Raw genomic sequence first — 279,447 nt, 5'->3', positions numbered from 1 at the left:
GATTGCGAAATTGCGCACAATTCCCCTGGCACTTAAGGAGGGTGTAGAAAATGAATTAAAAAGAATGGAGAATGAAGGGGTTATTGAAAGAATTGACTCTTCAGAATGGGTGAGTCCCATAGTAGTAGTCCGGAAGGCCTCTGGGTCCTTGAGGATATGCATTGACTTAAGACATCTTAACAGTATGGTGGTGGCAGACAGGTTTCCACTACCTAGGATAGATGACCTACTTGTGGGTGTCTCTGGATCAAAAATATTTTCAATTTTAGATCTCAAGTCTGCTTATCATCAGATTGAGTTGCATCCAGATTCCAGAGATTTAACAGCGTTTATTACTCCCAATGGTTTATTTAGATGTGTACGCATGCCGTTTGGTTTGGTGTCGGCGGCGAGTGTATTTCAGAGTATTATGTACAAATTACTAGGTGGAGAGAAAGGGGTAATGTACTATCAAGATGATGTTTTAGTTTGTGGTAGTGATGATGTGGAACATGACAGACGGTTAAAAAGGGTATTGGACATATTAGGAGAAGCTGGTTTAACAATAGCGTCAGAGAAGTGTACTTTCAAAGCAAATAAAGTGGTTTATTTAGGTCACGAAATCACTGCTGAGGGAGTCAAACCTAAAGAGGAGGCTATTGAAGCAATAAGGAAAATGGAAGATCCCAAATCAAAAAACAGAAGTGTTATCGTTTTTGGGGTTAGTTGAATTCTATGGCAAATTTATCAAGAATTTGTCAGACATGTCAAGACACATGAGAAGGCTCACTCGTAAAGGTGTGATGTTTAAATGGAGTGAAGACTGTAAGTTAGAGTTTGAAATGATAAAAAAAGCTATAGTTAATGCTCCCATTCTAAAGACATTTGAAGAAGGGAGACGCACACTACTTTTCGTAGATGCCAGTGACTATGGCATAGGTGCAGTTCTTATGCAAGAGGATTCAGAGGGGCTGCATACGATAGCATTTGCTTCAAGGTCACTGAAAGATCCTGAAGTCAGATACTCAGTGGTTGAGAAAGAAGCTCTTGCTTGCATTTGGGGCGTTGAGAAGTTCAAAAGGTTTCTTTGGGGAAGGAAATTTGAGATTTGTACTGATCATAAACCATTGGTCGGCATTTTTACCAAGGGTGGGCTGGAAGGTGTATCAAGACGCATAATGAAGTGGGTTACAGCTCTTCAAGGTTTGCAATTTACTATGATTCACATTAGCGGTGAAGTCAATGTAGTGGCAGATGCGTTGTCAAGATCCGTTCATAGAGATGTCCACATCAATTTAGAGCAATCAGATCAGGAAGAAACATTTGAGATTTTCCAAGTGCATGAATCTTTGAAAAAAGATGAGTGGGATAAAGAGTGTAAGGATGATTCAGTATACCAAAAAGTATTAACATTAGTGAAAGAAAATGGAGTAATGAATTACAAAGGTGATATGGGTGGATTTGCCAGAGTTAAAGGAGATTTATGGATCAATGACAAGTATCTATATAGAGGGCATCAGATGATAGTTCCTTGGGGCATGAGGAGACAAGTAATGGAATTAGCCCATGAGGGACATTTAGGTATAGCTAGGACTAAGGGTACAATAAGATCCGAGTTCTGGTGGCCTGGAATGGATAAAGAGATTGAAGAACAAGTTAAAGAGTGCACAGAGTGTCTGGAGGGTAACAAAGGTTTGAGCGTACGAAAAGTACCCATGGTTATTAGGGAAACACCGAGAGTACCATGGGATGAGATTGCAATAGATCTATTAGGACCATTTAATATAGGAGGGACCCGAGACAGCTATTTGCTGGTGGTCATAGATCTATTGTCCAAATGGCCTGAGATTTGTTTACTTAGAGACATTTCTAGCAGCAGCATTACGAAATTCCTAGAACAATTATTTTGGAGAGAAGGTTTTCCTAGGAAATGTTTGTCGGATAATGGATCTCAATTAATATCCAGAGAATTTAGAGAATTTTTGGAAAAGAATGGTATTGAACAGGCAAACACCTCCTTTTATCACCCCCAAAGTAATGGATGTGTTGAACGCTTCAATAGGACGCTTATGGAAGCCATAAGAATTGCAGTAGCAACCGGTGGGGATTGGTTCAGGACGGCAATGGAAAGGACATTCCAGTATAGAATAACGCCTCATAGTGTGACAGGATTAACGCCATTTGAGATGTTGAGGTAGGAAACCCAATTCTCATCTATGTCCAGGTTGGATGGGGAAATCCAGGATGGTTGATGTAGATTTGGGAAGAGTGAAGAGTAGAATAGTTGAAGCAGGAGTTAAATCTAAGGTAAGATATGATCTAAGAAACTGTTGTAAGGAATTTAAGATTAATGAAGGTGATTGGATCAAAGTTAAGTTGCCCACCAAAGTACGCAAGGGAGCTTCTTTGTATTCCGAGCCCAAACAAGTAGTAAAAGATCTAGGTTCATCGGTATTAGTCAGAGGTGGAGGTATCTGGAACAAGGAGAGAGTAGTAATTGTCAAATATGTCAAAGGAAGAGAGTGATTATCTGCATATAGGGTTACTGGCATTAACATCACTGTCCACATAATATTAATAGCACAAATGTTAAGACATTTATTCTTTAAAAAAGTTTGTTTCACTTTAGTTTAAGTTACTGGCTCCAGCCCAGCATAAGTTTAGATACATTAGGCTTCAAGATTTTATTTTACTTTAAATTAATAGCATGAGACTAGACATTTTTAAGTGTTAGAAAGGAGGGAGGTGTTAGGATATCAACGTTACATGTAAAATGTACATCTCTTCAGTGTTTTAGTTACAATGTATATTTCATCAGTGTTTTGGTTTGCATGTGGTTTGGAATGTGGATCTGCAAACCAGAGGTTCGAGATTCCAAAAGACGGTGACAAGGGAAGGCAGAGCCGTGGACGGTGGTTGACTCTCTCCCGGGGGTCGTTGTCTCATAGACTTATCAATAAAGAGTCTACCGTTTCATACAAGTTGTGTCCCTGGTGATTTTTGGAACGTAACAGGCGTGTCATGGCCACAGGCCCCAGAAGACAAAAACCACACCAACTAGTGATGGGGGCAATGGGTCACTTGACTCACTTATATCCCTTTGGGACCCATAAACTCAGGGGGCCCTGGCTGGACTCAGTCCTGGCACCTTTGGTGCCAGGCTCATATAGAAATGTGAGCAGGAACACTTTATTTCAGTGCAGGAGTGCTTTTACTTTATTTCAGTGCAGGAGTGCTTTTATTTTACAAGAACTTTCCAGGAGCTGAAAGCCTTTATTCCAGAGAACATCCTCATGTGCTGACTCATCGGGTGTGGCTCCCTAGGCCTGGTCTTCATGTGCTGACTCATCAGGTGTGGCAGGGTGTGTCAAGCAGGCTGAACCTGGTGGGCGTGGCTTCAGAAGCTCAGCTATATAAGCTGCTCCATCCTCAAGGCCGGTGCCTCGCGTTACTGTGCACTCGCGTGCAACGTGACGCTAACCGCCGCTTGGACCACTTTACTTACCTTTGAAACCAGGCGTTCTCCTGCATACTCACCTCCAGGAAACAGTGCTTCATCGCTTCATCTGCAGACTCATCTCCTGACATCCAGTGATCTTGATCCCAACGCCGCAGCACCGCACTCGGACCCTATGAAGAAGAAGAAAGACAAGATTAGAACATCCGTCCTAGGGATACACAGCATTTGAACCCTGCGTGCCCCCAGTTAACAACTTACCAGCTACTGTACTGCTGCAGCTTCGTTCCTCGTTCCCTCCGGCTGCCGCCTCGAGCTCCGCAGCTTTTGCCGGGCGCCGGCAATATCACCTGCAAGGGAAGAAAGCAAAAGAGCAAACATCAAAAGCGGAACGGACAGCAATACAAGACAATGAACTTTACAATACAACAAAAACAGACAAGGAAAGACAAAGGCAAACAGCAACACTTACCTGAAGTATAGTGGCTTAGTCGCAGCAGGACTGGACTATCACGTGCAAGGGACCAGTGAAGGAACTCGGTGCAGATCATACAAAGTGCTCACCAAAACTAATCAACAGGAGCAGTTCCGAGCAGCATCACCGATTACCACCAGTAACCACATAAGCGCAGAGGGCGAAGTCGGACCTGAGCAACCTCAAACCCGGGAGGGCTGCAACCGTGCCCCAATGCCTCTGCAGAGACCAGGTTAGCATAACAGAACGCGAAGCCTCTTGGAATCTCTGCCTGGGCGTTATGGAAACTTCTGATACGGACCAGTTGGCTCGATTACTGGGAGAGTTACAGGCTGAAGTTCATACCTCAAGACAGGAAACCAATGCCCTAAGCAGAGATCTAATTGTGATCCGGGAGCAGACAGATGAACTAGCAAGGCAAATTGTCACGGCTCGCTCCCTTCGCTCCCGTTCCCGCCACTTGGGGGCATGTTTTGGGGTTTATTCCCTACTGGACATTTCCTTCGAACCCTATGCTACAGTGTTCTGATGAATTGGGAGCGTTAAAACCTTATATTCCAAGTTACTTCCCTTCCGGATCCATTCCGGGTTTTTGGCAGCCAGCATGCTACTTAAATCAAATGACTATGCTTCCCAGAATGCCTTGGCTCACTGCTTCACCTCCTGCTTCCCAGAATGCCTGGCTCACTGCTTCATCTCCTCCCTAGCAGCCAGCATGCTACTTAAATCAAATGACTATGCTTCCCAGAATGCCTGGCTCACTGCTTCATCTCCTCCCTTGCAGCACAAGGCTGGGTGGAGGATAGGCAACACCTGTGGCTGCAGGTGCAGTAGGCGGCACGCCTGAGGGGTGTGCTCGTTTAGCAGCTTTAAAAGCCTCAGTTTGCTTCAGTCCGGCGCTGGTCATTGTAGCAGTGTTCCTGTTGTGACTAGTCTCTGTTCCTTGTTCCTAGTTTCTGTGCCTTATACCTAGTTCCAGTTCCTTGTTCCTAGTTTCTGTGCCTTATACCTAGCTCCAGTTCCTTGCTCCTAGTTTCTGTGCCTAGTACCTAGTTCCAGTTCCTTGTTCATAGTTATTGTGCTAAGTACCTAGTTCCAGTTCCTAGTTTTTGTGCCCAGTTCCTAGTTCCTGTATCTTGTTCCTCTGTCCTGGATTTCGGATTAATGTGCTTAATTGATTTATGCTTTCTGAATTTCTCTTTCTGTCTTCCTCTGTCTGCAGACAGCCTTTCTCTGTGCTTTACTCTTTGATGCAGCCCAGTTTGCCGGTGCTTTCTGTCCCTTTATGCTGTCCTGGTTACTGAAAAGCTTGATGAATTAACCTTTACTTTTGTAGAATTAGTTTACTGCCTTTTCTCCTTTGATGGTGGGAAAGGTTTCCTTTCGTGATATCATTTTCCCTGCTCCCGATCCTACTTTATTGAGATTCCATTCCATGTTTTCCATTGCACTTCTGCATTTATTTTCCATTGATTATTAGGTGTGGGTGTTGTTGTAACTAGTTCCAGTGTGTATCCCCTTTTGTTTTCCTCACAATTATTATCACAATTCATACTTGCCCTAGACTAGGGTTTTATGTATTTTGTTATCTTTAACCCTTTGCTTTTACAGCCTTCTGGGTCCCTGTTTGATCTACAGGGTTCGTGAAATTACTGACATTCAAGTGGTCTTTCCGGTCCTCGTGAGTACTGTTTCTAAGTTCCTTATTCAGTATTTTACAGAGTGTCAGTCCACAGAATCTGTCCTTGCTTGCCCGCTACGTGGGTTTAGCGCTGTCAGTTTCTGTAATAGCATAGTGGGTAAAGAGTTTGCCGACTTTCCTTTCAGTCATAAGGAGGTCCTAAGTGCTTACCCCACATCCCTTTTTTCATATATTGGTAATATTGTTTTACTTTATTTGCGCTACTGGGTTTTATATATACACACAAGTCTTGGGTATTATATGCACGTTGTTAGATTCAAAGTGGTTCATTGTGCAATTCTGTGCACTTTTCCCCTTGCCATAGTCAATGCCTTCTTCCTTTCTTAACAGAATGACCAGCCCTTATTCCCGTTTGAATATGGCCAGTTTAAGAAAGAAAGGCAGCAAGGCCACTAACAAGTTTGTACAGAAAGCTTCCCTTAAGTTTACCTGTGACAATCAAACCATTGATCCTGACTTAAATGAACTCCTTGTTACAAATGGGTATTTACGTGCACAGTATTTTACCCACAGGATGGCCCATCGTACATTGCCTGATCCTAGTTCTGTCTTTAATTTTGATCCAGATTCTATGTCCGCACAAGCCTTAGCAGCGGAAAACAACACACTGTTAGATTTACTACACACGAGTACGTCTGTTGTTGAACTCCATGATTCCGGTTGTGCTTTACCTCAGATTGAACAGTTTCATGATTCAAACATAAAGAATGGAGGGGTTCATTGCATATCTTCTGTTTTCAGCCCTCAGTCTACTGCTTACTCCTCTGCACAAGTACTTGCTGTAGCCCCTAATGTCAAGAGGTCTGATATCAGTAGTCTGCTTAAGGGTAACACAGACCAAGTCGGTAAGAGAGAGTATAGATCACAAAATCTGCAAACAGTAAATGACAATGTACAATCAGTGCACATCCGGATGGCTAGGGCAGGATCCAGCCCTGATGCCACCATGCCTTCCCCTGTGCCTACTGATAGGGATGTACAGTTAAGGCGGGGCATGCTAAAAGCTGAACTTGAGGAGCTAAAACAAGAATACATTACTTTACTAGAGGAGAATAAAACCTTACGGTCTTTTCTGAATACACCTCAAACTTTATCCGTTGATGAAGTGAATACTGTTCAATCCCTGAGTGCAGAGGTTTTTGTAGGTCAGGATACTTGTCAATATGAAAAATCTATTGGGAGTGAAAGTCCTCTTTCTAGCACAGCACTTATTCAGGGCACAGGTTCTGACAATTGTTCTACCGTTTGTCAGGAATTGCTGTTAGCTGAAGATTTACAAGCCACTCCTTTACCTAAGATTTCCTGTGTAGCAGTCTGTCATAATTCTGAGCTTGAACACATACATGCTTCTGAATCCCAAACACAATCCACAATGGTGGCATACACAGAATCAGTCACTACTGTAGGCTTAGGTTCTGCCCTTGATCTAGCTGCTGAGACTGAAGTAGACATTCAAGCTGATGTGGATAACGATGCTACCTCTGTGTTCGCTCCTTCTTCTGCCAAATTTTGTCACAATGAACAGTCAAAGACAGTACAAAATTCCTGTTTTGATGGACTCATTCCACAGTATACTGAACCAAAGACCCGGCAGGCAATTCCTGAACTGTTGATTGTTAATATGCCACTTTCAGAAGCTAAGTCAGAGGAATGGACATTTGATGAAATCCTGATTAACAGAGACTTTACTATGGTGATTCCTCTGGTTGATTTTGACTTCTACAAAGGAAGAGACTCTGTGTCATCCACTAAGGAGAGGGACGGCATGGCTACAGCTCAGTCTTTGGTTACTGGTGCCAAGGAGTCAACCGCCCTAAAGGTGCTTTCCATTCCTGAGCCACAAATGTGCCTGTCGACTTCTGGGACTTCAGTCTGCCCTCCTACAGCTATTGACTCTTCGATTATCCAGTCCACGGCTCTGCAGTCATCGTTGTCAAACGTGTCTACAATCAATGAACAATTGCTATGTCTGCCAGTCACTCAAGAGCCTTCACCATGTACGTGGTCAGAGTCAAAGACCTTGACAAGTTTGTCTTCAGCTAACGAGACGGCTCCAGCTTGCATGCCCTCAGCCTCTGAATTTCCTCTGGCATGCCTGTTTTTGGCTACAGTGACTCATCCAGCAGATTATCCTTCAGCCATGGAACCTCCGGTAGCACATCCTAAGTGCCTGTCTCCGGTCCCAGTGCCAACTGCTAGTTTGGCTTCGGTTCATGAAAGACCTGTATCCTGCTCAGCCTCGCTGCCAATATCGGAGGTGCACCTGTCTGCTCTGTTTGATCATGTTGCAGATTCATCTACTTCAGAGCTATCTCCTAAATCCCAACCATTTATTACGGATGAACGTCCAATCTGCCCATCCTATGCTTCAGGAGGATCACCTGAAGGCCTGCCTTTTACACAAGCTAATTCTCCCAACTGTTTGTCTGTAGAATTAGCACCTCCCGCATATGCTACATCTGAGTCTGAGACTTCTGCCAAAAACATCAAGCTAGTTCACGACTCTGGAGGGCCTTACATGCAAGGCCGTTGGACTTGCCTGGAGTGTTACAAGAGGGAGACGGATACCATCCGCCATGGCCTAGACATCAAACAAGTAGCCAACCAGGATAACGGGCTGGATGGTTCACCTTTCGGGGGCCCGTTTGGATCAGCCGCTTGACAGCCCTTTTGTTGCCGGATCCCACATGAGCCTGAAGGAAGGGACGGGCACGGCCCCCCAACTGCTGCACCATTCGGGTGCTAGTAGTCAAAGGGAGGATATGACTGCTGCAGTTCAAGATGTGCCTGTTATTGCTCCAGCTGCGAGTGTGCCTGATGTACCAAGTACTGCGTCTATCACTCCTATCGGTATGCCAAACGTCCCTGCGGTTGTATCCCACGTGCAACAAGGTGGCCATACGACTGACACCTGGAATGCCAGCCTTGTACAACCCATTGGACTTCCAGGCCCCCAAGGAGTTGAACAGATGCAATCGAATCTTGGTCACCCTCAACCACAGGCCTTGAACCAGATGGATGATGGGAGAAGATCCGAACCTCTTTCTCGGCCGCCACCTTCTTTGTCTGAACATGAACATTTCTTGAAACCTGCAATTTTCTCACATCCTGTGTGTACGCTCTCAGCAGGGGGGCCACCAGAGCATCTATCATTATCCAAAGCATGTTGCACCAGCCAGCCTTCCTCCTCAATGATGTATGAGTGTTCGCTCCCAGAGACTGAGCTTCCTTCGACCTTCCAACTCTGCTTCAGGTCCTGCAAGTCCTTCATGCCTTTCCTCAGCCCATGAGTCTCTTCCTCACCGAAAACCTGCCTATCGCTCTTATAGACTGCAGCCTGATTCTATTCATTCCAGTCCTTCTGCTTCTGCCCGTGGATCATCGTTTTCGTCAGTGCCACCTCCAAAGACAAAGCGCTCCTGTTATGGAAAGAAGATGTTTTGTGCGAGTAACGGGCGCCTGGAGTCGGCCGTGGGAGGGGGTATAGTGTCACGGCTCGCACCCTTCTCTCCCATTCCCGCCACTTGGGGGCATGTTTTGGGGTTTATTCCCTACTGCACATTTCCTTCGAACCCTATGCTACAGTGTTCTGATGAATTGGGAGCATTAAAACCTTATATTCCAAGTTACTTCCCTTCCGGATCCATTCCGGGTTTTTTTTTGCAGCCAGCATGCTACTTAAATCAAATGACTATGCTTCCCAGAATGCCTTGGCTCACTGCTTCACCTCCTGCTTCCCAGAATGCCTGGCTCACTGCTTCATCTCCTCCCTGGCAGCCAGCATGCTACTTAAATCAAATGACTATGCTTCCCAGAATGCCTGGCTCACTGCTTCATCTCCTCCCTTGCAGCACAAGGCTGGGGGGAGGATAGCCAACACCTGTGGCTGCAGGTGCAGTAGGCGGCACGCCTGAGGGGTGTGCTCGTTTAGCAGCTTTAAAAGCCTCAGTTTGCTTCAGTCCGGCGCTGGTCATTGTAGCAGTGTTCCTGTTGTGACTAGTCTCTGTTCCTTGTTCCTAGTTTCTGTGCCTTATACCTAGTTCCAGTTCCTTGTTCCTAGTTTCTGTGCCTTATACCTAGTTCCAGTTCCTTGCTCCTAGTTTCTGTGCCTAGTACCTAGTTCCAGTTCCTTGTTCATAGTTATTGTGCCAAGTACCTAGTTCCAGTTCCTAGCTTTTGTGCCCAGTTCCTAGTTCCTGTATCTTGTTCCTCTGTCCTGGATTTCGGATTAATGTGCTTAATTGATTTATGCTTTCTGAATTTCCCTTTCTGTCTTCCTCGGTCTGCAGACAGCCTTTCTCTGTGCTTTACTCTTTGATGCAGCCCAGTTTGCCGGTGCCTTCTGTCCCTTTATGCTGTCCTGGTTACTGAAAAGCTTGATGAATTAACCTTTACTTTTGTAGAATTAGTTTACTGCCTTTTCTCCTTTGATGGTGGGAAAGGTTTCCTTTCGTGATATCATTTTCCCTGCTCCCGATCCTACTTTATTGAGATTCCATTCCATGTTTTCCATTGCACTTCTGCATTTATTTTCCATTGATTATTAGGTGTGGGTGTTGTTGTAACTAGTTCCAGTGTGTATCCCCTTTTGTTTTCCTCACAATTATTATCACAATTCATACTTGCCCTAGACTAGGGTTTTATGCATTTTGTTATCTTTAACCCTTTGCTTTTACAGCCTTCTGGGTCCCTGTTTGATCTACAGGGTTTGTGAAATTACTGACATTCAAGTGGTCTTTCCGGTCCTCGTGAGTACTGTTTCTAAGTTCCTTATTCAGTATTTTACAGAGTGTCAGTCCACAGAATCTGTCCTTGCTTGCCCGCTACGTGGGTTTAGCGCTGTCAGTTTCTGTAATAGCATAGTGGGTAAAGAGTTTGCCGACTTTCCTTTCAGTCATAAGGAGGTCCTAAGTGCTTACCCCACATCCCTTTTTTCATATATTGGTAATATTGTTTTACTTTATTTGCGCTACTGGGTTTTATATATACACAAGTCTTGGGTATTATATGCACGTTGTTAGATTCAAAGTGGTTCATTGTGCAATTCTGTGCTCCAGGCACAGGCAGACCAGGTCCCACTGCGGGGGTATGCCCTTCCTGCCGTACCTCCACAGCCCACGCTAGTACAGGTGGTTCTTCAAGGGGGGGGGGGGTTCCCCTGGCCCCGCCAGAACACTTGACAGGCAATCCGAATAAGTACGCCATCTTTATGAATCAATGTCGCCTACATTTCTTGTGCAGACCTGGGGCATTCCCCAATGATCAAGCCAGAGTGGCATTTGTATTCTCATATTTGGGAGGTAGTGCAGTGGACTGGTCAATACCCTTGGTAAACCAGGATGATCCTTTGCTTCGAGACTTCGGAGGTTTCCAGCGTGAAACGGAGAAACTATTTGCACGGCATACTCAAGGACGGGCTCTGGACAATGAACAGTTATCACTACGGCAGGGTAACCAAGACCTACTAATATATATCACTTCCTTCAATCATCTAATAGCACAAACTAACTGGCCAGAGGAGAAAAGAAGTACGCTCTTTTACCGAGGCTTGCGAGGGGAACTTAAGGACGTATAAGCCCAAGTAGTAAATCTCCCGGAAGGATGTGTGGAATACATCGACATGACAGTGCAGCTCGATCACAGATTGCAGGATCGGAAGATCGATCGGACCAAGGCCGAGGGGCGGTCGGTCTATGTGCGACCCTGTGAGAATCAAACCAAATCTCATGATCAGTCAGAGCCAATGCAAATTGGAGGCCTGCAGAGCCCACTCACCAAGGCAGAAAGGGAGAAAAGGAGACACTAGCAACTTTGTTTGTACTGTGTTAAGGCAGGTCACTATCTCCGAGAATGCCTGGTGAAATTACATGGACCAAGATCTGGCTACCCGGATAGGCCCTCCTCTCCAACAGAAGCAGGTTTCGGAAAACGTCACAGCAGTTGATGGATCTCAGCTATCATCCGGCCCAGTGACGCATTACACCGAGAAGGTCACGCTTCTGTGTCAGGACGGTCACCAAGAGGACATCACCTTCGATCTCATTGGCGCTCCTCAGTTCCAGATGATATTGGGAATGCCCTAGCTGGAGACCCACAATCCCTGGACTGACTGGCATAAACGAGTTCTGACCTTTCCACAAGACTGTGCCGACACCTGTTATAGCAAGGAACTCTCATTAAAAGGTCTTACCAACCCAGGTTTGTCGAAGAAAGAACCCATACTGGGCCTCACCAGTTCACTACACCTGAATACCTGGATTACCAAGATGTCTTTCAAAAAGAGCAAGCGAACACCCTACCTCGCACAGACCGTATGACTGCCAAATTGATCTGGTACCTGGAGCTCAAGTTCCCTGCAGCCGGATTTACGCTCTAACAGAACAGGAAAACCAGCATCTAAAAATCTACCTTAATCAGTATCTGGCAAATGGCTCCATTCGTCCGTCCAAGTCCCCTGCATCCTTGCCCCTCTTTTTTGTGCCTAAAAAGGAGGGAGACGTGAGAACTTGCATTGACTACAGAGCACTTAACCAGATCACGGTAAAAAAAAACAGTACCCGTTACCGCTTAACCCCGAGCTCTTGGACCAAGTCAAAAACGCTCAGATATATACAAAACTAGACTTACAAGGGGCCTACCATCTAGAAAGAGTCAAAAAAGAAGGAGTGGAAGACAGCCTTTTGCACAAAATATGGCCTTTATGAATATCAGGTTATTCCCTTTGGATTATGTAATGCCCCGGCGGCATTCCAATTTTACATGAATGACGTGCCTCGCAAACTGTTGGACATCTGCGCTCTTGTCTATATTGATGACATTCTTATCTATTCGACCACCAAGGAGGACCATGGCAACCATGTCCGGGCAGATTTGGAGAAACTGCAGCAACACCGGCTATATGCCAAATAGGAGAAATGCTTCTTTCATGTGACGGAGGTAGAATTCCTCAGCTTTATTCTCACACCACAGGGTGTACGCATGGAAACGCGTAAGGTTTACGCCATCCTTAACTGGCCCTCACCAACATCCATAAAGGGAATACAGAGTGTACTCGGGTTCGACAACTTTTATCATCAGTTAATTCTCGGGTTCTCCCAGATCATCCACCTGTTAAGGTGTGTATCCCTAGGGCGGACAGCACCTGTCGAGGCGGGACTCTTGGATGACGTCTGTACTGGAGAGGCCAGGCTGAGGGACTAATCACTGACTAATGTACCAGGTAAGTGCACCGATTCTTCTGGAGCGGTGACCACCAATAGGTGGGATAACTTCAAGGGGCAAGGTACCACAGAGAGCCAGCGGAATCCCAGTAGGCAGGAGACCAGGGTATAGGGATTGGCTTGCCAATGGTAACAGGAAAGTCTTAGTAAACAAGGAGTGAATGAATGCAGGGTTAGAATGCAGGGTGAGTCCAAAAGGCAAGAGAGACCGATTCCTGGTAGGCAGCAAGAAAAGGCTCCCAGATAACCCCAGGAGGGCAGGGTTCGGGAGAGCCAACGTGGACCGGACCCAGGAAGGAGAGCAGGCAAAAGGACCAAGAACAGGAACTCAGGCTGGAGGCAAAACAGAAGGTAGGCGCTGCTACGGCTGGTCAGGAACAAACCGCGTTAAGACACGATTCGTTACCTGACACAGCCGCTATTTACATCCCTCGGCATAAAGCCGAGGCGTGGAACGCAGGCCGCCTTGCGCATGCGCAGCCCGTAAACCCCGGAGTGACAACGAGGCTTGAAGCGCAAGCCGTTGGACTCCGAGGGCCGTGGCGCATGCGCACAACGGATACTACCCGAGGAATCGGGCGCCGGGAGACTCCTCTCCCTGCTAACCGAAACCTCGGATAGATCCTCCAGGACCGGGAGCGTCTCCCCCCCAGGTAGGTGGCCTAACACCATAACCCCCCACAGAAAGGGCAGGAGAACCGGGTTTCCAAGGATGAGAGAGATAGAATTCCCGAACAAGACGAGGGGCATGAACATTGAGGACCGGCTCCCAGGTGCGGTCACAGGGGGGATAGCCCTTCCAGTCCACCAGAAACTGCAATTTACCCCTATAGAAACGGGAGTCACAAATCTCCTGGACCTCAAACTCTGGCGTACCCTGAACATCGACGGCTGCTGGCCGAGAGTGGGAACGACCAAAGGAATCGGGACGATAGGGTTTGAACAGGGACACATGAAAGACCGGGTGAACACGCCATGAAGCTGGTAAAGCCAGTCTAAAGGCTACCGGTGACACTTGCTTAGTGATACGAAAAGGACCATGGAACCTAGGGGCCAATTTCAACGGAAGGTTTCGGGCCGGGAGATTTCTGGATGATAGCCACACTAGGTCTCCTACATGAAAAACCGGACCAAGTTTGCGATGCTTGTCAGCGGCCTTTTTCATACTCGCCTTAGCCTCATGCAAGGCACTCAAAACCTGGCTATGACAACCTTGTATATTGGCTATCAGCTGATCAGCTGAGGGAACTGAACTGGGTTGTACGGGTGAGAGTGGTAGGAGTTTGGGGTGTAGGCCGGAAGAACAATAGAAAGGGCTAAACCCAGTAGCTGAGTGCATGGAGTTGTTATAGGCGACCTCTGCCAAAGCTAGATTAGACACCCAATTGGATTGGGAAGCATTGGTGAAACAACGTAGGTATTGTTCCAGAGTCTGATTGGTTCTTTCCGTCTGCCCGTTGGTCTGTGGGTGGTGGCCAGAGCTGAGAGCCCTGTGTATACTCAAATGGCGACAGAGTTGACCCCAGAAGGCGGATACAAATTGAGAGCCCCGGTCAGATATAATCTTCTCTGGCAAGCCATGTAGACGATAGATGTTCTGTAAGAAAGACTGGGCCATCTGAGTAGCTGTGGGTATTTTCGGAAAGGGAACGAAATGTGCCATCTTGGTGAAGCAATCCACCACTACCATGATGCAAGTCTGACCCTCGGAGCTTGGCAGGTCCACGATGAAGTCTGTGGCAAGTGTGTGCCAGGGGTGAGGAGGAATTTCAGTGGGTTGCAATAGGCCTACAGGTTTCTGTCTAGGCGTCTTGACCTGGGCACACACTGGACAGGTCTCCACATATTGCTTGATTTGTTTAGCCCAGCCAGGCCACCAGAATTGACGAGCTATCTTCTCCTGTGTAGCGCGTACCCCACGATGTCCTGCAACTTTTGAATCATGTAGTCCTTGCAATATGGCCCTACGGAGTTCTTCAGAGGGTACGTACAATCTATTCCGGAAGAGCAGGAAGCCGTCCTTTTCGCACACTTGCGGGTTCTTCAATAAAGTTGTACGTCTTGGGTCCGCAGCAGTCTCCTGAGCGACTTTCTGTAGATAGGGTGTAAGAGCCAGAAGAAAGTGTTTCGGGGCTAGCACAAGCTCTCCCTTGTTTTCTTGTGCTACGTCATCCTCCAGTGAGCGGGATAATGCGTCAGCCCTGACGTTCTTGTTGTGGGGTATGTATGTGATGTGGAAATCAAATTGCGAAAAGAAGAAGGCCCATCGAGCCTGACGTGATGTTCTACATTGTAATGAACGTAGGAACTGTAGGTTGCGGTGGTCGGTACGCACTTCTACAGGGAAACGTCCTCCCAATAGATGGTGGCGCCACTCTTCGAAAGCAGTCTTAATGGCAAGGAGCTCCTTCTCGATGATGGGATAATTACGCTCACTGGCGGTAAGTTTTCTGGAATAGTAAGCTAAGGGAAGCTCCATCTCTTCATCTGGATCCAATTGCAATAAAACTGCTCCCACAGCATAATCCGATGCATCTGCTTCAACAATGTAGGGTCTATCCTCCCGTGGATGTTGAAGAATGGGGGAGGTGCTAAAGGCTTCTTTTAACCGCAGAAAGGAAGCAGCGGCCTCCGGTTCCCACAAAAAGGATCTCTTACTGCTGGTCAAGTTAGAGAGCGGGACTGCCCATTTGGAAAATGAAGGGATGAATCGCCGATAAAAGTTTATAAACCCAAGGAAGCGTTGCAAGGATCGTCGGTCTCTGGGAGGTTTCCATTCTAGGATGGCACGGACTTTCGCAGGGTCCATATGTATTCCCTTAGCACTGATAACATAGCCCAGGAACTCCACTTGAGCTTGATGAAAAAGACACTTTTCAGGCTTGACGTACAGATGGTTCAGCTGTAGCCTCTTGAGAACCTCTTGCACTTGGACTAAGTGTTCCTTGTGGTCTTTGGAATACACAAGGATATCATCCAGATATACCCAGACTGATACTCCGATCAAATCAGCAAAGACGTTATCCATAAAGCGTTGAAATATGGAGGGGGCATTGCACAACCCAAACGGCATCACGCGATACTCGTAATGACACATCGGGGTCTTAAAGGCGGTTTTCCACTCATCACCGGTTCGAATCCGCACAAGATGATAGGCCCCTCTGAGGTCCAGCTTCGTGAACACCCGGGCTTCATGTAACGACTCCATCATGGTACGTATCAAGGGGAGCGGGTACCGGTCTTTCTTAGTGATGTCGTTTAATTGACGATAGTCAATGCATGGCCGAAGAGTGCCCTCCTTTTTCTTAACAAAGAACAAAGGAAATCCCGCAGGAGATGTGGAGGGTATAATGTATCCCTTTTGAAGGCATTCTTGTAGATATTCCTGGAGAGCCTCCTTTTCTTGCACAGTTAAGGAGTAGACCTTGCCATGTGGTTTTGTTGTGTTAGGAAGGAGCTCTATCGAACAATCGAAACTCCTATGCGGAGGCAATGGAATCTCTTTGGGTTCAGAGAATACCTCGTGGAATTCCCTGTATTCAGTTGGTATCGTAGTGACCGAGTAGAGACCAGTCCTGTTACCTACTTCGGTCTGAGTAGAAGACGAGGCCTTCAGAGCCGGATGATAGTGGTCAAAGCATTCCTGCTTGCAACGGACTGAACAGAATTCCAGTGTCCTGGTCTCCCAGTTAATACTGGGGTTGTGATCTAACAACCAAGGCAAACCCAGGATGATTGGATACAAAGGAGTTTTGATGACGTCAAGAGAAATCGATTCCCGGTGCTCCTCGATTTGAAGTTGTAGTGTCCCAGTATGCTGATGGACCGGTCCAGAAGACAGAGGAGTGCCATCAATGACCTCCACCATGGAGGCGCAACGTTTCTGTAACAAGGCAATCCCGGTCTTGGCAGCGAAGTCAGAATCGATATAATTCCCGGAAGCCCCACAATCCAGCAGCCCGAGGACTTCTACGGGGTCATTTCTCGCCCAGGTAACATTGATCCTCAAGGCCATGAGGACTACTGGCTGCATGGGTTGTTTCTCCCGGTCGTTCTCTGGAAGGACTGATAACAAAGAAGAGGGGCCTGTCGTCGCCTTCCTTACATACGACAGGCCATTTAGTTTTCCGACCTACGGAGAGGACGTTGTGGGCACGTGGAAAGGTAATGCCCTGAGGCCCCACAGTACAGGCACAACCGGAGATCTCTTCTTTTCTTTTCGGCTTCTGACAGGGGTCCTCTCAGAGCTCCCAATTGCATGGGTTCGGATGCTGGTTCTTGTGAGCCTTGGACTTTGGGAATGTCTGGCAGGATTCTAGGACGTGGTTTGTCAGATCTGCGTCGCTCATTTCGCCTCTCCGGCAATCTATGATCAATACGCAGGACTTGTTCTTGTAGTGCCTGTAAGGTCTCAGGTTCTGGGATATGTAATAATTCGTCTTTGAACTCCTCCCTTAATCCTCTACGAAAGAGGGTTTTCTGGGTGACTTCTGGCCACTGGGAATCTGTGGCTAACTGACGGAAACGACTGATGTAGGCAATGATATCACTGGTGCCTTGTTTTAAGTCCATTAACTGGTTCTGTGCTGTTGCTGCTAGGTTTGGCGACTGGAAGACGTCCAAAAAGGCCTTCTCGAAGGCTAAAAAATCCTCCAGAATCGGGCTCTTGGCTACAACCAGGGGCGTAGCCCAAGCCAACGCATTCCCAACCAGGTTACCCAATATATATCCAATCTTGGCTTTGTCCAGACTGAAATGGGTTGGGCGACACAAAAAATGAATCTGGCAATGGTTGCAGAACTCTGCTACTCGTCTGGGATCTCCATCAAATTTCACCGGGCTGGTCTGTGCCATCACAGACTCTGGCGTTATATTTGCTCCGGATCCTTGAGCAACCATCTGCCGTAAGGCCACGTTCTCTTGGTGGAGTACCGTCATCTCGGCTCGTAAGGCTCGGATCTCAGTTCTTAATTCCTCAATGTCATCCATCCCTGGAACAGTACAGATTGGTAGGCATCTTAATATGTTAAGGTGTGTATCCCTAGGGCGGACAGCACCTGTCGAGGCGGGACTCTTGGATGACGTCTGTACTGGAGAGGCCAGGCTGAGGGACTAATCACTGACTAAGGTACCAGGTAAGTGCACCGATTCTTCTGGAGCGGTGACCACCAATAGGTGAGATAACTTCAAGGGGCAAGGTACCACAGAGAGCCAGCGGAACCCCAGTAGGCAGGAGACCAGGGTATAGGGATTGGCTTGCCAATGGTAACAGGAAAGTCTTAGTAACCAAGGAGTGAATGAATGCAGGGTTAGAATGCAGGGTGAGTCCAAAAGGCAAGAGAGACTGATTCCTGGTAGGCAGCAAGAAAAGGCTCCCAGATAACCCCAGGAGGGCAGGGTTCGGGAGAGCCAACGTGGACCGGACCCAGGAAGGAGAGCAGGCAAAAGGACCAAGAACAGGAACTCAGGCTGGAGGCAAAACAGAAGGTAGGCGCTGCTACGGCTGGTCAGGAACAAACCGCGTTAAGACGCGATTCGTTACCTGACACAGCCGCTATTTACATCCCTCGGCATAAAGCCGAGGCGTGGAACGCAGGCCGCCTTGCGCATGCGCAGCCCGTAAACCCCGGAGTGACAACGAGGCTTGAAGCGCAAGCCGTTGGACTCCGCGGGCCGTGGCGCATGCGCACAACGGATACTATCCGAGGAATCGGGCGCCGGGGAGACTCCTCTCCCTGCTAACCGAAACCTCGGATAGATCCTCCAGGACCGGGAGCGTCTCCCCCCCAGGTAGGTGGCCTAACACCACCCAATCACCTCTTTACTACGGAAAAATAAACAATTTAATTGGTCCGCAGAGGCAGAGAAAGCCTTCCAGGAGCTAAACCTGTCATGGGTATCAGGCAGGTAGTTGGGGCAAGCTGGGTGGAGGCCTGGCAGGCCTGGCATAGGCACACAAAGAACCCATAACAAATCCCTCCTTTCATCCTTTCCTAGTGTTTGTAGTAACTTCCTGACTACCCCTTCCTGTTGCCAAACAGGAAGTGCATGATAACTCATGAGCTCTATAGTTTTTGGGTGTGGCTGGCTATATAATCCACACTCAAGATTCTTCCAGTGCTTCGTGTTGCTTACTGTGAGCTGTATCAGCAACACACTTGTCGTGCTCTGGATCAGCCACCATCTGCTTACCTGCTCCGGATCATCCTGCTTCTGCTTACCTGCTCTGGATCATCCTACTTCTGCTTACCCGCTCTGGAGGATTCAGCTTCAGCTAACCTGGTTCTTACTCCACGCCACAGCTATCTCCAGTCAAGAGGGGACTTCTACACCGGCACCTGTAAGAACAAAGAAGAACAGTGTTAACACACACACACATCAGTAACGCTGTGCATACTCACCGAATCTTCCCTCAACGCTGGAATCCAGGTTAGTTGCACGAGCGCACAAACCTCTGTTAGAAAGAAGAGACATTCATTGCGCTCGCTCCAATAACGCGGACACTTATTTCACTGCGCTCTCTCTCTCTACGCGGTGCATACTTACCAAAAGCCTCCGTGCAAACTTGCCTAACCACCAAGTCTCCAATAGCGCTGAACCCGGACTCCTCGAGGCGCTAATACCACATAATTTCTCCTGCAAGGTAAAGGGACAGACATTACCAGGCATGCTCGAATTGAAGGCGCTGCGCAAACCTACCAGCAGCTAGCTTCTACACGCATCACTACTCACCCACAAAAATACCGGCAAACAAAGACAATACAGACAATTTTGGACACTCAACATTCTCTGCGCAACGTTCACTTGTGGAAAGGACTTTCTAGCCAGTGAAGAAACTGGCGCCTTGAACTTTCGGCCTCGCTGTTAAGGCATAAAAAAGCATTTGGCATCTGAACTCAGCCTACAGACATTGGCACCAATCATATGAGTGAATCATGCCCCTGCAAATGCAGGATGGAGTGCACACCCTACTAAAGATCAAGGTATTCCTCCAGGTGAAGTGGAAGACTCGGGGTCAAGGGAGGCTCGTCCATCGCTCCTGCAGACACAGGTGAGTGTGACAAAAACAAGCATTTACCACAGCACCAATTCTACGGCATCCTCAACCAGAACTGCCATACGTGATCAAAACTGATGCTTCCAACATAGCAATGGGAGCAGTCCTGTCACAACGAGCCCCAAAACTGGTCAGTTGCATCCTGTGGCATTCTGGTCTCGCAAGTTTTCAGCCCCTGAATTGAATTATGCAATCACTGAAAAAGAACTGCTAGCAATTAAGGAAGCGTTGAAAGTCTGGAGACATTATCTTATTGGAGCTAGACATACAGTCACCGTCGTCACGGATCATTGCAATCTACAATATCTGAAGACCGCAAAAGCACAATCATCACGCCAACTCCGCTGGGCTCTCTTCTTTGCAGAATACGACTGTCATCACCTATAGCCCCGAAGTACGCAATGGAAAAGCGGATGCCCTATCTCGCATGAGTGAGGGAGAAGAGGCATTCACTACACCAGACCCAGTGGCCATCATCCCAGAAGGACAAATCCAAGGCATGATTGCCACAACCACCACTCTAGACAACTTAAAATCTGACCTGAAACACTTGATGAGTCCACCAGCGTAACAGGAATGGCTAGGGAAGGGAGACCGGTATACGATTGTGGACAACCTACCATACTACCGAGGACGATTGTACATCCCGGATAAGAAATTACAGAATCAAATCATTGCAAACTATCACGATTCATTTGTAGAAAAGCATCCGGGAATAGCCAAAACCCTAGCTAAAATAAAGAAAAATTACTGGTGGCCAACTTGGCGAAAGGGCATTGTCCAGTTCATCGTAATCAGTGGCACCTGTGCGCAAGTCCCAAAAACGAAGTCCCGCACGTCTGCTACGTCCTTTAGAAGTACCCCCGGCACCTTGGCATACGCTATCAATGGATTTTATTACAGACCTTCCCTCCTGTAACGGTTACAATACCATCTTAGTCGTCATAGATCTGTCTTCCAAAATAGCCCACTTTATTCCCCTGAAAGGTCACCCAACTGCTTCTACTCTGGCTAGCGTGTTTTTGGAACAGATTGTCCGGCTACAGTGGTTCCCATCAATATTGATATCAGACAGAGGAACTTTTGTCTCTGCATTCTGGAAAAGGGGTTGTAAAATTGCCAAAAATCAACCTGCAGTTATCTACAAGCCATCACCACCAAACCGTCGGCCAGACCAAACGGACTAACCAGACCCTCAAGCAATACATAAGGTGTATGCTGCAACAAACCGAGGATACCTGGAAGGACATACTTTGGTTAGCATACTATGCATATAACAACTCCATTCACACCAGTACGGGACAAAGCCAATTCTACATAGTGTATGGTCGACATCCACGGACATCCGTTTTTGACCCACTCGAATCATTAGCTATGCTCGCTGTAACGACCTTACACCAAACCGTCACCCAGGTTCTTAAGGAAGCAGCAGAGCATCCTGCCAGAGCCAAAGAGAAACAGAAGCAGTTTGCGGATCGACACCAAAGGGAAGCTCCCAACTACCAAGTGGGAGATAAGGTTTGGTTAGCATCCAAAAACATCCCCCTGAAAGGACCACAAGCGTTCCATCCTAGATATCTGGGACCCTACACTATCAAGGCTGTGATCAACCCTGCAGCCATGAAATTAGAATTACCAGCCCACATGTGGATCCACCCAGTGTTTCATGGCTCCCTCCTAAAACCATTGAGACCAGGTACGCGGATTGATACTCCACCGGATCCCGAAATAGTTGAAGGAGAACCAGAATACAAAGTTAAAAGGATCTAGATGGTCCGGTCCAATTATACTACCTTATAGACTGGAAAGGTTATGGACCCCAAGATCGAACCTGGGAACCCAGTGAGCATGTCCACACTCCACAATTAATCAGGCAGTTCCACCACAATAACCCCACTAAACCAGGGCCAGGGGGGAAACCACCCATGAGAGGGGCCTTGAGAGGTGGGGGAGGGGGGGAGAGGGGGAGTGCTGTCATGGCCACAGGCCCCAGAACACAAAAACCACACCATCTAGTGATGGGGGCAATGGGTCTCTTGACTCACTTGTGTCCCTTTGTGTCATGATGCCTACCTCCAAGGAGCCAGGCCAGGCCCAGCAACCCCAGAGGCAGACATCATTTTCCCCAGGGAAGTCTCAGCGGGCCCAAGTCTCAGCGGGCCCGCTATGAGCCTTAGGCGCCAGGCTCATAGAAGAGGCTATGTGTTTAAGTGCTTGGGTGCACACTTACCTGATGCAGACCTTGCTGCTTCATCCAGGCCCTCTTGAGGCCTGAATGGGACTACTTTACCTGTAGGACTACTTCACCACCCGGGTGTGGTCGGGGAAGGATACATACCTGATTGGTGGAAGGATACATAACAGGAACTTCTTCCAAGGCTATTTAAACCCACCCGAACAGCCACACGTGCTTCGCGTTGTTCTGCACCTAGCAGCTGGACGCTCACCATGTCAGCTCCTGCATCCTGACTTCAGCCACGCCTGCCAGCACCCTGGAACACCTGCAAGGGGCGAAAGGAAGAGAATAGGAGAAGAAAAGCCCTTACCTGCTAAATCTGCATCCCGGAGTCATTTCTCCAACGGCCCTGAAAAGGAAGACATCATTTTAAAGGCATTTTGTTTCGATCGCTGCAGCGCTGCATTTTACTCACCTTTGCAAGGCGCTTCCATCTTCAGCAGCGATCTTCCGGATTCAGCTACGCCCTGGCGCCTAGAGGAAAAAAGACAAGAACAAAGGTGAGAGGGAGAAAAGGAATAAGGAAAGCTCAGTTTCCTTTTAAGTCTTACCTGTTGGATTATTCCCACTGCATTTCGGGTACTGCCGCTTCCTGGCATCTCCGGACCCCGGCCCCTAAGGGGAAAAAGACATAAGCATTGGCGCTTGCTGCAATTAGACAACAAACATTATTATTAAGCTTGAACTTTTGAACAGAACTTCTACAGCGCCTTACCTGAACAGTCAAGCTTACCTGAACTCCCATCAATCCTCAATCCAGTGAAGTAACTGGGTTTCAACGCGCCCCTGCATCAGAAGCAGGATGGAGAGCTCATCCTTCCAAACCCTAAGGTGAGGCTTCACGGGGAATCGTGGAGGAGGTATCGTGGAGGGTTGGAAGGGAGTGGGAGGCTTGAGCATTGTTCCACAGTTGGTAATACTCCCTTTTCACGCACAGGAGGGTATCCAACGAGCCAGGGAAGCCAGAATAGAGGGGCCCTTCCTGTCCATCTTCAGAGTTCTGCGCCTTCGACGCCGCGCCTCCGTGGGAACCAGGTGAGCGTTACAGAACATGAAGCCTTACCACAATTTCCCACCTGGGCGCTATGGAGACTTCCGAGACAGATCAGCTGGCCCATCTTTTAGGGGAATTACGGGCAGAAGTGCACTCAGCCCGCCAGGAGACTAATGCTCTCAGAAGGGAACTAATCCTATCCAAGGAAAGAACTGATGATCTGGCCAAAAGGTTATTGCAGGGCCAGGCAGAGCACACTCCTTTACCTGTTTCCGGAGATATTTCTACAACAATGGGTTCGAATAACCCAGTACAAATCAATCTACTTGGACACATGCCTTTGTCCCCGCCGGAACGTTTTGCGGGGGATCCCAAGAAATATGCCGTTTTTATGAACCAATGCCGTTTACACTTTTTATGCAGGCCCGGGGCCTTCCCCAACGACCAGACCAAAGTAGCCTTTGTACTAGCTTACCTCAGTGGCTGTGCTGCCGATTGGTCTATTCCATTGGTAAATCAGGATGATCCCATTCTCCGGGATTTCCAGGCCAGCATGGAAAGATTGTTCGCTCGACACTCGCAGGGACAGGCCCTTGACAACGAACTGCTATCCTTACGACAAGGTAATCAGGATCTTTTGTCCTATATCGCCACCTTTAATAGACTAGTTGTGGCAACCGGATGGCCTGAAAATAAAAGGATCACATTGTTTCATCGAGGCCTGCGCGGAGAGCTTAAAGATGTTATAGCTCAGATAGTAGATCCACCCCAGGCCTGCGCAGACTACATAGACTTAGTGGTTCAACTTGATCACAGACTTCAAAATAGAAAAGCAGATCGGCTCAAGTATGAAACCAGAGTACCTATCAAGACCCACGTTAACTCCAAGAGTACTGACGTTTCTGAACCTATGCAAATTGGCAGTGTTAAAGGACCATTAACGCAGAAGGAACGAGAGAGAAGGCGACAAATGCAACTTTGTCTGTATTGCGGAACTTCCGGTCACTTTCTTCAAAGTTGTCCAGTTAAACCACCCAAGAAGGTGGTTGGAGCCACTGATAACGAGTTATTGACACCTGGTTCGGGAAACGACCTAGCCGGACAAGCGTAGGGGTCCGCTTGCCGAGCTTGAAAACAAACTCTTTGACCTCGCATTTTGTCATGCCAATGGTGCTTGTGAACCCAAAACAGCCTCAGCAGTTGCATGCTATAAAAGCATACATAGACAGTGGAGCTATTGGAAATTACATAGACCGTGAATTGGCTTCCAGGATTAAGCTTCCTCTCCGCCCGAAAGTAACCCAAGATGTAATTACTACAGTTGATGGAACCGAAATAGCCTCAGGGCCTGTAACGCATTCCACAGTTGAAATCACTCTGGTGGGTCAGGACGGACATCGGGAAGCAATCGTGTTTGATGTGATCAAGGCCCCACAATTTCAAGTACTTCTTGGTATCCCTTGGTTAGAAACACATAATCTGAGAATAGACTGGCGAGCAAAGAAGATAACTTTTCCTGATTGTGAACTAACCTGTTACCCAAGGAATCCAGCTATGGGTCTAGCCTCTGTAACTTCCACCCCTGTACAGCTACCATCTGAATACCAAGAATTCCAAGACGTTTTTCAGAAAGAGCAGGCTAACACCTTACCTCCCCATCGATCTTACGATTGCCAAATCGACTTGGTACCCAATGCACAACTACCTTGTAGTAGGATTTATGCTCTTACTGAACCTGAGAACCTGCATTTGCGCCAGTATTTGGATCAATACCTGGCCAATGGTTTCATTCGCCCATCAAAGTCACCAGTCTCTTCCGCTTTGTTCTTCGTACCTAAAAAGGAAGGAGACCTTAGGGCCTGTATTGACTACCGCGCCCTAAATCAGATAACGATTAAGAATCGTTACCCTTTGCCCCCGATACCTGAGCTTATCGACCAAGTAAAAGATGCTCGTGTGTACACCAAGCTAGATCTCCGAGGAGCTTACCACCTGGTACGTATAAAAGAGGGCGACGAGTGGAAGACTGCATTCCGCACCAAATTTGGGCTCTTCGAATATCAAGTAATGCCCTTCGGTTTGTGCAACGCACCTGCCGCCTTTCAGTACTTCATGAATGATGTTCTTCGGGAACTTATCGATGTTTGTGTCATCGTTTATATTGACGACATCCTGGTGTATTCCTCCTCAGAATCTGATCACAGAAACCATGTTAGGGCAGTTCTTGAGAAATTGCGCCAGCACAAATTATTTGCCAAGCTCGAAAAATGCGTTTTTCATACCACAGAAGTGGAGTTTCTCGGATTCATCCTGACACCTCAAGGAATCCGAATGGACTCGCGGAAAGTGGACGCCATTCTCAAATGGCCATCTCCTAGCTCTGTGAAGGGAGTGCAAAGCATGCTTGGCTTTGCCAATTTCTATCGAAGGTTCATCCCGGAATTTTCTCGAACTGTTCAACCCATCACAGCTCTCCTAAAGAAAAATAAACGCTTTGAATGGACTCTTGAGGCTGAACAAGCCTTTCAGGACCTGAAAACCAAATTCAACTCTGCACCTGTATTGAAGCACCCGCGCCCAGATCTCCCTTACATCGTGGAAACCGATGCATCCAGTTCGGCCATGGGAGCTGTCCTGTCGCAAAGAGACCCAGAAACTAACCAACTACACCCTGTAGCCTTTTGGTCCAGAAAATTCTCTCCACCTGAACTCAATTACGCAATTACCGACAAAGAACTACTGGCTATTAAATCAGCTTTCAAGGCTTGGCGTCACTATCTTCTCGGTGCAAGACACACCATCACCGTAATTACGGACCACAGAAATTTGCAGTATTTAAAGACGGCCAAAGCTCAATCTTCGCGACAACTCCGATGGGCTTTATTCTTTGCGGAATTTGATTTTGTAATTACCTATCTCCCTGGCTGCTAGAATGGTAAGGCAGATGCCTTATCCCGGATAGGCATGGAAGAACCCAATTCGAGTTTAGAACCTGTGCCAATCATACCGGAACAAAGAATTCTGGGCTTGACTTCATTGCAAACCATTGAGGACCTCCAAGCTCAAGTAAAACAGCTTTTTGACTCTTCTGCCTTACTGGAATGGAGTCAAAAGGGTCCTCACTACACCGGTAAGGATGATTTACCCTACTTCCAAGAGCGGTTATTTCTGCCAAGTAAAGAATTGCAGGAACTTGTCATTACCCGTCATCATGAATCATTAATGGAAGGACACCCCGGTATCGCGAAAACAGAAGAAAAGATCAAACGCCACTTCTGGTGGCCTTCTTGGAGAAAAGACAAAGTCATTTGTGTTGTCTTGCGGAATCTGTGCCCAAAATAAGAGTCAAAAGAAAAGGCCAGCCGGCCTACTTCAACCTTTGGACATTCCACCAGCACCTTGGCACACCTTGTCAATGGACTTTATAACTGACCTGCCTCCTTGTGGTGGTTACAACACGATTCTCGTAATAGTGGATCTATTCTCCAAAATGGCCCATTTTATCCCTTTAAAAGGATAGCCGTCAGCTTCCACCTTGGCCAAGGTATTTATGGAAAATATAGTGCAGTTACATGGTTTCCCTTCCATATTAGTCTCAGACCGTGGAAGTCAGTTTATCTCCCACTTTTGGAAGAAATGTTGCCAACTAGCACAAATAGACGTGCGGTTATCCACCAGCCACCACCCCCAGACCGACGGACAAACCGAGAGAACCAATCAGACTCTCGAGCAATATCTGCGGTGCATGTTACACCAATCCGAGTTAAAGTGGAAAGACATCCTTTGGATTGCAGAATATGCATACAACAATTCAGTGCATTCTGGAACCGGACAGACTCCTTTTTATACCCTGTATGGTCACCATCCTCGGACCTCTGACCTAGATCAACCTCTGACCCTGGAGATGCCTGCAGTAAATCACCTACATTCCACAATAACCCAAGCCTTCAAAGAAGCTACAACCCACTTACAGCAAGCCAAGAAAAAGTATAAAGAAAACGCTGATTTGCACCGAAGTAAAACTCCCCCTTACCAAGTAGGAGATCAGGTATGGCTAGCAACTAAACATCTACCCCTCAAGGGTCAGCAAACTTTTAATCCCAGATTCATTGGGCCTTACCCCATCAAAGCTATTATCAACCCAGTGGCCTTTAAACTCGATTTACCATCCAACATGCGGATTCATCCCGTTTTTCAAGCATCTCTTTTAAAACCAGTACAACCTGGAACCAGACTGTCTGAGCCCCCAGGCCCTGTCCAAATTGATGGAGAATTAGAATTCGAAGTGAAAGACATTTTAGATTCCAAGATAGTTAAGTCGAAACTCTTCTATCTTGTTGATTGGAAAGGATATGGACCTCAGGAAAGATCTTGGGAACCCAGTAACTATGTTCACGCACCACGATTAATTCAACGATTCCATCGAAGATTCCCGCACAAACCAAAACCCCCGGAGGAAAAGACCTTGGGAGGGGCCTTGAGGGGGGGTACTGTCATGATGCCTACCTCCAAGGAGCCAGGCCGGGCCCAGCAACCCCAGAGGCAGACATCATTTTCCCCAGGGAAGTCTCAGCGGGCCCAAGTCGGGGCCCTTTGGACTCAGTCCTGGCGCCTTAGGCGCCAGGCTCATAGCGGGCGCCAGGCTCATAGAAGAGGATATGTGTTTAAGTGCTTGGGTGCACACTTACCTGATGCAGACCTTGCTGCTTCATCCAGGCCCTCTTGAGGCCTGAATGGGACTACTTTACCTGTAGGACTACTTCACCACCCGGGTGTGGTCGGGGAAGGATACATACCTGATTGGTGGAAGGATACATACCAGGAACTTCTTCCAAGGCTATTTAAACCCTACCCGAACAGCCACACGTGCTTCGCGTTGTTCTGCACCTAGCAGCTGGACGCTCACCATGTCAGCTCCTGCATCCTGACTTCAGCCACGCCTGCCAGCACCCTGGAACACCTGCAAGGGGAGAAAGGAAGAGAATAGGAGAAGAAAAGCCCTTACCTGCTAAATCTGAATCCCGGAGTCATTTCTCCAACGGCCCTGAAAAGGAAGACATCATTTTAAAGGCATTTTGTTTCGATCGCTGCAGCGCTGCATTTTACTCACCTTTGCAAGGCGCTTCCATCTTCAGCAGCGATCTTCCGGATTCAGCTACGCCCCGGCGCCTAGAGGAAAAAAGACAAGAACAAAGGTGAGAGGGAGAAAAGGAATAAGGAAAGCTCAGTTTCCTTTTAAGTCTTACCTGTTGGATTATTCCCACTGCATTTCGGGTCCTGCTGCTTCCTGGCATCTCCGGACCCCGGCCCCCAAGGGGAAAAAGACAAAAGCATTAGCGCTTGCTGCAATTAGACAACGAACATTATTATTAAGCTTGAACTTTTGAACAGAACTTTTACAGCGCCTTACCTGAACAGTCAAGCTTACCTGAACTCCCATCAATCCTCAATCCAGTGAAGTAACTGGGTTTCAACGCGCCCCTGCATCAGAAGCAGGATGGAGAGCTCATCCTTCCAAACCCTAAGGTGAGGCTTCACGGGGAATCGTGGAGGAGGTATCGTGGAGGGTTGGAAGAGAGTGGGAGGCTTGAGCATTGTTCCACAGTTGGTAATACTCCCTTTTCACGCACAGGAGGGTATCCAACGAGCCAGGGAAGCCAGAATAGAGGGGCCCTTCCTGTCCATCTTCAGAGTTCTGCGCCTTCGACGCCGCGCCTCCATGGGAACCAGGTGAGCGTTACACTTTGGGACTATTAAACACAGGGGCCCTGGCGCCAGGCCCATATAGAGATGTGAGCAGGAACCCTTTATTTCAGTGCAGGAGTGCTTTTACTTTATTTCAGTGCAGGACTGCTTTTATTTTACAAGAACTTTCCAGGAGCTGAAAGCCTTTATTCCAGAGAACATCCTGATGTGCTGACTCATCGGGTGTGGCTCCTTAGGCCTGGTCTTCATGTGCTGACTCATTGGGTGTGGCAGGCAGGCTGAACCTGGTAGGCGTGGCTTCAGAAGCTCAGCTACATAAGCTGCTCCATCCTCAAGGCCGGTGCTTCGCGTTACTGTGCACTCGCGTGCAATGTGACACTCACCGCCACTTGGACCAGTTTACTTACCTTTGAAACCAGGTGTTCTCCTGCATACTCACCACCAGGAAACCGGTGCTTCATTCCTTCATCTGCAGACTCATCTCCTGACATCCTTTGATCTTGATCCCGACGCTGGAGCACTGCGTGCTGCATTCACGAACTCGGACCCTGTGAAGAAGAAAGACAAGGGTAGAACATCCGTCCTAGGGCCGCTTTGCATTTGAACCCTGTGCGCCCCCTAGTTAACAACTCACCAGATACTGTACTGCTGCAAGTTCGTTCCTCGTTCCATTCGGCTGCCGCCTCGAGCTCCGCAGCTTCTGCCGGGCCGCCAACATCACCTGCAAGGGAAGAAAGCAAAAGAGCAAACATCAAAAGCGGAACGGACAGCAATACAAGGCAACAAACTTTACAATACAACAAAAACAGACGAGGAAAGACAAAGACAAACAGGAACACTTACCTGAAGTATAGTGGCTTAGTCGCAGCAGGACTGGACTACCACGTGCAAGGGACCAGTGAAGGAACTCGGTCCAGATCATACAAGCGCCCCTGCCAGATGCAGCAGGACGGAGTGCTCACCAAAACCAATCAACAGGAGCAGTTCTGAGCAGCATCACCTATTACCTCCAGTCACCACATAAGCGCAGATGGCGAAATCGGACCCGAGCGACCTCACCCTTAGGAGGGCTGCACCGTGTCCCAACGCCTCTGCAGAGACCAGGTGAGCGTAACAGGGGCTGGGACAATGATGGTGTGGTATAAGTGGCCTACTTTATCTCCCTAGTAAATGGGGAGCATTTGGGGAATGGCATGGTCAGTTTGTATTTCAGTTACTTTGGTATTGCGAGGTACTTCTGAAACACCAATTGATACCATCATCAGTGCGCTATTAGGCAGTGCTTTGGCACAACAGCGGAGTACCATTTGGCAGGTGCAGAAGATGACCAAGATGAACACTAAGAGAGGTACCTTAAGTAATATGGGTAGATCTGACCTAAATTCTGTCGTGTATATTCAGGTCGCCTGGCATCCCATTAGGGACATGTACTGATATATAGCAGTTTACTGAGCACATCAAGATACTTGTATGAATTTATATCAAGATTTGAACTCTATATATATACTAATCTTTACCAAGAGAATATTACCTTCCAGGCTAGCGCAACTTCTAAGACAGGTACCACCATCTTCACGATGGCTCCCAACCAGGACGGGGCCCAATCGAAGGCCAGATCAAACCACCCCCCCCCTTGTATTCCTCCTTCTTTCTTCATGCAAACACCTATCTGTGCGCTGTTGCGATTATATGAGATGGTGACCCGTTCTCTGTGTCTTCGGGGGGCACTAATTTGCAGCAAGAATCGCCGATCCTGCGGCAAACACCTCCTTCCATGGCCGTCAGCATGTCGAGCACATACCTGTACTGCATAGTCATCAGCCTTAGTGCTTTTAGTTTGACCTTTATGTCGTTGAATCAGTGTTCAGTGTCATTTGCCAGTTGGACCAGTTCCCAGCGCACAATTTGCAACCACTTGGCGTTTGCTGCTGCTTGTACACCGGGTAGCAGAAGTGAGGCAAAGAACATCTCCGAAGTAAAAAGTTGGTATTCATCTGAAATTTTGGCTAGCAATGCAGAGGTGTCTCTGAATAAGTAGTTTGACCTCTTTCTTCTTTTCAGTTTTTCGTACTGCCCGGTAAAATGCGGAACTCAGATGATGGTAGTGGATTGTGTTCTTCGAATTTTGGAAGAACTGTTGGGGTGGTATTTGGGATTGCCCCACCCCCTTTGAGGTGTTCTCCTGGGACTACTAATAGCGCAGAGTGGCCAGTGAACAAAAGCCCCTCCATGAAAGTGGGAGGTGAAAGTACGCTTGTTGGCCACAGATCCAGTAATAGACCATCACTGCCGCTGTGCACCTTTTTAAGTCTGGAATCAACAATGTTCTGTTACATAATTCATTAGAGCCGATAAAGACATTTACTTCACTGTGGAAACAGAGTTGATAACTCTTCTCTCTGTGCAGTGGTTTTGCATTGCTGCAATCCATGTGAATTTTGTGATGTGCTCTGTCCATATTTGTCCACAGTTTCTTTCCACCAAAGCCACTACTTTTTCCTCGTACCACAGAAGGCCTTCCGCTCGGCAGCTGAGCATTGCTTCTTGCCACTTGCTGTTTACATACTTGAGTCCGTCAATAATTAAGTATGGTTGTTGTAGGCACTTGATGTTTCTTGTGTTATCGTTGCATTGCAGCGGGGTCTTGATCGATGAGCTCTAGTCGCACGCTGTGTGCTTGGAAGCTGCCTTTTATTCTAGATAGCGTAAAATGAACCAGACATTTTGCCTCTATAATTGGAACTTCCTGTGGTATTAAAACCTTGGGTGCCCCTGATGCGTACAGTATTAATGAACATACATAGCACCTGCCGTTGGTTGTCTGCCTACCGCACTCATGTTGGTGTACCCGCTGTTGGAGTGTTCGGGATCTCAAATATCTTCAATAGCATCCAGACCTAGGCCGTGGTATGCATTATATTTGGGCCTAAGTGCTTGCCTTCTCATTCTATCATGCCATGATATATATCTCTTTGTTAATGTACTGTCATGATTCCTGCCCCTCATGTCCCCAGCCCTCCAAGATGTCAGGCTGGAGCCAGGCCATGATCACCTACATGGCCCTCAAGGGCCTCTCCATCCCTCCAAAGACCCACTTGGAGTCAGACTTGGCGCTTGTGGCACCAGACCCACTCACTCACTCCCATAGGAGTGACATTGGGGATTGGACTTGTAGTGCATTGATGGGGACAAGATGGATGCCCCCACATATTTCGGTTCCCAGAACTGCATGTGCAGTCTAGTCTTTTGGGTGTGGTTCAGCCCAGAGACACCTGGGATATCCAGAGACTATTTAAGCCACGCCCAAGCTGAGAAACATGCTTTGTGTTTTCTGCACCTGCAGCGTGACACCGTGTTCGGATCCGTCTCCAGTAGGCCTGCATCTTTCTTCTGCGCTCAGCTCCTGCAAGAACACTGTTAGGAACAGCCTTACCATGCTGCGCTTCTGCCCATCATTCATCGCTTCTTCTATTCTGCAGATATCTTCGGCGCTGTCATTCCCATCCCGGAACACCGCTTCCTAAGGAAAAGGGAAAAGGGAAAAGAACAGAAAAAAGGCATTAGTAAGCATTCAGCAAATCTTTGCTTATTTTTAAAGACTGCACGAGCTTCAAACGCTTACCTGAATCCCAGCCGCTCTGGGAGAACTCTGTCTCCGGAACTTCTCATCCATCTGCAAGAGGGAAAAAGACTCTCCAGATTAGCGTGGAAACATCTAGAGGCACCACATACCGCACTTACTCACTGCATTTCTTCTTCATAACCGGCATCCACGCTGAAGACGTCACAGCACAGAAAAAGAACTCAGCTCAATACAAATACAAAAGGGTTGCATCACGCTCTCACTCACCTTCAGCGCTACTCATCTCAGTAGCACGTCGCCATCCCCGGACGCTGGCCATCATCTATGGAAGGAAAGGAACGAAGTTAGAGAACTGTTCAAAAGACTCATTTTACTTACCTGTCGGACTCTTGCCAGTGAAGTAACTAGGCAGCAACGAGCCCGCATCAATCAACGTGCCCCTGCGCTGAAAGCAGGACGGAGAGCACACTTTCCAAGAAAACAAGGTGAGCTGTGGATCTAAGGGAAGAGTTGGACCCCGGGGAAGAAGGGGTACAAGCACACAGAGACAATAGCGAGTTAAACTCTACCAATCATGTGTTTCAGGCCCAATCTCCAGTCGAGCAGACTCCAGGGAAGGGTTTGAGGTCGTAAGAGGTCAGAACAGGCTGAGTGACGTCCCCGTGGATACCAGGTGAGCGTTACATGTACTACTGCTAAAATTGCTACTGGTATTTGTTTTGTAAAAAAATGTTTCTAAAAATGGTAGGAAATAAGTTTTCGAATACTTTACTCACGGTCACACTCATTCGCCCAGGTACATTTGCTTGTGTGTTGACAAAGTTATTGCTCGTATGGGAAATATTATTCATATCTATAGTGGCAGTACTGGTTCCGTTTAGCAGTACAATTCCCCTTATGACCCTGCTTCCCCCCTCTTTTAGATGACTTGCCCAGATAAAAGATGTACCCAATAAATGCCTAAGACAAAAATCATAGTAAATAGAAGGGCGCTAAAGTACAGTCCATAGGTGTAGGAATATAACCATCTAGAATCAACATTATACTTAGTTAATTTTTTATTATACAATAAATCATTTGACAGTGAGAGTTCAATTTTCTTCGCTCCTGTACAGGAAAGAAAAACGGGGGTGGGGAGAGAGGTGGGGAGAGAGGGGGAGAGAGAGAAAGAGAGAAGAAAGAGAGAGCGAACAAGAGAGAGAATTTTCTTTTTATAAAGTGCTTATGCTTCTTTTTTTAAAGTGCAATGCACTCAGTGTTTCTTTAATGTGGTGCAGAGCTTGGAGAGTTAGCGTTGTTGAGAGGATCAATAGCCTCCTTAGAAGCAGTTTGCTTTGGGGAGGTAAATTGAGCTCATCCGATCTTTAATGTCAAGTAGTGCTGTGATCTCCTTGAAGAGTTCATTAAAGAAGTGGGTGCCGTTGTTGGATTTCAGTACATCACACAGGCCTCATCGAGAGAAAACATTGCGCACTAAATATTTAGCAGTGCATTTGGCATCCGGATGTGCACAAGGTCCAGCTTCAACCCAGCGTGAAAAAGGGCAGATTTCAACTATTAAATATCGGGAACCATTGCATCTTTCCCCCATGTCTGGTTAGTCCATGTGTAGCTCACGGAACAGTCCAATGGGGTGAGGTAGAGTCCCTCGCATTGTTCGGAGCGCCATGCCAGTGCTGAAAGTTTGGCAGGTGGTGCAGTGTATGATCAGGTTTGTGAAATGCTCTTGAAGGTTCGGTATATACCAATCTTCTTGTTGTATGTCTGCTGCAATGTGCTGTTTGGAGCTATGAGACCCGTGCTGTAGCAGATCGAATGCTATTGCCAAGAGCTCTACAGGCATAACTGCCTTGCCAGTGCATTTTTGTCTCCATAAGAAGTCTGTAGGGGACTGTTTTTACCTTCTCTTTGACCATAATAATTTTTCTTCATTTGGTGCCTTGCTCTGTAGCTCGATGAGCTGTGTAATGGGCAGTACCGTGTATGGTGTGTTTTGTTGATCATGTGATGATGTAGTTATGACGAACTCTGAAATTACTGGGACAGGAAGATAGGCCGCCATTTTGGCTGCAGCGTTCCCTAATGAAATGTTGTCAGTGTTGCCATTGTGGGTGGCACATTTAAAGGCTGCAACCACAGAGGGTTGTGACAGTGTGGAAATCAGTGTTTCTAGTAGTGCGGCGCGTTGCACTGGGGGACCGTCTGCTCTACGGAACCCTCTTCTCTTCCACCGTGACAACCCGGCATTGCACTGTTGTAGTGATGTATGCTGAGTCAGAATAAATGGTCACTAGGCATCCTTGTGATGCATGTAGAACCTCGATAAGCGTCACAAGCTCTGCCGCTTGTGCTGAATAGTGCATGGGTAATCTCTTCATCACTAGTGTCTCATTCTCCTCCAGCTAGTAACACCATTATAAACTGTCCAAACCTTCTGGTAATTAGGTGCTCTATTAATTTCAACACATCATCCTATGAAGAGAGACATACATACTAGAAAGGCCTTAATGCCTGCGCTTGTGGATTCGTATTTAAAAAGCTTAGTTGCAGATAAAAGAAACATGGTGATTGTTAATGTGAACACATTGGAACGACCTGAGCCAAGAGAAGCCCTCCGGAATAAACTTATGGCGTGTAACAGTCCAAAGCGAGAGGGAGTTGTATCAGAACTCAGGATTTTAGACTTTTACAGAGTGGTCCACCATTGAGGGCTCTAACTGTATCGTTATTGGTTGCGGACACAGTATTCTTCCATCTTTTTTGATTCGTTGTAATTCACTGGGAGGGCTCTAACTCACCACGGGACTAAGAATTGTTATTGACTGATTTTATTCGGTCTTATTTTATTATGCTGATTATTTTTCATTCAGGTTGATGTTATTTGTGCTGTCTGTATTGTAGCGCTCTGAGGCCTAGGGGCAAGTTGGTTCTTTATTAATAATAATGTTACATTTAAATTGCCATGTGTTACAGTCATAAGTTGATGTATGTAGAAGTTTGAGGGACAGATTCCTTTTGGTAGAGTGTTTTCTTTGGTAGGCAAGGAAAATCGTCTTTAGGTGAGGCGTTTATCAAACCCTTATTGTTTAATAAAATGGCTTCTTGTAGAAAACCCTTTAGCAAGTTGTCCGCTTCATATTACTGACCCCTCACACAGCTCATTATCGACATCAGCATTTTTATCACAGAAATAGAATACTCTATTTTCTGGGGTTTACGGCTGCCTAGTAGCAGTACATACATTAGCAGAACCTTTATTATTACAATTTCTGCACCAACAGTAAACCACAATAACCATTATATTGTATCATGACTGCTCTTAATGAATGGAATGGTTTATTCTTCATAACATCCAAGTTCGCTTCACCCAACGTATTAGAAGCAGTGCACAAGGTGGCAGACCAGTATGCAGTTTCAATTATTTCCCTTTCTTTAAAACAAAAACAAAAAACTTATTTCACATTTTCAATGAAATGATCAAATCACCATGTACAGTGAATGTGTTATAGCTCATATATCTAGCAACAATAACATGTTTTACAAGCTAATGTCAGAGCAATAACCAGTTACTCACAGTTACATACAGTCCCACTATATCTTTACTCGTGGGCATATTTGATCCCAGCTGGTTACATATTCCTATGTACAATCCTTCATCATATTTCCACAATTCATCAGTTCTGTCTGGGCACCATGTTCTCGCCCAGAGTCGCACCTGCCTGCCTAATTTGTTGATGGGGGACCCCTTCACAGTCATTGGTTGATCTGCACCCAAAAACCTGTTTACTCACGGCATTCACAGTGAACATACTCTGTGACTTTACCCACTGCAGCCTAATTTCCTAAATTTCTCTGGATTCAAGTTGCTTATGGTGATGTCTGCTGTTCCCCCCCTCACCTCCCATGAGCATCTTGTTGTCCATTTAGGTTTGATCTAAGAGCTGATCAGTAATCCCCGGGTTTATTTGCAGGGCTTAATAGCTCTCTGTATGTCTCTTCTCGGGTGTTGCACCATATTAGGCCTCTCATCCATTCTTTCAGTTCAGGTGCATGTTTCGCCATCCAAATGACCAAATGATTGCCATTTGCCCCTTGGCTAGCAGCAATGCAATTCCTACAAATCACCTCCTTTGAGGAGGGAGGGAGGCTATGTGCCCCAAGAGGAGGAATATTCTTCTCAACAATATCTCCAACTCTGTGGAAGTACTATTTTGTGTGACAAATGGAAGTCTGAGACTACTTTTGGCAAAAATGAAGGTTTAACCTTAAGGACTACCTTATCTTTATAAAAAATAGTATATGGTGGTTTGCATGAGAGAGCCTGAAGTTCGCTAACCCTGCGGGCTGATGATAGAGCCACAAGGAGGACAGTTTTTAAGAGTTAAAAGCCTCAATGGACATGAGTGCAGAGGCTCAAAAGGTATGCAAGTCAAGAATTTTAATACTAAATTTAAGTCCCAGGTTGGTACATGAAAAGGTACTGGAGGGTATACATTAGTGAGCCCCTTTAAGAATTGAATTATTAATGGTATTTTGAAGTATGAAACCTCTTCCGAGGAGCGCTTGAAAATGGACAGCACAGCAAGGTATCCTTTTATTGTTCCTATTTGGAGCCCCAGATTAGCTAGATGTAGCAGAAAAGAAAGCACCATTGGGGTGCCACACTGAAAAGGGTCCACATCCTTGTTTTTGCACCAGTTACTAAACCTATTCCAGCGACATCGGTACAAAGACTTTGTTGCTGGTCTTCTGGCCGAAAGCAAGATTTCCATTACGTCATCCGGAAGATCCCAATCCTTGTATCTCAACTTCTCAGAAACCATGCGTGAAGGTTGAGTGACTTGACCTCTGGATGGAGAACCCGACCATCCTCTTGCGAGAGAAGATCCTCTCTTTGCGGAAGACATATTGGAGGGCAGATGGACATGTCTAGAAGGTCCGGGTACCACGTCCTCCTGGCCCAATCCGGGGCAATTAGGATCATGGTTTTCCTGAACTTTCTCAACCTCCTGATTACTTGAGGAATCACGGGGACCGGAGGAAACGCGTACAGCAGTGGAAACTTCCACTCCACTACAAATGCGTCTCCCAGAGCTCCTCTTTGAGGAAATTCCCTTGAGCAGTACTGATCGCACTTCCGGTTGATCGCGGTGGCGAACAGATCCACTTGAGGGGTTCCCCAAAGGGCGAAGATCTCCAGAAGGACTTCCTGAGCCAGCTCCCACTCGTGAGAGACCGTGCTCTGCCTGCTCAGAGCATCTGCCGCCGTGTTCTTCTCTCCGGCTAGGTGAATTGCCGACAGAGATATTCCTTCTCGTATTGCCCAGAACCAGAGCTGCATTGCCTCTCTGCACAGTGGCAGTGACCCTACACCTCCTCTCTTGTTGAGATAGTACATGGCCACTGTGTTGTCCGTCATTATAAGAACATTCTTTCCCTGTACAGAGGGCAGAAAGGCCTTCAGAGCTAGTCTGATTGCCCTCAGCTCTAATAGGTTGATGTGTAGTTTGGACTCTGATGGAGACCAACGACCGCTGATTGTCAGATCGTTGGTGTGTGCTCCCCACCCCGTGAGTGAGGCGTCCGTCACTACCGTTATCTCCGGCCATGGTTGCCAAAAAGACTCTCCCTTGAGAATGTTGTCGTTGCAAGCCCACCATAGAAGATCCTGAGCAACTGCGCTCGGGACTTGCAGAAGATCCAACATATTCTGTGAGAACTGGGACCACTGAGTTCTGAGTGCCCATTGAAGGGATCTCATTCTCAACCTGGCCTCTGGTACTAGAAAAATGCAGGATGCCATGAGGCCAAGCAACCTGAGAAAATCGAAGGCCGGTAGACGTTGGGCATTCAGGAATTTTGTTACCATCTGCTGGATGTGGAGAGCTCTCACTTTGGGAGGCGGGGCTTTTCCCGATGAAGTGTCCAAGACTGCTCCGATAAACTGGAGTTTCTGGGCTGGTATCATGTGGGACTTCTTGAAATTGAGGGAGAAGCCCAGTTTGTGGAGGAAGTGGCAGGTGATCGAAAGATGTTCCTGAGCTTGTTCTGGAGAACTTGCTCTGATCAACCAGTCGTCCAGGTAGGGATATATGTGAATACCTCCTTTCCTGAGTCTTGCTGCCACAACCGCCAACAGTTTGGTGAAAACCCTCGGGCGGAGGTCAACCCGAATGGCAGAACTCGAAACTGATAATGAGAATTGCCAATTGCGAACCTCAGGTACTTTCTGTGCTTTGGATAGATTGGCACATGAAAGTAAGCATCCTGAAGGTCCTATGATACCAACCAATCTTGGAGTTGGAGAGCCTGAAGGATCTGAGAAAGAGTCACCATCTTGAACTTGTCCTTCCTGAGGAACTTGTTCAAGTTTCTCAAGTCCAAGATGGGTCTCAGTCCTCCGTCCTTTTTTGGGATGAGAAAATATGGGGAGTACCAACCCCTGTTCCTCTCCGCTACATGTACCAGTTCTATGTCACCTTTCTCTAGCAGGGTTAAAATTTCCTGCAACAGGAGAGGATCTGGAATTTTGACGGAGCTGGCTCCCGGTGGATGATTCTGAGGCCTTTTTAGAAAGGGGAGACAGTAACCTTGGGCTACTGTTTCCAGTGCCACTTTTGCAAAACAATATAGACCGGCTGGATCGGATTCTGAATATTTGAATAAACATCCGACTCCAGAGAGATCCTGCCTCCCACTGGTGTTTTTTGTAACAAGGTCTCAGAGGGATTTGGAGGCGGCTGCAGGAGTGGCTGAGGGTACAGATGCCGCTTCTGAGGCTGATTTTGCACCTCTTCCCCGTGTTCCACGAGGGGAGTTCCTTTTGCCCCTTTGAGAGGCCTGTCCTCTTCCTCTACCAAAAGAGGAGTAGTATCGAAAAGAACGACCCCTCCAGGAAGATGAGCCGGAATAGGGTTTTAGAGGATGGCGCAAAGAGGCGCTAAGTGATTTAGCTGCCGCTTTCGAGGTCTGAAGTTTTTCAAGGCTTTTATCATCCTTTCTGTCAAAGAGCCTCGAGCCATCAAAGGGCATGTTGAGGAGTCTAGCTTGCACGTCCGGTGCAAATCCCGACTTCCTCAACCACGCAAATCTGCGTAGCACAACGCTTGCAGCCATGGATCTGCTGATACTATCAGCAGTATCCAGTCCAGACTGGAGGTATTCCCCCATTGCCTCCTTCCCGTCTTTGACTATATTCAGGAAGCCTTCCCTTTCCTCGCCTTCCAGAATATGGTCAGCCGCCGCCGTACAGTCCCAAGGGATATGGGTAAACCTGGCTAGGGTACAGGGGACATTTGCTGACTTAAGTGCCATACTGCCCGACGTGAAAACTTTACGTGCCCAGGCGTCAATCTTTTTATCCTCTCTATCTGGAGGGATAGTTGGATAAGCAGTTTGTTTTGAAGTGGATGCTGCTTGAATGACTAAACTCTCTGGAGTCGGATGTTTATTCAAATATTCAGGATCCGATCCAGCCGGTCTATATTGTTTTGCAAAAGTGCTGTCTGCAGCAGCAATGGTTTCTGGTTTCTCCCAGTTTTTCTCCACAGTCCTTAAAAGGGCCTGTGAAAAGGGAGAACAGGATCCTTCTGAGGTCCTGTGACGATAATATCCGTCATGTCATCTTGTTCAAAAATGGGTGAAGTATTACCCCAACCCATGTATTCAACTACCCTGGTCGTAAGACCCCTGTACGCAGCATCTGCATGCTCTGCAGGATCAGGTTTGGCGAACTCTAATTCTGGGGATGTGTCAACTCCACTGGCAGAATGTAGAGTATCACTCAGGTCTCTCATTTTGGATTCCTGGTCAATAAGTTCTTCAGGAACTTGTCTTGTACCATAAGAAACTCCCAAAAGGAGTAACTTCGTCTTCTTCTTCTGAAGCAGACTCTTCATAGATTGCAGACATAGATTTGAAAAAGTCTGATCTGGGCAAAGGAGTGAATCTCCTTTCTTCCTCTTCCATCTGCTTCGAAGGAAATGGCAAATCCCTCGAAGTTTTCTAAGATGACTTCGATAATGGCGTTGATGACGCATTTGGCTTTGGTGTCGAAATTATCGACGTCGAGGGCGTCGACGAAGTTGTCGAAGTCTTCGACGATTTGTGTTTCTTGGCCAGCACTGAAGAGGTGCTCCACTCTCGAAGTTTCTTCGACGGTTTTACGTCGACTCGAGGTTTTTTGTATTCCTCGACGCTACTGGTCTTAGCCATAGTAGCCTTGGACTTCTCTTTGTCGTCCAATGGAGCGACCTTAGGGGTATGGATTTTTCGAGGTTCTTTCGAGGGGGTCGAGGCCGCATTCTCGAAAACCTCCATCCTTTTGCGGAATTCTTCCCACTTACTGGGAGAATCCGATTTAGTCGGACAACAAATTTATTCGGTCGACTCTGAAGAAGATGAGGGAGATCTATGTCTCCTCTTCATTTTTTTCGATGACGACGAAGAATGTCTCGATCTACTTCTAGATCGAGATCTCTTCGAGTGCCTATGGCGATCCAATCCCTTAGAATCAGTCGCTTTCTTATGTTTTTTTGACAAAACCTTTTTTGAGGCCTCCCTCCCCACCGACAGTTTACCTCTCCTCTAACGAAGAGCTTTTTCGGTCATCGATTGGCAGGAGCCGCAGTGGTCGGTTCGGTGACTGGAACCGTGACACCAGAGACAAATCCGGTGGGCATCGGTAATCCACATCTTAGACCCACAATCTGCACACTTTTTAAACCCAGTTCTGGGTGTCGAAGGTGTCAAAGATGATGACATTTTCTTCACAGAAAATAGAAGCGCGCCGTTCTCGATAGTGAAGCGATCGGAAAAACGGAACTAAAGCAACGGGCGGTGCTTGAGCTACTTATACCATCGGTGACGTCGACAGAGTATGGAGTACGTCGAGGGACAATCGACGCCACGACCTCGAGCACAGCACCCTCTGTCGAGAAATTTTTTTTCCGAAGCAGCGAAGCTGGAGATAACGATTTATCACAAGATGAGGAATACGTGGGAGGACACAATCCATTCGAATGTGACTCTTTCTTTTTGCTTTTCGACAAAGTTTGTAAAAAAACTGTAATAATATAATTAAAAAAAAAAAAAAAAAACACATCTTCCTCGCAGTCGCTGAAACCACCGAGTCTGGGGAGGGCTGTGACAGTAAGCACTTGGGTGCAGACTCCGGCACCTCTTCTCCAGACTCTCTTCACCAGGGCTGTTGCTGAGTTTCTCATCAGCGCCAGGCCCTCATCCCAAATGTTGTCCAGGAGAGGCACCGTCAGAATGGTCTTCCTCTTGGCCCGCCGTTGATAAAGGAAACCTTCTTGGTCTCTTCATGCATCAGACGTGTGGGTGACCATGGGGTGGAATGACCAAACTTCGTCCGGGGGAGAAGCCCTTGGCGACGGAGCGACATCATCGTCCATATCGTCGTCCTCTGTGTTTCCGCCGTCATCATTCCCCACGTCCTCCGGGACCGTGTGAACAGACATCAGCTCCTCCTCGTCCGAGGAAGAAATATCCATGCCCTAAGCACGGTTGAAGCATCCATCATCCACCCTTTTTTGCATTCTGAAGGGTAGGTCTCGGGCATAAGGGTGGTATCCGTTTCTCTGGTGTTTTCTACACCGGCTTGGCTGAGGCCTCACCCCTCAGGGAGGGCAACTCCGGGTTGTCGTGACTTGCCACGAAGTGAAGAGTATTGAGCCTCTGTCCACAAATCACCCACAGGGAGAAAAAGATAAACACTCCCTTTGCGAGCTTTGAGGCCACAGCTGGTTGATGGTTCGCTGAATCAGATGGCGCCGAGGACCCCAGAGGCTGTTGGAAGGAAATCGGGTTAGTACAGGCAAAGACAGTGCTTTAGTGAAATGCAAATAAATGATACTCTCTTACCTATGTTCCGTGGAAGGGAGCCTGAGGATTTGGTGCAAGGGAGCGCTGATGATTCAAACAGTCAAGTACCTGGAGGCAGGTACGGGCTGACCACCCGTAATCCTTAAGGTAAACGTAATGATTTCCAAAAAAGCGGAAGGAAGGTCGTAAACAATCCAAAGGTCAAAATCCAGGTTGTAGAAAGTGAGCAGATAGGGAAATCCAAAGCAGTCCGTTATGCGTAAGCCAAAGGTCCAAAGTACCAGTATCTATGCAAAGTTCCAGCAAACGTATCCAAGGTGCAAGAGTTAACCAATCCGTTATGTGTAAGCCTGAAGTCGAAATCCGATGTGACCAAAAAACAAGAGTCGAGAACGCCGAACAGTGTTGTGAAACAGCTGTGAAGCGGCGAGTGAATCGAAGCTCCCGGCTTTTATGCGAGCCGCCTACCGATCACGTGAGCGGGGCTCCGTGCACGTGATCGGGAAGTTGATGTGAAACCAGGAAGCAATCGCGATCGGCTGTTCCAGCCCGATCGCAATCTCCATGGCAATTGCCATTGGAGACGAGGAAACAAACAAAGCCGTCCTCTGCGTGTGACCTGAAACCATCGGTGATGGCGACTCCCCTGCACCCTAGATGATGGGACAACTGGAGGGGAGCCTGACAGTCCTTTGTGTCGGAGTGTTATGCAAGGTGTTGTATGGGCGTGTAACTGACCTATTGTGCATGACACGGGTGCTGTTGGGGACTCTTGGACTGGGTCAGTCCCTTTCGCCTTCAAGAGGGACCCACCATCAGCTTTACAGACAATGACTTTGCCTGGACCACCTAGGCCTTCAGGGGCAGGTCGGACGCCTTTCTGTGCGCCTTGGTCTTCTCCGGCTTCTACCACAGCTTCCCTGGGTTAGCCAATTTCCTCTTCGAGGAGGAGGTGGAGCAATGACTTGAGATGGAGGCAGACGGTGAAGATGAGCGCGCCTGCCCATTGTGGGACCCACTTGCATGGTGACCCAGACGGAAACAGACTTGTGGTGCTTGGCCTTGTCTTGGGCTCCCACGGATGGTGCGCCCTCAAAGAACTTAGAAGCCCTCTTCTCGGACCGGCTGGTCATGGGTGAGGCATGCCCCTGCTTGCCACACAGAGTAGAGGCCTTGGCGTTCAGCCACGCCGCCAACCTACTGACACGATCCTGGACGTTGCGCTTGGAGAACCAAAGTCAGATTTCACAATCCGCTTCCCTGTGGTCCAGTTGGAGATAGTAGAGGCACTGGGAGTGTTTGTCCTCCACATCCACGTTCCTTTATCTACAGCTGGAGCAGAAGAGGGATCCTCCCCATTCCGGCGTGCGGTGTAGGCCCGATGGCCTTCTGGAATCTTCGATGAACTCGACTTCTGGCCCTTGAGGGGCACTGAAAGACGCCGACAAACGGATCGCCGCTTGCCAGGCAAAGGAAGAAAGAGCACACAGGGTCTATTCGACAAAAATAGGACCCTTTATTGAAAAAAGCGCACAGACGTAGAAAGCTCACAGAGCAAAACATGCAGACTCCCAACACTTGAACGTACGGTCAACATCTGAAGATGGCTGCCAGAAGAGGGACTTAGGGAGAGGACAGTCATTGGCTGGGGGCAGTATGACCCAGAGCTCAGGGATTTGTTTATAGGCGAAAGACAGTTTGGAAGTGAAAGTGAAACAGAAACTGTTTTTTTCTTTCCCAAGTCTGACAATGGGGAATATTCCTGAGCATGTGAATCCATGCCAGACCCCATGCTGGAGAACTGAAGAGTAGTAGTGTGGAGGGAGGAGCAGTAGTGGTGGTGAAAAGGTGGGAATTAGTGTAGAGGAGGGCAAAGTAGTAGAGGTATGGTGGAAGGCATAGGTGTAGGAAGTATGATGAAAAGGTGGAGGTAGATCAGAGAGGAACATTGGAGGGACAGAGAAGGAAGCAACAGGTTGAGAGATGGTACGATGAGAAAGGGAGAGAGACATAGGGGATGGGGGGGGGGGGACATTCAAGCGCAGAACCAGAAAGGGTGAAGAATGGGGTGTCTGGAAGACACAACCTTAAACCACATCTTGTGGAAATTGTTGGATTGGAACCAGAGCTTGTTCCCTGAGGAAGACTAGATTAGGCATTTACCTTTAGGCCAATCACCTTAAACTTGTGAGATTGTAGAAGTAGGGATCACCGATCACTAGAACCAATCCAGAGTCGTGGGAAGCCTGCGTTAAAGCTCATCCCTAGATTAGGAAAAGAGACTGCCAGTTAAACATAAAGACCCTTCAAACTCATTTGGGTGTTGATGTGTTTTTGTTGCCATCTATGACAGTAGGCCCAATGCTAGACAAATATTTTAATGAAACAAATTCTACAATGTGCGTTTGGTCGAAGGGCCTCATGCAAAGTAAATACAGGAAACAATTTGGCAAAAGATTGGACCAGTTGAATGGTATTTTCATAGGCAGCATTTCCCAATTTTTTCTTTTCAGTTGGGCGATCAGCTTTGTCGGTCTTAGTGCATGTATTTAGTGTGAAGTGAATGTCTCGAGCAGGTATACCGCTAACCCAAACCAAATAACTGCATTCCCTCTGAAGAAAACCTGTAGCGTACACCTGTTACAACTATCTGGCCTGGTTTCATTTTTCCGACACATCTGTGAAGGTTCCTAGGGTCCTAACTGCCAACCAATTCCAATACCTAACCAGACATCCAGACTTCTCTCTGGGGCACTGAGCACAAATCTACTGGGCTCTTCCACAGTGTACATCTGCCATACCTCTCTGCCGATGGTGCAGTCTCACAGATATCTTGCCTAGGTGCAGGGCAGTATTGAACTGGCAAGAGCCCAAACCTCCTTGACGATTGCTTAAGGTTGAAAGAAACAGATTGCCAACAGTTCCAGCCGGAATACTTCCAAAACAGTCACCACAGCTTTAGTTATCAGGGCATTGCAGGCGAGACCCTCTCAGAGTGACCGGTCCCATAAACATGTACAAGGGGATGGCAGCTTCTGTGATGCCTTACGGACATCAGGAACCGTCGGAACTAACTACCCAGTGTCCAAACAGTGCACCGATGTGATCAATCATGCATTGCGCACAAATGACCAGTGGTGCTGAGTTTTGGGGCTTGGAGGCTCCATTACAGAAGTTAAAGCCTTGCGCCCTATACTGAACACTGCTTCACAACTGGCTTCTGCGCTGCAAACTCCCAGATTCTGCAGACGTTAGTAGGCATTGGATCTTATGGTTTACGGACTCAGTTTGTCCTTTTGGACTTCCTCTTCTGTGTTTGGTTGTGGGACTCTGCCTGTTTAGTGAATTTCCTTCAGATTGGGATTTGGGCTCTCTTTGGCCTTTGTGGATTGGGTTTAGCCAAGTGGGAACTTTTCTTGGACTAGTTTCCTTTGGATTACCAGCTCCTCATCCGTTGCCCTTCATCTCCTCTGAGATCATCTCTCCTCTACACAATTCAGCTGTGGAGCAAATTTGCAGGCGGCAGATAAGGTATTCCACCAGAATCAGGAAGAGTCACAGGTACTGCAAACCAATCTGGGTGGTGAGGAGGGAAGATTGGAAGTAGAAGTTGTGAAATTGCCTGGTCGCCTCTCTTTTCCCTCATAGCTTGGAGAGAGACAGGTGGCACACCTCCCGCCTTTTCATTCAGCCTGGTCTACTGATATTCAGCAACTCCTACCAGGAGCGGGTTGGGAGGAACATATATACCCTCCCGAAGGACCCATGGGAAGTCGGGTTGACAATAGTTCAGAAGGAATCCTAGACTCTTCCATGAGCTCTCTGGGCCAGGCACGGTGTTGCACATGTTCACAAATTCTTAGAAACTATTAGTTGAGAAAATCCTGCACTTCCTATCAGGCAATGTCCCATTCCATTTCTTCATCTGCTTTTCTGACATTCCGGGTCAAGCTCATCAGCAGGTCCTTGGCAATATCCACTGCCACCAGCCACTCGGGTGACCTTTTTAGTGTAACTAGAAAGTTACAGGAGAAGTGGAAAAAGGGATACAATGTATCCCCTCAACACTCCACTTAAGGTGGGGTGTGCCGATTCCACTAAATAAAAGTAAGGTAGGATAGAAAGTATCCCCGTTGTCGTTGGAAAGAGTAGTTATCACAAGGAAAAACAAAAGGCCCGATAGAAGAGCTCCCAGCAGCAGTGCACAGAAAATGCTGAGTGCTGCAATAACAAATTGTGATGCCTTAAAAGATGAAGGAAAGCATTACTCCAAAAAGATACAACCAAAAGGGTTGAAAAGGGTTCCCAGAGGTAGAGTAAAAGACTGAGTGAGTGGGGAAAAATGGCACCCACTCAGAAGAACTGATCAAAAATCCAAGAGTCCAGTCACAAGTGCTGGGGGACTCGCAAGTGGGGAGAATATTGCACAAAAATGAAATTTTACCCAACAAACACATGCTAAATATTTCTGCATACAATTTAAATGAGGCTTATTAGACCATACCGTTATGGTAGTGATATCATTTCCTATTGACAAATAGGTCACCGGGAAACAGTAGGGTACTCTTTCATTATTTATGTCTCGGTCAATGTTGCAAAAACCGGGGGTAACCACAAAGTCCACTGTGTGGGAGAGGCACCCCAAGGCATGTGCCCTGACTGGTAAAATTAGGTGTCATTTCTCCATCAGTTACATATACTTTACAATCAGTCTGTCAACTTATAATGCTTTCATAGTACATGCAATGCCCAGAAAGATACCAAGTATTAGCAGAATACGAAGCATGATTGCTCATATCTGATGGTCTTTTGATCTGGAGTGTACAGGAAGGGGGGTGGAGGGGTCAGACTATTGGCAACGGGCTGATGGGCAGTTGCAGAGCAGGTTGGGGTGGAGTTTGGGCGGCTTTCTGAGTAACTGCGCACTGTGGGGTAGATCAGACATTGCTAAAGACAACTATTTCTTTTTTGTATTGTGTAATTAGTTTCTTAAAAACCATAACACAATCTTATAATTAATCATACTCAAAATGGAGTAGGATTAATTATAAGATTGTGTTAATGTTTTTAAGAAACTAATAACACAATAAAAATTAAACGAATGTGTCCTCCATTGTCTCCTTAGCCTGCATCTCTTTTACCAAATGAGGATTGAATGGTAGCCAGCCCTAAATCTACAACTTCTGCTAATTTACCCTTTGATATAAAATTCTTAATTTGGCTTTTTATTTTTTCTTGAAACCTTTTATTCCCCCCAACATAGAGGCACTACATGCATCAGACCAATCAGAACAAGTGTCCCATTGTTGTGGACAATAGGGTATTCATTGAGCGCAGATCTACTTTTGTGAACCAACGGAGCCAACAGAACGCTTTGCAAATCATAGGGGGAAGCGCGCGATAAGGGACGTCTCTTGTCTACGACAAAGCTTAATTGGCCAACAGCACTACGTGAGCACCGAGGGAGGTGCAGAGGCACTGTGGTGACCAAAGTACCGCCCATTAGGCTTTGTGTGACCTACGGGCCCTATAGGGTGGGAGGATCCCCTACAGCCCCTTCCTCACGCCCCCAGCCATCATGCTTCTAAACACCAGAATAGGGGACATGCCAAACCAAATGGCCCTAGGTCAAATATACCCACCATACATATACAGTGCCAAGGTTGTCCCAACTCCGGGCCTCGAGGGCCGGAAACCTGGAAGGATATTCCTCATCATTATTCATGAAGAAAAATGTGCATACATTTAGAGTCATTGTATGCAAATGTATCTCATGAATTTGAATGAGGGTTATCCTGAAAACCCAGCATGGATCCGGCCCGCGAGGAGCCAGTCTCCTGCTATATTGCGCTAACATCATGTGCCCGCTAGATCTATCAAACAACACAGAAACACTGCAGGAAATCACAGTTAGGAACCTAGTAGGCTGATGCAAGCCATCACTGTCTCACTCATGAAGACAACACGCGAGAAAACAGGAACCGGTGGCTTACCATCTCCATGGCAGATGCCTCAGCAGTTGATAAAGAGTGGATGCCTAGCTGCACAAAGCATCACAGCAGCCACAGCACTTCCACCTTATTTCACAATGGCAGATGAGGTTTTAACCCTTGGGCAACATCAGGCAGGCAGGCAGCAATCAGCTACACTTGCAAAGGAGTATACAATAATGCTGATCAACTGAACCCTCTCAGTGGGAGAAACGATACAGCAGAGAAATCACTGATACAGGGCGCAACATAACCAGAAACAATGAAGGAGGTTAAGGGAAGGGACAATGGTAACATTATTTACTTAAACCAACTAATCAGCAGGAGTATTACAAAAAAAGCTGTTTGTTGCAGGTAGGGACACAGACCCTGATCCAGGTGGAAGAGAGGGGTCAGAGCCGTAGAGAGTCTGCTATAAGAGGGCCATCTCAGGCCTATGCTAACACTAGACCCAGACAGTAGGAAGAGCCACTGAAAGACACTCCAGGCATCTAATTGGCCTGTGTATGAAAATGTCAACACGACAAGAACCATTAGCAAGGGAGAAGAAAGACTTCCTGTTAGGAGTGTGACAAAAACAACGGTCGCTAGAGAGACTCAATATCTAAGCAAAAGCCATACCCCAAGCAAGGAGCGGAAAAGATATTGATGGTAGGCAAAGTCAAGAAACAAGCCGGGCACTTTACCCCAGAGAATGTTAGAATAAGCCAGAGGTCTTCAAACTATGGGCCCCACGGGGGCACTGCCTGATGCCCAGGGGAACCCGGGACCCAAAAAAATAAATAAATACAGAGTCCAGAAAAAGCTGCCGTGGGATGGGACATGCACGTTTGTGCTTATCCCATCCAAACAAAAGTTCACGTAGGTCTCCCTCTGTCGGGCTCCGACCTTTCAAACAAAAAGTACCTGATTCAAAGTATATCTCCCTCAGCCGGGGTCGCTCCTCACAATCACAGCATTTGCAAGGGTCCCCTTCCCCCTAACTTATTTCACATTCCAGGTCTCCCTCAGTCAGGCTCGGACCTTTCACATACTAAGACTTTCGAATCTGCGTGGCTTTATAGACCTCTGCAGGGCCACTTCGAATTTCACTCCAGCGCTCCCTTTTGGTCATTTGCACCAGTGTCTATTGGTCTTCGTAGTTCCATACCACAAGCAGAAAAGCAGAAAAGTTTAGAGAATTCTTTCTCTTAAAGCATTCCCCTTTTCACGTTCCCTTTTCGCCGGGATTAACCTTGACGATTGCGCATTTCAGAGTTCGTTCACTTTGCCACTTTATAACAAGACATGTTAAAAAGGTATTTTGTACTGCGCACTTTCTCAAACAGAGTTGACATCAAAACATTTTGCAGAGACTTTCGAGTGGGCTACTTACTTTCGCCAGACCACTCCGCTACTCTGTATCACTGGTTTCACAGTTATCAGCAACTTAAAGGTTCATCACTGATTTACTTTTTTTTGCATCAGCATGTGGGCAACCTTCAATTGTGAGATACACGGTTGCGGCTTTAATCTTATTACCGGCCTTTCATGTATTTCACTGACTCACCGGGTGTGTGCATTCCCTTCTTGTTTCAGCGGCTTTGATTCATGAGTCAAGGTTAATACCACAGGCTTTCCCCCACTCTGTCGTTCACCCGGGAGGGTCGCTGGCGTGTTTGAAATACAATGCAGTCTTCTTATCTGCGATTTGGCTTTCTCTGTTGTCTCCTTCAAGCTTCCCAGAGGCAACAACCTCCTACAAGGAACTTCAGGATTTCCCTCTGCTTTGCTCTAGTCCCTTGATCGGTTGTCCTGCTCCAGTGGGTTCAGCTTTGCACGGGACAATCTGCTCCTTCTCATGTTCCACCTTGCTCAGAGTGCATCTCTATGTTCTGCCTTTTATCCGTGTGGGGAACGGTAATGGGTACCAGATGTAGGTGATTAAAGTCTAGTGCCTGACCGGATTAGCGGAAGATGTCCAATGAGATATTTAAGTGTTAGCCTTTTTACCCTCAGTCACCCTCTTCCTTGGCCCAGTGTTTGTGTAGAAAAGGGGGGTGGGGGTTGAGAGGCTAGTTGGAACATTGGACAATCCTATCAAATAGGATGGGTTATGGGTACGGGAAAGAGGAATACTGCATACCACCATCGGTTGTCTCACTCCCTCTCCCTGGGGATAAACCCCCACCCGGGTGATTCTCACACAGTGGTCCACCCCAGGGTCTGGACCCAAAGGCAATGGTCATGCCCTTGCCACCTGAGCGAGAGATCCCTGAGGACTAGCAAGTGAGCAACCCTTTAGTTTCTCACAGTTGGGAGCAGGGTGGGGAGAGCAATGGGATTGTGCTGAGGGGAGCACAGGATCCGTGGTGGGAGCAGGGTGGGAAGAGCCCAGGGACGGTGGTGGGGTGGGGGAGAGCCCCGGTACTGGGCTAGGAGTGGGATGAGTGAGCCCAGAGACGGACGAGAGCAGGTGGGTGAGCCCAGGGACTATACTGGGGGCAGGGCACGCAATAGTTCATAGCCATTTGGACCTACTGACCATTTAGCATTTTGGGGGGGGGAGCAGCCTGCCCACATTTTGCTCAAGGGGAAAGGTGGGCACAAGCCCAAAAAGTGTGTAGACGACTGGAATAGGCAATAGTAGCTCTTCAGATAGGCTCTAGCACCACTTGACTGAACCCAGTCCAGTCGCCTCAACCTCCTAAATATTAGGAAAATCAGGAAACTCCTTCCTTTCAATACCACCAAGCATCTCTTAACCACTCTTGTCTTCTCTAAACTGGACTACTGTGCCAGCATCCTCTTTGGTCTCCCCAACTATGCTCCTGTCAAATCTGATTTTTTATCTACTGTACGTTATTTTGTGATCAAAGGAGCAGTTTTCTTCCTGTATATGCATAAAATAAAAATGTTAAATAAAATAAACACCACAGTATAGTGATCTTGTGTTTTGGTTGGAAACCCTGGGCCCTGAAGGCGTTCATCCAAACTAATCCTGTTATTTGTAAATAAAGTTGTGGAATGATACATTCCTGATTGCGAGTTGTTAATCGTATCTCAGGTCACTTAGTCCCCCACAGGATTGGAGTCAAGGTCCTTTAAGAAGGCCATATTAGGGAGTAGAGGAGTTTGAGGAACACTGTGGGGAAGTCAGGAACATGATGAGAAAGACTGGAGAGGTCAGCTTTTGATGCATGATGAGAGATGCCATTGGGGAAGGAGAGGGCCTCTATCAGATGCCCGGGATAAGACAGAACAGTTGCACAAATCCTTGCAAGTACCAGGGCAACTTACAATGTGGTATCTGTGAGGAGGCAGAAATGAAAGCCAGACACAAAGTTGCCATGTTTTTGGTTAAAGACTTAACATAAAACGGGTTGGGAAAAGGCCTCTCTGAAACTGCTCCAGGAGCAATTTCCCTACCCAAATACAAAAATCAAGGATGTTTGTACCAGGATATCAAAATCAAAAACTGCCCTTGTGTCCAAACATGCTTTCCTGACCCTCACAGCACAAACCAAATTATAAGGTGAAAAGAGAAAGGTCTTTAGCCTGGTAATTGCAGAAAGAGTTCATAAATGAAAAATAAAACAGCTCCAACATACAAGTTCTCCAAGGTCATGGAACCTTGATTCCAGAGTGGGATTCCCTTCCTTTGGGTTTTTTCTCAATTCAAATGTTCCACAAAAGTATTCCAATGTAAACAAAAACAAGGATCTTCGTTCCAGGGGGATTCCCTTCTGCTGGATTCTGTCCCAGTGTAATTAATACATCACAGATAGAAATGGTCTGACGATTAATCCAGCAAATACAGAGATACTAGTGCTACAGAACACAGTAGAAGTAAAGAAACACACTGGGAAAAGATTAAGTGGTGAATTGGGAAGGATCTAATAAAATTGACAACTGGGGTACCTTATCTGGGAGTATTAATAAACTCACATAAATGATGACCCAAGGATCCTGAAAATCCAACAAAAGCGTAAATGTTTGGCTGATCAGGGAGCTTCGATTAACAAAAAGTATGGGAACTTCACCTTGAAACCTGCTATGGTGTTTTACAAAGCGAAGGTTATTCCATCGCTGATATTTGGAGGGGAAGCAATGTTGGGATGTCCATATTCAATATGGGCCTGGTGTGAAAACACATACTGGACTAAAATCCTACAGAGACCAAAAAGTACCCCCATGGCCTTTATCAGATTCGAGCTTGGCTTAACCTCAATAAATGCAAAAGTCACATGGCACATGCTTTCTTTGTATAGGAAAGCAAGTGGAGCCAACGATCTACAACAATACAAAATCCTGAGCACAACAGCACAAAAAATAACTGGTGAATCAATTCTGAACAAGTGGAAACAGCTCTGCAAATCTATTCTTACTCAACTACAGGTTGAGATGGAAACTTTGATTCAAAACCCAAATGCAGACACAAAGGAATTGGGGATGCAAGATTGGTGTGAAAATTCAGAGCATAGAGCCCAACATAGATGCATGGCCCAAGTTGCTCCAGAATCAAGAGCTTTGAATACGCTACCTGAGTATTTAAACACTTTCCCATGCAGGAAGAAGAGGAAGACCTTTTTGAAATTTAGTTTAAATTTCTTTCAAACAAAAGTGGTAATGAACTTGAGAAACAAGGAAACCTCCGTTGTTGACCTTTGTAGGTTCTGTGAGGCAGATACTGAATCTCTGAAACACCTTGTTTTATACTGCAATAAGTTAAGAGAACTTAGAACATCACACATGGGTAGGATAATCACAAAATGCCCTAATGTGAGTGGAGAGGATTGGTGGAATCAGATGGCAGAAGGATCAGATAAAGAGAAAACGTTTGCACTGATATTATATTTAGAACAACTAGAAACTTACTTGGCTGGAAAGAAGGTTGAAGGCTGTGGAGAAAGTCGATTAAGTGGAGTGTTACTGTGGTGTGGATGCCCCATTGTAATTTTAGTGAACTGTTAATGAATTAAGATTGTGAAAGAATGATCAATTCCCGAGATTTCTTAGCGATAGGCATGCGAGTCATATTGAGGAAATGTATTGTATATTTTAAAAGTTTGTAATGAAATGTATAAAATAAAAAAAAAAATAATCCTTCAACACAAAATTCACCAAGAGTAGCACACCTTGGTTTTAGAGGTGTATTGCCTTCCCCTGGATTCTTCTTTAAGATAATGATTCTTGGGCTGAAATTTCTTTGGGTCTCTCTTGACCCACAATTATACTATTAATCACAAAGCTAAATTAGTTGTGTGGTTCCTTCTTGTTCAGGTTCAGCAAACAGTCCTTTCATGAGAGTTCCTGTAGATTTGCAGCTGCCTGGTATACTCCCCTGCCAGGACTTCTTATATTCACAAGTTAACAGTTCCTCTTTTACTTCCACAATTTTAGTTCTACTTTGGTATTGCACTTGTAGCTGCCTGGTTTACACGCTTGGCAGGACTTCTTATATCCTTGGTAACAGCTCATCTTTTACTTCTACAATTGCATATATCTTCTTTGGTTATGTAGATTAATTGATTAAACATTTGCTTTTGGTTCCGCCATATCTGCACTCCATACACTCATACATGGCTCGGGTTGGCATTTGCAATATGCCTTCTTGCAAACAATCTCCTTAATGTCTCTGTTTCTATGGCTTTAAAGTTGACATTGTGTTTGGCGCGGTTGCCGAAACGCCCCGAGGTCCCCACTTTGCTTGGGCTGACTCACTGGCTCTCTATAGCGTCTTTGGTCCAGTTTGCGCTTACGCAGCAAAGCTTTGCTGCCTGCTTTCCACTCTGGACTGCTTCTATGTCGTTCTGGTTTCTCTTGTGGCTCCGATTCTGCATGCCCGCTTCCCTTCAGGTCCCAATAGGTGAAGCATTGCTGGGCACTCGGAAAACCCAGAGAAAGCAATCTACCCTCGCACCACGTTCTTCCACCTCTTTGCTGGCCAGCCCCTTGGCTCCACTATACTCCGCTTTTAGCTTCCACATGCCTTCCGAAGAGATCCAGCGTATTCTCCCAAACAGCAGTCCCCTGGAGTTTCTTTTCCATCTTTAAATGTCCCGCGTACAGGTGCATTCTGAAAACAACTAGCATGCACATTGAACTTAGATTGCTTCTGCTCTGCATCGTTCCCTTTTTCCTCCTCGTCCCAGCACTTGGGTGGTTGTGGAAATTGGAGTTCTTTTATGCCAATAACTTTTAATGGTTCCATATGATATGTCAGTTCTATATGGAGGGGAATTAGAACTGGCAAAGGTATTCTTGGAGCTTTTACATTTTAGACCAGGGATGGAGGTTTGGCCTAAAGGGTTTTGAGAAAAGGTTTCTCTATTTTCCCTAAGGTGGTGGGCGGGTATCAATGCATGGCAGTAGGCCATTAGGGTTTTGGGTATCAATGGGTTTTCTTCATGAGAAAATGCAGTATACCATTTTTCATCCAATGAAGCTGTGACATCTCCCCAGAGGTTGTCAGGATCAGGTAGCTGCTGCCATCCCCGGCCACATGGGAGGAGGTTACCACCAGGGAATCCATGATGACTCCATTGGCTTCATCACATATCCCTGCCACCATTCTATGGGCCTCACACAAGTAACTGGGAAAGGTAACCTAGAGAGGAAAACACAGGGCACCTTTTCAGCACCCTGCCCTAGGAGGCTTTAGGAATATCAGGGGATACAACACACAGCATTGCCTCTGCAATAGACCCTGGAGTGAGGAGGGAAAAATGTCAGTGAGCCAGGACAAGGTTTATCAAAAAGGGCACTTGGTTGATGCCTTGCTCTACCCAGGTGGGGACTCAAGTATTAAAGAGCAAAATTGAGCAAGGTCATAGAATACCTGGCTGATTAACGAAGGGTGAACACACACCTATGGGGGTTACACCTTGGTAAGTGTGTACAAGTAACTGTGAATGACTTCTGACAAAAATATATCAGGACAGTTCTGGGTACTGCAGTTAAGATTTTTAATAAAACTGCAGTTTACGTGTTTTTAGATACACTTGGTAGAGAGTAACACAAGATACAACAGTATTTACACATTTTGAAGGTATAGTAACCAGTTTGTGATTGACAAATTTCAAATATTTGTAACGTCTTTTCAATGCTTACACATCCACTGAGTGGTCCTTGGGAAGGAAACCAGTGGATTTAGTGAGGAGATAGCATGTTATAGTCAGCACATATACATCAAAACAATGAGGGGTTGAACAAGGACAACGCAAACAATAGAAATTTGTCACTCACAAACTGGTTACTATACCTTCAAAATGTGTAAATACTGTTGTATCTTGTGTTACTATCTAGCAAGTGTATCTAAAAACACGTAAACTGCAGTTTTATAAAAAATCTAACTGCAGTACCCAGAACTGTCCGGATATATTTTTGTCAGAAGTCATTCACAGTTACTTGTACACACTTACCAAGGTGTAACCCCCATAGGTGTGTGTTCACCCTTCGTTAATCAGCCAGGTATTCTATGACCTTGCTCAATTTTGCTCTTTAATAAGTGAGCCAGGACAAGCAATAGGATCAGTGGCTCGGATCATTGTCACAGCTCAGGACTGTCAACCTAACTGAAGCACTGATCCGGTTATGTTACGCTATGTTTGTTTATAGAGCACCAAAGCCCATAGGCATCAGGGCGCTTACACAAAGACGCATGAGAGCCGACAACACAGAATGAAAACTAACTTATTCTACACGAACAAGGTGGTTTTTAAAACATTTTCTGAAGGAAAGATTACATTTTTCCTTTCGTAATTCAATGGGGAGTTCATTCCACGCCTGTGCAACCAATACAGGGAAAGATCTACCATTCCCATCTTGCCCTTTTAAACCTTGAGATGGTAAGCTGTTGTGCATCAAAAGACCGCAGCTGGTAGCAGGGCTTTTTTTCTTTCAAATAGGCTGGGGCATTTTCAAACCAGCATTTATGTACCAGGGTAAGAATTTTAAATCTGACCCTTGACGCCCCAGGGAGCCAGTGGAGCTCTTTCCGGCCCTGGATACTGGTTCTCTCTCGGGGATATTGCGGACTATGCAAATAGCATAATTCTGGATTTTCTACAACCTCCCCAAGCACTTATTACTCACCCCTTCTAAATGAGATTTACAGTAGTGAAGTCTCAGTAATATGATAGCCCGGACCAGCTTTTCACAATTATTTTGAGTGACTAATGGACTGATCTGCAGTAGGACTTTCAGGTAGTAGTAAGAATTCTTTACCACATAATTCACATGGGCATCAGCATTTTTAGCGCTTTTACCATGTCAACAACTAGGAATCGGCATCCTTTCTTTTCAAACCCTGTGTAGGCGTGATGCCAGTTTGCTGTAGCTTGCTTGGACACAGACCATCAGCAAAATGTTAGCACTATTTAAACAGAGCCATTTTGTTGTCATACGGTCTTTAATGACCCTGTTTACTGGACTCCATTTTTCCTGGTATAGAGCATGATCACCACTAAACTCCATAGTCAGCTGAAAGTCATCAGCGTAATTGGTAAACCGTAGGCCGAGTTTTTCCATTTTAGCACGCAACGGTTTGATATAGATCTGAAGCAACGACGGGGACAGGCAAGCGCCTTGTGGCACCCCATAGAACATTTGAGGTGATTCCGATGACGCATCCCCCAGGCAAATTCTGGATTTCCTACCACTGAGGAAAGAGTCCATCCACTGATCACATTCTGTGAACAGTTGCTGGTCTCTGCTTGCGTGTCAAGTAGCCGTTTGTGATCAATCAAGTCGAAGGATAGGTCAAGAAGAATCAGCAGCCCCATACTACTCTTTTCCAAAACGGTCAAACTATAGGTACTAAAATCTAAAAGTGCACTCTCAGTTCCATAGTTAGTACGAAACACAGCTTGTTTCACATGCAGAAGTTCAGAAGCTCTAACATATTGTTACGATTGGGTTGTGGTCGTTGTATCCATTATTTTAAGCAAGGAAAGGGTGTTGGCGATTGGCCTGAGGTTGGATGGTTCCTTAGAATTCAATCCTGTTCTTTCACAAGGGGGCTTACCACTACTTCCTTGATCATAGATGGAATGGATCCATAAAGAAAACAACGCGTTGACGAATATCCTGAGAAAAGGTGCAAACATTTTCCCATTTTCCAAGATCATTTTGGAAAGTAAAATGTCTCCAGGGCAACTAGTAGGGGGCATGTCTGCAGAGGTTTTTCTATCTCAATAACTGAAAGAGGACTAGCACCTGGGGGATCATGATGGCCCTCTTTCCCTTCTCTATGTTAGCTGTACTGAGATTCTTTATATTAAGGTCCTGGCTGATTTTATTACATATTAGAATAATTTTATCAGCAAAGGCCTTCTGGATTTTAGAGCAGTCATCTTTTGGCACAAATGGTCTTTCCAGGGCAATAGGTTTCTCCCATTTCTTAAAGATTTCAAAGAGTTTCTTAGTTTCATTTTCTGTCCTACTTCTTTGCTCGTTATAATAGTTTTTCTTAGTTTCTGTGATTTTCAGTTTCCAGACCTCTTTATTTTTCTATGTTTTAGCTTTAGACCAAGTGCACTCGGCATACTATTGTCATCTAGGAGGTGGAGATTTTCGTGGAAGCTGGGCAATGTGGAATGTGATGGTGCAGGTGGGAGAGGTGGAGAGCTTAAGGGGCAGGATATCCCCTTTCCTTTCAAGGAAGTGTTAATCTGCCTGGAGGGAAGGGGCTCTGGTCTGGACAGCAGGTCGATGTCCATGGCATGCGCTGGAAGGGAGCAGGCATTGATGAGGGTTCAAATCAGGAGTGGGGGGGCAAAACAAGCTCCTGATCCTTGTGGGTAGTTTGGGTGGAGGGGGGGGGGATCATGCGCCTGAGGTTGTGAGGGACAGTATGGCCAGTCATTTAGGCGGTGCATGTGGTGGCTGGGGCTGTTTTTGGGGCGCTAGTCTTGTTGGCCTCTGCGTTTTCCTCTGCAGTGGCTGGGGCGTTGCTGTGTGCTGGTTTGGGAGAGCGGTCTAGCGTGGGAGTCAGCATGGAAGACTGGGGTCTTCTGTCCGGTCGAAGATAGGAGATGTGGGTGGGTTTGGCCTTGTTTGGGGCAATCTCATCATTGGGAATTGCTTGGATGCTGACAATATTCACACGAGTGAAGCATTAACAGCATTGGGAGCAGGCATCCCGACATTATTAGCATAGAAGGGTCCAATAACAGCCCTTGGGAGCGTAAGTGTTTTAGCAGTAATGGCAATTTTGGTAACAAGGGGTGCAGAACCCACATTATTGGTCATGGACCTGCTTGCATAACCAACATTTGGATCATGTATATCAGCCAGCATTTGGATCATGTATAACATGTGAATCCGGTATATCAGCATTTGGACCAGGTATATAAGCCAGCATTTGGATCGGGTATATCAGCATTTGGATCAAGTATGACAACATTTGAATCAGGTAGATCAGCCAGCATTTGGATCGGGTATATCAGCATTTGGATCAAGTATGACAACATTTGAATCAGGTAGATCAGCCAGCATTTGGATCAGGTATATCAGCATTTGGATCGGGTGTATCGCCAGAATTGGAATGGGTGGATCCGCCAGTAGCACTTGGGAGCAGAATTGTTTTAGCAGTAATGGCAGTTTTGGTAACAGGGTAAAGCACATACATTGACAGTCACAGGTCTGCTAGCAGGCGTAACGAGGGGTGCATTATCGACATTAGAGGCAGGTGTAACAACAGTATTCAAATGGGTGGGTGTGGTAGCAGCATTTAGCAAACTTGCAGGATTTCCGAAAAAGTAATACAGGGGTATGTATACTCAAGCCTTTGGTGAGTCAAAGGAAAGTCCTAACATTAGTAAGCATTTTAGTACCGAACATGGAACACACAATATCTGCAAGAACAAGCATGATGAAGGTTAAAGTAGCACCCCCTTTATTACATTAAAAAAAACACTATCCAGACGCAGAAAGGGTTCAAAGTTGAGCCCAGCAACAGGTCAAAATGAGGAGTAGCATCAACACACTGTTTTTTTCCTTCAGGATTTTGGTTAGTACTGCTACTTTTAACAAATAAATAAAAGTGAACATTCAGACTCAAAGGTAATTATATTCATACCATAATAATAGGAAGCACAAACCTGTATAGCTATACTCGACTACAGACAACATTAGGGGACGATGACTTGGGAGGGCAGCATCATTTTCAGAACACTGCACAGTTTTCTGTAGAGACAGTACTAGGCTCTTAGGTTCAACAGTTCCAAGATTAAGTATTTTTTTTTAAGTTAGCATTTTCCTCTATTGGCTAGAGGATCGGTTAGGTTTTTTTCTATAAAAAATAAATAACATTTCTTGCATTAAACACGCATTGTATGATGTGAGTATCCGATGTACAAAGTCAAGATCTGCAGACCAGAAGTAAATGGTTTTCTGTTGGACTCCTTTTTGCCCACCTAATAGGCTGTACTTGGCATGAGAAGCAGAGTGTGTCTTCTTGTGTCCATGGTTGTCAACAAGCAGTATGTCTCGGTCTGGTTTCCAGGCCTCGATTCAGTCTCAGGAAGAAAGCTCCACAAAATGCATATAGGCGGGCAAGGTGGGACTGTGATGGGAAGTGGAGTCAGTGCGAAAGGTCCATATTATCCGCCGTTAATCGGCTGAATCCCCCCTGCATCCAGGTTTTCCCCAATCCATCCCAGGCTACCACAGAATTCTTGGTCACGCCAATAGTGATCGGCTCTTGGAGTGCAGGAGTCGAGATGGAGCCCGCAGGCAGCCAAGCTTGTTTCGAAGTGAGTTCTTTATCACTGCACTACTACTGGGCTGGTACTGCTCCTGGCTAATTGCGTAGGCTAAGGGGAGAGAAAGAAAAAAAAAAAGGAAAGGTACATCTGAGAGATTCACACACAAAAACAAGACTAATGACTGCCAAACCTCTGGAGCTTCTAGTTGATCATGCCTCGTCAATCTCATCTTACAGAAAGTAGCAGCCAACCCACACCAAGGAGTCAACAAGGCAAAACTCTACCTCTGAAACTCCGGTCAAAGCCCTGCTTGATACCAGTTAATTCCAAACTTCTCTTGCCTCCCCTAAGGTAGTGGCAAGAGTCTATCTGCTGGCCAATGTTACAACATCTCCTGGCTTTGTCATTGCAAGGCCACCCCATACCCCGTACAGTGCATGTGCAAAGCACTCTGCGTGCCAAGGCTTGCACGATACTGTAAAGCCAATTGATTGCAGTCCTATTAATGTGTGATACAGGTGCACGTCAGCAATACCTGTACAATTCTTCTAGCATTCACCTTTTTGGGCCTCGCTTAATGTCGACAAGTTGCCCTGCTTTACTCGCCTTTTCCTCCTTTGACATTCTTCCCTGCACCCACTCTTCCCCTACCACACAGCCCCGGTCTCAATACATAATGCTTCCTAATCAAGCGCCCGGCCATGCAGAGTCACCATGTACCCAAGCGCCTCAATCCTGTCTCAACAACCCACCTTGCGCATGAAAGCATGTATGGAGAACAGTGTGTTTTTTGACCCTCCTCGGGTGGCTCCCCGAGGGTCGCCAACGCTACGCTGTCACCAGGTGAGCTTGGGGGCGTCACTCTCCCAGGTGTCTATTTTAGCACTTTGCCACCATTCCGTATCAGGCTGTGGGTGTTAAGAGACTGTGTGGTTGTCGAGGTTTGGGATTCATGTGGGTCAGTTCAGGTGTACAAAGCACAGCAGAATAAGGAAGTAAGCATACGGTGAGCCAATACTCAACGCAGGGACTCTCATAATTCTAGTTATACAGCCAGTCTTCCATCTTAGGAGTCCCTATACTTGGCGAGAACCTTCCCCCAATAGGATGGTGTCTCCCCTAACATGTAGGGACCAAAACTGCACATTAACAACTCACTTTTGCTTCCACTATAGTGCCGAATATTAAGTTGGAAACTCAGGAGTTAGTATTTTCTATGGGTAGGGTGAACAGGTAGGCTAAGAGTAGCTTTAGAAACAAATCAAAAGGGAATCAAGCTTCAATGTTCTCCCCATCGAGAGATGGCAGAGCACTCACTAATAGGTGCAGTGTGGGAAACAGTGACAGAAGGGCAAAAACAAAAAAAAGCAGGTACATATTTGCAGAAGCTACAAGCTTGATACCAGGGGGGAGAGAGAGCAAAAGAGAGATATATATATTACATATATACACACATATACATACATACATACATACATACATACATACATACTGGTGGCAAGGAGGTGAAGAGAATGGTCACAATACTCTGAATACGAAAAAGAGAATGGGGTAAAAAACACTGAAGATGGTAAAAACACACATCGAAGCCTGCCCCCTACTTCCACCCACAGCTCCATGGTTCAGTTCAGCTCAGTGGTTCCGGCAGAGGAGTGCCACGGGAAGGAGCTCCAATATAAGTAAAGCCTGATCTGAAAATGAGCGCTATGGTAAAATGCATCTTTAATTTACACACAAGTTATTCGGTGTAGGGAAGTATGGTGAGGAACCCGAGGGCATCCTCACTTCTTTTCCCCCAGAATCCTCCTCTCAGGAGGCCTGGGAAAGGCCATTGTGTTTGGATCCCCGACCCTGGAGGTGGATATGTGAGGGAGGATCACCTGGGAGGAGGGAACTTAGGGAAGAGTACGTCCTTAGGTGAGACATGGTATCCCCATTCCGTTTCTAAAACAAACCTTCTATCCCTCAAGCCTTCATAGGCTGTCAGCCCTTTCCCTATTTTTCCATCCCCAATGTCCCCCAGAATTATCACCTCAACACTGGGACGAGGAAGAGACCAACTAGGAGGACACATCCTCATTTAGGTGAGAGAAACCCATATTCACCTTGTGTTGTTAATGCAGACCCACATCAATCAAGACGAGTAGGAGACAGCACAGACTAATGCACACTTCATTTTCAAACCTCCCCAAATACCAGTTTGGTACTGAGACGAAGAAGAGGGCTAAGGAAGTATACCGTTGGAATAGCCAGGCATGTCCAGCTAATCGGTTTCATGAAGATCAGGCAATTGAACCGAATGACCCACACCTGTGGGCCTTTGACAACCCCCATAGGTATAAGAAGCCTGGCTGCACAGCAAGAGGGGCAGCACGGAAAGGAACCCAGTGGTGGGTTGCCAACACGAGCAGGAGAGAAACTGGCTTGAGAGTGTGAGAGGCGAAAGCTGGGAGCATAGTCGAGGGACGCCGTGGCATGCCACGAGAGGGTCTGGAAGGCCTATCAACCCTTCGAGACACTCCAGCGGCTGCAGAAGGCCAAAAGCGCAAACAGTGCTCTCTCCGGTCTCGGAGACACAGGAAGCCAGACCGCAGTGCCAGAAACAGCAAAGGAAGCTGCCATACGGAGCCGGTGAGTGATACAAGGGAAACACTCATACCAGGGCGCTCTGGGAGCTGGAAATACTCATTCTTAACTACAGATTGAATATTATAAGCACTTTTGGAATGCAGAAACAAGTGCTTTCGGAAAAGCGAACAAACTGAAAGTGATGAGCAATTTTGAATGCTGCATAAAGCAGAAGCAAGTTCTGAGTACTTATGAATGGAAACAAGGTGGTACAGGGGAAAGACACTACGGAGTGAATTGTGTTGACTGTCAGGTACAGGTGTGTCAGAGGTTGACTATCCCTGAGGGTTGAAGGGGCTTTCCTGGGCCCTTTTAATTCTGGACTTAAACAGAATGAGAAATATCTATTTGCATATCAGTTATTTCAAATATCTCTGGTTTCGGCCTTAACTATTGTTTTCTGGGTAGGGCAACTATCCTGCGCAGTGATTGGTCCTAGTCAGAATAAAGGCTGTGTACCAAACATTCTAAACTGACTTTCACACCCTGCCTACCATCAAATCCATCCCATACCACACAATTACTAACAAACTCCCAACTAAATCACTGGCTATAACATGCCCCGTTGAGCATACACCCCACCTGCTACCAGCCACTAAGTCTGTCCTACCTTATCCTGAGCCCAACAGAACCTGCACGGATAACGCTGCCATCAACCATACAAGAACTACCTCCCACCCAGCCATAGATAGGCTCTGCTCTTTTGTCGCCAATGACGTAAAGCACTTATACACTACCAACCTATCCCCAAACCCCACCAACTGTACTAAGTTCGCCAAATATTAGCCCTGCCAATATGGGTATTTGGACTCCTGGAATAAACGTTGCCTGCATAGATTCTAATGCTGAAAGCCGTTTGGCTTACAATATCCACCTAGCTAACCCTACCCTCCACCCCCCCAAATGCATGATGATGGACAGAATCATGTGTGCAAAAAATACTACTAGTACTGCATGATGCCTTAGGCCCTGCAGGAAAGGAAACGTTGCTCTCATTGCCTGTGATACCATGACCAGCATTGCATATAACGATCCTGCAAAAAAGATCACTACCATTACCTGTGATGTCCTAGACCCTGCCATGAATGCTGCTACCACAGGACTCAAACCCTTAACAAATGTATCCCCATAGTCAGAAATTCTCACCCATCGGAAATAAAAGTCTGGAAAGCATTTCTGCAGTACAGGACGAAACCATCCCAGATACCCTCACCATGCACGCGCCCCTCCCTCGGCACCACACTGAGTGCTACTAAACTCCACACACCACCAGATTCCCACATCGCAATAGCCCCACAAGACAGCGACACCCTCTGCACCCAAAATCGGCTGCGCACCCCCTCAAAACTCACCCTTACGCTGTGCCCTCCTCAACACAAGATCGATCACGGCCCACCACATGAAATCTTCGACCTTATCACGGCCGAGGACCTAGACATCCAGGCTGTGACAGAGACTTGGCTATCCCCTACAGTGGGCCCAACTCTCTTCATCGCTGTGCCCACGGGCCTGGTGCGATAGGGCAGAAAAAAAAAAAAAAAAAAAAAAAAAGGAGGAGTTGCAGTCTTAAAGACTCCCTCTCATTTTACTCAACCAACCTAACAACGATCCCCAACTGCGAATCCCTTTCAGCCAAGCTCAAATGCTCACAAAACAGAGTCACCCTAGATCTGATATATCAGCCATCTGGTCCCATTGCATCTTTTGAAGACCACCTTACCCATCTAATTACCACCAACCTTAAATCCTCTATGCAACTCTTGGTACGAAGCGACCTGGGCTTTAATGACCCTAACGACACAGACGCTACAGCCATAGCCACTTCCTTGTCTGCTCTTAGCTGTAACCAAACCATCACATCTGCTACACACTCGCATGGCCGTATCCTCGACTGGGTACTAGATCACAATTTTAACATCTCCATCCTAATTAATAGACCATGCCCTTGGTCAGACCACAACACTATCAGATTCACCATACCTATCTTTAGCAAACTTACCAAACCAGCCTTTTTCCCGAGCACCATCACGGCCCGCATCTCATGCAACCTGACTAGCGCAAACATTATTCCACTCATCAACTCACATCTCCCCGCCACACAAGACCCCACAGCCCTTGTGGACCACTATAACTCTCTGCTCCTCAAGACCATCAACCACCTCACAAAGCAAAGAAGCCCAAGAATCCAACCCATCGTAACTCATGGTTCACGCCGGAACTCCAAACCACACGTGCCGCAAAGAGAATGGCTGAAGCCATCTGGCATAAAAATCCCACTCCTACCAATAAATTGTTGCACCAATACAAACAGCTGATCCTTACATTCATATCCTCCACTTACAACAAAAGAATCGCTAAAGCAGCATCCATTTCACGAGAGCTTTTCTCTATCCTCCGCGAGTTAGAAACCGCCCCTCTCATCGCTGGATGCCATCCTGAAAGATAATGCATGGTGTAACAAAATCCAAAACACCTTCATAGGCAAAATCACGCAGCTACAATCTAAAACGCAAGTCACCATACCAACGGCCTGCCCACATACAAACAAACACATACCCTGCCCTACTCGGGATGACATCCAGTTGTTCACATTGCAACCCATCAACACTGACCTTGCAAACATCATCGCTGGTCTTAAGCCATCCAGCTGTAAGCGGAACCCATTCCCTGCATGTCTGGTCAAAGAATGTACAGAACCTCTACTCCCTCTCATCGTCGCGATCATCAACTCCTCCTTCACATCCTGCCCCGTCCCACTGTCACTCAAGTAATCCTGGATCTCACTGCTTCTGAAAAAAACCTACCCTCGGCCCAGCCCGCCCTTCCTCCTCAAAATTATGGACAGAGTGGCCCATTTACAAATACAAGCGTTCCTTGAACAACATCACATTTTAGGCTCCCGCCAGTCAGGCTTCCGTCCCAAGCATGGGACTTAAACAGACCTCCTTGACCTAAAAAACAGCTTGACAACGCCAACGCCTCTGGTACCCTCTCCCTACTCCTTGACCTCTAGGCAGCATTTGACCTCGTAGATCACAAGATCCTCCGTCAAGCCCTCACCTCTGCTGCCCATTTCTCCCCTGAAGCCACCAAATGGATTGCCTCATTCCTGTCTAACAGATCTTACAGATTTTTTGCAGGTGAAGCCACTGCGCTCTCCCACATCAAACTCCTGCAGAGTACCACAAGGCTCATGTGTGTCCCCTACCCTGTACAACGTGTACACCAAGCCACTGTTCGATCATCTTGACGCCCAGCGTAGCTCATATACAAATTACGCAGACAACACCCAAATTCTTATCCCCCCCATACTGGTGACCATCAGACAGACACTTCCAGAATCAATCTAATCTACAGGACCATCTGATCATGGATGGCCGAACAAAGCCTCTGCCTCAAAGACGATAAAAGCTTGCACTAGCTTTTCCAAGCCAGAGCAGGAGGGGTTAGTTTCAGCACCGCAGCCCCCCACCCTGTGAAAGTCTTTACCTCCACACTTAAGAAATTAGCCCTCCAAACCAGCATTCAAGCAACTGTTGAAAACTTGGCTGTTGAATAAGTATGACTAACACTTTAAGCATGAACTATTTCCTACTTTGCCTGTACTACTTCTTACTAACTCAAAGATCTCAAAAAAGGTAGCGGGCGCTCCTCTCCAGAAATAACATGGCATGATAACCTGTTCTTAGATGAGAGTTTGCAGCACACGCTTTTTGCACACTGTACCTTTCACAGATGAGAAATATCCATTTGCATATCAGTCTTTGTCCTGCTCAAAGATCTGTAATGTTTTTACTCTAGTAGCCTGTACAAACCGCTGCGATATCTGTGGGTCTGATCGTTACACAAAGGTCAAAACAATTAAAACTGTTAAGAACTACTACAGATGCCAGCTAGTTACATTATACGTCAAGTCCTTCGCTTCTCTGCCTCTCGGGCATACTGTTGCTGCCTCTCACTACCTGCTTCACAGCGTTTTTGCTCCATCTGTCCTTTCCTTTGCTACTCCGTTTCCCATCTCTCACTTTCAGAAGTTCTGCCTCTCACCCTTAAGTGTTGCTAATGCCACGTTTTGAGGTCTGTTGCTCCGTCACTCTGCCTCTCCCATTTCTGCATTCTATTATTGCTGTTTCCCTCCTACATTGTGCTGGATCAGTTGATATAGAATTATATCTGTTTTTTTAAAATGTTCTCTGTTGTGGTTGCTACTCCTTTTGATTAGATTTCTTGCACTGCCTCAAGTTATTGGCCTGCCTTTCTCTAGTCTAGATATTCTATTTCCAGCTTCCCCCGTCTGCGGTTATCTGAGTCTTCTTATTTTACTGTCTCTATATGTCTCTTTTGCTCTGCTTCTATGATATACCAATTATAACGCGCCTGTACACAAGTGATTCTAGACGCGACAAGACAAGAAGGGGGAAACAACGGAGGGAAGAACAACGATCTTACTAGGCCTTGTGTCATTCAGATTGTGCAGGGAAGAGGGAGGGGAATAGTGCCGGGAAAGGGGGGGGGGAAATCATGGGAGTGCAGGTAACTCAATAAGTGCAGCCAGCGGGTGGCTCGTAAGTGCAAAGAGAAGGGACTTGGGGTTGCAGGTACAGACCCTTAAGTGCTGGGGGAGCCCGGAAACAGTGCAAGGGCGACTGGATGTGCAGGATCCTGGGCCAGAGTTCAGAGGGTTTCCAGGTGACCAGTGCGCAGAGCAGTCAGCGACATCAGCAGGGGAGAGGAAGAGAAAGCAGAAGCAAAAAGGAGGGTCTTGAGTTGCTTCCGTAACCAGAGGTGATTCTGCTCAAGTTTGAGAGATGCAGGGAGACTGTTCCACAGGGGGCCCCCAGCCCAGCCGAGAAGAGAGAGATCTGCCCCCAACTAGTAGTTTCAATTCAATCAGGTGGTGATCAGACCATGGGACTGGGCTGATGAGAGATATGTCAATGGTCAAGTTGGCTGTAAGTATCCAGTCGAGGGGCGTCCTTTCATGTGGGTAGGGGCATAGACAAATTGTTAGAAGTTCATGTCATGCAGGGCTTGGACAACAGTGGTAGCTTTATGATCAGTGGGATCATGGAAACCCAGATTGAAGTCACCTAAAGGTATGCATTTGGTGGCTGGTTTGAGGAAGGGAGTTGAGGAGGAGTTGTTCAGAGTCAGGTGAGCTGGAGGTATTAGGCTGACGGTAGAGCAGGAGGATGGTGAAAGAAGTCTGGGGATCAGTCTTAAGTAATAGTGGTTCATTTACCTCAGTAGGAGGCAGAGGAATGGAGCGGATATGAAGGTCAGATTTCTACATGATGGAGACTCTGCCACCAATGGCATTAGCACAGTCGGTTCTGTGGATCGAGTAGTTGGGCGAGGGGGTTAGCATCGCTGAGCATAGGGCCCAAGCCCACTATGTAGCCAAGATTCCTTGATGGCTAGTAGGTCAATTTGGTCGTCGATGAGGTCATGAGCTTCTTAGCGTGAGCGCCCAGGGATCTGATGCTGATAAGGGCGCAATTAAGGAGGAGGCACTGGGATGGCATGTGGACATATGGTAGGGGGGGTGGGGTGGCGGGTTGTCCAGATGGTGGTGTTTGCGAGGTCTGGCTGGTCTGGCTGGATAGCCGAAGCAATCAGAGGTGGGCTGCGATAGGGTAGGATTGCTGTTGGAGACCAATATGGTGCTGGGGCGTTCTAGAGCTCATGTGGTGTAATCTTAGTGCTTCTGAGGATGGGGTTAGGGGGGAGTGTACATGTGTTTAGGTCTGGGGTGCAAGTCTTTCGAGGGACAGAGCAGGTGGCTGGGCACTCACAGACTTGGGTAGCATGGGTGGCATGACACTCATGGGCTTAGTTAGCGCAGGAGGCAGGGCATTCATGGGCTTGGGTAGTGCAGGAGACAGGGCACTGGGCTTGGGTATTTAGGCACTTATACAGGAAGTAAATACTGTTTCAAAGTGGCCACAGGGGAAACAGGGAGGGGGACAAGGGATGAGAAACAAATTACAATACATAAAAATAAATAATTACAGTGGGGAGGGGAAAACGAACCTACTGTGTCTTGTGAGTGTTCAGAATGTGCAAGTGCAGAAGGGGGAGGGAATGGGATAGGTGCTGGGGTGCTCATGGGTGAGCAACAGGTGAAGTGCAATGGAAGGTAAGTGCGATCCTCAGAGGATGGAGGGTGAACTGAGGCAAGTGCTGAGGATAGACAAAAGCTGGGGTGATTTGGTGTGGGAGGTCAGGGCCCTGAGGATGCATAAGGGCCATGAACACCAATCAAGCAACTGTGAGCTTAGCAAATGAGAGAGGGGGGGGGGTAAGGAAGAGGTGAAGAGGAAGGTATGGAGGATCTTCTGGAATTTAAGAAAGTCCTGCTCAAGATGAAGCGGGAGGGGGGGCTGTTCCAGAGAAGGGAGCCAGCTGAAGAAAGATTGACCACCCGCCCTCTGCTTAGCGAAACACTTTACACACAAGAAGTTGGTGCCTGAAGAGCACAGAGGTCTGGAGGGGGAATATTTAGTGAGAAAGAGTTGAAGATAGAGTGCCCCCGGCCCCAGATGGCATTGTGGATGATACAGCGGGATTTGAATTTAATCTTTGAAGCAACTGAAGACTTTGGAGAGCAGGAGAGATGCGGTCCCTAGGTTTGAGGCCAAGGATAAGTCTTGCTGCCCTATTCTGGATTAGTTGGAGAGGGTCGCAGAGTGGAAGAAGGTAGATTCAGGAGGAGGCTATTGCAATAGTCAACCCTAGAGATAACGACGGCCTGGGTAACATTGAGCCTCTGGGGGAAGGTGAGAAAAGGTAGAAATCCTTTGAGAAAGAAGAGCTGAAAGTGGGACTTATTGGCAAATTCCTGAGTCTGAGGGAGGAAGGAGAGCGAGGAGTCGAAGAGGACTCTTGAGGTTTCTGGCTTCCGAAGAGGGAGACTGGGGAGAGCCCATGGAACGATGTCAGAGTGAAGGGAAGGAGTAGGGTGCAGGGGTACCAATAGGAAGGATCTCGGTTTTGCTGGCATTGAGGCAGAGATCATTGGAAGTGCACCAGGCCTGGATGGCAGAAAGGCAGTCAGGGATGAAGGAAGGTACAAAGGAATCAGCAGGCAGTTTGAAGAAGAGGTGTGTGTTGTCAGCGTAACACTGTAAGTTTGGGCAGAATGAGGCGATGAGGTGTGCCAGCAGAGTAAGGTAGTTGTTAAAAAGCCAAGGCGAGAGAATAGCGCTCTGGGGGATGCCAAAGGTGGAGAGGGAGGAAGGAGAGGAGAGGGAGCCCATGATGAATTAGGAGGAGCGGCCAGTAAGAAAGGAGTTCAGCCAGTCCAGTGCCGCTCTGAGCTACCAAGGGTGTCATTGAGCCTTTGAAGGAGGATGGAGTGGTTAACTGTGTCAAATGCAGAGGATAGATCAAGAAGGATGAGGACAGCATAGAGTTAGAATCCAGGGATGCAAGCAGTTCTTCACGGGTGTTCAAAAGAGCAGTTTCCATGCGTCTGGATCCTCAGAATCCAGACTGATGGTCATGGAGACCGCCAACAAGTTTGCTGTGGGAGTTGAACTGGGACAGGGCCAACTTCTACAGCAGTTTCCCCAGGAAGGGAGTGATGAGATGGGGCAGTAGTTGGCTGGACAGGAGGGGTCTGTTTCTTTAGGAGGGGGCACACAAGGGAGTGCTTGAGGGGGGAGGGGAAAGAGCCAGTAGCAAAGGAGTGGTTACAGAGATCAGCGAGTGAAGAGGTGAGATAGGAAATGTTGTCCTTGATGGTTCTGGATGAGCAAAGGGAAACCTGTTTGGAAGAGACCTTCTTGGAGCGGACAACTCTGGTGACTTCTTTCGGAGAAACAGGGGCGGAAGAGGAGAAGGATGGTGAGTGGCAAAGGGAGGCCGGGGGGTAAGGGATGGGTTGGGAGAGTGTGACAAGGCTGTTCAGGATGTCCTGAGTTTTAGTGGCAAGTGCATTATAGAGGGTCTGAGAAGGAGCAGGGGAGGAGGATACTGCGGAAGGCTTGGCAAGTTCTCTGAAGATTTTGAAAAGTTCAGCTATGTTGTTGGCCCTTTTCTTAGCACGGATAGAGAGTCTGTATTGCCTTTGGAGCAGGTGACAGGCCAGTTTGTCAGAGGGTGAGCCTGAGGATTGCCACTTCCGTTCTGCAGCTCTACACTTTTGTTTCAAGTTTGCGAGTTCGGAGTCGTACCAAGAGTTGCGCTTAGAGGCAGGCTTCAGGTGGATCCTCATGACTGGGGCAAGCCTGTCAAGGGTGTTGGTGTTGGATAGGTAGAGGTTGCTGAGGGCAGAGTCATTGGTAGCATCTGAGTTGGATGGGCAAGGGGGGATGAAGGTGGAGAAGGCAGCAGCTGACACTCGTTTTACCAGGCTCTCAAAGGACGAGTAGAGCCGAGTGGGTAAAATGGAAGAAGGAACCCACTCAGGGAAGATTAAGTTAACCACGGTGAGGGGGACGGGTAGCACAGGAGGCAGGGCACTCATGGACTTGGGTAGCATGGGTGGCAGGGACCCAGTGCAGCTTAGTGGGCGAGTTGCTTGCAGGCCTGGCAGGGCGAGTTTGCCTAAGAGTGGGGTAGGAAGTGTGGGATGTTAGACTGGGGGAAGAGTATAGCTCAGGGCAGGACGGGGGAGGGCCGGATATGTGGGTCTGTGGGCAGATCTCCTACATCGCTAAAGGTGGTCAGGGCTGTAGGGGGTACCTAAAGGAGATGAGCAGAGCAGTTGGGCCACAAGTAGCGGCTAACAGGTTGCTGGGGCGCATATTGTTATTGGGTAAAACACCCATTGCATAATCCTGGGGTCAGGTACACAGAACATTGTAATCAGAAGGTGCATACAAGGCAGTGCCTTCAGTCAAAACACATTACTTTGTAGTCAGGTAGGGCATATTTCAGGCAAGCATATGGAGCGGCACACATGGCAGTGTTGTGAGGTGGGGCACACATGGCAGTGACATCTAGCGAGGCATACATCGCTTTGTAGTGAAGTGGAGCATGTAACAAGCCAACAATTGGTGTGGCACGCACGGCGATATCATGGGGTGAGGCGCCCAAAACAGAAACCTCAGGCGAGTCATGCAACAATATAGAGGTAGAATCAGGTGCATTTGGAGCCCCAAATGATATGCAAGGTTTAAAGGCATATATTTATGGTTACATCGCACGATCAGCTGATAAGGATTTCGGGAGGGGTCGGGGGGGGGTTTAGGGGATGCTGGGGTGAAGGAATGCAAGCAGTAGCGAGAGGGCATATGACGGGTATGTTTAAGGGTAGATAAGGTTGCTTCTGAGCAAGATAAGGTTGCTTCTGGTCAGTGTGGTGACTTGATATGCACCACTGGGAGTACGCAATGCTGAAGAGTGCAGCGGTGTAAGGGCAGGTCAGGCAATGGACCGGACTGATTAATGCTGTGTGTGCAGCCGAGAGAAGAGGGGGTTAGAACAGTGTGTGTTAACGGGCAGACACATCGTGAGTGGCGGAGGGGGCAGGTTCTGTGGTAGGGGTGAAACAAGGAGGCTGGATGCAGGGGGTGAGGCTGAGATAAAGCGGACAGACAGAGGCTTGTATAAATCAGCATGGGACTTCCCTATGTCAGGGACCACGCATAATGAATGAGTGTCCAAGTATAATGAAGATGAAGCTTGGTAGTACGCATCGACAAGCCACAAATTGGATAGTTGTCAGACACTTTTTTTAGTCTCTTGTGAAGGAGGAGACAAATGTTTACTCTTGAAATTGTATTTACTCGCCAATTCTAAAAATAGGGAGTAACAAATACTCTGACTCCAAAATCCTACCTGGAGCACTGGGCAATGCACATTGTTTCATGACACATCTTAAACAGATACTTACCAGTTTAATCATTTCCAATACATTTGTTTGACCAGATCAGAGGTACCCATCACCATAAATATTCATATTTACAAAACATTGTCTAATCATGCTTTGTGAACATCATGGAGCAACATTAAGTGCTTTAAGGCTATTTGGTATGTAGAGTGCAACATTCTTTCGCTGCATATTGGAGAACTGGAGAGCATGTGTTGCCAAACCACTTCTGTTCATCTCTGAGCCCTGTTCTCTACATTTTGTTTTGTGGCCTTTATCTATGTGAACCACAAGTCGCAGCCAGAATGGCAGTTTTGCAGAGGTGGCCGCTACCTGAGCTCTACAAGGCACTCTGTTTTAGGTATGCTTAATGATGGACAACACAGCCATGTTTCCAGTCCCAGCCCACTTACCTACAATGGTGCCCACCACCCTTGGGTTCAGGCACTGAAGGCCATTCTCTCCAGAGAGGTTGCTCTTTGCTTGCTCGTCGCGTGTGAAGAAGACATCCAGAAGGAGCCGGGCCAAAGCGGTTTGGCTGCGGGCACTGGAGCGGGCTAGTGTGAGCTGGCTCTCATACAGGTACAGGCCAGTGCCTAGCACAAGCTCGATCATCTAGCCAAAGGAGAAAAAAAAAAAGGTTCCTCAGCGAACAAAGAAGGAAAGACATAAGTTCAGCAAAATCAACAAAATCTGACACATCAAGACCATGAGGTGGGTGTTGCTTGCACCAACCAACGGCCACTTAACCAAGGCCATACATTAAAGTAAATCATGGCATAGGGAAAGAAGTGCACTGGAAATGCTGTACTCCCCGCTGTCCCTCCTATCCTCGATAGCAGCCTCCCTTCCTCACACAAAACACTGGTTTGTGCGAAACTTCACACAGAGATTGATAAGAGACCACCTTCATCCAGCTGTTAGACATTCCTTAATCTAAATGACAGAGCAGAGCACCTTCGACAGATTACTCGTCGGACTGGTTATATCAATGGACTTGAATAGTTACACACAGAAAAATGGGGTGGAAATTGCAACATCAAAATGATGTCCATGGACACCATTTAACAAACAGACGAGCCCTTAATTGGGAATGCTGTAGATCAGAGCTCACCAAAAGTAACATAACAAACAGCCACTATCCCTTCACATGAAAAAGGGTGCAACTTCCAAGTGAACAGCAGATGCAAAATCCTTCATATTCTAGTGGAAGGTTTGCGTCTTCATGCAACAAGCTTCCAGGACCGGTCGTCTCCTTGCCTTCTCGGAGAATGCGTAGTAGTTACGTTTCGTCTGCAGTAGTCAATACATCCACACCTAGGGTAAGCCCCCTAAAAGGGCTCCCTGTAACTAGTCTGCGACGTCTAATATAAGGATGCAGTCACCAGATCTTCTGATGTATCCTTGACGAGGACACACATGCAGGACCCCATGAGGCTTGACATCAACTGGCCGGATTCACAGAACATTGCTGGCCAGCTGAGAAAAGCCTAGAACCTGAAATTTGACCAGAAAAGGGCAAATGGTTCCTTCCACAATGTGGAAAAAACACTGCAAGCACCGGAGTAATTTGAGCCTCTTGCCGGCAGCATGTTTGGGGCCGTGATTTAACAGATTCAACCTTTACAATCTGTTCAGTCACAAACCCGCAAAATTCACAAGCTTTACCTGCAAAAGCAGATTAAGAGTTCTGCTCCACAGCGCAGCTTTAATGGCAGTATTTTCATACATGTGCAATTAGATACCTGCTTTCACATTGACAATTCTGAAAAAGTACTACACCCAATACCTTTTTGTATGAAAGACACAATCTGGTTTGTGGGTAAATCAACGATTTCCTTCTTGCCAGATGAAATCCGTTTATACAGAGCAATTTGTTGCAGTGACCCCCTAAAGGAGCAAGCTTCCATGTGTCCCCATGCAGGACCCAGATGGTTAGAGGATAAAACGCCTCACTCACCCCATGGCTCAATGGCAGTGCCGGGTCTTCATACAGCCCTGCTTTCGGCCGAGGAACCCCATCATTTAGCTCCTGATGATGCCTCCGGTTCTGGTCTGCATAGGCTAAGAAAGAAACGGAGGAGTCAGATTTGGTCATGGTGCGTGCTTCTGTATTTGGGGCTGAAAGCAGAGACCCTGCCGATGACTCTGCATGCGGAGGAGAACCCTTAGATGCTGACAGATTTAGACTAAAAGAGGGCTAATTCACTTTGCCCATAGACTGCCATTGCTGCTTATTTTAAGAGGAAATAAGTAGCAATCCAAGCAAAGTAGTAATATGTTTACCCCAATAATATACATATCGCGCGTCTCCCTTCTAATTAGGGAAGTTTGCCATGACTGGGGTAGGTCCCGTTCGTTGAATGGCTCAGGATCTCTGCAGCCACACAGATGGCTGGGGTCTACACCCCAGCCCACCAATCACCCAAGGTGTGAGACACAGACACACAGACAGACACACACACACACACACACACACACCCCCCCCCCCCCGTCTCCCTCCACCGTCCCCTCCGCCGGCCTGTATGAAATTCAAAATGGTGTCTGGCCTCTATATGGCTTTGGGCCAGCCCCCCGTGCTCCCTCCTAACCAGTATCATATGGCCCAATCAGGTAAAAAGCACCAGCTCGATTGGTGAAATCTGTTCACTTGAAGTCCTTATTCAATCCATATTCAAGAGGTATCTTGCCAGCTAGCCATACCTCTCCCAACTCCCAAAGAACCCAAGTGGTGACCCAAACAAGCCATAATTTGACAGACCATTCCCTCTCCATCTCTACCGTTCTACAATCCTTGAGGGTGTGGTCTACAACTACATAGAGGTACACTCACTTGTTGAGCATCCCTCCCTCCAATCTGGTTTCTGCTCCAAATACTCAGATCACGCTCATCCGAGTCGCCCACTCTCTTACCACTGCCCACAACACTCAATGTTCCTCCATGCTCATTCTTATAGAACCCTCTACTGCCTCAACACTGCAGATCATTCCTCCCACCTCTTGCTCCCCTGGGCTTTGAGGACAGTGCCTTGACTGGGCTTCTGCTCATCTCTGAATGCTAATTCTCCATCTCATGGGATTCCAGCACCTCATCTCTGACACCCCTGACTGGAGTGTTCAAAGATCAGTCTGAGGTCTACACCTATTCACCCTTTTCACCACTTCCCTCTGCGGTATCCCTACATATCCCCACCAAAAATATTTCCATACATATGGTTGTTTGTCTCACCATAGGCGATATTTTTGTGGGGGATAATTTATAGGAGCGGGGGGTATCCCCCGCAGGGTCCATGGCTCAATATTGCCGCAAACATGGCGATATTTTTGTATCGCAATATTTTTGCGGGGATATTAACACATGGAACCGCCTCAACAAACTCATTCATATCACTGGTTTGCTGGTGATACTCAGCTATTCTTCACCCCTGCAATTTCTGAACACATAACAATTGCCTAGCCGCCATCTGCAACTTTATGCTAAACTGAAGTAATCTTTCCCCTACTTCAAAAACCAACCCTTCTCCGATCTCTTTCCCTCAAGACCTCCTTGCCCAGTCACTCATAGTTCGTAACCTTGGGGCCTGAAACTCGAGGAGTCCATCATGGGCACTGACACCACAGCCGGACTAAACCTCCTAAACATTAGAAAAACCTGCACACGCCACTGTTGTGAGATACAAAGTGCCATATTTGCATATTAGAGCCTTAGATGGCTGCATTAACAGCTACAACCAATAGATTATTCAAAGTATGTGCTAAATGCTGAAAGAAATGTGGTGGTAGTTCCCACATTAAGCATTAGTGAGCTACAAGGAATATGCAGGCCTAGGAGGGGTGGAAGGTTACATTATGCATTGTGCATAGAGAGGCCCCAGTTTAGTAGCTAATAGAGACTTGTATTTGAGTGTTTGGAGCATTATATCACCTATATAGCGCTTAGATAGCCAATCTTTGAAGCACTACAGACACTAGCTAGCATAGTGCAGGCCTGGTAACGCTTGCTCACTAGGGGTTAATTGATTTCAGCTTCTCCTAGAATATTTGTCTTTGCAACCGTGGCTCTGCCAGGCTTTGTAAACATACCTTCTTTCTCTGAGAAAGCCTGGTACTGCCTTCCCCACGCTGATAAGACATTCCAGTGCTTTCGCGGACAGGGCTCCAAGGGAGGGGTACGAGCACGGAGCATCTCAGAGAGAGCTAGGTTTTTCCAGGGGCAAACATTTTGCACGACAAAGGTTCTGGAACTGTGCATCATGCTGATTGACGGCACGAGAGCACAAAAGGTGCCAGCATCCAGAACTAGGTGGGAGATTCATCCGCGGACCGAGCGTGCCCGGAACATGATGAGGCTCTTTGCGGCACCTTGCAGCGCTGTTATCTGAAGGAGTGGGGCTGGCAGCAGTTAGCTTAAGATGACCAGGGTCTCCTAGCACCGATTAATGATGCCATCTCAAGGGGCGTAAGACTGTGTTTCTCTAAGTTTTTGTGGTTTCTCTAATGAGCTTTGTAATCTTCTCTAACTTGAATTCCAAATTGCTGCTAAATTTACTTTTCTGTTATATTATGCTTTGTGTCTAATAAATGCTAAATTTATACTGAAGGTGTCATTTCTCACGCATGAGTTCATTGCTCAGCACGTGTGGACCTGCAAGTGGGTAATTTATCCTAATAAGGGCTGGTCTCAGGGAGCATTTACCACTTTTCAAGACAACCACAACAAAACAAAACAAAAATAATATATCCACTCTTGTGGAAAGTTTACTACGCAACCCTATCCCTATAGTCTTTTGATACTCTCAAAAAGGCACACAACTTTGTGCCATGCCACCATTTCAGCCTACCCAGATTCACCCCCATCTCTGTCTACAGTTACCATGTTGGAGGGAGCTCCATGCAAAAATCATGTTATTAGTTTAGGGAGAGTTAAAAGTGAAACGTTAAATGTTAAGGTTTCGCAAACCCCACGCCACTGGACTAAGGAACCCCCAAAGGAATCCGGCACAGCTAGAAGGGATAAAGAAAGGGGCAAGATCCTGGGTCTGAAAAGAAGCAATGGCAACGGAAAAAGGATACAATCTCGCATAAAAGCGCCTGACCTGGGACATAAATGGGCACAGCAATAAAACGAAGAGGGGCCTGGTTGCCAGGTTCCTCAGCAGATAAAAGGCGGACATAGTGATGCTGCAGGAAACTCACGATAGGAACAGTGTGCGCCTTTCTGGGGAGGACATTGTAGAACGTGGTACAGCATGCAGGGTATTACAGTGGATCAAGTGGGGTAGCCAAAATGATTCAACGCACACAGCCCCTAAAGATTTCTACAGTTAAAAAAGGGACACAGGGGAGGTATGTCCTGGTCACTGGCGAATTGTAGGATGAATCAGTAGCCATATTAAACACATATCTTCTGCCTCCACTGCAGGGCGCTATGCTGCACACGATACAATCACTACTGACAAACCACAGGGCGGACATAATAGTGGTGGGAGGAGAATTCAATGACACCATGCAACCCGAAAAAGATAGATCCACACGTCGAGAGGCCAGACTCCACAAGGAGAGCTCAAAACATCTGTACAGGAGACGGGGACGAGAGGCATTTGGCGGGAGCTCCATCCCACTAAGGTGGGACACTCCGTTCATTCAAACGCTGACAAGTCGTTATCCCGTTTAGACTATTTTTGTTTCTGCGCAATTATTGGGAGAGTGATGGCGACGGAGTATCTACTGACCGGTAGTTCAGACCATGCACCTAAATATATACATATGAGAGACTTGCAGGAAAGGCCCTGAAGGGGGAAACGATTTGGAGACTAAAAGCCTACTACATCAATGATCCCAAAATTATTGATAGGCTAGAGGAAGGGATGGAAGAATACTTCAGGTTGACGGTCGAAGCCACAACACCATTTGGGAGGCATATAAGACGGTAATAAGCGTGCAAGCAATAGAACAACACGGAAGGGAGAGACAGGATCAACTACCTGAAATGGAAAGAGAAATTGGGAGAAAGGAGGAAAACCATATAAAAGGGACAATACGTAAGTGTAGAAGGAAACTGATAAAAGCAACGGCCTGATACAAGACAGTGGCTACAGACTAGGCTAAGTGAGCCTTTTGGAACAAGAAAGCAACACTATATGAGCCGGGAGAGAAGTCAGGAAACATGCTGGAAAAGGGAGAGGAAGGGTCCAGATGGGTAAGAGAGATAATCAATATGGATAATGAGAGCTGTAGGAGGGGAGATAAGATTGAAAGAGCATTCTCTGCCTACGCCCCAAGACTATGGAACCTCCTCGCAGTCAGCATCAGACTCGCCCTCATGCTCCTACAATTCAGAAAAGAACTCGAGATCCACCTCTTCTAGGAGTCTCTCCTCCTCAACACCTAGGCCATCACATCGCCCCCGCGACACTTTACTCACTAGATGCGGTTTGCCTCTCCTCCCCGTCACAATGTACAGCTGTACCCTTCTCCGTTCCACTCTGTATCCTACCCCCCCACCCTCTGCTGCTGTACATCGGTTCCGTTACCTCTGAAAAGCTCTCAGTTATGCATCAGTTCTGTTGTATACCTCCGTAAAGCGCCCTGTCGCTTCACGAAGCTAGGTGCATTCTCAATAAATAACATAATAACTTTCCCAGTACTACCAAGAACTATACAGGGACAGGGGAGGCCCCAGCATGGAGTGCAGACCGCTTCCTAACTGAGGCCAGTGATCACCCCGGCAGTGGCTGCCATTGGAGGCAGAGCGGCCAAGAGGGTGGCGAGACCTGCAGAGCCTTGGCCCAAACTGTACGACATCGCATTGGGACCCCCGGCAAGACTACTCCTGGGAGGGATCTGTGAAGGCTAACAAGGGACAGACTCCTGCCCAACGACTTGATCCACCAGCGCCTTGTCAAGCGTTCGGTTCATCGCACCATCACCTCTCCAGCATTGCCTATCCTACCAGCGACGTTTTCTACTGAAAGGCAAGTACGTCGCGTGTGGACTGTAGCCTCACTGTTTTGTGCACGGACATCTCTGGGCCCCCTGTAGACTCCCTCACATACGCTAGCCAACCACTGAGGACCTGAGCGTGCTTGCCTCATCTCCTGCTGGAAGGTGCACTTTATTTACTCTGCTAGCTTAACAGCTCTATGTTCAGGCCTCCTCGGTGTGATTATAGACGGAAGACTGGGAGGCCATTGGCTGCGTGTGACCTAACTGGTACCCCTACAGACTATTTGGGGTTTCAGGCCCTGCTGTGCGAGTAGCTCTTGCAGCCCTTCCTTTTGATGCAGTGGATGGGCACTGTGCGCTATACAGTACTTACAGCAAGTCGATGGTGGCGAGCTGCGTTTCTTTGCTTACATTTATTTTTGTGTGGACTGGCTACAGTCGTGACGAATGGGCAGCTGGTCTCCCGCACCGAAGACAATACTGAGTCGTCTCCCCTGGCTAAGGAGCGCAGTCTCCTCGATCATTCAGAGTAGTGCCTGTTCTTACTGAACATATAAATCTTTACTTTGAGTTGAATGTGGGATCTGTCTCCAGTGCTGGAACACTATGGGAGGCCTTCAAGGGGTAGATCTGTGGCATTGCTATGGCTATTAAGTTTGGGGTTCTTAAAGCCATTAGGAGGGATATCGTCGATAGTGAAGTCACTCTTCGCAATCTAGAGCCACGACATTCTGCTCACCCCCCCCCCCCCCTCAGCTCCGCTATCATAGGTAAAAGAAGCACTGGACAACTTTAGAGGCAAAGCAGAAAGGGAACGCAAGCCACAGTGACGAATTATGGGGCGGATGAAAGGCTCGCCAAGCAGATGGTGGCCACTCTATACCGCAAATCACAATCCTTGTATATACACTGATAGAGGTCAATAAAGGTATTTGAACTCTTCTATATGGATCTATAATTGAATAAAGATACCTGTTCCGAAACAGATTGATGGATTCCTGGAAGACTTACCCCTCATGCAGTTATAGTCAGAGGCCCGTGCCTAATTCGAACCCCGTTTCCCAAAAGGAAATCTGTCGAGCGACTGACTCTTTGCCTACTGGAAAGGCACCTGGCACAGACGGCTTGTCAGCTGAATTTTACAAGCATTTTAAAGCTCCCCTTGCACCCTACCTACACATGGTATGGGAGGAAACTTGAGAGACCCGTAGACTACCCAACACATGCGTGAGGTTATTACAGTACTACTAAAACCTGATAAACCCCCAGAGCAATGCGGCTCATACCGTCCGCTTTCCTTAATAAATACGGACATTACGATTTCTGCCACGGTCCTCGCTCTCATCCGATGCCTTATATGCCCTACATCATTCATCCTGATCAATCTGGATTTACCTCTAGGCGCTCTACTGCACTTAACCTGCATCGCCTATTTAACTATTCGCCATATTTATCGAGCCACTGGCTGATCTCATTAGGCACAGACATAGGGGCATCCGGCTGCTTGACGGGCCGGGAAAGGATTTCCCTTTATGCGGATTACGCTATACTATCTGTGGGAGATCCACATATACATCTGGGGGTCATTATGCAAGATTGGACTTGGGGTAAAATGCAGTACATCTGAGCGGTTCACCCTTACTGATACCGTATGTAAACCTCTAGATAGGCGTGGGTTTTCATGGGCCCCGACTGAAATGCAGCATTTGTGGATCATGACAGTTCTGGCCAAAATGGGCAAAGATTTTAAGGACTTGGCGGCTGCTATTAATACTTTTCTATGGCACTCTGGCCAGTATACCTCAAATGGAGAACTCTGACTCTACCGTATATGCCTGGGGGGTTTGGGACCCCAGACTTTAAGATATACTGTATAGCGGCACGGATGGAATAAGCATCCTATTGGTAATTGTTTATTTGCACAGGGCTTATACACAAGTGAAGTGCTTCAAAGCGGGAAGGGAGCAAGGGAATACAGTAGTCATTCTTAGGCCTTGAGGTTTCTGAATGATCTAACAAAAAAGTAACTAGCCCACGAGGCCTGGCGACATTTCTCCTAGTGCAAGAAGTTACGTTAAAAAATAAAATGCGTCTGGCGTGCTCTGGCGTGCGCGACTTACGTCAGATCCCTAGAGTTACACCCCACCCCCCGCCAGTTTATGGATTAGTGTGCATTTGATCCTGCAAGCATCACAGCCCGCGCCTGATGTATGATATGGAAGCTTGTAGGTTTTTCCCACCCCTATCAGGAGGACTTTACATTGTGGAATGGTTTCCTGCCCCCCCCCCCCAGAGTAGATGCAGTGCCCGAGGGCTGGTGGATTTGCTGTGCTTGGGAACATGTTCCTCCGGAAAGGGAATTTTATATTCACACGCGACATTCCCACACAGAGCATAAATCCTCACAATGGCTTCAGTATATGGGCGCTCGAAGAGTATTCAAACTACTGTGGGCAGAAATCCTAGTGGATCCTGAGAAGCTCTCATTATTGGGGTATATAATGGATGCACATGGCTCACAGGGCATAGATTCTTGGTCTTGGGAGAAGAAATAGATTCAGACCGAAACAGAAAAGAGATTTACAAAACCCCTATCCATCAATTAACTTAAAAAAGAAAACCCCCATCACCGACCTCAAAACTCCATCTCCACCCACCCACACTTACCTTGCTCCACCGACGCGGTCCGCCTCTCGGTTCGCAGCCGTTTCGGGAATGACAGCTGCTCCATGAGACGCACCCGAGTGCGCGCAGGGGCTGATGGGCACGGTCCAGCGAGGGACGTTGTGGAGGCAATCGAGAGGTGTGTGAATGCATGTAGTGGGAATGGGAGGAGGCCCGACTTCATAAACGTATATATTTCTTTTAAATGTAATAAATGGTGTGTGTGACAGGAAAGTGTGGTGCAGGACGGGAGCGGCGTGAAAGGGGGGTGGGGTTGAAAGCCCTCGGAATACCATAAAAACCGAAGGAACAGCGAGGATCGGGCCCAATGTAATATCACAGCATTCTGAAAGCGATACCAAAACGACTAAAAGAAATCTGACTTTTTGGTGTCCGACCTTCAAAATGCAGTAACATCATATAGGATCAGTTTCTTCCCTATATGACCTTATTCAGAGCCAGGCATTGTCACCCTTAGCCAAGCTCTGCTCCAAATGGGAACCACGATTTAGGCCTAGACATCACAGATGAGATCTGGGGCAACATGTGCACGCAGTCCCATGAGATCTCCTACAATTCCCGGCTTCGCCTCATCCAAGTTCAGGTCTTTTACGGAGATGACTGGACATAGGTTGAATGAAACCCTCCTGCGGTGTCCGTTTCATAGATCTGATGGTCGGGTTGGGCAAGTGCACAAGCTGGTGAGCTTGGGTCTGCTTTCAACTATGAGAGGTCGGCTGCTACACTGGTTGCGACCCTCTATCCAGTCCATGGGGCAATGGCTAAGTGCTGGGACGTGGGCCAGTGATGCGGAAGGGCAGTGGTCCTCCATGCAGCCCGCAGGGATTCGCCCGATTGACAGACATATGGTAACCCTCAAGAGCGTATTTAACTCGCCTTCAGGATACATCCCCGTGAGTCTGAGTATGGCAATAAGCTTAACTGATGTACCATGTCCCCTTATCTATATGTACCACATCTGTGTCTAAACAGGTCATTAGTTACGCTTGCTGTGTAGTACTGAGACTTGCCATATATGTACTGTTCTGTTCCATTTGATACTGATGGTCTACACATGTATGTCATGGTTTTGTATTGCTTTGAACAAGAAAGGGCATTTAAAAAAAAACAAATTAAAAAAATAATTAAAAAAAAACAACACACACACACACACACACACACACACACATGTCCCAAGTAAGTTACCAAAAAGGGGAACTGCCCCAAGACCTGAGATTAGCCATTATAGTGGTCATTCATAAAGAAGGGGAAACCCCGACATTCATTTGCGGCATATAGCCCTATATCCCTCCTGAATAGTGTTAGGCAGAAACCTGTGCAGTTCCCTTTGGGAACACTGCAAAAGATTTAGGACTACAGGTGTTAGCAGTAAACCCACTTGGTAGCAGTCCATACCACCCAGATTTACCTGGTAGCTGTGGCTGAGCAGTCAGACCTCCCTCAAGAAGAGTTAGGCAGTACGCAGAGTATACACAATAGGCACTCAGGTACAATAATACAAGCAAACACTGACCAGAGCTTTGGTATCAAAGTATATAATTATTTATTTAAAAACACACTGTTTGAAACACTCCAGCACTCTTATTGTAAAATACTCTAAACACAGTTACTATTATAATATATACAACCCTTATTCCTTATCAGATAAGTCTTAGTTAACACCACTTATTTCCAGACAGAGGTGAGCGCTTAACTATAGATGGCACTCCAATAAGTTCATGAAGAAAGGAGGGAAAAAGACAGAATATGAAAAGATACACCACTCTAAGATTTAGGAACACTATTAGCAAGGCAGAAGAGCAAAAGTCACTTGTGAGCCAAAGTCCATAGGCTGGGCCCACTCTTAGAGAGACAGAGCACAAATGCGCCCAAGATCACAGTTACACTAGGCTTAGAAAGTCTTGGAGAGTTCAAAAAGTGTTGAGAGGCTCAGAAAAGTTTAGCTAGGGTGTCTCAGGCTAACCCAGGTTCGAAAGCCGGGGGCTAAATCTACCCCGTACAGTCGGTGGCAAGGGAAGCCAGGCGGAACACGGTCCCTTAAGTGGGAAGGATCCTCCAACGGTGGCAGTTGTTCCTGGCAGCGGGTGCAAGTCTCGGCATCGTCCAGGGGAAGAGAAGATCTCGACTTGGAGGAAAGTTGAAGGTCGTTGCACTGCCAGGGAAGAAACCAGCCGCAGAGTTTTCCGGTTAAAGGTATTACCCTTTATTTCGCGGTCGTGGTAAAACGTGGTACCCCGGTTGCCGGGGTGCTTGGCACAGGCAAGGCGGCCACGAGATACGTCGGGAAGGTGAAAAGACGGTGAAACTGTTTATCCCCACCAGTCAAAGGAAGAAGACTCTCCGGCGGGAGATCCCCTCTGTCGTTGGGAAAAGTGGTGAGACGATCCAGCAGGGCTCCACCGATGGTGTCGTCGTGGCAGGACGGCTCAGCTTCTCCCTCGTCGGATTCTTAGGTCCTGTAGCGACTTCTGAAGTTCCAGTCCCCAAAGCCCTGCTTTTATGCAGAAAACCCCCATTCCCTCAGCCTAGCTGTCACTCAAACATGCTAAGTGGTGAGCCGGCCGGCTCACCACTTGGGCCAATCAGGACGGAGTGCGACTTGAGTTGCCTAGGCAACTCAGTCCAGGGTGCCTAAATCCCCCTCAACCCCTCCTAAGTACCCCAGACAGAGTGGCACCACTTTGGAGGGCTTCTGTGGAGAAGCCCGCCAAAAAGTGGAACAAAGGGCTCGACTTGGGTTGGAGTCACAGAAGAGAACACAAACGCCATTTTAGAACAGAGTTTTGGCAAAAAATACCAACCGGAGAATTAATAATAATTAAATAAACCGGCGGTATGTTCGAGGCTACCGTAATTAAATAAATAAAGATAGTAGCCTCGAACAATGGGAAAATCCCATAGAGAAATATTCGCGGTTGAATATAAAAAGTAGTATCCAATGCCACCAGCCAAAACTCGATCAGGGGGGACAGAGACGTGCCCCCTCGACTAACAGACCCCGGGGCAATTGAATTGCCCCAGCCAGTATGTCCACAATATGGTGGTTTGTACTGGTTCTGTTCAGAATTTAAGACTAGTAAAGTCAATGGTGACTTTACATGCCCTGGGAGACAGTAGTCAGTCCCAGGGTATGGAGTCTATACTGGGGAGTCACTATGACAACCCTGTGTTACTGCACCGAGGGTGCTGTGTAACACATCACAAAAACACATGAAGCTCTATGGAGTAAAAGACCCCATAGCCTATTAAACACATCTAGAGTTAAAGGAACACACTCAAATCATGTCCAAGAGTGAGGGTAAAAGAGTCTCACTCTTGGCAGGAGAAAAAAATAAACCCCAAAAAATCCAGCAAAGCTGCTAGGGGACTCACTAGGTTAGGAAATTCAGCCTAAACAGAGAATTCTCCCTAACAAATAGGGAGATAAAAATACTTGCAAAAATCGTAGTTAAGTACTGATCAAGGGATTAGCCTGTTGATATACTATGACCAATGTGGGGTTGTCCCGGGAAGGGCGACTAGGATGAACCTACGGAGAGTACACAACACACTGGGGAACGCTCACTCATACATGCCCCCCCCCATAGCCCGAGATTCAGAAAAGGCATTGGATTCTGTTATATGGGACTTCCACTGAGCGGTATTGGGTAAAGTGGGGTTTGAGCCACACTACATACACCACATGGGTCATACTCCTATATGTTAAACCAAAAGTCTGGGTAAATGGGTACATTGCCCCATATAGTGGCACACGCAAATAAAATGCACAATATCACCACCAAATTAGCGGAGAGAATCAGAGGGGACCAGATACTAACGGGCTGCCACTTGCTTCCACTTCCACTTGCGTAGGGCTGTCCAAGACCACTTCTTAAGGCAGGACTCGAAAGTTAGGGAACGACTCTGAAGAACTGTCTAATACTCCTAGTGTGTTAACTCACCCTTCCCTTCCCTTTACAGGTTGTGGCTGTGTTTGGCTCGTTTGGCGCATTAGGAAATGTATTGTATATATGTTATATAGCAGAGTATTTGTGTGTTAACGGTTTTTATATAACTGAAATTTACTTGTGTCTATTGGTCCAGCCGACGATAAATGTATAGCTATTTTTCATATACACTCTAAAAGTAATTTGTGGTTCATTATTGTGGGCTTCCGATCTCACTCACCCCTCCTGAGACGTAGTCTTGACCGCCTGCCAAGCTACCTAGATTGGTCTGGCTTGTCCAGAAGGTTCCTCTGTTTCACTAGACCAAGGGTGGTCTCCTAAACTTCTATCCACCAGAGTTTAGAACTCCATCTTAACAGGCATTGCAGCTGCCGACAATAAATGAATGGGTATTCGAGGGAAACAAACAGCACATATACAATTGGAAATGGAACTGATGAAAGACCATCCTCCACTGCAAATCCTGTATGGAAACCCCCAAGGGTAAGGGTTGCCATCTGCGGGACAGAGAATAATTCATATAAGAAGGGAAGTGTCTAAGGAAATGGGGTGGGAGGGGAAACCATCACCATTATGGGAAAACCACAATTCAACTGAAATCAAGAAGATAGCAATTCCAGTGTGGCTGGTTACCTAAGGGAATAAGAAAGGTAGTGGACATCGTTCAACGGAAGGAGCCAATACCCTTATGGATCCTAGCAGACAAATACAGCTTGACCAGTAAAGCTACATGATATGATAGGTTATTTATAACACGCTTAATATCCAGAGGTTTCTAAGCACGGACCCGGGGATCGAACCTGTGGTGCTCTGTGTCGTCTTGCTTCCAAGGCGAGCACGTTGCCCAGGAGCTAGCCTCCCGAGACATACACTTATACGATTTAAGACATGCAGTGAATTCTGAACTTCAGGATAGCTGGGATCTCCCTGAACGCGCACCGCTGGAGGCAAATTTCCTGTCAGAGGAGCCGAAAGAAAAGGCCATCACCAATCTGATTTCAGGCCATAAATAAGCTCACCTTGTAGCTATTGGTGAAGTTGAAAAATAAGTGTGAGGTGGACCTGGCCACTCTGGAAGAGGACATCTGTATGTGTGCCCAAATAGCATCTAGACAGGTAACTATCTCCAGCAGGTTACGTCTAGTTCTAAGAAATTGCACAGGATCTAATATACCCAGGAGAGACTATTCCGCATTGGGAGAGCCACAGACTCAAGCTGCCTCAAATGCAAGGCAGCAGTAGGAGCATTCCTACACATGATCTGGAGCTGCCCCAAGATTACAATCCTGTTGGAAGAGTGTTTGCTATAATGTCTATTAACAGCAGTAATGGTAGCTAAAAGGGATATCGCTGCAAAATGGGGGGCCAGCTCCCCCTATCATCACAATATGGAGTGAGGGAATGGAACAATTCTGTTAACTGGAAGAAAGGGTACACCGTTCAAGCGAGTGCCCGACCAAACAACTGAAAATATGGGGGAACTGGGAAGGCATGGATTGAGACAGGGTGGGCATAAAAAAGGGTCTGTGTGATTGTAACACACCCCCCTTTTGAGTTTGTGAATCGGATACGAATACAACATGATGGGTGGACAAGAGGGAATCAAGATGGAGATTGGGAAAAGGGGGTTTGTGGAGGCCGGATGTGGATGCTTAGAGAGAAGACTCACAAGCATATTTTGTAAACTGAACATGTCTTACAAGAAAACTAATACAAATGTTATGGCAGAATAAAATGAAGGTATCTCAGTTATTAAACTTACAAGTAAAATGCAAGATTTGGTTTGAAATCAGGGTTTATTACGGAATCATGGCTCATCGATATATGCCAAGGCATAAAATAAGTAGTGTCGCATAGCAATTTGCTATGCAATTCTGTAGTAGTTTTGCTAATCAAATGAACAATTGTGTAGCAAAGTTATCTATTTAAGTTGCCCTGTATTCCTCTCTTGCCATCAGTGCTCTCTTCACCCTCTTTTCTCTGTTCACTTCAAGAGCTAATGGAGGGAAAGTGCAGCAGTAACCTTCTCCTCCACTCCTAAGTGCCAAATGCATGTGTAGGAGTGCAAGAATTTATTTTTTCAAATAATTGCAAACTAGAAGTAATCGGGATGATACTTTTATTTATTATGCTTTTTAAATCCTGTTTGGCAAAGACAAGTATGTGTCAACTTTATATCCTGTAAAAAGACAGTCATGCAATTTTATTCCTAAAATGTAAGTTGTTAAATAATACGGAATTACAGTATTGAGACTGCAAAACCTTGCATCATCTCCATGCTTTACAGTAAAGTGTAGGTTAGGGTATCTGAATTTCATCTATATTTCATTAAGTTGGAAGATGCATCATGTTGACTAGTGAACCTTTGAAAATGTACATCATCACATGAACAAATGCTTTTGATGGCAAACCTAGTTCTGTAACCTGCAGGTTGAATATATCTTGCAACTGGTGCTCAACCCATGAATGAACCCATACTCCAACCCATACTCCTTGACATTCTATAGTATCACCATGTGGCTTTATACCAGTTCCCCGAAAGTGAGATGACCACAAACTACAATATTCCAACTAGTTTGGCCAGTTCTCTGCCCGCTACACAATCCACTCTGCTTAGTCTCTGTCTTTCCTCTTACATAATAAATACAGAAAGCAAACTAAATGTGTATGCAAAGTAGTGATCAATAATTCCAACCAGTCTGTACATCTACAGATCTACTGCAATACCAAACACTGTAGTTAGCCTCTAGAGCTCGCTTTGCTTTATGATTATTTTATATATTACCACCTGCAGGAGACAACTGGCCAAACTGTTTTCAGATCCTTTTTTATCATATCTATTTATTTGTGTCCATTCATGCAGCTAACCTTTTACATTTTACAGACACTCATCTATGGCTCGCAAAGTCGTTTTGCCCACTCAGTCGAGTAGATTTTATGAAAGGCGAGTAGCATTTACATGAGATGTTTGAAAGTTTTATTTAACATCTACTTCGTTTGCAGTAAATGACAAATATAGGTTTCACTGTGCATGGCTGGACTCTGGGTGGCAGCAGTTTGGCAAACCTAAAGTGGGTTTGTAGTGACATGCACCATTTTACAGAAATCGCATTATAAATTTGATGTCCTCCGTTGCTATGGGTCGAGTGTATTTCTCTTAAGTTGAATAGGTAAACTAAGTTACCCGACCTGAAGGTCTAGCTGAAGTTTAAAGAATTTGCAAGGTCTTATTTCAGCGGTAAGCAAAACTGCTGTATTACTGCTCATTTCATGTCTTGGGTACAAATAACTTCTGGTGACATTAACAATATCAGTACAAAATTGCAAATCAAATTGGCCTGTTTGCTAATCAAAAACATTTTAATTAGCAAACTCTGCTAATCAATTTTTGAAAACTAATTTATGCCTTGCTTACTTTACTGCAAGATTTGCTGCCACTTGGATGCACAATCCTTCTGGAAAACCGCCCTAAAGGCCAGGGTGGTGACGTGGCCATTATCTTTTCAGCTAGCATGAATATAAACATTTCAGGCCCTTCATTACTAATTGGAAATGGTTAAGTCCTGAACACCAGCTCTCTCTCTTGGTGGATTGCTTTTCTTTTTGGAGCTGCACACATCACCCTCAAGTGAAGTGTGATTGGGATACTTTCTATCCTTACAACTTTCTGGTTACAAATGCAATATGTCCAGGATTGGCTGATGGCAGCAGCTATTGGTCTTTATGACATTTTACTGCACAATGTCATAAAGGGTACCATATGCTCTAAAATGGCTGGGTCACAAGATTTTTTCCTCTCCTTTTCCATTCGTCCTGCCCTCTCGGGCCCGGAATTGCCATATATGGAGAGCTATTTTCCCAGTCTGCATGTGTGGCCGGATTGGGGGCTGGGACTGTCTGGTCCCAGCCCACATACGCGCCACAGTGTCTGTTGCTAAGCAGAATGTTTAGGCAGTGGCTATCCATGATTGGATAGCCACTGCCAGTTTGAATGGTGCAGATCCTTACCATTGTTGGACCCGGTAGCAACTCCAGTCCAAATTCTAGATAAAAGCAGGACTCCTGCAGCCATTCGACAGATCGCTGGAGCTTCTGCGCTAGAGCCAAGACCCTTATGAAGAAGTGCAGCCAGCTGAAGACCTGTGGACGACCGTTGCAGCTGACCAGGTACAATTTCTGGTGAAGCCCTCCTCCCCTGTCACGATCTCAAGGCTGCCCTCAGTGCTTTGACCCCCCCACGCCCATGTCCAGTGGGAACCATTGACCCCTGCTGAAGAATCTCTGCCTGCTGAGCCTTTTGAAAGTGTCACTGGATCACCCAATGGACTGGCCAACTCTCTCCTGGGCTACCTCACTGCACCAGTCGCCGTTCTGAGTGCATCCTTGGAACTTGGAGGATCTTCACTGTGTGCTACAAGATGTCCGCTCCTGCATGTTTAGCCTTCTGGAAGCCGTGAAGTGTTTGCTCCTTTGTTCCACAGCCCTAGCTCGCCGGTCGCTGTTTGATCGTCAGGAGTCTCGTCGATCCTGCGTTCTTTGTGTTCTGAGGGTCTCCCAAGGTTGCCTGTCGTGTGGAAGTCTGCATCTTTTGGGTGTCTAGCTGTCCAGTCTGTAAAACCTTACGTATCACAGGACCCTGAACCATGTACTAGCCAGACCCAATCCAAAAGCCAAAACTGACCTCTGCACCCACAGACCCTCGACCAGACATCACAGAAGTAAGTGGGCCCAGTGAATCTAGGAACCCCTGAAGTGGTGCCTGGAAGAATCCGAGTAATGGGAAAGTTATACTACTTATTCCTGTCCCACTACCTCCATATGGTTAAATGGGCGTAAAGCCCTGACCCCAGCTCGCCCATGCTGGACTGAGACTGGTGGGTGGTCTGGTCAAGGATCCATCCTCTCCCACCCCTGGGAGTTCCTTAGCGTGGGGGGACTGGGCAAGACATGTTCCTGTTTGCAGGAGTTCTTAACTGCAACCACTGGCAGTGCTCAAACCCAACAGTAAACCTACCCGAACAGTATAACTTGGGGCCCAATGCCCAAAAGTCACCAGTTCCACATTCCCTATAAGGGTTGCGTTTCAAAGGCTACAGATCCAATGCTAGGATTGCTTATACGTGGTTTACTGTGTTCTTGTACTTTATTACGTGCAGGGCTGGACTGCCCCACCGGGACACCGGGACATCCCCCGGTAGGCCTCTGTCTGCAGGGCCTCTTTGGTGCGGAAGCGCCGCGACTATGGTAATTAAAATTGTAGTTAACACATTCAGAATGTTGGAGCTGGAGGTTTGGCTCGAACCCCCAAACTTTCAGGTACAAGTCACAGCACTTATTGACTGTGGCACAGAGACTGCCTTGGAAATGGCTGTACAGAAAACCATATAATATCAATGAGAGCAAACGCTTGTTTTGAATGAACATGCCAAGATTCACAGACAAAACGGCACAAATTAGATCATATACAGTTTATGAAAAGGAGAAGTGCTGGAAATATGATGCGCGGCGACTATGGTAATTAAAATTGTAGTTAACACGTTCAAAATGTTGGAGCTGGAGATTTCACTCAAACCCCCAACTTTTACAGGTATAAGTCACAGCACTTATTGACTGTGCCACCGAGACTGCATTGAAAATGGCTGTACAGAAAGCCATATAATATGAATGAGAGCAAACGCTTGTTTTGAATTAACATGCTAAGATTCACAGACAAAACGGCACAAATTAGATCATATACAGTTTATAAAAACGAGAAGTGCTGGAAATATGATTGGGTGGTGGTTGTGGGGGCGTGTTGGGCACACTGGTGTAACAGGGGTCCCGCACCCCCCGCGGTGCGGGGGGCCCCACGACCACATGTTCTGGAAGGGGGTCCCATTTATGTAAAAAAAAAAGTCTACCTTTTTTTTAACTATTTTTTTTACATTTTCTTTTTAATTCACTCTGCATGAAGGGCAGAGTGAATACAAAACGTCTGGTGGCTACCCCCACCCCATGACATGAAGACCCTAGGCTGGAGGACTCCATGTCATGGGGTGGGGGAAGCCTATGACTTCAAAAATAAATAGTTTATTTTTGAAGTCACTCTGCCTTCATAAAGAAATGATTTCCATTATGGTTTAGTCCTTAACAGAAATAATTTCTTTATGAAGTCAGAGTGACTTCAAAAAGAAACAATCGGCCTCATTACAAGCATGGCACTGCCTCCTGCGAATAGGCAATAACCAGCCCATTACAAGCTGAATGGGCCGGTAATTTCCCATTCGCGGGTGGCGGTATTGCCGGGCTCACGATCCCCCTATAGGGCAGAATGGGGGTGGGGAGCATGGTTGTGCCAGCACCGTTGTTAACGGTGACGGCGCAATTACGAGTTATGCTCGCTGGTGCCCCACAGGTCGGGCACCTGCGAGCAGAACTCATAATGCGGCGGGACAGTATGAACGGTGCCGGCGCCCTACCGCCATCGTTCATACCGTCACCGCCAGGGTCCTAATGAGGCCAAATGAATTTTTGAAGCATTATGGCTCCCCTCAACCCATGACGTGTGCATGTGTGAGTGTATGGTGAAAGAGTGCACACAAATGTATGTGTGGCTGGTTATGCGTGTGTGTGTGTGTTTGTGTGTACACAGTGAAAGTATGTACACTTAAATGTATGGGTGGCTGCCTGGGTGTGCCTGTATGGTGAAAGTGTCCACACTTAAATGTATAGTTGACTGTGTGAGGGTATGCTGAAAGGGTGCACACTTAAATGTATAGGTAGCTGCCTGTGTGAGTGTATGGTGAAAGGGTGCACACAAATGTATGGGTGGCTGGGTGTGCATGTATGGTGAAAGAGTGCACACAAATGTATGTGTGGCTGGTTATGCGTGTGTGTGTGTTTGTGTGTACACAGTGAAAGTATGTACACTTAAATGTATGGGTGGCTGCCTGGGTGTGCCTGTATGGTGAAAGTGTCCACACTTAAATGTATAGTTGACTGTGTGAGGGTATGCTGAAAGGGTGCACACAAATGTATGGGTGGCTGGGTGTGCATGTATGGTGAAAGGGTGCACACTTAAATGTATGGGCAGGTGGCTGGGTGTGTGTGGCTGTGTGGTGAAAGGGAGAACACTTAAATGTATGGGCAGGTGGCTGGGTGTGTGTGGCTGTGTGGTGAAAGGGAGAACACTTAAATGTACGGGTGGCTGCCTGGGTGTGCTTGTATGGTTAAAGAGTGCACTCTTAAATATATGGATGGCTGTGTGTGTGTGTGTGTGTATATGGTAAATGGTGTGTGTGCTTGTGTTCAGGAGCACAACAAAACCTACATTTCAGGGAGGCTAACCCTTCAAATGTTGGGAGAGGCGCTAACTTCACGTGTGGTGGGGAGGAGAAAACGTATTTATGTGGCGGCATCTAACTTCTTTACGCATTTTAATGAGACTATTCTAGTGCAGCTTCAATGTTACAAGCAGTTAAATCTCTCCTTTAGGTCTGAAAGCACCCACTTATGGGCTGCTGTGAGAATGACTGGTCTCCGGTTTCCTCTCTACCCTTCCAATCACTCCCCTGGCAAGCAAGTACTAAACCCACATCGCAATTTCAATTGCTTAAAAAATTTGGTATTTGAATGCAGGTACTAACAGTGAAATGCTGTACATTAGTAATTGCTGGGCTGGGCCCTTGTTAACGGCAAAACCCAGGTGCCGTTTAACATCTGTGTCCTTTTCTGTCCGGCAACTGCTCTGTAGGTCAGCCAGGTCAAGTCAACATAGCCCACAATTTCAGTGAGGGGAGGGAGTGCTGAAACCCAGTCAGCTCAATGGTGTTGCACCACTACTTGTGTTTAATACCTTGATTAATTAATTATTGGTAATCATCTTTCACCTATGCCTATTCTTCCTCATTCCAGTACTTGTGTATGAGGCACTATGCCTCATGCACAAGTACTGGGATAAGGTAAAGGTACATGAAGGTAATGCCTGATTTAGCTACCTGTAATCTTCATTACTCCTAGTCCCACTCTGCCCCATCCCAGTACTTACCAGTGAGGCAAGGAGCCTCATACGTAAGCACTGGGACAAGGAAGAGGGACATGCAGGTAATTCTGGGCCAATGAGCTGATTTTGAAGGTTGGGGTAGGGGATGGGAGGGAGAAGGGATGTGTGGGGTGTGGGGTTGTGCAATAAATCATAATGGTCGCCCATGTCCATGCTATGCAGGCATGATATGTGGCATTAGTGGCTAGAGAGGCATTTTGGGTGCAGCCAGTCTAGTCATTCCTCAGTTTGGTATGACTTTTTTTAACTGGGCATTTCTGATAGAGCAGTCATGCTAAGTGTAATTCCTGGCTAGACTGACATTTGGGTTCTGCCAGTCTAGCCGTTTCTTACCGCGGCACTGTATATTTTTCTGGGCATCTGTGATAAAATGATATGTTATGATAAGTCATATATAACACACCTGTACACAAGTGTTTTTAGGCACGACAAGACAAGGGAAGGAAAACTGAGGGAGGACAAGACAAATGATCTTACTAAGCCTTGTGTCATTCAGATCGTGCAAGTGTGAGAACGAGAAGTGCAAGGGGAAAGGGAGGGGGGAAGTGCAAGGGAGAGGGGAGGGGAAAACACGGCAGCAATGCTCTGAGTAAGTGCCGCCAGGGCAGCGTGGCTCTGGGTAGTGCAAGGAGAACAAGGGACTGTAGGGTTACAGTTACAGCCCCAAAATGCGTGGTAGGCCTGGAGGCAGTGCAAGGGTGACTGATCAAGAAAGAGCCTGTACTCAGTGAGATAGAGGGTAGCCAAGCAACCAGTTGGTACAGCAGACAGGTAGGTCAGCAGGGGAGGCAGAGAGAGAAAGCAGAGGAGAAGAGGAACGTTTTGAGCTGCTTCCAGAGCGTCAGGTGGTCCGGCTCAAGTTTTGGAGGGTCAGGGAGGCCATTTCAGAGGAGGCACCTGCAGGGGAGAAGGATCTACCCCCCCCCCACTCTCTGCCTGGAGAAGCATCTAACCCTTAGGGCTCGAGAAGGAAGGTATTTTGGCAGATAGCGTTGATGTAGTGCGTATCCCAGCCCCAGACAGCCTTGTGGACAATGAAAAGGGTCTTGAACTTGATCCTTGCAGCCACTGAGAGCCAGTGGAGAAATTTCATGGCTGGAGAGATACAGTCCCTGGGCTTGAGGCCAAGGATAAGTCTCGCAGTCCTGTTCTTGATTAGTTTCAGAGGGCTGAGAGTAGAGGAAGGCAGATTGAGAAAGTGGCTGTTGCAGTAGTCCACCCTAGAGAGAACCAGAGCTCTGGAGACAGTGAGCTTCTGGGGGAAAGTGAAAAATGTAAGAGTCCCATTGAGGAGGTGCAGCTGGTAGTGGGATTTCATGGCTACGTCTGAGATGTGTTGAGAGAAAGAGAGTGGAGTTGAAGATGACACCAGGAATGAGCGAGAGAGGAGAGGCTGAGGGGAGCCTGAAAGAAAGCTGAGTGTCATCCGCATAACACTGTAAATTAGAGGACAAGGTAGCGATTAGGTGGGTCAAAGAGGCCAAGTAGAGGTTGAAAAACCAGGGTGAGAGGATAAAGCCCTGGAGAACGCTACATGTAGAGAGAGGTGACGGAGTGAAAGGGACCAAGTTGGACCTGGGAGCGGCGGTCCAAGAGGAAGGAGGTCAGCCACTCCAGGGCCTGATCCATGATGCCCAGGTTCTCACAGAGTCAATTGATCAGGATGGCATGGTTGACCGTGTCGAAAGCAGAGGAAAGTTCCAGGATAATGAGGACAGAAGGAATGCCTGAATCAAGGTTAGAGATCAGATCTTCATAGGTGTTCAGGAGAGCAATTACAGTGCCTCTGGCAGCTCTTAAGCCAGACTGATGGTCATGGAGACAACCAACAGATTCAGTTTGGAGTGTAAGCTGGCAGTTGGCCAGCTTTTCCAAGAGTTTGGGAGAGGGGAAAGTTCCGGGGGCAAAAGTATGATTACAGAAATGGATGAAGGGTGTCAATGTGGTCCTTAATGGTTCTGGAGGAGCAGACAAGCACCTGTTTCGCCGACACTTCCATAGGTAGGACTTGTCTAGAAACCTAGTCAGGTGTTAGAGACAAAGAGGAGAACGGAGGAGGAGAGGGAGAGATGGCCAAAGGGGGCCGAGAGAGGAAGAGGGAGAGGAAGAGGAGATAGTGGACAGGATGTTCTGAGTTTTAGCAGAGAAGCGAGAGGCCAAAGCTGTACAGAGGACCTGTTGAGGGAACAGGAGGGATAGAAACCGCAACAGGATTGGCCAGTTCCTTTCAGATTTTAAAGAGTTTGGCTGTGTTGTTAGAGGCCGCAGAGACGCAGGCTTGAATGTGTGCTCTCTTATTTATGAGTCTTATTGCTTCGAATGGCATTTTGGTGCAACCAGTCTAGGCATGTCTTAATGTGGCCTGGCATGCTTTACTGTAATGCTATTATATGTCTACACTGGTCTACATTGTGCAGCCAGTTGGACATGTTTTCATTGTGGCATGGCATTTTTAATAGCAAAGCATTAATGTTCATGTACACTGTTGGTGGTGACTTGCATGTATTGGATTGCTGTTACCCTACACAACAATACCAAACACTGTGGCTTTTTAGCCAATTTTTCTCAGAATGTGTACTGTATATAGCATTAAAACACATATTTATGTCTTTCTTTTAGTGCAGTGTGTGGTATACCCCTTCATCAACACGTTTGTGCATATTGCGCAAGCGTGGTAATCTAGGCCGGCCCAGCGTGTGGCCCGACCCGTGATTTGTTGCCGAGTTGGGGGGGGGGCCCTCAGCATGGCTTGCAGGGGGGCCCCCAGACCATGTGTTATGCCACTGGTTGGGGAGGGGCGATAATTGGTGGGCTGCAACGTGTTACTCCCTCTTTTATGTTGTTGGTCGTCCCAGTTTTTCGTTTTGGAAATCTGGTCACCATAATCCATCAGCAGACAGCAGAAGCAGGAGGCGACTCGAGGGAGGCTGTGGCTGAGGCTGAGGGCAGCAGCCAGACTGCCGACTGAAAGGTAAGAATTATTTTTGCGTGCCGAGTGCCCCACTCTCCCATTGTATCTTCTGCTGAGTGTAGTTGCGCACAAGGGGCAATGTAATGCCACTGCCCGCAGGCTTAACGCGGGTCTATCCTCATATTAAGATATGGATGTAGTGTAACTTACTGAATGGCACGTTTCACTGAAGCACTGGCTAAAAAAGGGAAGAAAAAAAAAACTGAAATCTAAAAAACACTAATCCGAGTCAATACTTCACATAAGTGACTGGACGTTACATTTTCGAACTCTGGACGAGTGTAATTAAGGTTGAGAGTTCAATGAAGCCCCCCGACGATGCCACTGATTGATACAAGGCTGGTGTCACATTAAGAACACTTTAAACAAGACCTACTTTCCACATGGAGAAAAGTAATCAACCACACCCTTCACAAAAGAACCTACAACACAAGTACATGGAATACCCAGACCATTTACACTTAACACAAACCTAAGCACATGGGAAACATAAGTGTACAGCTGCTGTTATTCGTGGGGACATGTTAACGAGCTTGAAATATGCATAATATCTGCTTATCTTGCTTCAGCATCATTGTGGACACACCACCTGTATCCACAATGGCCAATTCACTGACACTGATTCGAATCAGGCGACCATTTGCTTGACTGAGGTATCAAACCAGGTTAGATTGATCCTCGCATACATTTTTTGTTAAATGCATGGGTGCATTGCCTTGTTATCCAATGTAAAATAATAGTTAAAACGTACTTGTAGGTTCATTTTTACTTGTTTGTGGTTTTCACTGATGTGCACATTTTGGCTGTGTTTTCCTGACTTTCGTTTTTTGACAAAATGTTATATTGTTAGTCGGGGTTTGGTAGACAATTTTCGTGGCTCTAACTTGCAATCCACACAGCCACGTGTTGTAGTGGTGTCCTTGAGTTGTTAGAGTTATTGAAAGAGGTTCCGCAGAGCACATTTTGAAATGGGGCAGAGGAGAGCGACAGCTGTCAGAAGGGAGTGTCAAAGTCAGCTCCTTGAAGGAGCACACGCCTGTTCATGCCAAGGTCTCAGTGGGGACAACAGATAGACTCGGATGAGTATTTTGGGTAACACTGCTGAGTGACCATCACTTGCTACTTCTTCTCTGGTACTTTTACCCCCTTCTTTCCTCTCCTCTCCAGGATTACCTGCCCTCCTCTCTTCTGGATCCTTCCCATGCCCCCACAGTCTATTTTCTAGAGCCAACAGTAAAATGTACCAACTTGGTCCAGTGAAACTAGGGCACATGGGTGCAACTGGCCATGAGGGTGTGGTGTCCGTGTATTCCTGAAGTCCGTGCATATCACCAGTCATATCATATGCACTTACTAAGTGTGTTTCCGAAATGCACATTTTGCAAATTATATGGGAGGAGTGTATTTCCACTGTGTGCATGGTGCAAATCACGGGAGGTGCACCCCCTGCGTGTATATTTTGCAATTCATGCGTTGGCGTCACATAACTAAGTAATGGGTGGGCATTAGCATTACACAGTGTCCCAAAGTCTGTTTATTACGCAATGGGAATGATTCATCACAAAACGTTTTTTAATGGGTACAGGCCCAAATTCTTCTTGGCCCTTGAACATAGTATGTATGCAGTGGATGCACTTTACACATTTGGTTACGTTTCCTGTACCAATGGCCTACTCAGTGTCCCTACATCTTTCTTTCCACAGTGTGATCTCTTTGACCAATCCTTGCAGTGAGGATTGCATAATTGCACTTTAGTTTCCCTCCCATGCACTTTGCATTGCGTGCCCTGAGGCAGGCCTTTGTGCACATTGTCTGCCTGTTCTTTGCACACTGCCCTGTCACACAAACTTTGCCTGCTGTGTTTCAAATCCAGGGACCTGTCTAATGCACGTGCCCAGTGCCCTGGCTCTGCAGCACATCCACAAAGCCTGGTGGGAATTAATAGCACAGAAGCTCCCCCTAAACACCCTCAGGAGCTGGCTGGGGCACCAAGCCTAAATCACGTCATGTGTGTTTCATACCAGTTTCCTGCACTTTGTGCACTGTGGATTGTGGGCAAACAGGCATGGCACTGGCCCTTGGCCTGCCTGCCTCTAGGGTACAATGTGTTCAAGCAGCTGTCCTGCTGTGCACATAGCACCTACTGCCATGCATACCCCACAACACAGAGTTATTAGTGGCCTGTGCACATGGCTCCTACAAGCGTGCACACACAGGGTCACTAGGAAACCACCCCAGGACTCTGTTTACATCCCTTCATACCCAGACCCCATGCAAGCAGTCCCACACCTCTATGCATGTCTACTACCTCCCTTCACCCACAAGAGCACTTACATGTGTGCATAGCTCCTACATTCATACAGATCACTTGAGAGCTCTCTCTCAAGCCTGTGAACATAGCACCTACCTCTATAAAGACACACGGCCATTGAGAACGTTCTCAGGGGAGCACACATAGCGCTTACCTCCCTACTAACCCAGGGCTATTGAGAGTGCTCTCAGACGCCTACACATAGCCCCCATCACCCTGTACACATGTTACTGTTGTAGGAGTGCTCTCAGGGGCCTGTACACACAGCCTCTACCTCTGTGCACACCCTGTGCTATTGATAGCACTCTCAGAAGCCTTTATGCATAGCTCCTATCCCCTGCACACATTAACCCATTGAGAGGACCCTCAGAATCATGTTCACATAGTTCCTATCTGTTTGCACACATTGGGGCACAGAAAGCATGTGCAGGGACAAGTGTACAGAGTTTTCATCTTCCCTCACAAAGCCAGTTAGAGTGAGAGCAAATAGCAGATCCAATGAAAATCTTCACAGAACGTGACTAGCGACTACCACACACCCTGGGGGCCTACATCTGCCAGAGCCCAGGGCTAGGCTTGGAGAGGGGATGGGGGACAACCGTGCCATGGTCAGGGGCCCCAGAAGCACTAAGCAGTTGGCATTGATTTCACGGTGCCCATTTTCCCTAACAGCCTCAGCTCGTATTTACCTACCTGTGCTTTGCCCCAACAAAGGACCCAAGCTACGAGTCAGTTAACACAGAACCAGAGGAAGGTCCGGGGGAAGACAACACCGGACTCATTCATGGACTGGGGATTGACCCTAGCCCCTTTAAAGTGCCTAGAAATACCCTTCAGTTGGCACCATCTTGGAAGCAGGGGAGGGCAGGTGTTCCTTCTTCCTGTTAATTTCAATCTCCTACTCTTAATAATAGCAGGTTTCCTAACACCCTTTTGGTGCGGGACCGGGTGTCTCGTGGCCTGTCTAATGCACAGTGTGTTGGGCTCACGCGCTATGCTCGCTCGTTCAGCAAAATATTGGGCCACTTTGACAACATTTTCCAGGGCCTCTTTTGGTTCCCAGTCCGGCCCGGATTACGTGGCTGTGTTTACTGGTTCTGAATCTGTTTTTCTAACCCTTCCTTGGCTTGCCACTCAGTTCCTGAAAGTGTTTCATATGATTATGGTAAGCGTTGATTAACAGTCTCAAAAGGTAACCCCCCTCCCGCCCCCAATATTGAAATGTATTAATGTATTTTGATATTAATCAATAACAATACTTACCAGAAGTTTTCATATGTTGAGAGTGTATGCAAAGGCCTAATAAATAATTGTATACTCCTGTGTCCATCTGGAATTATTGGAGTAGCCCTAGACCACTCACACCCTCCTGCTGAGTCTAAGCCTTACTGCTCTGCTACGATACCTTGACTGGGTTTGAATAGACTTCAGCCCCTTTCCAGTTTACCATTAAGTTAGCCTCTCAAAATCCACCCGCAGGGGGACTCGCAAAGTCCATCAACGCAAATCCAAGTGGATTTCACTTTCCCCCTCTACGTGGGGTACTCTAGCAACCCCACCCACCCCCTCGCCTTCACTCCCCAGGCATCAGTAAACATAGCGGACACTGCAGTGAACTCTCTGATAAAATATTAAAAAGGCAGTATTTCAGGCGACCTTAGTAGTATTCATGCTGACGTCACATTTGTGCGGGCAAGCAACCTCCTTTTCAAGCTTAGAGATCTTCATAGCATTGCTACCCCTGGACTGGTCTGGTCTGGTCGTTATGCTGCGTCCTTTTAATATCCCGAATCCCCCGACAAATCTGACCAACCAGGTAGTAAATATTACAGCTGAAAGAACTTCACAGTTCTACTAAAAAAAGCATTTGTAAAAAAAAATACATTTTTAATGTTTTACTTCAACATATAGTGCTACAAACAACTGCTCAAGTGAAGACGGCGTCAGTGATGAGTTCTGAATTCCCGATGATCATAAATAAATCTCGAAAAATCAATATTGTGTATACACAGACCAGGATGTGTCGTCCTCCAATAGGCCCATGAAGCCACTAGCTGTGAAACGCACAGTCGTCTTCCTGGCAAGATAACTTCAGTCATCCATTACTTTGAGCCTTCCCCCCTCTTGACACATTGCTTCAAAAAAACCTGGCTAAGAGGTTCCATGATCTGGCCAAAGGGCCATCAAGTAGTATCTGGGAACAATAAATAGCACATTGGACAGGAGGTCCGTGCACCCTGACCCCAAAAGGAGCCTTGGGGAGGCCCAAGAGTCCCCATGCCCCCGTGGTGTGCTCCTCTGGTCAGAACATCACGGCTGCAGCAGATGGGGAGAGAGGGCACCGTGTTCCAGGCGTGATATATGAATTGTGATCATGAGCTTTCCCGCATTCCCTCGGTTTGGGTTTGGATGAGAGACGGAGGGCCACCCCACTGGCCCCTCCTGCTCTCATAAGGATCCTTGACTCCATCCTGCGCCTTACTTCCCCTGTGGCCACCACATTGCTGCTGCAGATTGGCCAAGCAGACCCATGTGACCAACCCTCGCGACCTGGAAAGTGTAGGGTATGCGCGACCAGGCGTCGGGCAGTCAGACGAAAAAAGGCCACCTATTTCAGCTTCTTCCCCTGGACCTTCCTCTCCAAAGATGGCGGCAGGGAGCAACACGCACGTGGGAAAGCAAGTCCCATCCGGAATTCAGATCCAGCACACACTAATCCCACCCTATGTGACCTGCCCTACCCACTCCTCCTGCCTACCAGTGTTAGCATAATTCTGAGTCCAACTATTGTTTTCCTCCTCTTGGGGGTGGCATGGGGGGGGGGGTTGCCCCCCCCCCCAACCCCACCCTTAGCTAACTTCTTACTTCTGTGCATGGTCTCTTCTCCCTGGCGAACTCAGAACACACCTCCTCTCCCCAGTGGAGCACTCTATGGAGTTCCATTAAGTTAGTACAGACCTTCTGTCCTGGTGTCCCAAGGATTATTTCCTTTAAGCCCCATTCCAATTTTAAAAAGGGATGGCCCTCAAACCCCAATGGAGTGGCAGCTCCCAGCAGAGTGACATGTCGCAGCCATTTCACTCACATCGAAATCCTGAGTGTATCTGAATGAGTATATAGGCACTGTCATAGCAAACACTTTACTGTTAATGAGCAGAAAGCCCAGTGTGCATGAAGTACTTAGTGACTTAAGCTTACAACCCTTTGATTAAAATGTGTCAAACATATCTCTAGGGTCATTCTTATGGTCCAAACCACTGGTTGCATGCAATGCAGCAAGCAACCCTCGTTGGTGCCATTTGTCCATTTGCCCTTTCTCACCTAGGCATTTCAAAAGAGAATACACCAGACTGTCCCTCTTGGAAAGAGAACTACCAGTTTGTCGCGCTTCTGGTTATTCTACTTTTGGATAATGTGCTTTGCTCAGTAAGTAACTTTCTTCGAATCAAGAATGCACATTAGAAGACCCCTACTATAAGGTTAGTACAATTAATCATGGTCTTCCGCCACCCCCTTGAACTAGCTTATTTGTGCATACTGGCCAGCGATTGGTTGCTAGTGCTGCTGAACCTGCAAAGACAAAACCACAATATAACAAATGCAGTTTTAAATCCTTCAGCATGGTCTTGTGCTGAAGGCCAGCATCCCCTGCAGAGCTCGCGCCCCTTCACCTTCCCCCATACATGCAACACACCCTGGCTGCCTGCAGGGATTCTACTATCAGGTCATACATGGCAACCTACCTGCCCTTTTCATTTTTTCACTGTCAGAAGAAGGGAATAGGTTTTTTTTTCAGAAAGAAAGAAAGTATATTGTGCTTTCTTAAGGTTGATTATTTAATGTAATCCTACTGGAACGGGCGTCAAACAAGGTTGTATTGTCGCTGCCACCTTATTCAATTTATACTGGGCAGATTTGGCGGTGTCCTTTAATCAACAGCTGCTAAATCCCATTAAGGTAGGCAGACGGCGCATTAGGTGGACAGGCTATGCTCATGATGCCCGCTACTGGACTACACACCGAAAGGACTGCAAGCCCTGCTTGATGGGCTAGTAGGGGGTGGCTTTGCTAAAACAATTGGGCTACAGATAATAAATATTGAAAAAAGTAAAAGAATGACATTTGCAGGAGATTGGAAAAAAAGGTGTCCTTGTATTGGACTTTGGACTCAAAGAAATATAAATGCGTTACCACTTATACCTACCTGGGCCTGGTTATAGATGATAACCTGAACTGGAAGGCTCACTGGCAAAGAACTAAAATGAAATGCGGGAAAACTGGTTGATCTCGTGAGCGCCTTCATTGGTAGAAACAGTGATCACTCAGTCAAACCTGTTTTGTTATTATACACAATGAAAATTGTACCTGTGTTATCATACGGAATCGAGATCTGGGGACAATCTCTAAACAAAGAGTTAAGAATATTCGAGGCTAGGATGCTAAGGAAACTGTTTTGCATGCCTCAAAGTCTCTCAGTCGAATATGTTACCTTGAGTTTGAGCTCATATGTATTGAGTCTATAATGATCGATAGATCTTTTATGTGTGCAGTTAATCTGATGGCCCCATATGTAATTACACTATCACTTGTGACTACACAAAGGCATTTCTTGGCCTTGATCATTTCTCCTTGATCGGATAGGAAAAATATTCACTATTTTCAATAAATGGAAAAATGGATGTGAACTACATCTTCTCCCTAATATCCAGAAAATTTAATACTGGATAAAAAAAGAAGATCAAATTGTACGATCATGAAAATAATATAGTCACTCTTTCTTGTAAGTCACATAGTTGTGTATTATTGAGTATATAATTGGAAAAAACTGTTTATCGAAATACATTGTGGCGTTTCCTGAAGCATGGGTCACTCGACAATATTTGCTACTGAAATTCAATAAAGGGAATGTGTTAGGTTGTATTGGAACATTGAAGGGTATATCCTGGAATATGCATAATTGCAGGTTATGTGGCGAGAATACCCCCGAATCACTTGAACACATTAACAGTTTGTATAAGTTTAAATGAAATTAGAAACCAATATATGAAATCCTATAGTAACTGCTTTGATTACGTTGTCCAAAAGCTATTGTGGCAAATGTTCATGGATGGGAATGACGTACATTTTATTCTCCATATGGTCAGATTTTATAGGAAATGCGCTGAAATATTTGCCATATAAGTAAGCTGAGTCCCCAGGGTTTTGATGTTGATCAAATTTGGAGTATGCAGAATTCTTTTATTTATTTATTTATTCACATTTGATTAAGCGCACATGCAGCCCAACAGGCATCGTGGCGCTTGTTACAGACTTTGAAAATGACTTATTAAAACATACAGTGAAGCCATTACTTAGTTACGATAGTAAGATTTGCACATATAGAGAAGAGAGAAAGAGAAGGAGAAGAGTTAGTTAAATCTCCCGAGTGGCGTTTTACTTATCTCATTGAATGTATTGTGTTTATGTATGTATTTATGCTGTCCTATTTTTATTGTGTATTGCTTTATGTTGTATATACAAAGCAAATTGCTGTACGTATTTCAAAGCCATGACCATCACACATAGATGCCTATCCCTGGATGCCCCACCCTATCTCGCAGAAAGAATCACACCGAAAGCCTCCATCAGACCCACCAGAGCTCACCGCACCAACATGATTGATGTCCCCACGTTTCAAAGATCCAGGGCGGGAGGAACCAGCTTCCAACACCTCGCACCTAAAAACTGGAACTCCTTACCTACCTCACTAAGGAACGAAAAATCATACCATACCTTCCGTAAAAACCTCAAAACCCTCCTATTCCGCTAAAGTCTACCACATGCACTCTCATGCTTGCATTGTAACCACAGCATAGCATAACCTTTAAGCTCAATGTTTATTACCAATGTGAAATGTACTCTGTAACTCGGTTTACATCTGTAAACACATTCCTATGCTTGTGTTCATGACTAAGTCTGCTGTAACAGCGCCACGATGCCCCAGGGCAGTTCTGTGCGCTTTATAAATGCAAATAAATAAATAAAATAAATAAAATATATGAATAAAATAAATTATGACTAGAAAAGAAACATTCAAAATAAGCCAGATCAGCTTTCACAAATTGTACCTTTGGCCAAATGGACCGAGGTTTTCCCCTTTGAAGTGGTTGGAGACCCTGCACAGGCAGAGGCATTAGCGGTTGTGAATGTTGATGAACCGCCGGAATAGCTGCCCAGGCCAGGGGCAACAGTCAGAAGCAGGAAAGCCCAAGCTGGCTGGCACACAGCGACCCAGGTGGCGAATGAGCCTGCTGGTTTCCTGCTACTGCCAGACGCATAAATAGAGGGTTAGGGCAGATGAGAACCGCAACACCTGTCATGGATGCCTCTTCATGCCCACTGAACACCTAGAATGGTTGGTCAGGAATTAATCTTGTACCGACACTAACCCTACTTACCTAACTTATCAAAAAGGGGTGCGCTTGTGGAAGCGGCCGGAACGGAAATGGAGTAGGGCTCCTTTGATGAGTGGGGAAAGTAAAGGAGGTCACGAAAGCAGGCAGGGGCAATGCAAAGAGGATTCTGGGGGGCTAAGGACAATGAGCGAGCACGCACCACCATCCAACTTCCACACCTGGTTGACATCACAATCCACACACACAGCACCCAGCTATGAACTTGACTCCGTTATGAAATGCTGCGAGAACTGCTGCACCAAAGCCATAAAAAAGGTCACCAAAGCAGCTGAAACTGGCGAGCACACACATGGCCCCAATGGAGAGCGTGAGCAGAGGAAAGGACTTCCGAGGAAGACTGGGCGCAGTTAGGCAGCGCCATGGGAGAGTAACTTGCATCTATGAAGGGCAAGGACCCGGTGCAAGTAAAGGATTGCCCCAGACGAATGCAACAGTGGCGCGACGGGCTTCATATTACAACCACAGTACAATTAAGAACATGAACTCCAGCACCAACTAGCCCCCACTGGCTGCCAAAGGGAGTGGGGGCGCTGATGCGTTTCCGGACCTCCTCACAGCACCAACTAGCCCCCACTGGCTGCCAAAGGGAGTGGGGGCGCTGATGCGTTTCCGGACCTCCTCAAGTCTATTTTAAAGTGTCTTCCCAATCTCATTTAGACCTCGTTTTTATTCCAGCTCAGACCACCACCTATCCCCCCCCCAGCCGTCCATAGACATCTGGAGATCAGAGGCAAAGGCCAATCCTTCCTAGCCTGTAGGAAGCTGAACCCTTTGAAGCAGAGAGATGGCGTGGAGGGAGGGGCCTGGAGATCAGAGGCAAAGGCCAATCCTTCCTAGCCTGTAGGAAGCTGAACCCTTTGAAGCAGAGAGATGGCGTGGAGGGAGGGGCCTGGAGATCAGAGGCAAAGGCCAATCCTTCCTAGCCTGTAGGAAGCTGAACCCTTTGAAGCAGAGAGATGGCGTGGAGCGAGGGGCCTGGAGATCAGAGGCAAAGGCCAATCCTTCCTAGCCTGTAGGAAGCTGAACCCTTTGAAGCAGAGAGATGGCGTGGAGGGAGGGGCCTGGAGATCAGAGGCAAAGGCCAATCCTTCCTGGCCAGTAGGGAGCGGAACCCTTTGAAGCAGAGAGATGGCGTGGAGGGAGGGGCCTGGAGATCAGAGGCAAAGGCCAATCCTTCCTAGCCTGTAGGAAGCTGAACCCTTTGAAGCAGAGAGATGGCGTGGAGGGAGGGGCCTTTGGCTTGAGGCTTCTAGAGTTAGCAACACTCACGAGTGATAAGAGCTGGCAAATGTTCTGGGCAGCCTCATGGCCCATTGTTCAGCCATCTGTAAGCTGCAAAATGCGCAGGGCAGGGCAAGCTTCATTACTCCCCTAACATGACAGGCCGGGCTGATCGCTAGGTTGTTGCTTGTGTAGAAGAGACCACAGGAAACCTACAAGTCTGCCTTATTTGGTGTAAACAGTCAGGTCTAATGTGGGACTCTAGGCACAACAAACACGAGTCCCACGTCCGAGCATACCCGTGGCACTTGGCAACCCTGAACAATGATGGATGGTAAAGTGTCTGGCGGGTAACTCTGCAACACTGATGAGTGATGGATGGAACAGCACCTGAATTCATCAGAACCGCTGTAGCACTTCACCCATCTGTGATGGCAGAACACAGCCAAGAACGGTGAAATGGAAGCGGTCAAGAGCAAGTGCCAGCGGTTCATGCAACGCTTGTGCATCCAGGACTGTTCAGTGTTGCAGTATCTAGAGCCCAACATTAGCTGGAGCGCCCGGCCCTGCTGCCAGAGAGGGAGGTCACAAGGATATGAACACATGTGCAGCAAGAGGACCAATGAGGAGGGGGCAGGGGCCTGGGGGGCGGGCGTGACAAGCAGAAAGAGATAGTAAGACATGAGTAAAGCAGACCCCTGAAGGGCCCCTGGTACCTGCGTGGAGCTGCTGCTGCAGCATGACATTATGAGCCTGCAGCTTGGCACACTGGTCCCTCAGGGCCTCCAGCTCGCGCAGCAGCATCTCGCACTCTGGACTGCGACACTGGCTGACCGACACCAAAACTTTGCTCTCCCTTGAGGCCGGGGCCCTGCGGGCATGTTCTGCTAGGGCCGGTCGGGTGGTCTCGTCAGAGGCATCTGAAAGACAGCCTGGACTGTCTATGAGCGCCGGGGTCGGTGGGCCCTTGCTGTCCTCTGAGGCGCTGCAGTTTCTTGGTGAACAGGGTGGTGACAAACTCAGCGGGGAGCCGTGGCCTGCATCCTCTTCCAACAAGGGCGGTGATGATTGTGTAGCAGCAGACTTGGTTCCAGCACTGGGAGGACGCTCGCGGTTCAGGGGGTAAACAGAATGAATGACATTGTTGAGGTCTTCCTCAGCTTCCTCAAGCCCTGTGCGACCGACCTTGCTCTTGGTGGCGGCCTTTCTGGTGCGCCACGAGTCACCTAAAAGAGAGATCAGCAGGAGTCAGTCACTCAGCTGTCCAGAGAAGGAGGGGAGAGAAAGAGATGAGAGAGAGAGAGAGAGAGAGAGAGAGAGGGGGGTGGGAGAGAGAGAGAGATATCAGCAGGAGTCAGTCACTCAGCTGTCCAGACAAGAACGGTAGATATGGAAAAGGTTGCAAACACCTCCTTCAGTAAAACATGTAGTCTAGCTTCTTTCACATATGGTGTTGGTTATTCAGGCCTTCTAACTGGACCAAGGTCAAAGAAAAGACAGAGCTGTTCGTGGATGCCCTCGTGAGAGCAGGTTGGAACAGTTTTTGCTGGAAGGGTATACTTTAAAATGCTGTGGCTACCATCATTACTGTGCCTACTTAATGGGAGCGCATGGGGGCTATAACAGATGTCTGGATGTACCAACGAACAGCTTTAAAAACAGCATTGGCAAAGAGAACAGGTTTGGCTTGTTTCTAGGTATAAAGCCAGGCACTGCCATGATGTGCTCAGGCACTCGCTAAATGTTGCTTCTACCACCATTAATGTCCAGGTAGAACCATTGGGACAGCGCGTGGCAAATGCCTTTCACATGCCTATAAAAAGGCAAGACATGCGGGCATTGCTAATGCCTGGTAAGCCTTGGAAGCAGTCTATGGGATACGGAGTGTTGGCCAGGGTGCAGGATTCCTGCGGTGCCACGTGTACCCCTTTAGTCCTTTAGCCCCCTCGCCTTACCATGCATTAGTTTCATGCTCGGTGCGCTGCTTTCTTAGGTTTGTGTGTCTTGGGCAGTGTACACTTCATTCCCCTTGAAGCTCCCACCTATTCTGCATGACCGGAAATATTGATGTCGTTTGGGGGATTTAAAAAAACTTGCCACTAGTAAGTGGACAGTACTGAGATAATATCTGCTAAAGTAGAACTTTACACACACATTGTCAGCAGTCGTTTCAAGCTTAAAAGCACTGCTGACGCGCGCATGGGTGCTTGGATTGGACCAGATCAGTTGTATGCAAATTGTGAACTTTCGTGGCCAGAAAGCAAATTATAGAATATGTTGCATAGTCAGTGAAAAAACGTGAGCTGAATTGATGTTACGTTAAGGTGGCAGCTGAACGCGGCAAACCCCCTACAATGAGCTGGAAGGGATGCCACCTTAACCCTGCGCCCCGTTTCACATGCCATGAGAGCGTTCCAACATCACATGAAATCCTCAATAACAGCAAAGCAAAATAGAGCACTATAGAGCAGATTACACCTAAAACGTGAGAGATGGGATATTTTTTAAAAAAGTACTACACATAAATAATAGGTACGCACACCATTTTGCCCCTGCTACCATTAATGGGCAGATAATACCACCATGGCTGTGCCTGGCAAATGTCCTTGCCATGCCTACACCAAAGCCCAAACTGTTGGCATTGCCAATGCTTGTTTTGGTTAGGTGCTGGGCTAGAGGGAAAGGAGGGGCTTTGGGGAGATGCCCGAGCTGTAGAAAGATGCTGGGGCAGCAGCTAGACATTGTAGCCTGGGAAAGATGCTTGGGCTTGGAGCGATGCCGATGCTGTGTACAGGTCCTGGAGGGGTGAGGGCTAGGGACTGTGGAGAGATGCTGGGATAGCAGCTAGACATTGTTGCTTGGGAAAGCTGCTTGGGCTTCGAGCGATGCTGTGTACAGGTCCTGGAGGGGTGGGGGCTAGGGACTGTGGAGAGATGCTGGGGCAGCAGCTAGACATTGTAGCCTGGGAAAGATGCTTGGGCTTGAAGCGATGCTGTGTACAGGTCCTGGAAGGGTGGGGGCTAGGGATTGTGGAGAGATGCTGGGGCAGCAGCTAGACATTGTACCCTGGGAAAGATGCTTGGGTTTGGAGCGATGCTGTGTACAGGTCTTGGAAGGGTGGGGGCTAGGCACTGTGGAGAGATGCTGGGACAGCAGCTAGACATGTAGCCTGGGAAAGATGCTTGGGCTTGGAGAGATGCTGTGTACAGGTCCTGGAAGGGTGGGGGCTAGGGACTGTGGAGAGATGCTGGGGCAGCAGCTAGACATGTAGCCTGGAAAAGATGCTTGGGTTTGGAGCGATGCTGTGTACAGGTCCTAGCAAAAACAAAGAGGTGATGGCTGGAAGGTTTAGAATGAATCTTAACCACTGGCAATGCTCTGGGCAACCCTCCAGACCACCGTTCTTCGCCTGCCAAGCCATTACAGAAGGGAAAGACCATATGCAAATCAGGCTTGGCCCCACCCCAAAAGGGGCAGTCCAGCCCGAACTGCTAGGCCACATCCCTTCTGCACGAGACCACAAGCATCCCCAAACATGTTTCGCCCTTGTTGGGGCTCATCAGTGAGGAGTAGCTTGGGTCTGGAAGGGTGTGGGCTAGGGATTGTGGAGAGATGCTGGGGCAGCAGCTAGACATTGTAGCCTGGGAAAGATGCTTGGGCTTGGAGTGATGCTGTGTACAGGTCCTGGAGGGGTGGGGGCTAGGGACTGTGGAGAGATGCTGGGACAGCAGCTAGACATTGTAGCCTGGGAAAGATGCTTGGGCTTGGAGCGATGCTGTGTACAGGTCCTGGAAGGGTGGGGGCTAGGGACTGTGGAGAGATGCTAGGTCTGGGAGAATGAGCCGGGCTGTGGACAGATACTGGATCTTTGGGAGATACCATAGAGCAGGTGATAGGTGTTGGAAGAGCTGTGGGGTGATGAGAGTGCTATGGAGGGAGGCTAGGGATGATGCAATTGTGGAAACATGGTAAGCCTTTGTAGTTGTGATCCCGAGGACAGAGCAGGAACTACCAGCAGTGGCTCTAGCCTGCTTCCTACTCATGGGCACTGCTTAATTCCAGAGGCCAGCAGCTGGCAATGAGTCAAGCGATCCGAGTGCCCCCCGGCACCCATAATGTGAGGTAGTGCTCGATTCACCCTCTCCCATTTTCAAGGGTGTGTTAAAAAATATTATGCAGTGCCCTGTGCAGCAGATACCCCTATACTGCCTTTTCTACCTAACCCAGTGTTATCAACTCCCTTCCACTCCTCCATAATGAGAGCATACGCATCCAACATAACAAACTCTTTGTTCATAATGTAGAGACTTTCGCTATTAATCCCTTGAAATTATGAGGTTTCTCAGAAAGGGTGAGCTGCCATGCCGCCTAGGTGACTTCATGGTGTTCTAGGTCTGATAAAACAGCTAGTCTAGATAGTGAGGTGTTCCTGCTAGCAGAGGGACTTTGCCACCTTGTTTTCAGAAAGTTGATGAATCTCCAAGGTAGTGCTTGATAAACTGTCAGCCAATCGGATGACAGCAATTAGACTACAGACACACAGCTGTATAATTTAATGTGCTTGCTCACCTTATGTCCACCTTCTCCCCTTACTCCCAGTGTTATGCAGATGACAGCCAACTCTTCTGCAAACTTCCCTCCAATCTTCTCCCTACTCCCTCTACCATTCCCGACTGCCTATCTGATATTCAGTCCTGGTGTGCCTATGATCTCTGCCTCAATGCGAGCAAGACTGAGATCTTTCCTACTGGGAAACCTGCTCCCTCTTTTCTCCCTTCACTCTGGCCCCCCTCAATGGGTTCTCCTCCTTCATCTGAAGCCAGAAACCTTGGAGTCATCTTCAACTCCCCCCCTCTCTATTTTCTCCCTCACATCCTGGACCTTGCCAGAAAGGCTCATTTTCATCTCCATCTCCTCCTCCTCCTCCTCCTCCTCCTCATAGGTACCCTTCCTTTCCTCACTTTTCCCCAGAAGCTCAATGTCTCTAGAGCTCTGGTGCTCTCTAGGCTGGACTCCTGCAACAAACTCTTCCTTAATATACCCTCCTCCTCTCTCTGCCCCCTCCAGCTAATCTAGAATAGGGCTGCAAGACTTATCCTTGGCCTCAAGCCCAGGACCAGATCTCTCGGTGCTGCAAGGATAAAATTCAAATCCCTGTGCATCATCCACAAGGCTGTCTGGGGCAGCTGACCACGCCATCTACAACTTGCGTTCACCAAATACTCTCCCTCCAGATCCTTACACTCCTCCGGCTCCAACTGTCTGCATGTCAAGCGCTTCTCTAAGCAGCGAGCTGGTGGCCGATCTTTCCTTGGCTGGCTCCCTCCTCTGGAACAGCCTCCCCCTTCCTCTCAGTCTTGAGCCGGATCTCAAGTTCTGGAAACTCCTCAAGACTTTCCTCTTCACTTCCCCCTTCCCCCACTCCCTCCCGTGCTAAACTCCAGTCACTGAGATTGGTGGCCTGGACCCTTGCGTGTCCTTCTGGGTCCTGGCCTTCCGCCCAATTGCTCTCATCCTTCCGCCCTCTCCTAGAACATGCCTTTGGGCACCCACTGGCCTTTGTTCTCTCACAAGCCGGCTTGTCAGGTGATCAATCTGTACCAAGTGACCTCTGCCAAGCACTTAACTGCTGCTCGCAACTGACTCCTTGGCACTTGCCTCTGTGGAACTCCTAGCACTTACCACTTCCCTTGTCCCTTCTCTCTCTCTGCACTTCCACGTTCTGAATGCTCACAAGGCCAAGTAGGACCGCCTCTTTCTTGTTCATCAGTTTTATTACATTTGCCTTTTGTTCCCATGTTCCCTCCCAGTTTGCCCTGTGGGCGGCTTTGAAACACAATTTCTTGATGTGCCTTACAATTGCACAATAAATAAAATAAACCCATCCACCTGCATATCGAAATTAACTCTGTCTTTCCGGAGGGCCATTACCTTATCTATGCGTGCTGAAAGTGATCAACGCTACCTGGGGTTCAGATGCCCAGCCGCTGGATAATGCGGGCTGGGGAACAAAACACAGAGGTAAGAGAACATCCAACAAGTGCAGCACAAATCCGCAAACTTATGCTGGACGCGGGCGGTGGGGGGAAAAAAAAAGAATCACACCCAGGCTGGGCCCTCCGAGAGACCCACTGCTTCTTCTCATCTCCGGCGTGCTCTCTGCTTGGCTCTCAGCGGTTGCTGCGAGGCTTCCCAGTCAGCAGAGCTAGGTCCAGGAGCTGAACTTTCACCGCAATGGTGAAGCACCACACATTCTGCTACACAGTACCTCCACCCCCGGGTTGCCATAGAACACGGCCACTGGAGGGGACTGTGCGCCTGGCTCTTCACCTACAGCAGCGGCTCGTATGAGCTGCCAGTCGAATAATTATTATGTGGCACATTCTTAATGATTAGAAAGGATAGATATCCTTTCTATGGCTAGAGTCCTCATGCTTTCATGATGAATATATTAATAGAGGATGCTAAAAAACTGTGCAATTTTATAGGTTACTTTGATCAAAACCTAACATTTGAATGTAATATACGAACATGACACTGTAAACAACGACATCTCAAGATGGCGCCTCTGTAGAGAAAGAAAAAATGGCTGACAAATTCCTCACGGTAAAGAGTGAAAGAAATGGGTGGGTCTTGGTGGAGATTGGTGGGAATGGGAGGAAAATCTGACAATCAGCGTTAAATGGGTGGAACAGAGCCACACTATGTGAATCCATCCTCATATCATCTGCATTGAAAAGCATTACAAGCCTACATCCAAAGCCCATATTTCAAACTCTTTATGTTAATGACAATAGTTTCGGCTTTAAAGGTAGCGATTTCAGCACCACCTAATAGCCAAAACTAAAAATGGGGGCATCTTAAGTTGTGGGTTTATAAAATGTTAAGAATTTAGCGAGTCTGGGCTTTATCGAAGTTAACCTAGTCAATTAAAGAACATGTATGTAGTAGATTGTGTAAGAAAGGGATTACATTTTCTACCCAGAGCAGGAATTTTAACAGGAGTCTAAAAAGGCTCACATTAAAATGGTGTAGGTTTGTGTCTGATTTTAAGTCTTGGAGAAATGCATTTTCTACAACTGGTTCTTCAACAGTAGTTTCAAGGCCAATTTACAAACAATTGGAGCTGTAATTTCCAAGAACGCATCCCATTTCCCTATGAGACTCGTACTCTTAGAATCTGGATTTCCAGTAGTAAAGGCACAACAAATACTGAGAGCTGGTAGAACTTGTCTGTTCCTAAATCGACAAACCTTGGTGTCTTTTCCACCCCACCCTCCTATGACAAAATAAATTCACAATTTCACTTTACCCCATGGGTAGGTGGGTCGGGGTCGCCACTGAAAGGTCCTTTCCCTTCTCTTCCACTTGGCCACGCGTTGCTGCAGGGCACTGGAGCACGCCCCCAGCTTCACCTGGATACTCTTCAGCTTCCGTCTGTCAGCTGTGAGAGATGGAAGGGCAGTCGGGTTGGAGGGAGAGTGAAAAGGAAGTCAGGCAGAAGCAGACAATAGCAGGTGTGGGGAGTGGAGAGCAGGTAAAGTAGCCACTCCAAAGTCATGGTTTACTGAAGTCAAGCAAAGCAAGGGCTATTTACGTCCAAGGATTTCACCACAACAAAGATTTGTCACATACTGTATTATTATAACTTGTGCTATATTGGAAACACTTTACTGGCAGCAATGTGTAGCTATGTCCTCTTAAACTAAAACACATTCCCCTCACCACATAAGAATACATTAACACTTGATTAAGTCACATGCAAGTTTTACTGAACTAAGAAGAGGTTTGAAAGGTAAAGCGGGTACCACAGGAACAAAAAGGGAAAAGCTAAGGAAATGGAAGGGGGTACATCTAGATTAGGAAACACAGTAACAGGGGACTGAAACAAGAGTTCAAAATGTAAGAAAGAGTCAAAGAGCAAATTGAGAGAGTATAGGTTAGGTGGAAAAGGAAACCAGTCATGGAGAGTTTTGAGGGCTCTTTTCCCTTTCTAGCAGCTGAGTAATTGTAGAAATGTAGGGGTCTTATCAACTCACCGCTTATGGCAATAATCCGGGCGCGGTATAGACCCTTGAAGAGTGGGCAGCGCGCCTCCACCTCCTCCCCCTCTGCATATTCAAAGTGTTTTTTGCGGGGCTCGATAACCCCAGACAAGTCGATGATGCTGGAAAAGCCCTCATCCAGCCAGTCTACAAGGGTTAGGAGGCACTGTGACCTCCGCTCCATGGCGTCTCACCTGCGAGGAATCGCATCAATGAAGGTGACTAGGAAAGGTCTCACTTGCCTGAGAGCGATGGAGAGCTGAAAACAAATTTAAAAAAGAGCAGACTTATTTATCTTGTCCACCAGAAGGGTCTCACTCATTCAAACAATTCTGATGCTCTTCGGTTTTTATATCATCTCTTTAAATATTATTATATGCAAGTATAAACTTTTTACACGCTATAAAATAGCAAAATAAAGAAGGAATTACAATAAGAAAATGACAAACACTTTCTATAGAAAATTACATGATTAAAGAGAAAACCAATTTTCAAAGTCCTAAAACAGTGCAACAATTCCTTCACACATATATAAAAAAAAAACATTGTACACATTTCATAATTGATAAATCCACGTTACAATCATAATTGTTTAAAATCCTAGACCAGAACAATTCAGTATACAAAACAACTCATGCAACACAAATTCAATGTTTCTACAGTCAACCCAAAATAGCTACAGATCCTTTGAGCCCTTGGCTGGTTTTCTCTTGCACCCAGAACTTCTCTAGTTGGCAATAGATCTAGTTTGAAGTGTAACAGGATACCGCTAAACATTTTTTTAAGGAATGTTTTTGCAGATAGGATTGCAGCACATTATAAAGTTTGACTACATGTCCAATGTGGTAGGAAAGATGATAATTCACAGCTAAACTACGATTTTCTACCCAATACTCCTGAAACACTTTTTTCTTCACATTCGGATTGGCAATTAGCTCCTCCATTGAGCAGTTTTACATAGATAATGTCCACATTCCAAAAAAATACACCTATTCCTAGACATTTCCTTGTTCAAAACACAGAATCGGGTATTTTTTGGAGGGTCTAACGGTTTCCTAAATAGTTAAAAAGAGCTCCACCTAACATACACACATAAGGGAATTAAGCCCAATTCATGCCTTAATACGGAAATAGGAGTTCCCTGGGCTAGAGACAGAACCTTTCTCTGTGTAAGTGCTTCAACCCTGTCCCAATTTGATGGCAAATAACCTGCCTCCACACCATAAAATAGGCGTGGCACAATTTTTTTATGGTAATATTTAAGAATTGGAACTGCCGAAAAACACCCATATTTTCTATTGAACTGGCGCAGGTCCGCGCACTATCCACAGCGCGCTTGTCATGTTTTGCAATGGATTCATTTTAATTGGTTTTGTGAAGATTACCGGACCCAAATATTTAAATTAAGGCACCATCAGATGGGGTGTACCACGCTTGGTAAAGTTGATCATTAAAACCTGAGATTTCTTAATATTGAACTTCAGGTTCAAATTAGAAAAAGAAACTTTAAGCCCTATCAGAGTCAAATCAAGAAGAACAATGTTGTCTGCATAGGCCAAATAATGTATTAGAAAAATAACCTACCCTAGGAGGAGGACTTTGAATCTTCTGGAAGATGTCACCAATATAGAAATTAAAAAGGAAGGATGCAAGTACACAACCTTGGCAAAGGCCCCGGTAAGTATCAATTGTGAAGGCATCATGAAGGACACAGACAACAGATTCCAAATTCAAAACAAGTTTTATTAACTTAAAAGTCAGGATGGAAAAGGGCCTAACTTGCCCCATGCTAAGGTGGGCTTCCCCAACCTAAATAAAACTAAGGAAAGTCTGAGTCAAAGAGTTCAACTTCGGAATCTGTCTGTGTCCAACCCAATACTTGCCCTCACAACTATACAAAGTGCAGGGATGTCCACAACTGAAAAGTAAACAGTGTTAACCCAAGGTCCTGAGCCTCTTCCAGCTCGTAGCTTCCCTTCATCTCCCTTCCCCAAGTATAAAACAGTTGCACACAAAGAAAGTCTCAGAATTTCCATTCCTAGATTTAGGATGCAATAGTCTTTTTCAGGGCTTGGGGCTTCCTTCCCCCAATCAGGACTCAGGATTCCGTTCCGTAACAGAGTTCAAACAACCTTGAAATGAAAGACTTCTGGTTAGGACTCGGCGTGCTCTTCCCCAAGTTCCAAATCACAAAGTTCAAACAAAAGAAACACAAAATATCCTTGTCTCCACAGTTCAGTTATTGTTCTTTGTAGCTTTCACCGAAGTTGAAAAGTGCACTGTAAAATCAGGCATCAGTATCCTCTGTTTTCTTTTAAAGTCATATTAGACTTCAGCATACTGTGGTCTGTTTAGAATTATATTAATTTCAGCACTTCAATATATGATGGTTTGCCTGGATTTAAACGTCCCTTTCCCTTTTGAATTCCAACTTTAAAAAATTCTGTTCAGTAGTAAGGTTGAACTTCAATTCGGTATTCAATAATTAGATCTTCTGATTCCTATGACAACAACGCGATGATTTTGTTGACATAACGAAACCGGGCTTTATTGACAGTGCAAGCTGCGATGTGTTAAGAAACGGGGACAAGAGACTGCGCATGCGCGCTCGACGCATGCAGAGCTAAATACATCGGCTCCCGGCAGCCGCTACAATCATCCTGAACTATATTCCCTTTACGAGAATTAATCCCGCCTCAGCTGCCCCCCAGTAGAAACGGACCCACTGCAGCTGCTGTCGCTGCACTTCGGAGAAGAACCGGAGAGGGGGACACCAGAACCACCCTGCAGACCCCTGGCGGATGACCCACGGCCATCGTGGCGCGAGCAGAAGAGGTTGATCGCCCCTCCCCCTCCGAGACGCTGAGAACGCTGTGGCTCCCAGGCAAACGAGACCTTGCAGCGCTCCCCTGGTACCGATGAGCAGCCGCTGAGGTCCCCCCCACCTGCCCGACCCTCAGGACAACGCAGAGGCACGGTCCGGGGGCCGAAACACCCAGAGTTATTAGCACAGCGCCCCCCCTCCCGATCCATGAGAGAAACGCTTCGCCACATCCCACGGACAGACCTGGGAGCTGCTCTGTGGGCCTGCCCGCAGCCTGGGCTTGCACGGCCAGCCTTTCCCCTGGTAGTCTCCTCCTTCCTCCCCCCCCTCATCAGCGGGACTGGAACACCCAGGGTCGAGCGGTAGCGCAGCAGGGAGAGCCACGAGCTGCGCTCCCCCGCTGAGGGAGGACACGCTGCAAACGGATACACCCGCAATAAGGTACACGGGTGTGGGGGGTGGGTGATTTGCCTTACTTCCCCCACCCACGTCCCCCTTTTGCATCCAGCCAGCTGCAGAGACCACGGGGCCCGCGAGGGCCACTGCTGCGCCAAAGACCAGCACCATACCAGCGCACAGCAACATACCAGCGCACAGAAGACTGTCATGGCCCCCCCCCCCCCACGAGACACATACGCAGCAAAACGGCACTGGGAGTGTGGGGATGAGAGACTCCTCTCCTCACAACCAAGTGAGCCCTCCCTTGTCCACGGTGGACCCCCGGACTTGGTGCGAACTGTGGAACTGCCCTGTCCCCCCCTCGGGACCGCCCCCTGTGCAACCTAAACCACCGGTGGAATCGCAGAAATCACGGGGGCCACCCTATGCGGTGAAGATACATTGGTCAGCCCCACACCAGCGGATGAAAAGGGGCACAGTTAAGATCACAGGGACTACGGGGGCCACTCCATTTGTCAGGGATAGGCACGAGCCAGTACCACACCACCAAGCGAGATGGACACCTGCAGCGACGGCGCTGCTGCCACCCTAAACGTGACTTTTGCAGAGGCTCGCAGTGTGCACCCTACGCAGCCTATACACAATCATCTGTCCCATACAGGACCTCTCCCGATCCCGCATTTAACCCCGGTGCGCGGACGTGAAGCACCCGGATCCCTGCTACACAGAGCAACTCGACCAAAACATGGAAAAGGAGAAAATCAAGAAGCAAACGCTACAGAGCAAAATGGACCACTACACCGTGGGGGCCCCTCCCCAGCGCGAGCCTCAGCCCCCAGAAGAAGTGGGCAACCCTGAAGAACCCTGCAACCCTCCTATCTCTTTGTCAGACCTTATGAAAGCGATTGGGGACTCGAGGACATCCTTGGAACTTAAAATGGGCGGCCTATCCTCTGAGGTGTCCCTTATACGCCAAGACCTCTGCAACCTATCGACCAGGGTGGGAGAAGCGGAACAGAGGGTGTCTGACACGGAAGACGCGGTCCATCGCATGGGACAGCAACTCACCGCAATTGCCCAAAAAGTGACCCAACTGGAAAACCGCGCTGAGGACAGTGAGGGGAGGGCGCGGCGCAACAATCTCAGGATCCTCGGCATACCAGAGAAAGAGGAAGACCCCAGCGCAGAACTCTTCTTAGAAGACTGGCTCACCTATGTCTTTGCCCCTAAGAAGCTATCTTAATTCTTTTCCGTGGAAAGGGCACACAGAGTCCCCACTGGCCGACCTACACCGGGAGCCCCGCCCAGAACAATGATCGCACGTCTACTGAACTACCGCGACCGGGACGCGATCCTACAAATGGCAAGGGCCGCTGGCCAGATCACATACAATGGCTACAAGGTCGGTTTCTATCCCGATTACACTAAAGAAGTTCAAAAAGCCTACCTGTCATTTGACTCCGTCAGGAAAAAGCTCCTAATGCGGCGCGCGCGTTATCACAGCCGGGTTATCCCGTAGAAGTTTATAAAGTTATAAGTTCAATGTTTGGGCGACAGGTGCTTCCAGTTTGGGGGGTTGGGGGGGAGGAGGGGAGTACAGGGTGGGGGGAGTTTAAGGACTGTAAAGTAACAGAATCAAGAGACAAGAAGGCACGATACAAGAAAACGCTGGCAAAGGAATCAAGCACTGTCTATGGGCAAGACCGCGGACACAATCATCATCCAGGCAGCAGATACACCAACATGAGACGACCCCCAGACGTCTCCCACGAAAGTACAGCGCTGCACTCCTCCCGAAAATACACGACCGCCACTGATCCTCCCAGATGCCCTGATAAGAGACCCACGCAGATAGAATGAACTCCAACAAGGTAACCGTGCTCTCCTGGAACGTGAACGGCCTCGGCTCCAGCATAAAGAGAAGACTGGTGCTCCAGTACCTTAACCGTTACTCGCCGGACATTGCCCTTCTAAACGAAACACATTTGCTGGGCACGAGCACTAACTTCTTCAAAAGATCCAACTACTCACACACCTACCAGGCCGGATTCACGACAGGAGCTAGGGGCATGATGATACTTGTCCACCGAGTCCCGCTGCAGGTTAGGAAGGTCAAAACCGACCCTCGGGCCGCTACGTTATGATACTGGCTGACATCTGGGGCGAGAAATGGGGCCTTGCTGCAATTTATGCTCCCCCCTCACAGACGAAAGAACTGCTCTCCGAACTACGGAGCCTGCTACTGGAAGACGAGGCCGATGTATGGGTGATTGGCGGGGACTTTAATGAAGTGATGAACACTGCAGTCGATAGATCTCACAGGAGATCAGGTACCTGCCCTGCCCCCACATCACTCGCCATGTTCGCCGAAGCTCTGGGAATGATGGACACATGGCGCTCACTCCATAACTATGAGGCTGGTTTTTCCTTTTTTTCTGGCGTTCACAAGTCATTCTCCAAGATCGATTACGCCTTCATCCCCCGCAGAATAAATCACAGGCTCCTCGATGCTGAATTCCTCGCAAGGGGTATTTCGGACCACTCTCCGCTCCTACTGACCATGAAGAACTCCTGCCATGGTCCGGATCGTAACCGACGCCTGAACACATATCACCTACGTCTCCCTGAAATTGCGGAGGAACTGGAAAAGAAGACGACAGAATATTTCGAAAACAATGAAGGATCAGTAGATTGCCCGATCTCGCTCTGGGAGGCGTATAAGACTGTCCTCCGCGGGGAAGTTATTTCGGACGTTTCAGCCTACCAACGATGACAAGTCCAAAAGATCAAAGAGGCAGAGGCACGTGTCCTGGAGTGCGATGGGCAAACCCTAGAACACTGCACCCAAGAGGCGAAAGAGGCTCTGTTTACAGCACAAGAGTCCCTTACCAACCTAGCTCTAGACAATGCACGGACAGCCCATCAGTTGGTCCGGAGCCAAATCTATGAACGAGGCGACAAGGAGAATAAGACCCTGGCCTGGTTGGAGAGGCGTGAACAGACCAGGGGACACGTACGGGCAATTGAGTCTCCAGATGATACGCTCCTCACAGACGACTCCGACATTGTTGCAGCATTTGCCGCCTACTAGAAGAAACTCTATACCCCACCTGCCGAGAGACCGCCTTCCGAACCCTCACGCTACCTTGACCAGATGGAGATCCCGAAACTCTCACAGCACCAAACAGACCTCCTGAATGCCGAAATCACTGCAACCGAGGTGCAAGAGGCGCTCGCAAAGCTCCAACCCGGGAAAACCCCAGGCCCCAATGGGTTCCCTACAGAAACACTACCCACCCACATGCACCGTATGTTTCTACGCAGCAAAGAGCTGGGGGCACCCCCCCCCGGACCTCAGGAAGGCATGCATAATATTCATACATAAGCCCGGGAAGCACCCAGAGGAATGTGCCTCCTATCGCCCCATATCCTTGATCTACTGCAAGTTATAGAGACCCTTGTCCACCCCGACCAATGTGGATTCATGCCCAACAAATCCACCCGCATGAACCTGCGTAGAGTTCAACTAGCGCCGAGTAGAGTCAAGGAAAAACCAGCCCCACTGGCCCTCCTGGCAGTGGACTTTGAAAAAGCATTTGACTCTGTGGAATGGGAGGCTTTGTGGGCAATCATGGCTCGGATGAACCTGGGGCAAACATTTATATTGTGGGTTAAACTCCTGTATGCATACCCGGAGGCCATGGTAAGGGTGAACGGCAGGTCTTCTGAATCATTTCCTTTGGGTCGAGGTATGAGACAGGGGTGCCCGCTCTCCCTGCTTCTTTTTCTCTTGGCCATCGAACCTCTCGCAATTGAGCTTAGAGCTAACACTAACTGGACAGGGTTCGCCTGGCCGGGGGTGGGGGGGGGGGGAGGTAGAGGGGTGAGCACTGACTATCGCTCTACGCGGATGACTTCCTCATATACCTCAGTAACCCACGTACTTCCTGCCCGATTGTCTCCCTCATCCTTAGGGAATATCAGAACTTTGCGGGCCTTAAGGTAAATGAGACCAAAACTATTTACTTCCCAATCCAGGGCGGCGAGTCTGCGATCCCTGAAACCTGCCCATATCATGTCTCTATTAGAGAACTTAAATATCTGGGTATACGACTCGACCCGACACTTGGTGGGTTCCTTCAACTTAACTTACAACCAGTAATCGACCGGTTCAATAGAGACACCTCCCATTGGCAATCACTCCCCCTATCACTAATGGGCAGAGCGGCACTATTCAAAATGATGGTCCTCCCCAGACTGCTGTACGTACTCCAAAACGCCCCACTTGTCATTCCCCGAGACGCCTTTGCACACTGCTATGGGGAGGGAAACAACCCAGGATCGCCCTTCATACGCTTCAGCGATCAGTGTGGGAGGGAGGCATCGGTCTACCCTGCATACGCACCCATTACCTTGCAGCTCAGATCAGGGTGGTAAACGACTGGATACACGCAGACCCCACACTCCCCCACATCTGCATTGAAATAGAGATCATGACCCCGCTAACCCCGCTGCAGATCCTGTACGCCAGCCACGACCAAATCCCGATGTTACCCAAAATGACACCATATGTGCCGGGCCTGGCGGGATGCGCACAAACTAATTGGCTTGAAAGGTAAACCAACACTATCTCAACCCCTATGGCTCAACGTGCTCCTCCCGGAAATAGTAAAGATGGGCTCCTTCGGTCACTGGTGCGCAAAAGAGATACACACATTAGCGCACGTGAAACAAGAGGGCCACCTCCTTGACTTCGAGGCCACGCAAGAGCAATTCAACCTCGCACCCATGGACCGGTTTTGACATGCGCAGCTGGCCCACGCCATCCGCACCCAATTCCCTGATACGACAACCATACGCCCCTGTACTCCCATTGAGACCAATATCCTCCAAGGTCACTTCCACGCTCTATCAAGCCCTTAACACCTTTGGGGCTGCGCAGCTCGACGGGCTCAAAGAAAAGTGGGAAAGGGATATAGGTCAAATGGAACCAGAAGACTGGCTAGAAGCATTAATGTCCCCTAGTGAAATTGGTATAGACTCAAAACTCAGACTTATACAACTGAGAATCCTTCACCGCACATCCTATTCACGCACTGCCATGGCCAGGTGGGGGGGGGGGGACTGGAAGACGGGACATGCCTCAGATGCAAAACAGAACTTGCCACCTTCCACCATATGATATGGGACTGCCGGGTGTTACAGGTCTTCTGGGAGGGCTGTATTAACACAATCTCTGCCACCCTGTCGACACCAATCTCCAGGGATCCCAAAATGATACTCTTGGGCATCGGGGTTGAAGTTGATCTCTCGAAATATGAAAAAATGTTTTTGGCATTGGCATTGGCATTTGGGGCAGGCAAAAGATTAATCGCGACTAACTGGGGCTCTGTCGACCCTTTGTCTTTGAACCGCTGAAGCAATGAGCTGGACAGATGCGCGGCCTCGGACGCCAGATTTACAATGCACGGGGTTGCCCCCGCAAATTCGAAAAAATATGGGGTAAATGGCTTGATGCTAACTGAGATTCGGTGATGAAAGTAGATCTGTACTGCTGTTAACATTGGTTACCTGCCTCATCCCACAAATGTCTGACGACTCTCAGCCCTACAGAGCTCCTTTTGTATTTTGAAATTGCCTTACTACCTTGGTCAGATGTATGCCTATGATTCATGTTTGTCTTGTTGTTGTGTTGTTAAAACTTAATAAACAGAGTTATAAAAAAAAAAATTAGATCTTCTACTTATAGTTCACTTTCCCTTTAGCTGTAGTTCAATAGTTGTTAGTTTCACTTTAATTGAAGAGTTGAATGCTCAGAGACCTTCTAAAACATGTCTTTTGCCACACACGTCCACTCAGATACAAAGTATTTCTCCTTTATTTGATAATTGACAAATGAAATGGTCAGAGACTTTTGAAAACATGCTAATCTAATGCACGCAACCACTCCGATACAAAGTATTCAGGATATGCTCAGTTCACACACACACGCGGACCAGGTTTCTCAATCAGAAAATCACTAGTCGCTTTAGGAGTTGTGTTGCAGCGCAGATCACAAGGCCTTCTTCCTTTAATGTCGATGCTCCAGTTCCTGTCCCTCAAACACTCCTGGGATGGTCCTCCACCACAGGGAAACAAGTGGGAAGGAAAGGGACAGTCTTCCTGCATGGCTCCCTTCACATTTTCCAGTCTGCTCCAGGGAGTCCCAGCTCACACGCCATAGTGTTCTCTGCTGCACACACCAGCCTCCAGGTCCTGCTCCTGTCGTCCCCGCTCCCTCCCCATTGGGCATGGCTCCCTTTATACACCTGCAGCCACTGGACAGGCTGCAGGTGTGGATGATTATTCAGCCGTGCCTGACCTTCCCTGCTCTTAGCAGGCATCTTCCTCATCAAAGTACTATAGAGTGGTAAAAGGGCAATCTTCATTGCTCTTAGTTGCCTCTTCTTCATCCCAGTATGCCAAGAGTCAATTGTGGGAAAATGAGGGGGCTGGCTTTTAACAGCCCATAAAGGTTGGGGAAGGGGTGTCATTAGGGAAAAGGGGGAATACTATGTCTTACCCAAGGGCATCCCACTCCCAGTCCCCAAGGACCATCAACCGAAGTGATCCTCCCTCGCTTCTCCCCCAGTGCCATAGATCCAATAGCCTTTCCCTGGCCACCTGCGCAGAGGATCCAAAGGGTCTAGGAGTGAGAATATCCTCCATGTTCATCACCCAGTCCACTTTGTTGTCTGTCCCCTTTGGTCAAAGCATATTTACCTTGGTCTCCCAGTGAACAGCTATTAGGATACGGAGGATGCCCGTTGACACCCAAACTTTTCCAGTTTTGCCCATTAGACTGTCTTATTTACACAATGTGATGTCTAAAAAGGCACAAAAACAAGGATCTTTTTCCAATTTGGACTGCAATTGAACAAGATTAATTGAGAAACAATTTGATGAGGTGCCTGTACCAACCCTAAACCCAGATTGATTTGCATCAAGAAACTACTGAAGAAGCCTAGGCCTGCAATTCTTGAAGAATATGACTACAAAAGATTTTGCTTGAAGAGTCAAAAAGAGATATTGGGCGATAGGCCATCACCACTCTTATATAGCAAAGCAGTTTGTGTGCAGCATCCTATCACCACTCATATCAAAGCTAGAAGGGCTCACTCCCAAGAACATGGGATTTTAGTCAACAATAAAATATTTGTTAACAAGGCCCCATAAAAAACTGCTGCCCATAGAGGAACATTTGATTTCAGTGTAGCATTAGCGAGCCCATCAATGCCCGATGCATTAGATTTTTTCTCAAAATTAAGGATTTCATTCCTTCCCGATTAATTACTACAGAGTCCAGACAATTATGGTTTGAAGTCAGCTGTAAGATCTCTTTTCCCACTGCCTCGAGTCCCTGGGATGTCGCCGTATGCCCCACAGCACACGTGTCTCTTTTACACCCTGCCTTCTTGCCCCCCCCCCTGTCCTGTTGCTGTAAAGCCATCCTTCCAGTCACTATGTATCCCTCTGGCCCCATGTCCTGTCACTGTAAACCCAGCCTCTAGTCGAGCCTCTAGACCCACTTCTTGGCCCCCCCCCGTCTGTTGCTGTAAAGCCATCCTTCCAGTTGCTATGTATCCCTATGGCCCCATGTCCCGTCACTGTAAGCCCAACCCTCTAGTCCCTGTGATGTCCCGAGTGCCCCTACCACTCCGGGTCCTGTGTTGTTGCTGTGTACGCCTGCCCCTCAGGCCCCGCCATCACCATCTGGTCCCTATAACTGTACGCCCGGCCCGCTAACCCTGCGATGACCCTATTTTGCTCTACCACTGCAGCCCACGTGCTGTTGATGCATACCCCCATGGTCCTGTGATGTTGTCTACCCAGCCCCTCAATGTCACTGTATACCTACTAACCCTAGGTCCCCACATTCCACTGCTGCCCAGACCATCCCATTGCTGCACCAAACCCACCGGTACAATACGATGCAATAATGTGCACAGCCCTTGCCTCCCCCACAGTGACGCGATACATCCATCCTCCTAGTCTCCTGTGATGGCTCTGTTCACCCACACCGCTCTTGTTTCCCACATAGTGACTGCCTGCCCAGCCCTCTAAAATCCCCTTTTGTCGCTGGATATCCAGCCCCTATGGTCCCTTAATGCCTTGGTACCCATATCCCTACATGCTGGCTATTTGTCCCTACCAGGGCTCCCTGCGATATGTACCGAGCCCTCCCGGCCCTCATGTACCGTTCCGGTCATGTCCCGACTGTTCGTACCGCACCCCTTGCTTCGAAGTGTACTATGCTTAGGCACTTTATGCATGAACCATCATATCGCAACGCTAACTCTACACCATCACTCAATTACAGTACAGCTATATCCCTCAATAAATTGAGCCTAGCTGCTCAGATACGAAGACTGCACCACGAACACCTCATCACTCTAATAAAACACAGTTATATCCTATGACAAACCAGCCTAGCTGCTCACATAAGCGTCCTACAGGCCTGAGGAAGCCAGAACCCGGTCTGGGTGTCCACCCACCAGACTACACACATGTAACTGATATCCCCACCACCACACCTAATGCTAGGACGCAGCTTCCATCAGGCAATTACACTGGCTGCACACAACTGGTGCACCCACGCACCCTACGACATTAACTCGCTCTACTGAGGTCCCCGAGGCGTTCAACCTACCAGCGCTTGAGGTCATACCAATGATATATAAAGCGCTATATAAATGCCAAATAGCATAACGTAACTTCTGCATAGATTAGTAAAGGGAGCTTCCCAAACTACTGCAGCAATTACTTTGGACTGAAGGGACTCGTGTGCTGGGAGCCTTCAAAAGTCGCCAAAAGGGTACGGCATCTTTCTTGACTACCAGAGCTTCAGCATCAGCTCTATAAAGAATAGCCCAGTGATCCTTGATCCAGTTTCTATAGCCCATTTTCAAATTAACGGCTTCTATTTTATAATTTGGATTGCTTTTATTTATATTCTTTAATGACCTATACAGAAGGCACTTTTTGGATTACTTCAGAATCAAAGATATGTTTGTGCGTATTTGTTTTAAAGCGGAGTAACCGAGATTTTTTCTGAACAAATAAATTCTGAAGTCATTGCTGGACAGAAAAGTCATAAAATAAGGGGTCAAACAACAAATCACTAGAAATAGAATCATCTAATAAAATTGCATTATTAAAAATGTCAGCCAGACCTGGTTTCCATATCAGCTTATGATTCCTAAGACGAACTTCCACAATAAAATTTGGACATACATTTGACACCTGTACAAAGTCAAGATCCAACAAAAGGGCTAAAAGACAGTGATCGCTTGTTTCCATATCAATCACTGAAAAGGCTGAACAGTTAAAAATAAGAACCTGGGAGAGGAACAGATCTACGGTAGATTTAGAGTGCTTACCAGCCCAGGTCAATTTAGCAGGCATGTCACCCATCACGTTTACCATTGATCGGTCCCAAAGATTTATGTGCACTGCGTTTATAAAAAGTCTACTTGTATTCCCCATGTTTTACATTAAAACCAGTTGAAGTATGTAAACATTACAGTGCGGGTGTGTTAAGGAAGGCGGAAAGGACAGCAGGGCAATGTCCCAGCAGGCTTTCGGCAAATGTACTAATCCCCTGTTGATAATTGTACACTTTGTTTTAGCAATAATCCAATTCATCATGCCCTCTTCAGATGTAAATGTGCAAGACTGGCCTAGGAGAGGGAACCTTGATGGATGGGGAGAAAATCCCAGCCTAAAAAAAAAATATATATATATATATATATATTTTGCTGATAGGAGATCCTAGAAGCGAGCAGGGTGCTCTATCATATTGACTGGATATGCCAAGCGCAACAGGGTCTGAGATTGGACCCCAGCAAAGAGAGACAGGGACCCACTTAACCTGGGGCAGGAGAACTACCATGGTTTTTGCGAGAGCCAGTCCTGCCCCAGAGGCAGTGTGAAGGACTTTCCTGACTGGAAGTAAATTCTGAGGCTAAATCTACTGTATACATTTTTCTTCCAAAAGGTTAGCTAGAACCGTTCCTTGGAGCACACTTAAGCAGATACAGTGAACTGTACAGATCACTCTTCTTAATATGCAAGTACTGAACGATCACCCAAGATATCGTTGACTTACAAACCATGGCAGGATTTTCTATCTCTCTCCGGGACGGCTGCAAACTCCAATTACAGGATTTGTTATGCTTTGTAATTCATGTTGAGAATGTACGCACTACTTGCAGGACTGAAACGAAGGACGGAGGCAGGGTCGCTGCATTTTAGCGCACCCGTCTGAAGAGGTTTGTGTCACGAGCATCTTTAGTTCACGTGTGACTCGCAACCCTAATGAACCGTGACCAGATTACAAACTCGCGAGTTACGGATTTAACGTGCCTTGAAAAGAACCTTTACGGTTGAAACACGTGTCACCACCATCAGCGTCTCAAGCAAGACATAATTCCCAACAAAAATCATGTTTATATCAGTACTGTATCTCAGGCCTGAATCTCTTATAGTTCAATGCCAGTGCATGGATATGGAACCACACTGATCTCCCTTTTGCTTTGTACTTGGTAGGGCAGCCTATGGTGCCATTATCTGCAGCCGACACATTCTTAAAACCTTCACTGCATTATCCAACACGACGCCCAGATACCGCGTTATCCCAATAACTGTCTCTATTACTTGCAGGACAGTACGTTCGTATGTGATGTAAACTGTTTTTGTGTGTGTGTTTTTTTTTTTAAAGGCGGAACTGTGGATCAATGATAATGCTACTTTGGTCAGTTTTTTTTGATATTTTGTCAACTTCTCGTTCTCTGAAAACAGGGACTGTGGATGGATACCAGAGCTACCACACAAATTAGGTCTGCAACAGGCGCTTACTGCTTAGGAGGGAGCTGCTAACTGGAATTGCTATGGATAGTCGCAATAATATGAAGGAAAAAAAATAAATAATCAAGGTCTGCAACAAAATCGACCAAAGGGAGAACCATTACTGCTTGTATCTGCACCTCAGCAGCCGGACAGGTTTCCATTAAAACGCGCTCGTGTAAACAACCAGTTTAAGGCGAACTGCAACTGTGAAACCTATACTGCGAAGTGGCTGTTGGGCTGGGAGCTCTGAATCTACTGATTGACTACTACCGTTTGATGTCTGCTACCTGACACGGCATCGGCAAGGAGAAGTTTGCACTGCCATTCTATGCGCGTTAAGGCACTGCCACAGGACTGTTCTTTGGATTTTGTTGGGACTTTAAAAAAAAAGCCCCGCCTCATTTGCTCCTCCTCCCGACCACATCCTCTTCCTCATTAGCACTGGTGCACGTGCATCTCGTGCGCGCATCCAAAGTGCTCTGGTAGTGTGGCTGTTGGGCTGGGAGCTCTGAATCTACTGATGGACTACTCCCGTTTGATGTCTGCTACCTAACACGGCGTCGGCAAGGAGAAGTTTGCACTGCCTTTCTATGCGCGTAACACGCGGCCACAGGACGGTTCTTTGGATTTCATTGGGACTAAAAACAAAACAAAGGTGATTGCTTGTCACTTGCCTTCAAGACTGCGGGTTTTTGCCGCGAATCTTGTTGTGTTGCTTTGAGTGCAATTTACTCTCTACTCCTCGCTTTTCAGCCGCCTCATTTGCTCCGCCTCCCACCCTCCGCCCGCTCTCCGCCCACAGCCTCTTCCTCATTAGCACTGGTGCACGCGCATCTCATGCGCGCATCCGCAGTGCTCTGGAAGTGTGGCTGTTCGGCTGGCGGTGGTGGGGGTGGGCTCCTCTTGATAATTTGGTGAGTTTAGTGTACCGTTCTAAGCGTCTGTGTATTGGATTACCTCTCCAACAATATAAACATGAGAAAGAATAAACTCCCGATAATGAGCAAGGAAGCGGGGGCTGACTTCTTTGCGGCAGTCAGCACTAGAAGGGCTAGTCTTGCAAGCACTGTGGCGATGCCGCTGCCTGAGATGGGAGACGAGGAGGTGGCACTCCTACAGTGTGCGCAAGACTGCTCTAACATGGAGAAACAGGGGGAGGAAGCTATGGGATCCTTCCCAATTGTTGTTTGGGGAAGAAGACATGAATAATGGACACGTTACTTAAATCTCTCAACTTGGGCGTTGGTAAGGAAGTTCTGTCCCATAATGAAAAAAAAGAAAATAATGTTCCAAGTGTCTTCAACTATGATGACATGATGGACTGTCCTAATACCTTACCGGTGCAGGATAAGATTGATGCTGTGATTCCTGTAAGTAATCAGGCTGATGTGATACCTACTGACTTCTCGGTAATGAGGAGTCTATTTAATAGGCTTTTGTTGGCCGAGTCACGCAAGCAAACAGATGCTATTAAGGGTTTGACTTCTGAAATATTGCTATTACCTAATAGACTTGCGGAATCTATAAGTAACTTAATGATTGAAAAGTTTAGCTGGCTTAAGCAGAAGAATGTGGATGCATATAATGGCCCTTGTTCTGGCTCGGTTACGACTCCTGTCAGGAAGACATAATCGAACCGGATCAGGGTAAAACTGACAATGATCTGACTGAGATGGTAAAATCAGACTCGGCGGTGAGTGCACCACGGAAAGTTACAGAAAAGGAAACTCCAGATACAAAAATGTCTAAAAGACAGGGGAAAGAGTTAGCTAAACTAAGCAAAAAAAAATAATAACAAAAATACATGGGCGAATAAGAACACGTCGAGTAAGTTTTTGAATTACTGTGATATGGACTGTGATGAAGTGATGGTCGTCCCTGAACTTTAAAAAAAATCATGATAAAGGATTGGCTAAAGGGTTGCCTTTGAATGTTAACAAATGTAAAGAACAATCCACACAGAGTATATACACCATGGGAGACTTGCCTTTAGGTGATATCATGAAGAAAAAAAAAAACAGACTCAGAGTGATGATATGTTTGAAATATTTAATGTAAGAACATATAACCCTAACACTGACAACCCTTTTATTCAAATGAGGGGGGATGTTGGTACGAAAACAGTTAGTCATGGCCCAGCCATGACAGAGAGTCAGACGATCTCGGGGGGAGGACTTCGGGGGGGATCCCTGTACGATCTCGGGTCGGTATTACAGTCTGGGCAGTACTGACTGGAAGGTTTGTGCTGAAAAGGCAGGTATTGCCCGTGGTTATACACCAGACAAACCTGGTGGCTATAAAAAAATGTTGAGCCTAAGATGAATTGATGGGGAGGTCCCCTTAGGATTTATGGGTAATGCAAACTATTCCACAAACCTAAACAGTAATCCACACTTAGGGAGAGCGGCTCATATTGACCAATCTGTACAAGCCGAATTTAGGGGAAGCACTGCTAACCTAAAATCAGCAGGTACCACTATTAATCCATCCGAGATACAGGGCGGGTGCATGGCCACGAAGGTTGATGGCATTTCTGAATGTAATGACCCAACTGGTCTGACGGGTAGTCTCCCCAACATAACACATACCGCCAATAGTACATCTGGGCATCGGGGAGGGTACACAGTAAATTAGGTTAAAGGATCTTCTGAACCAGAGAACCCGACGGGTCAAAATGGACTGGTTACCAAACACATAAGTGACAATGAAAATTTAGGTCCTTATCTGGCTGATAGAGCACAGGGTTCATTAATGAGACAGGCTCTCAAGGATGACAAGATTTACCACACCATATTGAGGGTCCTCAACGAAAGGAATTTACATGAAGCAAGGCTACCACTGGTGGGACAGGCAATTGATAACAAGACAGAGGGAACATATGAGGAGTATTGTGCGGCTAGAAGTAGAGGTAACCCTGCAACTACTGGCAGAAGTAATGGGGAAGCTAACGAGCTGAAGAAAGGAAATGAGTGTGGGTTGTTGGAACCAATTCAGGATGTGCATGTACTGGAACTGAGGGAGCCGGTTAGGCCTGAATTACCTGGGCTGGTTCCTACGACCTTATTTAGGGATTTGGACAATATATCCCTGAATAGGCCCTACATTCTATCTCCATTTATCCAAATTAAGGAATTTAGTCTGATCTCATATGCAGATATTGAGTTGGTGGACTATATTGATAGGCATTGACTGGATTATGTAAGGTTGGTGATTCCATCACCATTAGTAAGAAACTTACTACTAAAAGAGGCGCAGCAGCTACAATGTAGGGGCTTCGACATCTTTGAGTTTGTTCACACTATGCCCACTACAAACAGGAAATCCAACTATAATACTTCTGCTATGGAACAACCTTCACTGCAGGGGGATAACCTAAGACCGAAGTGTGATGATAATATAGCAAACAGGATTGGAGATGGTTAGCTCTCTCTGCGAGTCTATTGACTCACTAAAACAACTGAAGTCCCTCTAGCTGGTCCAAAACTCTTACACTCTTGAGTTGGAACTCGAGAGGTTCAACTAATCTGTTACACAATGTGTTTTTAATGAAGGAACTGTCAAAATATGATTTTGTCCTCATCCAAGAATCATGGGCAAGGGTGCATTTACGGTCTCATCTTTGTGTGCACGAGGTAGAGCGGGGCGCTCAAAGGGGGGACTTATTATCGCCATTAAGAATGTCAATAAGCCTAGAGTTACAGGGGAGTGGTACTTTTCTCATCATTTTTTAGTGATGGGATATAATTTGATGTTCAACACCATTGATCCAGCCTTTTTGTTCATCAATGTTTATTGGAATCCGGCAGAAAAATCTGACTTCCAACTTGGTGAAGAACCCCGAAAACCTGGGTCCTTAATAGACACCTGGTTGGAAGTAAATCCTTGCAGGAACATTGTAATTGCAGGCGATCTAAATGCAGATTGCCTGGATGAATCTGGTTTGGCTGATTTCTATATCTCCAATTCTACGTCCATGGATCGCTTGGGAGGGAATCCCAAACTGCGGGGTAGGATCTGGTCACATTTTGTGGAGGTGTGGGGGTTGGAAATGCTTATAAACAATCTCCCGACCTGGAAAGCGAGAGGCTGTACGTCGATCATTGATTACATCTTCTGCTTGGGCGAGCTCTTTAAATGCCTAGGGAAGTTTGAGTGTAAAGGAAATGAACTTAGCGATCACTGTATGCTTACCATCAAAATTTACTCTGTTGCTCACATAATGGAGAACAGGACCTATAAATATGGTCTTGAGACAAACTGCTCAGGCAATAGAATAAGGTGGTCTGAAAATAAAATGCTAAATTCTATGATTTACTGATAAAAGATCACAAACGTTACACACACTACCAACGTGTTGAGTGTTATTCCCCCACTCAATTTACTGACTACATTGGTAGGACTTTGCAGATACTGGAGAAGTCATTCAGCAAGCAAAAGATGGATAAGAGTAATAAAATCCATAGTTTTGATAAAGAAGTCTGGGAACAAATGTAATATGAGAAGGAAATACGGAACATTAATAAAGCGGGGTACTCTATTGCCTGCATATTAGCTATGAGGAAAAAAATAAGACAGATGCAAAAACTGGTTCATACAGCATCGCAGTTTAAGATCACAAAGGGATGGCGAAGACATGTTAAAAGCTTTGAGAGGATTTAATACGGCCAACTTTTGGAGTATAATTAACAACATGGATAGGAGCCAAGAGAATGTACTATTGAACCCCAAAAACGAAAGTCTGTGGCTGGGTCATTTTGCTAATCTATATGGAAATAAATGCAGTGAGCCTGTGGGAAGCTGGAAAAGTAACTCTCCCTGGCTTTTGGAATATAGTGAGAGGGACATTTCAGACGCAATAAAGAGATCAAAAAACTCAGGGGCAACTGGTCCTAATAATCTATCGAACAAAATATTTAAGAGGGACCCTGAGATTTGGGCAAAAATACTGCTTGTTTTATTCGACAACATACAAATTTCAAGATCCATACCTCAATCTTGGAGGGTGTCCATAATTGTACCCATATTTAAGAAGGGTTCACGTCAATGTCCCTCAAGCTATAGGCCCATTGCCATTTCAGACCCCGATTCCAAATTATTCATGCCATTGGTGTTAAGAGATATCCAGATATGGATTGCAAAAAACAACATCTTGGATTTGAGACAGACTGGTTTCAGGAAATATACTGGGATTGACTCTGGGGGCCTGGTGATACATAGCCTCATAGCTCAATCCTTGAGTAAGGGAGCCAGGTCGACTTTTGTCTCTTCAATGGATCTAAGCTACGCCTTTGACCTTGTCGACAGAGCTACATTATGGGAGAAACTGATAACACTAAAAATGCTGTGGTTTCTCTTAGACATAATAATGGCTCTTTATACCGATACAGGTGTAATGGTAAGACTGGACTCAGAGGGTAATCTCTCAAAAGAACTCAATCTATAATGGACTCCGCCAAGGGTGTAGGTTGGCACCTACTATTTTTAATCTATATGTAAGTGATGCGGGTGTGGCCTTGCCAAACAAAGGCCTTCTTCCTCCTAGAATTGCGAATATTCATTTGGCATGGATGGCCTATGCAGATTACTTTTTACTTATTGATACTACCAAGGTAGGATTGCAAAGATTATTAATAGCCTTTGAGGACTTTATTAAGGGAATCTCGTAAAAAATTAACCCCTCCAAAACTGTGATAGTCCGCCTTGGTAGAGTTAATAAAAAGGAGAATTCCTACACATGGACATGTGGTAACAACAAGTTAAAAGCAATGCCTTTATTTAAATACTTGGGCTTCGTAATTTCTGGTACGAATTCGAGATCCTTATTTAAGTCTCAACTAAAACTAAAAGCGGACATTGCCATTCGGCAAATGAGAGCACTAGAGATGAAGTATGGTAAATTTACTATGGCCCCACTCAGGGAATTCCACTTGAAAAAAGTTATCCCTCGCTTGACCTCTGGCTCTGAATTTCAATCGATCAGTTGGGAGGCTGGTTTGTCCTATATTGAGAATTACATATGGAAAACAGATTTTATTCCAAAAATGCATAACAGGTGAACTGGTTAGATATGAATTCGGATTAAATTCACTGGTTGCACACGTGAAATGGAAAAGATTAGCCTTGTGGAGGAAGGGCAACACAGGGACTGAAGGGTCACTGTACTCGTGTGTGGGGCAGGATACTGGAAATCCATTTATTCATACTCTGACTGTGGAGACTTTAAATTGTTTAAAAATGTTGGGTTTGTCTGTAAGCTCCTTGAAGAACAAACCACTGCGGGTAAAAGAGGGTGTCTTGGGCTTTGATTGGTTAAATACAAAGAAAACAATTGTAGAATCTTCACTATACCAACAAGCCTGATCTATCTATAAATGGTACTATGGAAAGATACCTGCATAAATATCCTAGCAAACAGATCAGAAATGATTATATGCGTTTCAGGTTCAATGTTGTTGTTACACTTCGGGCTTCCTTGCAGAATTCGACTCCTTTACAAGCTCCTCTGTGGAGCAGATACAGGTTGCCATGGCGCCTGTACAAACTACGACGGAGTCCGTGTCAGCTGAAATGTCCTGTTTGTGGAAGACGTACGGCAAGACAAGCCCCCATACGACTTTAAAACCCCCGCCGTCTTTCAAGGGGCTCGTTGCTGCTAATTAGCGTTACAAGCTACAGCGGTTACGTCCGTTTACTCCTTCGTGTTTTCTCCGCACAAATTCCTAATCTGCTTACCTGGTTTTGACCCTTGTTGGGCTTCTGGATTGGCTTGCCTCCTCCTTTATTCCTGTCGTGCTCGCCTGGCTTTTGACCCGGAATGTTATTTGATCCTACTTTCTGCTGTCTCTTGCGGTACTTTATTCCAGCTAGCTGCTACTAGACGCGGAACGACTTTGCCTTCCTCGCAGGTGACTTGCTATCAACCATCCGGAACTTTTCTACGCCTTATCTGGATGCGTGTGTGCTCAGGTACATACTTGTAATTGGCAATTCCACCCCTGCTATTAATTTTCTCCACGGCCTTGCTTGGATCTTTGCCTTTTGTTGGATTCTGGAACATTGAGTGACTATCTTGTGAACCTGTCTTCAAGTGCATACAAACGCTTTGCTGATACTGCACCAACCCGGCACTAGTGCGACCCTCGGTTCGGGGCTATTTCCCTATACTAACATTCCTGTTTGTTATTTTCTTCTTCCGTTGCCTTCTGTTTCATGGACTACTTTCCATCCTCAAAATATCCATATTCAGGTTAGTTGTTATTGGTTTGATACTTTAGGAAGTCTCTTTAGAATTATTCCCACTCATTGTGCTTATTCATATTTTTGTAGATTCACCCCGGGGAAGCTCCACTCCAATACTTACCTAGGTATTTTCCTGTAATATACTGCTGTTCTGATTACTTGGTTTATTGTCAACACTGTATAATATCTTTGTATTCCTTTGCAGCATTGGTATTGGCAGTGTGTGTGTTCTCCGCGCTCTTTTATTCAATTGACACCTCTGTCCCAATCGAAACAGCAGGAGCTGGGATGGAAGGCTGAATATCGATTCTTGTACAACCATCATCTCCAAAGTCACTCATCCACATCTTGGGCCTACTTTGGAGTGGTGAGTAACAGTTGTATTAACAAAACAAATTAATGTCATTACAAATAACTATTCAGACGAGTGGAGATGGTGCAGATTTTGTAGAGTCGAAGGCATGGTCGAATCATTACAACATGTTTTACTTGTATGTCCGTCACTAAAACCCGCTAGGGTAAAGTACTTTGCAAAATATGTACATGATACTGCCAATGTGAAAAGGGATTTCATTTGGACAAGAATGTTACACAACTGTGAAGATAATCTAAACATTAGAGTGGTTACCTTTTTGAGGAATGTTTGTGCTATTTTGTTTAAGAGGATGATAATCCATACTGTTTTAGATGTTTTAGTTGTTTTGGTTGTAGACTGATATATGTATAACTAGTAAGAATTGAAAAAACAGAGGTTCTTTGTTGATTTCATGCTAGCATGTACCGTTTGTAGACTGAAATATTCTTGAACTGTCTTTTACCGCGAAATGGAACATACTTAGTATAAATTTAGAAACAGAAGTTCTTTTTTTTTATGCTCGTATGTGTTCTTTCTTTTAACCATAAAGTAATGTTTGCTTCTGTCTTTTTTTGTAAAGGTTTAAATAAACCAAAACAATAAAACTAAAAAAAATACTGTGTGTGTATTAAGAGAAATCAATTAATAAGACCACAACATTGCAGCACATTACTGAAAAGGTACTCACTGTAGGGACACTGGTTCACTTACTCCATCCATAGTTCCCTTTCCTCTACCATTTGGATGTTTTTCTACGCATGTATGCCCAGACATGCCCCAGGGAGGCAACTTATATGCACACTCACCCCACCCAACCGTCAGTCCCTTTCTCTTTGTCGGACGGGATTGAGTGTCAACCTCTAGTGCATGTATATTAAGAGAAATATATATTTTTTAAAACAACCACCTTCTATTTTCTTCTCTATTTGTGCATACCCAGCAAGGACAGCCCAAGTTATGGATAAACACCCAGTCTTAAAAAAAAAGAAAAAAAAAAAGTGCAATTTCAGGGAAGAGGGTAATGAATGCAAATCTGCAACAGGGCGGCCACCCCTCTTTTTTTAACCTTAGGTTTCCCCACCCCCACAACTGTATTCATCATTCATTACGGAATGTAAAGTCATACAATTATAGGAGTCATCTGGGCAGAACAATAAATGGTTCATTTGCGATACAGATATAATGTTAACATTGTATGATCATAAAGCAGAACATGTAATCTGTTCTCCTCTCCACCAAAGCCCCCATCCCCTGCATCCAATAGGCGAAATGTTCTCTATCGTCACTCAGATGGAAGTTGCTTCCAAACAGCTGCAGTCTACAAACTCCCAGACTATGTCCACAATGGGCAATCAAGTGGTAACATACTTTGGGCTCCAAACGTTCAGAGACAAAGTAATTTGTTCCATTACAATTGTCAGAGGCGTAGACAGGGTAGGGCCTAAGCGGGCAAGGCCCACCCAAAATCTGTAAATGCCCACTCAGCAGCACTGTGTGGGCATTTCCAGATGTTAATATCACTGCGGTGGGCCCAACTGCAATAGCTTCAGGCCCCACTTGTTAGCCAATCCCAGCTACGCCTCTGACAATTGTATCCCCATCTCTTCGTCGACAATAACCAGATCATCTGCCTTGCAATGGACTTTCAACATTGTGCTAGCTTTAACCTGGCTGTGTTCAAAAGGTGTATAATGAGCATAACGCTTGAGCCGGTCATTAGGTAACGACTGATCCCTCCTAATCCCCACAATACAATCAATGGGTCAGAAGGAACTCGAATATCTGTTCTGTCCTTATTTTTAGACAACTTTGTTGGTTTCTGTCTGGAAGACAGTTGCCCATCATGAAATCTATCTAGTATTTCTACAGCGCAGCTTTCATCGAAGGCATCTTAAATAATACCAGTGGACAGGCTAAAAGATCACAAACTGATGGGATTGGAGCCTTGCTTGGAATTGATTAAAATTAGAAATACCTTGAAGGGCCACAGGAAGCTAGTTCCAGTTTGGGGCCCACCACTGAGAAAGCACACCACCACAATGTTCCCGATTAAACAGCTGGACAAGAAGAAGAAAAGAAGCAGAACGCAATGCCCACCCATGACGGTAAGACTGAAATTTCTTCTGCAAAGAAAGACAGCCTTTGCCATGGTAGGCACGATGAATGATACAGAGAGATTTGAATTTAATGCGAGCTATGACGGAATCCCAATGAAGGACATGTCTAGTAGCTGTAACTGAACAGACATAGGGAATACCCTTGGCAAGGTGATCAGCAGCAGGTTGAGTAGGTAGGAAGAAAGGCTGTGCCAACAACACTGAGTTACAGTAGTGAAGGCTGCCGTTAATGGAGACTGCTATGACAGGGGCATGAAAACGAATTAGAATGTATGGCATTACTTTCTTCAATACGTTTAAAGAAGCCTGCCCTACAAATAGAACAAACCTGAGCCTCCATTAATAAAGAGGACGAGATTTTCATACCGAGATTTTTTACTGTTTGAGATGGGATTGGTAAAGGACCCTAGGTCGATGGCCAAACATCCTTTGTCCAAAGAGCTGAGGAACCTGGTGGGCCTAGCACCGGGACTTCAGTCTTATTTAAGTTTCAGACAATTTTGGCTCATCCAATCCCCCACAGCTTCAAGGGAGTATCTTAAATGTCTAGCCTTTCCAAATCGAGACGAATAAAAGCTGGTTGTCATCAGCAAAGTAAAAAAAAGGAAGGCCATAGGAAGGAATTAGGCGCGCCAAAGGTGGAATATAGATGTTATAAAGTAATCGAGACAGAGCAGAGCCCTGGGGCATGCCACAAGGAACTGCAACTGGAGACTACTTGAAAGGTGGAAACGAAACAGATTGGAAGCCCAGTGCCAAAAAGGCCTGGAACCATTTGAGTACTGAACCAGAGATACCTGCCTCCAAGAGTCTGGTTAAAAATGTAGCATGATCCATGGTCTGAAAGGAGGCGGATAGGTCGGACAAAATAAGACTCTGCCTTGATCCCTAATAAGGGTTAGATCATCCACTACTGATACCAGCACTGATTCAGTGCCCATAAAAGGATGAAAACTAGTTGAGAAGGATTGAGAATACGATGGTCTTGTAAAGAGGACCTATGTTGAGGTGTAGCCACTGCCTCTAATAATTTCATTAAAAAAAAAGAAGCAGAGGGTTGGCCACCAGGGGGCGCACAGATGTGGTCCTCTTCCGTGTGAGCACTGCACCTCGGGTCCAGATAAGCGGTTAGAGCCCCCGTTGATGCCAACCCCAGGCTGAAAAGTGATCAACTTTTCAGCCTGCCACAGGCCACAGCGTGGGAGAAAACCGGGTGAAAGAAAAAATAAATAAATACATTTTAAAAAAAACAAAAAATCGGACCAGCCTTCCATGAGAAAACCGCTATTCGAAAAAGGACGGACAGGTCGCCATGTGAACCTCTGCCCTTCATGATCAGACGGAACAATGTCCCATCCTGTGAAACGTGAGCCCCGGAGCCGACCTCAGGACTTCGCCAGAGCCTCCGGAGACAGAGCAGAGGCAGCGAAAGACCACCATGACAGGGTGAGTGATATGGCCCCATTGAGCAGAAACGGAGCAGGGGTCTAAGCACGACCGTGCCGCGTAACGCACATTCCCCCCCCCCAGCCTCTGACGCCAACACCCCTCCAGTGACCCCCACACCAACGCACCCCAGTGGGCACCTCCCCCCCGCAACACGCACACTCCATTAGACCCACGGGGAGGCATGAGGCGCCAAGAACGGGGACTGGAGCCCGAGCGACAGCAAAACCGGATTGCGCACACGGAGGGCCCAACAACACGTGAAGAGACACCCATTCCCATATTAAAGTACAAAAAGCGCAGGGCCTCAGCGAGACACGTGGTCCAGCACAACTCAAGAGCCTAATCGAGACGCTCGCAAACGTGCTCTCCACCCGAGTACAGGGTGCACGCACAGTGTTGAGGCCCTGGAATGACATTATTAGAAGGGCTTGGAGACATTGTGGTCTCTGTAAATGACCCTCCCCCACAGCTGGCCGCCAAGGAGGGGAGACATAAGCCTCAGCGGCAGCATAATACGTGATCTGAGTTAGGTGCCCCTACTCTTCCCCCATCTGAGTGACCTGATAAGGCTCTTGCTCCCCCGCATGAGGCGCACATAGAGGAGCACGCAGGGGGCAGATTGGAGAGATAGAGAAACAGTGACAAGGCTCACAGACCCTGGAGAGGCCAAAGTAACATGTTCAATGCCAAACATCAAAGCACTTGCCCCTACTTCCTGGAATCATACGGAAGCCGCCCGAGACTGAGGTCACCCTCCTGAGGGAACAGTGCAAGATCATGAAGTCGCGCAGATGAACGAGTAATAAAGAACATTTTTACTGGAATACGAGAAAAGTGCGCAGAAACTCAGCTCCACACTTAACAGAGGGGCCATTCACAACGTCCCAAACTCAGCGACAATACAAATACCAAGCACGGAAGCGCCGCCAACAATAGGGACAGCCACCTCGAGCCGACTAGACGAAACGTCTGAGCCCAGTGACCAAAGAGAGGTTAAGCTACCTTCTCAGAACGACCCCGTCAGCTCTCCCGCTCGGCCCGACAAATCCAGAGCCCCTGGAGACCATCACAAAGCATAATCAGGCCTATATGAGTGCACAAAAAAAAAGCTTGCACCAGCAGCCTTAGCATGGCAACAACAGAGACCACGAACATCGAATCAGCTGCCACAAAAGGAGACATTGCCGCCCTACTAGGTGAATTAATATAGGAGGAAAAATAGAATTACACAACGCCTAGACAATATAAAAGATAGGCTAGATGGAGTCGAGAACAACCAAGCATCGATAGACACTCTTGAGACACAGAATAGCCGATCTGGAGCAACGGGAGGAAGACTTCAAGCTCAAAATGGAGGATTTGGAAAAACGTGAGAGGCGGAATAACCTGCGACTCTTCGGAATTCCAGAACGGGAAGGCAAAACGGAGGATGCCCTCAAGAAAACGCTCCATGACATCATTAAGCTCCTGGTTGCCGGCGATGCGATTGACAAACCCAAAACTGAACTAATCTATAGAGCGGGGGGGGGGGGGCCCTGGGGGCCTAAAATCGGTCCACGCTCGATTCAGAGTACTCAAAAAGGCAAGGAGCAGTGGAGCGATTACCCTGGGCGGTGCACAGATAACAATATATCAGGAACTATCCTCCTTGTCGCTGGCACTCAGGCGGATGTGTGGACCCCTCGCGATATGGCTGAAGGAACTAAACATTTGCTACAGATGGGGATATCCTTTTGCGCTCTCCTTTGAACACAAAGGAGCAAAGATCAGATTGAGATCAGAGAAAGAGATAAAAGTGTGCATATTGGAGTTGGTTGAATCACAGCATGAAAGGGAGGGTCAAGAAGAACCAAAACAAAATAGAAGGGAATGGCATTCAAGGTCCCAGAAGAAAAGCGGGTGAAAGGCTCGAGGAAATATCGAAGAGGCAACATCTGGCCAGACTCTGTATACCTAAGTTTATTTTACTGCAAAATGCGAGGTTTAGTTACTCGTTAATAGACTAAGTGATCGTGATTTGGTTCCGAGACATACGTTTGGAGTGGGGGGGGGGGGGGACACAATGGAGGCTAATTTCCATTATTGATTTTATCTAAGCAAGGGACCGTGAGGCAACTGTCTCCGCTGGTGGTTCGATGCCGGGCCAGCATCAACTGGGCCCGATTGGACGCCACCAATTAGGGGGAGGGAAAGGGTGTGGGGGCAGGGTTTAGGGGCAAAGTAGGGGAAAGGGCTAAAGCAACATTCTTGGTGACCCAAGAAAGAAATGGCGTGAGATATGTTGAACAGATGACATGTGGGTGGTTGCGCTTAAAAACCTTTTTTACCCTGATATTGCACAATGGCGTTAATTGTTGATCCAAGGGGAAGGGACTCTCTCAGAGTGGGAACGCTTAATGTCAAGGGTCTCATCTCACCGACTAAGATCTTTAGTATCCAGGGAATTTCGTAGAGCAAAGATTGATGTACTCCTTCTACAGGAGACCAAATATATGAAGGGGGAAGAAAGACGTATTCTTGAAAAACATATGGGAACAGGATTCTGGGGCTCCGGACCGTTGAGAAAAGGGGGAGTGGGAATTCTCGTTAGGAAAGAGATTGAGTTTAAGGTCGCTAAACATGGTCAGATTCAGAAGGCCGAGCTTTACCGGTAACAGGATCTATCGGGAATGTAAATGTAACAATTGCCACGATTTATTCTCCCAACGTAAGCCAAGTTAGGTTCCTGTCTGAAACGATCCCCAAAATAATGCTTGAGGCCACAGGACACATTATTTTGGGCGGTGACTTCAATCTATGGGCAGATCCCACTATGGATCGAAAGTCTGGAAACCCAGTCACAAGGGACCGAACCAAGGGGGAACGTAATGAGTATGCAGACATGATGGAAGTGTATGGGAGGAGTGATGTGTGGAGAGGATTGCATCCAGATGAACGAGGTTACACCTTCTACTCAACCCCGCATAACACCTTTACTCGGATCGATTATATTTACTTTTCAAAAGATCTATATAACATCACAACACTATCAGAGATTACCCCAATCATGTGGTTAGACCATGATATGGTCATTGCTGACGCCCAGTGGGAAAACCTGCAAGTCAGAGGAGGGAAATGGAGATGTAATGAGGCCCGATAAAAAACCCTGTCTTTAGGACCGAAATGGAAACAGAAATTACTGAATGCTTTAAAGTGAACAACACCGGGGAGGATTCCAAACAAGGGGTGTGGGAGGCAAGAAAGGCAACTTGGAGAGGCGTACTAATAAGAGAAGGGGCCCGTAAGAAAAAGAGAAAGAACACTGATGATTGAAAACAGACTCTGAAAGGAGATTAGCCAGTTGGACAAGAAGGTTAGGAAAGATAAGGCGGATCCCAACAAAATCAACGAAGCAAAAATGAAAATGGAGGAACTTAGCCTCCTAGAACATGACCAGACAGTGCGCAAACTGCACTTGCTGAAACAGATGTATGAAAAAGGGGACAAAGCCGATGCTCTGCTAGCCGCCAGACTTAGAGAGCAACGGGCGGAGCGAAGAGTGCTGGAGATAATTGAGGAAGGGCCCACCCCAGTGACAACCACACCCACCATCCCAGAGGCCTTTGCCACCTTCTACGAGACACTGTACACCCCAGAGGTGGACCCAGACCAGCCTGGCATAGAACATTATCTAACCAATATCAACATGCCAAAAGTAACAGGTCTAGACTTGGATCATTTAGAATCCCCAATAACAGGAGAGGAAATTCAAAATGCAATAAAAAGGTTGGCTTTAGGCAAATCCCCAGGAGATGATGGCCACACAGCCGGATTCTATAAATCCTTTAGTGCCTTCCTTCCTTATACCATTCATGGTTGAAGTGTTCAACGAAATCCTAGACTCAAGGTGGGCCCCAGACTCCTTTGTTAGCGCTCTTCTCACAGTGATCCCCAAGGACAGAAGAGACCCCAAAAAGGTGCGGATCGTATCGCCCTATATCTCTGCTGAATATAGATGCGAACATTTACACCAGAGTATTGGCTTCCAGATTGGAGTCGCTAATGCCCCAACTGATCCATTCTGACCAGGTGGGTTTCAGGGAGCCGATACGATGCGAAAGACCCTGCATCTGCCTCCCAGAACATGACCAATGAGCCTGCCCTGCTCTCCATCGATGCAGAGAAGGCCTTTGACAGAGTGGAATGGGACTTCTTGATGGCAGTCCTAAGTAAGGTAGGGATAAGGCCAAAATTTAGAAGAGGAATATGGGCCGTTTATGCCTCACCCAAAGCATCCGTATTTGTAAACGGAGAATACTTTAGATGGTTTAAATTAACACTTAATTTGTCTCCATGATGGGATTATAGGACTTTGTGCCCTTTTTTTTGTATGTCTACAGGGATTTACGGGACTGCCACACTGAGAACCAATGCAGCCCCATAGGATTGTTTACTGGCACTAAGAGACGGTAAGCCCCTTAGTACATCTAACTACTCCAATGATGATTGATGTACTCTAATAGCGACCCTTACTAATGAGAATTCGGTCCGTTTATGTATTTAGGTTTGGCCTAGACTTTATCCCTTGTATTAAAGACAAGTGTTTGAGGACATTTACCTTTCTGTACTGTTCACTGGGACATAACATTCAAGATCTCACACCGTTACGACATCTCCGCTCTTTTTAGATTCCCCCACGAATTGGGAACTGGGTGCTTCTGTGCCCCGGCCCATTTGCTTTCCTGAAGAAGTTCCTAATACCAACTCCAAAGACTAGAAGAATGAAACATGTAGGGCAATTACAGATACTAATGCTAAGTATTGAGTAGAGTATAAGAACCTTGTATAAGGTGCACTGTAGGTACATCAGCCACGGCATCAAGAGCAGAGTTACTACACAACAAAGGTCTCTTTCTGTACATAGGAATCAAGGTCTAAATAACCTGAAGTTGTTTATATGTATATTTGATGTGACTACAGGATCTACAAGAGATACAGATGTATTGCATACTTTGCACATTGTCCGTTTTTTATTGATTAGCACTAAGCACTTTTTGAAGCACTGGTCACTTTGTGAGTTTTTATGTGTTTGGTTTTAATACTACCTCCGATTAAATTAAATTGTACCCATTTTAAAATAATAATTATTGTAGTCTGGTTGTATTCTCCATGAACTTCCTCTGGTCATTGCTCGAATTGTCTTGTAAGTCTGATAACCCTAGAATTATCCAGTGAATTGCGAGTCCAAACCTATTAGAGGAGAGGGAGCCTTTTTGTTTAAGATGTGGCAGGTTTGCTCCCTAGAAACCTCCACTTACACCCGATTTCCCTCTAGTTGTTTACAGTTGAATTAAAATGAGGCACCAGGCAGTGATGCCCTCTTTCCGCTATCCTCTTTGCTCTCTCTCTCTGAAACCTTTGGCACAGAGAATGAGGGAAGACCTCCAGGTAGAAGAGCTGTGATTAGGGGAGACCGAGTATAAGGTGGCACTGTATGCCGATAACATACTCATTCATGTGGCGAATCTGACAACATCCATTCCCAGAGCCCTGCACCTTCTTAAGGAATACTGGTTTTAAAGTAAATAAAGCCAAGTCGATTTTGTACCCCCTACAGTGGTCTGCAGAGACAAATGAAGCTAAATTCTCCCCACTGGGTCTTACGATCGAACACTGTAAATTGAGATACCTAGGCATACAAATCACAAAAAGGCTAGAAGACCTATATGAAGCCAACTTCCCTTCACTCCTTCAAAGGTTCCATGCAGACCTTATCAGATGGAATAAACGGACAATATCCTAGTTAGGATGGCTCAATGCAATATAAATGATCCGTCTCCGTCACGATCCATGCTCCTGACCCCCTCAAGTATAACAGCCCCCTGGCAGCAGTGGGGCTAAATCCCTTCACACTGGCTCCAACGGCCTTAAAACTCCATCAGAAACATACATGGAGTGAGTCCTGGCGCCTTTGGCGCCAGGCTCATGATCAGGAATAAAGCAATACCAGTTTTGGACCTTAATCCAACATGGAGGCCTATTACACAGCTCAGTTCTTTAGAACCAAGCCATGCGGTCTAGTGTTTTGGGTGTGGCTGGGCCTGGAACTACTTGGCCTGGAACTACTTTACCTGGGCTATTTAAACCACACCCAAACAGCAGAACATGCTTCGAGTTATTCTGCACTCCTGCAGTGTAACGCTCACGGTGTCCAGCTCCTGCTCATCTGCTTCTCCAGTGGCCCGATCCTGAAGCCCTAGATCCGGATTCCATAAATAACCTGGAAGAACAAGAACAGCATTAGCAAGCAAGAACACTTAACTGAACTAACCAGTCTTGAATCTATCCTGCGCTTCGCTTACCTCGCCCATCTCTGGAGTTCGCCGCAAAGGTAAAGAAACAAGGACAGCATTAATAACAATTCTTACCTGGGCAAGCAGCGAGTCCTGGCAGCACCCTCCGTTTCGCTTACCTCGCCCATCTTTGGGTTTCACCGCAACCTGCAAGGGAGAAGGAACAAGGTCAGCATTAAAAAAGCTCTTACCTGGGCAAGCAGCGCTTCGATCGCTCATCACTCCGGAACATCACCGCAACCTGTACAAAGAGAAGAGAACACAGGTTAGCAATTAACACCAATAAACAGCACAGCGCTCCGCGCATCAATAACTCACTGTGGTCTTCGCCATCAGCGCGGCAACTACGAGATCGCAACCATCCCTTTGAAAACAAAAAGACATTGTTAGGAAAAGCGTAGTGGAGCAAGACGCCGAGAAGACAGATGGAAAGAAAGACAGAATAAAGACGGAAAAGACATTATAAATCACCTGGAAGACAGCAAGCAGAGTCGGAGTCACAGCCGGTCTGGACCCGACATAAGGGCACACGGACCAGTGAAGCAACTAGGTCCACGGTACACTCCCACCAACCACGCGCTCCTGCGCAGCGACACAGGACGGAGAGTTCAATGCACAAAAAACCTAAGGTGACAATAACCCCAAGGGAGGGGATTTGGACCAGAGGGAGGTGGGAGTCCACCCATCACAGAAACCGCATCATAAACCTCACTTCTCTTGTTATAGGCGCTACTCAACGTCTGGCACATAACCAAGTAGAGAGGGGTCCGGGATAGCGCTTAGACCTCCATCCAGTATCGTGTGGCGCCCTGTGGAAACCAGGTGAGCGTAACAGTCTCCCACGGTTCTTGTATCGCTTCCAAATACTCCCTATCAAGATGCTGGGACATTTCTTCAAAGAAATCAAGAGAGCTATTGTAGGTTTCCTCTGGCAAAGGAGAAAGGCCAGAATTGCATACAACACCCTGACATTACCGAAGGAGAAGGGCGGGGGGGGCGTCTCCCAGACCTTAGAAAATATTATGAGGCAGCCCAATTATGGGTGGTAATCCCCCATCTTCGCAAACACAAAGAACCCCAGTGGATCTCCATGGACATTCACCAATTATCCCCAGCTACGGTCTCTGAGTGGCTGTGGGCCCCAAGGAGGAAATTCTATTTTAGAATAAAAAAAAATAAAAACACCAGATATTGGAAACCATATGGGAAATTTGGAGGGAGGGCACAGATGAGCATTTCCACATGGCCATCTCCATTAAGCCACCTGTGGTCCCCAGGTATTAATGAACACATCCCTAATGTAGAGAGATTTCAAACTTGGTACGAAGCGGGACTGGAGAGTGGGCCAACTACTGAAAAATAACTCCATCACACTCGCGGAGTTAGAAGTGGCCTTGGGAATAGGTACACTGTCTACCTTCCAATTCCTGCAGATTAAGGGCATCCGGACAAGAGTAGAATGGAAGGATAAACTGAAGAGGGATCTTACCCCCTTTGAAATATTACTGAACTCCAGGACAGAGATGAAGGGTTTAATATCAGCTATGTATAAAGAATTGGTAGAGGCCGGAAAGGGAACCACTGAACCCCTGAGAAGGAAATGGGAGATCATATTGACCCCGACATGTGGGGGAAAATGTGCCGAGCGGCGCCTCAAACATCCATATCCAGTCAGTATAAATTGCATGCAATCAAATTACTACACCGGTGGCAGTACGACCCACACAGACTCTCTAAAATGTACCAGTCAGCTAGCCTACTATATTGGCGTGAATGTGGTGGAGTTGCGGTTTATTGGCATATGTGGTGGGGATGTCCCCGGATTAAGGTGTACTGGGAAGAGGTCCTGGGCTGGATCAAAGATCTAGATGGTGTCCACAGAACTGCAGATCCTTACCTCATTTTGTTTGGCTTAGAGAGATATGAAGATGAATGGAGAAGGAATAAAGGTCTGGTCACACAGTTGCTAGCAGCCCGGGCTTTGTTAGTTATGAAGGGGGAAGTCCGCAACAATCCCGGGTGAGCGTGAATGGGTTAATGTAGCATCCAATTTATGCATCATGGAAAAAATAACATCATCTCTACACGGTAGGTCCACACAATATGAAACTCTGTGGATGGACTTCACAAACAAATACATGTCAGGGATAACACAATAACATGTAAGAGTGTAGATGGGCACTTACTCCACCACTTGATTAGTCCTGAAATACCCCATTCAATGTTTGATGTTGTCTACTACGCAACCTAAAATGACAAGAAAGAATGTAAAAAGAAAAATACAAAACTTCCCCACCAGGGGAGTCCCTTAAGAACTTGAACCGCAACCACTTAAAGATAATCTCACACATGTCTTGTATAATAAATGCTTAGCCCGGGGTGGGGGGGCGGTGGGACGACAATGGTCATTTTGAAGACTCAAAGACTAAAGTTGTTAGAATGCATAAGGTATATGTGTGGATACTTATGAAAAATATTTCAACTCTGTTCTGTAACCAATTTCTCACCTTTCTTTTTTCTTGTGACCCGTTTGTACAAAATCTAATAAAACTCAATTTTTTTTTTAAAAAAGGAAGCAGGGAAATAAGGCGATAATTAGAAAGTTGGGAAGCCTCTAAAGTAGGTTTTTTAAACAATGCTATCACCAGCGCACGTTTTAAAGGTAATGGAATTTGGCCACAGATAAGAGATGAGTTTATCGCCTCTGCTGTAATCGTCAATTTAGAGTAGACTATACGTTTTTTTAAAAAAGCAAGCAAAATATCATCAAGCAGAGAAGCTGATGTAAGCCCTATAGGGGATAAAGCAATATCAGATCCATTCATCAAATGCAAGGAGTCAAAGGATGGTGATTGAGGACATGTCGTGGAATTCGAAGAATGAGCAGAAACACACAATCAACAGAGATTGACAGGCCTCTAATATTTGACCAAATGGTCTCAATTTTCTTAAAGAAATTAGACAGGGTGGGCCACCAGGGGGTGCAGAGACAAACATGGTCCCTGCGTGAGCTCCGCTGCCACAGCCCTGAAAAGTGGAATGAGCCCCCACCATAGAAGGAAATATAGTAGACACAGTGGGAAGATCCCCCACCCCGAGTGTAATCCTGGAGAAAATAAAATAAATAAAATCGGACCAGGGAATCGACCCAAAAACACTAACTGAAAAGTGCGGCCCGCCGGACCCGAAGAGCACACAAACTGCGCAGCTACACGGGCCACAACGGAGATCGGTGGCTCCCCGGTTCCTAATTCACTGACGCTGACTTTACGGTGGACGAACCGGAGGAATCCCCAACGACTGAGCGACCTGAGGTGGTAGGTGCCCATGCTACGGGGCACCTGATCCTATCCCAGCAGAGACCTGCATCGGGCGCCGAAGGTGGCCTCAGCCGCACGCTGCCCTGCTGGGATTAGGGCCTGCTGCGCGCAACACAGCGCACGACAGTAAGGAGGGGGCACCTGGAGGCCCCCCTCCCCATCTGAACAAGATTAAGGACTGCAGCCCAAGTGGGACACATGGCACCCACAACCGCACCTACAGCGGCCCGCATGCTACAAACTGCATCTGAGTAGCATACGCGGCAATCAGACGAACGGAGGACCTGCAGTGAAAGCAAGCGGCGAGTCTGCCACAGAACTTCAGTGCCCCCCGTATTTGAAGAGTAACCGGCCCACACGCTTCCGTACCAATACCCGGCGAGCAGCATGCAAGGAGGGAAGGGGTAAACTACAATTACTGCACATAGACACTCCATTCATAAAACGCCTTCTATGCGGGAAAAGAACGGAGTGAGGAGCAAGCAGTGGAGCGGTGGCCACATGTAATCATAGGTGGTCCAGATATATCAAAATAAATAAGAATAAAATAATACTATTAAAACATCCAGAAATGGTGCACATGCCACCTTTCTACCTTTATCCCCAACCCAACGGCAGGAAGTGAAGGGGAAACCATGCACGCCGATAGCGTCTCATCTTGGAGCCCAGGCAGACCTAAGCCAAGCCTAACACTAAAAACATGGCACGCCATAAGCCTCCGCCCCACCACGGTGGAAGCGCACAATGACCCTCTCCCAGTGCGGCCCAGCAGACTGGCCCAAAACAGAGCCCGTCTAGGGCAAAATTGCCTTCGGCTTCCCCAAAGTAGATAACCCAAAGTCATCCAAACTTTGCTTCGAATGTAGTCGGAGTGGACCCAACAAAGCCTCATTGTTAAATCCAGATCCTGGAATTATTCTGAAGGCATCCCTTTATGCATGTAATCAACGTAACACCACAATTGGTCTCCTATTAAAGCAAGTGGTAAAGGGGGTGATCCACTCTGCTATACAATATGTTAAGGAGGAAAAGGCTACGAGGAAAGGCAGAACTTTAGGCAACACCCCGGAGAGAGACATTAATGACCCAGCCACATCACTATATCTTGGAATGAACGACGGAACACCCAACAGGTACCACATTGTAGCGCCTCAAAGAAGGACAGCACTAAGAGCCTGCTCCTGCAGAACACGGGAAACGCAGTACCACCGCACCCAAACCTCTGGCATACACTCAACCCTGCTCGTCCTCATAAGGGCCTCAACGCCCTACCAAAGCCACCCTCCAGAGGCTATATGAGTGCGAGACAAAAATTGTCTCCATTTGCCTACACCTCCATACGTGTCGGAACAGACGATACTAACATGGCGGCCAAAGATACCATAGGAAACGAGTTGGCGGCCACAAAAGGAGAAATTGTAGCCCTGTTGGGAGAAATTAAAACTATGGGGGCTAACATAGGCGGCAAGATAGACAAAATCATGCAACAGCTAGACAACATGGAAGAAAGACTTGAAGGAGTAGAGAACAACCAAGCATCCATAGACACTCTAAAAGCACAACTCAGAGGATGACATAACTGGAACAGCGAGAAGAAGACTTCCAGCTCAAGTTGGATGACTTGGAAAATAGAGAAAGAAGGAACATATGAATTTTCGGGATCCCGGAACGAGGAGGAGAAACTGATCTCAGGAAAACACTTCATGACACTATTAAAGCTCTTGGTCGCGGATGACACTATAGATTAACCCATAACAGAACGAATCCACAGGGCCGGAGGTCCCCCGGGTTGACCAAGATCGGTTCTCGCTCGATTCCATCGCTTCCAGGACAAGGCCAGGATACTCGAGAAGGCCAGAAGGAGTGCGACCATTACTTTAGGGGGTGCTCAAATCTCAATATACCAAGACCTATCCTCTCCGACACTGGCTCTCAGGCGGATGTGCAGACCCCTCATGAAGCGACTGAAGGAAAAAAACAACCGATATAGGTGGGGCTACCCCTTCTCCCTCTCCTTCGAATATGAGGGAACCAAGATTAGATTGAGATGTGAAAAAGAAACCAAAGCATGCATCTCCGAACTAATCGGTCCCCGGGAAGAAGAAAGCAACCAAGAAGAACGAGGCGAGAAGATCGAGAATGGTGCATTAAGGGCCCTAGGAGAAAGCGTGTGAAAGGCTCAAGAAAGTACCGGAGAGGCAACCTCTCTCCAGAGGGGGACACCTGAACATTCACGAACTTGGTAAGACAGAACTTAACTCACTGTTTAGAATTCGACTGGAGTAAGGTGCCAAGTTGGGGACACCACTATGGCCACGACATGAGTATTGGGGGGGGGCACTGGAAGGGCTCAATTGAGACTAAGACACTATATGAGGTCAGGGGCGTGAAGTAACGGCCCCCACAGGTGGTTCAACGCGGGTCTGGTGCTACCAACCGGGCGCGATCGAAATCCACCAACTGGGATGGGGAGGGAGGGCAGACAAGGGGATGGTGTCGAAGCAGCACCTTTAGTGGGTCAAGGCACTCGATATAGGGTGAAATTCAATGGGAAAATGCAACACCGGTCAAAAAGCTATTCCCTCATAAGAACAAACAATGGCATTACATGCTGATACAAGGGGGAGGGATTCTGTGAGGGTAGGGACGCTTAATGTAAAAGGGCTTAACTCGTCAACTAAGAGATCACTCATAGCTAGAGAATTTCGTAGAGCCAAAATAAACATTCTCCTACTACAGGAGACGAAATATGCTAAAGGGGAGGAACGGCAAATCCTGGGAAAATGTGCAGGGAGGGAGTTCTGGGGATCGGGAACACTCAGAAGGGGAGGTGTGGGAATCCTTGTCAGAAAAGGTATGGATTTTGTGTAGACCAAGATATGGTCAGATGTAGAAGGGCCCGCCCTACTAGTAACGGGTAATATAGGCAAAGTGAATGTGACAATCTACTCTCCCAACACAGGACAGACTCGATTCCTTGCCAAAACGATTCCCAAAATACCACTAGAAGCCTCAGGCCACATCATTCTAGGAGGCGACTTCAATCAGTGGGCAGACCCAGTCAAGGATAGGAAACCTGGCAACCCTGATACAAGAAACCAGACTAGAGGTGACCGTACAGAACTCGCTGTAATGATGGAAATACATGAAATGATAGATGTGTGGAGGGATATGCACTCAGATGACTAAGCTTACACCTTCTTTTCCACCCCACACAACACATACACTTGTACCGATTATATATACCTATCCAAAGATCTCGCTGATACCACAACACACTCAGAGATGGCCCCAATCACATGGTCAGACCATGATATGGTGCTGGCAGATATCCGGGGGGAGAATCTACCGATCAAGGGAGGAAAATGGCACTGTAACGAGAGTCTCTGGAAAGACGCACTCTTCAAGATACAAATGGAGACTGAAATTAACTAATTCCTCAAAATAAACAATACCAGTGAGGTATCCAAGCAAGTGGTTTGGGAGGAGGGGAAAGCCACTTGGAGAGGGATTCGGATAAGGGAAGGGGCGTCTAAGAAAAGAGAACGAAAGATTATCAAACACAGATTAAGAACCGGTATCTTTCAGCTGGAGGAGGAAATTAGGAGGGATACAGGGATTGATCATGACAAAATTAGCAAAGCCAAAGGAAAAGAGAGGAATTGAAACTGCTGGAGCACGAGCAGATAGTGCGCAAACTCAAGACTCCTGAAACACAAATTCTATGAAAAAGGTGACAAGGCTGATGCATTACTGGCCGCCAGGCTCAGAGAACTGAGCAGAAAGTAACTGAAATAATTGAGGACAACCCTCCCGCGACTGACACTCCCCCCCTACTTGTCCTCGATCAATATGCCCAAGATATCAAGCTCAGACTCAGAGCTGCTAGAATCCCCTATATCCGAACAAGAAATCCAAGATGCAATAAAGAGGTTAACTGTAGGCAAAACCCCAGGCGAAGATGGCTACACAGCCGGATTCTACAAATCCTTTATGTCACACCCAACGCCATTTATGGCAGAACTCTTTAATGAAATAATAGAGACAGAGAAAGCCCCCAATTCCTTTACCCGAGCACTGATTACAGTGATTCCCAAGGATGGAAGAGACCCCATAAAATGTGAATCATATCGCCCTGTCTCCCTACTCAACATATACGCTAAAATCTACACGAGAGTGTTGGCTGCCAGGTTAGAGACACTAATACCCCAACTCATACACCCCCATCAGGTTGGATTCATACTGTGGAGACAGGGAGCAGACAATGTGCAAAACACTACACCTCATCCATATATCCCAGACCCTGCCCTTCTTTCAATCAACACAGAGAAAGCCTTTGATAGGGTAGAGTGGGGATTCCTGAGAGCAGTTCTATGTAAAGTAGGTATAGGCCCAAGGTTTAGAAAAGGAATACAGGCAGTGTACACGTCCCCCAAGGCTTCCATATTTGTGAACGGAGAATACTCCAGATGGTTCGAATTAGAAAGCGGAACACGACAAGGATGCCCTCTCTCTGCAATCCTTTTTGCATTCTCCCTAGAACCCCTGGCACAGACAATGAGGGATGATCCCATGGTAGAAGGTATCCACTTGGGAGCGACGGAATACAAGGTAGCCCTTTATGCCGACAACATCCTTTTGCACATAAGTAACCCCATGACATCCATTCCCCGAGCCCTCCTCCTACTAGAAGAATATGGTCAACTCTCGGGGTTCAGGGTAAACAAAACAAAATCTACTATTTCCCCTACAGGGACAGAAAGGAGAAAATGAAGCCAGGTTCTCCCCATTGGGCCTTAAGATAGAACACTCTTAATTAAAATATCTGGGTATACAGATCACCAAAGACTTGGGCGACCTTTACGAAGCCAACTTTCCCCCCCTCCTCCTGCGGTTCCGTGATGATCTAGCTAGATGGAACAAGCTGACGATATCTTGGGTGGGGCGACTTAATGCTATTAAAATGGTAAGAGTCCCCCAGTTTTTGTACCTCTTTCAAATGCTACCCATAAGATACCAAAAAGCTTCTTTTCTGAGACCAAGAAAACTATTGTGAAAGTCCTTTGGCAGGGAAAGAAAGCAAGAATTTCATGACACCCTGACACTTTCCAAAGACAAGGGTGGGGTAGGGCTCCCTGACCTAAGAAAATACTACAAAGCGGCCCAGCTGCGCGTCCTGATCCCTCACCTACGTAACCATAAAGACACCCGATGGGTCCACATGGACAACCACTACCTATCACCGGACACGGTCTCGGAATGGCTCTGGGCCCCCAAGAAAAAGCTCAAAAACAGACTCAAAGGCCACCCAATACTGAGCACTATATGGGACATCTGGAGAAAAGGTAAATATATGCATAAGATCACCACATGGCCATCTCCACTGAGCCACCTATGGTCCCCCGGAATCAATGACCACATCCCCAACGTAGAACGATTCCAAACATAGTATGAAGCAGGCCTAGAGAGGGTGGGGCAACTACAAAAAAAAAACGACTCATTCATTTCACTCCCAGAACTGACCGAGGCCCTGGGAATAGGCCCACTGTCTACCTTCCAATACAGATAAAAATGTATCTTAACGAAACCAGTATGGAAGACCAAGTTGAGGAGAGAATTTACCCCCTTTGAAAAGCTAATAGACTCTAGGGCGGAAATAAAGGGTCTGATATCAGCAATGTACAAAGAACTGATGCGGGGGAAGGGACCACAGAGCCGTTGAGAGGCAGATGGGAGAGAGACCTAGGTGAACAGATCAGTCCATATTTATGGGGAATAATGTGCAAAGCTGAAACACGAACATCCATATCAAATCAATACAAATTACACACAATCAAGCTGTTACATAGGTGGCAATATGATCCTCTCAGGCTCTCCAAAATGTTTCAAACAGCAAATCCAAGGTGTTGGCGGGAATGTGGTGAAAATGCCGATTATTGCCACATGTGGTGGGGTTGCTCCCAAATAAAAGGTATTCTGGGACGAGGTCTTGGGTTGGATCAGGGACATAGATGGCATCTCTTGAGTGGCGGACCCTCACCTCATTTTGTTTGGTCTTGAAAACGACGGGGACAATTGTAACAGGGTGAGAGGTTTGGCCCCCCAGTTACTATTAGCCGCTCGAGCCATACTTGTAACAAAATGGAAATCCAAAACAGCTCCGAGTAAAAATTAATGGATCAATGTTGCCTCTAACATATCTGTAATAGAAATTATAAAGATTTGCTACACAGAAGATCGTCACAATGCGAGGCTCTATGGATGGACTTCACAAATAAGCATCTCTCTAGCGAGCCAAAGTCCCAAACTGACTAATGCCCAACAATGCAATGTAAACAATGTGCCCTAATGGGTTGAGTATGCCAATGAACGCTTGCCCTACGGGAAATCCCCCATAACCAGAAAACTGTGACCTCCTATTGATACACACCGTAAGAATCTTTTGGCTGCTGGCTCGACCTAAGGGGGGGGGGGCAAAGGGAAAGTCATGTTGAAATAAAGCAGCTCGAGAACGGAAGTATGTTTGAAATGTATTTGATGACATCAAAACCTCCGATCTTGCTCTGTAATCCTGAGTCCTGAGTTCGTAAATGTTATTATGTAATGTGACTTGCAGTGAACAAAAACTCAATAAAACCAAATTTAACAAAAAAAAAAAGAAATAATTTCTGAACATTTTGTGAGGTTGGCACTTAGGGGCCAATCACACAGAAAGCAAATCTTTGACTATTTGAAATGACTGCTTAAGAGTATTGGCTGTAGATTGAATAACTTCTGTGTAATAACACTGTTTTGCCTCTTTCAGCGCATTATTATACAGTACTTGCGGTTTCTTGAACAATGCCAAAAGCGAGGGATCATACTTTGCATTCTGTCTGACGTACTACAGAACGTATGGCACAAAGCTCGACAGGAAGGCCAAGGAGCAAGTGGATTTTTGAACGCATTGCTTAGGTGCTAGACACTCAGCACTCTCAGAACAGGCTGAGATGAGCCGACTTAGTGGTGAAGGTAATGGAAAAGGGCCAACAGCAGGCCTATAGTAGTTTGTGATGACCCACGCAGACAACGCAGAAGGTTCTACCAGGTTCCACTTTCTTTGCAATGTCTTAGATTGAGCAGGCACACTACGAGGTGAAGTCAGATTACAAAAGGAATAAGATAGTGATCAGACCAGCTCAAAGCCAGACCAAGCGAGGCACGGACTAACTGAGGTGGCGCAAGTCCAAAGTGCGCCCCATTCCTATACATGGGGCCAATGACACAGACTTTCTATATTTGCTGAAAAAGATAAAGCCACAGTGTCCTCAGGAAACTCCACACATGATAAAGATATAAGCCACACCTCCTTTAGAGTGAGCAGAGCCTCTTTCCACATGCAGGATTGAATAGCCTGTAAGCAAAATGTGGACAATATCAGGGCCGGGCGTGGGATAGATCCACGTCTCTGTAACAGACCATATGAGGGTCCTGCTCCTGAAGAAATCAAACATTTCAAATGTATGTGCTGCCATAGAACGCGCAATAAATCAAGCAGGCAGAGAGGGCAGTGTTATCAGGGGTCTCATAAGAGGCACCTGCAATGGAATTCCACTGCAGAGGAATAGTGTGTTTAAAGGAGCAAGTGACAGTAAGCTTGCACTGGATAGTGCACCTGGACAAGTAAGAGGTCGTCCAAAGCACAGACTTTCCATGGACGAGCGCAGGCGGCCTTAACTTTGGCAAGACTTCAGTGTTAAACCCATGTGTGTTCGCCTTGGCCTAATATTTAAATGACACATCATATTGATCTAGTCCAATCAGGACTCACAAAGCAGAAGTGAAAAGCAGACTGCAAAGCAGCCATGCGTGAAAGAGTGAAATTAAACTGCAATTTCCAACTCAACTAATGTAAACGGTTTAAAACTACACTTGGGAATGCACATATAGAGCATATCAAATACAGCAGCAGAAAAATAAGCTACTTTGTTCGATTTTTATTGCGTTATTAGAACACATTGTACCTTATACAAGTAAAATTCACAGTTGTCAAACCAAAAAGAAAATAAAAACAGAAAATCAAATTACAAAATTAAAACATCAATCCATGATTAAATGTTAAAGGGCATTTGTACCACGCAATTTCACCACCGTAGTGGTCCCCTGGCGGATCAGGAAGGAAGGTGTGAGGGTGCGGGGGGTTAGTAGGGTATACCGGGAATAGGTAGAGCGCGAGTAGTGATGTCCTGTTGACAGCTTCAATTCGGTTTGCACCATTCGCTGAGCTTGGGTGCGGTTTAAGGCAGTGGCAGATTTAAGGCAAAGGGCCCTGTGGGCAAAACTGACAAAGGGCCCCAAGTGGGTGGGGCCTAGAGTGGGAGGAGTTGCACTATGATGAAGATAAATTAATCATTTTTTAAAGTTCTGTTTTTTTTTTTTTAATTATTCCTACAGCCTGCAGAAAATTTTGTGCATGTCACCGCTGGTGTCCTTAGACCACGCACTTGAAATATTACTAATGTAATTAAAGGAGCGTGCCCAAACTATAGAGTTGTTACATACAGAAGTAAAACACTCATTACCGAAAAGTACCCAGTTACATCCGCGGCATTCATGGATGGTACATGAACACACCATTCAGAAACCATGGCTAGTGGCTTACGACGCCGGATAGTGTTGATGTGCAAAATATGTCGTCATTGTGTTTCACATAAGTGTTGACAGAAAAGCCAGAGATAAGCACCCATATCATAATGAGAGGAAAGCTATTTATTTAAGGAACGTGCAAAATAGGGTAATTGTTGGACAATGATCAGTGTATTAAATGAAACGTGTGTAGGGTTCTATGTAAATTGCCATCCATATCTGATGGCATGTCTAGCTTTAGGCATATGCAGGGAGACCACCAGCACATTCTGCTTTTGGATAGGCTCAGCAAACACGCTGCCTGGAAGTCATAGAAACAGGGTGTCATGTGAGGAGCACATACTAGAAAGGAACGACCAGGGCTGTATACATTTCATCTGCACAAATAAATCCTTGTTTAAAGTACATAAAGAGAAGCACAGAAGTTTTACAAACATTGGACGCACATTCAACAGAACATAACTTTTTTGTAACCTTTTCTCTGATGCAGCCTGCAGGCATGGGCTGCCCATGAGTGTACCTGAGCAGTGAGAGCACAGATCACTACCATACGGGAAGAACAACAGGCCCACACTGCAGCCTGCTATAGAGGGAGGGATTGAGTCGAGTCAATGGCACCCTCTGCGCAGGGCCCCATGAGTGCCACTGCAAGCTCCCCCGCACCCAAGTGCAGCCACACATGCTGCACTCCAGCACCGACCCCGTTCCAGCTCTTAAAAGTACCATCTGAGTGTGGGAAGGGAAGAAGCAGGGCAAGGCATAGGGGCCCGCTTGCCATATGCCTGCCTGCCGATAGTTAAACCGGCCTCTGGTTTAAGGGTTGGTACAATTCCCATGTGCTGTTGTGCATGGCTAGGTGTTTGAATATCCTATGTATTTGTTTGTCGTTGCAGTGTGGTTAAGTGTGTGCAGCAGGGCTTTAAGTGGGGTAAGAAATCAGGGGGGGCCCTCATTTGGGGGCATGGCCTTAAAAAAATAGACTATAGTAAGCTACGCAATCATGTTATATATTTGTATGCATACCTTACTATGGTGTGTGTAGTATGCAAGCCATCTTTTATAAACATAGAAATATGTTTCATATTTCTGTTTATAAAAGATGGCTTGCGTACTACACACACCATAGTAAGGTACGCACATAAATACAAGTGTACATGTATACCATGTTTGCATGCCTTACTATGGTTTGTGTACTTCAAGATGGCTTGAAAAGTATACAAACCATAGTAAGGTACGCACAAAAATATAGCATTTATTTATTTATTTGTGTGCGTACCTTGTGGTTTGTGTACTTCCCGAGCCATCTTTGTTAAACATTTCTATGTTTATAAAAGATGGCTTGAAAGGTGCACAGTTCAAGCCATCTTTTATAAAGCCAGAGGTGTCTTTGTCCGTTGGCAAAGCTTTATAAAAAATGGCTTGAATGGTGTACTTTTCAAGCCATCTTTTATAACCACAGAAATACCTTATAACTCAATCAAATTCGTTCGTTCAAATAAAACAGGCTAAAACCCATACAGAATATAACGTAACAGTCTGAAGAAAGCCGCGATTAGAGCCATTCTCCTGAAGGTTTCTGACGGGAATGCCAAACAAGCGAGTATAAGGACCGTAACACGACCAGGATAGGGCAGAAGGGAAACAGTATAAAAGAAGCAATAGAAAACCAAATGGATCAGAATACGGATGGCGGTGCCCTCTAACCACGCGCGGGCTGCCTGCGGGATACCGAAACAACTGCCATCCGCTCCCTGTATAGCGCTTTTACCTGTTTGTGTGGCCGGCTTCCGGGTAGTCTGTGACGATTCGCACTGCGACTGGCTCGCTCTTAACCAATCGAAAGGCGGAGGTGGAGCGTAAGGAGGCGGGCGCTGCATAGAGGACAAAGGCATATACGGACATGACGGACACGTGCCGTTATCCAATCAGAGACGAAATAGGCACGATAACCTCTGATCATTGGACAATTTAACTTTTTTTGTGGCAACTTAGCTCAGGACGTAGGCCGACCAGATGCACTACTTGTACCTTTGAATTTATTGCATAACTGCCACGTTATTCCCGTATTGACCTTTACGGTACCGTTAGAAAAATCTCTGTACGTTTTAACTTTAGCTTGCGGGCTCTCTCCCCAACTCCCGGCTTCGTCACTGTCGCCTCGTAGTCTGTCTGACAAAGGCCTCGCGAATACGTCACACGGACGGCTGACGTCATCTAACGCACCTCGCGTTCGGCGCAAACGGCCCCTCACTCCCAGCCCCGCTCCCCGCAAGCGACCGCCCCTCCATCTTTTGACGTCTCTTTCCCGCCTTTTTTTAACCGCACTCGGGCCCTCTTGAAAATCGACGACCGGACACGCGCTCTCGCGAAGGAATCCATTCACTGTACTCCCGCTCGAAATACAAGCCCCCTTCTTCCACACAGTGCGGCCGTTAGACGCCCCCACCGCTTCGATTTGAATGACCGGGAACGTTCTGTGGCCACGTGCCTAAATCACCAGACATGTCTTCCTGCCACATGACTACGTGCTGCTGTCCCCCATCTCGTCGCTGCCCGCCGCCAAACTGCCCCAAGAAATGCTGCCTCCCTCCGTGCAACCCGTGCCGGCCATGCAGGCCGGTGCGCTGCGTAACACCCATCCGACCCTGTCAGCCGTGCGCCAGACCCTGCCATTCGCCCAACAACTCTTGCCGCTCCAACCGTAACCGCCATGTCTGTGCCCCCAATAATCTCTGCAGGCCCAAGAGGACCGGCCTCTGTCCGTGCCCAGCCACTTGTAACGTCTGCCCTTTCCTCCCCATGTGAGGACCCTGTGCCCTTTCAACGGCTCCTCCTGCCCTGTAGATGTCAAAGGTGCTGCCCAGCCTGCTAATGTTTGATCCTTTCTTCTTCCCTTGAGTTTTGACTTGCACCCACACTCTTTAAACCATGTCTTCTTTGGTAATGTGGTCTCCCTGGCCAATCGTATGTGTAATATATCTGCTTCTTCCTTCTGCATGTTAAATGGTACTCCCCCGGTGACATCTTAACACGGTACACTTCCTCCAATTGTGATCTCGCCAAGAAAAATATGCAAGTGTGCTGCTTCTTGGGCAATACTTTACCTCTTGTGGCATTTATCTACAGTTTATCCTACCCCATCGACTATCTCCTTGTGTAATTCACCCTCTATAATCTCTCCAATGTTTTTTTATGTGCCCCGTTGCTTTCCCCATTTATTTTCGTGAGGTAATCAAGGGTTATAACACGCTTGAATATGCCCAAAGGAACACCTACCAATCTAGTATCACGTCAGATACTACCTCTGCAGTCACCCAAATCACTTTATCTTTTGGGAGACTGATCCCTGCCAAGAAGCTTAAAAAAGCACTGAACACGTTAACATGGTGCTATGTTATTGTGGATGGGCCTTGGTTTCCAATGAACTCTTTCTCCTGAGGTCAACAACGGAGGTGCCTTTGATGCAAAGACTTTCAAAATGTGTGCGTTGTTCTGTCGGCGACCCAAGACTGAACCTCCATCAGACGAATGGCGAAATAATCCATTTAGAACACAAACATGGTGAGGCATAGTGGTAGAGGTATGATATGATATGGCATTTATAAAACGCCTATACAGAAGTGTTTCAAGAGGTACACTTGATGGGGCCAGCCTAGATGCAATGAAGTTGCCAACAAGGGCAGTGTGGCCATTAACCTTTCTGGGCAAATGAAACCCCCTTTTGTCCATTTGCATAAATGATTTCAGGACTGCCCCCAATGATTTATGGCTTTATATATACCTCTGAACGCATTGAATCTCCATGGCAGGTAAGTCAGAAGTTTTTGATAAGAGAGGCTGTTGAGGCAATTCAGGGGATAAGTCCCGAACAAATAGTCTGGGGCACATTAACTTATGCAGTGGGTAGGGATGAAAGGGGAACAGAACATATCAAAGTGAAATAATGCAAATTTAATTTAGTTGGCCTTGTCTAATTGCAGAATGTGCATGTCATCAACGCCTAAAAAATAAACGGAGGAAATGTACCTGAAAAATTGATATAAAAGTATTGACATAGTTCTTGAAATGCAAAATGCCAACATGGGATACACACGCATTCACTGATGGTTATGTGTGTAAGTGTCTGGCCTGGTAACCTGACAATCTTTCTTTGAATCCCAACTGCGGAATGTATTGGCGAGTTGCCAAAAAACATGTTAAACCATTAATGAAATGGATGGGGGCAAACTAGTTTTTTTTTTTTTGGTCAGGGCCCCAAATAACTTGCAAAGAGGATGGCATCCGTCCTCTGAGAAAACTGGGCGGACGCCATTCACCTGCGCGTACCCTCGACATGTGTCCCGAGACAATGGATATAGAAATTATTTAACACTAGTGAATATTTGTTGAGTGGGTATTCCAATTGAAGTCTATGAGGGTGTGCTTGGAGGGTGGCAATGCCCACAGAGCTGGTGACGTCCTCAAAATGAGGGTGAGTTGAGACTGATGGCATTATCCCAGCTCTGATAGATCCCTTTACATCCATAACTACGAGCCCAGTGTCTGTCAACAGAGAAAAAGGGAGGCTGCATGTGCCATTGCAGTAATCTCCTGGTTGCCAGAATGTAGAAAGGCTGAAGCAATTTCTGGGTGCTATGATGTCTGTTTTCAAAAAGGGTCAGCAAGAGGGTCTTTTAGAGTGACATGCATGGTGATAGGAACCCTGTCCTAATAATTTACCACCAGACTTTAGATTGTAGTCTGGGTTATCAAACTGTTACTGTGTCATCAGGTATATTAAATTTTATTAATCAAAATTAAATTAACTCCAAATAAAATGTCCACCAAGTGCTGATGATCCTCCTCCTTAAATTGACAACCTCAAATGCAAGTACAACTGTTTCCGAGTGTTGATAACACTGGGAAGAGACGAAAGAGAAAGAAGCACATTATATTTTTTGAAAGGCATAAATAATTGAAGTGAACAAATCTCACCTATAATAAATACCTACTGTGAGATGAGATTCACCACAACATTTTACAAAGTTTTCTTGAGATATAAAAAGAAAATTACACTAATAAGTACCCTCTCTTTCAATATCCGAGCTCCCTTCTGAATGAAACATTTACCATCTGGACTGTGGGATATGAAGACCTCTGATGCATAGTCTAGTCCTGACAGTATTTTTACAGGGCCTTAGGATGACACATCTTATGTTTGCCAGTGCCCTCTATTTCTACTGTTGATTGGGTAAATTATATTTTCAGTGTCTGAGATCCTGAATATAATATAGCCAACAAGGGTGAGATGTCGGAATACACATTCAGAACCTAATCTTATAAATGAGTGTTTCTTTTACACTCACGCCTCCTCCAGCCTCCCAGCAAGGTAATATTACATATCTTGTGAAGATGTTGGAGGCACTAATATGCTCTCTGCAAAATCGTATATGAGATTGGACGAATGACAGTATCCCCAGGACCAAACACCACGCTCTCAAGGTCTGATACCATATACTATCAGAAAAAAATACCAAGATCTTGCTCCCATGATTTCTTCAGCCCTTGTAAAAGTTTGTCATTTTCTGTTTCTAACAAGACCTTTGTCTATGTGGTAGCTTGCAGTTTTACCATGTGGGTGATTGAGGGATGACGAAAAAAGCGATACACAGGAGTCAGATAGGTGTTGGTCGAGTTTATTGTTAAGGTTTGTTAAAACGGGGTCAGGATGGGCAAATGCCTCAGGGTTCTATAGTGTGTAGAGAACTGGAGGCATTTATATCTCATTTTGGAACTGTCGAAAGTAAAAAGTTGGTCGAAGAAGCACTGTATGCTTTTGAGACCGCCTTAAGCTTTATCCATCTGCCAAGGAAAGCCATAGACAATAACGTATGCACATTTGGTTTGCAGAATCAGGCTATCCCTGGTCTTCACAGAAAGCAGTATGATAAAGCTGTGCAGACAGAAAAGATAATTCTGAGGAAGGATTTAAAGGCGCCAATCCATATTATGGCCACAGGTAAACTGCTTGATGGGTTAAGTGTGGTGGGTGCCTTAATAAAAGCACAAACTAAAATGTAGAAGATGGTTAAGAAAAAAGGGAAAGAAAAAAAAGTCATGAATGCGTGTGATCAACACAATTGAAGATGGCGATGATCACACGTTCTGAAATCTTGTAAGTATGAATCGGCAGACCAGGGGTCGTGATTAATGGTGTTTACAGTAACTCTTGGGAACGTTATATTGGCACCATTTTGGGCCAATCCCAGACCACATCATCAAATTCAGGTGTGCAGAATGGGGATATATGGAATTGTAATGTATCCATCGATTATTTGATCAAAACTAAATTGAACTCCTCACGGGCGATAGGCCCGGACAGTAGTAGCCACGCTTTACTGAAAATCGTACTAGAGTTGTGGGTGAACGCAATGCTAATGATGTTTAAAGCTCTAAGTATAACGGTAGGATTCCAACCGGTTGGAGGGATAGCATAATTCTCCCAGTTTATAAACGCAGACCAAGAAATGTGCCATTCAACTATAGGCTTCTTGCCATGTTCGGTATCCCGTCAAAGATTTTTGCAATGTTTTTGTTGAACAAGTTAACCCTCTGATGTGATCTTACGATATTTTAACTTTTTTCAAACCCGTTTGAATAAAGGAGAGGGCTTGTCAAGTAACCTGTGAAGGCGCCCATTCCCTGACACAATTATCCAAAACTCAGAATAATGGACACACCCCGCTAGGGAATGAGACCAGGAGATAGATTGCAAGTAGAACATAGTCTTATATAAGATAAATTGTGCACATAGAGAACTCTGCTGCCCGGAGAGCGCTCTGCCAAACATTACAAGGGCAGCACATTATAAGATGAGAAAAACGTCACCGATAACACCCCGTTACAAGTATACAATTCAACAATACAATTGGGTCGACTCATTAGTACATTATAGATGTTTTGGCGATGACCACGTTATTTATTTATTACATTTGTTGAACTCCCAAACCCTGATGTATCATGGCGTAGTTAGACATCTTAATAATAGTTTGACAGTATTCAAAGTACATGCATATATAATACAAGAGATTACATATTGAGCAAAGCATATTGAACACGTTTGTCATTTGGTCGTTGGTTGAAGTTGCATGGATCATGTTTACTTGTATACATATTCTAGTAGTAGTCTGCATTAAATTGGCATCTATCTAGAGCTACGGGTGGCTGGTTGTTATTAACTAGGTATCAGCTGGCTAAAATTGGTTAAATAACCAGGTTTTTAGTAGCTTTGTGAAGCACTGAAAGGAATCTTCATTTTTGATATTTAATGGGAGGGTGTTCCAGTGTTTAGGGGCCATGACTCGGAAGCTGCTTCCCCCTGCTCTAGAACTTTTGTAAAGCAGGACCGCAAGGAGCAAGTTTTTTGTTAGATCTGAGTGTTCTGTTGGATTCTTTTTTACATATTGAATTATTGATATAGATGGGTGCTTTCTTGGCAAGACATTTATAGGTAACACACAGATTTGAATATAATTCTAGCCTTGATGGGTAACAAATGGGTCTCCCTCCTGATGTTAGTGATGTGGTCTGACTTTCTTAATCCTAAGGCTGCTTGTAGCGCTTTGTTCTGCATCAGTTGTAGTTTGCCTAGGTTGGTATTAGAAGTACCTAGTAGGAGTACGCTGCAGTAATCCAACTTGGATAATATCGGAGCCCTAGCTAGAGTAATGCAGTTTATGGGCGTAAAGGAACTGGCGATTTACGTGTAGGAGATTGATGAGGATAAACGCTTAAATGTTTCATCATAGTTAGATAAGCGTCTAAATAAACTCCTAAAGTTTTTTACCTGTTACTGGAATCAGAGTGCCATCAATGTTGACTGATGTATAATCCAAGTGGAGGACGTTAATTTTAGTTTGGGAGCCCACAATGAGAATTTCAGTTTTCTCATCATTGAGGCAGAGGCTGTATTATTGCGTATATTTTGTTGATGATCAGCGTGTCATTGTCATAGTTCCCTGTGATCGGTATGAGGATCTGGGTGTCATCTGCAAAGTTGGTATAGATGACACCCATGGCACCCAAACCCGAAAAAAGGAACTTAGTGTACGCATTGTATAGGTTAGGCGAGAGACATGATCATTGGGGACCCCAATGGGGACTGGGATGGGATTTGCAGCCTCTTTACCAATTGATACTCTGGACTTACATTCAGCTAGGAACCATTTCACCCAAAGGATGGCATCTTTAGAGAAACTAGTCATTTGTTAGTGTCGTCCATAGTTTATCGTGATCCACTAGATCGAATGCTGCAGATAGGTCTAGCAACAGTAGTATGCATAGTTTACCTGCGTCCCTAATGGTGTCCATCTGGATTTTCAAATCAAGGAGTGCTGTTTCGGTGCTATGGTTAGGCCTACATCTTGATTTTCTAGCTCCTAGGAGCTAGTTTTGTTCAAGGAGGGCTATTTTATCTATGATCCTGAGCAAGAAACTGGACCGTGGTTATTGGTTGGTAGTTTGTAGGGACTGTTGAGTCCAGGGATAGTATTTTCAGAAGTGGGGTCATCCATGCATCTTTTATACTGGCCGGGACCGTATTCATGTTGAACGAGGCATTCACGAAGTTATTGATAAGGGGGGTAAGAGTTGGGGCGCATAGTTTGACTAAATGGGCTGGGAACTTATCTACTTTACAATTGGAGGCTTTTAGTTTAAAAATGGTGTCCATCACTAATCTTGGGTCACTGAAGTAAATGGAATAGCAAGTTCGCATTATCATTAGTTGTATTGAGAGTGGTATCGGGAGCGTTTTTATCAGCTAGGATTTTTCTTTAAGTGAGAATTTTCTTTTGTAGAAGTTCAATTTTGGAAGCTAGCGCATTTTGGATAGTGGTACACCACTCTTTGCTGGAGTTAGCCGGTGTGGTGACTGGGGTTGGATTTTCCAATTCTCTGAGAATGGTGAAGAGCTCCTTCGAATTCGTGGTGATGTTGCTAATACAAGTGTTATATGCATTAGCTTTATGGGTTATGATTGCTGCTTTGTATATTGTATTGGCAGCTATGAATGCATTAGTCTATTGTGATAGATTTTTTGTGAATGTGTTCTAGGGATCTTTTAGTACGCCTAAGCGAGACTAACTCATCATTGAACCAGAAACTTGTTCGTTTGTCAGCACGTCATGTTTTGGTTGTTAAGGGTGCTACTGAGTCAATGGTAGTTGTGAGGCACCTGTGGTAGAAGTCTGCAAGGTGACATGGGTTGTCACTTATAACAATATTGGATGACAAGGCTTCGCTTAAGATGGGGGATAGGTTGTCAGCTGTTGGCTTCCGGATATTTCTTATTTCATAAGTGTCCATTGTCTTAGTCTTAGGTGAGCACATCTCGTTGTTCATAAGAGTAAAATTGACAATGTGGTGATCAGTCCAGGCAAGGGTTGTAATCAAATCGATAGATACATGGAAGTTGAGGGTGAGTATCCTATCAAGTGTTCGGCCTTTATTGTGGGTGGGAGCATTCACTAGTTGTGTGAAGGTCATGTCTTTGAGCACAGCATGGAAAGTGTCTGCTTTATGATCCTGCTTATCATTGAAACCTATGTTTTTGTTTTTTTGTTATTTAAAAAATATATATATATTGTTTTAAAACACTATTAGCATTTTTAAACAACTCCAGGAACAAGCCCAAAACTCACCTCCCGCCCCCCCCATCTTCCTACCCTCCCCTGACCAATGTCCAAAATCGCCTTCCCAGCTTCCATTCAGTCCGTTGGTCACAGCATATAGTCCTACTCCAACCATGATTCCTTTGTAGGTTAGGCCGGCCTACCATCATCCCCAAGTTCATATCTTCCCCATTCCTCCCAATTTTCCCCTCCCTTCTCCTCTGGCCACACCCCTTCACGGCAGCCGTAGATCATTGTCCTTCGATAGGTCATTTAACAATTGGGACCAGTGAATCGTCACACCCTCCCTGTCCGTCTCAGGCTCCATGTTTTGCAGACCCGCTAATTCCTTCAACCCCCACCTCCGTACGTCCTTCCGCCATAAATGTATCGCCGGACCTTGTGGAGCTTTCCATGCTATTGCCAGTCGGCGTTTAGCAAGTATAAGCAAGAACCGGCCCATCCTATTCCGTACTTTGTAACTCTTCCCCCTGGATGCTTGCCCCACAAGCAGGTTTCTGGACGTTGTTCTAAATGAATTCCCAACAACTCATTTACTCCCTTGAGAACCTCATTCCAGTACTCTACCATCGCCCCACACTCCCATACCATATGCCAAAACCCTGCCTGCGCCACACCACATCTGAGACACTCATCCGACAGGTCCCGTTCATTGCCCGAAGTACAACCGGGATCACATATGACCTATGTAAAATATTAAATTGAACCAGTTGGAAACGGGCATTCCTTGACATCTTCCAGACCAATTCCCAGAACTGCGCCCACTCTTCCTCCAGTAGTTGGCACCCCACGTCCCTTTCCCATTTCTCCGTAACCTACAATTCACCTCATGAGTTCCCCACCTGCGGGGCCCTATAAATCTGCGAAATATGCGCTCTGCTCCCCTCCCGATCCAACAATACTCGAAGCACTGGACACAAGTCCGGCTCCTCTGGAATTCCCGCCCATACTTCTGCTAACCGTTGCACCACCGCCCCATACACTAAGGAAAACCCCTGTGGTAGTCCAAATTTACGGCACCATTCTTTACAGGTAAGCAGCTTCCCATCTTCAAAAAGGTCCCCCACCTTCTTACATCCCTTCTCCCAAAGCCTCTGCATTCCAATCCTCCCAATAGCCTGGTGAAGCTTCTGATCCACACCCCATGGGAGCCCAGCTTCGTAACGCCCTCCAATCTCTTTCCCACCCATATATTTCTTCCATGTCTCCCACACCACCTCAAACACTACGTTCTATCCCTATCACCCAGTGGGTGCCAAAGCAATTCCACCGGTCTGCAGTGCAGTGGCAGTTCTCCTATCAATCTCCTGAGGTCCCCCCCCCCTTCTCCTGCTGGTCCCATGTCAGGACCGATTGCAATTGTGCCGCCACAAAGTATTTCTCATAGTCCGGGAGGCCCAACCCACCTTCCTCTCTAGGTCTCTGCAATATATCTAGGGACACCCTCCGCCTCCCCGTCTCCCAGAGCAGTTCCCTAATCTTGACATCAACATCTTAAAGAAAACTCTTTTGGCCACACACAGTATATTGACAAAAAAATACAACAATCGTGGTAAAATCACCATTTTGCATAGTGCCACCCTACCCATCAGAGAGAGGGGAAGAACCTTCCAAAACTGAACAGAATCTTCTATCCTAGCCGAAGCCCTCCCTGTGTTATGTACAAACATGTCTTCCACCTCCTGGAATACCCAGATTCCCAGATAATGAAATTACTCAGTATCCCATCGTATGCCTAGCCCCGGTAACTCCCCCAGCAGGCAGTCTCTCAATCCCCCCAGCAGAAATAGCACTGACTTTTCCGGATTAATACAGAAACCCGACATAGATCAGAAATTTTGCAATATCTCCAAAAACTCTGTGAGGTACACCTCTGGATCCACCATATATAACAGATCATCCGCATAAAGGGACACTGTGTTTTTGACCCCCACCTCGATACCAGCCTCCGACATTTCCTGCCTTAGGAACAGCGCCAGGGGCTCTAGGGCCAGGGCGAATAATATCGGGGAGGCCGCACACCCAATCATTCGTCCTCACCATTGCCAATGGTTTCTTATAGAGGAGCGCCAACCACCTATATATGGTCTCCGCAAACCCGAACTCCCGGAATAACTACCTCCACTCAAGGGAGTCGAAAGCCTTCATAGCGTCAAACGAGGCTATTGCCATATCGCGCCTCTGACTTCACTAGGTTCATAATATGGTGTAAACGAGAAAGATTGCCTGATGTGTTCCTTCCCCCAACAAACCCGCACTGATCTGGATGGATCAAGCTCGGCGCCACCCCAGCCAGTCTAGCCGTTAGGATCTTTCCCAGAATTTTCCCATCGACATTCAGCAGGGAGATGCGGCGGTACGCCGAGCAATCCCTCGGGTCCTTCTCAGACTTCAGGATCACCGTAATGACTGCCTCCCTCATTGACTCCAGGAGACCGCCATTCTGAAATGCCTCCTCATACACCCTCTGGAGTTGCGGCACCAGTAGATCCGCAAAGATTGAATGAAACTCCACAGGAAGTCCGTCACTACCCGGCGCAGTTCCTCTCTTCATTGTACGGATCGCCCATCTAATGCCCCCCTCCCCTATCGGCGCCTCCAATCCCTCCCTATGTCCTCCCCCCAGTTTCGGAAGCCTCAACGACTCCATGAGGTCCTCAACTTCAACCTCCACATACCCTTCCTCACTCGTATATAGCTCCCTGTAGAATGCCACAAAAGTATCGTAAATCTTTTTCTGGGTCCCAACTACCTCCCCCGCACTCGTCTTAAGCTGAGTTATGACCCGGTTCGGGTGCTCCCTACCAATAAACCAAGCCAACAGCTTACCCGCCTATCCCCTTCCCCATGCAATCTGACACTGACATTCTGCCGACTATTATCAAAACTCGACAATTCTACCAGGGTTCTGTGATAATGCTCCAGCTTCCGCGCCTACACTTCCCCCACCTCCGCCCCCCCCCCCCTGCTACTTCCCCCTCTAATTCTGCCACCTGGGCCTCTAAGCGCAGTAACGTATCTTGGAGGTGCTTACGCATCCCTACCGTCATGGACAAGCACTTCCCTCTTATAGTCAGTCGTCTTAAAGGCATTCCACAGCACTCCCTTAGAAGCCACCAAACCCTCATTCAATTCAAAGTACCCTCTAATCCCGTCCCTAAATTCGGCAACAAAGGCCCCATCCCGGAGGGCCTCCCTATGAAGGCGCCATAGCCGCCGCGGGGGCCTCTCATGAGCCCCAAATAGCGTAGCCACCAAGGGGGAGTAGTCCGACAAGACTCGGGCCAAGTACATCACCTCTCTAAAATGTCAGCAATACTCGCGCAAATATGAGCCATGTACCCCAGAATAATAAGAATAGCCCCGCTCCTCCGCGCGCCTCTCCCTCCAGATCCATCTCCTGCATTATCCTGCGAAGCGACCCCACCATATGCTCTTAGGCCCCCCCCTATCCCTGGACCCATCTAGTTCATCCAGATGACAATTAAAGTCCCCGCCCCTTATTATAATTCCCCCCCTATATGCCCCCATCATGCGAAGCACCGGGGGGAAATAGTCCTTATCATCCACGCTGGGCGCATATGAGTTAACCAAACAAATGCTCCTGCCTTCCCAAGAAGCCTGCACTAACACCGTTCTACCTACCTTCAAGGACGTTCCCCTCGCCACCCAGATGATCACTCCCATGGCTTTGGTCGAATACGTTGTACCGATTACTTGCCCTCCCCACATTTTCCCCAGCTTCCCCAACACTTCGGCACTCGCATGTGTCTCCTGTATCAGCGCCACTTGTATCCTCTGCCTCTTTAAGAACTCCCCCACTCTCCGCCTTTTCTGGTAGCTCCCCAGACCCCGAACATTCCACGTCCCAATTTTTAAATTTCCCCCCATCTAGTCATTTGGTGTCTTCCTTAGGTTATCCCCCTCTCCTTTTCCAGCACCCCCAATACCCATACCCCGTTCCGGCCCCCTCCATCTTCCGTATTTTATTGCTGCTGTGCCATACCTTCCTTCCACCCCTCCTTCCTCGCGCCTGTCCCTAACTTGGCACTCTACCCCACAGCTCCCCCCTCCCGGCTCTCCTTCTCCTCCCCCCTTCCCCAACTCCCGGTCATAGACCAACCTTCCTTAACCCCAATCCTCCACTCATTCTCTCTCCTGAATTGTAGACCCATTGGCTCACTGAACCCCCCCCCGTGCACCTCTCTCCCGGGGTTAGTAGCCAATAGCGTTGTATAAACGGGGGGGATTCCAGCGATCCTCCCGTGCCGCCCCACCAGCACCATAGCCCCTCATCTCACTCCCCCTATAGTACCAAGTAAATCACTTCTGCAATATCAGCTTATGTGCTCCCCCATTTCACCTTATTTGCAGTCCACTGTGACTGGGCGCACCACCCCTCCGGATTCCTCCACCTGGGGATCTGTCTTTTGAGGCCCCGTGTCCAACCAGTCCCAGACCTCCTTTGGGGGTGTAGAACCAAGCCTTTCCTCCGGACAGCACCTTCAACTTTGCCGGGAAGAACATCATATACTTAAAGTTGCGTTCCTATAGGCGGCCCCTCACAGCATCAAATTACCTCCTTTGACGTTGCACCTCCAGAGTAAAGTCCGGGAAAATCCACAGCCTCTTATTCCCTGTTTCATATACCCCCACTCTACGGGCATCCTGTAGGATGGCATCCCGATCCCGGAAATTCATAATCTTGGCCACCATCACCCTCGGTGGGGCCCCAGGTGGCGGGGGTTGCCCCGGGACCCTATGGGCCCTCTCTACTGTGAAGAGATTGGATAGTCCCTTAATCCCCAAGACTTTCAGGATCAGGTTCTCCACAAACAACTCTGCGCTAGGGCCCTCCTCTCTCTCCGGTATTCCAACCAGGTGGATGTTACAACGCCCTCCGCATCCTCTGCCCTGGCCTCCAACACTCGGGTCACCCCCACCAAGCCCACCACTTGATTCTTGAGCTTCTGAATGTCGTCCTCCACCGTGCTGACCCTGTGCTCCACTTCGTAACCCTCTCACATATTTTGCGTAGGTCCGCTCTCACCAAGGAGACATTGACCCCCACCTCCTTGATACTTTCCTGGAGAGAAGTTCTAGAGGCCTGTATCGCCTCCATAAGGGAGTCCAGCTCCAGTGTACTCTCCATCCCACCCGAGGGTCTCTCCCCCGTCTGCTGGTCCGGGCCACCTTGTCCATGCGCCCCATCCTTCACATTCGTGTATTCATCCATCCGCTGCTGACTCTTGCCCATGTCAGACAGAGCTTATAGGGCCTACTCCTCGGATACAAGCTCCCCACTTGTGCTTCAGGTGACCCTCCGAGCAGCTTTCTCAATTTCAGTTCCGTCCGCTTCCAACCTAGCTCTGTGTCTACTGACAGGAAACCGCCCCGAGCCGGGCCAATCACTCCAGGTCCCCAGTCCTTAAGGGGAGTTCCTCTCCCCACAGGTACCCGGGCCACTACTTAGGGCCCCTTAAGGCACCAGGCAATTCCTCACCTTGGCCCACCACACAGAAGGCACCCCACAGTCCCCCATCTCCTCCTCCTGCCTTCCGAGCCTCTCCAGACTCCGGAGCGTCAGCAGCCCCCACCCCTGCTTCCCCTTCTGTCTTCCGCCGCCCTTTACCCCTCTACTCGGAAGGGAGGGAGCTCACCCGCGCCATCAGTCGGGGTCTCCTCACAAAGTCCAGACACAACAACCACTCTCGATGTGGCCCATTTATGCATAGATGTTATTTGACAACCACGGTTGTTTAGTGATCGGGTCCGTTATCCCTTTCCCCAAAATTGCCCACATTTTGGGAGATCACTGAAAGTAGCCACATTCAGGCCTGGCAGACCCCATTCTCATCCCTGAGTCCTTGGGGATTGATTCAAAACACTGAAGAATATTCATTTTTGAGTTTCTATAATTTCAAATAGAGACAGTATGGTACTTATCACTATATTTACTCTAATGTTTTGCTATTTGATCTATTCCAATATTCTAGTGATAAATAACTGTTGTTTTGCTAATAGGAAAATTGTCGTATGTATTTTTATGTATGCCTTCTTTTTGATGCACTAATCCTTCTCCTTTTTTCTCTTTGTGTTAAAATTGTCATTCTTTATTTCCACAAATGGAAGATTTGTATTTATGTCTTCAATTATATATGTACCTCCAAGTTGGTTTTTATTATATGCACTAAGTTGTGATATAAAAGTTTCTTTTCTAAAAAACCTTTTTTTGTTCCATTATTGTGGAAGTTTCCAGCACACCTTCTGTGCATGTAAATTTTGATAAATTATCAAGACTATATGGGTTGAGACCAGGTGAACCTTTCCAATTTATTTAGACTTCACAGTAGCCAACCCAACACATACCAGTATCCTTTCTTTCTTGTTGAGATCATATACTTTGCCCCCTACTGGTATGTGAACCCACGGGGCTAATCACTGTGGCCACGATGTGGCCCATTTATGCATAGACAACAACCACTCTCCACAACTCTGCATACCGGGATTCTTCCTTACCCGGCCCTTCCAGGAGCGGCTCCTCTCACTGGCCTCCAAGTCCCAGGCTACGATCAGTGACACCGCAGGGGAGGGGGAGAAGAGCATGCTTTAATGCTGTAGCAGATCCAGAGCCCAGCAGCAGCTCCCACTGCACGCAGCGTCTTCCAGGCACAGCCCCGACCTGTCTTTCACCGAGGCGCCGTTGCACGCCTGCCTGCCCGACTCCCCTCCCCCGCTCTTCCTCTGGCACACCTGCGGCGCTCACGCTCCTCCAGCAGACAGGGACAGCAATCTCTACCCCCGGGCTAGGGGGGGAGCCCGTCCACCTTACTGCTCCCAGCGGCCCCTCCTCGCCGCTGCCTCTCACCTCCCGTCTGGGTGCGACACAGGTCACAGGGCAAGGAGGCTCCTCTCTGCTTGCTGCCGCACTCCCGTACTCCACCACCGTGGCGGCCCCCGCTCAATGAAAAGAAAAAAGGGGGGACCCCTCCAGGGTCTGCATTCACCTCCAGAGGTTACTATGAGACCTCTCCAAGCCTCCAGCGGTCCGCTTTCTCGCCTGTTAGTGCAACACGGGGGCCAGGGCACACTTCTTATCGCCAGAACTTTTCGCTCGCGCTCAAAGCTGTTTCACTCTCATTTCAGCGTCGTAAAATGAACCATTCGGTTCCCGGGTATCTCAACTGCATTTGCGCTCCGAGTTACGCTCACCTCTGGGGGAGATACAGCAGGATTTTGTCAGGATTCGTTTTTGGGTTGGATGAGAGTTTGGCTAGGAGAAGTTCATAACCTTCTATTTTTTCAGGGAGGCAAGACCTAATTTGCAAGTTAGTTTGAGCTATTATGGCTTGTCCTTTAGGTCTGTCAGTCCTGATAATGTTGTAGCCTGGTGGGATGGTAAGACCTAGTGATGGTCCAGATGCTTGATGCAGCCAAGCCTCTGTAACTAATAGGAGGTCCAATTGATGTTCAGTGATGAGGTCATGGATCTCAATAGCATGGGCTTCTAGTGAGCGGGCATTGATGAAAGCTCCTTTGAAGTTAAGTGGTGGCTCTACTGGATGCGAAGTGGTGGTAGTTGGTACCTGCAAATCTATGGTGCTGATGGGTTGTTTGTCGGTGACTATAACTGGTGTCATGTGATGTTTGTTGTTTGAGAGATGGTTGGGCTTATATTGCTTTTGCGTAGCTGGAGGCGAATTGTGATTTAGAGGGCACTGTTTGGTGCGTGATCTTAAGCGACATAGTCTAGTATTGCCCTGAATGGGATAGGAGGCAAAGGCATCCATATTAGTAGGTGCACGTTCTAGAGACGTCATGGGGAGATGGAAGTGGGCTCTGTTTTTAATGATCCTTGTAGTGCTTTGAGTATTAATGTAGTCCTGGACGGGCGGGAAGGGTGGGATGGAGGGTAGGAATGAGGTAGGACGGTGGGCAGTCATAATTTCGAAAAAAAAATGTCGACGGACAAAAATGTCAACAAAAAAATGTTGAAAAAAAAATGTCGACTTCCGTTTTTTTAATTAATTATATATTTATTTTAGGGGGTCGGGAGTTAAAAAAAAAAAAGGGAAAAATTAAAAAAAAAAATTAAAAAAAGGGGGGTGGGGGGAACCCCCCCATTTCGAAAAAAATGCATTGAAAAAAAAGTCGACATTTTTTTTTCGAAATTTTGACTTTCGACATTTTTGTTGTCGAAATTATCACTATGAACCAGGTAGGACAAGGGATAGGATGGTGCTGGTAGCAGCCGATTATGGAAAGGCTGTTTCCCAGGGTGATAAAGGAGCTTCCTGTACAGGCTAGGCAGTTTTGTATAATGCAAAATGGAAACATGGTGACAAGTAGCAAGCCTAGCATAGTTATCTGTTAGGTGGGAGTGGAGATGTATCAAAGCTATAGCACGCAAATCAAATGGGGTGCCTAGATGGAGGATACATTACACTTTGATGAGAATTCGGAGTGAAATTAATCTAGCACAATGCGTTCCATATTAGCAAATAGGATAATAAAATGACAGCACGTTGGATTGGTTGTTCCTTGGGTGTCGCTCCCGCAGCACGTGGGTCATCTGGGGTGAAGGTCGTGTTAGTAAAATGATACACTCCCTGACTAGCTGATCTACAATAACAAGATCTAAGAGCATGAGACAAATGACAATCATAAAAGTCTGGCAGGAATGAGGGTGCTTCTCAGAGTTCACTAACGAGTTATAGGTACGCATTCTACCCTCTGCACCCTGGTACCCATAAACCCAAAGTTTGCGACACAGGTGTCCATCTTGGGGGTTTTGATCTACCTAATGCCTCATGATACGAATAGACAAGTGTTAGGTTTAAGAAGAATGAGTGTCTGAGGTCAGGGCTCTGGTGGGTGTCCTTATCTGGTCACTATAAGGGGTCAGATGTGTACCTGTATCAAAGAGCGGAGGGGCATGGGCCTGGTGGACTGTAGCTTGGCAGGGTGTGGGTCAAGGGAGCACACGCAAGTTAGTGGAGAAGAATGGGCACTCAGGCGGGGCCTGCTCCGGTCTCGCACAGCGTAGTGAGCTCATCTGTTCTGGGACAACACTAAAGGTTGCAACAATCAATGGCTGAACTTCCGCGAGAGCAGGGTTTGTGCAGAGCTCGCAGGAGGCAGTGGGGTAGGGGCCTCGGCTGGCGGAGTGTGGTGCAGGGCAGAGGGAGAGGCAGGCTTTTAGAGGTGTTACAAAGATGGAGTCCTTGAGCTTCAATAAGGCTTGATTACATGTTTTCCTTATTAGTAATTAGTAGGTGATTAATACGGATTACAATTGGGCAGGAGGGGGGACGTCTCCCCCTTTAGCACAAGTGAGATCCGTTCATGCAGGAATAGTGAGAAGGGCGGCAAAGACCACCTTTCCCCCAACATTCCCTCCTTTCGTTAATCTTAAAGTAACAAATACCCTCCACCAGTACGTCTACGTTCTTCTGCCCTCCTTGCCGCTTCACCCCATGCAGGAGTACCCTTTGTCAGCATCCAGGCACGGCACACCCTTAGACTCTCCCCAAGCGTGCATATTCTTCAGGAGTCCATGTTATATAAATACAACCCCCGGTTAGGTCAACCCACGCCTTTTTATAGTTTTCTATATCTCGGGGTTGTTTGATGGCTGTCTGCCAGTAATTATCCACTGCATCCCCTGTGTTGTATACGGCCACCACACGATATTTGGGGTTGATCACTCTAACCAGTTTGTACTTGGGCTTCCCTAGTATCATGAGGCATTTTCCCATTTCTATTTGGATTGCCCACAGTCACCATCATCATTGCACTATTAGGAATCACCTCTGCACAGCATCGAATTCCTAACTGGCACACACAGAAGATTAGCAGAAGGAAGACGATAATGGGGACCAGTAACTTCATTGCAGTCCCAAGCCATGATGGGCCCTGTCAAAGGCTGTGCTGAACCAGTCACTGGATTGAACACCACCCTCGTTTTTCATCCGTACTCAGAGTTCATGCACTGCTATTACATGTGAAAGTGTCCCATTTTCAGCATCTGAAGAAGACAAGAATGTGCAACATGCACTCCCGATTTTTCGGCGAACACCACCTTGCATAGTTGTGAGCAGATCTAGCACGTACCTGTTTCTGAGTGCTCTTAGTTCTACCTTGATGACATTGAATCCTTCTGTGTCGTTGGATCAGCTCCCAGCAGATTATTTGCAGCCATTTGGCATTAGCTCGTGCTTGGATACCAGGGATCAGTGATGCAAAATATGTCTCTGCTGAGTTGAAAAGTTTGTATTGATCAGGGATCTGTGCCAAGAGGTCTGACGAGTCTTTAGAGAGGTAATTGGATGCTCTCCTTCTGTGTGACACTTGATCTTGCATCCTCTGATAACATGTCATAGATCAGAGGCTCTTCATTTGCAGGTTTGGATGCCAGTTGCGGTGGGTTGGGCACACCTTTCCCCTTGATGTGCTTCTCCAGGATCACCAGTAGTGCAGAGTGCAGCGTTGACAGAGCACAGTAACCCCTCCATGATGACAGGAGGTGAAAGAATGCCTGTTTGCCACACACCCAGTATGGTCCATCAAAGCTGCAGTTCCTCGCCTCTCATCAGGAGGAAGTAGTTGTAGTTTTACTGTGTGTGCCTGGAAGGTGCTCCTGATTCTACACAGTGCAAGATGAACGAGACACTGGGCTTCCACTAGGGGGGTTTCTTGTGGCACCAAAACCGTAGGCGTCCCTGGCGCATGAGGTATCAGTGAACACACATAACAGCTACCATTTGTGGCCTGTCTCCCCGTGACACTCATGTCAGAGCACCACTTGTTAGACTGGTCCGGATGACAAAGATCCTCTACCTTATCCTACCCCAGCCCGTGATATGCATCGTATTTGTACTGCTTTATTTGCCGCTTTTGCCTGTGTATCAATTTATTTCTACCATTAGTTAGTGAGCTTTTGTGCTGTTGACTGTCAACACTCGGTGTTTCGTGTGCACTAAGAGCATGTAAGCGATTAAATCGGGAAGAGACCCACATCTAATATTTCATTAATACCATTACTAAGCTGCCAGTATTGAGGGCTTGGGAGGGCATCTGAGGTGTCAATGTATTTGCATTTTTAACATATGGGGTAGGATATCTGGTTGTCTGCAAGTCACTTTGTGGCATTGTAAAAATTACTGGAGTAGATAAATAATCATGTACATAAATGACTTTATCACTGTCATTCATTACAAGTAGCCCATGTTGTGGTGGCACCATTGTGCGATTTTTGTGTAATGTGAGATTTAGGGAGGTGTTCTGGTCCCATATTAGTTTTACCCCATCCCAATATTGTGGAAAATACATTGGCCGTAAAATAAAGGCCACACCCATATGAATATGCCCTAGTGGTGCTTATGTTGTTCTTACTGCTATCTGAGTTCTAGTAGTAGCCGGTGGTCTTGTCTCCGCCATTGTAGCACCTACAGAGATATAATGGGTTAAACACGCTTTCAGTTGAGCTGGGGTTATGAACATTTAAGAGGACAGGTGCACATTTTGTGAAAACACTTATTTGAGTGAGGGAGAGAGAGATGGGGGAATTGCATTATTTTTCACATATATATATATATATATATATATCATGTTTTCTTAATCCTCATACTGCTGTTTTTCTGTTGTCTATTTGTCACTATACTTCCTTAACCAGTACCTCTCAAGGAAATGCTGCCTAATGTTCATCTGGCTGTACCTTTTCTGATAGTACTGTCATGATATTTTCTAACATCTGGATATTTTCTAACATCTGACAGGTGGATCCAATACTTCAGGCCCTTCACCTTTACTGCTGAAGGTGTTCAATATATTACCTATTAAGGGCCATGAAATCTTGGAGAGTTCCTCCTTCTAACAAAGTTGCAAACCTATATTAGTTCCCTTGGCATTAAAGGTTTTGTTGGACTGTCTGCTGAGGATGTTGATGTATCTGTTAGACTATCTCTGGTAAATGGCGGGGCTGTTTGTTTGGACATTTCTCATACTGCCCTTGTGAGCTGTGCAAGGTACTCCTTAAATTCCTCTCCTAACACAGTGGCAGTTCTATGGGCATCAGACATTCTTCTTACTGGGGACAATGGTGTTTACATACGTCGACCAGTTACTATTTCGTGGGCGGACAAATGGTGGTCCTTACTAAGTTGTGTATGCAGTTGGAATAAGGCCAGTGGGAGACAGTACACGCCATTCTTTTTGAGGGTGTGACATAGTTTGGACAACCTACTCTTGAGGAGGCCATTTATTTTCTCAACCACTCTATTTGCTTGCAGGTGGTAAATTGAACACATTTTAAGTTTTATTCCCAATAATGTTGTTACTTCCTTGGAGAGATCATTCACAAATTGTGTCCCACGACATTGCATATGCCCCACCGCAGGAACAGTTCTCTCACTAAAAATGTTGCTGCAAACTTCGCATTTGGGTGGGCGCAGGGGCCCTCCTACACCCAGCGTGAAAAGGGACAGACCACTACTACCAAGTATCTGGCCCCATTGCTCCTTTCTCCCATGTGTGCATATTCAATGTGCAGTTCACGGAAGGGTCTGATGGGGCGGGGCAGTGTTCCTTGCAGTGTTCTGAGAGTCGTTCCTGAATTGAACGTTTGGCATTTTACGCATTCAATTGCAAATTTAGTTAGGTATTCTTGGAGGTTTGGGATGAACCAATCCTCCTGGATGTCTGCAGCTATGTGCCGTTTGGAGGTGTGGGCGGGAAAGTGCAACTGCTGAAATGCTATTTGCAACAACTCTACTGACATTACTACCTTTCCTGTTGTGAACTGCCTCCATAGGCGAACTGTGTATTACTGTGTGTCGCCCCGTTTTATCCAGAGTTCTTGTTCTAACTGGGGTGCTTTCTTTTGGAGCTCTATTATTTGTGCTGTTGGAAGTGCATTATATCTATTGTCTTTGGGCTCTTCTACTCTTTCTTTTAGTACGCATGATGTTGCTAATTCTGCTCTTCTACTCTTTCTTTTAGTACGCATGATGTTGCTAATTCTGTTTCGAAGTATGCTGTTTGTTTTGCAGCTGCATCCACCGCTGCGTTCACTGATGATATTTTGTCTGTTATTGGAATGAGCATGGCATTTTACCAGTGCCACTACTGACGGCTTTGCAAGTGCTTCGATCAATTCATTTAGTAACGCTGCATGTTTTACCAGTGACCCATCTGCCTTTCTGAACCCTCTTCTCCTCCATCTAGATAGTCCAGCATGTACCATAGTGGTTACATATGCTGAATCAGTGTATACCATCACTGCACACCCTTTGGCCACATGGAGCGCTTCAATTAGTGCTACCAGTTCTGCTCCTTGAGCTGATTAATGCACGGGCAACCGTTGCTGTATCAGCACTTCGTACTCCCCCACCCTCCCTCCTCCAACCTCACTACTGCCACACCAACATGCTTTTCACCAGTCTCCGGACAAATAGATGGTGACCGTCTACAAAATATTTCTCCCTCGCTCAATGCGATTTCACTTGCTTTGGGAATGTCGTCTCCTTCTTCCTCGTAGGTGGCACAATCGTGGGCCTGCATATCCTCTTCTGTGCATGGCACTGTGAGGAATGTGGCTGGTTTGACCCTTTTACAATGTATCACATGAACGTTTGAGCTTGAGATGATAATTTCATTGGCTGAGGCTCTTTGTGTTGTGAGTGTGGATTTGGATTGTTCAAGTATGGCAAACAGAGTGTTCAACAATTGTTACATTGGAACATCCCATCCCAATTGTGGAACCTTTTTTCAATCGCGAAAGCAGCTGCTGCAAGAGCTTGTTCGCAAGCGAAATGGCCCTGCATTACTGATTCGAGGGTACCGCTATAGTAGGCTAGTGGTTTGTGGCCTAAGGATGTCTTTTGTGTCATGACTGCGGTCATCAGTGTTCTGTTTGAATTTGAGAACAGAAAAAATTCTCTTTCATAATCGGGTGTGGCGAGGATGGGGGCTGTGCATATCAGTTCTTTTAATGTTGTGCCAGCAGCATGCATTTTAGGTGTCCATGTTATTGTTGTGTTCTCTTTCTGTGCTTTTTATCCTTGTAATATGGGCCCTGTGTAAGCGGCATAATCTAATATCCATGCCCTGCAATAATTACATATGCCAAGGAATATGTCTGTGTGGGGTCAGGCTGCTGCCTGCACTGTCGCTCCTCTGTCTGGAATTATTCTTTTACCATCTTTGAAGATTAGTTGTCCTAGATACAACACTTCTGCCAAACAGTATTGAAGTTTGTTCTTACTACCTTGTACCCCTCGTGGGCCAGTAATGTGAGCAAAGTGACTGAGTCTCTCCTGCATGCTTCCACCCCCTCACTGCACACTAACAAAAGCCGAAAGAGACAAGAGAAGGCAACAGCAGTTATGTTTGTACTGCGGAAAATCAGGGCACTTCTTAAGACTGTCCAATAAAACCTCCCATGCGAATTGTAGGAGCTACAGAAAAGGATGAGAGTAAGGAGTCGGAAAACTGCCTAGCTCGACAAAAGTAGAGTGTCGAGTGAGAAGAATGAGCCACAGACCTCACATTTTGCAATACCAGTAATCCTAATCAATCACCAACAACCTTCAAGGATGCATTCCGTTGAAGCTTACATAGACAGCGGGGCAGTTGGGAATTATATTGATCAAGATCTGGCCGCACGGATGGGGCTTCGCTTAAGTTTTAAGTTGAACACAGAAAAGGTGACCACAGTAGATGGGACTGAAATTGCTTCTGGACCAGTAACCTGATGTATGGCAGGAATAACCCTACTGTGCCAGGATGGACACCGGGAATCGATTTCCTTCGATCTCATCAAGGCGCCTCAGTTTCAGCTAATATTAGGGATGCCATGGTTAGTTGCTCATAACCCTCGGATAGATTGGCGTGCAAGAAAACTCACTTTTCCTCATGATTGTGCCTCCACCTGCTATCTCCAAGAAAACGGGTCCAGTTTCTATGAGTCCAAGAGTCAGCATATCTACACTTGGCGCAACCAGTACTCTCCCTGAAGAATATCAAGATTTCCAGGATGTGTTCCAGAAGGAACAAGCTAATACGCTACCACCGCACAGGTCCTACGACTGTCAGATTGACCTCATACCTGGTGCACAGATCCCTTGCGGTAGAATCTACACACTCACCGAATCAGAAAACCAGCATCTAAAGTCCTATCTGGACCAGTACTTGGCAAATGGGTTCATTCGCCCATCCAAATCTCCGGCAGCTAGTCCCCTGTTCTTCGTACCAAAAAAGGAAGGGGACTTGAGAACCTGTATTGACTATCGCGCCCTGAACCAAATCACCCTGAAAAACCGTTACCTACTGCCCCTTATTCCCGAGATGCTAGATCAAGTCAAAGAGGCCCAGATTTACACGAAGTTAGACCTCAGAGGAGCGTACAACCTGGTCCGAGTCAAAAAAGGAGATGAATGGAAAACGGACCTTTCATACTAAATATGGTTTGTTTGAGTACCTGGTAATGCCTTTTGGGCTGTGCAATGCCCCAGTGGCGTTCCAATATTTTATGAACAACGTCCTAAGGGAGCTGATCGATGTTTGCGCCCTGGTCTACAAAAATGACATCCTAGTGTATTCAACCTCAGAACAAGGCCATGTTGAACATGTCCGTGCTATACTTGCCAAACTGCGCCAACATCGACTATACGCAAAACTTGAAAAATTTTCTTTCCATGTAACCGAAGTAGAATTTCTTGGTTTCGTTCTTACTCCGAAAGGCATTCGAATGAATGCACAGAAGGTGCATGCCATTCTAAAATGGCCCTCCACGACCTCAGTAGAAGGGATCCAGAGTATGCTGGGTTTTGCAAATTTCTACCGTCGATTCATCCCAGACTTTTCTCAGATTGTGCATCCAATCATGTTACTTCTACGAAAAAACAATAAAAAATTCATATGGTCAGAAGATGCTGAAAAGGCCTTCCAAAAACTAAAGGAAAAATTCACCTCCGCCCCGATCCTATGACATCCTCATCCAGATTTACCATACATCGTGGAAACAGATGCTTCCAGTATGGCAATGGGGCGGTTCTTTCTCAAAAATACCCTGAAACTGGCCAATTGCACCCTGTGGCCTTCTTGTCACGAAAATTCACACCTCCTGAACTTAATTATGCCATTACCGATAAGGAACTGCTTGCTATAAAATCCGCCTTCAAGGCATGGCGGCATTATCTCTTAGGGGCCAAGCATACGGTCACTGTAATTACGGACCATTGGAACTTACAATATTTAAAAACAGCAAAGGCGTAATCCTCGCGCCAATTACGATGGGCCCTTTTCTTCGCTGAATATGGATATATAATCACTTATCGACCAGGCGTAAGAAATGGGAAAGCTGACGCACTATCTCGCATGGGCAACCACGAAAGAGAATATGCAACTCCAGATCTAGTGACCATTATACCTGAGGACAAGCTTTTAGGCCTCAACACAGCTTTAACACAAACTGAACTTAGAAATGCGATCCAACAGGAAATAACCCCAAGCGAGTTACTGGAATGGCATACCAAAGGAAAACAATACATTGTCAAAAATCAACTACCATATTTTGGCGAATGCCTGTATGTAGCTAAGACTGAGCTACAACAAATCATTTCAGAATATCACGACCCTTTGATGGAAGGTCATCCCGGAATCGCCAAAACCTTAGCTAAAATAAAATGCAATTATTGGTGGCCCACTCGGCGTCAAGACGTCATCCGATACGTTCAGTCATGTAGAGTGTGTACACAAAACAAGTAATTGAAGCAAAAACCAGCTGGCCTCCTGCAACCATTAGAAATACCTCTGGCACCATGGCACACCCTCTCTCGATTTCATTACTGATTTACCTCCCAGCCAAGGGTTCAATACCGTTTTAGTTGTAGTGGACCTATTTTCTAAAATGGCACACTTTATCCCTTTCAAAGGCCTTCCAGATGCTTCCCAGCTAGCAAAGGTGTTTTTAGAAAACATTATCAAACTGCATGGAATCCCTTCAGTCCTGGTCTCTGATCGAGGTAGCCAATTTGTATCAAACTTCTGGAAAAAGTGCTGCGCTATAGCTCACATCGACATACGGCTATCCACCAGCCATCACCCCTAAACAGATGGTCAAACAGAGAGGACCAACCAGACTCTTGAACAATACCTGCGATGCATGCTGCATCAAGTTGAGGGAACCTGGAGAGATCTTTTATGGATAGCCGAATATGCTTATAACAATTCTGTACATTCCAGTACTGGGCAAACGCCCTTTTTCACCCTCTACGGCAGACATCCGCATACTTCCGAACTTGACAGCCCTCCCAGCCTCGAAATGCCAGCTGTAAAGACGCTTCATGCAAACATCACTCAGGCCTTTAAAAAGGCAACAGAACAATTAATCCAAGCCAAAGTTAAGCAAAAAAGGCTTGCAGACCAACATCGAAAAAAGGCTCCTGACTATCAGATAGGAGACAAAGTTTGGCTAGCAACAAAATACATACCACTAAAGGGAACCCAAACTTTTCGTCCTCGCTATTTGGGGCCTCTGTTCAAGCCATCATCAACCCGGCAGCAGTTAAACTAACATTGCCAGCTAACATGCGAATTCATCCAGTGTACCACGTCTCACTGCTAAAACCAGTACAACCCGGTACACGAGTTAAACCGCCATCTGAACCCATCATGATCGATGGAGAACCCAAATACGAAGTGAAAGAAATCCTAGATTCCAATATACCCGATCCAAACTATAATATCTAGTTGATTGGAAGGGTTATGGCCCTCAAGACAGATCCTGGGAACCTAGTGGGAACATTCATGCACCACGTCTAATTAGAACGTTTCATCGAAACTTTCCAGACAAGCCTGGACCATGCAGGAGAACCACCTTAGGAGGGGCCTTGGGAGGGGGAGGGGGGAGTGCTGTCACAACCCGTGACCCAGAACCCCACTGGCATGGTCACATGCCAGGTAGGGTTAGGGCTCGGGGTTCATTTGGGGCCCCAAGGGCCTTGCATTTTCACTGCAGACTCTCCTTGAGTCAGTCGCGCCAGGCTCATATTTGGAATGGGACTTGAAGGGACTACTTTTTATGTGGAGGCCTGCAGCCAACATGGAGGCACCCGCACAGTCTAGTCCCTAAGAACCAGACTGTGCGGTGCAGTGTTTTAGGGTGTGGTAGCCCGGACTACTTTACCTGGACTACTTTACAGGGTAGGCTATATAAACCACACCCAAGCTAAAGAACGTGCTTGGTGTTATTCTTCCGCCAGCAGCGTAACGCTCACCGTGTTCAGAGACCAGCACCCAGCGTTCCTGGAATCGCAGACCTGCAGAGGAGACAAAAGAACATTATTAGCAGTTCCAGCTTACCTGCAGTCTTCCATCCTTCGATCCCTGCTGCTTGCGGTCTTCCATCCCGTTGGCAGCATCTTCAGGACATCGCGCTCGCACCGGAACAAAGCACCTGGAGAGGAGAGGAAAAGGGACAACGTTAAAACAGGTTAATCAAGGCAATCACAGCAGCAACCAAAATCTCCTCACCTGGCTGGGCATATCTTGGCCGGTTCCGCTCCGGAAATCACTGCACGCCCAGAAAGACCATCGTAACCTGAAAAGGAATAAAGAATACAGGTTAGCCCAAAAAGACATTAGCGTGCCGCACTTCGCGCTGAACCTTCCCTTCTTCATACGCTCCACGTCCATAAATCCCGGCAGGAGCCGAACCCAAGCAGCGCACCAAGCGAACTTCCGCATACCTAAGGGGGAAACAATCAGGGAAAGACATTAATAGCCCGAAAGAAAAGCAAAGGCCTTCAGACTGCTTTAATCGAACTTACCTCTTTGACACTGGAATGGGTTGGCACCAGTGAAGTTAACTCGGTCGCTTCAACCCGCAGCAACTACGCGCCCCTGCGCAGAAAGCAGGACGGAGAGCACGCCAGACATCATAACAAGGTGAGGAGGGGGGCCTTCAGGTCAAGTCCAAGGGGCTGGTGGGAGGAAACAAAATCTGTGCCTAAGTCCTGTCCTCCTGTGTTTTCAGGCCCACCTGCCATAGAAGACATAATCCCGAATTGAGTACATTTGGGGGGAATCCGGCAACCAGGGCATACAGGCGTCCCCGTGGATACCAGGTGAGCGTAACATCGACAGTGTTCATACCTTTTCCCCCATAGAGTGAAAGCTATCCGGTATTGGGAGTCTGCTTCAAGTGGTACCGAGAAAAAGGCGTTCTTCAAATCCACCACTGTCAAGTGTGTGGCCTGCTTCGGAATACTGCACAAAATGGATGCCGGATTTGGAACAAGAGGGAACTCCTTTTGAACAATGTCATTGAGCGGGCGAAGGTCCAGCACCATACGCCACAACCCCCCTTTCGCTTTTTTAATCAGATAAATTGCAATATTGCATGGGGAATTTGAGGGGACAATAATGCCCTGTTGTAATAGTGCATATACAATGTCTTTTATTCCCTCCTATGCTTCTCTTGATGGGGGGTACTGTCTGACCCTGGGCAACACTGCCCCTTGTTTAAGCTTTATTTTTATTGGAGTTACTTCCTTCAATAACCCCACAATATGGGGGTTCATAGTCCATACATTTGGTGGCACTAGCTGTAAATATTCATCACAAAAAGATGGCGGTGCACTGACAGTGGCCATGAGGGGGTTTGTTATTCGTCTGTTTTGTATGATTGTCACAAGGCATGCATATTTCCTTTATTATTTCCCTGTCAGTGTTACAGCTCTTCATCAGTTAACTTGCGCAGTGGTATGTTTGAGTCAATACACAGTACTGTCCGCCACTCACAGCCATGCATGTCAAGTCCAATCACCACAATAGGTTTTGCTGAAACCTGTACTCCTTGCAGATAGAGACAAAACGGTGCCAGGCAATATTTCGGGGGTGGCTACTGGGCGGTAAACAAAGTCAGAGGGCACTCTCCATTCCTTACATGTGATCTCTGGCACCACTCTTGCTAACACTTGTATGCCATAAATGTCTGCATTGGTTGGTACCCCTCGGATAACTGTTTCATTTGCTAATGTTTGTATTAGTAGCATTGCTCGTATGGAACACGTCTGGGGTGGAGCATATTATCCCTCTCTGTGAATTTGATGGTCCTGTTTAGCTTGACGAGTAACTCTCGTCCTAGTAAATTTACAGGTGAGTTCTCGTGATAGAGTAGGGGTGCTCGTACTGTTTTTCCTCCAATTTTAACATCTAACTCTTCTGTGTAAGGAACCGTGACCACAGCCCCAGAGAATCCTTGCGTCTCGAGATTTTTGCTAGGTAACAGGAAATCACCTTCACACAGACATTATTTCTCCACCCCCGAGTCACCATAAAGATGAACAGTTTGTTTCCTATCTCTGCCCCCACTAGTGATTCCTTGTCTGGACGTAAGGTAGTGGATAGGACTGGACATGCAAGTAATCTCTGTGGGCTGTCCTAATCTGGGTGGGTGTTTGTTCCTGGGCAGGAGAAAACATTTTCACTCAGTATGAAAGGGGCCCCTAGGGAACCCTGACGTCTATGGAAACAAGGTGGGTCACCACACATGATAGAGACGCCAGACACGAGGTTGTATTCCCAAAGCTAGGGTTTTATTGCAAAGCAAAAGTCTCAGTTGGCCAACTCGGCCTCACGCCCCGCAACGTTTATCTCCAGACCTCGAGGGACGCAAGAGAGCGAATTACGTACATCAGTTACATATATACAAAATGCATATCAAACAATCAGCTATGACATGGTTATCACCCCTCTTCATTGGGTTTCTTTGAACTTGGTGTGATGGACATCTCCGACCACTGACACCTTCAAACATCTATTCTATTTGCAATTTGTGAGTGCGTAGGCATCTTTCGGTTATTGAATAGAACATGGCGCTTCTGTTCTTGGAAGCGAACTACATACAGAGGGGCTTGCATTCCGGACCTTGCTATCTATCAGGTGCTATTCGCGTCCTGGGAGCCGACATGCTCTAGCGAGCTCGGAAAGGGGGGCCGTTAGAAAAGCATAATTCAAGCCTTTAGCGGTATTATGCTAACATATTCTACCATATAACGAGACTGGCTGGCAGCTGTGAAATGATTAAATGCCCTGCGGCTCTGCTTCAAGGCTACATTAAGGAGGGAGCCGGGCATTCTTCCTGGCGCTGCCTACGTTTGTGTTTCAGCAAAACTCTTGTTATCCTCTCGGCCCTGTGGCCTTGTCCTTTTCATATACAGACAACAATGTTCCACAGTCGAGCAGTGTAAGCGGAAAATATACTGCGAAGCAATAGGAACAGAAAGCAATGAGCAATGGTTAGAAAACAAAATGGCGATTCTTGTTACATCAAAATGGCTGTTCATTAGAAAACTCGAAAACCTATATTCTGTCATATCGTGCATGAGACGGTTGGCCCACGGCCACTAAAATGCGTTTGCGGTCTCAAATTAGATTTCTAGACTGACAAGTACACATGTGCCCTGACAAGGCGCTGGTGCACCATTAGCTGTAGTGGTGAATGGATTTGCATGTGTGTTTGTTTGATTTTGACGAGTCGGGCGGGTCTGCAAACAGTGTGGGGGTGTCTTAGTGTATTGTACCCTATGAGCCTACTGTCGGGCTACCTATCTTGTTCATAAGGGCCAATAGGGAGTCCATACGGGCTACCTGGTTGTGGTTGCCCATACTGCTGTTCGCTACCATACCTCTGGGAACTCTGGTAATTGGCCACAGGTAGGATATGACATTCCTTCGTAAAGTATCCCCAGCTCCCGCACGACCAACATGGTCATGGTCCACCCCCTGTGGTCCTTGTCCTCCATATCCTTCCCCTCCTCCTCGCTGCCCTCTATACCCACCTCTTCCTCTTGCCTGTCTTCCATGCCATTGGGGTCCCATATACCGTTCCTCTCCACCCCATTGCTCCTGACCATTGTCTGCCCATGCGGCTGCCATCCTCGCCTGCAGCATTAGTGGCCCCTCCCCTTCTTCTCCCTGCCGCTCCGAGGGCTGCGCAGCAGTTACTGCCACGATCTTCACTAACTTACCCATGCACTTCCGCGTTCTCAATGTCACTGGGCCTAGTAAGATCATTGTTGTTTTTGTGTTTCTATCCTGCTCCCCTCCCTTGCCTAGTCGTCCTCTGAAACACTTGTGTACGAGCGCGAAACACATAAAATATATCGTATCGTACAAGCTTTGCTTCATCTGCTAATCTCCTCTGGGCTTTCCCTTTCTTTGATCCTCCTGCAATGGTGTACTATGATCCTTTGTATCTCTGGCCAACCCTTTGCTTCTATCCTAGCTATTTTATCAAGGGCCTTCTATACTTCTTTTGGGAGGCCTCGCTTAATGATAAAATAGAATAGGGAATTGGACTGGTCCCAGGCTGTGCCCATCTCTGCCCGTCACAGCTCCTGCACCCGAAGAATGAATTGCGCAGCATCTTCCTTGCCCTCATTGTACATTGCATTACTGAGTGTAAATCTGGGGTGTCCGGGAAGGTCCTCCGCAGTGATCCCCATACTTGTGCCCGCACATTTTTGAAGACTGCCCCGTCATGCATGTCATTTCCCATGGTCACTTTCGGAAACTTTGACTTCACCGATATTGCGTCTGCTTGGTCTCCCACTGCAGGAACTCCCGCTGTATTCTTTTCAAATGCATATATCCATTTCCCTGCACCCCCTGTTAGCGGTGGAAGTGCTTTGAGGAGATTGTTCTTGTCCATCGGTGCCCAAGGCACATAATGAGGTTGCCCGCTCCCTTGTGGATGAGGAGCATCTGCAGTTTTGATCTCACCTTCCCCTTACTTCCCTTCACTCCTTTCTTTTTTGCCAATGCTATTCTCTCCAATCAGTGTTTTCAAAGCCTTCCCTCCCATCCCTCTTTTGTTGCTGTTATTTGCGGAGTAGCCCATTGAATTTGCTGCTCCCCTCCCACTGCCCCTCCATCGGCCTCATCAAAGTCACATTCCTCTTCCCTTTCTCAAGCCAGTGTATCATAGCCCCCGCTTTCCGCCTCACCTTTTTGTTCTACCCGTACTGCTTTAATTGGGGTGCTGTCAATCCTGATAAGTAAATACCTGGATTTTCATACGTCTTCTGGTAATGTGGATGTACTCAGTGGGGGTTGTAATGGTGGTTGCCCACCCCCCGAACAAGGGTAGCATTGTTTCGCACAATGTTCGTAATTGTGCTAGTTCTGCGTGGGTGGCTGTTAATACTATTTCCTAATCTCGTGGGGTAGGCCCTGCAGGGGCGGGACTTGTATTTGATGGAACATAGGGAGAAGGTGGGGCGGTCACTGGGATCACGGGGGCACTTGCTCCTGGCACGTATACTGGGTCAGCATACCCCTCAGCCGGTATGGTAAGCAACAGGTATATTTTCTTTGGTGCTTCCCTTTCTTTTCCCTTACCGCCTCCTTCGTCGTCTGGCACCACTGTGGGCCCTATTTCCTTTTCCTGTTTATTTGTAGGGGTGTTTCCTCGAACATACTCCACAAATCTAGCACTTCTCATCTATTTTGGAGTTGTTTCCCTTTGTATTTTGCCATTCATTAAGTTGCTACATGGTCCAATATTCCTTTGTCAAAAGACCCTTCTTCTGGCCAGATATGAGGTGACCCCCTCCCCCTAATTTCAGTCACCCACTGCCCATGGCACTTTTTTATTCGATCACTGTACAAGGGGAGGTGCCTCCAAATTTGTGAAAGCGGCATGTCTAGACCCATATTTGTCAAAAGACCTTTTCTTTCTGTCATATTTCCTCTCTACGGTTTCACTTCAATCTGTAATGTATCAGTTTTCAGTTGTTTACTTTAAAACACTTATGCATTGTCACGTCCGCTACATGAAAAATAAATCATTGAACATTTTAACAGGACAAACCAACGAGTATACTGACATCAAACATGAAACATAAAGCATGAAACCTTAACATCTTCTCATATGCCCTTAAGCCCCTTTACATTTAACCCAGGTTTTCCCTCCTTTCACACGCGGGATTCACATCACCTCTGCCCCTCCTGGGCCTGCCTCTGTCATGACCCAATGGACACGCCCCTCCTGGGCCTCCTGGTCCCTGTCACGTCGGGGCTTGCACTCCGTTGTACTACCAACATGGCCGCAAACACTGAACGCTACCTACCAGCCTTCACGTTCATTGCAGCACGCTCGATAAAATAGCCACAACCCCGCGCTTCCGCGCATCTCAACGCTACTGTTAGCTGTGGCTAGACGTGTGCTCGTAGTTCGCTTTCACAGAACTTTGTTGCCTTCATAGTTCCCGGACCCTTGCTTGATTCTATCCCTTCTCTTTCTTACCCAACCTTCTCCCGGAATCCGTGCACCCGCCTCCGAGTGCTTCTTCCCCTTATTTTTTTCCTGGATTACCTGGAGTTTACTATCGATCCCGGACAAGAAGTTGAACGAACACTGGAAGCCAGACGGCCGAGCGGGCTTGTACAAGACCCAAACCATAAGGAAGAAAACTTCTACAACGGAATCCATCGAGCAGCGAAAACAGGTGAGAAAGGGGGTAACCTGTGACAGATTGAGACGCCACCTGACCGAAGTCGATACAGGCATGGAGGTGGCCGTTCCGGATCTTATGCACGGCATGCAGGAACTATCAACCGAAGTACAAAACTTAAAGGCAGAGAATGCCGCGCTAAAGCAATTAGTTTTTTACCACGATTCTGCCACGTAGGAGAGCGTACTATTGGGTGGCATTGTTAACAAATACGATGGGTCAGCAAAGAACCTTCGTGGATTCCTAGATTCTTGTTTAGTCCACTTTACTTTTACGCCCTATTACTTCTCCACCCCCAGGGCTAAAGTGGGCTTTATTATATCGCACCTTACCGGGAATGCATTAACCTGGGCCACACCATTAGTTATTGCCGGAGATGCCCTCCTGGATGATTATGACGGATTAATTTGAGCACTTAAGACCATGTTTGACCGCCCAGATCAGGTCTATAGTGCTCAGGAGTGCCTTCTCGATTTCCAGCAGGGCTCCCAGGATATGCTCGCATATGTTGCACGATTTAAGCAATTGGCTAAAGAAGCAGACTGGTCCTCTGAAGCCTGTTACCCTCTCTTTCGAAGAGGGTTGAACGAAGACATCCAAGGATAAACTGGCCAGGTGGCACGTCCAAGTTCATACCAAGCCCTTATGGATCTTGCTCTACAGATTGACTTTCGCATACAGGAAAGGAAGGGAGAGAAAAAGAAAACCAAGTTATCCTTCCAGAGGAATCCCATAGAGACCCCCACGAAATCCGAAGACAGTTCTGCCCCTATTAACCAACCTGAACCCATGCAATTGGGGGCCTTCCGTGGACCAATATCCCACCAAGAAAGATTACGAAGGATCCATACCGGCTTATGCATGTATTGCGCATCGGACAAGCATTTAGTGAGAGAATGTCCCTTAGCTCCTCTACAGCGTTTGGGAAACGCCAGCTCCCGATCCTAGATGGAGCGCAGTTTCGGGAGAGAGATGTTGGCTCCACATCTATACCATCCTTGAACTCTCCTGGACAGAACAATCTGGTAATTCTACAGGCCTTTCTATCGCCATCCAAGAAGAACACCTACCCCATTCTGGCGTTAGTGGACTGTGGGGCCATGGGAATATTCATAGACCAAGAATGGGTCCTTAAACACCATATTCCCTACGAATCCCGGAATGTCATGCAACCTTTAGAAGCAATTGATGGAAGACCCCTTTCTTCCGGACCAATAACCCTCCAGACTAAGGAAATCGAGCTAGCAATAAACCACCATCGAGAGAAGATAAGGTTTGACATCATAAAGTCCGCCCATTGGTTTTTGGAATGCCCTGGCTACAAAGACATAATCCATACATCAATTGGGCAGCAGGCTCCTTGTTCCTGGGTTCCGAATATTGCATGTCTCATTGCCTACCCCTGGACCCCGCTCCGACACCAGCGGAAGGACTTTCAGCAAACCACCTAGGTCCACTCTGTCTCAAACATCATCCAGGTTCCTAAAGTCTATCAGGAATACTCTGACGTGTTTTCTACTGCTATTGTTCAAGCCTTACCTCCTCATAGACCAGAAGATTGTGCTATTGAAACCGAACCTTCAGCTGTGATTCCCTTTGGGAGGATGTTCATTCTATCCGAACCAGAGAAAAAGGCTCTCCGTGAATACCTAGATACTAACCTTGAAAATGACACCACATGACCATCCAAATCTCCAGCAGGAGCATCACTGTTTTTTGTTCCGAAGAAAGACACCAATGAGCTCAGACCTTGCCTTGATTATCGAGGCCTAAATCGGTGCACCCTAAAGGATCGATATCCATTGCCCTTGATCTCAGACATCCTGAAAGCAGTAAGGGGAGCCGTGTTATTCACCAAACTGGATCTTAGAGGTGCCTATCATCTGATCCGCATTGGAGAAGGTGATGAATGGAAGGCGGCCTTCAGGACACCCTTTGGTCATTATGAATACTTGGTCATGCCTTTCGGACTTGCTAACGCCCCGGCGGTCTTCCAACGTTTCATGGATCGGGTGTTTTCGTATATGCTATTCCTTTTTGACATCGTGTATCTAGACGACATCTTAATATTCTCGAAGGACCCACTCAAGCATGAGGAACATGTTAAGGCAGTGTTATAACAGCTACGTGAACACGAGCTCCTGGCAAAACCCGAGAAGTGCCTCTTTCATGTCCCTACTCTCCACTATCTAGGATTTGTTCTTAGCCCAGAAGATATTGGAATGGATCAATCCAAGGTGAAGGCTATAGTATCCTGGCCAAGTCCGACTACCGTGAAACAGATCCAGTCCTTCCTTGGCTTAGCTAATTTCTATAGGAAATGTATACCTTCCTTTTCCGAGATAGTCCAACCAATTATTGCCTTGTTGAAGAAAGACGCTCACTTTCATTGGGGAACAGCTCAGGAGGAAGCCTTCCAACGCTTGAAAACAGAGTTCACTCAAGCTCCCATCCTGGCTCAACCTGATATCAATTGGCCCTTCTTAGTGGAAACTGATGCCTCTAACTATGCCATTGGAGCAGTCCTGAAACAAGAATTCGACGACAGACTGGAACATCCTATTGCTTATCTTTCACGGACCTTAACTCCCAGTGAAACCCACTACTCTGTTTTAGAAAAGGAACTGTTAGCCATCCGTCAAGCCTTTACCGAGTGGCGTCATTTACTCTTAGGAGCAAAACATCCGGTCCAGGTTCGCACGGACCATCAATGTTCAAGTATTACAGGCCTTGGAATGTAGAAATAGCCGTCAAGCACGTTGGGCCTTCTTCTTTGCCCAATACCAGTTCCAGATTCACCATGTCCCTGGAACGCAGAGTATAATTGCCGATCTCGACGTCCTGATTACGAACCTCCTGAAGACCGGACATTCCCTAAGATGTTTCCCCATACAATATTTGTAGCTCAAGCAATCAGCCTCCTGGAAGAAATTTGCTTACAAACCCAGTCCTCTGAACGCCGGAAGAACATTTCAATGGGATCTGAAAACCAAGGACGTATATTTGTTCAAAGATAATGCCTTAGTCATTCCCACACAGAAACTACAACAAAGGATAATACACCTTTGCCACGATACACTTCACTCTGGACATCGTGGCATTACCAATACTCTCCTTCGAAGGGATTGTGTCCTCCGACGTATTCCTTATCTTTGATAATACGTTTCCAGCTTGCTGGCCTTGGAAATTGTTTCTGTAGAGGGCGCTGCGCGTCGACATCCGCCGAGTCGATGTCCCTCGACGGCCACCGTATCGGCGCCGACGTCACCATGCCCATAAATAGCCACGCGCTGCGTCTGTTGCTCAGTTCCGTTTTTCCGCGCTTTGTGGGGCCTCGGAACGTCGTTGCTCAGTTCAGTCAGGTTTACTATCTATTTCGACTCGAATATTCCTTATCGTTCTCGATGGCTTCTTCATCAGAACCGACGATGCCGCGATCCAGCTTCAAGAAATGTCCAGAGTGCGGTAAAAAAATATCAATAACGGATCCACACAGGGTCTGTTTATGGTGCTTGGGGTCCGAGCACCATTGTTCGGAGTGTGAGGACTGCATGTCCATGACGGCGAAAGCCCTGAAGGAGCGAAAGGGGAAGCTCGAGAGAGGTAAGTCAGCCAAATCCTCTTCGAAGGTTTCGTCGGCTGAGTCGAGGCATTCGTCTCCTCGCCGTCAAACATTCCCATTCTAGATCTCGAAGCAGCTCCCACCATTCATCGAGATCTAGACACTCAAAGAGACGTCGAAGGTCCCATTCCTCGTCGTCTTCTGTGTCCCCAGAAAGAGTCTCCTGTCCCACCAACACAGTTCTCAAGCTGAATGGGAGGAATTCAGAAAGAAAATGTTAAGCGTCTTCGAGAACGCGGCCTCGACCCCCTCAAAGACAGCTCGGGGTGATACCCCCGGTGAAAAACCCAAAAAATCAAAACACCGCGAGTCGCAGCACCCGGCAAAACATTCCACCCGAGAGCGCCATGAGCCATCGGGTAAGAAGGCACCGTCTTCGAAGCCGTCGTCGAGGGTTACTTCCTCGTCGAAGATACCTTCGACGCACGGATCGGTGCCATCAACGCCGTTGTTGAAGGGTTCCTCGACACATCGGTCGATCGACTCGATGCCATCGGCGAGGCCGATGAAAGAGGACCAAGGTTCCACAGCCAACGGTGATTTCAAGGGCCTCCGGCACAACGCCGAGACCGTCGTCGATGCCCTCGAGTAGGATCCCGATCCTCTCGAGTTCTTCAAGACCCCTTCCAGTTTTTTCGACGCAGTTTTCGGCGCCTTCGAAGCCTGTTTGTCATGCCCCGCGTTCCTGCACACGGACGACTAGGGTCATCCGTTTCCATGTGGAAGTTGCCTTGGCGACTATTTCCAAGTCGCAGGACACGCCGCACTACATTTCCCAGCATTTCCCCTTTTTGCGATCACGTGACACGCCGGCAACGCGTCTCACGTCCTGGGAAAGATAATCGTACTTAACTCAGCTTGTCCATGCAACGGGTGCTCCTAAAACTAAGCAGTTAGTTAAAGTGCCCGATTCTCGTTATCCTGTTTTCTGAATCTCCTGGACCCGGCTCATGCTTTAAGGACTATTCCGTACGTCTCCTCCCTTACCATTTCTGGCGCCAAAACCCTCGACTGTTTTCCCTTTGGTAATCGAACTCCTGGCTTTGTATACGGATTGCTCTCTCCTGCTCCTGTTTGTTGTGACGCTTTCGGATTTGCTTCCCCATCACTGAACTTCCAATTAAGCTCTGTTTATCCCCTCTGGCTGCTATCTTCACGGACTTCCTAATTTCCCTTCATTATTCTACGCATTCTGGATGGTTTAATGGTACTTTTCATTTTGTCACAAAACACATCACTCCACGCATCAACGTGACTATATGAACGCTCTCCTGATTCTACTGGTCACTACCTGGATTGCTTACCTTCACTTCAGGGACGCTTTGCTGAATTGAATAAGGGATTGCTTTTTGGACACTAGCTGCGCCCTCGTGCCGTTCGGGTTAGGTGAATCTCTGCACTAACTTCTACCAACTGGGACTTTCTTCCTGCATCACCTGGTTGCCGTGGTGTGTTTGGACTTGCATAAGGTTGTGGGATTTCTTTCTGGCTAAGCAGCTCTGTTGTCGCTGCTCCTGCCTTTTAAAAAAGATTTCTTTCTGGCTAAGCAGGTAAGAGAGGGTAATTGTGGGTGGCTGGTCGCTGCATTTTGGGTAACCTTAGTTACTCTTTTGAATCATTGTTTTGTTTGCTCCCAGCCTTATATGATTTTGATACCCTTATTCAATCCATGAATAGAGTATTCGACATGCGTTACAAGGCACAAACTTCCGATCTCGAGTTCCTTGCTATCAGCCAGGGCAAAACGGACCTTATATCCTACCTTGCCCGCTTTAATCAGTTAGCAGCGGAAACTACCTGGCCCGAACAGAAGAAAGCAGCCGTCTTCTATAAGGGACTTTCGGAAGAGTTAAAAGACGCTCTATCAGTGGTACCGGCTCTACCGTCCAGTTTTCCGGAACTGGTAGACTTGGTTTTACAGGTCGATGCTAGGCTACGACAGAGACGTGGCGAACGGCGTATCCCTGATCTTCGTCTTCCAGCCAAGTCAGAAACCTCCTCTTCTACCTCTCCAGGAGAGGTCGAACCGATGCAAATAGGGGCTATCAGAGGTCCATTAACCAAAGCCGAACGGGAACGGCGTATGGTTAATAATCTATGTTTCTATTGTGGCCAGTCAGGCCACTACATCCGTGTATGCCCCAGGCGACCTGTCAAGACGGCGGGAAACGCCAAGACTGGTCCTTAAGCCGAGCCCTAAGGATGAGTCACCAAACGGATGGCTCGGAACAATGTTCTCCCTCCTCACACATCTACCTGTCTATGTATTTTGTGATCCCTGGTGTGGAGCCTTTCACCAATCCAGTCATGATTGATTCGGGGGCTAACGGTAACTTTATGGATATACAGTTGGCTCGGTGCCATGGTTTAATGGTAGTTCCTAAGGTTAGACCTGAGAAGGTGCATGCTGTAGACAGTTCTCGTCTGGTATCCGGGTGGGTAATGGAACAGACAACCCCGCTTTGCATGTCCACCACAGAAGGCCACACTGAACATATAGTGTTTGACCTTATTTCGGCCCCTCAGTTTGGGATCATTCTTGGTCTCCCCTGGCTTCGGACTCACAACCCTGTAATCGACTGGATCCAACAGACGGTGCATTTTTCTTCTGTGTTTTGTACCCAACATTGTCTCAAAACCCGGATATGACGTCTGTTTCTCCTTGTTTGGCTTTGGTGGCTAATGTCCCCTCCATTAATGCCACGCGGAGGGATCCAACGTCCGAACTGCCGACGGTATACAAGGACTTTTCTGATGTCTTTGACAAAGGACTATCCGAGAAACTCCCTCCACACCGTTGTTACGACTGCCCCATCGACTTAGTGCCTGGGGCAGTGGTGCCTCACGGTCGTGTCTACTCCTTAACCGTCAAAGAAGAGGAACATCTAAAAGAGTATGTGGATAAAGCATTGCATCTGGGACATATTCGACCTTCCCGGTCCCCTGCTGCATCTCCCATATTTTTTGTGCCAAAAAAGGAGGGGGACCTACGCCCTTGCGTAGATTATAGGGCCTTGAACAAGATAACAATAAAAAACCAGTACCCACTACCCCTCATAACGGAACTACTTGACAAGATGACATCTTCCACCATTTATACCAAATTAGATCTCAGATGGGGCATATAATTTGGTTAGAATGCGAAGCGGTGATGAATGGAAAACCGCTTTTAAGACGAAGTTTGGGCTCTACGAATACTGTGTCATGCCCTTTGGGCTCTGTAACGCCCCAGCCACTTTTCAGCACTTCGTTAATGACATCTTTGGAGACATGCTGGATTGTTATGTAATGATCTACTTAGACGACATCCTGATATTTTCGGATTCACTCACTCAACACATCCAGCATGTCCACTCCGTGCTGCGGCGTTTACGTACTCACTCCCTCTATGCTAAGCTAGAGAAATGTGTGTTCCACGCCGCCTCAGTCGAGTTCTTAGGGTTCCAAATATCGGCAAAAGGGATGCTCATGTGCACTTCCAAAGTCAAAGCTATGATGGACTGGCCGGTTCCGGACTCTGTAAAAGCGCTCCAGTCTTTTCTGGGTTTTTCAAATTTTTACAGACGCTTTATTGCCTCCTTCTCTGAAATAGTGGCACCTCTTACCCGTCTCACTAGTCCCAAAGTCCCCTTTGTTTGGGACAATGAAGCCCAGTCGGCCTTTGAGGCATTGAAAAAGGCCTTCACCACAGCTCCTGTTCTACAACACCCAAACTCCTCTCTCCCTTTTATAGTGGAGGCTGATGCCTCCGCAATAGTGGAGGGGGCCATCCTGTCTCAGACCTGCCCTGCTACACAGCGGTTGCATCCGGTGGCCTATTTCTCCCGAAAACTGTCCCCGGCTGAACGCAACTACACTGTAATGGAGAGAGAGTTTCTGGCAATTCGAGCGGCTTTCAAGGAGTGGAGGCACCATCTCCTGGGTGCTCGACACACCATAACGGTGTACTCTGACCATCGGAACCTCCAAGCTCTTTCACATGCAAAATGTACCAATGCCCGCCAAATACGTTGGCATTTGTTCTTCACACTATTCGATTTCACGGTTACATATCGCCCTGGCCTTCTACATGGGAAGACGGATGCCCTATCCCGTGTCGGTACCGATTTTAACACCCAGGACTCGGTGTCGCCTATATTGCCCTCGGGTTCTGTGGTATGTGTCTGTTCGGTCTCCGCCTCACTCCTTGACCGAGTACGACAGTGGACCAAAGATCATGCTTCTTTTCTCAATACTTTGGATGCCCAAATCATTACGGGTCTTCCTTATGTTCATGGGCTTTTGTATTTACCTGATGACCAAGCCAGACGGAAGGCCTTGGAATGGGCACATAATACCCCGTTGGCTGCGCACCCGGGTCAGCTTAAAACCTATGACCTGTTACACCGATGGTGCTGGTGGCCGGGCATGAAGAAAGATTCTGATTCATACGTATCTAAGTGTGCGGTGTGTATTCAATGCAAGAGACAACCTGGGAAACCTTTCGGTCTATTGATGAAGATGCCTCTCCCACCACATCCGTGGCATATGGTTACTCTTGATTTCGTGGTGGAACTCCCCTTGGTCATGGGGATGTCAACTGTACTTGTGGTAGTGGATGTTTTCGCAAAGATGGCACGGTTTATACCATGTTCTGGTCTACCTACTGCTCCATTGTTGGCTAAACTATTCTTTGATCATGTGGTGCGTTTCTTCGGTCTTCCTACAATCATGATTTCCGATCGGGGCACCCAGTTTACCTCACGGTTCTGGAGAGCCCTTACCCATTCCTTGGGCATAGATGCACGGCTTTCATCATCCTACCACCCTCAAACGGACGGACAAACCGAACGCACCAATGGCACCATGGAGCAGTACCTTCGTTGTCTGTGCTTGCAACATCAGACCGACTGGTTGTCCGTTCTGGGAACCGCAGAATTTGCTTATAATAACTCTCGGCACTCTTCAACAGGTTGTTCCCCGTTTTACGCTTTGTATGGTCTACACCCAAGGATTCTTCCGCATGTCCTACCTTCATTGGACCAGATCCTTGCTGCAAAATCTACAAGAGACACATTAGTTGCTATACGCGATTCGATTATGTCTCATCTACTGGCTGCGCAGTCCCGGACAAAAACACAAGCGGATAGGCATCGTTCGCCTGCCCCCTCCTATGCACCGGGTGATCGTGCCTGGCTCTCGACCAAGCATCTCAACATTCGGGGTAAACGAAAGCTTTTGCCTCGATATGTAGGTCCTTATAAGGTACTGCATTGTCTCAATCCTGTTGCAATCCGTTTGGACATTCCATCTCATTGGCGGATTCACCCTGTTTTCCATGTTTCCCTCCTCCGCCCCTTTGTACCTGGTACCCGGCTTTCTGTTGCTCCCGCTCCCATCGATGTGCAGGGGGAAGACAAATATGAAGTGCATGCTATACTGGACACTCGTCTGCGTCACGGAGTGCGATCTTACCTGATTGATTGGAAAGGTTACGGCCCCGAAGATAGAACTTGGGAACCGGCCTCAAATGTGCATGCACCCTGGCTTTTGCGTGCCTTTTTTTTGGAAAGATTGCGTGCCCGCAGGGGTAGTCGCTCTTTGCAGAGGGGTACTGTCATGCCCCGCGTTCCTGCACACGGACGACTAGGGTCATCCGTTTCCATGTGGAAGTTGCCTTGGCGACTATTTCCAAGTCGCAGGACACGCCACACTACATTTCCCAGCATTTCCCCTTTTTGCGATCACGTGACACGCCGGCAACGCGTCTCACGTCCTGGGAAAGATAATCGTACTTAACTCAGCTTGTCCATGCAACGGGTGCTCCTAAAACTAAGCAGTTAGTTAAAGTGCCCGATTCTCGTTATCCTGTTTTCTGAATCTCCTGGACCCGGCTCATGCTTTAAGGACTATTCCGTACGTCTCCTCCCTTACCATTTCTGGCGCCAAAACCCTTGACTGTTTTCCATTTGGTAATCGAACTCCTGGCTTTGTATACGGATTGCTCTCTCCTGCTCCTGTTTGTTGTGACGCTTTCGGATTTGCTTCCCCATCACTGAACTTCCAATTAAGCTCTGTTTATCCCCTCTGGCTGCTATCTTCACGGACTTCCTAATTCCCCTTCATTATTCTACGCATTCTGGATGGTTTAATAGTACTTTTCATTTTGTCACAAAACACATCACTCCACGCATCAACGTGACTATATGAACGCTCTCCTGATTCTACTGGTCACTACTGAAGGCAAGCGTCCCCAACCAGCACGATCCTCCCCACAATGAGAGACAATGAAGGACTCTCCCAAATCGGGAATAAGGCCAAGACCGAGTGCGGGTGAGCTTAAATGGGAGTTTATCAATGAGAATATGGCATGCAAAGAACTCTGCAAACTCCGAGAGCGCTCTGTCTGACAATAGCAAAGACAGGCGTATATATTTACAAAAAACGTCATAAGAACCTACACACTATAGGGGGCACAAGTTCGATGGGATACGGTGGCGATGACTAACTATAGGTGCTGCTGTGATGCGGTTGGTTTTGGCTGGAAGACGTCACTGGTCATCCTTGTGGGTTGGGCTGGGCCTGGCAGGTTGGCTGAGTTCATCCGGGCGGTGTTGTTGTGCCATCGCGGCCAGTGTCAGAGATGAATGTCTTTTCCTGACTTATTTGCCCTAGGCCATGCACACCGCAGTCATTCAGTCATTTCAATATTATCTTCTTTAGTAAATCTTCCAATAGGTTATTCTACAGGTTAATGCGACACAGGAGGAATGTACCTTGTGAGGGGTCTGGCGGTAATACGTCAGGACATGGTTACCAGTGTCCTGTTGACCGGGGCCATAGGTCGAGCTGCTAAGCTTCAGGGCCTGGGACGGGCGGTACAGGTCTTTCTGTCTTGTTAGAAGTTGTTATAGATGTGCCGCTGTGTGTTGTCAAAGTGTTGGGTGTCCTGATTGCACAGGGCCATAGGCCTAAGACGATCCGGTGGGTTATGGGGTTTACGAGGGGGAGCCTTTGGAAGTGTGTGTTCAGGCAGAGGTTTACTGCTGTGCTGTAAATAATGCAGGTGGCGGGCCGTGGCCTTGGGTGCTGCAGAGGGGGCTACAAATCTTTGAAGCGGCTCCAGTCTGTTTGGGGGAGGCGGAGTAGCGCAGCGCGAGCCTCTGCTCTCATGTCTTGGCAGCCTTCGCAGGGTGGGAGGGGGAATGGCCTTGCACGTATTTCACAAAGGTATCTCCCTCGTATGTTGCCGATTTTAGGTAAAAACATCACAAACATTTGAACACTCTATAATACTTATTCAAATCATTTCGAAACATGCATTTAAACTTTGCTGGATGTCTCGATTATACCCAGTCTGAGCACCTTATTCATACACTATGTTTTAACAACTACAGTATTTAGTTATATGCATATACATTTGCAGTAAGTGAGGTAGTATTGGGGTTGGTGGAGTTACATAGAAAGTAACCCGGCACTGTATGTGGCGGAGGTGGCACATGAGGGGCTTAGACATACACGTGTGACGAGTGCATTCTCGCACACTCTTCACATATGCCCTTTGTATGGTTACATTCGTTTTCTTGTGTACCCTAGCAGCATCAGTTCAGTTGTGGCGCAGGACCGCGGGGCGTGCGGCTTTCAATGATACATATGAAGAATAATCCCCCGGAAATGCTTTTATCATTTGGACACCCCTGCAGGGGTGTGGGTCCTTCACGGCTGGTGTCATGTACGATAATTACACAATTTCACAGGTTTCTTTAGTAAGAGTGGTTGTATGGAGAGGATACATGTGTTAAAAGTGGTTTCTTACATTCATATTTGGGTACCTGTCTGCTTTCAGCAGATGACCATTCTACAGATCTTCCCATCGCCCAGGCCTTGCTGACCGGGTCATTGTGGGAGCAGTGATACATTGCGGAAGGTGAACTGTTACAATGTTAATGTATTACGCTAGATCATGCCCGTCTTGTTCGTGGGAACGGGCTTGCAGCGGATCTACCATGGGGCTGCGGAGACAGGGGAGACTGAAACTTTCCGAAGGTGGGGGCCGCGCTACAGCGCGCTGAGCTCACACCATCTTTAGCAGACAAAAAATGGTTTCTGAGGCCTAGCTAAATTTAATACGTGCGGGCAATGTCTTTAGCAGGTGAGCCATCCACCACCTGGGCCCTGGTGGTAAGGAGGGGACGCCCGATGAGCCATGGCCCTCACCTGGGGTGGAGATGCAGGCCAGGGGGGGGGTCCCTTGGACCACTCCTCCCCTACATTTCCCCCCTTTCGTTACTTAAGTAACGAATACTTTAAGTCCTCCAACCTCCTACATTCTTCTTCGTCCATCACTGCCTCATCCCATGCAGGTGTGCCTTTTATGGGCATCCATGCTCTGCACACCCCTCGTAAGCTTTCCCCTCTTCTGGCATATTCATCTGGGGTGCAGGTCAGGTAGATACATCCGCCATCTCCCGCCAGATCTACCCACACCTCCTGGTACCATTCTAGTACACGGGGCTCTCTAACGGTGGTGTGCCACGCTTTATCTATGATATCTTTGTCGTGATAGATAGGCACTAGCTGATATCTTGGTGTGTCATCTGCTCCTGTTTGCACCTGCACTTCCTGCATGTTTTGTATTGGCCCACGAGTGTTGCCCATTGTCACCATCATCATTGCACCATTAGGTACTACGTTAGCACAACATCGAAGGCCCACCTGGCACAGGCAAAAAATTAAAAGGAGGAACACCACAGCTGGCATCAAAAATGTCACAGTTGTTCCAAGCCATGAGGGGACCCAGGAGAAGATGTTATCGAACCATGTACTGTCTTCTGCTCCACCCTCCATTTTCATTTTTTCTCCTAGGTTGTGGACTGCCTCGATCACATGGGACAGGGAGCCATTTTCTGCGTCTTCAGAAGGTACGAAAGTGCAGCAGGCACTTCCTATTTTTCGGCAAACACCTCCATCCATTGCCGTCAACAGGTCCAGGACATACCTGTTTTGCATGGTCATCAGTCGTAAAGCCCTTAGTTCCACTTTTATTACGTTGAACCCTTCTTCAGTGTCGTTCGCCAGCTGAATCAGTTCCCAGCATGTTATCTGGAGCCATTTTGCATTTGCTCTTGCTTGGACACTTGAGACCAGTGAGGCAAAGAATGTTTCTGCTGAGCTGAATAATCGATATTTATCTGGGATCTGAGCCAATAGTTCTGATGATTCCTTTGATATGTAGTTTGATGCACGTCTGTTACGAGTCAGCACTTCTCCCTTGCTTCCGGAAGATAGGACGTACATTTGTGACTCCGCAGTTGGCTGGGCTGCACTCTGTTGCAGGCGTTCCTGTGTCTTTTTGCTCCCGTCGATGTGGCTCTCCGGTATTACCATCAGGGCTGAGTGCAGAGTGGCCATTGAGCAGCTGCCACTCCATGACGGGGGGAGGTGTAGGTATGCCTGGTTGCCGCATACCCAGTACGTGTCCATAAGGGCCACTGTCCCTTTTCTCAGATCTGGGATGGTGAGGGTCTTGTTACAGTTCTTGTTTGTTCCCATGGAGGTCTTCCCCACTCCTTTAAAACATAGTTCATAGTCTATTTCGCTCTGTAGTTTGAAAGGTTTTTCAATGGCGGTTACCCAAGTTAGTTTTGAAATGTGTTCTTTCCATACTGGTGTGCATGTTTCTTCTATCCACTGCAATTTCTCTGGTGCCACACCTCGCAGTGCTTCCGCCTTGCACATTACTTCTTCATCCTTCCACTTGTTATCAGAAAAAAGTGTCCCTTGTATTACAAAAAACGGTTCTTTCAAACATACCACCCCTGCTGTCTTTGGATAGCACGTTTTCTCGTTCTGTAGCATTTGAAAAGTAACTTTGTGTGCCTGGAAGGTGTTCTTAATCCTACATAACGTGAGATGAAGGAGACATTGGGCATCTATAATTGGCAATACTTTGGGTGTACCTGAAGCGTGAGGGATGAGGGAGCAGACATAACAGCTCTCGTTTGTTGTTTGTTTAGCTGTGGCACTCATATCCGCATACCATTTATTTGTTTGGTGGGGGTGTCGTGGGTCTTCCATCTTATCTAGACCTAACCCATAGTACTCATCATACTTCCTCCTCCCTGCTTCCCTCTTCCGTCTGTTGTTCTTGCTCCTCATGTACTTCCCAACTTCCTGGGCGGGGGATAGAATAGGCCCCCCTTTCCCATTCCCGCCCCCCGTGGCCCATGCATCATATAATATTTTGTGTATTGCTAACAGCTTTTTCTTTTTCGTCCCTGACGTTATCTTGCAGGTCATTTTTTAGGGTGGGGGCAGGTTGGCTGGTGGGGGTGTTGTACAACCATGATATGGCAGACGGGCTTCGGTCATTTAAACTGCGAGCATTATACCTATACATCACTGGTGGAGATACTGTGTTGCTTTGCGTTCCACCCTGTGGCTTTCTTTTCTGATATGACAGCATTGGATGGTGTGGTGCGATATCCCCATACAAGTTTGGCTCCGTCCCATACCAGAAAATCACCTTCCCTTGCAGTGACACTTGCAGTTACATTGGTCCCAGTGGTGCTGTTAATCCCAGTGCTGTTAATCCCTCCCCCCTCGTTCATCTCGATAGAGATGAACGCTATAAACCAATACGTAACCAGACCAAACATTAGCATGAAAAACAGTGTAATGCATACAGATAATCCGCACTCATACAAATATCTACATCTCTCATTTAATAATTCTCTCATTCTACTAATTCTATCCGTTGCAGGCTGCCTGTTAGATGCCATGGTAGTTCCTGTTTGAGATATAAAAGTGCATAAAGTGCATGCATGTAAACGTTTTGTTGGCACCATTAGTGCCAATATATATATTGACGGGGAATGGAAGCGGGTAGGGTTGCGGGGAAGGGTATTCACAGACAAGGGTGTAAACATGTCATAATTCGATCACTTCATTAATTACATATAAGTCCCAAAAACATTTTTTTTTTTTTCCAGTGGTATATAAGAAGAGAATGCAGCAATACTTCATCAGTCGCCTTCCCATTCACATGCATTGCTGATGCACAAACACAAGTTAACATTCAGACATTCTGTTCAGTTCAATCGGTTGCTGTTTGTGCCTCCTCATCTGCCTCCTCTTGCACATTATTATAAGCTCTTCGCACGTCTGTCAAGTGTATCCAGTATCTCAAGCCCTTCACTTTTACAGCTGTGGGCGTGCAGAACACTACCTCGTATGGGTCGTGGAACCGTGGTGCATTCCATCGACGCACAAAACTCCTGACATAAACTAGTTCGCCCGGCATTAGCTGTAGATGTTGCTCAGGCTCTGTGACAGGCCCTGTTATGTTTCCCTCCTCTCTAGTGAAGGGTGGGGAGAGCTGCTTTGATATTGCGCGTGCTGCCCTTGTTAATTTTTTCAAATAGTCCGTGAATTCTTCTCCCAATATCGCAGCGCTCCTGTGTGCATCTGAGTGTTCGCGCAGTGGGAAGTGTGCTGTGTGCATTCGTCTCCCAGTCACGATTTCGTGTGCGGACAAATGGTGATCTTTACTTGGCTGATTTCTCAGTTCAAATAGCGCAAGGGGCAGACAGTATATCCAGTTTTTCTTCAATGAAAAGCATAGTTTTGATAACCTGCCCTTTAACAGTCCGTTCATCTTTTCCACTACGCCATTACTTTGAGGATGATAAATCGAACACAATTTGTTTTATTCCCAATAATGTAGTGACTTCCTTGAAAAGTTCATTCACAAAATGAGTGCCGTTGTCTGAGCGAATCACGTCGCAAATTCCCCAGCGCGGGAACACTTCCCTCACTAGGAACTTGGCGGCGCTTTTAGTATCAGGTCGCGCACATGGTCCAGCTTCCACCCACCTTGAGAATGGGCACACAACCACGATCATGTACCGTGCGCCATTACACCTTTCCCCCATGTCTGCATAATCAATATGCAGTTCTCTGAATGGGCCAGTGGGTTTAGGAATTGTTCCCCGGAGTGTGCGTAGTGTCATTCCTGAATTGTAGATCTGACATGTTGTGCATTCCATTGCTAATCGAGATACGTGCTCCTGGAGACAGGGCACGAACCATTCTTCCTGTATTTCTGCTGCAATGTGCTGTTTGGTATTATGTGCGGGAAAGTGTAGTTGTTGAAACGCAATTTCTAGTAACTGGATGGGCATCACCACTTTCCCTGAGTTATTTTGCCGCCACAGCAAGTCTGTTCCCGACCTGCTGCACCCTCATTTAGTCCACATCAATTTTTCGTCTGCGCTAGCTCCTTCCTGCAATTCTAGTATTTGTGATATGGGCATCATGTTGTACCCTTCTGGGGGCTCTTCGGTTGTCTTATGCCACAGCATGTATTCACCTGCATCATATTTCTGAAAATAGGAAGCCTCCTTGGCGGCAGCGTCCGCTGCCGCGTTCCCCAAAGACACAACGTCTGTGTTGGATGTATGTGCTTGGCACTTTACTATCGCTACTGCAGTAGGGTTTTGTAGGGCCTCAATTAACTTTCAACAACTCTGCATGCTGTACTGGTGTTCCGTCTGCCCGTCGAAACCCCCTACTGTCGTCATGTAAGCTGAGTCTGTGTATTGTCACTGCGCAACCTTTTGCTGCATGTAGTGCTTCTATGAGCGCAATCAGTTCTGCTGCCTGTGCGGAGTAGTGTGATGGGAGGCGGTACTGCACTAGTGTTTCATACTCAGTCTTCTAGCCTCACTACTGCCATGCCGACATGTTTTTCTCCCGTGTCCACGTCAATCGATGCACACCCATCCATGAAGTACACTTCCCCCTCGCTCAGAGCATTCTCACACACCACTGTGTCCTCCCCTCTTTCTCCTGTGTAGGTCGCGCAATCGTGGTCCTGCATGTCCTCTAGTGTGCATGCTTCTGTAATGAATGTGGCGGGGTTCACAGTCTTGCATCTCACCACATGGATGTTGGCGCTAGACAATATAATCTCGTAGGCTGTTGCCCGCTGTGTTGTCAGTGTGCTTTTTGACCTCTCAAGTATTGCAAATAATGAATGTTCCACAAACAATGTCACAGGGCAACCCATTACTATTGTGGCACTTTTCTCAATCGCGAACGCGGCTGCAGCGAGGGATTGCTCGCACGCGAAATGACCTTGCATCACGGTATCCAAAGTACCACTATAGTAAGCCAATGGCTTGTGTCCTAGGGACGTCTTTTGTGTCAGTACAGCTGTCATGAGTGTTCCCTTGCAGTGTGAGAATAGGTAAAATTTGCGTCCATAATTAGGGTTTTCTAGCACTGGAGCGCTTGAAATGAGCTCTTTTAATGATTGAAATGATGTGCTCATTTCTTCTGACCATTCTATTTTTTTGTTCTCCTGTTGTGCTTCCTTGAGTGCTTGTAGGAGGGGTCTCGTGTATGCTGCATAGTCTAATATCCATGCGCGGCAATAATTGCACATCCCCAAGAATTTCTGCATGTCTTTCACTGTTGTGGGTTCTCCTACTGATCTTATTGCTTCTACCCTGTCGGGAATTATTCTTTTTCCATCTTTCGATATGAGCTGTCCCAGGTATAAGACCTCAGTCAGGCAGTACTGTAGCTTCTCCTTGTCTACCTTGTACCCCTTGTTGGCCAGTAGAGTCAGGAGCGTTGTTGAATCCTTTCTACATGTTGCTTCGTCTTGTGCACACACTAATAAATCGTCTACATACTGAATAATCGTACTCTCAACTGATAGGTTTCCCAAGTCTTCATGCAATATGCGGTTGAATATGCTCGGGCTCTCACAGTATCCCTGTGGTAGTCTGCAGTGTTCATATCTTTTACCCCCCAGTGTGAATGCTGTAAGGTATCTACTCTCTTCAGCCAGGGGTATTGAGAAAAATCCATTTTTCAAGTCTACTACTGTGAAACGTGATGCCGCTTTCGGGATGCTGCATAGTATTGATGCAGGGTTCGGGACTAGAGGGAACTCCTTCTGAATTACATCATTTAGGGGGCGTAAATCCTGTATCATCCTCCAAGACCCTCCTTTCGCTTTTTTGATTGGATAAATACATGTTACATGGGGAGTTTGAAGGCACTATTATCCCTTGTGCTAGTAGTGCATTTATTGTCTTTTATCCCTTCTTCAGCTTCACGGGACAATGGATACTGTTTAACTCGGGGTAAGATTGCTCCTTGCTTTAGTTTTATTACCACAGGTTGTACTCCGTGCAACAGCCCGACATCATGGGGGCCCGTTGTCCACAAATTATTTGGTACGAGCCTCATGTCGTCATCAAAAAATGACGGTGGTGCTCCCACCACTGCCATCAATTGGACGGGTGTTTCCCTGGCTTGAATCAAAATGTCACAGGGCATCGCTATTTCCATGACTATCTCACCATCCCCTTCTGTGTCTGAAAAGAGATCCTCATCTGTTATCTCTCGTAGGGCGATGTTGGCATTTGTACACAGCACTGTACGCCACTCGCATCCCTCCCTATCCATTCCAATTGCAGCGATCCTTTTCGCTGACACCTGTACAGCATGCAAGTCTAATGATACCACTGATCCTGGTGCTGTGTCGGGACACACTATGGGGCGGAAGAGGAACTCCGCTGGGATCCTCCAGTCCATTCTTCTTAGTTCTGGAATTATGTGGGCCAAAGTCTTTAGCCCTTCAATAAACATTTCCTCATTTTCCGGCAGCCCTCGTACCTCCTGTGTGGTTGTGTAAGCTTGCACTACCAACATCGCACGCAAGGGGCATATCCCGGGTGTAGAACACACTATTCCTCTCTCGGTAAATGATATGGTCATGTTAAGTTTACTCAGGAGATCCCTCCCTAATAAATTTATTGGTGAGTGTTCATAATACAGTAAGGGTGTCTTTACAGTTTTACCCCCCACTGTTACATCCAATGCTTCTGTGTAAGGAACTTCAATTACAGCCCCAGAGAACCCCTGCGTCTCTAACTTCCGGTTAGATAACGGGAACCGGCCCTCTCTGATACATGATTTTTCCGCTCCTGAGTCAACCATGAATATGAACTGCTTGTCTCCTATCTGCGCCCCTACCAATGGTTCCTCTGCTGCATTGTAGGTTGTAGACAGAACTGGACACACAAGTGTTCTCTGTGGGCTGTCCTATGCGGGGTGTCTCATTGCTCCCCCCTGATTAAAGACGCTTCCTGAAACCACTGACATGCCGTTGTAAGGTGCTGGTACGGGGGCCCCGTTTGCTGTTGTCGCGAAGGGGTTGCCAGGCGTATACTGCATATTGTCATTGTTTTGGGGGTGGTTTTGTGTTCTATACTGGTGCCCCTGTTGCTGCTCAGCATCACCTCGGCCTGGGTTTCTCAGCTGTTGTTGTCCCATTGGAAGACCATATGGGCTCCCCGGGTGGGGGTGGCCCTACTGTTCTACCTCTTGGAACCCATTGTTGGGTCTAGCTCTGCACTCCCTAGAGTAATGCCCCCACCGTCCACAGTTCCAGCAACTCCCTTGTGCGCCTCTAGGGCCCTGCCATCCATTTCCTCCCATTCCCCCATACCCCTGTCCACCTCCTCTTCGGCCCCTGTACCCACCTCGTCCCCCTCAAGGGGTCCACTCTTGCCACTGCGGACCTCCGCCTTGCTCCTGTTCATTCCACTGCCGCTGTCCTGCTCCAACCCAATTAGTTGCCACCCTTCCTTGTATTGCTATCAGCCCCTCCTCCTCATCATCTCCCTCCCTGCTGTGTGGGAGCGCGGCTACTGCTGCTGCAACCTTCACCAACTTTGTCTGCACTAACTTTGCCAATCTTTTCTGCGCCACCTCCTTCTCCCTCTCCTTTATTCGCTTACAATGGTGTACTATTATGCTCTGAATCTCAGGCCATCCCTTTGCTTCAATACCTGCTATTTTGTCGAGCGCCTTTTGCACTTCTTTGGGGAGCCCTCTTTTTATAATGAAGTAAAATAAAGATGTCGATTGATACCAGGGCGTGCCCGTTTCTGCTCTCCACATTTCTTGGACCCGGAAAATGTAATCCATAGCCTCCTCCCCGTCATTCATTGTACACTGCATCACTGACTGTAAGTCTGGCGTATCTGGGAATGTTTCACGTAAGGCATCCCACACCCTGGCACGCACTGTGTTAAAGGAGGCCCCATCATAGCGTTCGCAGTCTAATGTTACTCCCGGGAAACCGGCCTTGACCCATACTCTCTCAGCCTGATCCCCCACTGCTGATACAAGCAAGCTCTTCACATCTCCTATTGCTAGGGGTACCCCAGCAGTGTGTTTCTCAAAGGCGTATATCCACTTACTTGCCCCTCCTGATAACGGGGGCAATAGCTTTAATAAATTGGCTTTATCCATCTGAGCCCATGGGATATAGTTAGGCCTCCCTCCTCCCCTGTGTATCAACGGGAGCTGTAGCCTTCCTTTTGTCGTTCCATCCGGACCCGTTTTGGCTGCTGAGGTCCCCAGTGATGCCATGTTCCCCACTCTGTTCCTTAATCGCCCCGTCCACTCATCATCCAGGGTTCTCATTGAACATGTACCATCCCCCCTTCGCTTCCCCCTCCCATTGCCATGCTCAATCTGTCGCTTTCTTCTAACTCGTCCCTTACATCACATAGTAATTCCTCTCTGTCCCCCATAGGTCTTTCTTCATTGTCAATATCTCCCTCTCGTGTCCCTATTTCGATTATTTGTGTCGGTGGTTCTTCAATTCTGAACAGTATCTCACCTTTTTTCCACCCCTCTTCAGGTTTTCTATTCTCACCTGGCGCTCTAGACGTGCGCCCTGATCTAGCCGCATTAAGTGCTGTTTGTCGACACGTCTTTTATCCTCGAGACTTCATCTTTTGCTATTGAGAGTCTTGACTGTAAATCATCTGTAAGTTTCTCTATGTCCACCCTTTGTGTACTTGCCTGGCCTCGCTCTCTTGTACTTTCATATGGTGGGGGTGCCGTGGGCCGGCAGGGTGTAGTAGTTGTCGGGGGAGGCACATATGTGGGGTCACTGTATCCTTCTGCGGGCACAGGCTTGTTTAATATCGGGTACAAACTTATTACCTCTACTGGTGGCGCTACACTTGACAATTCTTTGACATCTTTCTGTATCATTAGTGGATTGTCTATGGTGGACGGGAGATCAGGATTTAATGCTGGTGTTTTAGGCGGTGGTATCTCTTCAAATAACCTCCAGAGATCTAATACTTCTCTCCTGTTTTGCAACTGCTTCCCCTTGTACTTCAAACAAATGCATGTGGCCACCATATCCAGAACACTTTTATCAAATGACCCTCCCTCGGGCCATATCTGGGGTAACCCCTCTCCCTTCAACTCGGTTATCCATTGGTCGTGATATTTCTTAATCCGCTCCGCGTACCCTAGTAGATTCTTACAAATATGTGTTAAGGGTGTTTCGGCCCCCATCCCTGTGCCCTCCTAGTACTTGTGTGTTTCTGTGTGTCTGCAACTACAATGTAGGTGTATGATCAATATTATTTTTCGTTTTCTACTTCACAATCAATAACGGGCTCCTTTGTGCTCTTCCCCTTGTCTGCGCAATACAAAACTGGCTGTACACAGGTTCTATTCTATTCTCTTTGGGGGGCACATAGAAGAGCAAACGCTCATTTATTTTGACAATATCAACCCGGAAATCAAAAAGGTACCCACTCACTTCACCGTGTCATTTTTGTCTTCAAAAGTTCTATCCGGTCACACTTACCATGACCATTTAACTACTATACATTCATAGCCGTTTTACACATTCACAACATCAAATTGTCGTCTGACACATACGAGGTGCACACACCTCTTGGTAACACTATTCACAATTCACGCCGTCCTCCCTTTCCTCCCTAGCCGGCCGTCCCTGTCCGTCTTACTTGGATATATGGATGCGCATATATATATATATATATATAGGTCTGCTCTTCCCTCTTCTAGTAGGACTCTTACTTTCTCCTTAAGTTTGTGTTAATCTCACTTTTTATTTTCCCCCAACCCGAAAGAAAAGAAAAGAAAGAAGTAATAGCGGTCACTAATATATTCTCAGTGCCCCCTTTTGCTGAACACTTTTATCTTATAATCCACTTCTTCATATATCCCAGTACTAGTCAAGATAGCACTATGCGGCGCCGCCTTCCACCCCCTTTCGGAGCTAGGTTCCCGTCACTTTTATCTCTTATTCACCTCTTAATCCTAATGGCCATATGCAAAGAAAAAGCAAGGAAAATTTTAGGATGATCCTTAGTAGATCTGCGTACCCCCTCTTCGTTCCCTGTCCTACACTTCTTCCCCCACTCCCTTTACAATCGCTCGCACTCAGTACTCACGTGCCCGTCTTGAACCGATAGTCTCCGAAACTGGGTCCGTCCAGGCAGTGTCGCCGTCAGCTCAACAGTCAGCCCCGGCTCCGGCGAGCGGTACTCAAAGGGGATTTTTCAACCGGGATCCCGTACCCTCTCTCTATTGAGTGCGCACTTCTTAGTGTACCTGTCGCCGTTGGCGGGCAGCCTCCCGGAGCCGGCTCACCGTTCGTATCCCTTTTCGACCGGAGATTCTCGTGCCAAAAGGGGGCGGTAATGTTAGGTCGGGAAAGAATAAATAATAATAATAATAATCACGCTTTCGGGGTCACCACTGAAGGCAAGCGTCCCCAACCAGCACGATCCTCCCCACAATGAGAGACAATGAAGGACTCTCCCAAATCGGGAATAAGGCCAAGACAGAGTGCGGGTGAGCTTAAATGGGAGTTTATCAATGAGAATATGGCATGCAAAGAACTCTGCAAACTCTGAGAGCGCTCTGTCTGACAATAGCAAAGACAGGCGTATATATTTACAAAAAACGTCATAAGAACCTACACACTATAGGGGGCACAAGTTCGATGGGATTGGGTGGTGATGACTAACTATAGGTGCTGCTGTGATGCGGTTGGCTTTGGCTGGAAGACGTCACTGATCATCCTCGTGGGTTGGGCTGGGCCTGGCAGGTTGGCTGAGTTCATCCGGGCGGTGTTGTTGTGCCATCGCGGCCAGTGTCAGAGATGAATGTCTTTTCTTGACTTATTTGCCCTAGGCCATACACACTGCAGTCATTCAGTCATTTCAATATTATCTTCTTTAGTAAATCTTCCAATAGGTTATTCTACAGGTTAATGCAACACAGGAGGAATGTACCTTGTGAGGGGTCTGGCGGTAATACGTCAGGACATGGTTACCAGTGTCCTGTTGACCGGGGCCATAGGTCGAGGTGCTAAGCTTCAGGGCCTGGGACTGGCGGTACAGGTCTTTGTCTTGTTAGAAGTTGTTATAGATGTGCCGCTGTGTGTTGTCAAAGTGTTGGGTGTCCTGATTGCACAGGGCCATAGGTCTAAGACGATCCGGTGGGTTATGGGGTTTACGAGGGGGAGCCTTTGGAAGTGTGTGTTCAGGCAGAGGTTTACTGCTGTGCTGTAAATAATGCAGGTGGCGGGCCGTGGCCTTGGGTGCTGCAGAGGGGGCTACAAATCTTTGAAGCGGCTCCAGTCTTGTTGGGGGAGGCGGAGTAGCGCAGCGCGGGCCTCTGCTCTCATGTCTTGGCAGCCTTCGCAGGGTGGGAGGGGGAATGGCCTTGCACGTATTTCACAAAGGTATCTCCCTCGTGTGTTGCCGATTTTAGGTAAAAACATCACAAACATTTGAACACTCTATAATAGTTATTCAAATCATTTCGAAACATGCATTTAAACTTTGCTGGATGTGTCTCGATTATACCCAGTCAGAGCACCTTATTCATACACTATGTTTTAACAACTACAGTATTTAGTTATATGCATATACATTTGCAGTAAGTGAGGTAGTATTGGGGTTGGTGGAGTACATAGAAAGTAACCCGCCACTGTATGTGGCGGAGGTGGCACATGAGGGGCTTAGACATACACGTGTGACGAGTGCATTCTCGCACACTCTTCACATATGCCCTTTGTATGGTTACATTCGTTTTCTTGTGTACCCTCGCAGCATCAGTTCAGTTGTGGCGCGGGACCGCGGGGCGTGCGGCTTTCAATGATACATATGAAGAATAATCCCCCGGAAATGCTTTTATCATTTGGACACCCCTGCAGGGGTGTGGGTCCTTCACGGCTGGTGTCATGTACGATAATTACACAATTTCACAGGTTTCTTTAGTAAGAGTGGTTGTATGGAGAGGATACATGTGTTAAAAGTGGTTTCTTACATTCATATTTGGGTACCTGTCTGCTTTCAGCAGATGACCATTCTACAGATCTTCCCATCGCCCAGGCCTTGCTGACCGGGTCATTGTGGGAGCAGTGATACACTGCGGAAGGTGAACTGTTACAAAGTTAATGTATTACGCTAGATCATGCCCGTCTTGTTCGTGGGAACGGGCTTGCAGCGGATCTACCATGGTGCTGCGGAGACAGGGGGGACTGAAACATTCCGAAGGTGGGGGCCGCGCTACAGCGCGCTGAGCTCACACCATCTTTAGCAGACAAAAAATGGTTTCTGAGGCCTAGCTAAATTTAATACGTGCGGGCAATGTCTTCAGCAGGTGAGCCATCCACCACCTGGGCCCTGGTGGTAAGGAGGGGACGCCCGATGAGCCATGGCCCTCACCTGGGGTGGAGATGCAGGCCAGGGGGGGTCCCTTGGACCACCCCTCCCCTACACTACCTGGATTGCTTACCTTCACTTCAGGGACGCTTTGCTGAATTGAATAAGGGATTGCTTTTTGAACACTAGCTGCGCCCTCGTGCCGTTCGGGTTAGGTGAATCTCTGCACTAACTTCTACCAACTGGGACTTTCTTCCTGCATCACCTGGTTGCCGTGGTGTGTTTGGACTTACATAAGGTTGTGGGATTTCTTTCTGGCTAAGCAGGTAAGAGAGGGTAATTGTGGGTGGCTGGTCGCTGCAATTTGGGTAACCTTAGTTACTCTTTTGAATCATTGTTTTGTTTGCTCCCTTAGCTCTGTTGTCGCTGCTCCTGCCTTTTCGCTCAAGCCCCTGGCCTGTTAGTTATAGTTAAATTCCTACAGGCTATGCTCTTGGGGGGGGGGGGGGAGTCTTGTTTAGCACCACGCGCAAGGTGTCCCGGAAGAATCTGGTTCGCTGCACGTTCAAGATACCCCAGAGCGGAAGGGCTCCCCGAAAGTGGATGCTGACTGTATCCTTTACACGGCTGTATCCTTTTATAAAGTTTGTCTAAACTGTGACACTGTTACATCGGCGTCGACATCGACATTTTCTCGTCCAATAACGACGGGTTTGGCTCCTTCGGCTCTAGAGATGGGCTTTACTCCATTTCAGAGTTCAGAATACCCTGGTCTTTCTTCAATTTATGAAGAAGGGGAAGATTCTGACCAGGAAACATTTCGTTTACAGAGAACCACACTGCCTACTGCAGAGGATTTCACCTCTGAAGAAAGAAGGCTGAAGGAACTACAGGAGTCACTTCATGAGGCAAGTGGACTGGACACTTCCCCAGAAGTGGAATTTGTAAAGCCAGACCCAGGGGAACATGCCGAAACACCATATAGAACCCTGATGGCTAGAATAATTGAGTTTATGGGTTGGTCTGCGCCTTCACCTGTTTTCCAACAGGATGATCTAACAGATATATTGGACAAAGGCCTACAGGAGGACCCGGTGGTCCCCTTCCATGCAGCCCTACAAAGAAAAATTGCATCTAATTGGGAAACTCCCGAAGTTATCCCAGCAGTCAAAAGATTGTCGACAAAGTATAGGGTAGTGGCTGCTGACCCTGAATACCTGTCAAAACACCCGACCCCAGAGAGCCTGGTAGTTCAAGCGGCAACTTCATCCAGCAGTAGGACTGCTTACTCTACTGTCCCACAGGATAGGGATGACAAGAGGTACGACTCTATGGCAAAGAAAGTCTTCTCTGCCTGTAGTATGGTGTTGTAGTCCATCAACGCCACCTGTACGCTCGCCAGGTTCAGTCTCGCGCTATGGGAGTGTGCTTCATCAGCGGCTGACTGCATACCCGAAGGAGAGGAAAAGGAAGCCTTCCTTAACATCATTAAAGATGGCAAAGATGCCATGTGCGAATCACTTCAAATGGGCATCGATTCCGCTGAAAGTATCAGCAGGGCCATGGTGGCAAGTATAACAATCCGCAGGCATGCGTGGTTGCGAAAGTCGGGCTTTGCCCCTGATGTACAGGCCAGACTTTTGAATATGCCCTTTGACGGCTCTTCATTATTCGGGAAAAAGGCTGATGACAGTCTGGAAAAGTTAGACTTCTAAAGCAGCAGCAAAAACCTTAGGAGCTGCTATCCGCCAAACTCCTTTTCCCCCCTCAGGAACCTATGGGAGAGGAAAGTCCTTTCGCTATTATTCAGCATTCGGGAAAGGCAGAGGACAGCTGGCTCAAAGAGGCCAAAGGAGATCCCCCCCGAGGTGGACGGGTCAAGAGTACTAAGACCGCAGCAGCAGCAGGTGCCTCTTTACCCTCGGCATCTGCATCAGCCGCCCCCAAACCACTCTGAGGCCTTCACACACAAGACACCTGTAGGGGGCAGGTTAACTCACCATTTGATGGAATGGCAGGCTATAACGTCAGATGCTTGGGCGTTGGAGACAGTTGCCCAAGGTTACTGCCTACCCTTTCTACACATCCCTCAGTCATCCACTGGGGAACAGCTCCCTAAAAGTTCCAGATCCGCTCCTCTTGCAGGAAATTATGGACCTGCTAGAGAAAGGTGCCATAGAACCGGTACCTGTAGCGGACAGGAACAAGGGCTGGTACTCCCCCTACTTTCTCATACCAAAGAAGGACGGAGGACTGAGACGCATCCTGGATTTACGAGAATTGAACAAGTTCCTCAGGAAGGACAAGTTCAAGATGGTAACTCTCTCTCAGATCCTTCAGGCCCTCCAGCTCCAGGACTGGCTGTTATCTCTGGACCTTCAGGATGCTTATTTCCATGTGCCAATCCATCTAAAGCACAGGAAATACCTGAGGTTCGCAATTGGCAACTCTCATTATCAATTTCGAGTTCTGCCATTTGGGCTGACCTCCGCCCCGAGGGTCTTCACCAAGCTGATGTCGGTAGTGGTGGCGAGTCTAAGGAGGGAAGGGATCCACGTCTATCCCTACCTGGACGATTGGCTGATCAGGGCCGTATCTTCGGAACAGGCCCAGACCCAGCTAGATTATGTCTGCCTCTTCCTTCACAGACTGGGCTTCTCCCTCAATTTAAAGAAGTCACAGATGATACCATCTCAAAGACTCCAGTTCATTGGAGCGGTCCTGGACACTTCCCTGGGAAAAGCCTCGCCACCAGAGGTGAGGGCTCAAGATATTCTACAGATGGTCACCAAGTTTCAAAATGCCCAACGTCTCCCAGCCTTCGACTTTTTGAGGTTGCTAGGCCTCATGGCATCCTGCATCTTCCTTGTGCCAGAGGCTCGCCTGAGAATGAGATCTCTTCAGTAGGCACTGAGAAGTCAGTGGTCACAATTCTCAGGGAGAATAACAGCTCTCCTCCGATTCCGGACAAGGTAGCCCGCGACCTTCAATGGTGGGCCTATCCAGAGAACATCTTGAAAGGAGAACTGTTTTGGCAACCATGGCCGGAGATAACAGTAGTCACGGACGCCTCGCTCACAGGGTGGGGAGCCCATGCCAACGACTTGACCATCAGCGGTCGTTGGTCTCCATCGGAGTCCAGACTACACATCAACCTATTAGAACTGAGAGCGATCAGACTAGCGCTGAAAGCTTTCCTGCCATCAGTACAGGGGAGAAATATCCTGATAATGACGGACAACACGGTGGCCATGCACTACCTCAACAAAAGAGGAGGCGTAGGATCACTGCCACTGTGCAGAGAGGCAATGCAGCTCTGGTTTTGAGCAATTCGGGAAAGAATCTCTCTATCGGCAGTCCACCTAGCCGGAGAGAAGAATTTGACAGCGGACGCTCTGAGCAGGCAGAGCACAGTCTCCTACGAGTGGGAGCTAGCTCAGGAAGTCCTTCAAGAGATCTTCGCCCTTTGTGGAACCCCTCTGGTGGATCTGTTCGCCACAAGCACCAACAGTAAGTGCGATCTGTTATGTTCAAGGGAATTTCCCCCGAGAGGAGCTCTAGGAGATGCGTTCGTAGTGGACTGGGAGTTTCCACTCCTTTACGCGTTCCCACCAGTCCCTGTTATTCCTCAAATGATCAGGAGGTTGAGAAGATTCCGGAAAACCATGATCCTAATTGCCCTGGATTGGGCCAGGAGAACGTGGTACCCGGACCTTCTAGATATGTCCATCTGCCCTCCAATCCGTCTTCCACTCAAAGAGAATCTTCTCTCGCAGAAGGGAGGTCAGGGTCTCCATCCAGACACCAGAACCCTCAACCTTCACGCTTCGCTTCTGAAAGGTTGAGGTACAAGGATTGGGATCTCCCTGATTACGTCATGGAGGTGTTGCTTTCGGCCAGAAGAACAGCAACAAAGTCTTTATACCGCTGCCGTTGGAACAAGTTTTGCAGCTGGTGTAGGGAAGAGAATATCGACCCTTTTTCATGCGGTACACCAACGGTGTTATCGTTTCTACTCTACTTGGCTAACTCAGGCCTTCAAGTTGGCACTGTAAAAGGCTATCTCACAGCGCTTTCTATCTTCAAGCGCACTGCGGAGGAACCATCGTATTTCAAAATTCCTCTAGTGGTACAATTTCTCAAGGGTCTAACTAATGTTTACCCTCCAAAACCATTCCAGGTTCCATTATGGGACTTAAATTTAATTTTAAACTTCTTAATGGGCACTCCATTCGAACCTCTTCACTCTTCCGCATTGAGATTTCTCACGCTTAAAACTGTCCTATTGGTAGCACTAACATCTGCTAGGTGGGTGAGTGAGCTACAAGCTCTCTCCTGTAAACCCCCACATACAATCTTCCACAAGGACAAGGTTGTCCTACAGGTGAAGCCTAATTTCCACCCAAAGGTGGTTTCTGAATTCCATATTACTCAGAAAATGACCTTGCCTTCATTCTACCCTCCTCCCCATCCGGGGAAAGAGGAGGAAAGGCTACACAGGCTGGACCCTAGGCGAGCTCTGAGCTTTTACATCAGCAGAATGGCTAGGATCAGGCAAGCAGACCAACTGTTTGTAGGATACTCAGGTCACAAGTTGGGACTACCCATAACAAAACAAACCATCTCCAGGTGGATTATTTTGGCCATCCTGGAATGTTATAGACTAGCAGGGAAAAAGCCAACCCAAAATCTCACCTCTTCGGCTCTCCAGAGAGGGGTACCGGTCCGGGACATATGTGCGGCTGCCAAATGGTCGTCCGCACATGTATTCACATAATTTTACAATCTGGATTCCTCCACTGCTCAAGAGACCAGATTTGGCAAGGCTGTATTACATTCGGTCCATCCCTAAAGGGATACATGACACTATCACTCCCTCCTCCAATTACATACCACTGCTATGGGAGTCTATCAAAGATAAGGAATACGTCGGAGGACACAATCCCTTCGAAGAACAAGTTACTTCTTACCTGGTAACGTTCATTCGACGGGATGTTCCTCCGACGTATTCCTTATCGCCCTCCCATCCATCCCCGCAGTGATAACTTCCCTTGTGGTTGCAGCTTTCGCTCCTTCAAGGTTACTAACCGATTCAGGCATGTCTTTTCTTATGCTACAAAACGGAACTGAGCAACGGACGCAGCGCGTGGCTATTTATGGGCATGGTGACATCAGCGCCGATACGGTGGCCGTCGAGGGACATCGACTCGGCGGACGTCGATGCGCAGCGCCCTCTACAGAAAAAATTTCCGAGGCCAGCAAGCTGGAAACGTATTATCAAAGATAAGGAATACATCGGAGGAACATCCCGTCGAAAGAACGTTACCAGGTAAGAAGTAACTTGTTCGTCTCATACAAAGGCAATTCTGGTGGCCTAGAATGAAGACTGACGTAAAACTGTACGTCCAAGCCTGTTCTGTCTGTAGTCAGAACAAACATGATAACAAGAGACCGGCGGGTCTCTTACTGCAGCCTACACTACCAACAAGGCCCTGGGAATTTATTGTTACAGACTTCATTGTGGAATTGCCACCTTCCAGGGGATACACGACTATCATGGTCACCATTGACTTGTTCACTCATTTGGCTCATTTTACACCCCTGTATAAACTACCATCCTCATCAGAATTTGCTGGAATTTTCCTGGATCACATATTCTGGCTTCATGGTCTCCTTTCCAAGATAATATCGGACAGAGAACCCCAAAACATTTCTCAGTTTTGGAAACACCTTTGTCGAATACTAGGAATTCAACGTGCTCTCTCCTCAGGCTATCATCCCCAAACCAACAGAGCTACAGAACGTGTGAATCAAACCTTAGAACAATATCTTCGATGTTTTGCTACCAAGGTCCAGGATGATTGGTCCCTTTTTAATACCTGTGGGTGAATTCGCCTATAATCACTCGGCTGTTAAAACCAGCCCTTTTTTCTGTAGCCAGGGGTTCCACCCTTCGGTTCTACCTTCTGTCCTCCCCCATCCTACACCGGTTCCTACAGTCAATTCCTGGATTGAAACACTTATCAATGTACAAAGAGAAGCCAAAGAACAGCTAGAAAGAGCCCGGAATCAGACCAAACATTATGCGGACTCAAAGAGAAGACAGGGCCCTCTTACGCAATAGGCGATAAAGTGTGGTTATCCTCAAAACTACTGCCTAGACATCTACAGCCAAATAAACTGGCTCCTCAATATTATGGGCCTTTTCCTATAAAAGAAATCATCAGCCCAGTGGCCTTCCGCCTTAAATTGCCAGATTCCTGGAAGAAGATCCATCCAGTTTTTCATACATCTCTAATAAAACCATACATCCAGACCTCTCGGACTAACCTCCGACCTAGCCCTGTCCTTGTCAATGACCAACTGGAATATGGAGTCTCCCAAATATGTGACTCCAGATATAAACGTGGTCGGCTCCAGTACTTGGTGGTATGGAAAGGATATCCACCCAGTGAACGCACTTGGGAACCCGTCTCCAATTTGAATACACCCAGGTTACTCCGAAGGTTCGATCTCATACACCCAGACAAACCTGGCGGGACGGGTTTTCGGAGGAGGCATGCTGTCATGATCCATCGGACACGCCCCTTCTGGGCCTCCTGGTCCCTGTCACTTCGGGGCTTGCACTCTGTTGTACTACCAACATGGCCACAAACACTGAACGCTACCTACCAGCCTTCACGGTCATTGCAGCACGCTCGATAAAATAGCCACACCCCTGCGCTTCCGCGCGTCTCAACGCTACTGTTAGCAGTGGCTAGACATGTGCTCGTAGTTCGCTTTCACTGAACTTCGTTGCCTTCCTGGTTCCCGGACCCTTGCTTCATTCTATCCCTTCTCTTTCTTACCCAACCTCCTTCCGGAATCCGTGCACCCGCCTCCGAGTGCTTCTTCCCCTTATTTTATTCCTGGATTACCTGGAGCTTACTATCGATCCCAGACAAGAAGTTGAACGAACACTGAAAGCTGAAGATGGCCGAGCAGGCTTGTACAAGACCCGAACCATAAGGAAGAAAACTTCTACAACGGAATCCATCAAGCAGTGAAAACAGGTGAGAAAGGGGGAAACCTGTGACCACTTCCACAAGTTTATAGAATGCTAAAGTGAATAAATACTACTGCTTTTCCGAGCCTACTAAATAAACATAGCTCCTACTTTACCTTATCCTCACTTATTTCCTGCACTAGTCGGGACAGTGGTTCGTGGCGCCGCCTTCCGCCCCCTTCTGGAGCCAAGATCCCATATCTCCTTATTTTCTCACTGTACTCTACTTTTTGTTTTTTATATATATAAAGAACCTAATGGCCATGAAAAGGAAAAAGCGCTTTGTCTTCAACAATCACTCTATCCAGTCACATTCAACCCAAACCTTGTGTGTTCCCTTTAATTAATCTGCCCCATACCTTCCCCCTTTCCCTCCTTTACTTCCCCTTGCAATCAATACTCCTGTGCCTGTGGCATTCCGAGAACCTCTGTTCGCGGCCTATCCACAAGTGAGGGTCTCCCCGTTGGGGCCCGGCTCCGGTGAGCAGTTGGGTATTCGCAAAGCTGGGACCCACAAAACCTTCTTTGCTGCGTACGTGTTTTTGTTTGAGACTCAGCCGCAGGTTGGGGTCGGCCCTTCCGTGAAAGCCCTGGATCTCGCCGCAGTACGCGGGACGTCAAGGAATATCGCATTGGACGGTCACCAAATGAAGACGTCCATTCCCTGACAGTTATCCAAAACTCAGAATAATGGACACACCCTGCTAGGGAATGAGACCAGGAGATAGATTACAAGTAGAAAAAAGTCTTATATAAGATAAATTGTGCATGCAGAGAGCTCTGCTGCCCGGAGAGCGCTCTGCCAAACGTTATAAGGGCAGCCCATTATAAGATGAAAAAACATCACTGATGACGCCACGTTACAAGTATGCAATTCTACAATACAATTGGGTCGACTCATTAGTACATTACAGATGTTTAGGCGATGACCACGTTGTATTGATTGTTGCTTGGGTCTCGCTCCCGCAGCACGTGGGTCAGCTGGGCTCATCTCCGTGGGGTGAAGGTTGTGTTAGTAAAATGGTGCACTCCCTGACTAGCTAATCTACAATAACAGGATCTGAGCGCATGAGACAGATGACAATGTTAATGTTAAAGGATATTTGTACCACGCACTATCACCACCGCAGTGGCCCCTTGGCGCTCTGGCGGCTCTAAAAAAGGGAAGGGCGGGTGAGTTGGTGGGAATATGCTGGAAAAGTGCCAAAGAGCAGTGATGTGCTGTTGGCGGCCTCAGCCCGGTGAGTCGTTGGCTGGGCTTGAGGTGTTTTACGGTCAGTAGTCGTTGTGCTGTTGTGCGAGTGTGTGTTGCAGTTTGCGCAGATTATTGTATCGTAGGTTTGTGGTTGTGTTTGTTTACAGTTTGAGAGGTGTATGCAGAGGGATGCAATTGTTAGTGGATTGGTTAATTGGCATTGCTGTTTGGAAGCGAGGCGCAAAACGTCTGTATTCTCTCCAGGTGGGGTCCACAAGCATCTCTGCGTCTCCGTCCTGATCTGGCCCTGTTTGGCACTCAGTCCCTTTCACACATGGCATCCACTCACATTCATAATCTTGCACAAGTTCTGCCTCGGCCACCTACGTGACACCTGTATGTATGCGGTCAGGGAGGCATTTATGCGTCCCTTCAAATCTGGCCCAGAGAGCATTCCCAATCCAGTCGTAGCTCTGCATCGGTCAGCCAAGTTTACTCCATCCATATGTGGCGGCAGGCCGGGATTTATCTTATTCAGTTGCTCATGCAGGCTACCGCTCCCCAGCCCATTTGAGACGTGGCACATGCCAACGTGGCACATGCCAACGCTTGCAATTACGTATAGGGGCGGCACCTGCCTTCATTGACAACTCCATCCAGTCCATGCCCATGCCAACTTCCACAACTTAGTTCAAGCATGGCAATTGCTAACATTCTCACAATTCTGTACATGTATGATAACCTGGTAGCAATTATGGAGCCGGTGAGGTTGTTGGCTAGGAATGCTGATTTCTATTCTCATAAGTGTGGCTTGTGTCCTATTCAACTTGGCATCGTCTCTATTGTTGTAGTAAGAGTTTCTTTAGTCAGTTCTGATTATTGTCAGTGTCATCCTAAATTTGTCATCCTTTTCTTTGGGTTTCCAGGTCGGATATTTCTCATTTCAGTTTGAATCTATGATGCTGAAGAGCCAGGTTTTTAGTAATTTTCTGAATTGTAGGTGGTCTTTGTTGTTTGATTTCTATTGGGATGTTGTTCCAGGTTTTTGTGGCTAAGTGGGAGAAGGAGGAGCACCCAAGTTTTTTCTTAAGTTATGGTTTTTGTTCCAGGTGGATTTCGTTGGTTGATCTGAGGAGTCCCGTTATTTTCTTTTGTAGGAATTCAGCTCCTTGTCCGCTGATTGCCCTGTGTGTTATCCACATTTTTTGAAGGTGATGCAGTGTTTTTATGGCTGGAGTCTCTCTTCTGGTTAGTTTGAGGAGTAGTCTGGCTGCTGTATTTTGGATCCGTTGTAGTTTCTTCAGGAGGTATTCTGGTATCCCGAGATGGAGGCTGTTTGCATAGTCGATTCTTGACATGATGAGGACGACGATTGTGAGTGTTTTGTGGGTGAAGAAGAGGAAAGGTAGGATTCTTCTTGCCGTGTGAAGGAGGAAGAAGAATTTCTTGATTGCATTTATTTGTGGTTCTAAGGTTAGGGTGTTGTCCATCAGGACTCCCAGATTTTTTGCATCATAAGTCTGGCAGGAAGGAGGGTGTTTCTCAGAGGTCACCAACGAGTTTAAGGTTCTACCCCCTGCACTCCAGTACCCATAAACCCAAAGTCTCCGACCCAGGTGTCCATCTTGGGGGTTTTGATCTACCTGTTGCCTCATGAACAAATAGACACATGTTAAGTTTAAGAAGAATGAGTGTCTGCGCTCAGGGCTCTGGTGGGTGTCCTTATCTGGTCACTATGAGGGGTCAGATGTGTACCTGTATCAAAGAGCAGAGGGGCATGGGCCCGGTGGACTGTAGCTTGGCAGGGTGGGGGTCAAGGGAGCACAGGCAGGTTAGTGGAGATGAATGGGCACTCAGGCGGGGCCTGCTCCGGTCTCACACAGCGTAGTGAGCTCATCTGTTCTGGGACGACACTAAAGGTTGCCACAATGAATGGCTCAATTTCCGTGAGAACGGGGGTTGTGCTGAGCTGGCAGGAGACAGTGGGGTAGGTGCCTGGGCTGTTGGTGTGTGGTGCAGGGCAGTGGGAGGGACAGGCTTTTAGAGATCATTTTCAGGCCTAGTAAAAAATGGCATCTGGTGTCTTACAAAGATGCAGTCCTTGAGCTTCAATAAGGCTTGATTACATGTTTTCCTTATTAGTAATTAGTAGGTGGTTAATACGGATTACATTTGGGCAGGAGGGGGGCGTCCCCCCCCCCCCCCCCTCCAGCACAAGCGAGATCCGTTCATGCAGGAATGGGGAGAAGGGCGGAAAAGACCACCTCTGCCCCAACACCTGTTAATGCTAGTTAGGATATGCAGAGGACCTAGTCTTGGTAGACTATAGACCATATGGTCTACAGTTAAAATTAGATTGGGGGTTTACAGCAAGGGGAATGACTTGGTAATTAGTACTGAAAAAACAAAAATAATCGTATTTAACCGAGCTAGTAAACGTAACCGGTTAACAAAATTGTCCGGGCAAATTGATGGTAAAGTAGTGGGTATTGTCAAGGAGTATACATTTCTTGGGCTTGTCCTTGATGTTGGTTGAAAATGGATTAAGCACTGGGAAATGATTAACATGCAGATTACCCAGATCATCGGTGCAATAAAAGACTTAGCTGGGAGTAATGGGGGCCATTCTGTGCAGACAATCATAACTCTGTACGTTAAAAAGGTGTGGTCTATAATGTTGTATGGTGCAGAGATATGGGGGTGGAAAGTACATGGGGGAAATTGGCTAAATTGGAAGCAAAAATGATTGGGAATCTACTACACCTCTCTCATTCCTTGCCAATTGAATATGTAAAGCTTGATTGTAATTTGTTTGGCTGTGGAACTATATTGACACAAACAAATATACGTTAGGAAGGAAATTAAAAGATACAAGTCAAGGCACTCTTGTGCAATGGTTACGGTCGACAGATTTTGTCTCCAAGAAAAACTATGGGTTTGCAGTTGTACGAGTGATATTACATCCTGTTTTGAAGGTTTTGCGGATTGGAACCACAACCAACGTAGTAAACCAATACAAGTTGGTTGGGAACAAATTTGATAGACTACATGAAAGAGAACAACATTTTGTTGATTTGGCAGTCAAATCAAATGTGGGGGGTGGGGGTTCTTGAGTATTATTTGGATCGGGAAGAAACACTGGCCTATATCAAAGCCAAGTCTTATAGTGATATGGTTAGGAAGTATATGGCCATTCAATTTAATACCAGGCCCTCCTTGGAAATTTTAGGGTCTCGCCTTGGAATTCCTAGACAGGATAGTGGGATGAATCTGATGTCCTCACTCCTTTCCCAGAGGTAGCCTATTCCCATGTGGCCAGGGGACGGCAGCCACTACCTGATCCTGACCCTGGGGGCGGCTAGTTGATGGAGGACCACACGTGGGGAGGCAACCCTTGGGCGAAGCGACAGACATCATTGGGTGAGGCATGGTATCTACCATTCCCTTTTAGGGATACCCCCCAAATACCTCAGACCCTCATGGCACATTGTGACAGTAACCCGCAATATTCTCCAACACTTAGCCATAACCTTTCTAAGCAACATGAAATTACAGCTGTCAAATAACTGATGTGAGGAAGAGAGCAGCCAGAGTGAAGATTGCTCAGCAGAACCAAAACGAGCGGTCTAGCTGATGGGGACATCTGATTGGTTCCAAACAACTCCCTTCAGTAGTGCAGGAGTTTAAAAATGGAGCCAGCGAAAAACAGAGATCCAACCTAGTGCTGCCGGAGAAGCCAAGGAGACGCGAGATAATCCAGAAGCTGGCGAGCGTGGCAAAGAAGCAGCACAGAGAGAGGAGGAGGTGGCGTCTCAAGCTGTGACATTTTCCCGTTGGCGAGAGAGAAGCCGAAACGTGACGGGAAGCAGAGAAGCTTCACACTGACAAGGAAATGCCGGAGCAGCACACCGAACGCCCCAGCTGCAGAAACACGCTGCCCGAGCTGGGGAAAAGGAGTGGAGACGGCGAGAGAGACACCGTAACAAGCCATGTGGCAAATGAGCTTTGCACCGGCACGTGAAGCCAGACCAGCAAGTTGACTGCCTCCAGTTGTCCGAACTCGTAACCGGAGCTAGCGAGAAGGTGGAAAGGAACCTGAGAGAGGCTGGAGAAGTGTAAGGAGCCCTCCAAGAACCAGTGAACCCAGAGTTGAAGGCTGGGGCATGGGGAGGGAGCTGGAGGAGCCATTCATGGTCCCTAACTGAAAGGGGAGCACGTTCACTACGGCTCACACCCAAAACTAAGTTTGAGGAGCCCTGTATCCCTTTTACTGGTGTATGTGTATCTCGCCAAATAATTTGGCGAGATACAAATACACCAGTAAAAAAAACTTTGGGGGGAAACCTATACATGCAGATTTTCAAAGTGTTTGGATATATGAGAGAAACCTGGCAGGGGAGTGTACCTGGTATTCTGTGAGTCTGGGGCCCACACCCTAAATTGCATCAAGAAAGTGTATGAAAGACTCCTAAGGAAGAACCGTTTCCTTGTGACTGTGAAGAGAATTTTCTGAATAAGGAAGTCCTGGCAGGGGAGTATACCAGTAAAAGCCAAGTGGGCAAAATAATTCTAAGGAAGGGCCATGCCATTGCGATTGTGAATTAAGTGCACTGTACTGGCAGGAGAGTATACCAGGCAGAGCCCAGTATATGGGAATAACTCTAAGGAAACCTCATGCCCATGGAGATGTGAACTGAGTGAATTGGCTAAGAGGAGCCTGGCAGGAGAGTACACCAGTTTAAGTCAAGTGAAGTGAACAGTAACTGAAGGAGGATGTTAGCCTTTTGGGCTGTAAAGAACGTGGATGCTCATTTTGTGAACTGTTTTCTTTGAGGAGAGAAAACTGGGGAAGGGAGTCTTCCCTGGGAATTGTGAACATTGTCCAGTTGGAACCTTTTATATTAGATTTGCATCTTTTGGTTGAACCTGAACATTTCTGCACTTCTTGAAAGCCAAAGACAATATCCTTCACACATTAGAGTTAATTTCAGATGAGAATGCTAGGATAGGATTTCGGACACAGGATGTTTTTGCTTTTGGCATCTTGACACAGGACAGACCCTTACTTTTGGTTGAGGTGGGAAATCCCTCCTAGAATAGAGACAGACAGTGCGTGGCTGATTGTTGTTGCCTTACCTGTTGCTGGTCCTACCTGCTGTGGAGTCTTTCTTCTGTGTCTACCCGCCAAGGAGGAGATTTGCTACTGCTACTGCGCCTGGCGCAGAGCATTGGCAGAGTGTATGGCAGAGTGTTGTTGTTACTGTGGAGCTAAACGTGATGCTCGGGGATCTACCCATAGCCTCTCCACTCCATGGTGAACTCTGGCCCATGAATGCGACACCAATTAAAACTACTGGAATCTGTTTCAGAACCTTCGAGGGATACAAATGAGGTAAACTCTTCGCCTTGTCGTTTTTGTTCACTGAAAATGAGATGGAACATGTTGCTAACGTGTCCTTTTCTGACTTACCTCCTTCTGATCGGCAGGAGAGGCGGCCGCTTAGGCTAACAATCGCGTGATGGGAGAAGGGCAAGAGACATTGACAATAACAGACCCTGGCTCCGATACAAACTCAACTTCAATTTTTAATACAACCGCCTTGATGTTTGAGGGGTTAACGGGTCCACTCCTCTCTAATGCAAGAGAACCTATAACATTGGGTGATATGGAGCAGGAAGAACGGGAGGAGGCGGTAAGCGTTAGGTTGCATCGACGCTCAGATGCCAGCACTCCAATCCATGAAAGGTTGGTGGAGCTCACGGAGAAGACAGTCTCCTCCCCCCCTAGGTGCCACAGTGGTAAACAAGTGCCAGGTCCCATCTAGCCTGTGTACAGAACCTCAGACCCCGCTGATGGGAAGGCTAAATCTGGCTATTGCGGAGTTAAAAAGATGTCTGGCCTCAACTAATAAAAATTGAAAAAATATCAATTCACTTCACACAAGAACGAAGAGGAGACTAGACCCCACTGTCCTATCTTCATCCCCACCAGTGTCAGAAGACCTTCCCCCGTAACGATTCGTGTCTCTTCAACAAATCATGTGCAGCCCCCTGTGACTGTGCCCCTCCAACAACTAATAGAGCATATGGAAAATCCAATGATACCCATTGAAGATCTAGCTCTTAGGAGGGCATCACTGGCTGTTTTGACATTAGTCCTCTGTAGAGACCAAGGGAGATTTGTCTTTTTGTGGCCTGGCCCAGATGCAGCCACAAGGAGTCTCTGTGGCGATGGCAGCTGCACTTCAGAACAACATCATGGCAGCTTTATCTATTTCACTGGCACCGTTTTCTAGACTATATGAAACATTGTATGACACCTTGAAAGATCAAGCCGCTGTTCTTGCTATGGTACATTTGAAAATGATATTCTTGGAGGAATTTACAGCGATAATTCACTCAAGATTACATAAAGAATTGGATTGCTTGGCCACATGGCAAAATAGTCTCTGTGAAATGGCCAATGGGGAAAAAAGCAGAAAATGGTACCATGATGGAAGACCTAATAGCTGACTGCAAGTGGATGAGAGCACACTTCAAAAAAGGATCTATCTGCGGATCAGAAGGCAACAACCAAGAGAGACCTGTGTATCTCACCCGCTTGTCCCCGGGGATCTCTCTCTCAGGTGGCCAGGGCACAGCCATTGCCTTTGGATATAGACCCTGGGGATCGACCAGTGTGGGAGGATCACCTGGGTGAGGGGTCTTCGAGGAGTGGGGGTGAGGCAGCCAATGACGAGACACAGTATTCCTCACTTTCCCATATCCATGATCCCTCCTATTTCATAGGATTCTCTGGTGTCCCAACTCCCCCCTTTCTAAATAAATGCTGGGCTGAGGAAGAGGGCAAGTAAGAGTAACAATACTGACACTTACACATCGCATTGGACATGTCCCGCTAATTGGGTCAGGCAAAGTCATGCACTTGACTATTAAGTGTATAAACCTGATGCCAATTAGCTCTCCTCACACAGCTAAAAGGCTGAACATAGGGACACACTCTGAGTAAGGTGGAACATGAGTAAGTGTCATAGGTTTCCCCTTTTCTCATCTGTTTTCTCTGTTTTGTGGAGTCCTTGGTCGGGGTTTTCTTTTGAGCAGTTCGGGTCTTGTACAAGCCCGCTCGGCCGTCTTCGGATTCCAGGATACGTTCAGCTTCTTTGTCCGGGATCTAGGAAACTCCAGGAAGCTTGGAATGGAGACGGCACACGGAGGCGGTCTGCACGGAACGCGGAAGAGACAGGATCAAGGAAGGTAGTAGGAAAGGAGAAGGAGGAAGGTCCGGGGACCAGGAAGCAACACAGTTCAGGAGAACGAACTACAGAGCATGTCAGGCTACAGCTATCGGTAGCGTTGAGACGTGCGGCACAGCAGGGGAGTGGCTAATTTATAGAACGTGCTGCATAGGACGTAAAGGTCGATTAGACCGCATTCCGTGTATACGGCCATGTTGGGTGTACTACAGCGAGTAATGCCCGACGTGCAAGGGACCAGGAAGACCAGAAGGGGTATGATCGATGGATCATGACAGCATGCCCCCTTCTGAAACCCGTTCCACCGGGTTTACCTGGATGTATTCAGTGGAACCTTCTGAGCAATCCGGGGGAGTTTAAATTCGAGACTGGTTCCCAGGTACGTTCACTGGGTGGATAGCCCTTCCATTCCACCAGGTATTGAAGTCGGCCCCGTCTATATCGGGAGTCACAAATACGAGAAACTTCATATTCCAGCTGGTCATCGACAATCACAGGACTAGGTCTAAGAGTAGTCCGGGTGGTTTGGATGAATGGCTTCAACAGAGATTTGTGAAAAACTGGATGTATCTTCTTCCAGGAGTCCGGAAGTTGGAGTCAAAAGGCCACAGGATTAATGATTTCTTTTATAGAGAAGGACCCATAATACCGGGGAGCCAACTTATTCGGTCTGAGATGTCGGGGCAGAAGTTTCGAGCATAGCCATACTTTATCCCCAATAGAGTAAGAAGGTCCTGTCTTCTCTTTGAATCTGCATAGTGCTTGGTTTCGATTCGCGCACTCTCAAGATGTTCCTTGGCATCTTTCTTTAAATTGATGAGTGTTTCGATCCAGGAATCGATATTTGGAACAGGTGTTGGGTGTGGAAGAACAGAAGGTAAGACCGAAGCGTGGAATCCTTGGCTGCAGAAAAAAGGGCTGGTCTTAACAGCCGAATGATCCGAATTATTGTAGGCGAATTCGGCCACTGGTATTAAAAGTGATCAATCATCCTGGACTTTGGTAGAGAAGCAATGAGGATATTGTTCAAGGGTTTGATTCACTCTTTCTGTGATACCATTGGTTTGGGGATGATATCCTGAGGAAAGAGCTTGTTGGATCCCCAATATCCTGCAGAGGTGTTTCCAAAACTGAGAGATATACTGTGATCCTCTGTCCGATATGATCTTGGAAGGAAGTCCATGCAGTCGGAAGATGTGTTCCAGGAAAATACCAGCAAGTTCTGACGAGGATGGTAATTTATACAGAGGAGTAAAGTGAGCCATATGAGTGAATAGGTCAATGGTGACCGTGATAGTGGTATAACCTCTTTAAGGCGGCAATTCCACAATGAAGTCTGTAGCTATGATTTCCCCAAGGTCTTGTTGGTGGAGTTGGCTGTAATAAGAGACCTGCTGGCTTCTGGTTATCATGTTTGTTCTGATTACAGACGGAACAAGATTGAATGTACAGCTGTACGTCTGTCTTCATCTTGGACCACCAAAATTGTCTTTGTATTAGACGGAGGGTGTTGGAAATACCACGATGACCGGAGTGAAGAGTATCATGGCAGAGATTTATTATCCTTTGTTGTAGTTTCTGTGTGGGGATGACCAGGTTAGTATCCTTGAACAAGTATCCGTCCTTGATTCTTAAGTCCCATTGATTCTTCTCTGAAAGTCCTTTCCAAAGTTCCGAAGTCTTGAGTTTGTACGCGAATCTCTTCCAGGAGGTTGTTTGCTTGAGCTACAAATATGGTATGAGGAAACATCTTGGGATACGTCCGATCCTCCGGAGGTTCATAGTGTCACCACGTCACTTACCTGGGGCAGGGGGCGCGCCTGCCGGACCCGGCACCCCCCATCCTGGCGCCTCTATCCCCGATTTCGGCTGGGAGCACCGCAGTCTTTTGCGGCACTCGCCGCTTCCGGGTTTCCTGTGCATCTGGACTCGCACATGCGCGGAAGGCCGTGTTTCTCCCTTCACGCATGCGCCGTCCACAGAGTGCTTGGGAAGCCGCAAGCTTGCTTTCCAAACCTAGTTTTGGGCACGGCAGCACCCAGGGACAGCACGGGTGCTGCCGGCCCTATTTAAAGGGCCAGTATCTTGATTCTCACCGCGTCTCAACGCGGTTTGTTTCCAGATCGTGTCCTCGCCCCTCGCTGATTCTGCAGCTACACCCTGCCTGTTTGCCTGTCTACTTGCTTCCTCCCTGGTTCTCCTTGCTGGTTCTTGTGGGGCTTGCCCATTTCTTCTACTCCTTGTTGGTTCCCCCTGGGTTCTCCTAGTCTCCTTGGGTTCCCTTCGTAGGCAGCCTTGGGTACTGGCACTGCCCTGCTCCTCTCAGCCTTTGCTTCTGGCCCCGTTCTGCCTTCTGCCTGCTGCCTTTCCAGGAGTCATTGTAGCACTCTGCTGTGTACAACCATCCCAAGCTTCAGCCTTTTGCCAGTTGCCATTTCTGTAAGTCATTGCTGTAGTATCCAGCTGTGGACAGTCATCTTTGTATCAAGACCCGCCTTCCCTGACAGTGCTTGCACTGTCCCGACGTCACGAAAATCAGGGAAGTGCGCATCCGTGGCGTTCGGAGCCGGTCCACTTCTGACCCTGTTTATTCCAGGGTGAGGCTTGTGCCGGTTTCTCGCGTCACACCTTCTGCATTCATCAGTCGGACAGTCTGGCAACTTCACCACGATCAACATCCAGAAGTTCAGGTATTCAGCGCCCTCGAGACGCTTTCCTTAACAGATTGAGACGCCTGCCTTCCGACTCCGAGATGGATGAGGCTCAGGAACTTTGGGAAGAAATGCGAGTTCTTCGAGCCGAGATGACTGCGCTCCGTCAAGAGAACATTGGTCTAAGACAGATGGTGACACAAGGTTCTGGGGCTGCACCTCAGGGTGAAGGAGCTATGTCTCATACCGCACCTATCTAGTTTGACAGAGATTGAAGACGTGTGACAGAGTTTTGCAATCACTGTAAGATACATTTCCTCTTTAGAGCCTCTTATTTCAATTCAGACAAGGCCAAGATTGGATATATACTGGGAAACATGACGGGAAATGCCCTTGCATGGGCAGCCCCCTTGGTATCGGCCAATAGCCCCATTCTTAATGACTTTGCAGCCTTCGAAAAAGCATTTTTGGAGGTTTTTCAATCACCAAACCTGGCCTCTGCAGCACAAAACCAATTGATGGACCCCAAACAAGGATCTAGGGACATTATAGCCTACATTGGTCGCTTTCGTCAATTGGCAACCGATTCTCAGTGGCCTGAAATAACCCAGAAAACTGTTTCGAAGAGGATTGAGAGATGAGTATAAGGACAAGTTATTGCACATCCCAGAGCCTGACCCCCTCCAGCAACTAGTAGAACAAGTTTTGCGCATTGACCATAGATTGGCAGAACGGAAGGTAGAGAGGCGTCGAGCAGAGCGGGTCTTCTCAAGACCACCCAACACGCCGACCGGAACCTCCGGGTCTTCGGACCACGGTCCAGAACCCACGCAGTTAGGAGCCATGAGAGGGCCGCTGTCAGAAGCAGAACGGAAACGCAGAAGAAGTCTGAGGCTTTGTTTGTACTGTGGGGCCGCTGGACATTACTTGGGTTCCTGTCCTCTAATTCCCCAAAGGAATTCGGAAAACTAGAAGACCTGTCGTCAGTAGGAAAGGCAACGACAGGTCCTTAGTCATACTCGGTCCTTTCCGATTCCAGTTCCTTGCTGCAGCCCATGCAACCGGCTGTCCTACTGGTTTTGAAGATCAAGCTGACATGGTTAGACAAGGAGGCAGAAGTTCTCGGCTTATTAGACTGTGGGGCTTCCGGAAACTACATTAATAAGCATTCGCAGCATGTCATGGCATACCTTTGTTCGCCCGGAGAAGCGTCCTGCCCGTAGATGTGATTGATGGGATCCCCTTATCTTCAGGGCCAATACGTCAACAAACCATATGCTTACGTATCCAGATGAAGGAACATGGGGAAAGAATCGCCCTGGATGTCATCAGATCACCCTCCTATCCAGTGGTTTTAGGATTGCCCTGGCTTCTTCACCACAATCCAACCATCAATTGGGGAGCTCGCACCTTGGACTTCTCTTCCGCTTATTGCCTCCGTAATTGTTGCTCTCCCGGCGTATCTCAGAATGGCATCACCTCCATACCCCTTACTGGTCCATCTGGGCTTTGCTCGCTGTTGCCAATCCCTCTGGAATACTTTGTATTTCAGATCATGTTTTCCGAGCCTGGGGACATACCTCTGCCACCTCACAGAACGTTTTATTGTTCTAGAGATCTGGTACCTGGTTCTGTAATACCCCATGGGAAGGTGTACGCCTTGTCCCTAATTGAGAAGACGGTCCTACAGGAATACCTTTCTGATTGCATCAAGAAGGGATACATTGTACCTTCGAAGTCACCTGCTGGTTTTCCTCTATTTTTTGTGAAGAAGAAAGAAGGTACCCTACGTCCCTGTATCAACTATTGTCAATTGAATGACATCACACAAAAAGATACATACCCACTTCCCTTAATCCGGAACATCATGGAATCTCTTCGAGCGGCCCAGGTTTTTACCAAGTTGGATCTGCGTGGCGCCTATCATTTGATTTGAATAAAAGAAGGCGATGAATGGAAGACGGTGTTTAAGACTCCTTTTGGGCATTACGAATACTGGGTAATGCCATTCGGGTTATGTAATGCCCCGGCTGTTTTCCAGCGCTTTATGGACAACATCTTTTGTGATCTGATCGGCTTCTCGGTTTGGGTGTACCTTGATATTCTCATCTTTTCTGCTTCCCTGGAACAACATGTGGGACACGTTCGGGAGGTGCTTCGACGGTTGTCCCAGAACCAGCTGTACGCTAAGGCAGAGAAGTGTTCCTTTCATCAGAAAAGCATGGAGTTTCTGGGTTATGTGATCAGTGGCAGAGGTATCTGCATGGATCCAGCCAAGGTACAAGCCATTCAGAACTGGACTCAACCTTCCGATCTGAAGTCACTTCAACGATTTTTGGGATTTGCCAATTTTTATCGGCAATTCATACCCCATTTCTCAAACTCACGGTTCCTTTGACTCAACTAACCAGCAGCAAGGTACCATTTCTTTGGAATTCGCAGGCCACCAAGGCTTTTGACACCTTGAAGCAAGCTTTCTGCACTGCACCCATTTTGCGTCATCCCAATGACGAGATGCCATACATCGTGGAGACAGACGCTTCCGACTTTGCTGTTGGTGCCGTTCTCCTGCAGAAGGAATCCGGAACGGACATGGAACACCCTGTGGCATATTTCTCCCGCAAGCTCACTTCTAGTGAACGGAATTACGCAGTAATTGAAAAGGAGCTGTTGGCCATAAAAGCAGCGTTTGAGGAATGGAGGCATCATCTCCTTGGGGGACGGCATTCTGTGGAAGTACGTACTGATCACCGAAACCTAAAGTATTTGCGGTCTCTGCAGTGTCGAACCTCTCGTCAAGCCCAGTGGGCCTTCTTCTCCCACTACGATTTTCATATTACATACATTCCCAGTGCTCAGAACGTGAAAGCCCGGTCTTTGGAAGAAGACGTAAGAAGTGAATGTAAGGATATGCCACTAATGTCTCCAAAGCATTTTCTATTCACACTTTCGCCTCATCTCCAGACAATTCTTCAGGACACAATATCAGATCCAGCTAGGGAAAGCCTTCTGAGGCAATCTCAGATCACTGACCGTAACGGGTTGCTTTTCTATCGGAACAAGTTATATATCCCCACAATCTCTCTTCGAACTCTTGTACTTCCTGGGTTCCATGATTCCCGAGTGGGTGGACATCGTGGGGTAAGAGCCACCCGAGAATTGATATCCAGATCGTTCTGGTGGCCAGGATGGGCCGATGAAGTTGACCGGTATGTTAAGAGCTGTCCTGTGTGTGCCCTGGCTAAGACACCTAGGAAGAGACCACTGGGTTTGCTTCATCCCACGGAGATACCTCCTTACCCGTGGCGCACCATTGCAGTCGATTTCATCGTTGAGCTTGCCCCATCGGAAGGATATACCTGTATCATGGTTGTTGTGGACTGTTTTACTAAGGCGGCCGATTTCGTTCCGTTTCCTAGGATACCCACTGCATCTCAAATGGCCTTGGCATTTCTTCAAGATGTGTACAGGATAGATGGATTACCAGAAATGATCATATCCGACCGTGGATCCCAGTTCTTGTCATCTTTCTGGTGCCAATTGTGTGGTCATCTCGGCATTCACCGAGCACTTAGTTTGGGTTATCATCCTCACACTAACGGGCAGACGGAAAGAACTAACCAGACTCTGGAACAGTACCTTCGGTGTTTTGCCAATGCCACCCAATCAAACTGGAAGATGCATCTGGTTTTTGCTGAAGTCTCCTATAACAACCCGGTACATTCTGCTACTGGTCTGAGTCCGTTCTTCTGGTCAACATCCTAGGCTGGTGCCTTTTCATACCCTGCTTTCCACCGTGGTTCCTTCTGTTGATCATCTCGTCACTACCATCCAAGACCAACACTCCTTGGCACGCAGAACCCTGGCAGAGGCACAGGAACTTATGAAGCAACAGGCTGATAAAGGGCGAATCCCAGAACCCGCTTTCCGGGTGGGAGATTTGGTTTGGTTGTCCTCCAAGAATCTACCAGTGCGTAATTTACCTACCAAGCTGGCTCCACGCTATTTTGGCCCATTCAGGATTACTAGGCGTTTATCATCAGTAGCATTTCGTTTACAGTTGCCTCAGTCCTGGCGGGTACATCCTGTCTTCCACGTCTCCCTTTTGAAACCATACGTGGTTGATACTTTTGGGTGGTCTCCTCCTCATCCAGCCTCTTTTGGTGTCAGGGATACCCCAGAATTTGAAGTGCAGGAGATTTGCGATTCGTGCATAAGACGGGGGTTCTCCAGTACTTAGTGGACTGCAAGGGCTACCCGCCCTGTGATTGCACTTGGGAACCACGTAGTTATGTGCATGCTCCCCATCTGGTCCGTGAATTCTATTATCGTTTCCCTTGGAAACCTGGGGCACCTGGCCTTCCTGGGAGGGGACATAGTGTCACCACGTCACTTACCTGGCGCAGGGGGCGCGCCTGTCGGACCCAGCGCCCCCCATCCTGGCGCCTCTATTCCTGATTTCGGCTGGGAGGACCGCTGTCTTTTGCGGCACTCGCTGCTTCCGGGTTTCCCGTGCATCTGTGCTCGCACATGCGCGGAAGGCCGTGTTTCTCCCTTCGCGCATGCGCCGTCCACAGAGTGCTTGGGAAGCTGCAAGCTTGCTTCCCAAGCCTCGTTTTGGGCACGGCAGCACCCGGGGACAGCACGGCTTGCGTTCCAAGCCTCTCGGGTGCTGCCGGCCCTATTCAAAGGGCCAGTATCTTGATTCTCACCACTTCTCAACACGGTTTGTTTCCAGATCGCGTGCTCGCCCCTCGCTGATTCTGCAGCTACACCCTGCCTGTTTGCCTGTCTACTTGCTTCCTCCCTGGTTCTCCTTGCTGGTTCTTGTGGGGCTTGCCCCTTTCTTCTACTCCTTGTTGGATCCCCCTGGGTTCCCCTAGTCTCCTAGGGTTCCCTTTTTAGGCAGCTTTCTTTACTGTCACTGCCCTGCTCCTCTCAGCCTTTGCTTCTGGCCCTGTTCTGCCCTCTGCCTGCTGCCTTCCTGGAGTCACTGCATTACTCTGCTGAGGACTATCTGCCCAAGCAATTCGCCTTCTACCTGCTGCCATTCCTGGAGTCACCGCAGCACTCTGCTGAGGACATTCTGCCCAAGCATCTGCCTTTTGCCTGCTGCCTTTCCAGGAGTCATTCCAGCACTCCGCTGTGGACAACCATCCCAAGCTTCAGCCTTTTGCCAGTTGCCATTTCTGGAAGTCATTGCTGTAGTATCCAGCTGTGGACAGTCATCTTTGTATCAAGACCCGCCTTCCCTGACAGTGCTTGCACTGTCCCGACGTCATGAAAATCAGGGAAGTGCGCATCCGTGGCGTTCGGAGCCGGTCCACTTCTGACCCTGTTTATTCCAGGGTGAGGCTTGTGCTGTTTTCTCGCGCCACACCTTCTGCATTCATCAGTCGGACAGCCTGACGACTTCACCACGATCAACATCCGGAAGTTCAGGTATTCAGCGCCCTCGAGGCGCTTTCCTTTACACATAGTCTGGACGACGAGAAAGTGCATCAGCTATTACATTTTGGGTTCCAGGGACATGGTGAAACTGATATTGGGCAAAAAAGACGGCCCATCGAGCTTGGCGACTATTCCTACATTCCAGGGCTTGCAATACTTGTAGGTTTCGATGATCTGTGCGGACATGGACCGGAAATTTGGCTCCTCGAAGTAAATGACGCCACTCTGTGAAGGCTTGACGGATGGCTAGCGGCTCTTTCTCTAGGATGGAGTAATGGGTTTCACTAGGAGTTAATGTCCGAGAAGGGTAGACGATGGGATGTTCCAAGCTATCTTCGAATTGCTGTTTTAGAACGGCTCCAATGGCATAATTGGAGGCATCTGTCTCCACTATGAATGGTCGATTAACATCAGGCTGAGCAAGAATGGGAGCTTGTGTAAATTCAGACTTTAACTGTTGGAAGGCTTTCTCTTGGGCCATGGTCCAATGAAAGGGAACATCTTTTTTTCAATAAGGCAATTATTGGTTGGACAATCTCGGAAAAGGAAGGTATGAATTTCCTATAAAAATTAGCCAAGCCCAGGAAGGATTGTATCTGTTTCACTGAGGCGGGGCTAGGCCAGGATAAAATAGCCTTGACCTTGGACTGATCCATACCGATGCCATCGGGAGGAAGGACAAACCCTAGGTAGTGAACAGTAGAAGTATGTAAGATGCATTTCTTGGGCTTCGCCAGGAGTTTATTTACACGTAAGCGTTGTAAAACTGCTTTCACATGTTCTTCGTGCTTGAGAGGGTCCTTCGAAAATATTAGAATATCATCCAGATAGACAATCACAAAAAGGAACAGCATGTCCGAGAACACTCAATCCATGAAACGTTGGAACACCGGTGGGGCATTAGCAAGTCCAAAGGGCTTGACCAAGTATTCAAAATGCCCAAAGGGTGTTCTAAAGGCTGTCTTCCACTCGTCACCTTCCCTGATACGAATCAAATGATAGGCGCCCCTGAGATCCAGCTTGGTGAACACAACAACGCCTCTTACTGCCTCCAGGATGTCTGAGATCAAGGGCAATGGATAGCGGTCCTTAAGAGTACATTGATTTAGACCTCGATAATCCAGACACGGTTTGAGTTCTTTAGTGTCTTTTTTAGGAACGAAGAACAGGGAGGCCCCTGATGGAGATTTAGATGGTCGTATGGTGCCATTTGCGAGATTAGTATCCAGGTATTCACAAAGGGATTTCTTTTCTGGTTCTGATAGGATGAACATCCTTCCAAATGGAATCACCGTGGAAGGTTCCATCTCAATAGCACAATCTTCAGGTCTGTGGGGAGGTAAGGCCTGAACAATGGCGGAGGAGAAAACATCGGAATATTCCTGGTAAGCCTCCGGGACCCGGATGATGTTTGAAACTGAGATTGTGTTCTGATGAGTTGTAGGAAATTCCTTAGATGGTGTAGGATCAAGGTCTGGATGTAAGCAGTGGGACATACAAAACTCAGAACCCAGGAACAAGGATCCCGCTGCCCAATTGATATAGGGGTTGTGTCTTTGAAGCCAGGGCATTCCCAAAACCATGGGGTAATGGGCGGACTTGATGATGTCAAATCTTATCCTATCTCGATGTTGATTTATAGCAAGCTCAAACTCCTTGGTCTGCAGGGTTATAGGTCTGGAAGAAAGGGGTCTTCCATCAATTACTTCCATAGGTTGTATGATAGTCCGGGATTCAAAAGGAATATGGTGTATTTAAGACCCATTCATGATCTATGAATAACCCCATAGCTCCACAGTCGCCCAGTGCCAGGATGGGATAGATTTCTTTCTTGGATGTTGTTAAGAAGGCCTGTAAGATTACCAAGGAATTTTGGCAAGGGGAGTTCAAGGATGGAATAGAGGTGGAGCAGACATTGCTCTCCCGAACCTGCGCTCCGTTTAGGATCGGGAGCTAGCGTTTCCCGAGCGCCGTGGGGGGGGGCAATCGGACATTCTCTTACTAAATGTTTGTCGGATGCACAATACATACATAATCCAGTATGAATCCTTCGCATCCTCTCTTGTGGTGTAATGGGTCCACGGAAGGCCCCTAATTGCATAGGTTGAAGCTCATTGCTTGGAGTAGAAATGCCTTCTGAGCTGGAAGGGGTTCCAATGGGGTTTTTCTGGAGTGGTAACTTGGTTTTCTTCTTTTCTGCCTTTCTCTCCTGAATGCAAAAGTCAATCTGTAGAGCGAGATCCATTAGGGCTTGAAAGGAACCCAGGCGTGCCACTCTGGCTAGTTCATCCTTGATCTCTTTGTTTAGCCCTCTTCGAAATAAAGTAAAACAAGCTTCAGAGGACCAATCCGCTTCCTTAGCCAGCTGTTTGAAGCGTGTGAGATACGTGAGCAAGTCCTGGGTACCCTGATGAAGGTCGAGTAGACGTTCCTGGGCACTGTAAACCTGTTCCGGGCGTTCGAACATGGTCTTGAGGGCCTCTATAAAGCCGTCGTAGTCATCCAGGAGGCATCACCAGAGTTAACCAATGGGGTGGCCCAGGTCAAGGCATTCCCGGAAAGATGCAAGATTATAAAGCCCACTTTAGCCCTGGGCGTAGAAAAATAATAAGGCTTAAATGTAAAGTGGACCAAACAAGAATCTAGGAATCCACGAAGGCTCTTTGCTGAACCGTCGTACTTATCAACGCTGCCGACTAGAATTACACTCTCCTTCGTGGCGGAATCACGGGATAACACCAATTGTTTAACGCAGCGTTTTCCGCCTTTAAGTTTTGCACTTCGGTTGTCAGCTCTTGCATGCCACGCATAAGATCCTGGACGGCCGCTTCCATGTTTGTATCGAGATCGGTCAGGTGGCGTCTCAATCTGTCACAGGCTTCCCCTTTTCTCACCTGTTTTCTCTGTTTTGCGGAGTCCTTTGTTAGGGTTTTCTTTCGAGCAGTTTGGGTCTTGTACAAGCCCGCTTGGCTGTCTTCGGATTCCAGGATTCGTTCGGCTTCTTCGTCCAGGATCTAGGAAACTCCAGGAAGCTTGGAATGGAGATAGCACACGGAGGCGGTCTGCGCGGAATGCTGAAGAGATGGGATCAAGGAAGGTAGTAGGAAAGGAGAAGGAGGAAGGTCCGAGGACCAGGAAGCAACACAGTTCAGGAGAACGAACTACGGAGCACGTCAGGCCACAGCTATCGGTAGCGTTGAGACGCGCGGAACTGCAGGGGAGTGGCTAATTTATAGACCGCGTTCCGTGTATACGGCCATGTTGGGTGTGCTACAGCGAGTAACCCCCGACGTGCCAGGGACCAGGAAGACCCGAAGGGGCGTGATCGATGGATCATGACAGTAAGATCAGAACTTCCAGGTGGAAGGTGAACCTACTGGAGCAGAGCAACAGAATGTGGGACAAGAGCAACGGGTAGAGAAACCCAGGAGTTCCCTGCCTCCAAAAGGCTGCGGAAGACACATGGAGAAGGCTAAATCCCAAACCAGAAGGCTGCATTGTGTTTCAAGGACGCCAGCGACCCTCCCGGGTGAATGGCAGAGTTGGGGAGGCGAGGCCAAGCAAGTGGTACTAACCTTTGGAAGACCATAAAGACCAGAAAGAAACGCACACAGCCGGTGAGTAAGCTAGTGACCTGAAGGACAGGTGCGTGCTGGCGAAAGATAGAAGTGGCAACATTAAATCGCCCAATTGAAGGCTGCACACGTGTGGATAAGATGCGAAGAAAGGTAGACCTGCGAATGAACCTTGACGTAACGATAGCTGTAAAGTCAGCGATACTGAGGAATGGAGTGGTCAGGTGAAAGAAAGTAGCCCACTCGAAAGTCTCTGTGAAAGGTGAAAGTTTGTAGAGATAAAGTGAATAAACTGTAAAAACAAGGTGATTGAAATTAACCCAGAGAAAAGGGGAGAGTAAAAAGGTGAACGTTGAACTTTGGTGCATAATAAATTCAGTGAACTACCCAGACCAGGAAGCACTGGGCCAAATAACCTAGAATTGTGAGTTGGAAGCTGTAAAGTCGAAGTGGTCCTGCAGTGGTCTGTAGAAAAGAGCCACACACATTTGTACGCCTTTGCCATGAGGAAACAGTCCGAACCTGAGGGAGGCCAAAGGTGTTATAAGTTAGGGGAAGGGAACCCATGAAGGAGGTGAAGTAAGCTTGGGGAAGGGAACCACTGCAGGTGTTTTGTTTTGCTATGAAAGGTCTGAGCCTGACTGAGGGAGACCAGTTTGAACTTTTTGTCGAACTGTGTTTTAGAACTAGGAAAGAGAGACTTTAACGTGGAAGGCCAGGCGGGCATCGATCCATGTTTTGAACTGCCTATTGTGTTAAGAGCCTGAGCCAGAGTGTCATCTTGCCCACAGGGACCACCTTACTTTGTGCTGTCCAATGTGGGGAGGAGAGCTGACTCAGCCACATGTATTCTTTATATTTGAACACTGACTTTCCTTTGCATACATATTCTCCTTTTCACATTTTTGTACAAGGTATAGGGCAGGCATTAGGTTTTTGTTAGTATATGCCATTTTGATTTGACGGACACAACTAGGACTGTTTTATTTATTATTGGATGGTTGAGACTACTCTCATCCTAGTTATAGGGCAAAGTAGGAGTTTCTCCAACCCCATTGAAACTTAAATAAAGGTTTTACAAACTGTACCTTTTTGTGTCAGTGTCATACTTGTGATACCATGTCTCCCTTACAAGCCCCAGGGCAGGATACCACCTACGATGGGTCGGTCAAAGGGACTATGACCCTCTACACAATTACACAATCTATCAAGTGTGGAAATTGAAAGGACATACAGTAGACCAGCTGCGGAAACCATTGAGGGGGTGCTGACTCTTTACAACTCAACTACCAAAGAACAGATCCCGCCAGTACAAGAAGATACTCTGGTCCAAATGGTAACAGACGAAAGGCTTGTAGGGCCAGACCTGACTGGTAATAAGGCAACAACCCAGATGACTGTCCTACCTCCTGGCCGTGAATGCCTTCCTCTATTCACTACCCAAAAGAGTTTGATCCAGGGGAAACCTTTGGCTAAGAAGCTTAAGCCAGTTCAAACACACAAAAATCTGCAACTGGGGCTGAAATCTAAATCCAATGGATCAGGAACTTGACCATGCCCCTGCACGAAGAAAAGAACACATCCCACAGAATGGGCATAAAAAAAATCTCACATGACAAAAACAGTGATCACTTTACCAGCTTCTATCGGCACTGAAAGACGAGTGATAGAAGATACAGATATCCTGACATCAGATGTGGAAGTAATCTTAGATTTGAGTGCTCTCTTAGACTGTATTGCAGTGGATTAGAACGAGAGGGCCCATCAAGATGAACCAGCAAGGGTTTTTATACCCTCTGAGCATCAGGTCAATAAATCCAAAGATAATGAACTTCTCAGTCCTCTGGAGAAATCCGCTCTCAATAGAGAACTGTGCCAACCCTTTTCTGACTCTGGAGAAAAAAAGGCAAAAAGCGACTCGACAAGTACATTGGCAACTAAAGGCAAATGGAAAAGGGGCTGATAAAATAGAGAAACAATCTCCCAAGACTGCTCAAGGAGGAGAAGAGCGACATCTGGTTGGAAGGATCTCTTATCTTATTGCAAAGACTTCTCCAAGCAAATGATAACTTGATAAACAGAAGGAATGTACTAAAGTTAATCCATCACATACCAAAGCTCAGATCTATAAATGTGTACAATATTTGTGTAGTCCAATTTGTAAATGAGTAATGTATAGATAGGGTCATCTTGCACCTCAGAACAGAATTGGTCAAAGATGCTTTGCTGGAGGTTGCTAACAACTTTCTGCCACTATGATTCGATCTGTCACAGGAGACTTGGAACAAGGAGGAATCTCTGAAACTGGCTACATTTAGAAGGAAGGATTCCTGCACCTGCTAAAAGCTCATTTGTAGGTCCAAAGAACGATCACAAAGTGGATATGGGCTTTGAAGTCTCCTCCTTTTAAGAATGGTGATTGACTGCTCTAAATGTTCACAAGTCATATCAGATCTGCTGACCAGCGAAAGGTCTGTGGATCCGGAACCCTCAAGATTGGTCATGGCTAGCGAGATCCTTGGCACTGCTTGGAAAAAATGTATGCCAAGCGGCTAATAAAAGAAACTATTTCCGCCTAGGCTCATGGAATACTTAAGGATTTGTTCATCTTTTCAATGACAAAAAGAAAAATTTGGGAGGGTTTGATATTCTTTGCTTCCAGGAGACTTGGCTGAGCGTAAAGCCATTATGTGAAGGCCATATTTGTTATCTGAACCCAGCCGAGAAGGGTGCTTCGGGTAGACTGTACTTGGGGCTTTTGACTTTAATAAAAAAATTGGACAGGGACTTTCAGTGAAGCAAGAGTTTAATCCCAGTTTACATATACAAATGTTGATTCTGGAAACTGCGAAAAAGGAATCTATTGTATTGTTTAATCTATACTGGAACTCTGTCATGTGTGGGGAATGTTCATTCATGAACACAGTGATGAAGTTACTTGATGACATCTGTAGTGATTTGAATAATCCCTTTATTATTATATGTCGGGATCTAAAAATCACATGTCTGGATGATCGCGGCATTCCAAAGAGTGAGTGTGCGCTTGGAAATAAAGCGAGATACTGGATGAATGCGATGGATGATTGAAGCCTATTAATGCTGAATGGTCCGACAAAGGGAGACATCCCGGGAACATTTACATGGGCGAGGGGGGGGGCTATAAGGCATGTATAGATTACTGCCTTGTATCTCGTAATATGACGTCGCATGGTGAATCATTTGGAGTGACCCATATGAACATCAGTGACCATGACCTCTTGGAGATGAGGTGCTGGGAAGGAGGGTGCCAGCGTACACCTAAAATGCAGGCCAAATTAACAACTTCCCAGGGTAGGAATCGCTTAAGAATCAGACCCAAAGAGATACCAGGGATCACTCAAAAATTCAGGGCTTATGCAGATACCAATAGAGCAGGACTGGACTATGCTTGGCTTTTAATATATATATATATATATATATATATATATATATATATATATATATACAGAAAAGAAAGCGGAGAGGGGCGCACGCCAGTTCCCTGCACAGTAAACCTTCTCAGCCACTGGTGTTCTCCCCCTACCGGTTTCTGTGCTCTCCACATCGTCAGTGAAGCACTTAACTTGCAGCTCACAGCAAGTGCAGGTGTTGACAATCAGTGATGATTCTGCTGCAAGGACATCTGGTAGCTGTAGTCATCAGGTTTGCAAGGAACAAGCTCACACCCAATCCCACAGTGGGGAAAGGGGGGGGGGGAGTAGCCTACAGTGAGGCACTCCAAAGCAGGGCATGTGTCACCCCGGTGCAGCACCCTATCGGATTCTGAAGATTCCACCCTTCAGAAATTCTGGAGATCTAAGAACTGGCTTAAGGCAGCTAGATCTGGAGAGATCAACATGATGCAGAAAACATGCAAAAATCCTTGTAAAAACACTCGTAATTTGTGGGAGCTCCTGAATAATGAGGGAATGGTTCAATCAGAAGTAACAATAAATCAAGTCCCAGAAGTAATATGGATTAGTCACTACTCTGCTCTTTTTGCACTGTTAGAACTATAGGGTAATAGAAATACTTCGACACTACCAGATAAATGGTTATTTGATTGGAACAAGGCTTATATTGAGTATATGATCAGGAAGCTCAACTCTTCTCAGGCCCCAGTCCCGATGGACTTACAAACTGCATGCTGAAAGAGGCTCCTGAGTTCTGAGCCCTATTTGCTGATTATTAAAGCAGATAATAATCGCAAGGGCTGTTTCAGTCTCATGGAAGTCAGTACTAGTTGTCCCAATCTTCAAAAAAGGTGATGGGGACGATCCTTGCAACTATCGCCCTTTTGACTGTACTAGGGAAAATCTTTGCCTTTGATATTGAGCAAATTAAAGGCATGGACGGAGGGGCGGGGAGATTAGATCAACCCCAGATGGGATTTGTAAAGGAAGTAGGGACAAATCTGAACCCATTTCTCTTAAAGCCTATTAAAATCAAAGGCAATTAACAAAAAACCAACAGTCTAGCGTTTATAGACTTTGCAACAGGCTTTTGACAGCGTATGCAGGGAGAGCCTATGGAGGAAACTCAGAAAATGGAAATGTACTGAAGATTTGGTGAAAGCCATAAGGGCATTACATTCCTCAACCTCGGTTATGATACGATTGACGACTCAATGGGGTATACTCAAGACAGATAAATAAATACCTTTTAGGGGCTTAAAACAAGGATTCCCCTTGGCACCGATCATATTTAACCTGAACTTATCCGACTTAACTTGGTTAAGGCGTTTACCCATAAAATCCAAGGCCTAGGACTCCTATGGATTCTATACGCGGATGATTAAGTTATTATGGATCAGACGCCTATAGAGCTACAGAGACGATTAAATCAATTGTTGGCCTACACAATAGAGAGCAAATTAAAAATAAATGCCAACAAAACTAAATTTCTGTTATTAACTGGGCTGAACAAGAAATCAGCTAATGGATTTAAATGGTATCTTGGGATGGACAAGATTGGTCTGGTAAACTTGATTAGATATCTGGGGGTACCTAATAGAAATGGAAACGAGAAACCCTGGGTTGAGTTGTTGCAAGATAAGGTGTTATGGTTGAGAGCGCAAGCCAAGATGCTTCATAAACGTTACGGCAAATTCATAATGTCCCCCCTAATAATCTTCTACTGACAGAAAGTGGTACCTATATTGATGTATGGTGCGGAAACCATGATGAACTTGCCATGTCAGATATGGGAGCACCTCAAGAGCCTACTCTAGAAGGAGACATTGGGACCCCACCCGAGCCTGCCTATCTGCATGGTTAGATATGAACTTGGCCTCCAGTCAATGGGTTCATTGGTCCTGTGGAAGTCGCTATCTTTATATAGGAAATGTGAAATGAAAGACCATCTTCCACCCTTTGAAATTGTGAGAAAGTCTGGTGGTCTGGAAATGGAGGGGCTCTTGGAAGAGCAGAAAGTAAGATGCGTGAGTTGGCTAAAAACCTTCGGAATATCTTTAGATATCTTGATAACAAACTATAAGATTAAGAGCAAAGTATTTATATTGGATTGGCATGCAGGATGCAAGGAATCATTATGGGCTTGCGCTAGATTTGAGCCACGAACAACAAACAATCTGTTAATAACCTGCCTGTGTATCTCTTCATCTATTGCTGGAATGTGAGAAACTGTCGGCAACAAGAACCATTTACATGGATAACTTTTTACAAGCATCTCAGACGTTATCAGCTGATGAATGGTGGAAGATTATTTTAGTGGACACTAATGTAAGCATGATATTGGCAGATATGGGACTGATGGAAAAGATTTTGATTTTGGAAGAACTTATCTAGAACAACGAATTGTGTGGGATATGGACTATTAAGAGAAACATCGTACTTGAATGATATGAGGAATGGGCAATCTTCACTAAGTGTATTCATGATGAGTGGTATTCTACTGATGTATGATGGTTTTATATGTAATTGAAGAAGGATAAGAGATGTGATATGTTTCTTTTTTATAAAATTTTGTATTAAACCAACATAAAAATAAATACTTTCAAAAAAAGAATAGAAACAGTGAGGCATTTTCCAGCTCCTTTATTATTTAATAAAAGTTTGTAGCAACAAACATGAGCCCTCTGTGTATCACGCCTGGTTCCCAACAATAGGTACTGCCGATTGTGCAGAGGATCAGTAATAGAAACTTTGAAATATATTTGTAACAGCCTTGTAAAGGTACGGACGCAAAATTCACTCTGATATAACGATGCAATTGGTAGCCTGTGTATGGAATTCCTATGGGAGAATTCTTTAAAGAGCAAGGATTCAAATTTGATGTATTATTTAGTGAGGTTTTGTGATACTGTTTTTAAGCTTCTGGATAATCTTTGTCAACTGGTTATTTTGCTTTGATTATGAAGTTATTTAAATTCTATTTTTTAGATGTACTGTTGGATGATGTTATTGTTTGTGTATTAGGCCTTTTTTTTTATAAATGCTACATGTATGCTAAATTAAAAAATAAACCAATTTTGGGCAACTTCAGAAAAGGTGTAAAGGAAAGGATAACACATACGTAGGATGATCTCCTGATCTTAACACAAATACTACAAAATCCTATTCTTAACAAGTCACTGTCCAGTTGGAGATACCCTAGTCCACGGTTGACCAACATACGGCCCGTGGGCCACAATGTGGCCCTCCAATCCCTTTGATGTGGCCCGCAGGGCTCAAGAGAGTCCGTGGACCCAATTAATTTATTTATTTCTGCAATGTTTGTCGGGTATGGTACCCGACCAACATTGCAGAAATAAATAAATAAACCGGGCCGTGGCAGAGGAGCGGGACGTGGGGAGAACTGTTATTGCCTCTGGTGACCCCTGAAAGGGGGCACCAGACGCAGTTACAAGTCTCAGCCGCGGTCCAGTTTATTTATTTGCGCAATGTCAAGTCAAGTGGCACAGCGAGTAGAGCGCTCGCTTTGACATCCGTGCAGAGCCTGCTAACGCAGGTTCGAATCCCGGCGGGGCCAAACTCCGCCTTTCATCCTTCCGAGGTCGATAAATGAGCACCACACACCGTCGGTAATAATAAGCAGCGCTCAGATACCTGAGGGTTCGTAGCACTATCTAAGTGCCAAATTATTATTATTATTATTAATGTTTGTCGGGTCCGTGGACCCGATTAATTCATTTATTTCTGCAATGTTTAACCAAACATTGCAGAAATAAATTAATCGGGTCCACGCACCCGACAAACATTGCCCAAATAAATAAATAAACTGGGCCATGGCAGAGGAGCAGGACGTGGGGAGGACTGTTACTGCCTCTGGTGACCCCTGCAAGGGGGCACCAGAGGCAGTTACAGGCCTCAGCCACGGTCCGATTATTTATTTGGGCAATGTTTGTCGGGTCCGTGGCCGAGTGTGTCTTTGTCTCTGCAGCAATGATTTTGCCCAGATTACCAGGGCTCAAGTCGAGGGTATGTGGGTGGACTCAGTCCCATTGAACCACAACCATCAGGTTTTCAGGCTGGACAACTCACCACTGCACTAAATAACCTGATGAAAAACGACTAAGGTGAAATGTCCAATTTCGGTACTGCAAAATTCAGGGAAAACCCTTTGTATTGGTTCTTGGAGTTTTCATGAGCACATTTTAACGTGTTGATTTTATGGAAGGTGAATGCCTTTTGTCTTTGGGTGGTTGTGAAAAGCCAATTGAATTAAATATGCATATTTCAATTTGAACTGCAAATTTCTGATGTCACATCACATTGCAAAAGAGTTTACCTTTTTGATATGTGGGTGGAGGCATGTGCAAATGGGCGGGGTCTTGTGTGACTGTGGGCGGGGCATACGTCTCAGGGATTTTGATTTTCAAATGTAGGCAGGTATGCCTGGAAGGGGGCACCAGGGCAGTTACAGGCCTCAGCCACGGCTTGGTTTATTTATTTGGGCAATGTTTGTCGGGTCTGTGGACCCGGTTAATGTATTTATTTCTGTAATGTTGGTCGGATACAGGTACCCGAACAACATTGCAGAAATAAATACATTAACCGGGCATTTACAGAGGAGCGGGATGTGGGGAGGAATGTTACTGCCTCTGGTGACCCCTGCAAGGGGGCCCCAGAGGCAGTTACAGGCCTCAGTCACGGCCAGTTATATTTATTTATTTAGGCAATGTTTGTCGGGCCCCGTGTCTTATGCCTGACTCCAACGTGTTGGCTGCGAGGAGCCATGTGAACCACACACTATGCCCGGTTTGCCACTCGGCGTTACATGGGTAGAGGAAGGAGATGGCCCTTTTGTGGTTTGGCCGACTGGAAGCCTGGCCGCAGGTAAAGATCCCAAGAGGGAACACTGTGAACACGGTTTGCTGCAAACTTACCCATACCCTTTCCTAGGCACATGGAGGCAGGGTATGGGGACCCTGGCCCTAAATGTTGTCGGGTAAGCAGAGGTTGGCCGTACCTCTTACGGGGCATGTGGCCGTAGGCCAGCCGTGTGGAGTCTTGCATTACCAGGTGCTGGCCACATCTTCTAGAGTTGGGAAACGTGGAGGATCCACAGTTGCCTCTGCCAGGTTTTTCCTTGAGACCTTTTCACCCTTTCACCAGCTCTACAGGCCCAGTGTGCCATGAAGGGCTGGCTTCAGCAATTCTGTTCAGCCCAGGTCCCTGTGGGGAGGCCCAACTGATTAATGTATTTATTTCTGCAATGTTGGTCGGATACAGGTACCCGACCAACATTGCAGAAATAAATACATTAACCGGGTCGTGGCAGCAGTGGCGTCACCATTAACATAGAAGTAATGAATGTGTATTACAGAGATAAGCTGGCATATGTATTGGCCACACTGCACATGCTCAGGCAGCATCAATCATGCTTTGTACAGGACAATGCTGGCCTAAATTGGGAACAGCTAGCATAGACCTGTTGTTACAGATGCATATTTTGGGCAAAACCAGCATGCCAATGTGTTACATCAGTGACAGTGCTGCTTACACTGTCGACACATTGATCATTAAAATGTGTTGTGTTCTACAATGTTCTTGTCTGCTGTTGGTGACATGGAATGTACATGTTCCCCTCTAGAACTGATTGTAAACTTATGGCTTTTTGGTCACTTTTCCTGCTGTAAAATGCACCATTTCAGCCCCATATTTGGAAAAAAAAATCTTGGGGTGGGGGGGTCTTGGTTGGCCCCCCAAGCCCTCCCTAGAAGGCCATCGCTTTTTAATATGCAACTTTGGGTGAGGTTGTTGAATTTTGGCTTGCCGGCCCACCAGGTGACAAAAAGTTAATCCTTAGGCCCCCCCATTCCAAAAAGGTTGGACAAGCCTGCCCTAGTCTAATCCCAACAAGAGTCCAAAGGTGGGCAACCAACAAAAAGTCCCCACCTAAGCTTGTAGCCTCTGGCCTAAACCCATCCTCAACCTTAAAAAAACTCCACCATCCTTTGCTCAAAACAGATGTTCCAAAACCTGTGTGATGAATTTGATGTCATCACCCCTTTCCCTGGGGTAGCCTCTCCTCATGTGGCCAGGGGACTGCAGTCACTACCTGATCCTGACCCTGGGGATGGCTATGCGATGGAGGATCACATGAGGCGAGGCAACCCTCAAGGGGGAGGACAGGCATCATCAGATGAGACATGGTATCTCCCTTTCCCTCTTAGGAATACCTCTCCATTCCTCATGGAATTGTAGTAAGCCCCTTCAACACTTTGCCAAGACTGCTGACAACATCTTTCAATATCCAATCTTTGGAAGTACTGAGATAATGTCGGGAGTCTGGCCGGAGAGCAGAGGGCAAAAGCTATATATCACAGTATGTCCTGTCGATTAGGGGAGACTCCTGAGGCAATGCTGGCATATAACAGAAACATGGTCCATACCAAGCTGATCTGAGTTGAAACAGGTATTCACAGGAACTGCCAGGCAAGAATTGGCTGTAAGTCAAGAGACAGAGAGAAAGCAAAGAAAAGCAAATATACTGGGCAACACAGATTGACCAGAATAAGGGGATGTACTAGAATATAAGGGCTCTCCAGAGATTACGGAAAGCTCCTGTGATCAGTACCAGCAGATTACTCTTAACAACTGTCATACAGCAGCGTCATGAGTTGGCCATGCCAAAGAGACTGTTAAACTCAGTCTAAGGGTAAAACTGGAGACACCATATACTGAGGCAGGTAAGACTCCAACAGACTAAACAAAGGCAACAGAAGTCTTTCCCTTATCTGATCTGAATGGAGACCAACCCAGGGGTCACACTGTAAAAAGATACAGAGCAGAGGCAGAACAGTGGACCAAAATGCATTACAAGCTGACAGTAGCATTGAAAGAAAGAAAACAGGTACAAGACCGGATAGAGAAACAAAGCAGAGACTGGAATATCAGAATGCACAATGCAAAGGTCTCAGACAAGACAGGTTGCTGCAAACACAACGAATAGGAGGGGTTCAGGAAACTCAGAATACTTATGAACAGGCACCTGATGTATGGACTGAAGTCTGGTAATATGGCAGGCAAGGAACAAACAGGAAAACGTCAAGAGACTGAGGTTGCAGAGAGAAAGATATAAAAGCAATGTTTACAGAAAACAGGGTGTTGTCAGAAAGGCAGAAAAGATATCGGCAAATAACAATGTCTTTAACAGCAAAACAGAACAGGGATTCAGAAGTCAAAAGATGGAAATCAGGGAAAAGGTTCAAAAACAGGCAGACGGCAAAAGCAGGCTGAAAACGTTGCTGCAAAGCAGCAACAACAAACGGGATTCAAATGCCAAAATCAGGATATTCAGGAAAGGTTCACTTGTCACAGGACTACAGAAGCACAAACTCCCAGTGGAAGCAGTTGACTGAACTGCTTCTGTTCAAAGTGGGCTTATAAAGGCCCTACCAGCCAACAGCCCAACAGGGTGGAGCTGATTGCAGTCTCAGGCAGCTGTGTTCAATCAAGGCCAGCCCCGGCTTCAGTAGCCTGCAGTAGTCGATTGTAATAGTCTCTTTAGATCTCAGCAGACTAGCCTAGCCTGCAGTAGCTTGGAACAGGTTAATGCAATTAGGGCCTCTCCAGCTCTTAATAGCTTGCTGCAAACAAATGTACTTGGCATGGTTCAAAACAAGTAAATTAATGCAGTTTGTAGGTTTAAAAGTCACAATTATGCCATAAACATGAATGAGCGCATGTAGCGATGCTGAATGGAAGGTGGGTAGGATCATGACCGAGGAGGAGGGATGGAGTAGTGAGGAGAGCCAGAGGTGGCAAGTCAACGCATCGGTCTAGATTTTCAAGCTATTGAACAGTACCAGGAACTTTACAATGGACACAGCTCAGAGAGAAAGGGAGAGATACTCTGCAATGTATGCTGATGCCAAGCGGGACACCAAAGGCAGAGATGTGGAGAAAAATTGCGGTGAGGCTGTCGCGAGGGAGAGATCCTCTTAACTGTATTCCGACACCAGTCAGAATCCCAGACGCAGGCAAACCGGGAACACAGTATGAAGGCTCTCACGGGGGCCGAGCACTATGAGCAAGCCGACGGGAGTGCTTTGTTGGAAGCCCGCAGGCAGACAAAGCACACGAAAGCAGAGAGAGGCGTTGCAGAAGCCAGTTGTCGAGCGGAAAAGATGAAGGAAGGCGAGATGCGAGGAGCAACCGCGCCACATGGTGAGCTCATAGAGAGCGAGTGGAGAAACGTAGTGCATAGGGGTGAATGCTGTGTCGAGATTGAAGGAATGAACAGTGATGAACAAAGGCCAAGGACCTGCTTGTTAGAAGGCAAAGAAAAGCCTAATACAAACTTTGTTGTAAGAAGGTCACTGGCCCTAATGTGGAAAGACAAAAAGGGAACGAGTGAATAAGAAGAGCGAATGCCTGGCAGGCTAGTGAACCAGACTGTGTGAAATTGGAAGTGAACCACTAGAAGAGAAACATTGCTCCTACTCAAACCCAAAGAGGGGGAGCATGCATTTTGGGTAGAAATTGTAACCAAGTCCTGTCAGGAGAGTACACCAGGCAAAGCCAAGTGAAATCAAGTGTGTGGAGTGAATTGCAAAGGAGAATCCCAAGGAAAATTCATGCCATTAGGATTTTGAGTTACATTAAAGGAGACAGAGTACCTGGCAGGAGAGTACCAGGTACTCTGCGATTCTGAAACCTGCATACAAAATATGGTACATGGAAAGGAGAATCCTGCAGAAGATTCATGCCTTTAGGATTGTAAGTTGCATACAGTGTGGAAAGGACCTGGGGGAAGGGAACTGTTTCCCCTGGAGTGGATAAAGAACTTGGTTATTCTTTTGAACCTTTGTTTGGTGAAGAAGAACCTGGCGATGGGAGTATTTCCCTAGAACTGTGAACATTATCCTGTTGAGCCTTTTTGTTGGATTTACCCCTTTCCTGTTGAATCTGAACATTTGTGCACTTTTAGAGCCAAAGACAATATACATAGCACCATTACTTTTTAGAATGAAAGGGCTAGGATAGGAATTCGGACACAGGACGTTTCTGCCCTTAGTTTCGGTTGAGGTAGGGAAATACTCCCTAGATTAGGGATAGTGAGGGATTTTTCCAACCCCTTTTATTCTTTAAATAAAAGTGTATGCCAATCACCATGAGTCATCTGTGTCTCATTCCTGGTTCCTCACACCTCTCTTATAAAAGTCCAGCCATACTATATAATAAAAAGGAATACTTGCTTTCTCCATTACAAAGGCTGAGGTGAGTATGTCCTGCACCTTGGTTTCTCCTTGTTTCAGGTTTCTCACATGCTTTAGTTATCAGAGGTCTGGTGCCCTTCTCACTGTCTCTCCATATACTCGTCACATTTTAGCTCGGAGTATTCACCGTCCCACCCCCATTGTGTAATTTAAAGTTGGGCTGTCTTTTCTCCTAACTTCCTGTTTTATGGGTAGATGAGTATTTTCTACCCACGTCACCTGAGGTTCCTAGTCAGGAAGATGATTTTATCCTCCTGCCACAGTCTTGCTTCATCTCTTTCTACTGATGGGGTTGCTGTTGGATAGCCCCAGGCATTAGACACTCTAGTCTACTCCAAGGAGCCTGTAGTTGTTGGGGTGAATTAAAGCAGCCAATTTCACCCTTAGCAGTACACTTCTTAATTGGGCCATGTATTTTCCCACACTCTGAACAGTCTCTATAGGTTATTCTGATATCCAAAGCAGGGTTCAGCATTTCTGGGAGCTGTTTAGCTTGTGCTTCTACCCAAGGAGAGCTTGATAAGTGTAAAACCAACAGGCATCGGGAGCTACTTTTGGCTCCCCAGGAAAACTGGTGCCTTACAAACATGCATATGTGACATTCATACTGAGTGTTTGAGAACATAAATAAAGAGGAATTGGGACATCTATGACACATTTAAACATAATGGATCATACATAATGGGCAAAAGGTTAAGGTGTACATCTCGTGGAAGTCGGATTTGCTGTGAGCTGGGTTCTCTCTCTTGGTTCCCCAGTAGTAGCTGTGTGATGCCTGTCACCCGAGAGCTGGTTTTAGCTCCTGCCCATCAAATCTTAATTTCAAACCCTGCACAGCCTTCTTCCAGGTAGTGGTGGCTTCTTTCAAAGGTGCTCCACCTGGCATATCTGTTTTTCTCAGTCTATGATACTTATCCAGCCTATCCTATACCCATGGAGCTGTGCAACATTCTATAGCCTCTTGTTGGATTTGTTCTTTCCCAATGTTACCTGCCTCATGCACTAAGATTGGTCAGGCCATATAGTTTTCTTTAATTAAACTAATAAGTAATTAGTAATGGCTTTCTGAAGTTGTTTTATGATCAAATTAGGACCCTTACCTTTCATCATGGTCCTATTGGCAGTGCATAAGACTATATAGTCATTCAACACCGTCTGAGCCATCTTGGAATTGGGAGAACACAACTTTGCAGCTCTGTGGCAGCCACTGTTCCAGTGAGTGAACAGCTTGCTCTCTGTGGTTTGGACTTTCCCTTATGCACGATTGCCCTAGTGGGTGAACAGCCTTTATCAGCGGATCGTCTCTGCAGTCCACATTGTTTAGTAACATGGCACACTGGGAAACATAGTATTTACAGATGGCTTCTTGTCTCCACTTTCTCCTGGGTGCTGGTATGATTTAGGGTATCCGCATATAAAAGGAAGAGATTACACCAGGGAATCCTGCATCATAAAGCCTCTGAGAGGGCACCTTGCTTCGCTCACAGGCCACCACAGTTGCCCGAAGCTCTGCTCCCTCACACAAAATGATGGGGAGTTGCTCCAACACACCACAGTGCTATAGTGGTATATCCTGTTAAAAGGCCTCATCTATTTCATGCCATAATTTTTTTGAGTTCCAGAGCAAAGTGCTATTCATCAATAGTGTTGGCTTCCTCACGAGTTGGGCTGGAGCCTGGCTGTAATAGCGCCAAACTGTAATAGCGTTAGCGCCCACCGGTCAGACGATATTACTGCCGGATCACGGGTTGGGCCTTAACGGTAAATCCCCATTCCCAATTCAGTCCTTTGGATCCAATGGGGCATTTTCGCTGCTAATACAGCGCGCTAATACAGACGGTGGTAATGCCTCTGAAAACAGGGCGCTTAATGGGATTTTCACCTCCACAAAAAAGCTGGAGGTAAAACAGCCCATTAAGCCCCCAACTCGTGAGAGGGCCCATCCTTAAATGCAGCAGTAATACCGTTACCGCCGCATTTAAGGGCTACAGCCCAACTCGTGATGAGCCCTGTGTCTCTGGTCTAGAATATTTATAGTACAGAATGGGTGAAGGAGATCGTTTTCATAGTCCACCCACAGTGGTTTTTCTGTGCCCTGAGTGTTAGGCCTGGCCGACTGTGCAAGCCTTGTGGCCCAAAAAAGAAAGCTTTACACTTGAGAGACTTCTTAAGTCTTATCTTTATAAATGTTCTCCTGTGTAATTTTGAGTGTATTGTCCTTCCAGAAATACAAGCAAAGCATCCTTGCTCTTTTTTAAAATATGAGACATGGATCAAGAGGGACGTATCCCAACCATATGAGGCATCTAGGGAAGTGAGAGTATTTTTAAAAAAGAACAGTTATGCCCATCAAAAAAAGTCGTAGTGATTTCCAAAATCTTATATCTTTCTTCATGGCCATCCAGTGCCACCCAATGTGAATATTGAACATTTGTGTAAGTGACAGGTGGAGCTTGACCCGCAAATAAGTTATGTCGGTGACCTGCCTCTGTGGGAGTTGCAGTCCTTCTAAAGAAAAGCCCCTAGGCTCAAGAGGGACAATCCCCATCTTTACCTGGGTAATCTTTTGTAGTAGAGATAGCCCCAAACATTGCGGGCATACCTTCAACAATAGGCAGATACTTACCTGGTCAGCTGTGATGAATCCGAGTTGCTTCCCCAGAAAATCTCGCCAGTGACCCTTCTCGTGTGGCCAGGGAAAGGCAGACACTTCTGATCCTCACTTTGGGGGTGTTGTTCTCTGGGAGCATCATATGGGGGGGGATTGGGGCAGAGCAGGTCAGGAAAAACGTGAAAACCCCATTAATAACTTTCCCAGAGGATCTACTATCTTAATGGCCTACTGTAAAATTGAGACTATGAAAGGAAAGGGTGATTTGAACATTGGGGACTTCAAGTCCTACAATGCCCAACACACTTGGATGAAGACGTGGGATGCAGAGGCACTGGACTGCAAGTTGCAGTCTGTTAGTGCTAATGACCCATACCTATGTGGAACTAGGAAGTATAAAAGACCCCCTCAGGTGCAGGCCAGGAAGAGAAGTAGTGGGAGGTGGGGTGATTGCAGTAACTCCACATTGCAGCAGAAGTTGAAGAGAAGCAGAGACGCCGGAGCCACTGCTATTCGCAGAGCAGATGCCAGTTCTGAGAGGGTCTTTACCTTCGAGGACCTTGTCTGCAGCGGGAAGCGTTGTCCCTGAAAGCTTTCCCCCTGATGCCTGTGAATGCAGAGGTCATGTGGCGGGAAGCGTCAATTTAAAAAGCTCCCCCCATTGTGAGTTGGGCTCTGGTGGCAGGTGAGCACCAGTGTGTTCCTGAAACCCCGAATGCTCCTTTCTCGTCCAGCATGGGCTGCGGGAAGGAAGAGAAGCAGTTTGCCATACAGAGGAAGCAGAAGACCCGGAGGCAGCGGGTCGAGTGAACATGTATGTGGCACCCGGTGAGTTCACTAGCATTGTGTGACCCCGTAATGCTACGTAATGCCAGCTGGCCATATCTAATTGTTTTGAATACCAAACTGATGAAAAGAAATTGAAGTGGCAGAATAACAATAACTTTGAATACAGATCTAAGACAAATAAGCTAAAGTGGCATAATAAGAACTTCGGAAACAAAGTTGTCATTATACTTATGAAAGTCCAAGTAATTGCCAAAACCCAGAGAAGGCAATATCCAAGCAAGCTAAAAAGAACCAATATTGCCAAAGCCAAGAGGGAAATTGAGAAGCAAATTGATTTTAATCCCTATTGCCAGAGTGAAAAAGAAGCAGTAGTTGGAAATGACCTAAACAAGCAATGCCCAAGCCAAAGAAGAGTGTGAGAAAAGCCATTATAAACATTTGGTTAAAATAAATGGGAAAACAAGAGTGGCAGAAGAGCTGCCCCACTGAGAGGAGCATAACCCGCATTGCATGTGGCAATCAAAAATAAGGAACAAACAGCACCAATGTGTAGTCAAAACTGATGATGTGGAAAGTCAGAAGACTTTGCTAAGTTGTTTGAAGTACGCTTTACCCCAGAAGTACTTTTAGTAGTCTTAGGAGTTTCTTTAGTCCTGGTAGGAAAGTATACCAGGTGTGATGGGTTAGAAATGTGAGACGGACAACTTTGTAAAGAGTTTTCAACTTTAGCCATTTAAAAAAATAAATAAACCGGTTAGATAAGCTCCTCACTATCCCTACCCTGACAAGGATTTCCCTGCCTAAAATGAACTAAAGGAAACTTTAACAAATGGATATCTGACCATCATACTTGTACAACAAATAAAGCAAAAGGGAAATATGTGGCAATTAAATTTAATAGCAATGTATAAAATATGATCTGATTCACAATAGGATCAAAGTCTCTTCTAATAACGTGGGTCAGTTTTCCCTTCCCCAGATCTGAACAAAGGGGTTTTCACCACAGTTCAAAGAAAACAAGGAACTCCAATTTAGCACAAAGTTCCAACACAGTTCTTAAGGTTTGATACTCAGTCACACAAAGTTCTGTTGCTTAATTAAAGTATCTCCAGGAACCATACGTTCCCACTCTTCCTGGAGTAAGAACAGATTTCACGTTTGTAGGAACAACAAATGTCTTTGGGCCTCATCTAATGGCGCCGGACCGAGTTGCGGTAACGCTATTTGCGTTGGTGGTATTCCAGCGCAATTAACGCTGGGATACCGCAAAGGCTATGATGAGGCCCTTTGTCAGGATAACTGTTACAGCTTCTGGTTTCAAAAAGAAATAAACGGTTCTAACTCTTCCTGGAATAAGAGCAGGTTTCACCTTTGTAGAAACACCAAATGTTTTTGGCACGATGGGTTTCTACAATCTTAGATTCAAAAAGAATTGTATTTTTCTTCAACAAGGTTTAACAATTCTTTGAATGTTATAAGCCCACACTAGTTGTTGTTCTAACCACAGCTCAGCACCTGCATCAACTACTATCTGGCTCCTTCCTTTTGCTGGTTTTGCAAAGTTCTGCATTCAACATTGCTGCTACTGTTTCTTTCACTCACTCGTGAGTGAAGCAGCCTGCCGTGAACATGCGGACAGCGTTGGAGTGCCCTGGAGTCTATTACAAGTTGGGCACTCATCAAGTAAGTCGCTCCATTACGCGGTTAGACAACTTCTTCTGGTTCGCCTCCACTCACGCCACTGGAGATTGGAGCCTTCTTTGATCCTAAGAGAACCAAGTACAAACCTGCCAGCTGGATCCTCCAGAGAAGGAACATTCCCCTTGCTACTGCGCTTCCCGCTGTGCGAACTCTGCACAATGAAATTCTTTCGGCCAAGTGCAACCCTGCCACCTCCGTGGCCTTTGCAACAGGGAGAGTTACAGGCTAAGACTCGCTCAGGAACCGCCCATGGCTTCTGGCAATTCTGTGTTCCCGGCATGTTCTCTCGCCACAGACTTCCCTCTCAGCTGCAATCTCGGCCCGCACTGCTGCTTCTTCTTCCACTGCTCTGCTTCCTCTCTCTCCTCCTCCTCCTCTCCTAATGCCTGCACCTCAGGGCGCTTTTTAAGCCTCCTAGCCCCCTTCAGGTGTAGGTAATTTCAACTAATTAGGAGCTAACTCCCACAGTAGTGTTCCTCTGCATCCCTCTTCCTCGTCGCAGTACTGAGGGAATTATGGGATTTAAAGTCCCTAACAAAAAAGTTAGATTTTCTAATTCTTTGTGATTTACCAATTTACCTTCTAGTTTTTACAACATCCTTTAAAGGGATTTCATGCAATTTAGTGATCAGACTTGTTGGAAAAGAAGAATAAGGTCTTCTAGGCTTTTGGTGATTCTTATTTACAGACTTCTTTCTATTACCCCCTTTTGGGTTAGGGAAGCATTTTGCTCTAGAAGTTTTAAAATGAATGTTATTCATTTGTATATCACCGGAGCTTTGGCTTATTTCATCCACATTTAGGTGTTTAACAAATTGAACCATTATATTATTGTGGCAACAAGCAATTAAGTATTTTGGTATTTGTAACATCTCTTCCTTAGGGGAAGATAAACACAGTGCCTCACCCCCACTGATTCCTCTCACCTCCCTGAGCCTTTTATCCTCTCAGGTGATCCTTCCGCATAGCACCACCCCCAAGGTCAGGATCGGGAAGCATCTGCCTTTCCCTGGTCACCTGAGAGGAGACTTTAGGCAGGGATCTGGTGAGAGATCCATAGGATTCATCACACACGGCAGGGACCTTGTAGTGGTAGACCTGGCAGGTGAGTGGACCAGGTAGAAGTCATTGAAGTACTTTGAAAAAGCAGTGTCAAGACCACTAAAGTATTTTGTGAACTGTTGTGGAAGCATCCCGACAAATCCTTGTTGATGCAGATAAACTGTGGAAGTGTTTATTTTTATTTCTCTAAGAAAGTTGTGTTGAACCCTTCCAAAAGTGGAAAGATAAATACTTGCTATTTTGAACTGTGGGCCAAAGTCCAAGTGAGACATTTGGAGCAAGAAGAATCTTATCATAAGAACTTTGTTGCAACACAGAACTTTCCTAATTTTTAAGTGTTGGTTGAAAATCCTGCTTTCAATCTGGAGAAGGGATCTCACCCAGGTTACGAGGAGAAACCGTTATCAAATACATGTTAAACATAACTGTTATTTCTGTGGTATAAAGGGACTATATGGCAATTAAAATATGTTTGTTGTATGTACAAGTGTGAGGGACAGATTCCTTTTGTTAGTGTTTCCTTTAGTTTATTTTGAAAGGCCGGGAAATCCTCTTCAGGGTATGGACAGTGAGGCGTTTATCAAACCTTTTTGAGTTAAAAAAATGGCATCTTATGAAAAATCTCACAGTAAATCGTTGATGTTTTCGTTGTCATGTAAAATATTGAAACACTGTAGGAACACACAAGGAATAAGGAATTTAGATAAAGAGATTACAATTACTCCTACGTCCCGTCCCCTTTCTTCCATACTTTTGGGACATTCCGTCCAGTGGGACGGGACCGGAGCACTTAAAATGTGTCCTTCTCTTTTTACGCAGTGTACCTACCGCATGTGGCCGTAACTCCGCCCTCCTTAGCTCTGCCACGCATCGCCCTTCAGTCCTTTTGTCCGCACGGTCAGGGCTGGAGGCACTTGCATCAATGGGAAGACCTTTTTCTTTCCCAATGTCCTTCTCTCCTGCTCTGGTTCTGCAGTCAAGTAGTCCTCCATCTATGCCAGATCATTTGGGATTTGTTGTTCCTCTTGCGAATGTCGTTTCGCTAGGGGCGGATCTCCATTCTCTCTGTTTGGGGTGTCTGGGACTGGATCACCGTTGGGACTGCGATTTCCCCTTTCGGTCTGGGCACATACAATGTCTCCATCGTATTTTCAACTCTTCATCGACGGAAAGAAGACGCCCAATAAGTTCCTTACTTTTCAGGGCACCCCGGCCGGGGGACTCCTTCCCTGGGTCCTCCAAGTCCGGAGGGGCTTCAAAAGCTCTGCTACCAGGATTTGTCCTGAGGTGCCTCGCAGGCCTAATGGGCGTACCAGGGGTTTTCTCTGAGGGTTTCCCCGAGGGGCCTGCCGATAGCGGATCACGATCCGAGGTTCACCAATTAGGTGCTAATAGCCAGCCTAGTCGTGCTGAGGCGTTGGGTACCAGGTCCCCTTGTTTGGAGCTTCCCACACAGACACCGGGGTGCGGCCTGAGGCCTCCATAGAGGCTTTCTGTACTGAACCACGGTTCGAGGCCCCTCTCAGGGAGCTATAAAGACTGGATTCTGTTCCGAGGTTCCTCTTGTCAAGGCTAAGGTGTGTACCAACAGAACTGAGACACCTGTTAAGGGCTTGTCTGTGAGGTGGATTCCTCAACTTTCCTGCACTCTAGGTGTTACCGGTTCTGTTGAGGGGGCACAGGGAGAGGTCGCCGACCGTTTCTCCTCTATTACTGGCTTGGCCGAGGTTCCTCTCTTGGAGGCTAACTCAAAGGGTCATGACAGGATGTCCAGTAAACACCCCAGGCCCCATAGTACCGGCTCTTGTGTCAAGGCTAAAATTATGATCAAGTCCCCTCACCAGTCTGTCGAGATGCCTTGCTCATCCACAAATGTGATGCCGTTCTCCTTAGATGTTAACAAAATCGCGGGTCTTCCCGCATGGTCTACGGTGGCCATTTTGGATCCCTCCCTTACACCCACGCTATCGACAGCGGGTGCTAGGAACCTTCTTTTTTTTTCGTGAACAACTGTTTCCACGGGTCAGTGTAAACCTGTTCCGCCCTTCTTAGGACTGGCGCGCTCAGATGCCACTACTGCATACGGTCTCACTTCCTGACAGGCTCGTCGTCGGAGGATGCCTTTTTCGTGAATTTTCAGAGACTTATGCACTCTGACCCCATAAGGGAGTACTTTAAGGGCCTTTCTTGTAGCTCTGTCACCAGGGTTTCCCCTGAGGTGCCCGAAGGGCTTAACAGGCATACCGGAGATTCCTCCGAGGGTTCTGACGGACCTGTCTGTACCGGACATTGTTCCGAGGTTCACCATCACGGTGCTAATGTTAAGCCCAGTTCGGCTGGGTGCTGGGATACCAGGGTTCACCCTGAAGTCTCAGTTTCTGGAACTTTCCCCGCTGTAACCAGGTTGAAACCTGAGGTTCCTCTTGTGGAGGCTAAAGTCTGTACCGAGTCCATTTTGGATACCTCCCTTACACCTACGTTCGCAATGTCTGGTGCTGGGAGCATTCCTTTCGGCAATAGTAACCCGTTCCGCGGCGTGCGTGGGCTCTGTTGCCTCATACTGTCTCGCTCCCTCCTGCTTTTGCTCCCCTGATCTATGTGGACCTGGCCTTTGGTGGACCCTCCTGGCAACCATCCTCCTTGTGTTCAGGGTGTTGGGGGGTAGGTCCCTTACGACCGGTTTTTTCCTCTTCGACCCCTAAACCCTCAGCTGAGTATGGGTTTTTCAGGAAATTTCTGATGCTCATGCACTCTGACCCTATGAGGACGCATTTCAAGAGTCTTTTTACTCCTGTTCCACCCCGGCCCCGGCTGCTCAGATTCGTTTTTTTTCTTTTAAAACCTGAGGCGGTAGGCGTGGAGGGCCATACTTCTGTTTCCGCCTCATTGGGATGAGCCTTAAGCAGATGAGGACGGCGATGAGCAGCCCAGCTTGGCGAGAGCATGCCATGACCGGCAGGGGCTTGTGTAGCTCTGTTACCAGGGATTCGCATGAGGTGCCTTAAGGACCTAATAGGCGCACCAGAGGGTTCTCTGAGGGTCCCTCAGAGCACCTGCCAAAACCGGACGTGGTTCTGAGGTTCATCTTTGGCTCTGGATACCGGGGTTCACCCTGTGGTCTCCATTTCTGGAGCTTTCCCCACTGATACTGGGGTACGCCCTGAGGTCACAGTTTCTGGTGCTTGTCACACCGAGCCACGGCTCGAGGCCCCACTTGAGGTAGCTATATGTCCCGGGTTAAAACCCAAAGTTGCTCTAATTACAGTTCCTCTAAGAGACCTGTCGGTAGGGTACATTCCCCAGCCGTTCCACACTCGGGGTTGTGGTGGTACCGATTCTGTCGAGGGGGCAAAGAAGGTGATCAGCAACAGGCCTTTTAGTACCTGCTTTGCCGAGGTTCCTCCTTTGGAGGCTAATTCTGAGTCGGTGCCTAGGATATCCACTAAACATCCTAGATCTCCAGCACCAGCTCGGCCGAGGATCCTTGTTTCAAGGCTAAGTGTTTCTTAAATCCCTTAACTCTCCTAAGGGGACAGTTGCCTAATTTTCTCCTATGACGCAGTTCTCTTCAGCTGTTGACTAAATGGCGGCCCAACCTCTTTTGTCCACGGCAGCCATTTTGGATCCTTTCTTGCACCAACTTTCATGACGACTGGTGCTGGGAGCATTCCTTTTGGGGCTGAGCAGCTTTTCCACGCTCTGTGGACAACATAGACCCGTTTTATAGGTCCTGGCGACAGCTTCAGCTAAGGCCCCTTGTACACAGAGGTCAGGGTCCCGGACTCGGTCCTTCTCTGGGATCAGGGGTGTTTCAGGGTCGCCATGAGCGCCGATCTGAAACTCCTGTTGGTAGCCCCGCCTTAAACAGCAGCGGCAAGGTGGTTGGTTTTTCTCTCGGCCATCAGCCTTCTCTACAGGGACAGGTAATCTCTCTGCCGACAAATCACCAAATTATATTTTTTGTCGGTCACACTACACGTCGGTGGGGGGGGCGAATCTCGTCTCACCTGGAGGCGTGGCAAACCATCACCAAGGACTGGTGGGGTTTGTCCATTGTTTAGGTGGGTTTTCGCTCGCCCTTCCCTCCTACCCCACCCTTCAAACCTCTCTTCCGACAGATCTGGATGCCCTCCCTCAGAGCAGAGGTGCAGAAACTTGTATACCTCAGAGCATTGGAACCTGTTCCCCTCATGGAGCAAGAGAGGGACTAGTACTGCAATCCTTCCACAGTGCTCATCCAGGCTGGCCTGCGCACTATCTTCGATGTTTCCGAGAGAAATTCAAGTTGATCGCGCCCTGCCAAATAAAGTCCTCTCTTTGGAAGGGCGATTGGCTCAGTGTGGTGGTCTTCCAGGATGCGTAAATGCACATCCTGACTGGAGCCCTCATATGAAATATCTGTGGTTCTCCGAAGCCCGCATATGAAATATATGCAGTTCTCCGTGGGATCAGAACACTTCGGTTTCGGGTACTCCTTTTGGTCTCGGCTCAGCGAGACGCACCGGAAACTACTCGGAGGGGTCCCGCAGCAGTCTCCCAATACCGGATCTTCTTCCAAGGTTCCTCATTTGGGGCTAGGGCTGACCCCAGTTCTGCTGTGGAGTTTGATGCCAGAGTTCGCCCTGAGGCTTCTCCATCTGGAACTAACTGTACCGAGTCTTGGCTCGAGGCCCTTTTCGAGGTGGTTCCCCTGCTTGGGGCTAAATCGGTCACCAACAGAATTGAGTCCCTCATCGAGGGTCCTGGCTGTAAGGTATATCCATAAGCCTTTCCGCGCGCGCCGTCGTGATACCAGTTTTGTTGAGGGGTGAAATGTGGTCACGTACCACAGACCTTCCAGTACCGGCTCTGCCGAGGATCCTCCACTAGAGGCTAATTCGGGTGGAAGCCCCTGCATTATCGAGTAAACACCCTAGATCTGCCAGTACCGGCTCTGCTGAGGTTCTTTGTTTCAAGGCTAGGATGGCACATAAGGCCCCTGACTCCCCTGGGGAGACTATTGCTTCATTTGATCCTGTGACGCAAGTCGCCCCTGGTGTGTAATAATGGCAGCCCAACCTCCGCGGGCCACGGGCCCTTTTGAAGACCTCCCTTAAAGCGATGTTTTACATCAACAAGCAGGACGACAGAGTCTTCTCTCCTTGTGGATCTTTTCATACAAATGTGGGCTGGGCCCTTCAGTATATTGTTTGGCTCCAGGCTCCACACATCCCGGGTCACCTCATTGTGACTGCAGTTTAACTCAGTCACCAGTCAGCATCAGTTACGAGTGTGAGATGAACAGCAATATCATCTCCAACTTTTCCAGCAATGGGGCACACTAGAAGTGGCAGCTTGTGGGTCAACATGAAAGCTTATGCTTTCCCCTCATTGCCTCCCATCTATTGGTCGCTCTGTAAGCACATTAAACCGTTGCCAAAGCAGCTCTGTGGGCTTGCCCACCAGCTTTTGGTAAGCATTACTGCTTAGATCTGGCTCCAGAGCCAATGCTCAATTCGGCCAGGCTGTTCTTAAAACCTTTTTCATTAATGAGGTTCTATCCACCTGTATTTCCTGTGAGGAGTGCTTGGTAATCTCCCAAAGTATGGAGGAAAGGGGATGGGACGTGGGAGTATAACAAAGTTACTCATCGTAGTGACTTATCTTACGCCTAGTCCATAGTCCCCTTTCCTCCATATGCCCGCCTGCCGTCCCCTCTAATAAGTATCCTCTATTATTGCTTAAAGGTCTCCAGACCTGGCGGTAGAAAAGGACTGAAGGGAGATGGGTGGGGCGGAGCCAAGGAGGGCACGGTTACGCTTTTTGACAAGTGTTCCGGTCCCGTCCCACTGGACGGATTGTCCCAAAAGTATGGAGGAAAGGGGACTATGGACTAGGAGTAAGATAGTCACTACGGTGAGTAACTTTGTAATGACGAAGCAGTATGAGTAAATATAAAACCATGTGTACATTTGAGTTGTATATTCACGTAATATACAACACAAATGTATAGCCACATTAAATATTATGTTACTAGTAAGTTATTAAACACCAACATGTCCTATAATTTACCATCTGCCGTCATCAATGGAACAGTTTTCTCATATTTTGAAAGGATAGCCATAGACATTCTCTAATCTTCCAGTCTTAGTTAATTTTTGAGTTTCCAGGCATTCAATATATGTTAAGTACTTTTAGAATGCCTTATAACCATTTTCGTTGATGAACACAATCCAATCAACCAGAAATGAAACTTTGAAAGCAGACCACTTCAGACTGCTGATCCCCCAAGTCAAGAAAAAACACATTTAACATAAAAGAAGCTGTTTACAGCCTGCTCACTCCCGACAGATGATTTCACTGCACCCTTATTTTATCTCCAAAATAGGATATGCAGGAGAGTCATCAGTTGCATGTTTTAAGAGATGGAGGAAAGAGTAAGCACCACAAAAAAGAAGCAGGTGGGATGGTGGCCTAAGCAGGTTTAGACAAAGAGATGGCAGACGGAAAGGTCACGGGTAAGACTAGCCTGTTGCAGTAGAAAAGAGATTGGTCTAGCAGAAGGGCATTGTACGTGTAGGCAGCTCAGTAGCTCTATCCTAGGAAGTTGTAACAGAAATTGTGTGTAGTTTTGCTATTAGTTAAGACAGGAACAGGAGACATGGTCTAAATCCCTTCATGAGAACAGCAAATGAGTGCTAGTCTCTCCCCTTGTCCAATGTCTCTTCCACAAGATGGGGGTTCCTAGACCTTCCTAGCCTCTGAATGAAGTGTTCCAGTTCATACTGTTCAAAAAGGGGTTATCGCACACCTTCCTGGCGCTGCACTCTTTATGGTGACCCAACCTTTTCTTCTCAGTCTGAACTAGATTCAGGCTTTATCTGTACATATATTGCATGACAAACTCTGTTATAAAGTCTTGTGAGCAGGAGGGTGAGTCGACATAGCTGGCAGGGAGAGCAAGAGAGGATTCTCTGGGGTCTGGTTGGGCCGAGTTTCCCCCTGGTTTTTCTTGTTCTACCTCTCTGGTCTCACAGGCCCCCCTCTTGCTCCTCCTCCCAAAATGTGCCCCTGCCTAGTTATGACTGGACCTACCAGAATCTGCCTGCTTAGACTGTCTGTGTTGCTTCTCTCGCTTCACCTCTGTTCTTCCCTCGCCCCCTGATGTTCTTGTCTAAGCTCTACCCCTCAGGATACTACAACCTGGTCTGATCTGGTCTCCCTATCTGCTGTTGTCTATTTTAAGCCACCTCATCCCCTGGGTGCTTTGCTGGGGCATTCCCTTCTTGTGGTGTTACAGTTCCAACCTCCTCTGTACCGCCTCCACTTTGTAGTGTTCCTTCAGTCATCTCCTCTGCATCACTCGCTCCCCCTTAATACCTCCCCTGTGTCACTTCCAATCTCTAATGTTATCCCCTCCTTCTTCTCCTTGGGATTCACCATCTTCTCCTCTACCCTGATCCCTACCACCTCCTCGTGACTTCTACTACTGTGTGCTGATGTTACCACCTTCTCATGCAACCATGATCATCTTCCTGATGTTAACCCCTCCTCTGTCACTCCCTTAATTCTCGTCACCTCTTACTACCTTCTCTCACCCTCTGATAGAACCACCTCCTCTTTCACCCTCTTGACTCCTACAACCTCCTTCTGTCCACTCTTACCCTCTGTTACCACCTCCACCTTGACCCTCTTAGATCGGACTACCTGTCCCTGCTGTCCACTGCCTCCTCTGCATGCTCAGAGCCTCTCCTGCCTTTATGCCTTCCACTGCTCGCCACTCTTCAGCCTTCTCCAAATGCAAGTCTGGCGCTCCTTGAACTCACTCGGTAGCCGGAGCTGGGTGATTTTATACTGTGTTCCCCTTGGTGTTACAGCCAGTTGGGGGCTGCTGGTGGCCCTTAGTGCAACTGGGGCTGCTTTGCAGTCAAGGAGCCAGACCAAGCCCATAACCAACCTGTCTGCCATCTTGGATCTTCATTTTACTCCCCTGGCCCTCCCTACTGCCCTTTTGGACTCAGGTCTTCTGTGTTTCCAGGGTGCAAACTAGAGCCTGGTAAAACACTGGGTAAGCTTTCAGAATACTTTGTTTCTATTTTCACGTGAGTGCGTAGGGGAAATGGAAATATTGTATCCCTACTGTGAGAATCTCTCACCGGGAACAATGCTCCTGCAACTTTACTTTTCCCGACAAACTCTCGCCAGTGCTTTTTGGGGCTGCACAAATTAATGCCTATCAATGTAAAATGCAATAAACAACTGCAAATGCTAAAACGACTGTTTGCCAATGCTTGCTTTAAATTACGATTGCAAAGAGTGCTCGGATCCCATCCAATAGGGACGACGTCCTGAAGGTTTGGAGGAAAGAGGATGGGGTGAAGAAGTCCAAGTAATAGTGACTGAGTATCCTGGATGTGTTATTAGTTATCACCACCCCATAATTCCTAAATGTGCGGTTGGGAAATAAAGCTTCCTGATTTTCCTTCCAGACGTGCATTAAAGGCTGCCCCCCCTAGCCTGCATATTGAAACATGTTGAAGTCCTCTTGTATTCTCACTGTTTCCCTGACCCTTTTCTGGTGCCATGCAACAAGAATCAGCCCCTCTTTAGTCTTTTGCCTTCATGTAAATGTAGCAGACGGTGGCTGCAAGTGGAATTCATTGTGTAGTTTCAAAAGATTTTTTTAGATACAATTAAGATATATTATGTTTAACCTGTACATAACAATACTATCGCCAATGCTGATTTGAATATATGTCTATGTTTCAAACAGCTGGAGTCCCAGAAAGCATTCCTGCGTTAAGAAAAAAGACTGTGTGGCACAGAGAAAACACTGCTTCTGTCAAGTCGTGCGGCCAAAGGGCAAGAAAATTGCACATGCTGCCCGATTTCTGGAATGCTTGCCCAACAGTGCCAGAAAAATAAAATATTTGTAAAAAGCTCTTTGCATACAGTTGTATTATGAACGCTGAATCATACGATTGGTCACCACAAAAAGGTGCAAGAAACCTCTGAAAATAAATCACAGGGCTAGATATACCCCTATTGTGGTACTAATGCAGAACATGGGAGTTGCAAAGAGAAGCAGAAAGTTATTAGGAGAGTGAGAGTGACCGCAGTACCCAACCAATAGGCTATTTTGGCGTTAACGTCCCATCAGTGGTTTGGAATTGCCTGGTCTCTGAAAAAACCCAGAAAAAGGTGGCAAGGTTCATAGAATGTTCATCCATCGGATCGGAAACCACATCAATCTGTGAACCTAACCATTTCACTTGTCAGCTCCAGAAATATTAAGATAATTGATTTTGACTCGTGTAGTGTGTCTGTCTGTCTGTCTGTCTGCCTCCCCGGAGAAGTTAGGGATCAGGGGTGTTGCTAGGTCTGTAAACGATCTGAGGCTACACTAGTGTCAGGACTCAGGGCTAGCTAGCCTTTTGGTAGTAAGCCCCTGAGCTTCTATCTGTGGCTACAACGAAAGACCCAGGGCTATAGCTCCCCAGGATCCCCAGCAACGCCTCTGGTGGGGATCATCCGTATTTCGATGTCTCCAATCAGAAGGCTCCTGTCCTTTGAGCGTACCGTCTCTCTTTTGTACTTCCTTCACTCTGCCACAATGTCAGGCCTGTCTACCAGTTTGCCTGATGAAGCTGGCTGTAAATCAGCGAATTGTTGCTTTAGATCCAGATGCAAATCGACCAGGGGTCTAGGCCACAGCATTGAACCCAAACACCTGTTTCTCACCGTGACCAGGCAAAATAAAAATGCTATCTAATTGGACAGGGCACTGGGGCAAGGTAGAGTGGAGGCAAAGATTTCTGGAGACCAGGGTTACGAGGAGCTGAGGTGTATGCATACTGAGTCTGCTTTTAGACACCTCCTTTGAATCCCTAAGTCCCAGTGTTCCTTGAAGCCAAAATGCAAAATATATCCCCTAGTACAGAGACATGGTGTAATATTATGGCACGCCTCTAAAGGAAGGTGGGGGAGTTCAGATGCGTGGGGGGGGGGGCTTCGATGGAGGAGGCATGTACTGTGTCACAGCCTCCATGATCAATGATCATATTTGTAGCAATCCATTGTTCACTGGATACTCCCCCCAAACAAAATTTTTCAATTTCATTACCATTGCTCAATTATATCCGTACTAAAATAGCTCTCATAGGTGTCCAAGGTGCTTCTTCTGCCCTCATCCTTACCCTGTCCATATTCCCTCCTGTGGGTGGCACCCAGAGAAAATTGAAATCATTCCAATCACCTAACTAATGGGCATCCTAACATTACATAACAGGGCTTTCCACAGCCTCGATAAGTACCTAACAGAGCCTCAGACAACCTTGAGCTGACCCTCACATTGTTAGGAACATCCCTAAACCCTGCAGATCAGGACTCGGTATCTCCCAAACTCAGCAAACCCACCAACTCCCTCATCCCTCCGTGACTTACCAGGGGGGAAAGCTTCCTTGCTGTGGCCTCATGGCATTGCTGCGATACCGCGGGCGCCCAAGTTTTCAGAGATTGGTGTCTGGCGCGGTGCCTGCCCTCAAGATGGCGGCTTGCCAGACGTTAGTCAGACACCCAATGCAACATGGAACCGGAAGCACTAGAACTACTTCTGGTCCACAAGCATCAAACGCCAGAAAAAAATGTGGGTGTCTTTGCAGCGGCTTATAGACCAGGAGGTGTGTTGCAGATCCACGTTTCACTGTCCTTGTACAGTGAATGTATTGTAGGGTTAGGGCAAATTAGGAAGCCACTAGGTCTTCATAGTTAAGGTATTTTCTATTGGTTAGTGATATTATGTTTCATACATGTAAGTCGTATGAAAACGCGCAAGGGCATTATAGCATTCAAGAGTAGAGTGCATGCTTGGACTTCGGTCATTTTGGTTTATTGCTATTGCGCTACCCCTGATCCACACTTCACCTTATCCACCGCTCACATGCAGTCTGCACTGCCTTCAACAAAAGTAAGACTTACAGGTTTATCCTGCTCCCCATCTTTCCTGTTTTTCATCCTTACACAGACTATTTACCCTCTTTTTTTTCCTCAGCTTGGTGTCAACCTCTGAGTCCCTATCCACCTCTTGGTGGTACTGAAGAGCTCAATATAAGACATGTCTGTCCAACCCCTTGACTAAACCAGACAGGCATAAGGGGGTGGTTAGTAAACCTTGCTTTCCATATTAGTGGGGATTGCTTGCAATTTCGGTGGCTTGTTCCTCCACTACCGGTACTGACCCTCCAACAGGAATCTCTGGAACCAGGTACTAGCACACATAGCCCTCAAAAGTATCTAACATGTCCACCAATTGAGCCTCAGACCCTCTAACTGACCCGCACTGAGTTATAAAAATAAAAGCCTACCATAGCCTCTAAGAACCTCATAAGTCCTCCAACACAGCCTCACACACCTCCAACAGATGCTCACACAGCCTCCAAGAGTGCCTCACCTAGACTCCGCACATTCCAAAAGGGCACTACAAAGCCACTAAGAAAGCATCCAAATGTGCCGCACCCAGCTAGCAATATCTGCTTGATATTGTGAACCAGAAGAAGCACTCAGACAATTGTGAGTCATGTTTAAGGGTTTTATTAAAAAGAAAAGGAATGAAATGCCTAACTTGCTCCATGTGGCAAGTTCCCTGCCTAACAAAACAAAGTGTAGATGCTAAAGTTCAAATTAAAACTCTTTAGTCTGGGTCCTATGCACCTAACTGGCCCCACCACTGTAGAAAACACCTAACTAGAAGAGGGTAAAGGGGAGGCTTTATACACTAGCACCAGCAATGCTTATGCCTGGCCCAGTTTATACTTGACTTGTTTGGGTGTCTGTGAGATGGGAGTGGGAAAGTTACAGAACCACCCTTCAGTGACTGCGTGGAACCACCAGTTGTGTCAGGTAAATACCATCTTTTCCCATGTCTGCTTGGTATTATAGTTCCTTTTTTAGAAAGAAGAAAAGGCCGGCTTGACTACGACCCTGTTCTTCTGAGGTTACACTGGAAAAAGAGACCATTAGGTCAGGGCCATTCCTTTCAGCGAAGGCATGATCGGATAACAGGGTTGTTTCCTCCACTTCTCTCACCTCAGGTTCCTCTCTAGCGAGGTCTGCTTCCCCAAAACCCATTGCCCACCTCTTGGTTTCGAAGAAAGTTTCCCTTTCTTGGGGATCTAGGGTAAGGGCTTCCTCAAGGATTCCCTGACCTACAGCCTCTCCTTCTTTAACCAGGAAATTGGAGGTTGCATGGTTATGGAGGCTCACATTCACCTCTCCTCCATAGTTGGAATCTACTACCCTGGCAGCAACATCTAGGTTGTCACCAAGCTAGTCCATATTTACATGCCAGTCTGCTATAGGTCCCTGGTGGGGGGGGAAAGACATAAGCCTTTTGGTATTAAATATTAAATGTGTAACCTTCCGGCGTAAGGATATGGTTTCCAGGCTATATAGATCCAAGCCAATGGATTTGGAAGTGGCCAGAGAAGGGGCCATGCCGCTCTCACTGGTCTTAGTGAAGAGGAGGGGTCGCCAGTTTATAGTAATTGGTTGACATCCCACTACTAGCACCATATCTGAACCAGAAAAGGGCTTGGACGATTGTGAGTCATGTTTCAATGGTTGTATTAAAAAGAAAAGGAATCAAACACCTAACTTACCTAATTTCTATGAGGGAAGTTCCCTACTTAACATAACAAAAACTAAGGATGGATGCTAAAGTCCAACTAAAAACTTTCAGTCTCAATCCTAAATAGCTAACTGGCTCAATCGTTATTGAAAAAACCTTGGTAAAAGAAGGAAAAGGAGAGGCTTTGTACACTAGCCTCAACACGGCTTCTGCCTGGCCCAGTTTATACTTGACTTGTTTTCAGTCTTCCAAAGTGCCTTTTCCCTACCAGGGTGTTCTTTCCAGCATTGATACCAAATTAAGTTTTGCAGTCTCCTTTTAATAACGACAACTGTTTCTTAATGCAAACAATTAAATTTCTCCAAGATTACTTGAGAAAACACACATAAAGTTTCTGTCGAGGTACTGGGACTCCCCAAAGTCCTATAGTCCTCAGACCGCTTATGCTTTCAAAAATGTTAGTTTGGATACGGTGGTAGTCCACCCTGGTGGTTCTTTCTCGCTTTCTTAGCCTTAATTCAGTCATTCATATTTCTTTCTTTCCCCCCTTTCACATGTTAGTTACTCTCGTTCCCTCTTTTATAGGGTCTCTGAAAAAACCCAGAAAAAGGTGGCAAGATTCATAGAATGTTCATCCATCGGATCGGAAACCACATCAATCTGTGAACCTAACCATTTCACTTGTCAGCTCCAGAAATATTAAGATCATTGATTTTGACTCGTGTAGTGTGTGTCTGTCTGTCTGCCTCCCCGGAGAAGTTAGGGATCAGGGGTGTTGCTAGGTCTGTAAACGATCTGAGGCTACACTAGTGTCAGGACTCAGGGCTAGCTAGCCTTTTGGTAGTAAGCCCCTGAGCTTCTATCTGTGGCTACAACGAAAGACCCAGGGCTTTCTCACATTCTCATAACCGGGATGTTTTCCCCAGCTATTATTCGCAATCTTCGTACCTTGTAGCAGTATGTCTTCCATTGGGTTTCTCATGCTCCTGAAACCTTGTCGGCTTTCCCCGTGGCTACATGGCTACAGTCCGACATGCAGTGCTCATGGCTTTATCATACAGTTTGGTCTCAGTGCCTGTTACGGGCCTTCCGGGCCCCCACATGTTCTGCTTGGTCCCGCCACCAGACACGACGGGTATCTTTCCGTTTCTGCTCTCATTCCAACCTGGTCTTCTATGTTGGATTGAACATCATGAAACTATAGAAATCACAAAATAATGCACCTTACGAGAAATGAAGTTTGTTCATGCAAAGGTTGTGTTTCTTATTTTATTGTTGGCACATAAGTGTAAGCTGATTTGTTGTGTTTCTCTTCTTAACAAATGGAATTTGGTTATTTTTTGTAACTTCTATTCTCTATGATGTTACTTCGCATCAATATCGGTTGTTGGGACTTTTGATTCCCGTTCGGTAATACCTCTTAATCTCTTTTTTTGTGATTTATATTCTCCATGATGTTACTTCACATCAATATCAGTTATTAGGACTCTTGATTCCTGTGTGGTAATACCTCTTAGTAATCCCTCGACATGTTTTTCTCCAATTTATGTTATTGGTTCTTCAGGAGGGTAAGTCTAAGTAACTGTTGCAGGCTAAACTATATATGCCACTGAATATAACCATTACCATTTTCTTTCTCACCACACCATAACCTGAAGATTCTCCTGTTCCTACAAATGAACCCAAACCCATGCAGCTAGGGGCCTTCCGTGGACCCATATCCCCCCAAGAAAAGCTGAGAAGGATCCATACTGGCTTTTGCATGTACTGTGCCTCGGACAAGCATTTAGTCAGAGAATGTCCCTTAGCCCCTCCACGGCGTTCAGGAAACGCCAGCTCCCGATCCTAGATGGAGCTCAGTTTCGGGAGAGCGATGCAAGCTCCACATCTATACCATCCTTGAACTCTCCTGGACAAAACTCCCTGGTAGTCTTACAGGCTTTTCTATCGTCATCTAAGAAGGAATCCTACCCCATTCTGGCACTAGTGGACTGTGGGGCCATGGGAATATTCGTAGATCAGGAATGGGTCCTTAAACATCATATTCCTTATGAATCCCGGAACGTCCTGCAACCTTTAGAAGCAATTGATGGAAGACCTCTTTCTTCTGGACCCATAACCCTTCAGACTAAGGAAATTGAGCTTGCTATAAACCATCACTGAGAAAGGATAAAGTTTGACATAATAAAATCTGCCCATTACCCAATGGTTTTGGGAATGCCCTGGCTACAAAAACACAACCCATACATCAATTGGACAGCTGGTTCCCTGTTCCTAGGTTCCAAATTTTGTATGCCCCATTGTCTGCTCCAGGATCCTTCACCAACAACATCAGAAGAACATTCAACAACTCAGCAAGATCCTCTTATGGCCTCCAACATCATCTAGGTTCCTGAAACCTATCGGGAATACGCTGATGTGTTCTCTTCTGCTATTGTCCAAGCCCTACCACCCCATGGGCCTGAGGACTGTGCTATTGAAACCGAACCTTCAGCCGTGATTCCCTTTGGAAGGATGTTCATCCTGTCTGAACCAGAGAAAAAGGCCCTTCGTGAATACCTAGATACTAACCTAAAAAACGGCACCATACACCCATCCAAGTCTCCGGCTGGAGCTTCATTATTTTTTGTTCCTAAAAAAGACACCAAGGAACTCAGGCCTTGTCTTGATTATCGAGGTCTTAATCAGTGCACCCTTAAGGATCGTTACCCTTGATCTCGGATATCCTGGAAGCCGTAAGAGGAGCCGTAATATTCACCAAATTGGATCTTAGGGGTGCTTATCACTTGATTTGTATTAGAGAAGGTGACAAATGGAAGACAGCCTTCAGAACACCCTTTGGTCATTACGAATACTTGGTCATGCCCTTCGGACTCTCTAATGCTCCGGCAATCTTCCAACGCTTCATGGACCGGGTGTTTTCGGATATGCTATTTCGAAGGGATTGTGTCCTCCGACGTATTCCTCATCTTAGATATATCCTTCCAGCTCTGCTGGCCTCGGAAATTTTTTTCTCTAGAGGGCGCTGCGCGTCGACGTCCCTCGAGTCGATGTCCCTCGACATCCGCCGTATCGACGCTCGACGTCATCCTGCCTATAAAGGCCGCGCGCAGCGTCCGTTGCTCAGTTCCGTTTTTCCGCGCTTACTCGGTGCCTCGGAATACCGTTGCAGATTAATCCTATTTACCTCGAGTTATTCGATCCATACTCAATGGCTTCCTCGTCGGAACCGACAACTCCTCGATCCGGCTTCAAAAAATGTCGAGATTGTGGGAAAAAGATGTCGTTGACCGATCCTCACAAATTGTCTGTGGTGCTTGGGAGCTGAACACCATTGTTCGGAATGCGAGGACTGTATGTCCATGACAGCTAAGGCCCTGAAGGAGCGTAGGGGGAAGCTGGAGAAAGATAAGACTTTTAAAGCTTCTTCTTCGTCGACGAAGTCGAGACATTCGTCTCCTCGTCACCATTCGCGCTCCAGGTCTCGGAGTGGGTCTCATCACTCCTCGAGATCGAAACACTCGAAGAGGAGGCGTCGAAGATCCCCTTCTCCGTCTTCCTCTTCCTCTGTTTCACCAAAAAGAATCCCTTGCCCCACGAAACATAGTTCCCGGGCTGAATGGGAGGAATTCCGAAAGAATATGATGAGCGTCTTCGAGAAAGCGGCCTCGACCACCTCGAAGACTGCCGAGAGCGATGCTCTGGTCGAAAGACCCGAAGGTCAAAAACGCCGCGAGTCGCAGTACCCGGCGAAAGAAACCTCTCGAGCGCGTTTTGAACCCTCGAGCAGGACTATGACCTCCAAACCTTCCTCGAAGGTTCCGTCGACGCCGTCGATGTCTTCAGCGCCGTTGTCGAGGGGACCTTCGACACACGGGTCTGTCGACTCGACACCGGCGTCGACGCCAAGAAAAGTCACGGTGACCACACATCCA

The 279,447-nt window shown here is 47.0% G+C and overlaps 1 protein-coding gene and 1 long non-coding RNA gene across 3 annotated transcripts; one reads left to right on the top strand and one right to left on the bottom strand.

Moving 5' to 3' along the window:
* Positions 1-59,101: 59,101 nt before the first annotated feature.
* LOC138521957 (uncharacterized) lies at positions 59,102-160,834 on the bottom strand. Of its 2 annotated transcripts, XM_069635141.1 has the most exons (8): positions 160,317-160,355; positions 148,790-148,850; positions 114,996-115,260; positions 114,269-114,400; positions 107,673-108,182; positions 74,341-74,444; positions 72,794-72,995; positions 59,102-60,043 (listed from the first exon to the last, which is right to left on the bottom strand). In XM_069635141.1, the coding sequence occupies exons 3-8, from the start codon at positions 115,183-115,185 to the stop codon at positions 59,910-59,912; spliced, it is 1,272 nt and encodes a 423-aa protein (XP_069491242.1). In that variant the 5' UTR covers positions 115,186-115,260; positions 148,790-148,850; positions 160,317-160,355; the 3' UTR covers positions 59,102-59,909. The 2 variants fall into 2 exon arrangements, with proteins under 2 accessions (XP_069491242.1, XP_069491243.1); XM_069635142.1 differs by lacking the exon at positions 148,790-148,850 and having other exon boundaries at positions 160,317-160,834.
* On the top strand, positions 160,755-271,826 carry LOC138521958 (uncharacterized). Its single transcript, XR_011283193.1, has 2 exons — positions 160,755-162,109; positions 271,661-271,826. It is a non-coding gene; the product is annotated as an uncharacterized lncRNA (long non-coding RNA).
* The last annotated feature ends 7,621 nt before the right edge of the window (positions 271,827-279,447 follow it).

The sequence above is a fragment of the Ambystoma mexicanum genome, chromosome 13 (genome assembly GCF_040938575.1).
Source record: "Ambystoma mexicanum isolate Mex_15411 chromosome 13, UKY_AmexF1_1, whole genome shotgun sequence".
NCBI lineage: Eukaryota > Metazoa > Chordata > Amphibia > Caudata > Ambystomatidae > Ambystoma > Ambystoma mexicanum.
Note: the sequence above shows the minus strand (reverse complement) of the source record. Positions and strands in the feature narration are given on the sequence as shown.

Excerpts from the sequence above, each read along its gene's own strand:
- LOC138521957 (XM_069635142.1), bottom strand. The coding sequence starts at position 115,185 with ATGGAGCGGAGGTCACAGTGCCTCCTAACCCTTGTAGACTGGCTGGAT. Across the intron at positions 74,445-107,672 it reads GCAGCAGCAGCTCCACGCAG|CCTATGCAGACCAGAACCGG; the intron begins GTACCAGGGGCC and ends TTTCTTTCTTAG. Across the intron at positions 60,044-72,793 it reads GGTGGTGGGCACCATTGTAG|CCTACGCAATTAGCCAGGAG; the intron begins GTAAGTGGGCTG and ends CTCTCCCCTTAG.